At 39.4% G+C, this 288,358-nt stretch overlaps 10 protein-coding genes and 2 long non-coding RNA genes across 16 annotated transcripts in view; 5 read left to right on the top strand and 7 right to left on the bottom strand.

Annotated features, from left to right (window-relative positions):
• sost (sclerostin) overlaps nt 1–9,358 on the bottom strand; it is a 19,760-nt gene extending 10,402 nt beyond the window's left edge. The window contains exon 1 of the mRNA XM_037755774.1: nt 9,056–9,358. The gene's annotated coding sequence lies outside the window, so the exon portion shown is untranslated. The remainder of the gene's footprint in view (nt 1–9,055) is intronic.
• Nucleotides 9,359–16,104: 6,746 nt separating this feature from the next.
• Nucleotides 16,105–30,212, bottom strand: dusp3a (dual specificity phosphatase 3a). Its single transcript, XM_037755777.1, has 3 exons — nt 29,855–30,212; nt 22,195–22,427; nt 16,105–17,970 (listed from the first exon to the last, which is right to left on the bottom strand). The coding sequence occupies exons 1-3, from the start codon at nt 30,046–30,048 to the stop codon at nt 17,741–17,743; spliced, it is 657 nt and encodes a 218-aa protein (XP_037611705.1). The 5' UTR covers nt 30,049–30,212; the 3' UTR covers nt 16,105–17,740.
• A 5,738-nt stretch (nt 30,213–35,950) lies between these two features.
• On the top strand, nt 35,951–68,490 carry LOC119479816. The gene is made up of 3 exons (XR_005204762.1): nt 35,951–35,997; nt 53,327–53,332; nt 68,303–68,490. It is a non-coding gene; the product is annotated as an uncharacterized LOC119479816 (long non-coding RNA).
• arl4d (ADP-ribosylation factor-like 4D) lies at nt 62,244–65,561 on the bottom strand. Its single transcript, XM_037755780.1, has 2 exons — nt 65,370–65,561; nt 62,244–63,610 (listed from the first exon to the last, which is right to left on the bottom strand). Exon 2 carries the CDS (start codon nt 63,499–63,501, stop codon nt 62,896–62,898), a length of 606 nt encoding a protein of 201 aa, XP_037611708.1. The 5' UTR covers nt 63,502–63,610; nt 65,370–65,561; the 3' UTR covers nt 62,244–62,895.
• tmem106a (transmembrane protein 106A) lies at nt 67,178–75,531 on the bottom strand. Its single transcript, XM_037755768.1, has 8 exons — nt 75,313–75,531; nt 71,558–71,734; nt 71,225–71,288; nt 70,893–71,046; nt 69,619–69,759; nt 69,488–69,531; nt 69,327–69,380; nt 67,178–67,826 (listed from the first exon to the last, which is right to left on the bottom strand). Exons 2-8 carry the CDS (start codon nt 71,721–71,723, stop codon nt 67,718–67,720), a joined length of 732 nt encoding a protein of 243 aa, XP_037611696.1. The 5' UTR covers nt 71,724–71,734; nt 75,313–75,531; the 3' UTR covers nt 67,178–67,717.
• A 2,769-nt stretch (nt 75,532–78,300) lies between these two features.
• Nucleotides 78,301–94,077, bottom strand: nbr1a (NBR1 autophagy cargo receptor a). Of its 5 annotated transcripts, XM_037755697.1 has the most exons (23): nt 93,834–94,076; nt 90,924–90,986; nt 90,041–90,059; nt 89,792–89,814; nt 89,238–89,420; nt 88,301–88,378; nt 87,996–88,219; nt 87,490–87,609; nt 86,919–87,218; nt 86,400–86,559; nt 85,770–86,018; nt 83,410–83,523; nt 83,242–83,317; nt 82,960–83,070; nt 82,550–82,729; nt 82,283–82,444; nt 81,931–82,085; nt 81,547–81,768; nt 81,251–81,504; nt 80,317–80,402; nt 79,804–79,891; nt 79,447–79,546; nt 78,301–79,164 (listed from the first exon to the last, which is right to left on the bottom strand). In XM_037755697.1, exons 1-23 carry the CDS (start codon nt 93,933–93,935, stop codon nt 78,976–78,978), a joined length of 3,258 nt encoding a protein of 1,085 aa, XP_037611625.1. In that variant the 5' UTR covers nt 93,936–94,076; the 3' UTR covers nt 78,301–78,975. The 5 variants fall into 5 exon arrangements, with proteins under 5 accessions (XP_037611625.1, XP_037611624.1, XP_037611626.1 ...); XM_037755696.1 differs by having other exon boundaries at nt 81,251–81,768; XM_037755700.1 differs by having other exon boundaries at nt 79,024–79,164; nt 79,447–79,538; nt 81,251–81,768; nt 93,834–94,077.
• Nucleotides 94,078–96,702: 2,625 nt separating this feature from the next.
• psme3 (proteasome activator subunit 3) lies at nt 96,703–103,639 on the top strand. The gene is made up of 10 exons (XM_037755994.1): nt 96,703–96,870; nt 99,117–99,149; nt 99,247–99,309; nt 100,078–100,182; nt 100,295–100,343; nt 100,669–100,787; nt 101,165–101,301; nt 102,018–102,072; nt 102,764–102,850; nt 102,956–103,639. Exons 1-10 carry the CDS (start codon nt 96,829–96,831, stop codon nt 103,034–103,036), a joined length of 771 nt encoding a protein of 256 aa, XP_037611922.1. The 5' UTR covers nt 96,703–96,828; the 3' UTR covers nt 103,037–103,639.
• Nucleotides 103,640–112,121: 8,482 nt separating this feature from the next.
• g6pca.1 (glucose-6-phosphatase a, catalytic subunit, tandem duplicate 1) lies at nt 112,122–114,480 on the bottom strand. The gene is made up of 5 exons (XM_037756133.1): nt 114,263–114,480; nt 114,071–114,180; nt 113,500–113,605; nt 113,012–113,127; nt 112,122–112,823 (listed from the first exon to the last, which is right to left on the bottom strand). Exons 1-5 carry the CDS (start codon nt 114,478–114,480, stop codon nt 112,315–112,317), a joined length of 1,059 nt encoding a protein of 352 aa, XP_037612061.1. The 3' UTR covers nt 112,122–112,314.
• A 918-nt stretch (nt 114,481–115,398) lies between these two features.
• g6pca.2 (glucose-6-phosphatase a, catalytic subunit, tandem duplicate 2) lies at nt 115,399–118,026 on the top strand. The gene is made up of 5 exons (XM_037756132.1): nt 115,399–115,710; nt 115,792–115,901; nt 116,534–116,654; nt 116,948–117,063; nt 117,155–118,026. Exons 1-5 carry the CDS (start codon nt 115,481–115,483, stop codon nt 117,655–117,657), a joined length of 1,080 nt encoding a protein of 359 aa, XP_037612060.1. The 5' UTR covers nt 115,399–115,480; the 3' UTR covers nt 117,658–118,026.
• A 3,181-nt stretch (nt 118,027–121,207) lies between these two features.
• Nucleotides 121,208–125,209, top strand: LOC119478896 (zinc finger protein 2 homolog). The gene is made up of 4 exons (XM_037753920.1): nt 121,208–121,499; nt 122,247–122,426; nt 122,617–124,220; nt 124,269–125,209. Exons 1-3 carry the CDS (start codon nt 121,394–121,396, stop codon nt 124,191–124,193), a joined length of 1,863 nt encoding a protein of 620 aa, XP_037609848.1. The 5' UTR covers nt 121,208–121,393; the 3' UTR covers nt 124,194–124,220; nt 124,269–125,209.
• A 963-nt stretch (nt 125,210–126,172) lies between these two features.
• Nucleotides 126,173–242,562, bottom strand: LOC119479425 (ankyrin-3-like). The gene is given in 49 exon segments (XM_037755006.1): nt 126,173–127,655; nt 127,829–127,891; nt 128,545–128,772; nt 128,933–129,016; nt 131,342–131,425; nt 131,744–131,942; nt 132,066–132,768; nt 139,717–139,860; nt 140,143–140,274; nt 142,540–142,614; nt 145,492–145,894; nt 145,896–153,247; nt 154,498–154,579; nt 155,191–155,217; nt 155,726–155,848; nt 157,147–157,272; nt 157,517–157,745; nt 157,854–157,950; nt 158,039–158,246; nt 158,351–158,562; nt 158,755–158,909; nt 161,052–161,150; nt 162,702–162,926; nt 165,947–166,053; nt 168,313–168,415; nt 174,023–174,146; nt 179,016–179,088; nt 180,475–180,570; nt 180,761–180,859; nt 181,003–181,101; nt 181,613–181,711; nt 182,064–182,261; nt 182,980–183,078; nt 183,268–183,366; nt 187,016–187,213; nt 188,180–188,278; nt 190,140–190,238; nt 191,111–191,209; nt 192,772–192,969; nt 193,208–193,306; nt 193,534–193,632; nt 195,301–195,399; nt 199,115–199,138; nt 200,585–200,770; nt 204,842–204,940; nt 208,388–208,486; nt 210,645–210,743; nt 212,092–212,193; nt 241,551–242,562. Coding segments are annotated over 48 exon segments (13,938 nt in total). The 5' UTR covers nt 241,668–242,562; the 3' UTR covers nt 126,173–127,655; nt 127,829–127,852.
• Nucleotides 242,563–268,089: 25,527 nt separating this feature from the next.
• LOC119479426 lies at nt 268,090–283,646 on the top strand. Its single transcript, XR_005204682.1, has 3 exons — nt 268,090–268,228; nt 269,711–269,713; nt 283,635–283,646. It is a non-coding gene; the product is annotated as an uncharacterized LOC119479426 (long non-coding RNA).
• Nucleotides 283,647–288,358: the final 4,712 nt, after the last annotated feature.

The following is a 288,358-nucleotide window of genomic DNA, read 5'->3' on the forward strand; positions in this document are numbered from 1 at the left end:
TACCGCCTCACTCAAGAGTAACAAAAGTTATTCCAATAGTTCGAGGTAATACAAGACAATATAAGATGATTCATAAACTACATATGAGACTCATTACAAGATCCAGATATGAAGCAGAGTGCATCACAATAACTGTATGAAATGTAACAGCACTCTGGAACGGAAGACACTTTAAAACACGCTGTTAAATAACGGGCATATTTTGAATATTTGCTGGTCTGTTCTCTTCAGATGTGGATCAGTGATAAATATCCTGATGCTGCAGCTGTCATATGCTGTTATTCTACAAATTGGACCAACTCCTACAAACAAATTAGGCTTCAAAAGAACAAGAACACATCACATCTGATGGGACAAATCTAAGTAATAAAGTTACAAAGCACTCCGCTCTGGAAAATCTGTGATCACATACAGATATTTATCAGTGTTTGCGCATTTGAAATGAAGTTCGTATCCTATCTAGTAGCTGCACATCTGGATATATTTAGCTCCATTTATAACCTCTGCCCTTTCACATGTAAAAACAGCACTAACTGTATTCACACTTTTAAATATGTTGCCGTTCGTGAAAGCAGCTTTTTCCACAAGCAAATATCTAATGACGACTGAAATTTTACAAACATTAGATATATTTTCTCGCTTTAACGTGCATTATTCTGCAACTGAGGATGCTAAAGTGAATATTTTGTTGCCTGGACGTTACGCTCATGATTCGTACACGTGTAAAGAATCTAAAAAATGACCACAAAGAGCGCTGTAACGTTGATCAATTGCTGTGCATCGACAGTGTTTCATTGACTGTGTCTCTGCTCTGCATCACTCTGTATATCATACTGTAGAGAATATACCAGAGCTAACTCAGCTCAGACATCTGATTTATCAACTGCTCATATTATACACACACACACTTCTCTCCTAACCATATCTGTGCTTCGTCGTGTAATGAAAATAATTTATCACCGTGCAGCTGAACGAGAGAATAAAGTAACGCTGCCCGTTTTCATGCAGCGGATTAAGCAGAAATGTGGAGACGAGAGAGAGAGAGAGAATGAGGAACGACACTAAAGACTGTAAAATGGATTATAGTTCACGACTTGTAACTGTAAGAACAACTTGTCTGCTGGCAGCGACGCTGGTTTGTTCAGGAGGTCACTGGGAGGTGACGGACTGAGCTGAAGCCAAGGCACGATAAGCCTTGAAAGTCCAAAGTGGGATTCTTCTTCCTCTCTGATCTGTTATGTGGTTTCCAAGCGTGAAAACAATAGCTTTAACTCTGGCTGTTATAAACGAGACTGCAGCCATTCTCATTGTTTGTCTTTGGGCTTTTTCAGAGAAGCATCAAAATAGAAAAGTACGCCCATTGAAAACATGCCCTGCAAGCCAAGTAGTAGGAACTGTGGGAACTGGGTCTGGCTGGACCTCAGAGACCAGAACTAAGCCGTCCGCTGACCACCCCGAGCCTCTCGGCACACCGCTCGCCACCAGCACGCTGCCTGCCAGCCGGCTGCAGGTGCTATTCTTAGCCGGGAGAGGAATTACCCAACAAATTATTCACCACACAAAGTGGACTGCTATCTGTCTCTGATGCACACAATAGCTCAGTGTGCTGACTTTAGCACCAGGATGTTTTTAGATCAACCAGCTGGCCCAGTTAAAGATAGTTTTTCACCAACACATTGATGCATATTTACTAAAATTTGGTATTAAATATCTGGTAAATATCCATTTCCATTATCTTTTTTACTCATTTTGTTGAATACATTTGTTTATATTTCTCAAAGTAAGGTATAAAAAAACAACTTATCAGGAAAAGCACTGGTACTAGTCCTGAAACATTTCAAACAATACCCAATGTTGGGGCTAAATATGTCAAATCTACGGTGGCCCTGAGAGCTTAGCACACTGCAAAATTGAGAAAACACAGCTTCACAACTCTTTGATGACACTCCCCTTGAAATGGCCATGCCAGTTTTTCCTTGCCAAAATGTAGCGTAACTTTGGAGCGTTATTTAGTCTCCTTCCCAACAAGCTAGCATTACATGGCTTGAACCAATGGATTCTTAAAGGTGCAGTGTGTAGGATCTGGTGGTATCTAGTGGTGAGGTGAGGAGATTGCAACCAACTTAAACCTCTCCCGTGTGCCAAGCGTGTTGGAGAGCTGCGGTGGCCGACGCAAAAACACAAATGTCCCTCTCTAGAGCCAGTCTGTAGACTGTGTGTCTATGTGGGAAGTGAGTGGTGAAGCAAGAGAGAGAGAGAGCGACGGCGACGAGACCGAGTAACGTTATCGACTCCGGCCCAAGCAGGAAAAGATAACAGAGTTTGGGTTGTCCATTCTGGACTACTAGAAACATGGTGATGCAACATGGCGGACTCTGTGAAGAGGACCGGCTCTCTATGTAGATATAAACGACTCATTCTAAGGTAAAGAAAACATAACTATTCTTATTATCAGGTGATTATACAGTAAATAAATCATACTTATTAATATTATATTCCATACCTGCCAATAAATTCCCCTTATTGTTACACACTGGACCTTTGACTTTAAAACTGAGCCCGCTACAAACTCTGAAAGGTAGAAAAGCAATCGTCGGCCCACTAGGTGGCGCTCTAAGGCCAACTTTAGAGAATAGCTGTACTACACCTCTAAAGCTCACATTAACTTGTTTGTTTAATCCACATACATACACACAGAAATGTAAAACCTACAATTTCATGGGTCGGTACGTGCTGTAACTCAGCCTCACAGTGACAACAAGAAACACCCACTAAAACCACAAACTGTTATTTTTACATTACGGAATAAAGGAACAAGTGTTGGTAGGCGTTTCTTTATCCTTTGAACAGAGCAAGGCTAGCTGTTTCCCCCTGCTTCCACTCTTTATGCTAAGCTAAGCTAACAGCTCCAGCTTCACACAATGTCAAACTATAAATCCAGTCACATTTAACCCTTTAACTTTACTTCATACAAAGCTCAAGTCATCATTCATGCATGCTGTAATGTTATAATAGACATTATAGCTTTTCCAGTGTTGCATCAGGTGCCAAAGTGATGACTGACAAGCTGGAACGAAAAAAATATCAGCTTATGAAAATATGAGCAGCAGCGTGCCGTGATATATTATGTAGGTGGTGAATGAATAATCTGGTGCTGCTTCGGCGCCAAGGCTTCCTGACTGACTGTCGAAGTCTCCCAGAATACTTTGCAAGGTGTGCTAACTAAGCATGAAAGTACAAACAGGCTCAGCTGCCGAGCTCTCTCCGCGCACGCAGACGGTTATTTGATTTTTGTTTTTTTACAAGATTAATAAAGCAAGATAGGCATGTGAGAGTAATCAACTGCTCTTGTATTTAATCCAATAAAAGCTAATTAAAAGCAGAAGCATTAAGGAGATCGTCACGTGCAGGTGCTGCAGCTTTGCTGTCAGGTCCGAGCCCACCCACTGTGCAGCTTCCTGAGCGACTCCAGCCTTTGTTTTACACACAAATGTTGCCTTTCCTGCACATTTTCACAAAGAATATGACTCAAGTCTGGGACATAAACAGTTGCGTGCTTTATAGATATGATCACCGTTGTGGTGCAGCTGAAAGAATATTGCTAGAAAACCTTCATTTGCGTGCTTCTGCGAATTCTACATAAACAGGGTGGAGTGCTAATACAGAAAGTGATGTAAGAATAATGTTTTGCAGTTGTTTAAAATAATCAAGTTATGATTTCTCATGAACAGGATGTTCACTTCCTCGAAAAACTAAAAAGCTGCACACAAAGAAAAACACTCATAAAGACTAAAAACTAGCTTATTAAAAACTTAAACTTTGCCTTAAAGACGTACTTATTGATGGAGTCTACACCGCTGCAGTATTTAGTAGTTATGAATATGAGGCTGTAAACTTTGAGCAGGTGATGCATATTGAGTGGTGCAGCCCATCTGGAGCTGATTAAATAAAATGCATCACTCAAACAGCAGAATACAGGCTGCAGACACAGTGCACAACCCAGTCTGATGTATTCTGCATGCTTATAATGAGCGGATATTTATAAAAGGTAATGGTTTAGGGAATACTTCATTTGCGGTGCTTGTGCAGTCAGATCTGCTACTCCTGCTAACACAATGGGTTGATAAAGTACAGCTTTGCAAACAATGTGGCAGTGAAATCTGTTTTGGAGCTGGAAAACGAGGCCTGCGTTTCAACAGCAATGTCACCGACTTCTTTTCCACGACTATTGAATGTCACTGTGATAAACCACAGCTCCGACCGGTCTCTACGAGGATGTTTTGGTTTATGGATAAATTTAGGATATTGTTCTTCTCACAGCAATCAGGTGGTTCTTATTACAGTTTCTCTTAAACGCTTTGGATCAGTCTTCTTTTTGAAATGGTCTCTGGACTGCCTTGTTTTATGTGTTGTCCTAATTTTAAAGTATTTCATGTGTTTTCATTGGGGCTGTCAGAGTTAACGCGATAATAACGCGTTAACGCCACTAATTTCTTTAACGCAACTTGTGATTTTTAGGTTGTAGCAGGCTCAGTTTTAAAGCTAGAGTGAAGATACTGGTATCATATGAAACTAGAAAACCTAAGGAATTCATTGGTACCAACCATGTCATACTAGCTTGTTGCAAAGGAGGCTAAATAACGCTCCACACTTACACAAAACTTTGGTGAGGGAAAACTGGCATGGCCATTTTCAAAGGGGTCCCTTGACCTCCGACCTCAAGATATGTGAATGAAAATGGGTTGTATGGGTACCCACGAGTCTCCTGAGAAAAGGATGTGCACATTTGTATATACTGCATTTATCTGTGTAGCAATGTGTTGCACGTTTTGTACACAAAACAGAAAATGTGCCACTAAATGACATCAATGCCCGAAAAACAAACCCTACAACAATGAGAGAACCTGCTGTAGTTCAGTATAAAAACAACTAATTGTACCTCCCCACAGATGTAACACCATGCCATAGATATTTATGGGATATACAAGTATAGATTTTGATAATTGAATGGATCATTTTGCATGTGATGCCTCAAACGATGAAATAATGTTTAGAAGTTGTGAAGACAATTTCCCTCAGAATCAACTCAGCGGTTTTGATCAGCAAGACATGTGCATTGTACTGACTCTTTTGCACACATGTGCCGAAACACGTGCAATTTGCTTGACTGAAATTCAAATCTGTTGTGAAAAAAAACAACCTAATTGTTCAGCAATTTGAGCTTGGGAAAAAATTATTTTCATTTAAGAATTGAGCCAAAGGGAATGAGAAAAACTTGTTTTCCCATCACTATTACCAAGAACATATTAGGGATGCACAACTGAACCGTAAAAAAACAAACTGTTGCACCACTATTAAATACAGGTCTGCTAATCATTTGATGAAATGATATAAAGAGACATAGAATTATCTGAACACAGGCCTACTTGGCTATTAAACCTGCCTTATTTCATGTATGAAATCAGTGTTATGGCTTCAGATAATATAGAAATATCATTCATCATCATCAATTTATTTATTTTGGAGTTCAAACACTTTGTGCAAAACAAACCGTGACCCAAAAACCGCAACACAAACCGAACCGCCGGGCTTGTTGAGCACCGATATATCACTACAAATCAAGCAGCAAAGTATTGAGGAAGAGGAGTATGCTGATTCCTTGTTAAGTGTGTTTTGTGAGGCCTGACATGGCAGCTTTATCGTCATATCTGTGTGTGGGTTTCATGTATAAACACAGGACCCTCAGGATCAACATACTGCACAGCAAGTGCAGTTAAACGGCGCTCGAGAGACGGAGATGAAACGAGCAGCGCCACCACGGGCACAGCCGCTTGGAAGAGGATCTGAGGATCGCTCAGCTCCACAGCCCAGTCTCTCTCTTTCTCCTTTTTCCCCCTCAATATTTCCTAATAATTAGCGCTGCGTCGCAGATGTGCGTTTCTCCCTCTTCACCCTGCTGCCTTTCGATCCTCCGACTGTGAATGAGGGATATTAGGATGACGATTTAAAAGAGAGCATCATATGCTTTCTATTTCATGCAGCCATTAAAATTGAGGACAAAGATGAAAGCTGACTGGCCCATATGAGGAAAAAAAGCTGTGGGGAATTATGGGAGAGCGTATTTAAGGACTGCAATCATGTTTAAGTAGTCTGATGAACTCAGAAACATAAGCGAAGAAAAATGCAATAGACTCTGGAAGTTTGAAAATCAACTTACTGGACTTCATAAAAGCTGCAGGGAACCCGGATAAATGAGTCAACTGGCAGTAAAAGTTTCAAAGGCGACTGATAATTTTATTTAGTGAGATTAGGGGAGAAAGATTCATCCAGGCTAAGAATATGTACAGCTGATTGGACGTCCTGTTTCTCACCAATGAATCATTTCCCCCATAAACAAGAATCAGACAACAAGCTTCCACCCAAGCTCACTAAACATGACGAGCGACTCCGAGTATGAACAAGACAATGATTCACACAAGAGAACACAGATGTGAGTTTTCCAGCTAAAACATGACGTGACACTCGTTCCCAGGGTGTCAAATACGGCACCCTTTAGCGTCTGTATTATTAGACGCTCAGAGAAAGTGGTCGGGGAGTGTGGTGACGTAGTTTAAAGAGTGAAAACACACACACAGGGAGGGCTGGAGGGGAGGTGGACGGGTCCAACAAACACAGGTCTTTCATCCAGGAGATGGTGCCCCGTGTGAGGCCAACAACGTGGCCATGCCATCATGTTTTATTTTCTGTTTATGGTTGCATTCTTTTAGTATTCTCAGTTTTATAAGCCGTTTTGGCATTTAGAAATATGTCAACTGTCACTTTTTATAATGTCTTTGTATAAAGGGAATGTACCAGTTTCATTTTTTATAAATGCTCTGATGACGCAAACCAAGTTTAAAAAAAGGAACATTTTAACTTCACTTCTATTTGAAAATCTAAAACAAACCTAAAATCAAATCCATCTTGAATTTAAGCTCATCCTTCCTCAGAGTTGCTAATTAAAGTGTCATCAGCGAATGTGACTGAAAGCAGGAACTTCAGTTATAAACATTTCCATACTGCGAGCTGCACATAGCTGAAATAAATGGCACTTCATCACACGGAGCCCCGGCGCTGTTATTGATGAGATTTTGGAAACAAGCATCCTGGATTCCTTCAAGTAAGCGGCAGAGAGGGACCTATAACCTGCTGCAACACATAATCCCTCCATGTTACTCCGGCTACTTCCTGGCCCTCGCTTCCCCCTCATGAACACTGTACCTGCATATTTCTGCATCACACACCCTGGACGGGGACTAATGGATGTTGGCTTTCTATTTCAGTAACTTAAAATATAACTATATCTGCATTTTCTAAGATTAAACAGAAATAAAATGGTGACTTTTTTGTTAAAATTCTCAACTTCTCCCCTACGAAATATAAGTTTATTCAAGTGTGCTATTAGTATACTTATTTTAAACTTAAATAATAAGAAAGTATACATTCAGTTTACTTCATGTACTTATCAGAGATATACTTAAGTATACTTGGCTTATACTGACAAGTATACAGAAAAGTCTAAGTATAGTAGAAATATATAAGTTAAAGTATACAAAGTATACTTTAATAAACTAAAAAGTGTGCTACAAGTATTGTATATACAAGTATAGTCGCAGTATAAAAACTATTTAACTACTTTACTGAAGGTACTTTAAAGTGTACTTTCATAAACTAAAAAGTGTCCGACAATATACAAGTATACTTACAATATAAAAACTATTAAACTACTTTACAGTGTACTTTAATAAACTAAAAAGTGGCCAAAAAGTACATACAAGTACACTTGCAGTATAAAAACTATTAAACTACTTTACTGAGAGTACTTTAAAGTGTACTTTCATAAAATAAAAAGTGGGCTACAAGTATATAACTATTCAACAAACAGTAAACCTATTTACTTGTAGTATAGTTGCAGTACAAAATACAACTCAGATGTAAAGTAGTTGTGTACTCAGTTTACTTAAAAGTATACTTTTATAAACTAAAAAGTGGGCCAATTTAGTCCCGATAAGTATTTAAGTGGTACACTTAAGTACATTGATATTAGTATACTTGGGGGAAATATACTTGAACTTTCCTTAAGTTCATAAAATAAACTTGAAGTATATCCTACTTTTCCGTGAGGGGTATTGATAGTGTGAATGGAGGCGGAGGAGGGAGGAGGTCCCTGGTCTACGGAGGCCCCTGAGGGACCCCACAGCTGCTCTGTAGTAATTGCTTGTGTAAGCGACCGTGGAGAGAGGAGCGGTGCAGAAGGTAGAGACGTTGAGCCTCCTCGGTCACCCTGCTGTGTGACGACGAGTCCCTCCCAGGTGTGTCGCTTCAGTCTTGTGAAACATAAAATAGTATTTGCTTCAACATTTGGAGACTTGGAAGGATTTCTCTTTTCTCTCTCTGTCATCTTATTCCCACTCTTGATGTCATTTTCCCCCTCGGACTCCCTTTGCTTTCTCTCTCTCTGGTGCTCCATTTTTGTGTCATTTTGTCCTCACTGATGTGTTTCAAATGAAGAGTTTGAAAAGAGGTTTGCCTCCACCTAGTGGGGAAGTTGTGCAGCAGCCACAGACACGCAAATAGCACTGCAGGACAGACGCTTTTTGTCATCTCTGGGGTCAGATCAGTCTCAATATTAATGAATGCACACAGAAGGATTCACAAATGTATTTAGTGATTTATATATTAATGACTCTCTCCACAAAAATATATATCGATGTATAGAAATGTAAAAAAAATCCACAAAGGTTCACAAATATAATTCTGATGCATTCACAAATATTTCTTGTTTTAGATGCAGCGACGGTGACCTTGCAAAATAGATAGCGGAAGGGGAGGAGGATGCCGGCTGAAATATGCGGCCAGCAGTCTACATCCGGTGAGTCAGACTAACTCTTCAATGTTTCACCTTTATAAAAATGAAACTATTTGTGACCCGTTTTTAAAGGTTGAAAGACAGTTTGGAGAAGTCAGTAAGAAAACAAACAGAAGTGAATGAAGCAACAAAGCTATGTCAGCTTACCTTCCTCCATGTTGAACTCTGCGGCCCCTCATAGGTCAGCACGGTCAAGACAGCTGCTTGTTGGTCAACGCCGTAAATCCCTGTGTCAAAGTCCAACTGTACACGGAACATTTGTACGGAATAATTTCACCTCCTCTGATTGCAATTAATTAATTTTGCCATGAAATTTCACGGTTTTAAATCCTGGTGTATCAAGGCCTTAAAGCCTCTGAACACCCACTCAGGTGTCTTCAATTCTTCTGGCTGTTTAGACCTCAACTCAAGTTGAAAATGGAGCTATGATGACAAATCTTCAGCTACCAATAAGAATGATGAAGGTGTGATTTGCCCCGCCCTAACAGGTGCAGGAAGATGCCAATCAATCAGTCCAAACACGCCCACACAGCCCTGAGCAGAGGTCTAATCAGAGTAACTGAGAACACCTGTGAGGTTTTACCGTTTACTTAGCTGTCAATCACCTGGTCCATGCACACCTGTCCCTCATTAAGCTCCTCCCCTTCTGCTCCCTGCTCCTGGAAACCGGCTGCTTCACCTGTGTTAGAAATACTGAGGTCAAGGGTCAACGTAATAATTACTTTTTATTTAGACATGTTCACATTGTAGACCTACTCCAAAAAAAAGTGATTCAATTATATTCATTATGTTGTTGTTGTTAGTTTACATCTCTCACCTTTAAACTGCATTCACCCTGTTGTTTTGCTTTAACTCGTTAACCCTTTCATTGGTAATTATGCAGCATATGATATAAAAAAATACTGACTTATATTTAGGGGGCTGCACAATTCATCGAATATTAATCACGATCGCAATTTGGGCTTCCGACAATTAAGCGAACATGATCACCTGCGATACTGACATTTAAAATACGTGCTCTGCTGCATAAATCAAGCGCATTAACTAAAAGCCAGGCGGCGTTCTAGACGATTTGGCTTCACTTTTGGGGAGCTGTCACACCACAGCGCGTAAAAACTTTACTGATTGTTGCTGCTGCAGTTTAGGGTAGAAGAGTGGTATACTGCATATTACTCGTTTTAAATGAAAATGCGCTAACTTCAGGTGAAGAATCAAATTTTTTGTCTTATTTTGATGCAAATATTTGCACATTAGAAGGAATGTAGCACAACATGAAGTCTGTTTATTTAGATGTTAAAGTGTAGTAAAAAATATCTGTTGTTACTAAAACAGGCCCGTTCCCATGCAATGCAGCGGAGAAATGACATATACTGTACATGTACAGTGTATACACACACATATATACTGATGGGTGGATATTGATCTAATACATCTTGTTTGTGAAAATAAGAAGCAACTCGTGATCAGATGTTAATACCTCAGCCATTTATTTCTTAAACATAAGAAAGACGGGACTTCTCCAAGGTAAGAAAAATAACATCGCAATTTAAAATCAAGTGCACTTCAACAACGTCTCATCCTGTAAAGGGAGTCGTCCCCTTCCTACTGCGTGAAGTGAGATACACAAACTGAAAAACAATCTAAAGAATCGATCTTTACTGTAAGGCTTTGGGTGGGGTGCTGTGTTCGTCGACATGTCAGTGGCGGTGACAAATATATATATATAGATCTATATCTATACATAGATATAGATCTATATATAGAAGTGGATACACCCATAATAAACAGCCAATCCAACATCACAACAATGTCCTCCGCGACATCTGTACAACAACAGAAATGTGACGAGACTGTGTAATGGACTCCAGGAGGAGTCAGGCAGTGGGCTCATTTGTGCTAAAACTCCTGCTGTAAGCCGTTTAACAGAATGGGAGCGAGAAGAAGAAGATGAAGATGGCAGCGCTGCACTTTACCCGGGCCAAACGGTATTTGTAAGTTATTTCCGGTGTTTGTTTGAACGCTCTCAGGAGCTCCAGATGGATGAAGTTTACTGCATCGTGGACAATTTGCAGCCAGATGAGTTTCCATGATGTCAGATATCGACTGTCAGTCACGGAGGGTTTAAACATCTCAGGTTGGCTCAGATACGCCACGCGGGACGTTTCAAGTCAATTTAATGTACTTTTCTGTGATAAAAAAAACCCAACTACCTGGCGCTCTGAATGATTTCCACTCCGGTAACTCGTACAGTTTTTTTTAACAAGCGCCATGAATGAACTACAATTACCGTCCGGTCCAGGTACCATTAAAGGTGAGTCATCCAAAACAACACGGACAATGACGTACTGTGTTCAGCTTGATGGTGAAGTCGACAGAAGTAGGTCACAATCACACTTTCATGATTTCCTACTGTACAAAAACAAAACCCTTCTTTATTAGCAGAGAAAAAAAAACGTATAATCACCTTGTGTCCTTGTAACAGGACAAATCTAAAGAAAAATTAACTAAACTTTGAGGAGAAAAGAAGTCATCTGCAATTTCAACTCACACAGATCCAATATCAAACAATGTCCTCTCTATATAGACGGGTTTCTTATGTACAAACATTACCGGATGCGTGCGCATTCAGGGGGCAAAACCACCGTCACCATCGTTAATCAACGCAGACTTCTCATAGTTTGTACGTTCTTGTTGACTATACTAGACCCCCTGAAGAGTCCGACCACTAGATACCATCATCATATGATGTATTAGCCCGTCAGGCCTGGATACATAATCTCCTTCTGTTTTTAGCAAAAGCATGTGATCCTCTCAGAATATCATCTTTTCTGTAGTTAGTGCAGTTTACTTGGTGCAGCTTGACTCTATTAGACATGTCTTGCTTTCTGCCCCCGCGCTGCGCACGCATCTCTGTGATGACGTAGCACAGAAACCCGTCTATAGTCGGCCGGTTAAGACGGTAAAATGCAGCAATTCACAACTGCTTTAGTGCGTGTTACATACTCAGTATATATAACAATATACATCAATGGCATTTCACATTTGACATTCTCGATAATACATAAAGTACTGTACCTGGAGTATAACCCACAAAACGATGCTGGTACCTTGTAGAACAAAACATTACAGGGTTTCACATTAAGGAAGATCAGACAGAAAACATGTGGAACTATTTGTGACGCCAAATTATCAATATCTATTAAAAAAGATTTTGTTGGACAGCAGGTGGCAGTGTTTATCTGTTACTCGATGCATAAAAAGAGTGTGAAGCCAGCAGTGTAGCCATCATAGACGCTTTCTTTCTTTGTTTGTTCACCCAAAAAAGGTACAATTTTGTAAATAGTGTCAGAAAACATCTACCATGGCTAGTTTGGCTCGTGTTTATCAGACTCTTACTTTAGGAGCCAAAAAACTGTCAATGATTGAATCAATAAGCAGGTTGGTGTAGGCAGTTGATGCTGTAGAGTACGTACCCTCATCCTGGACCAGTTTTACCCCAATAATTCTCAAATTTAAACGTATGTAAAACTGTGTAGAGTTAGTAGTTTGTGAATTCAGAAGGAGGGCAGTATTGTAGAGCAGATGTGAATATTTGTATGAGTGAAACCCCAGTCCATGTAAAGCCAATTAGAAAACACACAAATGGCTTTTTTGTACAAAACAGTAGGTCACTTGGCACAAGACAATCTTGGTGTTTAATGCGTTTGTGTGAGGGGTTCTCTATAATCTGTCCAATATCTTCATTGTTGTGTGGTTTGGGGTTCATGAAGAGGTGGTGGGGGAAATGCAGAGTGACACATGCGTTAAATTAAGACTTGAAAATGAGCTACTGCACCTGATTCATCTTGCAAGACACCAAAACAGAAAGCAGCGCTTGCAGGATGTGTGAAATCAAGTGTGTTGCTTTGCAGATCTGGAACATTTTCAAGTGCGTGAGGTGACCGAATCAAACGGGAACAACCTGTGCACGAACCAGCCCCGGGAGCCAGAATCAGTGCGACCTTGTGACGTCCCCCCCATGAGAGACATCACAACTACAGTTTGTCCTCATTTCTAACTCCCTTGTGATGATATTCCTTCTCCGACGTGTCCTCCAGGCCAATAATGAGTCAGAGGCCACAGCAACACCTGACATTCAATGCATGTTTTCAGATTATATTTAAAAGATTGGATTTTATGAGACCAGAAGGCTGTATTTATTAACATTTCAGTCTGCAGTACTTTTCCCACTGACCCTACAAATCTCAGCATTCCCACTATTGTTCTACAAATTAAAAAAATTCTTCAGAACGTTTTTTGTTTCTGCTTTAAGCTACAAAATCATTCAAATATCAAAATGTGCAGCTCTTTTTAACGAAAGTCCTGCTCACAGTCAACTTTTTTTCTACCATTTATAATTTTTAAAATATACATTTTTTTACAATGTAACTTAATAGAGAGAATCTTCAACCTGTTCCACTTTGAAATGCTACTGCTTCCGCATATTGTCAGCTACAGTCTTCATTTAAACTTTAAACGGATTACAAGAATTTGATCTCTTAAACTTACATTAATCATTCATTCAAATGTACATTTTGAAGATCTCCAGTTTTCAAAGCATTTATAAACAAATTGTCTGTCTTTAAAAACCTGAGACATAATAATTCATTATTTTACTTTGGCAGTAATGACAAAAATTCAGAGGTGCACAAACAGGCGCCGCGACTACTTGCGGAGCCTTCGCACTTAACGCAAAATACATGATGACGTCACTTTTGGCTTGTTAGCAAACCACAAATTATGAGCTATGTTTTCCTGTTTTCTTGTCATTTGGTACAACTGGTCAGCAGAGTTTTTAGGCTGATGAATAAGTCAGTCTTTAATTTTGTGAAATCTAAAAGTAATCTAAAAGCAACATGAAGACTGGCCTAAAACCACAGACCAGTCTTAGACTGAACAGCGCCCCCTAGTGGAGAGTCTGCAGCCTGCTGAAGATGAATGTTGTGTTTTGCAGCTGAAAACATTGCATTGAAATGTCAAGTGTAGCTGGAGAATCAATTCATTCTCACGTAAAGAAACCCAGATACTTCACTCTCCAGAAAGAAAGAGCTGTAAATGTTTTGCAGCACCAAATGAACGGGTGACGGGTGATGAGTGTACCGTTGCACATGATGACATGGATAATCCGTATCCATCTTATGCTGCCACCTGCATCTTGCTGTATATTATGAATAAAATTACCATGGAAACTTAAAAACTGTACAAAAACACTAGTAAACACGATGATCACATGCCTCAGTATCCCAGCCGGGGAAAAAACGCTGCTATCATAAGCAAGTTTTGCACAATTGTGATAAGAAACATCACAACATTTTACATGTACATTTGAATATGAATGTACATGTAATCCACCGTGGAACAGAAAGAATGGAGGAGCTATTCTGTGATATACAAATATAACATGATATATAAGGACTTAAGACATACTGACGATACCTACACGTTATAGACACATTGCTCATACATTCATATATGTCAACACTTAAATATGTATATACAGTATACATGTATATATTCATATGTATACAGATATATCAAAGGAGGAATAAATAGTGCCATTAATGAGGTGAGACGACCTAGTTTCCACTCTCCTCTCTGGATTCATGCTAACACGTTTGTTCAGGAGTAATCTGATGTGTGGGACAAAGTGGCTGAACTACCGACGCTCATCCAGCTCCGACTTTCCATCTCAAACACGCCCGCACTTCGACGGGAATCCGTCTCAGAAACAACTCTCTGGAGGAGTGACCTGTTGCAGGTTTTAAAAACACTCCGTCGCCTCCACTAGGTTTTAGTTTACAGTATTATGCCAAGTAATAAATACTTTCAAAATGTATTGTTGAACTACTGTTGCCTATATGTTAACAACTACAGCCTGAATAGTCATATTTAGATGTGATTACATTCTATATATCTGATGGGGGTATTGACATATATTGCAATGCTTTACAAACAAAAAAAGTTGTGATTTGACCCTGTGTGTGTGTCAGGCATAATAAACACACACACACACTGTGGGAGTGAGACATGTTGTGTATGGACCTCTGACAAAACTGTGTTGATGAAACAGCGGTACTGGATACTGACCGAATGGCTGTGTCAGGGAATTGGCAGTGGACAACTCTCTGGCGAGATGACTGGAGCTTTCTGTTGAAAGAGGCGGTGGCATCCTCCCCTGGTGACAGCTACAACTAAAGGCCTCTAGTTTGAAACTGGTAAATCAGCTTTTAACACCCCTAAGCTACTGGCGATTTAGGTGCGGCGTTGGAAATGTTGGTGTGTGATCAGTACTAAAAGTGTTAACCAATATTACAACAACGACAAATCTCTTTCCTCTTCTATTGAAGAACCTCTGGGTACGTCCCAGCTCAGTCACCAGGAAAAAATGGTAGCATTGTACGTTTCTGCAAACCACAGGATACGTTGAAGGTGGACGTTTTGAACCAAAAATACATTTCATAACAGCCTTGTATCATGCTTGCAGAAACGCACAACACCGTGTGGTTAACGCTGTGAAATAATTAGTTAGGTTTAGCAACAATACTACTTGCTTAAGGTCAGAAAAAGGATCGTGGTTTGTGTTAAAATAATAACGTAACAACGTAACGTAACAGCCTAACTAGCATTAATAAAAAACAACCACCCATAGCGGACTTTCTGATGTAAAGTTACGCATCAAGCGTAAAGTCACCCTTAGTGGACTCTCTCGCAATATACTATGTCATGTTTTTGCATTCAGTCAGAGCAACTGACGTAGTATAAAAGTTACTGAAAGTTATGTGGTCTAATAACGAGTATAACAAGCTAGAAAGTCCACTAAGGGCGGGAGGATCAAACAAACACAAGACTTTCACCCAGGCAACTTTGTGTCCCACGTGAAACCAAAAGTAAATGTTCACTTTACGCTTGTTACGTAGCATTACGTAAGAAAGTCCGCTAAGGGCAGTTGTTATTTATTTGCGCTAGTTCCGTTGTTATAGTTGTTACGTTTGTTACGTTACGTTTGTTACGTTACGTTGTTGCGTTACGTTACGTTGTTGCGTTACGTTGTTGCATTACGTTGTTGCATTACGTTGTTGCGTTACGTTGTTGCGTTACGTTGTTACGTTACGTTGTTACATTACGTTGTTACGTTACGTTGTTACGTTACGTTGTTACGTTACGTTTGTTACGTTACGTTACGTTGTTACGTTACATTGTTACGTTACGTTGTTGCGTCAAGTTGTTACGTTATTATAACACAAAACCATGATTCAAACCATTTTTTCTAACCTCAGCCAAGTAGTTTTGCCGCCTAAACCTAACCAATAGTTTCACCCAGGAGACCTCTGTTTGTGTCCTGTATGAAACCAACAGTAAACGTTGATTTACACTTGTTAGGTAAAATTGTTATGCTTGTTACGATATGTTAGAAAGTCCACTAAGTGCGGTTGATATTTATTTACGCTAGTTACGGTTGTTATGTCAGGTTGTTACGTTACGTTGTTAGGTTGAATAAAATAGGATTATATCTGTTCTGTCAAACACAACACTGAAAAACACCTCCTATGTAAACGCCATACAGTGTTATAGTATTTATTAAAAGTGTTTCCTACCAGTATAATACTCATCCTACTACATCGTACACACAAACTGAACCAGCAGAAAGTGTACTTATCCAGTGTAAACCTCTTCTTAGCGTCCAGATAATAGAAGTTGGTGAGTAAAATGACATTTTGAAACGCAGTCCTGCTCTACAGAAAATTATAATAACCTCAAATGAATGTCACTCTTATTATTTCTCATGCAGGAGGAAATTGAATTTGTAAATAAGCCACTATAGAAATGAAATACTGTAAATTAGCTCATTTGAAGGTTCTTTTTAAAGAGGATATTCAGTCCAGTGTTCCCCTCAGATACTGTGTACTATACTGTAAATGTGACTGAGCTCAATGACAAACTAAATCCCATTCAGCTCTAATGAACGTCGGTCATATCAGCAGCTAAATGCGGCTGCGACATGAACAACCCACGCAAGCAGCTCGTTATTTTTAATGAGTTCGACCTTTGCTGTCGTTGCTGCCAGCCTCGGAGATACAACAACCGACGGACGTGGTGCTACCGCTGTCAAACTAGAGGCCGAGGATGCTGACTGAAGTGCTACACAGAGCTTGTGTTAGAGTGTGAATTGTTTGTGCATTAAATATCTGCCCCCAAAAAGGCAGGGGATAAATTTTAAGGATTGAGAGGGCAACTCTTTTTCAGTTTTTCATGGAATGTTTGGGATTTTCCTCCATCCATTCACATATCGCTTTCTGACGTATTTTGTCTGCTGCATCATGTGTGGTTTTTAATATCTAAGAGTTCATTTGGAATTTATAGAGTACTCCTGCTGGCGGAGACATCACTGGCATTCCCGGCAGTGGAAAACTATGGAATGATTGTGCTATAATCTTCTATTTTAGGAAATCTTTAAAAATCAGGGCGAAGTTTTCACCTCCTGTGAGGGGGAATTGAAGGAATGCTTTAAAAGGTTGCTGCTTTTGGCAGCAAAACGTCTGCACATCTGTGTGGTGTAGTTTAAAAAATGAGGGAATATTTGACTTGTAGGAGCAGGCGGAGGACTGACGGATGTCCCCGTGACAGACGTGAACTGAACATTAAAAATGTGTGTGTTTGTGTGCATGAGGAATAATTATCTACACAGATAAATGCATGTATGTTTGTGTTTCAGAATACCCCTTGGTGTGTCAGATGGGTGCTGGTTTGGTCAGGGTGGGGGTCCGTCTCCTGCGATTGGGAGGAGTCCTGCTCTCATTTGGTCTTTAGTTTGCCCACCTCCCCGTTCAGCTTGCCCTCCTTCGCCAGCTTCTCGTTAAGTTGGCACAGTTGGCGAAGGAAGCCGTCGTTGGGGCCGATCTCTCTCTTGTGCCTCACGGTGGCCACCGCCAGTCGGGCATCCATTTTGTGGCGCAGCATGAGGTAAGCAACGACCATGGTGGGGGAGCGGCTGTAGCCTTCTCTGCAGTGTACGTACACTTTCCCTGGAGGATACAGACAGAACAATAAGATGAGTGCTGCTATGTACGTGGTGCAGAATCACAGAGAACATACGCCACAGAGAAATGCTGAGTCTTACAAGTCATTTTAAAGGATACGGCTGGCAGTATTCTACAATATCTATATCAACAAATCCCACATAAAGACCCACATATCAACAAATCCCACATAAAGACCAAAACAAACAGCAACAAACCAAAAACAGCTCCAAGCCCACTGGTTCCTTCTGAACATGTAGTTCTTTAAAAACAAGTTCACAAATATTTACTTTCATTTTATAGTTTTTTAGTGCACAGTATAGTTATTCTGATGCCTGTCATCAGGTCGGATTCCCCGCGAAATCAGACGAGATGATTTACATGCAGGTTCACCAGACACTCCTTCAGCTCAGACTCCAGTGGGGCCTCCGGCAGACCCAGATCCGGCTTCGCTGCCGCCTTCGACCTGCAGTCGGAGCTCCGGCAGGAGGTGGAGAGCAACACCACGCTGCTGGAGAACCAGGCCGTATTGTTGGGCCCGCTGGAGGGAAGGGAGGCGAGGGAGAAGCAGAACCAGGACTTTGCGGGGCAGACTGTCAGACCCTGCTGCAGTTAAATGAGAAGTTTTCTAAAGGGACTCTGGTGCTCAGAAACACTACATCTTTTGTCCACAGGGACCGCCAAAATCAACACAAAATGAAAGTTCCTCGTAGCAGCTTTAAGACAAAGGCTCAGTAACTTCCTACAACAGATGGTCACTGTAGATTGTTGCTAATGTTACTCAAACAGGAGGAGGTAGCAGATTTGTTGGGGACTACAATCAGCTGTGATTTAATCCACATTTGGTGCTCTAGAGAGTATTTGTGGCAGCAGGACGGTGTTTGTGGGATTGAGTCAAAATAAACTAGTGTGTGTGTTCATGGTGATGAACATAATGTGGCTCATTGACGTGTTTTTAGTAGTTTTTCGACAACAATGGAGCTCTATGGCACAGAGAAATAACATTTATCAGGCTTAAATACACATAAATACTATATGCTGACAATAAGAAAAATACAGAATATCACAAAAACAAGTTTCTGTATAGTCCTTAGAAATATAAGCACTTCATAAGTTGTAAATGATAGTTTTCATGCATTATCTTTCACTACACACAGTCCAACATCAACATCATTTTAGACATTATAAACATACCAACACCTCCATCACTCACATTGTTAGATGACTTTGATTACGCTCTTTTGGTGGCATAATCAATTTTATGGTAATGTGGAAAAACACCAATGCTTTTTAATCTAAGACGCTAAGCAAGAAGACAAATGAGGAAAGAACGAAGAAACAAATTAAGAAATAAAAACAAAGAGGAGTAAGATTGGTTGGGGAACATATGCTGTGATCAAAGTTGCCTGGCGAAGCATCTTCTGTGCCAGGAGATGCAAATACAAGACCTGACCTCTGCTGCAGACTCGGCAAAGTCAATCGTCTTCACTGCGTACATGCATGTTCTCTGTTCTGCATCTCTATTTTCATGTCTGTGCATGAATCACGACTTGTTTGTGTTTGCCTTGTAAGCTGCATCTCTGTCTGACTTACACTTTCATCACTGACAAGCCCAAACCCCCACGAGGAATCTGACTTGGCGAGCTCCACGGAGCAGCTGATGTGCCGGGGCTCAGGTCAGATCTGCACATTCTGCACTTTATTTGAAACCCAACACCTCTCTGAGTCCCTCTCCTCTGTACTATAATCTCCTATATCCCTCCTCTCTGTACTCCACCCAGAACAAGTCCTCTGCCAATGAAATGACCTCTTCAATACCTAATCACCCGCCTGCCACAGATCAATGTTGATTCTACTGTATCCTCTTGTTGGACACCAAGGATCTCTGGCTCACCGCTCACTCATTTTATCACTCCATCACTCACTCGCTAGGAGGGCTGTCACCTCTTATACTAAATTCGAAGGTGGAGAATGTACTATTCAAACTGTAATGACCTGTATGAATTCAACATTTTATAAGTGCAACAGACAGTTTACATACTTATATACTTGACCTTATTCAATAATATTAAAATATATATGTATTAATATCAGCTACATAGTTGGCTAGTTTTGGTAATAATGACACACTGCTGGTTTTGTGTATAACTGTATGTTGTTGATTGATAGAATAAAACTAAACTAAATCATGCTTGACGCCATTAATGATACTGTTGACGTGTCAGCATTTAAGCTGCTTAAGCTAACGTTAGCGCTCTCTAGAGGAGAGAAACCTGCAGAGTCAGTTGATAACTCTCAGTAGAAGAGCAACACCTTTCACCTCACACATATGATCAATTATGAATATAAAACATATTGATTAGTGCAGCTTTAACGTGCTGATAATCTAGCTGTTAGTTCCTACGTATAATATTTAGATCATTAAAGTCTGCAGTGTAAACACTTACTGTACTGTAACACACACATCGACCTCATGTGTTCATTATGGCAGACACGTAGGAACGATGCATCGATGCAGTTCCTCATTAAAATCCCAGACCTATGACCTTTTCAGAGCTCGCAGCTCGGGGGGGTCACAAAATGTCAAAGATAATGTTGCACAATGTCAAACTACAGCAACACGAGGCAGCCGGGTATAGAGGGGAAACACTTTCTCCTGTTATCCTCCAACGTCCTCCCTCTGCTCTGCTCTGCTCTGCTCTCCTACACCGTCCTTCCTTGTTACAGTCGCTCTTCTCTCCTGATTTACCGCTTACAGTGTTGGTGCACCTTTTGCCAAACTGTCTGGGAATTAAGATGCTTTTTTGTGTCAACGCTGACAATAAATCTATATTATAAAACACAGGGTTCAGCACACTAATTAAACACACCCCTCACGTCACGTGTGGGGACAAATTAACTAAATTTAGTCGCAGCTTTGGGAGAGCTGAGGGAAAGAGGCCCCGTGGGATTGATTGTTCCTTCAGTCGACATATTCTGCTTTAAAAAATGCTGCACAACACGTGAGATGTTAAAATACACCTGTCCTCGTCGGTATATCAAATAGCTCATTTAAGACTTACCTGCTGTCCTGAACAACACAGCTAATTCATTGTTTGATGCAATTTGCTGTTTGTTTTAAGTCTCTTTTATGTGACATTTCTCATGTTGTGTTTCTTATGTCTTTTATTCGTCAAACTTTTAAATCTCAGTGAGACTATCCTGGAACAATAAAGGTTAAATAAATGTCTGCATTCTTTTTGACCATTTGTCCCACATCGTTTCATTGTTTTATTCTGTTACGCAGTCTAAAAGTGTCATATCACCTGTTTAACGTAGCGACTGTCGGACACAATGAGGTGGATTCGAAGCTACAGGTGTGTTATTCATGGAACATTTCGACATGATCTGATAACGGAATATGGAGCAGGGCTCAGGAGTGTGTCAGATTTAGCTCAGGGCCGTCATGCTTATCTCACTTTAAGATCCACTTCAATGTGGAGAAGTGAGAGTGAATCATTAAAAAGACGCCTTCAATCTGGTGTCCTTTGTTAGACGAACAACAAGAGGAGCTTGTTTTCTCGTCTCAACTTATGGAGACAAATTACCTTCAAGTGGGAGCTACTGAAGTGAGAATGATCTCCTCTACCTTTCTATTGAAGGGTCTTGTTAAGACATAATGTCTCAATTCTCTTTGGGGTTTTGGTGTATTTTGCAAGTACTGATAAGTGATATAAAGTTTTCTGCCAATATCTGATAACCTGTAATTTTCATGCTCATATTGGCCATATTGATACTGATATTATAACTGCAACACCATCATTAGTCTACTTTCCAACAGTGGAGTTTACCAGTCATACTGTAGGAGTGAAGCTGCACAAAACATTCTGATTTTATTTATTATATATTCAGTGTGAAAGGGGCTTTTGTCCGCCGATTGGTGCTGAAAAGGTAGTATGTAGAGTTTTTTTTAGAGCTTTTGAGAATGAACCAAAACAGAAAAGTGTAAGAGAAATGCTAAAATGCTCCTTAGAGCTGAGTGGTAATAATTCTCTTTGGGTTCATCAGTATGAGTGAACACTTTCATATACGAGTAATGATCCAATGTCAATATAAAAATATTGATTATATCCACTTTTAGCATTTAGCACATTAGCCCAATTAACCCCTAAAAATAAAGTGCAGACTATAATAACACAATGTGGTTCGAGCTGAGCTTTAAAATATCTCCACCTATTACGATGAACTCACCTTTGCCGTTATTGTGTGCGAGGGCCTTGTCGATAAAATCAGCCCCCTCCTCAAAGAAGGCACTGAGGTGGAACTTCTCCGTGTCGTTGGCTTGGATGCCGTGGTACGTGATGCCCGTGCCGGCGTAGAAGTCCACACTGGTGTTGACATGCATGAAGGAGGTGCCCTCCGCCACGTTGAGGACGTGCGTCACTCCGAGTTTCTGCAGACGCATTGCATTCTGGGCTACAAACCTGGCGAAAAGATACATTGATTTAACCACTTTAGCAAGTTGCTGATGTCTGTGACAAGTCTGCTGCATTGAAACACCAGTAAAAACTTCTAGAGTGCCTCTTGATGGTGAAATAAAACTTTTTTTTTGTTCTCTCACAACACAGAATGATGAGTACACAGCAGCAGAACAAGACATCTAAGACAAATAACAGCACTAATAATAACACCCGACAGATACAGCAGAGCAGCGCGTCAGCACAATTTATTTTAAAGTGATACTTTGACAATGTAGGTTGCATCTTTCACAACCACTCTGCATGTGTTTTAGTGAACACTGCTGGCAGTATCACAGCTTGATGCACAGCCAAATAACACTGTATATCTGCTGGGAGCTGTAAACGCACTTCTGCATGTTGTTGCTTTAAAACAGCACTCGAAAGTGTCTTTTCATACACAATCATATCATATATAATATCATATATCACAAACTGTGGAGTACTGTACAACTAATTTATTGATAATTGAATTTATTCATAATTTAACCTAGAAAATGTGATGAAAAGTGAATGTCCATCACAAGTTCTCACAGCCAAAGTTGACGTCTTAAAGGCCCAAACCGGTGTTTTTACTTATTCTGGTTGATTGGATCTCTGCTCAGGTTGAAGTTGACCCCCGTACAGTTGTCATGAAAGGGGAAATTAGCTGTAGAGACCAAAACTATTTTTTGTACCCGGGTTTAAGCATGTTTATTTCTGCTGTAAAGTTGGGTATTTTCACATGGGGATCTGTGGGGATTGACTTGTTTTTGGAGCCTCAAGTGACCATTTGAGGAACTGCAGTTTCAAAACCCAAAGAAATTCAGAGATATAGAGATATGAGATGATGCAAAGCTACAATTACTACAATGGATGCACAAACGTGTGTGTCATTATGATAGCAACACTGATTCTACATGTCCTATTGATAAAAACTGCGTACACACAGAGAAAAGCATGGCGCTCTAAAACAAAGAAACAATGAATAGGGAGGCAGCAGGAAAAATGGGAACAATGCACGCAGGAAAAAGAGAAAAAGACGGATTACAAAGGAGATTTTTACATCTTTAGGAAATAACATTTTCAAGCAAGACTGGAGACAGAAAGAAGAGCATCACCTCCATCTTTATCTTCCAGGAAACAATAAATCTGCCCTCCTCCTCCTGCTCTACTGTACTTTGTTTGTAAGAAACAATGCTGCATATTACAGAGCAAACAAACCACAACAAAGCAATAGAGGGTTCTGGCTGCTCCAGCCTGCCTGGCTCGATGCCCGAGTCCACTGTTAGGATCCAACCTGGCCGAAGGCACTGCCCATTGATTCTGAATAAAACGCCTCTTTTGTATATGTTGTATTAAAGTTTTATGGAACATTTAGTGTCACTAATTAGCTGTGCTGAATTTATGTTGAAACAACAAAAAAACTACACCATACTGTTTGCTGTGTACAGTTAATAGAGACCAGAGGGTATGTACTGGTCTTATTTTCTCCTGTGTGTCACCTCTTTCACTGTTAAATACATTAAAAAAACAAGGCGAGAGATGAGTTATTTCATCAAAAATATGCACAAAATTGGGATTATACCAATTTCCAATAATAAATATATACATACATTTGCATAAAGCAACATATTTGTCCACTCTCATGTTGATAAGAGTATTAAAATCTTGACAAATCTCCCTTTAAGGTACATTGTGAACATATAAAAAATGTGCGATTAATCGCGATTAACTATGGACAATCATGCGATTATTCGTGATTAAATATTTTAATTGATCCATAGCCCTTCCTTTATCCAAACTGAATGATAAATCTTCTTGTAACATGCTCACTCTGTCAGCACCGTGTGCTTTTATTACTACATCTGCTTCCAGTCAACATGAGGCTGGCGGGGCGAGGCTAGGTGACCCTGGACGGCTCCCTGGAGGTGCAAGAACGAATTAAAAAATCCTCCCTGCAACCATGTTGCTTTACGGCCAGTGGAGGAGGGAATGAAGCAGCCCCATCTGCTTGTGTGTCAGCAGCAGAGCAGAGACTCCTTCACATGTGAGGACTCTTAATTCATAATAGGGCTGGGCAATATTACGATATATATCATCAAAATGATATATAAATGTCTAACGTATATATTTTTCTTAGGACTGTCGAGTAATATAATTAATTAATGAATAAGTGCACCATTGTTCATAGTTAATCGTGATGATCACAAATTAATCACACATTTTCTATCTGTTCAAAATGTACCTTAAAGGGAGATTTGTCAAGTATTCAATAGTCTTATCAACATGTGAGTGGACAAATATGCTTGCTTTATGCAAATGTATGTATATATTAATTAATGGAATTCAATTAATAACACAAAAGAATGACTAATATTGTCCAGAAACCCTCTCAGGTACTGTATTTAGCATAATTGTCAAGTTCTTAAAATGAGAAAATACTCCGTACTTTTCATTTGTCTGTATTTAATGCACCCAAAAAAATTCTTTACCATGTGGTTATTTCATATAGACTATTTATTTATTTATTGAATTACCAGAAAATGAGCTGTATCGTGATATATATTGTTATCAAGGTATGAAATGACCGTGATAGAAGATTTTGGCCATATCACCCAGTCATAATTCATATTAGTCCCCTTTTTATTATGCAGCTCTTATTCTAACTATTGTGTGTATTCAGGCGTACGTGTATAAATGATTGAGTAAATGCTTACATGTACAGTACGAGCACTTACTGTGCGTCTGTTCGTGTGGAAGGAGAAGTGACTGTACCGTTTCACATCTACTGTACTAGTACAATGCAGAGGAACACTGTGGTTCAGGCGAGTTCACAGCCGATGGCTCCCCTCCTACAGTATTTACCTGGCCTGTCCCAGCCTCCTCCACCCTGGGATCTGCAGTCCCACCACATCCATTATTAAAGACCAGCTTCACAAAGAGCCAAAGTGTTCCTCAAAGCAAACAAACCACACCTTAAGTGTGTCCCTGAGCTGCACACGGTGGTTTCATAGTGCTGACTACGACTGATCTGGAAACAGTGTGAGGGGTTTGAGTTCTGGAAAATACACTCAAAATCCATTTAAGGGATGGGAACATTTTACGGACTAGTTCATCAAAGTGTCGGGGGTTATTGACATCGAACACAGATCATCATTTTTAAAACTCTATTGCATTATGAGCCAGGATTTTTTCCTTCCCCCTCCCAGATGTCTGTTTTCTATTCATCTCTTTTGGATAGTTTATTGCTTCGTCCCTAGGATTGGTTGTAATCTTTCAGGAGAACGCTATAGATAAAATCCTTACATATCATTTTTAGGGCTGTCAATCTATTAAAATATTTAGTCACGGTTAATGGTACATTTTTTATCTGTTCAAAATGTACCTTAAATATATATACAGTATATATATATATATATATTTGACTTCAGGACATCTCTGACTACATACATGCTGAAAATCAAACATTTTAATGTATTCATTTAGATATTTTCCAAATTAAAATTCCCTAGAAGTGTATGATTCAACTTTTTCCCATGGTCTAGTATTAAAAAAGTTAACAAAAATCGCAATATCGAATCGAAATACATATCGTGGTGGTATCAAATCTGGAGATAGGCCCAGCCCTAGCAAACCAAATGAGTAATGAGATCATATTCTGATTGGTCCTTTTATCAACTGAACTATAATGTACTTCCCATGAGTGCCAGAAGAACAATCCTATATTTAATTTTGTCCTGGTTGTTGCTGTAAAGTATAGATCGTAACCTAAAATAGGTCATGGGCCTAATTCCCTATGGGGGGATCCTTTGATAATGAATATTTTCAAGGACAAAGCTATCTTTTTCTAATTTGAGTCATGAGCTGTGATCCACTGCACTACATATATGTATATAAATAATTTGTTAATCGGTGCCTTTGTTTTGATCTTGTTTTGCCATCCAGCTACACAATTTAAATTGGACCAGGGTACAACTAATGTACAGGATACGTCAGCAGAAAAGCTTAGTGGGTCCCAGCGGTGGAAATAGTGGACAAGGTGCAGGCTTTCATCAACAATCAATACCAGCTCGCCCTGCCTGAGCCATTTGTAATATCATATTACATTATGCTGCCCTCTTTCGATTTGTTTGTTCTGCCTATGATGTACTTTAATGTTAAAATACTTTACTAATTAACCCACCATACTGTGCACGGCCACCGATAAGAGAGAGTAAAGATAAATGCTACTTTAAATGATTACAAAAGACTTTCTTCATCCGAAATCACAATCTCTTCTTCAAAAGAAGTCATGAAGCTGAGAGCACATTAGAGTCTCAGTATTGTCTGATCAGCTTCAGCTCCAGATACACGTCTGCCAGCTCTTTGTTGGGAGACTTGGCCCGGGCAGATTGGCATATTCAGATTGATTTTGTAGTAGCGCCGAGGTACAGTAATGTGCTTGTATTCCTCCACCACTCTGTTGGCAGTGACTGGAGCCAAATGACGGGCTGCTCAGAGACACTACGTTTCTCAGGGGCATCCCTGGGCCCATCCTCTGCCATGAATCCATAAAAGTGCTCTGCAAGAGCTTATATTACATTACAGCACAGCAAAATGTATTTGAAAATTATATTTCCCATAACTTCTTTCTTTCTTTCTTCAGTGGCTGTTCCGACAAATTTGACACTTGAAACCTGAAATGATTTCTGATATTTGTGCAATTTGGGATTTTTCATTTATTTAATTTTTAGAAACCTGAAAGGAAACAAAGATGTAAAATCACAAAATTAATTAATTAATACTGTACTTCCTGGTTCACAATTATGTGGATTATATACACATTGATTTTGTGGGATATATACAAATTACAGGGCATTACTTTCCATAGGTATAGCTATGAATAGTGTATGAGAACAGCCTGCGATAAGACATGACTAATAGCATGAATGTTTGCTACTGTGCCAATATGATACCCGAGTTATAGTACTAATGCCACAAATGACTTTTTTTCAATACCTTAGTTTGGGAAATATAAACCCTTTTTTTCATTTGATAAAATATCCCAATCTGCTAAATTGTAAATGAAGGACCCTGCTAAATAAAATATTGTCTAAAGCTACAATAATTTCCTGATTTTGTTCAGATCATATTATCATATTAAAGTTAGGCCAATATTTGTTTATTGCAAATTGCAGAAACAGAAACCATTACATAGTTTGTCCACCAGAGAGCAAAATGTCCCACTCAGTTTGTTTCTTGGTCACAATTTAGATCAAACTAGAATTACCGCCTCAGGGTTGTATGCCTCCATCAACAAGTCAAGTTGCAGTTTACATCCATGTCTGTCCAAAATGTCATCACTAGCATATGAATTCTTGAGTTATGTTTTGTGAGATGACACAGTGACCATGACCTTTGACCACCAAAAACTAATCAGTTCATCCTTGAGTCCAAGTGGATGTTTGTGCCTGATGTAACACAATTCCCTCAGGGCATTCCTGAGGTATCACGTTCACGAGAATGGGAAGGACGTAAGGTCACAGTGAGGAAGGAATGCAAGGAATGTTGTGTATTTGTATTGGCTAATAATACACCTCATACATACGCATGTGTGCTGGTACCAGGAACTGGTTTTACTGGAACATCGAGCTGTAAATTCCCGAAGAGTCGGCATGTTCATTACAAAACCAATAGTGTCCAGTCGACCAACAACCGTGGATTTATGGTTCGGCCTCTGCCATGTTTAATATGCATATACAGCATAATGCACTGTTTTCATGGATGTGTTTCACTGCTTCATACAGGTGATAGTGCTGGAATTAAATTAAATATATACAAATAAATTATTATTTTCTGTTTTCCTTTGTTTTATGTGTTAGTAAACTGAATATCTTTGGGTTTTATATTGTTGGTCAGGGGAAATAAATCACTTTGGGCTTTTTTTCTAAATGTGTTTTCACTATTTTCTGACATTTTATAGACTAAAAAGATTTATTAATTTATCAACAATAGATCAATAATGGAAATAATTGTCAGTTGCAGCTGTAAATCTTCCAGATTTAAAAGATTCTTATCAAAAATGTTTGATTATGTTAAGTGTTTATGTTAAAAAACACCGATTAGTAGATTAATTGATTAGTTGACCGTCAGAAAAATTGATTGTCAACTATTTTGATAATTGATTAATTGTTTCAGTCATTTTTAAAGCAAAAATGAACAAAACTTTGATGGTTCCAGCTTCTCAAATGTGACAGTTTGTTTGTTTCCTTTGTCTTTGTTGTAGTAAATTGATTGTTATTGGATTTTGGACTGAAAAAACAAGACATCCACGTCACCTTATAGGCATCGTCTTCAAATGATATATAGACCAAGTAATTAATCAATCATATCAATCATATGAATCTAGAAAACCTAAGGAAACCATTAGCAACAACCGTCATACAAGCTTGTTGCGAAGGATTCTAAATAACTATAGGTACCCATGAGTCTCCCCTTTACAGACATGCCCACTCCCATGTTGATAAGAGTATTAAATACTTGACAAATCTCCCTTTAAGGTACATTTTGAAAAGAAGAAAAATGTGTGATTCATTTGTGATTAATTGCAATTAACTATGGGCAGTCATATACAGTATATAATAGTCAGCTCTAGGTGGCTTTACAACAGGTTTATTATCTCTATACAAGGTTTTTATATTCTCAGAAATTTATTTTCTCTAAAAACTCCTACTATCATGAATGTGTCTGGTACTTGTTGCTATGAATTATTTATGTCATAAAGGTATATAATGCTTAAAAAATACGTGTTAACTCAATTATAATACTCGAATCTTCCCACTCACGACTCTCACACAATCCACATGCTCCATCATCTCCCTCTTTGTTCTGCCTGCAGGAACCCACGAGACCGCCTGTTGTTGTTGTTTTTTAGCTTTTAGTTTATGAATGAAATTAATAATAATAAAAAAACATTATTTTTTTTAGATGTGGTGATTGTTGTTGCAGCCCAGCTGGAGGGAAAAGGGGAGCGGCTCGATGGAGACGTGGAGCTTACATGGCAGCTAGAGCTCCTATAATGATGGAGGATTCATTGAGTAAAAAACAGGCTCTTTGTGTCTTTTAATGTGATTTTAAAAGGGTAAAAATTAAATATTATAATTATATATATTATGTTAAATAATATCCACCTGTGTGGCTGCTGAGAATCAGTGCAGCTGCTGATATTTGGAGGACAACAACACCACAATGTGTTGACAACAACAGGCTGTCGCTGCTTCCCTCCATCATGATGATAACAACCCGCCATGCTGGGCGCGTGCTGCCCGGAACATGCGACGACACTGTTGTCATGGTCACAACAACCGTCTTCAACCGTCACCGGTAAGACAAGACAAGAAGAAGTCACGACGTAGAAACGATGAGTGACTCACGCGTTACCGATGTATATCCGCGGGTAGACCTCGTTGAAGTGTTGAGTCGGTAGACTGTAGAAGCCGCTGCCGTTAGACAGCAGCTCGTTGAGTTGTTGGACGGTAACGGTACCGTCTCCGGTAACCGGGACACCGTCCGCCGGTGTCTGCTGCTGCTGCTGCTGCTGCTTGGTAGGACTCAGGTGTTTCTTCATCTTCTTTTTCTTCTTCTTCTTAAACTAATGTTAGATAATAACAGCTAGCTTCAGACTGGTGAGCCTCGGCCGGTTGTTCAGCTGCATTTTACCTTCGTGAGTCTTCTAGTCTGAGCTACAACCTGAAGGTGTCTGAGGCGCGAGATTCCACCCATCAACGGTTAAGCGCGAGGGCGTTCTAACACGTACTTCCGGTCAAAACTTTCAAAATAAACGACGACAGATCAATCACTTTTTTTTTTTTTTATCCAAGCTGCTCTACTAAGAGAATTAATATGTTAAAAAAAAGCGTGAGAATCAATAATTTAACATTATAAAAATGTCTCTGCATCTCTCTCAATATTGTACTTTTTTTTACTCCCAATATATTTGTAGCTTAAAGGTCCCATATCAAGATTCACTTTATTGTCATTTCACTGAGTATTTGCATACACAGAAGGAAACAAAATATTGTTTCTCCAAGCTCCCGTTAGTGCATTAAAAAGGATAGAATAAATAAGTATTAAAATTAACATACCTAAAATAACAATAAAATAAGTCAACGTTTCAGACACAATTTCATACAATTTGCAGTCGTGTTTAGCAGCAGAGTGCTGTTTGCATGACTGTTCCATAAAATTGTCTTTGACATGTGACTAGCTTTAAAAACTGTTTCTGTGTCAATGCTGGGGGGTTGGATGTGAGTGTGTGTGTGTGTGTGTGTGTGCTCATCATGCTCATTTTCAGGTTCATACTTGTATTTTGTGTTTCTACTAGAACATGTTTACATGCTGTAATATTAAAAAAAAACTTTATTTTCCTCATACTGTCTGAATATACCTGTATTCACCCTCTGTCTGAAACATTGCTTCAACGGAATTGTGTTTCTAGGCAACAGCTTGGGTCCATGTTTGCTTCCTGTCAGCTGATGTTATTTACATAGACTGCAACAGGAAATAAAATTGGGACACATTTAGAATATTTATGTTTAAAACAAGGAAATTATCTAAATGTTGTATATTTGTGACATCACATATGGACAGAAATCCTGACGGCTTGTTTCAAATGCACAATTTCTGAATACGGGCTGTGTGTATTTCTCCGTATATTGAGCGTTTTGATAGTTTAACAGTATTTATAAAGCAATTAAACCTGATTTATAATATAAAAGACATGAAAATCTTACTTTTTACAATATGGGACCTTTAAAGGTGCTATTGATAAGATTGATAACATTCAGCTACTAGATGTCCCATTCTGCCTCCCCCGTTCCATTGCATTTACTTCACAACAAGTTGTTGCCAGCCAATTACCGTCAATCTCAGCCATTTATCTGGGGTTTTTTCACACTAACTGACGGCACAGAGACACCACGTGATACCAACGTCGTTAGACAATTGGCTCACAAATCTAGTTGAAGTGGGAACCGAACATCAGATATCGTCCACAGAGATATATATATATATTCATTTTGGATCCGCCAACATTTTTAAAATGATTAATTCACAATACTAATATTTTTCTTCAGGAAAAGCCATACTTTTATTCAGCACCTTTCTAAAGGCTCTGTAGATGTTTGGTTTTTTTTAAATATTTTTCTACATAAAAATGTTATCAATAAGACCTTTGACCCAGTGGTTCCTAAACTTTTTCACATCAGGGACCCCTAAACAGACAAATTAGACCACGGACTACCATTTGATAAGATTGTTTTCCCAGGGTCTCCATTTTCACTTTTAATATGTTTTATTTTACAGAAAGTGTTTGAAACCATGACCAAAATCATCATAAGGGAGATAAATAGGAAATACTTTTGCCAGGGAATGCTCAAAAATTACAACAACATAAGAATAAAAAAAACACAATACAGTAATATATATAAAGTGTATAAGAAGTAATGTTAACACCAGTGCCAAATAGAATAACAGTAAAAGTAAGATAAATGTAGTAAAATAAGTTAACTTTATATTGTGCATGATACTGAGAGAGAGAGAGACATAGAGAGACAGAGAGAGAGAGAGAGAGAGATTTATACTTTTACTTAAGTAAGGTTTTGAATGCTTGTAGTGGAGTATTTTCAGTGTGATATTAGTACAAGTAAAGGATCTGAAAACTTCTTCCACCGCTGCTTATTGCACAGAGAACTAATAATTAATGTCTTCATGATGACTATTAAAAAGATAAAGAAGAGAGATGGACCTAATACATGTTTTAAATATATCAATGGTAGGAGAGGACCTAATAGAGACTGTCTAACTGTCCACATACTTTTGGAAATGAAAGCCACAATCTGAAGTAGACATGCAGTGCTTTTATTTTAGAGACATAATGGTGTAACTTCCGGTTTTATTGTGTGTGTTTGTGTGTGACTTGACTCATCTTCCTCTCTGCTCCACTATCTCCAGCAGACACACCCCACCGGCAGTCAGACACTCCGGAGACGGAGCTGAGCTGAGAGACCCGAGGACAGGAGGACCCGAGGAGGACCCGAGGAGGAGGACACTGGTGACCAGAGTGCTGCCTTCAGGTGCTGCTCGGAACATCCTAAAGTCACCGCCCACCGCGCATTGTGGCTGGTTTCATAACGAAAACAGGTAATAAGTAACCATAAGTCCCTGCTGCTAAAGGTCAGCTGTTTCACTGATTGATTTTCTATGCTGGGCCCACAACAAGTGGCCTTTTGTTTTTAACTAGGAATGTTGACAAGGTTTTGCTTGAGGAAAGTTAAACTTTAAACCAGGGGTCAGCGACCTTTACTATCAAAAGAGCCAAAAATAAATAAAAATCTGTATGGAGCCGCAAAACATTTGAGCATTGTGATGAAGGTAACACAGTTTATAGTCTAAGTATATAGTATATAAGTCTAATGCAGTGAGGGCCAAAGAGCAAATGTACTAAGAGTATTAGGGCCACATTAAAAAAAACAATCTGAGATTTTCAGAATAAAGTCATAACTTTACGAGAAAAAAAATTGGTAATAGTACGAGAATAAAGTCATAACTTTACGAGAATAAAGTCATAATTTAACAAGGAAAAAAGTCGTAGTTTACGAGAATAAAGTCATAACTTTATGAGAAAAAAGTCGTAATATTATGAGAATAAAGTCAAAACATTATGAGAAAAAAGTTGTAATATTACGAGAATAAAGTGCTGCTTTCATAGCGAAAACAGGTAATAAGTACCCATAAGTCCCTGCTGCTAAGATCAGCTGTTTGTGGATAATGTGTGAAAGTGTGACTACAGTTTAGAGTCAGACTGATTGATTTTCTATGCAGGGCCCACAACAAGTGGCCTTTTGTTTTTAACTAGGAATGTTGACAAGGTTTTGCTGGAGGAAAGTTACACTTTAAATCAGCAACCTTTACTATCAAAAGAGCCAAAACTAAATAAAAATCTGTCTGGAGCCGCAAAACATTTGAGCATTGTGATGAAGGTAACACAGTTTATAGTCTAAGTATATAGTATATAAGTCTAATGCAATGAGGGCCAAAGAGCAAAATGTACCACGGAGTATAAGGGGCCACATTGAGGGAAAAATAATCTGAGATGTCCATAATAAAGTCATAATATCACGAGAATAAAGTCATAACTTTATGAGAAAAAAATTTGCAATATTACGAGAATAAAGTCATAACTTTACGAGAAAAAAGTCGTAGTATTACGAGAATAAAGTCATAACTTTAGGAGAACAAAAGTCGTATTATTACAAGAATAAAGCATAAAGTCATAACTTTGGGTGAAAAAAGTATTTTTTTTATTATTTTTAATGCAATCTGCTTATTTTGTGTAGTTTAATAATTTGGTGTGCATTAGTCTCTAAATCCATTTTTAACATTCTATATGTTTTGTCAATCGTCTGTACAGCACTTTGAATTGCATTTGACTTGTTTGAAAGGTGCTATATAAATAAAGTTTGATTGATTGATTGATTGATTGATTGATTGATGTGTCCATTCATGTAACTGTTACTGTATATTTTGTTGGAGTATTTTAAGAGATTAAAAACGGTCTTGAAAGATTAAAAACAATGTTCATATTGTATTATTAGTTTGAATGATCAGTGGCAAAAGTAATTTCTTAAAATATTATTTAGTTGTATAAGTGGGCAGATATTCTATTAAATGTTAATGTTTTCTGGTTCATCTTTCAATTAAATGTTCAGATTGTTTCTATTGGTTGCTTCATTTTTTTGTAACTATAGCATTTGCACCAACCAACCTCGTGATGGGGCTGGTTGGCACAAATGCACAAAATGAATTTAATCACAAATCACCTAATTTCAGAAAATATTTGTGTACAATACTTTTACTTGTAATAGAATATTTCTTTTTTTTTGCAATTAGTATTTTATTGATTTTTTTACATGAACATTGTCACATTTTGGTCCACAAATCAAACTCCTATATGCAAAATAATATTAATATAGGTACTGAGTACTTATTCCACCACTGGGGGCTCATGACCAGAGAGATATTGGTGCCAATACCTGGACCAGATGAAAATTTTAGGCACGAGAAATTAACAAGAAACTCCTCAAATGAAATAAAACTTATACTTAATAAACACATTTCACACATCCTGATAGATGTATTGCCTCTGTCCACCTCTAGATGTCAGCATGAGCCTTTAGTGGTGGTGTTATTACTGTACTGAGATGTGAAATACTATTTTGCACGTATACATTTTAAGGTTTGGATGTGGGTCTTATTGCAATGAATGAATGTTACTGTGTACTCAAACAACCTGCTTAGTACTAACTGTTCAACCACAAGGTGGAGCCACATTTCTACCAAATTAAAAACTGTAATTTTAGGAGGCTCAGTGAGATGTCTGTTTAACCAAACAATAATTATAACAACACACACAGTGAAAAATAAGTAATAAATTAATAATGATCACACTGAGATGTAGCCTATTTAACTAGTCATACACCAGAGTCGGAGGCTTAAATCTCCACTTAAGGAGTGAAGGCTGTTCTCCTCTGTAACCGGCATGAATGAGAGGTTTATAAAGTAGGTTAATGAGTCAAAACAAGTCAGGTGCATTCAGTCATGTTCAGCCAGCGGCCCGCAGAAGATTTATCTCATCCAGTGAAAAAATATCTGAGAATGAACGTTTGCTGATGACTGCTGATTAAAAGGTTTTCGTCTAAATATTATCTTCATATTTTTCTCCACATACTTAGTTTTACTTCAGTTATTTTGGAGAATGTGCCACTGTTTGAAAGTAACTTAAAGTGGATCAATTACATGAATAAATCATATTTTATGGACTATATAAGCCTTTAGTTTCCTTTTGTGCTGAATGATTTTGGGGGTTTATTTTATTTTATTTTATAGATCCTGGACTGGGTCGGGTTAACTGTTCGCTGTTTGCCTTTTTGTGGCCTGTAAGTCCCGCTGAGACATCTTATGTTATACACGTAAATTTGGTTCGACTTGACTTGACTCTGACGCTCTTGACCCACTTCACTCAAAGCCCCATGCCAGTCATCATTTTTGTGTTTCCATGGCGATGTAAGGAGATGCAGTGTAGTACCATGGCAACAACAAATCTCGTGGAACAAAAATTTGAGCTCCCTGTTGCGCACACACCTGTGTGTGAGTGTGTGTGTGTGTGTGTGTGTGTGTGTGTGTGTGTGTGTGCGTGTGTGTGTGTGTGTGTGTGTGTGTGTGTGTGTCCATAACACAGGCCTGCACTTGCACACTAATTTTTGATGGTAGTATGTGACACTGATAAATGGTGCCTTCAAATGGGGTCGTGGTTTACTGCGTTCATGAAAAGAGTCCATACGAACGCCCCCCCTCTTGTGGTATTCATGACCTCGTAAGTGGAAAGTTTCTGAAAGCTCCGAGTTCACAAGCTGTGACGTGTTTGTTGGCGTTGCCAGAAATGGCCTCATCTTTTCCCTCTGTCATTATGCCTTTGCATTTACTGCATTATGTTACCTGCTTGCTAGCTTGCCAATTTGTTAGCCTCTGTGTGCTTCTAGCGGTGTTCTCACGACTTAACCACTTGAACGCCACGCATATCATGTACACGACTTCCCACGTTGTAAACACAAGCTCACAAGTTTAATTTGAAAGCACCAAAAGTCAATCAGCGCCTAGCAGCAAAGCTATGCTTCTGCCATTTTGGACTGAAAGCGACTACCGGACGCCAGTAAAACATCCGCATAAAAAGTTCCATACAAAAGTAAAACAAATTATTTCTATTCTATTGTCATATTCTACTGAAATTGAATGTGTTGAACAATAATATATTATAAATACAATAAGCGTTTTCAGTCCAAAATTGTGGCACCAGAGTTTCGTCTCTTTGCTTCTATAGGCTACTCTTTGCTGCAGTAAAAGAACAATGCTGTTTCTTTATTATGTTTTCTATGTTTTCTTATTAGCTTCAGTCTTTTAGCACAATTTAATTTATGAAGCCATCAAGTGTATAATTAGGACAGATTTTACAAGACATGTTTTAAGTGGTAAATTTACCACCGTTATCGCTTTAAACTGCGTATGAACGGAGCAAGAATGGAATACCTAGCAACAGTAACTAAGGGGATTAGCCAACGGTCAAGTTATTAGTATGTTTTATTCCGTGTAGTTCGCTGCAACACCTTCTCATCCCAACCCTTAAACACGTGCCTCACCAAAGCCCTTTCTTGGAGTAGTTAGTGCGTCTCATACCAGTGCAAAAGGGTGCCTTGTGTGGCGGTATCGAAATTCGTCGGTAGCCTATTTGACACCACGGGAATGAGAACGGGTTGTGCAGTTGTTTTTATTACAATCTATCTAATCAGTTCTTTTTTATTTCCCACTTAAAGAAACAATGGACAGCAGCAGGCGTCGCAGCGATAATGTAACATAAAAATGCAGAATAGATAAATTACTTGGAGGGAGGAGGAGCACCTCGAGCCCCATCTGGCTGAGAGAAGTCATGACTTAACACTGATTTATCAGCATTTTTATTGACAGTTTCCTCTTCCCTCATTCTGCAGCATTAATGCTGCACGGCCGGTTAATTGGACGACCACCACCTGAGTCCTCCTGCAAATCAGCTATCAGTGACAGGCAGTGGAGTTACACCGCACACTCTAATCTGATTTAAAGTGACCCCGGGCCGACTAATATCTGATATGTTATCTTAATATGAAAGAAACCTGCATGGAGTCTGTGAGTGGCTGATTAGAGCAACAACAGCTGAGTCCCACCTGTAAATATTGTTATTGATAGGTGATATATATATATTTTGAAATTGCTTACAACTGATTGTTCTGCAAGGGTTGATAAGATATGACATATTAGACCCTTGGTAATGTATTTATACATTTTGAATTTGGTGGAAAGGATTGTAGGGAGCTAAATTTTGTTTTTCTTTCTCTACATTTCTCAAGAAAAAAAAAATCTATACAGAAAGAGAAGCCTGGTAATCATTGTCAAATTTCCCCCAGGGAGCTCAAAGCAGCTCTGACTGGGAAAACTGTGAATATACTAGCAGGGCAGATTGAAGATATGGGTCCGCTATCAACACGTAATATGCATATTATACATTTTTATGTGGGATATTCCTTCTCTTATATACATACAGTGGGCAGATACATTTGCATATCATGTCAATCCAAAGACCGCAACCTTCGTCAAAACGTGTGTGGGTGAAACATGCATTAATGGGTTTTCCTTTCCTTGATCGAGATAGTATAAAATTACACCCATCGCTGTCTGAGAAACACCAGTAGAGGTCTACATTCACCAATAGAGCAGCTCTTTTGACCTGATTTTGTCCTTTTTTAGGGGGTACAGGGGGTCTTTAGGGGGAGATAGCAGGTCAACAGTAGATGTCACATAGAAGTGGTGTACATCATCTGAAAGCTGAGATTAATTTGAAATAAACATGAATTAATTAATTAGTTAAAATACATTTTGAAAGTGGGGTTTAAAACATGATGATAGAAGTATATGATGGTCATCCTCGTGCTCTATTATGTCTCATACATTGTTGCAGCAATTTTTGGGGTTGATACCATTTGTTACACAGATTTGGTGCTAAATTTTAATTAAATACCACATTAAGACACCAAGACCTTGAGGAACACCATACAAAAGCCATGCTGTGATTTGGTTTCAAAATCTTTTGACATTTGGAGATTTCTGCAAGAATTGCATTTTTCGGCGATTAAATGGCGAGCACTTCTGTTGCGGAAACGGCTCATAAACCCCCTTATTGTCAATCTAGCTAGGAAAGCCATCCGTCCTCTGAATGCTCTAGGTGTCTAGTTTGTGGCTGTAAAGTTTCATGAGACTGTGATTATCCTAGAGGTCACCACAGGTCATTTTATACAGTGAGGTCGAGTTTCAAAAAATGGCAAATGGATAAGGGGACTAACATCATCACACATGAATACAGTTGGGCTCATTGGATCCACAAGAGTCTCAGCTTTACAGTGATACACAATTTATGTAAATCCAAGACTGTTTATGGACCCCAGTATGCAGAAATATTCAAACACATAATTTTAGATTAGGTGAAAATAACACATTTATACTGCATGCAAAAAATTGCATGTGATTATCATAAAGTGGGCATGTCTGTAAAGAGGAGACTCGTGGGTACCCATAGAACCCATTTTCATTCACATATCTTGAGGTCAGAGGTCAAGGGACCCCTTTGAAAATAGCCATGCCAGTTTTTCCTCGCCAAAAGTCTAAATTTGGAGCGATATTTAGCCTCCTTTGCGACTAACTGAACCTGAAATATAGTAAAGTTGGTCGGGATCGCGGGTCTCACAGGGTTAAGAAAGCTTGTCATTAAGATTTAAAATAAAGCTATTCTTCTTAATTCCAGATGCTATTTTTCTACCCAACAGCAGAGCAGCCTTTTTGCTGAATTACCCAGATGGTCTCTGCATGTGCTGTACTCTATCATTTAAAGCACGCTCCCCTCTATTGTGATGCATATCTGCACGTGGTGCCTTTTAGCTCCGAGCTCTTTTCATACCAGAATCAGTGCGTCTCAATCAATCTGAGCTCCTTTTATTCACAGTGACCCCCGCTTGGTCCGGCTTCAGCCAGCAGCTTTTTGTAGCCAGTCAGTAGAAGGTTATTCGTCTTATGTCAGAGGATATATAACAATAGAAGTTTTCTATAGGAGTGTGATTGATATAACCATCTGCCTCACTGGACACCTTGATTAAACTTCAGGAGAGAGGAGTGTAATCCTGATGCCGTTGGATAGTGCAGAGAATTTAAAGTATGAGGGTGAAACCACAGAGAAAGGTACAGTATTGTTTGTGAAACGAGTGTTTGCATACATGCATTTATTATTTTAGTCACTGTCTGGTCTGTTAGCTGGAGATGATTCTGGCCTGTCTGGGTGGTCACTCTGTGAACACATTAAATCTCACAGTGGAGAGAAGAGGTCGCGACCTCGGGTGTTTTTTCTTTCAGGGTGAGGTCATTTTCAGTCTGGGCAGTCCGCTCGTTTCTGATGGGACTTGTAAACACAGAGCTGTGCTTGGTCAACGAGTGACCTCTAGTCTGTTTCCTCAGTGGTTAATTAAAATGAAAGCCTGCAGTTTACTGAAAAAAATAAATACAGTTGGTTCAGAATAAAAAGAAGAACGTGAAAATAATTCAACAGATAGAAAAACGTGATCTCATTTAAGGACATTCTGCGAGTCAGGATACGCATTTTAAACCATTCGTAGTCATTTCAGTCTCACAGGGTTAACGTGTAACAGTCGTGGTTATGTTTAGGCAACAAAAAAGTTAGGACAAACATCATGGTTGGGCTTAAAATAAGCACATAAACTAAGTAAAATACGTAAAAAGTGTCCTGTATCCACCTCTCCGTCTCCCACCCACCATGAGTCGTCTCTCTCGCTTTTTATATTACGTCACTTGCTCTGAGCATCCCTTGTTATTTTATGCACGGATGTATAATAAGAATTGGAACTGGATAAGTTATTAACATTCATCCTGTGGGGATCACATAGACTGTATATAAGAAGTGGACGTAGTCAACGTGACGTCACCCATTGGTTTGTGGACTGCCGTTTTGAGTTTGGCATTTTGGCCGTCGCATCTTGGTTTTTTGCAACCAGAAGTGACACGAGAGGGTGGAGCTAAGTACAACCAAATGCTGTAGCCCCACCCTAAAGCATCTCCTGCTTTATGGTCTATTTGACTCTAAATGGGACCATAATTTACTAAATGAACATCATGCTGTATTGAAGAAGACTTGAAACTAGCGACTGAGACCATAAACTCATGTTTACAATGTTTACTGAAGTAATAAATCAAGTGAGAAGTAGGCTCATTTTCTCATAGACTTCTATACAATCAGACTTCTTTTAGCAACCAGAGGAGTCGCCCCCTGCTGGCTGTTAGAAAGAATGCAAGTTTAAGGCACTTCAGCATTGGCTTCACTTTTCAGACCCGTTGCAACCCATCTAATAGTTGACTGGACGACTCACCCAAAAGCACAAATCAATCTTCAAAAACTGTATTATTGTTTAATTTAATTCTTCATATATTAATATGCTGTGTTTATCTGGTAGATGTCTTTTAAAAGGACGCTGGAGGAGTCACTGAGCTGGACATTTAACTCTCCTCTCCTCTCCTCTCTATTCAATGGTTCATCCACATATTTTAGATTTAAAGAAAGCAGTACGTGTGTTTGTTTTATTCTTCTATAATTCTCTATTTTTACACGTTTCTAAGATGACTGAGGAACCACATAACCATTCCTTTCCAATCATCTAAATTATTAACAATATAAATCAAGGCACATGAATGTATTATTTAGTAGAGTCCTTCACATTACGCCTGTAAAACCTATAAAACAGACCGGAGATTTAACTGGATTCTCCTTCCTCCAACTCTTCAACACTTTCATAGCCTGCTTCCATAACTCACTAAAAAATCAATTAAACAGGCTTACAGTGATTAGAAAGCTTAACCCATTAACATGTGGGGAAAACTGATAACATTCTCCGTCTACAACAAACAAACTTCACACCACAGATAAACCTCAGTCTTGAGAGCAGATTGGCGTGTTTGAGGAAAGGATTTCTCCCGTTTTCTGAAATGCGGTTTACAGCCGTGTTTGACATACAATGGCCTCTTTGTCACACCGTGATCGGGCTTAATGTTATTTCAACAACAACAGGGAGTGATAATGTGATAACCACAGCCACCCCTGTGTTGTTTTAGGTAATCTGTGATCAAATAATGACCCCCAGGAAAACAGTCTGAGGGTGTAAAGACAAGGAGAGCTGTTTGTTTGAGCGGACAGGGTCACTAATCAGGAGGAGGAGGAGGTTGGAGTCCAGTGAATCCACAACGCGTGACGTCAGTGTGATGATGTAAAATTCATACGTCCATCCAGCAGTTGTTATGTAAGCTTTCTAGATCATGTTATATCACAATGACTGGGCTGTTTTCATATTATAATCTGGTTACATAGGAACAAGTAAATCCACGACGACATGACCTGCTTTTAAAAGACACCAAGGATATACAGTACATGTATGTATAGATGTGTGCTTGTGTGTTTGTTGCATGTTTGCTTTGTGAGGCTGGATTTGAGCAAAGAAAATAAGTAGTTCTTTCTTGTTGAGCGATAGATGAGCGGATCGATATGTCTGAGGCTGGAGCCAGCAGGCGATTAGCGTAGCTTAGCATAAAGACTGGAAGCAGAGGGGAACTGCTAGCCTGTCTGTGTCCAAAGATAAAAAAAAGTCCACTAATTGTATCTCTTTTCTGTAATTTATACAAAATATGAAATGTAAAACCACAACTTTTTGTTTTTATATACCTTGTTTTTGTTTCCCGTCTTTATGCTAAATTAATTTAAAGGTACTATATGTAGCTTCCAGAAAACCCTTGTTATTAATGACACCGGTGACCGTTAAGTGAACTGCAGTCGGTATCCTGTTGCTTGCGTACGTGCTTGCACGCCGTAGGCATGAGCGATTATCCTGGGCATTGGCCAAAACAGTGATGTGACGTTACATTACAATCATATATATCACCGTTACTATCTGTAATGTCCAATCACCATGACACTAACTAGTTTGCCATTTGGTAGGTTATGAAGCAAAACCATCCCGAGTCCTTTACATAGAAATCAGTCCATAGGTTGTTATAGACAACCGAGAAAGTCGGGGGAATATCTGAGTTTTTAAGTTATATTACAATCTGTTCACACAATGGCATCACAAAGCGATTAGAACAGATTGTTACATATAGTACCTTTAATTGCCTACTGCCTATAGCTTTGCATTTAACTGACAGATTTGGGAATGGTCTCATCTAACTCTGGGCAAGAAAGCAAATTTCCCAAAATGTCAAACTATTCTTCTGAATTGACTTTAATTAAAGTCGCTCTTCTTTCACTTTGTTTGTTCTCTTGGCCAGATTGTATTGAAATTTGGTCTGGATATTCCCGGAAGACACAGAAGACAGTTTCTAATGATTTTGGCGACCCTGTGACCTCTTCTTCACCATTATGCCGGGATCAGACTACACACTGAGATGGTGTCAGATTCAGGCCCTCATAGAGTTATAGATTCTTGCTGTGATTTGACCGAGAGACATGGCAGCCTAGCACGTTGGACCCTAACCAATCACAGCTTTCGTGATGTACATAGGTGGTCCAGTCCAAGGACCAAATGCCAACCTCACTGTTACACCTCACAAGAGCCTCAGCCATCCCTAGACTTAAGCAGGATTTGGTTGTAACACAGTTTATAGTCTAAGTATGTAGTATATAAGTCTAATGCAGTGAGGGCCCAAGTGCAAATATACGACGGAGTATTAGGGCCACACTGAGGGAAACAAAATAGGAGATTTCCAGAATAAAGTCATAATATTACGAGAAAAAAGTCAGAACTTCGGGACATTGTGAGGCGTCAGATGCTGCCTCAGTTAATTCCACTAAGACACATTACACGCTCATTTTCCCACGTCTGCTGGGTCTGTTGGATCTGTTGGGTTGATACCATGTAGTCTGATCCTGGCATTAGGAAGCCATGAAACAAAAGTGTGTCGGAAGTAATCTGAGGTTTATCACCTCGTCCAAGTACATGAGCATTTTATCCCATTTCTAAAGAAAGCTGCCACAGAAAAGCTGCTAATCCACTAAATGGAGTTCCTCAGACTTTAACTACAGCCTGTGTGATTGAGCTCACGGCTGTGTGCAGTTTTTTTTTTTGGACAGTGTCCATTACTTCACTTCTATCTTTAGAACGGAGCTATTAGTGAGCTGGATGGAGCCGGCAAGACGTTGACATGTGGCTGAAGGGAAGTAGATCAGCGTGTCGCTGCTGCTGACGATGTCATTTCTGTTTTAACTTACTACTTATTACAAGGAGCTGGTCCAGATGTAATACTCTATATGACCCCACATGAGTAAACGAGACCATCAGCGAGAAGATTTGCTATTTCTATATAGTTATTCTTAACTCTTGTCATCGGGTCCGATTCCACGTGATATCAGATTTATGGCGTGCAGGTTCAACAGAAACTTCTTCAGCTCAGACTCCAGCAGGGTCTGAAAAGTGAAGCCAACGCCGAAGTGCCTTAAACCTGCATTCTTTCTAACAGCCAGCAGGGGGCGACTCCTCTGGTTGCAAAAAGAAGTATGATTGTATAGAAGTCTATGAGAAAATGAGCCTACTTCTCACTTGATTTATTACTTCAGTAAACATTGTAAACATGAGTTTATGGTCTCAGTCGCTAGTTTCAAGTCTTCTTCAATACAGCATGATGTTCATTTAGTAAGTTATGGTCCCATTTAGAGTCAAATAGACCATAAAGCAGGGGATGCTTTGGGGCGTGGCTACCTTGTGATTGACAGGTCACTACCACGGCGTTGTCCGGTCTGGGAGTTGTTCGTGTTTTTGTTTTCGAACTTTAACCCTTTCACAGTGTTTTTTCAGATCATGAATGTTAATTATGACCATTTTGGTCGCCTAAAAATGTCTTATTCAGCGTTTGGTTGTACTTAGCTCCACCCTCTCGAGTCACTTCTGGTTGCGAAAGACCAAGATGGCAACAGCCAAAATGCCAAATCCAAGGCTTCAAAACCGTAGTCCACAAACCAATGGGTGACGTAACGGTGACTACGTCCACTTCTTATATACAGTCTAAGAGTCAGAGCTCTGTTTCCCCACTGGGAGCCAACACTGACACAACGCTGCTGGAGGTCCAGGCCTTATTGCTTGGCACAGTGGTGGGAAGGGAGGCACAGGAGAACCAGAACCAGGACTGCAGCAGAGTCAGACTGTCAGACCCTGCTGCAGTAAAATGAGAGGTTTTCTAAAAGGGGACTCAGAAACACTACCACTTTTGTCCACAGGGACCGCCAAAACGAACACGAAATGAAAGTTCCTCCTCGTAGTAGCTTTAAGCTCACGTTTGGTGCCAAATGTGGTCAATTAGAATCTGCTCACGGAGTCTCCACTAACAGGAAGTATAAAGAAATACTGTTCACGGTAAACCAAGCGTCTCAAGCCTCTGGTCAGGCCGTCTCGAACACGGTTGACTGAGGATCTTGTGTCAAGATTAGTGTGAAGTTGAGATTTATTGCTGCCACTACGGGGTTCATACGAATCCAGGCAGTCTGCCATATTGTTCTGTTGTGCAGCATCATAAATCAACGGAGGGTTAGAGGGTTCGGATGGTGTGTCGGATAAACGCAACCCAACATATGTTACCCACTTCCATAGGGGGGAAATGCAGTTTTACCCTTTTACAACTTTTCTCTTGATAAGACAATATCAGATATGCAGACAGGTGACAAATTAAAGGAATCTGAATAAATGAGGACATGAAGGCTCACTGTTATGGTTAGATGAGTATGAAAATGATGCCTTCACAGTCACCTGATTACACCTAGGGGAAATTTTGGAGCATTGTGTTAGACAGCGCTCTCAACCCTCATCATCAAAACACCAAATGAGGGGATATCTTTTTAATGAACGATGTTCATCCCCCCAGAAGAAACACTGAAGATGTTCTGGAGGTTTGTGGTGGCCCATATTGTCACCAATCTGTAGTATATAATGTCAAATAAACATGATGTTATGAAGACAAATGAATGGATGAATTCATGTTATTCACTTTTTCCTGAGGAAGGTCAACAACTGTACTGTTTAATTTAAAAGTTCATCATTTTATAGTGCTGTCTGAATGTATAGTTAGAATTATTATACCCTATTTAGTGGACTCAAAGTATCCCACAATGGGTACCCATAGAACCCATTTTCATTCACATATCTTGAGGTCAGAGGTCAAGGGACGCCTTTGAAAATGGCCATGCCGGTTTTTCCTGAACAAAATTTAGCGCAAGTTTGGAGTGTTATTTAACCTCTTTTGCGAGGTGGTTGCAACCAATCGATTCTTTAGGTTTTCTAGTTTCATATGGAACCAGTATCTTCACTCTAGCTTTAAAACTGAGCGGTTAACACCAAAAAGTTGCGTTGATGCGTGAAAGAAATCAATGGCATTAAAACAAATTTGCGTTAATGCATTATGTGTCACGAGGCCTTCTTGATTTAAAGGGGTGCAGTACAAGTTAAAAAAAAATACAAGGTTGGCCTATATGTCACCATTTCATTAATTTCTGTGAAGAAAACTAAATTAAATTGTTATTTTTAAAGTTAGTATTTGAAAGATGAACTTTTTAGACAAGTACGCAATTAAAACGATCAAAGAGCTGATAGAACAACGGCCAAACGTCAGTTGTCAAAAAAGCTTATTGATTATGTATGATTGTTAAAAATAATTTTTAAAAAAACATAGTACAGACAGAGATTTGTATTAAAAGTACTAGGAAAACTCATCTCTGGTGCAATGTTCACAGGAAATGATCTGCTCAAAATTCATCCCAATGGCTCGTCTTACACAAACTTCCTGTAGTTATTGCGTTCATGCTCGTGTCTAGAAGGGAACCCAGGAGTTGGGGAAACTCTCGCGAGATGGTTAAGGTTAGACGTTGACCTTGAATGGTTCAGGTTAGGATATGTTGTCGGGATTTTTTAGGTTTTCTAGTTAAATTTGATACCAGTATCGTCCGTTCCATACTTTATTCAATAGTGTGAACACCACCATTCTGCAGAATATTAAACATATTACTCATCTTATATCATAAATATTAATTTGGCACAAGCCTGATCTGAACATTGCTGCAATGCATTATGGTCAAAAGTGTACATAATCCCATAAATGCTCAATTATCTGCTTAGTTGTTTTACTTTTTCTGTTGAAAAAGAGCTTCTCTTGCACTCTGAGGCCTCGCTGTGGTCCCTCTGTCCCTCTCTATGTGTGTGTGTGTAACCTTGACAGAGAAATCTAAGCTTCGTTGAGTGCCTGCGAGCGCTGAGCTATCTTTAGCTTTTGTTGAAGCTTTTACCACTGGCCTCCTCCTACTCTTCCCACTCTTCCTCCTCCTCCTCCTCCTCCTCCATTCCCCTCAGCCCACTCACTGTTGGCTGCACATGCAAACATGCACACTTATGCATGCTTGCACGCAACCGAACCCCACACACACACAATACTGTAACATACATATGCACAGTGCATAACCGTTACTGGGCAGATTAGAGGAAGCAACCTACTTCTGGGATAAAAACATGAGCCTGATGTTTGTTTCTTGCTGCCGAGTGAAAGACTGACTCTTGCTCCCTCAGCGGCCCGGATTCCTGCCTGAGGGCGAGTTATAAGCCACGAGCCTCACCGGATACACGCTCCAAAAAACTGTATTAAATTCAGTCAGTAGTGCACTCAGACTATAAACTATTAATAAATGAATTTGCCTTGAACCAAACTGTGCTTACTCCAATTATAATTCATCAGAGTGTAATGGCCCAGCGCCTCTTCTTCTTCTTCTACTACATTTATATTGCATATTGTGCACATTGGCTGTTGTTTCTACTGATGTGAAATGTATTCATTGTTGGTACCTATTTCAGATTTTAATTAACAGATAACATGCTGATGCTTGTTGATTCTGTTTTATTATTGCAGCAATGTTTAAGCAACCCAGTCGCCAGAAAGAATGTTGGCATTGTATGTTTCTGTAAACCACGGATACGATGAATGTTGAAGTTTCTCAAAAATCTGTTTCATAAAAACGTTTCATATCGGCCTCGTATCACGCTTGTGGAAACACAACGCAAAGTGGTTAATGTTGTGAAACAACTGGTTGGGTTTAGACAACAAAACTACTTGGTTAAGGTTAGAAAGAAGATCAGGTTCGTGTTAAAATATTAACATATATTAATATTAACGTAACAATGTAACGTAACAATATAACGTAACAATGTAACGGAACAATGTAACATAGCAACGTATCAATGTAACGTAACAATGTAACGGAACAATATAACGTAACAATGTATCGTAACAATGTATCGTAACAATGGAACGTAACAACGTAACAATGTAACGTAACAATGTAACGGAACAATGTAACATAGCAACGTATCAATGTAACGTAACAATGTAACGTAACAATATAACGTAACAATGTATCGTAACAATGTATCGTAACAATGGAACGTAACAACGTAACAATGGAACGTAACAATGTAACAACTATAAATAAATACAAAATTGCCCTTTGCAGACTTTCTTACGTAACTTTACGCAACAAGCGTAACAACGTCACATGAAAAGTAAACTTTTATTGTTGGTTTTACACGGGACAACGGCTTCCTGGGTAAAAGTCCTGTGTTTGTTCGACCCGCCCACCCTTTGTAGACTTTCTTGCTTGTTATACTCACGTCACTTTCAATAACAGCCGTCTTGAAACACTACGTCACTTGCTCTGATCGAATGAAAAAATCAGAGGTTTGCATAAACGTACAATGCCAACATTATTTCCTGCCAACTGGGCTGGTTTAAGACTATTTTTCCTGATTTTACAGGAGCCTAATTATAGCAAAAACAAAAGTATAGCTCATTGTAGATGGATTAATTACAACAATACAATCTATTTTTTCTAATCAAACAAGCCCAAACCACTTGTTTAATCTTGTTAAACACTGCCATACTGAGGTTAAAGTGAGGGCAGCCAAACATCAGATTCAGGTTCAACTAATCCAATCAGAGAGGTTTATACTGCAGGCTCTGAACATGCACAACGTTGCTCTCATGGTATTTGTACTTGCTGCACTAGCTGCTAACTTAGCATTTGTTATGTTAATGGTGCCTGCCCCCACTGAGCCTCGCTCTTCCCCAGCCAGTGGCGACAGATTGAGTTTTTGGGGACAGTGGGGGGGGAGACATCCAGTATTGGATGATGTAGGATTTTGTGATGCTGTGGTGGGTACACCTCGGACTGGAAATTTTGTACATTTTAAAGTTAATAAATGGAAGGTAGTCATTTTATTCAAACCTCTCTGCATCAGTCAATCATCGACTTGTACATCTTTCCTGCCGCGTGTGAAAATTACCTGAACTGCTCATGCATTCTTAATATCCATTCAATCATGTCAGTGTGAGGTTCTCTAATAATAGTAATTTTACGCCACAAGAATGGGAGTTATTGGTGTCAGCGTGCACCTGTAATTGTGTCCTCCCTCCTCCTCCTTCTCTCTCTGTGTTTCTGCATTGCAGTGTCTGTAGCTGTCAGAAGAGCATATGCACCGTGTGTCATCGCTGGCCTCTACTGCCTGTCATCTCTCCTCCCCGTGCACACACCGCCACCGGCAACGCATCGAGTAATACGATACACACTTCCTCTGTCCTCCCCGCTTCACCTTCTGAGCTGTTGTCTCATGGCGCACGCCGAGCCGTGAGCTTTACACTGCAGCTGACATAAGATGAGAAACTATTGTTTGCTTCTAGGAACAGGAAAACCTTTTTATGATATTGGTGTTTAAATAAGCAGTAAAAAAGGATGATATCTGGGTGCATTTATTCTCCTTCTTCTTAACAAATATTTAGATATTTTCCTGCTAACCTCCTGCAGTTTTTCCACCCGGCTGTTCTGCTCTACATCCCAGTATGCGTGCAGATGAAACACAGCCGGTGAATAATGAATGGGATGGCAAATTGTGGCCTCTAATGGAAACTATATCCAAGTAAAAAAGCAAGTTGAATCCTCTGCATTTCCCTAAAATTGCAGCGTGCCCTTGACAGAATGACAGGGTATTTAGTCGCATTCAACTTGATGCCTGAGGCATTTTCTTTTCTTTTTTTTATACTGTCGCACTCTGTGAGTTTCCATTCAGGTTTAATAAGTTGCTAATGAAAGAGGGCCGGCGGAAGCTGCCGGAGTCAATCTCCTCAACACAGTTACAGATCATTGGATGCTCCATTTAGGGTGATTTAAATACGTGCCATGGGACATATTCCAAACAGCAATCCCACAATGGCTTCCCATTTACTTTCCTCCTTCTCCTCGCCCATTATAGTAATGGAGGCGGGGGTGTCTTAAGCTACAGACAAAAGAAAGCACAATGGTTTTTACCTCCCTTCCTCTCCTCTCCTTCTCCTCTCCTTGGGAATGGCATGATGGCTTCAAGTGTGCACCCCGGTGTCATTGTGAAATAAATATATAAAGCTGCACACTCAGTCGAGTAAGACTTAAACTCAGCTGCGTTTCACCACATTGCACCATGTGGAAAAATAATGAAGCATCTTCTGGTCTTTCATCAACAATGTACAGCTAAAATTGATGAGGAAAGGTAGAAATATGTGGAAATCGTTTGATGCTGATGAGTTCTCAGGATCTACAGGACAATATATTCTGTCTGTTGTTTACTTACTGTGTTGCTTACTTACAGAAATAGCTGGTCGGTACGTTAGATAAAGGTCGGAGGTCAGGGATCATCCTACTCTCTCGCCATCTTCCTCTGCTGTCGGATGAAGGCAAAATGCCTGAAAAGACAAAAAAAAAGTAGGCGAAGATGTCAAAATGTTATGAAATTTTGGGGTATTTATAAGATGGAGTTCACTAATACACATTGACTACTTTCATTATCGATTAAACTGTTGATTTTTTTTTTTTCAATTAATCTATTTAGTCTTAGAAAATAGAAGAAATCGTGCGAAAACTCCAGCCTGTTCTCATTTTCAGGTCGTCGAATATCAACACTTTGTCACAGCCGTTGGCGTGCAATACCCCCGCCGCACAAGGCACCCTTCAGCGCCGGTATGAGACGCACCGGGCTTTCCATTAATTACAATGTAAACCCATCCACGTCAACGCAGGGAAAGTGCTGCGGTTAAGTTTCTTTAAATTTCACTTTCAAGATACTGTTCGTTCATGTTTTGTGTTCACAACGTTCAGTGTCATTTTCACTGCACAAACGTAGTAGTTTTAAGCCGAACACTAAGTGGTTTTGTTGCCTAAACCTAAGCAAGTGTTTGTGTTTATTCCACAACATTAAGCATGTGTTTACTGCGATCGAAAAGTGAAGCTGACAAAGCGTCAGTAGCCTAAATGACGAGTTGGGATGAGTATGCATTTAAGTCTCTTGTGAGACTCGCTAACCGACGACCTATTCTAACCTTAACCATCTTGCGAGAGTTTTGCAACTTGGGGGTTCCCTTCTAGACACCGCCCAAAACTTGGTATACACATTCGTGGTTCCGAGAACATAGGACGCTGGGAAAAATGTGATGTCCCGATTGGTAAAGCCGTTGGACGCAAAGCGATTAGAACAATGGTTTCTGCTAACTGCAGCTGAGACATTTTCATAAAAAATCCATGTTAACCATTCTCCCGTGGTCCCATGCTGGGAAAAATGGCAGAACTCATAATTAAAAACTGCTTATTTAATCACCAACAAAGGGAGCTGGCCTTGAAAACAGTCACCTTTAACTGACTACAAGAACATAACATGTTCCTATCCTCCTGCTTGACTCTTTCACACATGATTTCTTAATCATCTGGCAGTGTGTGGGTCTGCACATGCAGGGTGTTGCCATCCATCAGCTCTCCTGTCTAGACGGGACTTAAGGCTATATGTGACCTGCTGCTCTCATACCTCTGGTGCTTCCTGGCAACACTCCCAGCTTTAGGTCTGTGTAACAGGATTAAATCAACGCTGAAAGGACTTTATGTATGTTGCCTGCACACAGGGGGGTCAGTAGATATATGTGATTAAACAAACAGTACCGATGACCTTGATGCTTGACGTTAGCTATAGGCTATAAGATGGAAGGCTGAATAATTCACAACACACTGTGAAATGTTACACCGCAAACTTCATTCTGTAAACGTTGGTCCTTATAATAACATCTGTACATATATTGTGAGGTTAATATATGCAATAGAAAACACATGCAGAGTAAAGTTTGGGTAAATATGCCTCCTTCTTGCTTTCCCGCCAAGAGTCAGATGGGAAGATTGATACCACCCCTCACGTCTATATGGCAAATATGAAGCTGGAGCCAGGAGACAGTTAGCTTAGCATAAAGACTGGAAACAGAGGGAAACAGTTAGCCTAGCTCTGTCCAGACGCCAAGCATCAAGTCAAAGGAACAGTGCTGAACTGTGAGGTGATTTTGGCACGCGGCATCCAGTTTTCCTTAATACATCCATGCGTTGACGGATGGCGGTATAAAGAAAAACTGGAACCACGTGCCTTCCTTGCTGTAGCTTCACATTTAACGATAGTGTTTAGAAGGTAACCCACAATTTGTGGAAACTCTCACAGGATGGTTAAGGTTAGGCGTTGGCCTCAAAAGGAGCAAAGATACAGAGTCCTCTGTGCAAAGTAAAACATCTATAAAAAAATGTGTGTCCATGACGCCATAAAGAATCTTAATCTGTGAGGACAGATCTGTTTCTGTAGCCAGCCTGCTACCTCAGCACACAGCACTTATATCTATTTATTTCACCTTCATTCAGTCCTGGTACATGGTGCTCCTTTTTAATGTAGCTTCTATTGGTGTATTGTGTTTTAATGTGTTTTAATGTGTCCTGTCTGGATGTGATATGTTGTTTTAATGTACCCTTGTAGTAGCAGTTTTTGCACATGCGAACCAAAGACAAATTTCTGCTTTTTGTACGTGAAAAACAGACAATGAAGTATTTTCTTTTTTCTATTAGGCATTGACCTCGAATGGTTAAGGTTAGGATAGATCATCGGGCAGCGAGTCTCGCAAAAGTTTTTGCAAGTTTTTTTGAATCGGCGGGTTACCTTCCTACCTAGACACAATCATAATTAACGGACAAATATGATCAAGGATTATCTCGTAACTCTTGGCAAGAAAGAATAAGCATCGTACTATTCCTTTAGGACTATAATATTGAGAGAAAGCTTAAGCCGAAGTTATACCTTCTGCATCTGAGAGTACACAAGGGTCCGCTAGGGTAGAGATCTACTACGCATATGTGGAAACCGTCCTCCAAGCGGACAGTAGGCTATAAACAGAACTACTACGCGTCCGCAGCTGTCCGTGTACGCGTCTGTTTGGGAGAATAACCGAGGTTTTAATCTTACAGTGTTAGATAATAACAGTGGAGAAGATTTACAGAAATATTCTGTAAATAAGGACGAGATAATGTAGAGAAAAGGGTCAAATAAAGTAAAATAATTTCAGGATTTTAGAGACAACATTGTTTTAGTTCTCTTTGTTAATTATCTACTTCAGGCCTACCAGGAATATCCAGTTCAAACTGGGAAACCAGCCTCTCAAACGATCTGACAAAGTGCAGATCAGTCCAAAACATGAGCACATGGAAACTGACGAATCATTTTACGTCCAACAAATTTAAGGTTGATAGATTCAAGTGAATGACCACATCCCCTTGTGGGAATGAACTCACTGTTGTCAAATCAGCACTGGTCATGGTCACTGGAGGACTGATTTTACTGCTGAGCCTCAAAAGGAAACCTCCTTTTTTATCCAGCATGATGCCCGTTCTGGAGTACCCTGGTTCGGAGCGGTGGCCTGACAGTCTGGCCAACTTCAGACCCTCAAACAGAGAAATCTTTGATAAAATAACACGGAAGAGCAACAAAAGGAACGCTGTGACGGCTTGTGAAAGACCGGAGCCCGGCTGGGGATGAACAAAAAGGCCACTATGGGCGCCTCATTTGGGAGATCAAGCCCCAAATACCAGATCTGATCCGCATGGGTTCCCCCCTTCACAACCTTGGTGAAGATTCCTGGGTTCCTCTCCACAATAGCTACAGTTCGCAGTCCATTGTACACACATAATGAGCATTTATAACCGAGTTTGACAAGTTTGTCAGAGATAGGAGTACCCAAATGCAGAAGAAGCAGGCAGACAGGATCAGTTCAGGGATGTATTGAAGGTATAAAGACTTACTAGCAGACAGGTCCAGGTAAAAGGGCAGAGTAGCAGAAGCTCCAAAGTAAAAATAAACATGGCAAGAACATAGTGCATGAACTGAGAGACTGATGAGGGAATGAGATGCAGGTGAGCAGGTGGGTGGAGTTGTCAGGTGATGGAGAAAAGGAGGGGAAATGGTAATGAATGAGACAGACTTTAACAATCTTTAAGTTTTGCTGCCAAAAAAAATATATATTTAATGTAACAAGTAAGTGGACTTTGAGTTGAGATCCTCCAGAATGACCTGTCAGGTTAAAAATGAGAGAAATAGTTTATTCTCTACAGGGAGATTTTATCTTTTCTACCTAAAAGGTAGGTGTATAAATAGCACAACATTACACGGACATGCAGAGTGTCATGAGTACGCATTTTAGCCTTTTTGCATGTCATTTGTACACCACGCAAACAAACCGCAATTAAGGCAAAAGAACCACTAACTTAAGTTCAGGAAAGAAAAACAGTAAGGTTTAGGAAAAACATCACGGTTGGGCTTAAAATAAGTACGTAAACTAAGTAAAATACATACAGAAATCAACGGTAAACACGTAATTAACGTAACTTACAAAATAAAACGCCGGTCTCAAACACCGGTCTCCTGGTTAAAAGTCTGTTGTTTGTGCGTTTACATTACTGTCAATACAGGATACATGACCTACAAATGACACGCAAAAATCAAGAAAAGCGTTCTTATTGCACACTAAATGCGTTGCACATTATCGTGGCATTCATACGCCTTTTTGTGCAAACGGGCTGTTCTACCAGTCTTTAATGTCAAACAAATCTACAGTAGTGAAGGCCTGTCTGAAACGTTTTACTTAAAATAACACTCTGTCCTCTTTTGTCTGATGGGAAATCATTTAGAAAAGAAAGGAAGGGTAACACCAGAGAGAGGGAAACAACAGATAGTCCTGAAACCACTTCATCACAAGCAGAGAGAGAAAAACCTTCCCAACACGACCGGTCAGTCCAGGATGATTTGTTTTGCCATGAGCTCCACAGCTCACGTGCAGTCTCACTCCCACGTGTTCTCGCTATCTGTGCAAGGCTGAACAAAAAGAACAAAAAAAAAAACAGCTCAACGCCGGCCAATTTACAGCTGGTCCTGTATCCTGGGGAGAGACACAGCACGGGGGGGTCTCACACTGGATGGAGCTGTGATCTTGATCTGCCAGGCGGGACGTAATGTCAACAGAAAGCCACGTGGGGAGAGACGGTACGACCTCTGAGATGTGTTTGCTGTGGATTGAGTCAGCTTTTCTTCTGACACAGCTGTAGTTCAATGCATTTACAAGGTATAAATGGTCCTTAAAGGGATAGTTTGGGTGTTTTGAAGTGGGTTTGTATGACGTACTTATCCATAGTCGGTGTATTACCTACAGTAGATGACGGTTGGCAGGAGTACCAGCACGGGAGCAAAGCAATGTACTGCTGTGGACGGGGGCAGCAACAAAACATATTTTAGTCACTTAAAAAAATCAATATCAGTTAAAGTGTACGCTATATTTAGAATATTTTTGCTGCTTCACCTCACCGTCAGACAGCCCTCTCCGACGGGGAACTGAAGCTGTAATATCGCTCTCTTCAAAGCCACCAGACTCCATTGACAAAAACAGTCATTTTAACTCACAGAACACGGATGTTTGCCTCAATCGGTTAGTTTGTTTGTGTTATTGTGTGACTTTGGTGAATCTGAACGAATCCCTTAAAACACTGAAGCCACATACAACACGTTCTCATCCTGGCGTCACTTTAGGATTAAGCAACAAAACCACTATAGTTAGATTTAGGAAAGAACTGCATGGTTGGGCTTAAAACTAACGAATGAACAGCCGATTGTAATGGTGTATAAAATTATTAAAATTAGCTTCAACTCGGCCAGCTACAGCATTAAATTGCTGGTTACATGTTAATGTGTTAGTATTGATATTCAAATAATATAATATATAGTAATATAACACAGACAGGCGTCTTTTTACTGTACTTTTTGATACTTGGCTGATAATAATTTAGCTTGTAACGGAGTATTTTTCCATTTTAGTATTGTTAGTTTTACTTAAATATAAGATACTTCTTCTACTACTGCTCTGTACTGAATAAATTGAGATTAAAGACACAAATGAAACACTGACAGCTTCAGTTTAGAATAATGACACTGAAATATAATACAGAGGGGTAAATATACTGTAGTGCGCTAAATAAGGAGTGTTTCTTTGCATGGTAACTGTCTTTAGCATGCAATGACTCACAGCTGTGAGTCCATCTTTAACAGCAGCAATTATTTATGTCTCACTCTATCACATTAAATCATCCCCATTACATTAAATCAAGCCACATATAATTCCCAAGTCAGCACATTCCCCGATCCGCCCACCAGCGGCGGGGTGACACAAATAAACAGCCCTGCTCTTGATATAGCACCTCGCAGCACGTCTGATCCACAGCTATCTGGGTTGCAGCTCAGAGGCCCGTCTGGTTTTTAGACGGCGGTAATAGTCGGGATTAACAAGAGCCCCTTGGCACTGATCATGTACACCCCGCTAGCTGGCAAGCGCCAGATGGGTTTCTGGGTAATCCTGGCGTGGGATCAGGGGTAGACCCAGGGTGGCAGTGTGGGAGTACACACTGGATTAATCGCTGTCAAATTGTAAGTTAAAGAAGGTATTTTGAAATGTAATAATCCAAAAACAGATGTTTAAAAAGGACTGCATATACTTCATGAGAACACGGGAGGAAGTTCTTCTTGAAAAGTGATTAATCTCGACCCTCTGAGAGAAGCATGAACTCATCCTTGAAGTCATGTTTAAATCCCGCCCGCAGCTGAACAAGTTTGGTCGTAAAGTTTAGATCACAGAGGCTCATAATGTCCTCACGGCTCCCCTGAGCGATGAATCATCAACTCTTGACTCTGAGTATTTATGAAAATTAATAAATGTCCCTGACCCCCGATGTGATTCCCTTTCTTCACAAATAAAATTATTACCGTCTTTGAGGAAGCAGATGAATAAAACAGATGACTTTATCCAGATGTTTTGGTGCAGGGTCACCTCGGAGGTAACGATGATTTCATACAACCACAGAAGCCACGCCCACCGTGACATCGTCTTTTTCCAGCCATCCCAACTCGTCACATGCTGACGCTTTGTCAGACCCCTCGGCGTCACTTTTCAATCGCGGTAAACACGTGCTTAAAGGAACAGTGTGTAGGATCTGGCGGTATTTAGCGGTGAGGTGGAGATAGCAACCAACTGAAGCCTCTCCCGTGTGCCAAACGTGTTGGAGAGCTACGGTGGCCGACGCCAAAACGCAAATGGCGCTCTCTAGAGCCAGTTGTTGTAAGTTTGTAAGTTGTTGATTCGAGAGACGGGGTGTCACGTTGGCAGCACCTCATTTGCATAAAGTTGAGGTCTCGGCTACTTTATGCAAATCACACGCGTCCAACGCAGCTCGCCACCTCTGGAAACTCCCGAGAAACTTTTAAACTAAGCATTGTCGATCCAAAATAAAAGACAGATTCAGCAACTGCAAAGTTTCGGTGAACTATTTTCGTGATATATAAGAGGTGAAAGTTTCCCAACGAGCCGCCGTGTTGGTTCCGGTTTGAAAGCTGGGAGCAGCAGCCCATGGAGGGAAAGCGTTCATCCAATCAGGTGCCTTGTATCTAATGGCAGCCCATCAAGCGTCCAATGCTGGGAAGCGAGGCGATAATAAAAACGCCCCTGTGGACACATGTGTGCATGTGGGAAGTGAGTGGTGAAGCAAGAGAGAGAGACCGACAGCGGCAACGGGAGCAAGTACAGTATCGACAGCGGTCTCCTGGATGAAAGCCCTGTGTTGTTGGACCCATCCACCTCCCCTCCTACTCGCCCCTTGAGTCTCTTTCACTCTTTAAACTACGTCACCACAGCACTCTACCACAGAGCGTTTACTGTTGCTGTGGATGGGTTTACATTGTAGTTAACGGAAAGCCCGGTGGGTCTCATACCGCCGCTAAAGGGTGTCTTCTGTGACCGACAGCCGTGACAAAGTGTCTGCGTTTGACACCCTGGGATTGAGAACAAGCTGCTTTTTTCACCTCTAAGAAATACAGCCTTGATGTTTCTTCATTTGAGAGGCAGCACTGTGCGGTGAAGTCAAATCCCTCCCCGTCCATTCAATCCTACGGGCTCGGCTCTAAATGAAGGCCAAGTGGCAGCTTTACGACCTTTCAGGGATAAAAGCTAAAGCAACTAATCCAGCCCTCCCACAAACATCGTCCCTTTTGAACCCACAAAGGACCTGCAGCGTGTCCGGTGCTAACAGCCAACTCTCCTCTACAGAACCATCCCCCCCTTTCCTCCTCCTCCTCTACATCAACAAGGTCGACTTCCTAGAAAGACACTGTCGGTGTGAAATTTGAGATATTCTCATCGATGCCGAGAAAAACAAGACAAAGGAAAGTGAAAGAGCAACAACTTTAAAACAGAAGGCGATTAAATAATGACAGGAGGGAGATAAAGAAGTGGAAAGACAAAGACAGATATCAGGATTCCAGTATTGATCCGAGCTTCTTTTTCTAATCTCCCTGCCCGCTCGGTAACCTCAGCTGGATTGGACATCCACAGCCGCAGAAAGCAATTTGACCCCCACAGCTGCCCTCACGGGTCACCCTTTAGTGACTGCTGACTCCAGGTTGCCATGGTGACGGAAAAATTATGTCTCGGCCCCGTTTGGACGTGTTTAAGAGGCTTGGATTTGTGCCCAGCGCCCCTATTGCTTTTCATCACGGGGGGGCTATAAAGAGACTGCAGCAGAGCTCTGTTGTTATTTATCTGGATATTTTGCAGCTTTTTTATGTTTTTTTTAAAAGAAGAAGAAGAAGAAGAAACATTAAGGATGTTTACGGCCCTCAGTTGTCTCTTGCATCGCGGCTCTACGAATGCCAATGTGGACGAGTCGATTCATCAAGTCGATCCATCAAGTCGATCCATCACTTTGTTCCAGATTGAAATATCCCAACAGCTACTGGATGGATTGCCATGATATTTTATACAGACATTCAAGGCTCTAACCCTTTTGGTGCCCGTCCGCAAAATTCGGATTCAGACCCTGAGAACGCTAACCCTTGCCCCGTAAACTGCAACACACGTCAGAAATTCTATATAGAAATATAGAAATAAATAAATATACTTTTCATCCCTGTAACTCCCTGCTCATCCGCACTTATTAGTTAATAAAAGTGTAAACTATAGTGAAACTGACTAAACACTTTTAAGTCAACAATATCAGGGAACAATTGTTTTTTATTTTTTTTAAATTAAGATTTTTATTTTAAGGCAGTTAAAGACGCTCAATACGGAATTCAGAGCATTTCAATTGCCTCGACCGGAAGGTGGGCATTACACTTAGGCGACGCCGCCATCGGCAAAGAGTATAGAAGCAAAGAGACGAAACTCCGGTGTTTTTTTTTTTTTTACAACAGCCACTACCGCCATTTGGACTTTTATTTTATTGTTCAACACAGGCCATTTCGGTAGAGACATTAAACAATGACAATAGAATAGAAATAATTTAGTTTTACTTTTTACGGCACTTTGTAGGCGGACGTTTTACTGGCGTCCGGTAGACGCTTTCAGTCCAAAATGGCGGAAGCGTAGCTCTGCTGCTGGGCGTTGATGTTGCAATGGAGCGAACAATTGACTTTGGTAATACAAGTTCTTTGCTTGCAGTCATTGCATTGCGTTTTTTTTTTTTTTATGAAATTTTTTTATAGAGGTTCTCGCAACAATTACAAATACAGTATACGTCCAGTTCCAAATATATACAGAGCCACTTTTTTCATATTTTTTTAACTAACCTAAAACACACCAACACACCACCAGGCTGTCACATTCAAATTAAGGTAGGTAGGTAGGACGAAGTCTAGTCCAGAGGGATCAACCGTGTCCAAGACTGGTTGCCATATCTTAGTAAATCCCTCGACATTGTCATGAAGGCTGGAGGTCAGCTTTCCCAGAGGGAGTATTTTGAGGAGGATTGTTTTTTAGGAGAACAGGGAGACACATAGAGGGTTGTTTGTGTCCTTGAGTTGACTGATTGACTGACTAATCCTGTCTTTGATTTATGTCACATGATCCCAGGGATACACCTAGCTATACGTGGTGTCTAATCCCTGACACCTAATCCCCGAGGCTTCCCTCTTTTGCATGTTTTTCAGCCACCATTACACCTAAAACAGAAGAGGCCAGAGAGAGACAAGGCTGCACAGTGTGTGATAGAAACATGCAAAAACATGCAGCTCCCTCAGGTTTCTCCCCCCTCTGGATGGATCACGGCTCCAATTCACCAAGTCAATCAAGTGTGCAGTGTACTGTCAGGACACCTTTCCTCAGATGCTGCTACTGAGCCTTTTGCACCTTTTACTGGGAGAATCTCGGTGTTGTTCGCGGTCGGGATTGATACCTCCACATGCCCACAGTGTGTCTCACGCCGCATCGCGATGCTAATTTATTCAGGGACCAGCTGCTGTGTCAAGATGATTCTGCAAAAGGCATCCTTGAAAAGTTTTAATGAGCTCAGCGATGTTAATAATGGGGACGGCGAGGTCGCGCGAGTCAAGATGTTGTGCGTGGGCGTGTAGGTGTCTTTTCACATTATATGCGCCATGCATTTATGTCTGTTTTGACTTTCACACTCAGCAGGAGGCGTGTGGGTAGGCAACAAGTCATTATCTCATCATGTCGAGCAAGACAAATACGCAGCAGGAGCACACATACGTCGACGGTATGCAGGTCAGCAATGTGTGACCTGTAGATTGGACCTTGTATTTGTTGCATAATATCACATTTGAGACTTAAGAGATTTGTGGAAAAGCAAGTGGATTAAACCCCTTAAAATAGGTTCAATGGTTTCTGCTGGTCATGAAATGACGCCGCAAAAATAAACTGTTACGTGACACGTCACTAATCGGGTGTTCTGATGACCTTAAATGCAAAAACAAACAGCCACAGCCTGCATTTCCACACACAGTGACGTGTCTGAGATGGAATATTCTCAAAATACACGAAAGTGTAAGAAAAATAATGAAAAATCAAAGGTTTTCTGGGAGATTGTGTTGCATTTGTATGCATCAGGCATCCTTTACTATTATTCAAGCTGCATATATACATAGTTATTGTGTATATACGCACATAAAGATATTATTTCTTTGAAAAACTGCAATTTCAGGCAACCTGATATTGTGATTTTGTGCAACCGGGCAATTCCAGGACACCTCTGGGATCAGATTGGGGTTATCCGGGGCATTAAATATATAAACATGACCGCAAACTGTGATGAAGAGTTATTATACCATCAGAAGTGGTGCCATTGAGTTAAATAAAGTGGTCTCCACCCAATCTTTCATTACTTCATGTTGTTTTGGTTCGAGAGAGTCGGTGTATCAGAGGTACAGTAGAGCAGAGCATCTGCTGACGACGGCCTCAGGTGGTTCAATCCCACATGATCGCAGGGCTGAACCTCTGAACCACCTCACCACTAATTGATGCAATTACAATGTCAGCAGCTGGCAGACTAGAAGGAGGGAATCAAAGTAAATGGATTGTTTTGTGTGGGAGGAGGAGGAGGAGGAGGAGAGGGAGGACTCCTCCTACTTTCTGATGGCCTTATTTAATGATCCAGGCATGAATAGAGAAGAGGGTCACAACTCAAGACTTCAAAATTTGGTCATTTTATAATCCAACATGTCTGTTTCAGATCATATGGAAATAAAAAAAAATGCAAGAACCAATTTTTCGCCACTTGGGAAACAAGCTTTGAAACCAAAACTAATATAATAATACCTTTATATATGGTGAAATTGTTAGTAAAAAGAGGCCTATTTACACATTAATCATACACAGAGCAACATTATCATTCATTTAGATTCATTATTGTTTCCTTCTGGTGAATGTAAATCCAATATTCTCTCTCTTTTAGCTCTGTTTTTGGTCTCCACCAGCTCCTTAGGCTCCTTTGGCTCTCTAGCTGCTAAATGCTCCACTATGTTCACCCGCTAGTCTCTAGCTTTGTGGTTTGGTGGTGGGCACAGTTGTTTTTTCAGTGCTTTTTTTTCACTACAAACAGCTGCCTGCTGCAGTTGGCACAAAGCAAGAGCAGTGAAAGTGAACCAAAATAGTATAGATTGCAGGCCAGAAAACCAAAACGATGACCTAAAAAACGCTAAAATGTTCCGTAGAGGAACTGAGGAAACAACAAGCGACCTCTTTCACATGCACAATCTTATGGTCATTTGTTAGTATAATTATATAAGTCCAAATATTCCTTGGAAATATTTAATTATTTGGCTCAGTATTTCAACAATTTCTTTGGTTTGTGGACTGCTGTTTTGAAGCCTCAAGTTCAGCATTTTGGCCGTCACCATCTTGTTTTTTTTGCAACCAGAAGTTACATGAGCTGAATAACACATTTTTTAGGCGACCAAAAAGGTTATAATTAACTTCCATGACCTGAAAACACACTGTGAAAGAGTTAAAGTTCTAAAACAAAAACTAGGACAACTCCCAGACCGGGCAATGCCGTGGTGGCGACCTGTCAATCAATCACAAGGTAGCCCCGCCCTAAAGCATCCCCTGCTTTATGGTCTATTTGACTCTAAATGGGACCATAATTTACTAAATGAACATCATGCTGTATTGAAGAAGACTTGAAACTAGAGATTGAGACCATAAATTCATGTTTACAATGTTTACTGAGGTAATAAATCAAGTGAGAAGTAGGCTCATTTTCTCATAGACTACTATACAATCTGACTTATTTTTGCAACCAGAGGAGTCGCCCCCTGCTGGCTGGTAGAAAGAATGCAGGTTTAAGTTTTTACTTTTCACACCCGGAGGTAGCCCACTGTTAACGACAAGGAAAGCGATGAATGTTCTGTACAGTGGTTAGATTTATTAAGTCGTCAGTGTTACAAAAAATTTACAATTTGTATAAACATTATTATTTTTCATAGTAACTGAAACTTAACCTCTGTGGCCACGAAGGGAATGCACTTGGGATTACTGTTCCATGGCAATTAAATTCAATATCATTTGGTGCTCCGTCACCACACCGTCGTGTTGTTCACATAATTTACAAAAAAAATTCCCTCTGTCCAACACAAACACAAAATATGTGGAATAAATATTTCAGGGAAGCATCCGTGGAACAAAAACAGCCATTAAGTGGGTCAGAATCTGTGCAAGCTTGTGAGGATTATAAGGATATATTATAGGGGTTTGCCACATGGATGTGTCCATATATTAGTCCTAACAGTCTTGGCTAGAACTCTTCTTTAAAACAAGTGTAGAAAAGCACTTAGTGAAGACTAACTGCTCAAGGTTCCCTTTCAATCTATAATTCGAGCTTTCGAAGGGCAGCTCGCAGAACAAAGAATATGTCGATACTGCTTCAGTTATTATGAGCAAATCCATTTCTCCTGACCCTGCGGCCGGCCGGGTGTAATTGTTGTTGTGTTGGCACAAATTGCTCTCCCATTAAAAAAGGGGCCATTAAGCTCGGAAGTGGATAAATCTCCTCAGTTCATCTCTTCCTGTTCCTGTTGTGCTTCACCATCTTCTTCCTCTTCAGGATCATCTCGTACAGTTTCTCCAGGCCCGGCTGGAGGCCTCGACCGTCCACGGCGCTGCAGCTCTGCACGTGATGCAGCGTGTACATGCTCAGTTCGTGGACGGAGAGCAGCTTCTCCACCTCGCTGACGGACGAGGCCGAGTCCTGGTCCTGTTTGTTGGCCAGGATGAGCACGGGGACGCCCTGGTTCTCCGAGGTGCGGGTGATCTTGTGGAGCTCCACTTTGGCCTCCTCCATCCGCTCCAGCTCGGTGGAGTCCACCACGAACACCATGCCGTCTGTCCGCCGGGTGTACGACTTCCACAGCGGGCGCAGCTTCTCCTGGCCGCCCACGTCCCACACCTGGAAGTTTATGGTCCGGGACGTCCCCACGGCCACCTTGATCTTCTCCGTGTTGAACCCCTTCGTGGGGATCGTCTTCACAAACTCCTTCAGTTTGAGCCGGTAGAGCAGAGAGGTCTTACCGGCTGAGTCCAGCCCGATAACCACCACGTGGAGAGTCTGGAAGTTTGGCAGGAACGAGGTGTTGGGAGCGATATCAGTCAGCTGGTTCCCCATGATTGCAGCCAGCAGTTCACACCTACTTAGGTGAGGTGACGGATTCCTGATTTAATCCCTTTTTCAGCCGAGTGACATTTGCTCCTCAGAGGCAGACGATCAGATGGCGCTGGAGACCAAAACAAACACAGAGTTAACATTTAATATATGCAGAGGCCAGAGTTCAACACTCTCTGGTATTCAGATCTTTCTGTATACTTGTCGGTGTAAGCCAAGTATACTTGGACTCTTCTGTATACTTGCCAAGTACACTTAGACTTTTCTGTATACTTGTTGGTATAAGCCAAGTATAATGGGTTCTTCCGTATACTTGCCAAGTAGACTTTTCGGTATACTTGTCGGTATAAGCCAAGTATACTTAGACTTTTCTGTATACTTGCCAAGTACACTTTGACTTTTCTGTATACTTGTCAGTATAAACCAGGTATACTTGGGACTCTTCTGTATACTTGTCGGTATAAGCTAAGTATATTTGGACTCTTCTGTATACTTGCCAAGTAGACTTTTCTGTATACTTGTTGGTATAAGCCATGTATACTTGGACTCTTCTGTATACTTGCCAAGTAGACTTAGACTTTTCTGTATACTTGTTGGTGTAAGCCAAGTATACTTAGACTCTTCTGTATACTTGTCGGTGTAAGCCAAGTATACTTAGACTCTTCTGTATACTTGTCGGTGTAAGCCAAGTATACTTAGACTCTTCTGTATACTTGTCGGTATAAGCCAAATATACTTGGACTCTTCTGTATACTTGCCAAGTACACTTAGACTTTTCTGTATACTTGTCGGTATAAGCCAAGTAAACGTAAGTATAATTTTGTTATGTATATCTCTGATAAGTACATAAAAAGTAAACTGAAAGCATACTCTCTTATTTTAAGTTTGAAAGAAGTATACTTATAGCACACTTGAATAAACTCCAGAGGGCAAATCATAAATATGTTACAAGATATATGTTACAGAATATAAATGTTTATTATTTAAATTAGATAGACATTATATCAAAATTGTAGACGACCTCTCAGCCTTGGTAACACACAAACATACTCTTAGTCCAACATTTGTTGTAATCTGGTCACCCTAATTTAATGAGAAGACTTCTGGAATGTGTTTCACAATCTCACCTGATAAAATAACAATAGTGATTATTATTATCAGTAGAAACAGTTCAAAGTGCTTCATGTGATTTAATCAGCGTGGTATTTCCTGTTCACACCTGATTTATCACTTCACAGTAAACCTCCATGTATTGAATCCACAGCTGCACGCTTCAGTAACTTGATTATATAAAACAATAAACGTCTGAGTCACATTACTGAGCCAAACAACAGCTAATTGGGAGTCTGAGGGTTATCTGGGAGCCTAAATCCTCTTAAAGCAGAAAGGCTTTTTCTTTCAAGGCAGATTGATTTCAATGCAGTGGATGGATGATATTCACTCTGCAGCAGCAGCAGCAGCACTAATCTGGTTGTTGTTGACATCCTGATACCCATCAAAACAGCTGCCTGTGGCCACAACAGCCTATACACAAGATATATCTCTTATTGATTCATCATGAGCATGAAAATCCACATTATGAGAGTTTCATTCAACGAGTATTATAGTTTAGAGAGGCAAAATGCACAGTCATGATTGTATTTTAAATGTTTCTGGTTGGGAATAAACCACCTCTGCTGCACAAACCATCCAGTTTGCATGTTATTAACATGATGTTAAGTGCACAAAAACATTTAAATTAAACAACTTACATGTTAAATAGAGTCTGCAAGGTTAACTTTAAGGGATAACCACACAGAATGAAAATGCATGCAGCAGACACATGAGAAACTGTCCTCCTTCATGCATGTCTTTAATAAAAAGGTTCAAACCTGTTAAATGTGCAGAGAAAACATCATCCACAAGCGATAAACGTGTCCATAGTTTGTCCCGTGTTGGTCACATCCGCTCCTCTCCTCCTGTCCTCCTGTCCTCCTCCAGCAACACTGAGGAGCTCTGAGAGGCTCGACAGCACCAGCACCTAGAGCCATGGTGACGTCACAGCCACCTGGACGGCTAGACCACGCCCCCTGCTGGTGCACAAGTGAACTGCAGGTCTATAAAACATCTCTAAATACTGAAGGGTTATCAATAAAATACCCCCCAAAAAGTACAGCAGAATGGTCCCTGTCTGTGTTATATTACTATATATTATACAATCAGATTATTAATACTGATGCACTGCAGTACTACAATGCAAGCACTTTAATGTTGCAGCTGGCCGAGTTTTAAATTTATTTTAATCATTTATGTAGTTTAATCTACAACAATACATAATTTAATCATGTTTTGTGTGTAAAATCTTAATCTGCAAAGTAACTATAGATGTCAGAGCAATGCAGTAAAAAGTACAATATTATAACAGCAAATTACACTTAAAGGTCCCGTATCGTGCTCATTTTCAGGTTCATACTTGTATTTTGTGTTTCTACTAGACCATGTTTACATGCTGTAATGTTAAAAAAAAACTTTATTTTCCTCATACTGTCGGCCTGAATATGCCTGTATTTACTCTCTGTCTGAAACGCTCCGTTTTAGAGCATTTTGACGGAATTGCGACGGAATTGCAACAGAATTGCGTTGCTAGGCAACAGCTTGTGTCCATACTTCCTGTCAGCCAGGAATAATCTGGGACACATTTAGAATGTTTAGGTTCAAATCTGTGTAAAGGGTCTAAATATTGTATAGTTGTGACATCACAAATGGACAGAAAACCTGACAGCTTGTTTCAAATGCAGAATTTCTGAATACGGGCTGTGTGTATTTTCCCTGTTGATTGAGCGTTTCAATACTTTAACAGTATTTATATAGTACTTAAGCCTGCTTTATAATATAAGACATGAAAATCTCACTTTTTTATAATATGGGACCTTTAAAGTATCAAAAGTAAAAGTATTCATTATGCAAAATTTGCCCTATTCAAAATGTTAAATTTATCATAAAATTGTATTATTGGAATTTTATTCAGTATCGTCCGAGCAGCATGTTGTTGTTTTTTTCTTTTTCAATATTAATGGTGACAGGGTTTCTTGCTGGGAAGACAATGATTTGCCTCAATTAACACCAGTTCTACATCTCTTACAGTACGATAGCTTGTTCAAAGCATTGGCTCCATCCTGTGTTCACTCTCAAGAACTTCAAGAACTGGATTGTCTTGTAGATTATTCAGTTTTTCAATACTTTGGCATTATATTGGGGGAAAAAAGCATTCTGATCTGTACTGACGGGACACTAAATATGATAATTAATGAACTATATTTTCTATCAGAGTTGAAAACATGCAATCTGCTCACACAACACCACTCTGATTGGATTTTAATCTATAACCGTCATTTGTGGACAAAGTACTCATATCCTTCAGTTAAGTAAAAATAAATACCATAACGTAAAAATACTTTTTTTGTCATTTGAGTGCTACAAAAGTTTAGTTGCGAAATAGAAATAGAAATTGTGAATTGTGACATAGCTGGATGCATAAAGGTGAAGTTATCATGGGTTATGGTGTAAACTGGGAGGTGTATCCAGTGCGTACAGTTTTGACTTTCTCTGAAGATGGAAGGTTTATGGTAAACAGTCTAAAAATGTACCTGTAAACAAGTGGAAAGTATTAAAAATATATGAAAATCTAACAGACAGAACCTTGAATGCCACAGTTTAATGAAGTGCAAATGCCACAGACAAGATTATCAGAGATTAACATCCTATTTACACAATAGATGACATGCTGCTCAAAAACATTGTGAAATTCTCACATTTTAAAACAAAAATACAATAATTGTGCTCGTTTCATACTTTGCCTTGTTTCATACTTTGCCTGAAATAAGATTTACAGGCAGATCTCAATCAAATACAACATTCATGCTGAAATATAAGTATATTTAAAGCATCAATATGTTTAAATTATAACATTGTGGTGATTGGTTAAAGTCGTAAGGTATGCTAAAACAACATACACAATAAGATCATAAGAACGTAACTAAGTACATTTACTTGCTACTTTATTACTACACTGTTTCCTTTGGTAGTTTTTCTAAAGTAAAAGATCTGAATCACTGGATAAGATGCATTTTTGCAATTCATAAAGTCACATCCCACACAGAAGAGGAAGGGAAAAGGTGCAATGCAGCCACAATATTCATTATTTCACACTCCAACTTTGGTGTTTTTCATTTTGATTTCATCATCTCACAGGATGAGGGATTGTTGAGTTGGTGCCACAGTCAATATACTCAAAGGTGTCCAGAGACAGCTGCTCCGTGTGAGAGAGATACGAGATATTCATTGTTATTCTGGGGGGGAAATGGAAGAAAAAACATTATTAGAGACAAATCTTTTATATTAACAATGGATCATATGACAATGTGTAATGTAGCTCTACAGAAAAAAGAGCCAGATATTTTTCTCAAGAGTTGGTTGAGACCAAAAACAGAGCTAAAAGGACTGAAATATGACCCCAAATGAATCCTAATGTGTCTCCTTATGCTGCCTTCAAATGGGGTCATGTTTACCGTGTTCACAAGAAGAGTCCATATCGAGGTGTGTCGTGTTTGTTGACGTTGTCAGAAATGGCGGAGGACATGGAAGTTAATTTTTCGGTGCATAATAAGTTAATATCTTATAATTTTAGTCAGTTACTGTTTTTATTTGTAATTTTATAACAGGTCCGAGGAAAATGTCTTTTTCCTCTGTCATTATGTCTTTGCATTTCCTGCGTTATGTTACCAACTTACTAACTTGCTAAATCGTTAGCCTCTGTGGCTTCTAGACGCCGACAGTAACGTTAATATTGCCGTTGCTTAGCAGCCGTGTTCTCTAAACTTAACCACTTGAACGCCAAGTATATCGTGTTACACAACTTCTCATGTTGTAAACACAAGCTCACGAGTTCCATTTGAAGGCACCAATTATAACGGTTTGTTCACCATAACAACTTTATAGGGTTATAATATGTGTTTTCAGATTGTTCCGCTGCCTCCAAGTGGCCAAAAAAATTAATTAATGCAATTTAAAGTTTACCACAAAGGACAATGTTCAGCTGTTCTTTTAGCCCTGGATCCAAAAAATACAATGTTATTACAAGTGTATAATTATTATAGTTACAGAACATTTAATTAATATATAGACGTTTTATTCATTGGTGCTTTTTATATATATTTATATAACATTTATATATACACCTATTTATTTCCACATACTTGTGTACATAAGAGTCCTGTCTATTCTTTACATTTATTTGTCCAGCTTTGTTGTCCTGGCTACAGTATAGAGATATTATGGTTAGTTGTTGTGTCTTTCTAGCCAAACAGTCTATGGTTCTGATGTTACCACTTGTACTTATTGTCACTTTGCATAAAAGCATAATGTAAAGTTTAGTTAAGGGTCAGTCACTCATTAATCTTGAGTTCTAATCTGACCCATTCAGATGTTTGGGTGGAAACTCTCGACTACACTCGAGGTGCAAAGCATCTGGTCACAAGCAGAAATGTTTTCTCCGAGTGTAAACAAAACAGAAGTGAAAATTTAAAGGTTTTTTTGTGGTTAAAATCCACTATTTTTTTTTTGTGGATTCTAAAAACAGAACTGCACCTTGATGCGTCTGTGTTATCATGTCTTTTAGTTTTATCTAAAAAGGACCATTTCAGATTGAAAGATTGGACCCTTTCTTTTTCCTTAAGAAAGCGTGTTTTACGGTTGTGGTTTTACGGCCGTGCCTTTAACACCCTGTGAGTTTGAGATGTGCTGCGAAGAGGCTGGCTGCCTCCTCCGTTGATTCTCAGATTGACACTTACTGCAGCTCCACGAATAACGTGTGAATCTTGATAGAGCTCGACTTGCAGTAAGAGCTGAAAGAGATAAAACACAGTTGACGTGTGGACATGTGCTGAATTCAGACATATAAACAGTAATGATGGGAGTGTTATATCATTTTCACACAATATTTCTGACTTACTTTAGGCCTTTATCGGTGATGGGCAGGTCAATTTGAATGGTGTACTGCAAAATCACGACGGGGTAAGATATTAATTGCATGACAAATATATTATATATTTTAAAATGTGAGTCATCCTGCGTGAAACTCACCGATTTCTGTGAGCGTGGCTGGATGGCGGTCATGTTATATATCCTGGTTTTAGCCACAACTTCTTTAGAGACCAGACCCTGCATGGTAAACTCCACAATCTGAACTGGGACAAAGTTCTCATTGGAGATGGTGATGAGATTCTAGCAGAGGAAACACACACACAGCTCGTCAGGTGCAACCAACACACCTTTCCATCATTAAAAAAGTCTCGGGGAACTTTGTCCTTCACATAACTACAGCAGCTATCTACAGTCTGTCATGTGAATGCAATTCAGACAGTGTTTTGACACGTACAGTGACAATGTGGTGGCTCAGGAAGTTCAGTGGAAAGTCCACAGATAGATAACACTTTGTAGTACATAAAGTATACAGTATATATGTTTTGTTGCATATCCTGTGCCTTAACTAATTTTTCTACTGCACTTTTATTTCCTTTATTAAACATGGAGCAACTTAATACTGCACTGTAACTTTTTAATGCATTTTAGTTAATATCATTTTGCTTATCATTGTGTTTTTAAACATTCTAATGCATTTCTTTTCCTTAAAGGGATATTGACATTTTGGGATATATGTTTATTCATTTTAGAAGAGAGTTAGATGAAAAGATTTACACCACTCGCGTGTCTGTAAACTAAATATGTAGCTGTTAATTAAGCTTTTCTTAGTTACTGCTAACTTTACTATGTGTTATTTTCTCATAAGTTACACATTTGTTTTGCAAAATATTTTGTTTATATATAAAAAATAAAAGAATTTAAAAGTTAAAAAAGTAACGTTACAAATAGAATATCTGCAAACATGCTTTAAAAACAGATGCGCTCACAGCTGCCGGTACCGTGAGGTGGTCGGCTTGCACGTTTCTGTGTGCGGCGGAAGCCTCTCATTCAGCAGCCTTGTTGTGTTCGTATAACGTTACACTACGTGATTCACTGTTACGGTCGCTAAATTAATTTCACCAGGAGCTCCCGGACCTTCTCGTCCATCGTTCACCTCCAGTGTGTCTGAAAACATTCCTGTTGCCGTCGCACCGTTTGTTTGAGTTACCTGTGACAGTTGCATCATGGACTGTGTGCCTCCATTTGCAACCAAATAGATTTATCCCACCCGGGTTGTTAGCGACCCTGGTGCGTGCCGTTCATATTGAAATCGACCCTAATCCAACCCAGCTCTCAACCTTGGTCGCAAAGCTGAGTCGGTCAACGCGGATTAACCCTTTCAGACATACAATCAACGCTGGTTCAACCCTGGTTGAAAGCGGTATATGACTTACTGTGACCTCCATATCAACTTCGTCTGGGGTGAAGTAGACCATGACGGACAGCACGGACACAGGCGTCACGATGACACTCCGGGGGAAGAGGAAGAAAAGAGTCAGACAGCAAACGAAGAGACACACGACCATGGAGATGCAGACGTACAGCTTCCTGAAATGCAACACAAACACGCTAAATCGTAAACGACATGGTGCAACCTGTACGAACATATCCATGTGCATGTACAATAGAAATAAAAGTCAACCTGTTTATATTTGATTAAACTGTATTTAAACAGTGCAAATGCTAACATTAAACTGAATGACATGTTCATACACATATCACTTACGTGCGTCTGGGTTTCAGCCTTGCATCACTGCATGGTATTACAGCAACTAGCTGGTCTTCATGGCCTGTTGATACAAAAAGACAGAAGGAAATAACCTTCCTTCCAACTCTTTGTTTTTACCACAAAAATGAAGTGAAAGTGTGTCTAAACAGAGGCAGCTGCACACTATGATTGTGACTTTCAATTTGACTTAGTTCCCTTAGTTATTTGATGTGAAATGAAACAGATATTTCAGGATGAACGTCTCATACAGATGCCTTTGTTAAGGAACTGAAGTTACTTAAAATGCAGTCAAAATTGTGAAAATGGATACATTTTTCATAGGAAACCAACCTCTGGGGATTCGCCCGGTGCCACGACATGTGGGGCAGGTTTCTCCTGTTGAGTGTCCATGTATGGCGCCGTACGGAGGGAACTGCTTCAGTGTTTTCACCTTCTCCATCCCTTCAGTCAGATCAGATTCCTCTGTGGTTTTGCTGTTTTTTGCTGGTGTAACCATGACACTGCAGTCTAAAGAAGAAAAACAAGAAGTAGAAAATGGCTGGAATATAAAGCACCTAAAACTTACATTCATCACACAGCTGAATTACAGTATGTAGACACAGTGCAGCATCACAGAAACGTCCTTTTTCTTGTCCTTCCTGAGACGCTTTGGGGAACTGAGTAGTTTGTGGTGACCTCCTAGAAAACCAAAACCTTGTGGGAAATAAATTGTGACTTAGCAGCTATAAAATAATGTGTGTTTGATGTGGGAGAACAGGGAACAGATACTGGTATCAGTTTTCACCTTGAGCAAAGCCTATGTGTATGTGTGTGTGTATGTACTGTAGTGCCAATTAAAACCAGCCACGTAGGGAGATATGTGACAACCTGCAGCTCCCACAGGCTGCATAAGTTTCGTTTCCAATATAGGAAGGATAGAGGGACAGAGACAACTCAGAATACAATAAAAACACAATAAAAGAAACTTATTCACAGATTATTTGTTTTTATTAAAGAAGCTAACGTAACTTTCTCTACAACAACAACATTTAAATGACCAATAAAAGGTAACTCTTGTGCTACATGTCAGGATGTGAGCAGAGTCCGGCGTGTGGGAGTAACACATCCAGTTTCATTATTTTATGGTGCTATTGCAACTTAGTAAAACCCCGTAATACTGTTTGTACCAGGCATGATTATGTGACTAAAAGTGGTGGAAGAAGTACTCAAATCCTTAGTTAAAGGTCCAGTGTGTAGTGTTTCGGGGGATCTATTAGCAGAAATGGAATATAAATTAATAAGTATGTTTTCTTTGTTGTATAAATCACCTGAAACTAAGAATCGTTGTGTTTTCGTTACCTTAGAATGAGCCACTCATATCTACATAGGGAGCGGGTCCTCGTCATGGTCGTGTCTAGAAGGTAACACACAATTTGGGAAACTCTTGTGAGATGGTTAAAGTTATGCATCGACCTCGAATAGTTAAAGTTAGGCACTGACCGTGATTGGTTCAGGTTAGGATGTGAAAGGCGGCCAGTTCCGTGAGGAGGACCCGCTCCCTATGTATTATTTTCAGGTAATTATACACTAAAGAAAACATACTTAATTAATATTAATTGTATTCCAATTTCTGCCAATAGATCCCCATATACAACACACTACTTCTTTAAGTAAAAGTAGAAATACCAGTCTAAAAATACTCTATTACAGGTAAAAGTCCTGATTTCCAAATATTACATATCAGCCAAATGTAGCCTACTTAAAGTATCAAAAGTTAAAGTACTTGTTACGTTATTATAAAATATGACATTATTCTGTTTTATCTATTTATCTAACAAATACATGTAAGAACATTTTAATGTTGTAGTTTGTCAATGTGGAGCAAATTTTAAACACTTTGTATACTACTGGTTATATTAGTAGTACAGCACTGCATCATATCACATAAGCAGTTTTTATGTAAAAAGTAACTAGTAGGCTGACTATAAGTAGCCTACTGAAATTTTAAGTTCTAACCATGAGAATAAGAATAAATGTGGAGTAAGAAGTACAATATTTCCCTCTGAAATGAAGTGAAGTAGAAGTATAAAGTAGCATAAAATGTAAATATTCAAGTACAAGTATGTCAAAATTGTACTTAAGTACAGTACTTTGAGTAAATGTACTCAGATTCCACCACTGCTGAATAAATTTCACAAAGGAAGAAACGTAATGCATGTTTTGGACTTTCTCAGAATGTAGTAGTTATTTCCTTATATTCAGATTATATATAAGCAACTTTGAATAAAAGATCTAGAAGCACAAATGTGATCATCAAACATATGAAATTAAATATATTCTCTTTTAGATATTCTGGATTTTGTCTTTTAATAGTCAAAAGTACGCAATAGCTTTCACCTGTGTTTCCCCGTCTCCTCTGGGATAAAATAGATTTATGCAGGGTTTTTTCTTGCAGTGATGCAACAATTAGCACCAACTGTGTAATATAACAACATTTCACAATGTGCTTCATTGTGAAATCTGAGCCAAAGCTGGTATGACATCTAAAAACTAGAGCTACATTTCACAGCAACCTAGTATTAAATGTAATAATAAATACAGTGGAATTAGTCATTAATCAACTGCAGCTTCACATTATACTTATATAATATAAACATATATAGCATGTAGTGTAGATATTTGGTTAAAAATAGCCTTATTTTGAATTTTGAACTCAACCGAACTCCCTTCTACTTTTTCCAGTGAAGAAGCTAAACTGGTTTGTTTTGTTTAGTTAAACTGCCCTGCAGCTCTACAAACGTACAGTATGCCAGTAAAAGTTAAAGTAAAATGTTCAACAACAATGAACACTGATGACAATCGTTTTCACAATTTCTGTACTTTAAAAAAAGTGACACAAATCATAATTCTTCCAACATAAAGACGCATTATTTTGTTGCAAAACTTAAAAAAATCAGGATAATATTTACTGTAATCAGTGATTGACTTTATCTGAGCGATGGGATCTTTTTTTTTTATCTCTCTAAATTGAATTATAAACTACTGGCGTAAACAAATCCTTAACAAGTCAAAGTTTGATTATTATTCTGCAGTGATAGAAGGTAACTTATATATATATATATATATATAGATAGATAGATAGATAGAGGAAAATATTGTACTCTTTTACTCCAATATATTTATTTGTGGTAGTTTCTAGTTTACACATTAAGATTTTACAAACAAAACATAATGATCTTATATAATATGATGCATTATTATTGATTTAACTTAACAGCATATGAAATAGCTCCACCTAAACTTTTTATATTGTTATAGATTTGCAAATTCCTAAACATATTAACAATCACATACAACCACAGTGAAACTGAACCTGGAGCTTTTGCAGTGGGGGAATGTAATTAAGTACATTTACTCAGATACTGTGCTTGAATTAAGTACAATTTTGACATTATTGTTCTTTAGTACACCATTTTATTCTACTTTATACTTGTACTCCACACTTTATATTATTGTACTTTTTACTCCACTATTTGACAGATAGCCTAGTTACTTTATATTTTTTAAAAACATGTGCTTGTTATATGATGCAGTACTATACTATACTATACTATACTATACTATACTATACTATACTATACTAGTACAGTAAAACATGAGCTATACATGAATGCAGCAGTAATAAAAATCCAATAATATAATATATTTAGTAGCCTCACAGGGGCATTTTCCTGCTTTATGACCAACTAAAGTGACATTTCTAATGCATTACTTATACTTGTAATGTGGTATTTTATGTTGCATAATGTGAATACTTCCTCCACTGTGTATAAAACATTCATTTAGGAGTGTATCATTGTCAGGTGTGCAGCTAATTAACGTTTAATTGGCTGACCACACCTAACATCTGTCACATCTTAAAGACAATCTTTAGGAAAATTCAGCCAAAAAGAAACAGTTGAGAGATGATTCATCAGTAGAATCTGACACCATGTTGTTCTAAATAGATTTAGGAGACTTATTTCCGTGTGTTTAGAGTTCCTCGTGTTTATAAATGCTGGTTGTTGTTGCTGTCAGACAATAAAACATGAGGAGGAATAACTCACCTCACAAACACGACTTCAGATGAAGCTCCAGATATCAGCCAGTGTGTTTAAACTAAGCTGCTAAGTCTTCTTTATAATCTTAAATTTTATAAAAGCTAAAGTGAGACTGTCGACAAAATAAAAGCTTACTCATGTCTCCAGACAAAAACACAAAGTGGGAGGAAACTTCCTCCTTCTGCAGATGATGACAAGCTGCTGATCACATGTGCTGCTGTTCATTAACTCTCCTCTACTGACAGGCAACAATCACTCATAAATATAACACATATGTAAATGTAGGTACGATGGAGTATCAGGGCCACATTGAGGGAAAAAAGAATCTGAGATTTTATTACGAGAATGAAATCATAAATTTACAAGAAAAAAAGTCATAATATTATGAGAATAAAATTGTAATTATAGGAGAAAAAAGTCGCACTATAACGAGAATAAAGTCGTACATTTTGCATATATTAATGCATATATTACATTTTAATTAATGATAAAACAGTAGAGCTGCAAATATTAATCGATTAGTCGTCAAATATTAAATTAATCACCAACTGTTTTGATGATATTGACATTTGAAGACGTCATTTTGGGCTTTGGGAAACACTGATCAACATTTTTCACCATTTTCTGACATTTTATAGAAAAAACAACTAATCAATTAATCAAGAAAATAATACAGATTAATGAAAATAATCGTATAATATAATATTGTATATAATACACTTTGAAAGGTGCCAATCTGGATTAAAAAGTACTTTTACTTTTGATACTTTGAGTAAATTTTGCTCTTACTTAAGTAACATTTTTAATCAATTTTTTTTGAATTTTTATACTGTGGTATTTCTACTTTTACCTAAGTAAAGGATCTGAGTACTTCTTCCACCACTGGGGTAGTTGCCCGCTTAGTAATGCAGCTTTGACGTACACAAAGGCTGTTAAAATATGTTAAACCCAACCTTATTCTGTAAAAAATGCAGAATAATCAGTATTCTAATGTATGTGACCTCTGTACTTTTGACCCCATCCAGTACAGACTGTACTCTACATATAAAGACATATAGTGTGGCATGGCCTACATTCAGACAGAAAAGAGACAAGAGAGATGTGCAAATAGTTTATTGGCGGATTGACAGCAGAAGGGGATTTAATGTATACACTCTGTGACAGAGGAATAATTTGACAAGCATAGTAGATATATTCAGAATTATTCTCTAGAGCATGACTCTTTAGAACATGGGACAATCAACGGAAGAAAGTATGGTTCAAACAATCCTCAACCACACACACACACACACACAGACAGACGGGAGGAGTAATTCAAACAGGCGTTAACTTAAATCTGCACACTCACACCACAAACGTCAAAATCACCACATGTATATTTCAGTAAACTAATGATTGTGTTTCATAAAAGGCAATGTAACGAAAATACTTGGTTCCACTATGAGAGGGAGGAATGTGTTGTTAGAGACGTCTCGGCTTGGATTAGTGCTAATAAATGTGAGTTTGAATGAGGACAAAATGCAGGCGGGGGAGGCGAGGGAGGCGGGGGAGGCGGGGAGGTTGAACGATGACGCAAAGCGGACATTTTCTACCGTGACTGTGCTAAGACCACGAGAACACGACTCATCTCTAAAGCCTCTACCTGTCATGCAGGTGTCTCCTAAAAAGCAGTAGAAAACATCCGAGTCTGAACGGCGATGCGTTCGGACAGTCTTTGTATACATTCCACATGTCAACGTCTAAAATAACAGTACTCTGATACAGAAAAAGATTGCATTGTTTAGGCAGATTTCACTACGATAATCGAGAAAAAGTCTTAAATATATTTGTCGTTCTCACTACTGCACCGCCGACACCTTAACACCCAGAATATCTTAGCTTCAGTAGCATCGTCTCAAACGAGAGCGGACTCTTCAGAACATCTTTTTTTTTATTTTAACATTCAACAATATTTCACTGCTCTATTTGTGAGGAGAATCTAGCCAAGCCCCGTCTCAAAAGACGGTTATTTTTCAGCGCCGAGGAAGCAGCTACGACAGCCATACAAACACTAAAGATGAAGAGCTCTGAAATGCACACTTTAGCTCCGGCTCCTTTTCCACCAACACATGAGGCTCTATGTACGGCCCCAGGTAAACAAGGCGTGGCGAAGGTTAACCACTATTCAGAATAATTTGTGTATCACAGGCGCAGTTTGCGTTGGTTCAGGGGGGGCTCACTGAAGCCTCTAGTGTCCGTAGCCTGAAAATGCATATAGGGATTTAAATATTATTTATATGTTTTATAATAAAAAACATAAAATTCAGACTTTTTGTGGTCTTTTTATTAAAGGTCCCATATCGTGCTCATTTTCAGGTTCATACTTGTATTTTGTGTTTCTCCTAGAACATGTTTACATGCTGTAATCTTAAAAAAACACTTTATTTTCCTCATTCTGTCTGCCTGAATATACCTGTATTTACCCTCCTGTCTGAAACGCTCCGTTTTAGTGCATTTCAACGGAATTGCGTTGCTAGGCAACAGCTCGGGTCCATGTTTACTTCCTGTCAGCTGATATTATTTACATACACTGCAACCAGGAAATAAACTGGGACACATTTAGAATGTTTATGTTTAAATCTTAGCAATGATCTATATATATTGTATATTTGTGACATCACAAATGGACAGAAATCCTGACGGATTGTTTCAAACGCACAATTTCTAAATACGGGCTGTGTGTATTTCTCCGTATATTGAGCGTTTTGATAGTTTAACAGTATTTATATAGCACTTACACCTGCTTTATAATATAAAAGACATGAAAATCTTTCTTTTTACAATATGGGACCTTTAACCTGGTGGAGATCTCAATACACCACACTACAATGCATCTCTCTGTGTTTTAACATATATGCTAAGGTTTATATTAGACGCCATGGGGTAGATCTATCAACTAATTAATTCTCACAACATTGCATTACTCATCGTCAATAAAGCACCTTTTTTTCTGTCAGAAAAGCGCCAGAGAGCTTCACCTACAGTGACGACAGCAGCGCCTTTCTGAAAAGTTCAGAAAGAAAGTTTTCGACTAGAAGCGCTCTGATCGGCTGCACAGAAAAAATTTGGAGCACTCCGAAAAAAAAACACTTGGTGCAGTGCTTTTTCTCCAGGCGGCTGCATACGCTTTCTCCTCATTGGGAACAATTGGAAAAAAAGACACTAGCGCTCAGAAAAAAAACGCTTTAGTATTAGTTGGGATATGAAAATGCACCTGCAGGTATTGTGATTATTAATTTTTAAACAAAGCCTCGGTCATACACATTACATTTCCTCTAGAGTTTCTTTTTTTTGTGAACCCCAAACCATGAAGTTCAAACTGCGCCTATGGTGTGTTAATTTTGTCAATACATTGAAGCTAAATTAAAGGCAAAGGCAGGAGAAGCCATTCATCCCTTTCTCTCTAGTCAACGAGAAATTTCACTTTTGTTTAGAGACATTGTTGTTGTCTTATTATCATCACTAATAAACACCCTTTGGAAAAATCAATAAATTGCACGAATCATATTCTTTGTCTTCTTTACACAATTCAAAATAAAGCTAGAGAGGCTGGAGAAGGGTGAGAGATACGCAGGTCAATAATCTAAATATTCTCTTTACATTAGGGTTTAAAAGCCTTGTTCCCCTCCCTCAGTGCGGAGCGTTGACAGCCTTGTTCTGGCTGTCCTCGGCCATCTGCACCAGCTCGTTGACGGTGTGCAGCAGGCTGTAGCCGTGCTTCCTCAGCAGCCGCTGGTTGAGCCGCTGGTCTCTGAAGCCCATCTCTAGAAGCATCGCCATCAGGGAAGGGTCCTGTCTGGTGGCCGGGTCGATGCCTCGCTGGAGGGGGACGAATAAAACATAGATGAGATGGTGAGATGAGGGTAAACGGAGAGTCCTGTAGACTGCATATAAAGATGGACAACATGACAACAAAGAACGTATATGGAGGCAATAGACGTGCTCTGAATTATTATATAAATATTGATTATAGCCACTGTTAAATATTAAATTTAACCCCAAAATAACACAAAATTACTACTTACAGTAGCTGTAATATATCTTTTGCTATGCATGTTGGCTAAATTCAAAAAGTAGAAACACAGTGTCTGTGTGATGTACCTGTATTGAGCAGTTTGGTCCAGTGAAGAGAGCTTTATAAGCGGACGCTGCCACAGAAAGGGCGCCCTTGACAAGTCCCTCTGTGATGCCTCCTTGGCCCCTTGTATAAAGACAGGGATGTGGTTACGCTGGGTCACATGACCGCATTATAGCAGAGAACTATGTGTTCCCATTAGACTTGTTTTTAAGAAAACGCACAAAGATATCAGGAAACACAAATGCAAGTTATGTGATTAGATCAGGTGGTTACATAAAAAGATGATGAGGGACAGATAAATGCAGAAGCTAAACTAAAGTGCAGGAATCTCCTTCACAAACAGTGAAACATATCAAGTTTTACTCTTTGTTGTTTTGCACCTTGGCTGCAAAGCGTTGCTGGGTCTGGGGTTATATGTCTCAAAGGCACTGGATGCTGAGCCTGCTGATCGTGACAGACCAGATGATACTGCAGAGCAGAAATAACAACACACACACACACACACACACGCAAACACACATTATGTTAGAGGAGGAACGGAGCTTTCTGCTGAAGCAACAAATCCAGAAAGCCAGCATGCTATCTCACTTCCTGTCTTCCCACAAAGGGCAAAATGTGTTTCCTGAAGTTGAACAATCAAAGTACAAAAACAACAAGGTGGTAATAGCAGTATCCAAAACGTACGGGTCGAAAATTACAAATGGAGACGCATATGGCATTACATTTGTTGAAGAGCTCATTATGACTTGTTTAGGACTCGAAACTCAAAGTTTAGGAGTTGAGACTTGAGGGCAAAGACTTGAGACTTCCTCGTGACTTGGGCCCACCTCTGCCAGTATGTGCTATGATACTGTGATGTGCTTAAATCCAGTGATTCAAATAGTAAAACTCACCATTTAGGTGGACCCTTGGTTGGTGTGGCTCGTATGGATCACAGGCTGGAGGACTGGGGTCCTCAGCCAGGTACAGTGCCTCAGACCTGAAACACACAGTGAATAACAGTAAATATAAAGCTGTACATTTATAGGGATACAAATTAAAATGGATAGGGATCATTTCTAGGTTTTATTTAAATTCCAAATCCAGGTATTTTAATTAAAAATGCAAAAACAGTTGGAAATTGCATGATATTTTTCAATCAATCATTTCCAATCTGTTCTAATTCAAAACTATTCAAAACCTCCCTGATATTATCTTGCAAAACATCAACTAACATTAAAGAGGACCTATTATGCTTTTGTGCTTTTCCTCTTCCCTTTAAGTGTGTTATATAGTTTTTTGTGCATGTCTGCAAAGTTACAAAGCCCAAAGTCCACGCCAAAGGGAGTTACTCTCCCCCACAGAAACACGGCTCCTGAACTGCCTGAAATGCCTTCATTGAAGTCCCGCCTTTTCTTCCGTAACGTGGTGATGTCACCAAGTAAAACATTTGCATAATACCTGCCTAGCGGCTAGTTTGGCACGCCCTAAAACAAATCTAGTTACACTTAAGCATGTAAAGCGTGTTCTAGCAGAAACCCAAAATACAAGTATGCACCTGAAAATAAGCATATTAATAAGTCCTCTTTAATACTTGGCTTCCACAGGGATGTTCACCCAACTTTTGGGCACATTTCACTATGTGTACTGATGACCTGACACATTTTAGCAGGAAACAGGACACATTTTAAAGCATGAGAACATAAAATCTGCCAGAAATCTAGTTTAAGTACACACAATATACATAAAATATCTATAATAGTACTGTCCAGATGTTTGGAAAAGTTTGTTTCCTGCTAACAGATTTCTGAACCGCATACTGCTCAGGGACCATGTGACTGATCTAACCTGGGTGAGTAGAGGGCTGGTGGGGGCAGCAGGGGGTCAGGCAACACCGGTGGCGGCGGCACCACTACTTCCGGGGTGAGCGTCACAGCGTCCAGGGTTTGGGAGGCGCACAACATCTGGTTCACACTGCTGTGGATGGGAGGGACAAGCGGAGGCCACGTGTTCACAGCTGAATCCTCGGCATCGACCACCTCCTGCCTCTCTCTCAGCGGTGCCACCTCATCGCCCGGCTCGGAGTCTTCCTCTTCCTCTTCCTCTTCCTCTTCCTCTTCCTCTTCCTCTACCTCTTCCTCTACCTCTTCTTCTACCTCTTCTTCTTCCTCTTCCTCTACCTCTTCCTCTTCCTCCTGCTGTACGTCCGGATCGGCTGAGGTCTCATCAGCAGCGGCGTCGGCGTCAGGCTGCGACATGGCGGAGCTGTACATGGACTCGCCCAGAGGCCGGCTGGTGTCGAAGCAGTCTGGGAGGACGATGATGTAATCGTCGCAGGAGGAGACAGAGGAGGTCTGGCTGCTGACCTGAGACACATGAGGAGAATATGGAGGACTTCATTACATGAGAAGAAGTAATCCAACAACTTCATTATATCTGAACTTATGATTTTATCTTCTCTGGCATCTTAATAATTCATGATCCACCTTTAAAACACAAGTGTTATTATAAAAAGGTTGAACTCTCACCTCCTCCCAGTCTTCTCCTTTGGTTCCACCCTCCTCTTTCTCCTCTTGAGTATCCCTCATGTTCTGCATGTCATCCAGGATCATGACCTCTTCATTCTCCATATCATGATGTAAATTGATATGCAGGTTTTCATTTGCTGGTTCCAGCAGAAGAACTGTGGAAAAAGAACACAAAAATTAGCATCTAAAAAAATGCAGATGAGGCTCAATTAATTAAGTTATAACATGAAAATGTTTAGATAAATTAAATCAAGCAGTCTTCAAGAGAAATAGAGAACAGAAATGAGAGAAAAATAGAGAAAATCAGAAGCTAAATTGGAAATAAATAGACTCCTGGGAGTGGTCCTCTGACCTGGCCTCGTCTCCTCGTCCTGGATGATCTGGTTGAGGCCCATGTTGAGAGGCAGAGCTGAACTTTCAAGTCTAATGGCGCAGATCTCCTCATTTCCTTCCTCCTCGGTCTTCACAGCCTCTACAGCTCTCTCCAAGCAAAAGCTGGTGCCGCGGGAAACAACTGGAATAAAAAAAAAAAAGTCTGAGTACCTCACTTAACAAATATACTGTATGTGCTGTAATGGATTTGGTGACAGTATATAATAATAACGCAGTGTCTCCTCACCCTGTGGTCTGAGGGTGCTGTGCTGGGCTCGGCGTAGCGGTCTGTGATCCGGGGCCTCCTCCAGGGTGAGGGAGCGGATGACGGTCTCACAGAGGAACTGAGCTCCACTGATCTCCTCCTCCCGGTCCTCCTCCTGGGTCACAGGCTCCAGCAGCTCCGTCTGCTGCCTCAGTTTCACTCCTAGACAAAATAATAAAAGAATAATCCACTGATCTAGAATGATATAGTATATATATGTATATATAAGTATATATGTATTTAAAAAATTAAATAATCCACAACCTACATATATCACTTTTTTGCCTTTTCACTTAAGTTGCATCTCTTTGTCCGACAACAGCCTACATCACAATCATAATATCATGCACACACTGTACTGTGGAAGTTTTCCAGCACACAACTGGTCTTACCAAAAAGCTTTCTGACCCCTGTGACCTCTGAGTCTTCTTTAATCCGTGAAATGATGGCCTTCTCCAGCACTGGTGCATCGTGGGGCAGAGGGGATATGCAGGGAGTCAAATCTACGAATCAGGTAGAGCAAACACAACACAGATTACACACAAGAAATTGAAAATGAGACAATTTTTTACGCGTATTAAAGCCATCATGTTTCCTACAAAAGCCAAGGCAATTTTAGGAAGGAATGAAGTTCCTGTTAAAACATCTTCTCCAGTGTTTAAAGCATCGCTTACCCTCAGGAGTGTTGTTAGGAACCTTCTCCAACTCTTGCACAATATTTATATCCAGCAACTCAAATGACAGTAGATCCTAAAGAAAACAGAAGACATGCAGAGAGTATTAAAGCTGTTATATTCTTACAACAACAGTGTGACTAGTTTAAAAGGTTTGTGAGTGTGCACCTGTGCAGTCAGCAGGTCGACGGAGGGGAAGTAGTAGTCCTCGTGGTTCAGGTCTACAGACAAGTCGGGGCCGTTCACCTCCTTCTCCTTCTCCACCTGACTCACCTCCTCCTTCTGAAGCACACACAAGAACGGCATCATGAGTGACACTACAGCGTGCAGTCAAACAGGAGTTACACCGTGACATTTTCAAGAGTAACACACGAGTAAAGTGTCCCTGGATGGATTTAAGGACTCCAGTCCTTAATACAACTCATCTTCTGGATTATCTGTTTCTTCAAATCCTAATCCCAAACATCCTCGTTTATATTAAATGTTTCCTTTATCACCCTAGAACCAGGATGTACACAGACTGCAATAACGGTCTTATATTCACGTTGAACTTTTAATTTTACTTCATTTAGATACTTTAAAGAAAAACAAATCTGGAAAAGGCATTTGTGAAAGAAGTACTAAGATTCTTTACTTAATAAATCAATACAACAATGTAAAAAATACTAAATTACAAGTAAAATTCCTGCATTCAAAATAAGTAAAAGTACAGAGGTATTATCAGCTAATTATACTTAAAATATCAAAAGTAAAAGCACTGGTTCTGTAAGCAGTATTTTACTGTTGCAGCAGGTTGAGGTGAAGATCATTTTAACTACTTTAGATACGGTCTGGTAGTTTTGTCCAGTGGTTTCCAACCTAGGGGTTGAGCCCCTTCTAAGGGTCACCAGATAAATCTGAGGGGTCATGAGATGATTAATCAGAGAGGAGAAAAAAGAAGAAAAAGAAAAGTTCTGCTAAACAAATCTGTTTTCATGTTTTGGACTTTTCTCTAATCTTTGATTTCTTGTGAAATATTGGATAAAAGTGTCCGTTTGGGCCTCAAACTGTTATTTAAATGAAACAATCTGAGTGGGGAAATCACTCTTTGGTAGAAATGTGAACACAACTCATCTTTAATTTGACAAGGGGACAACCAGACACTGTTTTTGTGAGTAACAAGTCAAACCCTGCCTGCCAGCTTAAAGCAGATTCAGTTTCATTTAAAACGTTTTCTAGTTAAAACTTGTCCAGAACTGTAATCATGAACTGTAACTAGTCATTATCTGCATACTTGAGACGATGCTAGAGATGTTTTGCTTTCTGTTCTTTTGGTTTCTTTTGTCTGTCTGAATGTTTTTGTGTGTTGTCATCGAAGCTTGTTCTTGTTTTAGATCATTATTATATGCACTGACTTTAAGATTTGCCCATCAAGGGAATGGTATGGTCCTGTCTAGAAAGTAACCCAAAAGTTGCAAAACTCTTGCAAGACTCGCTGCCCGACAACCTATCTAAACCTTAAACTTATTATATTTGTCATATAGACATGGTGCCTTCAAATGGGGTCGTGTTTACCGTGGAAACGAGAAGAGTCCAGTTAATATATTTTAATTTTAGTCGTATATTGTTTTTCATTGTAATTTTATAATATGTCTGAGGTTAAATGTTGATATTCCTGACTGCCTCATCTTTTTCCTCTGTCATTACTTTGCATTTCCTGCATTATGTTACCCCGCTTGCTAGCTTGCTAAATTGTTAGCCTCTGTGGCTTCTAGATGCCGACAGTGACGTAAATATTGCCGTTGCTTAGCAGCGGTGTTCTCACGACTTAACCACTTGAACGCCAAGCATATTGTGTAAACGACTCATGAGTTTCATTTGAAGGCACCAATACATGACATTTGACCTCTGCATTTAACTCATCCTAAGGAGCATTTGGCTGCTGTAAAGCGCCCGGGGAGCAACATTGGTTTCAGTGACTTGCTAAGGACACTTCAACATGCAGACAGTAGAAGCCGGGGATCAAACCGCCAACCTTGCAGTTAAAGAATGACCACTCTACCCAGCTAACCATCTCACGAGAGTTTTGCAACTTGTGGGTTACCCTCTTGACACGACAGACTGGTGTTAGCTATATACACATGAACAGTATATTAGACACTGCTTCTGCAACTTGCAATGATTCTCTCTACTTGTCTAAAGTTGTCTATTTATAAACAAATAAATACATAAAATAAGCGGTTTGGAACCGCTGGTTTAATCTGAACAATTTGTTGTATTTTATAAGATTATGAAATGTTTTTTTATATAAAATCTTAATCTGTAAAGTAACAATGTATGTCAAATAAATGCAGAAAAAAAGTACATTTCCCTCTGAAATGTAGTGGAGTAGAAGTATAAAGTAGCATAAACTGGAAATACTCAAGTAAAGTACTTCAAAAGTGTACAGCACTTGAGTAAATCTACTCCGGTATCACAATAATCTAGCCGTGCATGTCAACAGGTGATCACTGCAGCTGTACATTGGTGTCATTGGGTATCAGACTTGCCAGTCGTTTGCTCTGATGCCCGAGAGCGTTGCGGCCGTCGCCGGGGTCGACCACGATGCTGCACCAGACGCGCGGGCCAAACTGACACCCGCAGTGCGCCAGCCGCCAGTGGGAGGTGTACGTTCCCTCCATCACGGGAGCGACAAAGGCCACACTGACCACCCCCACTTGTCCGGGCAGCAGCAAGGGGACCGGCACCTCCCTCCTCTCCTCTGACGCCAGGCCGAGGTTCCCCCACATGAACACTAGCTGGGTGCACGTACACACATACACAAAACACAAAATAGGAATACACATGCGAAAAAGCACAAAGACAAGAGCATGCAGCCAAAGTCACACAGCAGTAAAATAATACAAGTGAGGGAATACACACACACACACTCACACACTCACACTCACACACACACTCACACACACATTCGGACAAAGACTTAAAAACTTAAAACCACAACACAGATTCAACTGAATTTAAATAATAAAGATCTCAGACAGAAGGGGCATTAGTTGTATTAGGCTGGGTAAGAAATCTTAGCTGGTGTTAGTGGATAAGGAGAAGACTCAGAGTGGAAGTGAAGCAGGGGGGGGGCAAAGAGAGAGTGGAGCTGTCCTCTCGGCGGGTGGGAGCGGTACCTTAGTCTCTGAGGTCCAGCTGATAGTGCCCGAGTTCCTCATCTTCCAGTATTTGATGAACTTGGTACCAGGCTCCAGACGGGTGCCGTCCGGCAGATTTTCATCCAGAAACAAGGCAGCCATAGTGGGAACCAAGGACGTGTGCGAGACCCCGGGACCCCTAGTTTCAAGTGTACAGAGCATTGTTGAAAATAGCCCTGTTGTCTTATAATACCCATCTCTTTTGTTCTCTACGAATCAAAAAAGCAGGACCCCCAGATTTTTTTTTTTTTTTTTTGCAGCTCAAAAGCAAATTTTTCTTAGAAAATCTATGAAGCAGCAGCAGCAGTTTTCACATTGAGGTAGTTCCAACATTTTTCCACCACCCCAGAGCAGCCAGCGACACACTCATACAGACTAGATTACAAAGATGGCATATTTTGATTTCTTTTTCTTGGAAAAAAAAAAGATTTTATTGCATCCATGCTGGGTTTCGAGGTACCCAGCACTGTCGGACGCTCCTTCCGAGGTGGCGCTTACTCTGGACTGGAGGCCTGGGGATCAGGGACCGGGGCAGGGACGGGACCTTGGGCTGGGGCTGGACCTGAGGCTGTTTCTGAGGCAGCAGGGGGGGGCAGGGCTGGGACCTGGGTGGACGCGGACGCCATGTGTGTCAGGTTGGCTCTGCCTGAGGTAGAGGGCCCGCTCCACTGCAGCCCCCTCTTCTCCAGTCTCAGTTTCTTCTTGATTTCCTTCACTTCAGCTCTGAGCTGCCTCCTTTCAGCTTTGAGGCGCTGTCGCTCGGCCTTGCGCACTGTCCTGTCTCCTCGCCTTGGGAACCTGGTTTGAAATGTCATCAGGAACACCTATTTGTTGACTATCAAAAGTTTATTTTCCAAGAACAAAACACATACACACTCATAATTCATTACTGACAGTAATCTAGCTGCTAAAGACATTTTTGCAGTCCTGCTTTGCATCTATTTCATATTTATGTTTTCCTCCATTAATGCAGAAGAAGTGATAGCAAAAAGGGCTAGCACTGTTGCAAGTAAGAATGTCTTATTGTTTCAAGAAGAGGGAAGATTGATCCTCGGTCTTGGGGGTTTACCTCAACTCTCCCGACATTCCATGCTCAGGGATGGAGAGAGGGGTCTTGGTTCTCACCAGGTTGTGGCTGGGGTCGTGGCTGTGTCTGCACATCTCACACAGGATGCAGGACGGGCACACGCTGGCAGGGAACAAGCCCACAAACAGCACATTTGTATTGAGACTCATAAAGCGGCTCAAAGAACACAGAACATGCAGAAAACAAGTATGTCACACAAGCTCATAAAAGGCTCAAAGGTCTAAAAAAAGTGTGACATGTTCAAAAGCATCACCACACTGTCACTTATTGATTCATCAGGTGAAAGATGTGAGTCATGCTTAATCGAACTCTGTATCTTATATAAGCCACTTAGCTGCCCATTTCCCTCAGAATACTTCTTATTATATTATAATTAGAGCTGTCAAAGTTAACACGATGATAACGCATTAACACAAATTCATTTTAACGCCACTAATTTCTCGATTCATGTCAATCGATTGACAGCCCTAATTATAATGCGTTCCTACCTGCACTTGTAGGCCCCTTCGGAGGTGAGCTTGTTGCAGCTGCTGCAGTTGGGGGTGTAGCCAAGGGATCCAGCCGAGGTGGAGGGGCCCGGCCTGGGCCCTATAGGACCGCCACTAGCCCCGATGGCCTCGAGGGGCCCGTCGGATGACTTGTGGGTGCAACACTGGCCAGAGAAGTCACTGCACATCCTCTCCACCACCTCTTTCACCACCTCATCTTTAAACTATGAAAAGAATGACTGTGTGTTAGTAGAAGCTAAAACATACATCAAACATAAAAGGTGGAGTTACTGAAATGTTTTTACCTTCTCCATGTACGATCTAAACCACATGGGAGGTGGCTCATCTTCTGGCTTGTTCCCCTTGTTGTCCTTTACTGTGACCTGTATCAAAATACATCAAATGCATGTTCAATTATCTCACATATCTGAGTTGAGCTTGATTTAAATAATTAGACACAAACTGACTGTTTGACTCGGACAAATCCTTTAAACCTTTCATCATTGCCAGATTAATGCGTAGGCAAAGAAAGACTGTTATCTGACCTTTAAAAGGTAGTGTGTAGGATTTGGCGACATCTAGTGGTGTGGTTGCAGAATGAAACCAACTGAGTACCCCTCCGCTCACTCCTCCCTTTCCAAAACTGTGGTAGCGCCGTTCTCCTCGCGCAGAGGTCATCCTTACCATAATAATACTACTTTAGGAGCAACGGAAGTCAGACGGCGGCTGGCAATACCAAGGTTTTGCACTCTGCAGATCACGTTACCGTAGTTTCACAAGAACTATGGTGGCTTTCAGGTAACGTAAAAACGTGAAAGGGTCTCTCTAGAGCCAGAGTTTGGTTTGTCCGTTATGGGCTACTGTAGAAACATGGCGGAGCAACGTGGCGGACTCCATGAAGAGGACCCACTCCCTACATAGATGTAAACGGCTCATTCTAAGCTAACAAAAACACAAATATTCTTAGTTTCAGGTGATTATACATTAATGAAAACATAGTTATGAATAGTATATTACATTTCTGCTGATAGATCCCCCAAAATGTTACACACTGTTCCTTTTGTCAGAGAAGGCAACCACATCAAAATTATTTCAGAAATGATACCACAAGAGTCAATAAATGCAAAGTAGCAGTACAATGTAGATTTACTGTAGCTCATCAATGCCTGAAACCCTGTCAACACTGCACACGTGAGAGCGTATGAGAAGAAGAAAGTGGAGCAAGAGGAGGAGAGTCCTTACAGCTTCTCGCTCCGGGGTGACCTGTGTGCCTTTGTCCACCGTTTTGACCCTCGATGGATAAGGAGGAGCGGGCCGGAGGTCTCCTTTCAGCTCCTTAACCTCCGTCTTCAGAGGCCCTCCACAGGCCTGACCTTTCATCTTGTACACGTTCATGTGCAACTGGTTCCCCTGCTTCTCGGCGCTCTGCGTGGAAAACAAGCATTAAACGCATACCACAGGAGACCGTCACAAACATATACAATAAAAAATATTTGTTTTCCTCTGTGTATTCTGTACAACTATGTGAATGCTGCTTTGCTGGAACAACTACATATTTGTACTGATGAGTACAGTCATACTCATGACATCTAGTCTATTTGACGTAGGTAGGTTATATTTTGTCATGTGCTTATTTGATTTCTATTGTCATTTATGCATGAAGCTTGACTGTATTTTGAAAGTTTCCCATATCCTTCATGATCTCTGAACTTGTGTGATGACATTGACTTGTGTTATGTGCTGTTATATTTAATCCTGTTTTACTATTAAACAGAAATCCAGCAGTGTCTCAGTACCTTGATGGCTTCTTCATATTCATCTGAAACAAAAGCAAATCAACATTAAGTTGCTTAGTGACCATTATTGTTGGTAAGTATTGTATAGTTTTTGTTGCTCATTATCTTGGTCTTTTTTGCTCTAAACTACTGTAACTGTGAAATTGCAGTTGTAACCTTATTTCAATCTTTATCTCACGTTTTTGCTTATATTCTATTTCAAATATGTCATATGAAATTAAGAGATAAATAAAAAAGTATTTTTCTCACCTTGACTGTTTATGCAAATCTGAAATAAAAAGACAGAATGAGATCAGAATGAGTCAATAAATTTACGCCAAACCAAAACATCATTATAATTTTGCAATGAATGTAAAAAAAAAAGTGGTGGAAGAACTACTTAGATCTTTTACTGAAGTAAAAGTATCAATACCACAGTGTAGAAATACTCTGTTACAGATAAAAGTCCTGCATCCTGCAAGTAAAAGTACATCAAAATATACTTAAAGTACCAAAAGTAAAAGTACCCATTGTGCAGAATGGCCCATTTCTGAATGATATACTGTATATTATATTACTGGATTATAATCTTCCTATTTAATTAAGACAGAGCACTAACTTCCTGTAAACATAAACTTAATAGATGGCCTCAAGTAAACCAAACATGCCATCATGAGTCATAGTCATAGTCATAGTCATCATAGTAAGTGCGTCATCTCTGGCACTGCCGTTAAGTATTCTCATTGTTTTTATGTACAGTATGTCTTCGATGTTGTGCAGTTACAGTTGTAACCTTATTTAAATCTTTATCTCACATGTTTTTTGCTTATATTCTACTTCAAAGATGTCATGAAATTAAGATAAACAAACACAAATTATTGATTTAATTTTTAACTTAATTTAATTTAATGTTTTTATTTAATTTAAGTTGTATATATTATGCCAATACTTCTGGGTAGCTTAATCCATAATAATACAATATTATTATTATATATATTTATATATATTACATAAATAATACAAGTACAATATTAGCTTCCAAAATGTAGAAATATAAAGTAGCATAAAAGGGAAATACTCAAGTAAAGTACAAGTCCTTAGTTACATTCCACCACTGGTAAATACGCACACACATTTACATACACTCCCTTACCTCTTCATTATCCTCATCAAAGTATTTCACTTGAAAGTGGTTGATCCCAAAAGACGCTTTAATCTGAAATATAATGTTTAAGAGTTAAATCCACAGCAAATTATTAAAGCAGAACTTTTGTTGTTTTTCCTCACACGTATTATGAAAACATCAATAATGAGAGAAATACCTCAACAGTCCAGCTAGCTCAGGGGTCAGCAACCTTTACTATCAAAAGTCGTAATATTACAAGAATAAAGTAATAACTTAACGAGAAAAAATGTCGTAATATTACGAGAATAAATTCATAACTTTACGAGAAAAAAAGTCGTAATATTACAAGAATAAATTCATAATATTACGAGAAAAAAGTCGTAATATTTCGAGAAGTCATAACATTACAAGAATAAAGTCAGAAGTTTACGAGAAAAAAAAACATCGTAATATTACGAGAAAAAAAGTCATAATATTACGAGAATAAATTCATAACTTTACGAGAAAAAAAGAAAATAACACGTAAAATTACTACTTTATAATATTATGTCTTTATTCTCACAATACTACGACTTCTTTCTCTTAAACTTGTGATTTCTATTCTCGTAAACTTCTGAATACAATAAAAGGGAAATACTCAAGTAAAGTACAAGTCCTTAATTACATTCCACCACTGGTAAATACACACACACACACACATACACTCCCTTACCTCTTCATTATCCTCATCAAAGTATTTGACTAGTCATTGGTGCTCTTTATATATATTTATATAATATTTACATATACACCCATGTTATTACCACATGTGTATATGACAGTTCTGTCTCTCTCTCTCCATATATATACATATATAACTAATTATATTATGCCAATACTGCTGACTTTATTCTCATAATATTATGACTTTATTCTCATAATATTATGACTCAGATACATTTTTTTCCTCAATGTGGCCCTAATACTTCGTCGTACAATAGACCTACAACAATGATAAATAAAAATGAAAATGTAAACAAAAAACAGTTATTAATTTCCATGTTTAAAAACCCACTGGAGAGGAGATATGACTTTATTCTCATAATAATATGACTTTATTCTCATAATATTATGACTTTTTTTCTCGTTATATTATGACTTTATTCTCGAAATCTCAGATTTATTTATTTTTCTTCAATGTGGCCCTAATACTTCGTCGTACAATAGACCTACAACAATAATAAATAAAAAGGAAAATGTAAACAAAAAACAGTTATTAATTTCCATGTTTAAAAACCCACAAGGTGCCACTGGAGAGGAGATATTACTTTATTCTTGTAATATTACGAGAATAAATTCATAACTTTACAAGAAAAGTCATAATATTATGAGAATAAAGCCATAATAATATGACTTTATTCTCATAATAATATGACTTTATTTTCATAATATTATGACTTTATTCTCGAAATCTCAGATAAATTTTTTTCCTCAATGTGGCCCTAATACTTCGTCGTACAATAGACCTACAACAATGATAAATAAAAATGAAAATGTAAACAAAAAACAGTTATTCATTTCCATGTTTAAAAACCCACAGGGTGCCACTGGAGAGGAGATATTACTTTATTCTTGTAATATTACGACTTTTATTCTCGTAATATTACGAGAATAAATTCATAACTTAACAAGAAAAGTCATAATATTATGAGAATAAAGTCATAATAATATGACTTTATTCTCATAATAATATGACTTTATTCTCATAATATTATGACTTTTTTTCTCGTTATATTATGACTTTATTCTCGAAATCTCAGATACATTTTTTTCCTCAATGTGGCCCTAATACTTCGTCGTACAATAGATAATTCATTGAATAATGAAAATGTAAACAAAAAACAGTTATTAATTTCCATGTTTAAAAACCCACAGGGTGCCACTGGAGAGGAGATATGACTTTATTCTTATAATATTACGACTTTTATTCTCGTAATATTACGAGAATAAATTCATAACTTTACAAGAAAAGTCATAATATTATGAGAATAAAGCCATAATAATATGACTTTATTCTCATAATATTATGACTTTTTTTCTCGTTATATTATGACTTTATTCTCGAAATCTCAGATTTATTTTTTTTTCCTCAATGTGGCCCTAATACTTCGTCGTACAATAGACCTACAACAATAATAAATAAAAATGAAAATGTAAACAAAAAACAGTTATTATTTTCCATGTTTAAAAACCCACAGGGTGCCACTGGAGAAGAGATATTACTTTATTCTCATAATAATATGACTTTATTCTCATAATATTACGAGAATAAATTCATAACTTTAAAAGAAAAGTCATAATATTATGAGAATAAAGTCATAATAATATGACTTTATTCTCATAATAATATGACTTTATTCTCATAATATTACGACTTTTATTCTCGTAATATTACGAGCATAAATTCATAACTTTAAAAGAAAAGTCATATTATTATGAGAATAAAGTCATAATAATAATAATGACTTTATTCTCATAATAATATGACTTTATTCTCATAATAATATGACTTTTTTTCTTGTTATATTATGACTTTATTCTCGAAATCTCAGATTTATTTATTTTTCTTCAGTGTGGTCCTAATACTCCGTCGTCCCGTCGAACCATAGACCCACAACAATGATAAATAAACATCCACAGGCAGCCACAGGAGAGGAGCTAAAGAGCTGCAGGTTGCTGACCTCCTGAGTTAGCTGCTGTAACAACACCTCATAGCTTACTGAGTGTATTTATTGTAGTTAGCTCAACAATAATAACACTTATGAACAGTATTATCGCTCCAGTACCGCCTGTCCTTCAGCTGGTGTTTTGTTTACGTGTCTAGGCCATGTCTGGGCCTGGTTTCACCAAACTGCGCCAGCGTTTAGCCGCCAGCAGCTAGCTGTAGCTGTAGCTCACCCAGGCTTCCACGGACTCCCACTCCAGCTTGTCCAGATCCTGAGCCAGAAACCGCTTCACATTGCCCCGGAAGTTCACTTTGATGGTCACAGGCAGCCCCATGTCGGCCGTTTAGGAGCAGATACTGGAGATCATGAGCGGTGACGGCGGCCCTGTTGTGATCTCTTCTTGTTGTTGAACCTCGACTGACTGACTGTCTGCTCTTGTTTACATCGTCAGCTGCGTCTCCGAAAACACGGTGACGTAGTTCCGTCTGCTGCTTCTTCTTCTGCTTTGGTGTGTAACCAGCTTGTAGGTGCATTACCGCCTCCTACTGGACTACTGGAGGAGTGGAGCAGGAGATTGTGCAGGAAAAAATAAAAATAATAATAAAATAAATAAAAATAATAATAATAAAAAATAAAAAAATGAATGAGATAGAACATTTCTATAATCTGAAATTACAGATGTAACCTTATTTCAATCTTTATCTAACATGTTTTTTCTTATATTCTACTTCAAATATGTCATGAAATTCAGAGATAAACAACCAAAAAAAGTAGTAGTAAAGTAGTTTTCTCACCTTGACTGTTTATGCAAATCTGAAATAAAAAGACAGAATGAGATCAGAATGAGTCAATCAATTTACGCCAAACCAAAACATCATTATAATTTTGCAATGAATGTAAAAAAAAACAGTGGTGGAAGAACTACTCAGATCTTTTACTTAAGTAAAAGTAGCAATACCACAGTGTAGGAATACTCTGTTACAGATAAAAGTCTTGCATCCTGCAAGTAAAAGTACATCAAAATATACCAAAAGTAAAAGTACCCATTGTGCAGAATGAATAGATGGAGTTAATAACTTAATAGATGGCTTCAAGCAAACCAAACATGCCATCATGAGTCATCATCATAGTCATAGTCATAGTCACATCATAGTACGTCATCTCTGGCCCTGCCGTTAAATACTCTCATTGTTTTTATGTACAGTATATCTGCTACTTTTGTAATGTATTGTATAGTATTGTGTTGTACTGTAGTACTTGCTGAAGCGTTGTATTGATAACAGTAGGCCGTTAATTTGTAATAACCTGTCCAGGGAGTACAGATTATAATAAACTCATTAGACATTTTATTCTGTTTCTCATTTTATTGTTGATCATTGGTGCTCTTATGGTGCTTATATTCTACTTCAAAGATGTCATGAAATTAAGATAAACAAACAAAAATTATTTATTTCATTTTTAATTAATTATTATTTTTGTTTATATATTATGCCAATACTTCTGGGTAGCTTAATCCATAATAATGCAATATTCTCATTATTGTTATATATATAAATAATAATAATAATAATAATAATGTATTATTATTATTATATCGTCAATAAAAAAATAATAAAATACATAAAATAATAACAACAAAAAAACAAAGGCAAGGCAGCTTTATTTGTATAGCATATTTCAGCAACAGGGCAATTCAAAGTGCTTTACATAAACATTCAAGAACATTGCGACAAAGTGCAAAAGAACATTAAGACATAATTAAAACAGTCATAAAAACATAAAAACATTAAAGATTAGAAAATAAAAACAAGCTAAAAATAAAAGCTAGGATAGAATAAATAATAATAATATCCTCCTGGCAACCGAGTTTAAAAAAGTGTCTTCCAATTACTTTTTTTGTGATTTCCTTCCTATTTAGGGTTAAAAGAAATACTTAACAATTTAGGCTTGTTAAACTTTATTTTAATTGTCCACTGTAGTAGACTACAGGATTATTTCAGTGTGAAAAGACTAAAAAAATGAACAGATTATGGCTGTAGAGTGATATTAAACCAAGAATACATTTAAATTGATTTAAAAACACAAATGCCATATCACTGGAAAGCCCAGGATGTCCTCTTTACAATACACCAGGAGTTGATAGAGTAGGTCAAAAGAGTAAGAGGATATGCATGTGGACAAAATGTCCACTACAGAGGACACATGTCAATGGGCTGGGTCTCAGGAGGATAAAATAAAAAAAAAAACAATAAAATAAAGAATAATAATTATTAATATTAATAACTATAATAATAATAATAATAATAATTAAATTCTCTCCATTATTCCTGTTGCCCTTAAGTAATTAATAGAAGATTGTTTACTTTCTTAGATGTCTTTCCTAGCAGATTCCCCATTGTAATATTTCCATCATCTACTCCTGAATTATTGCCATCTTTCCACATTAATTAATTATAATTATTATTATTGACATCTTTTTTTGCAGGAACTCTTAAAGGTCCCATATTGTGCTCATTTTCAGATTCATACTTGTATTCTGTGTTTCTACTAGAACATGTTTACATGCTGTAATGTTAAAAAAAAAACTTTATTTTCCTCATACTGTCAGCCTGAATATGCCTGCATATACCCTCTGTCTGAAACGCTCCGTTTTAACGCATTTTGACGGAATTGCAACAGAATTGCGTTGCTAGGCAACAGCTTGGGTCCATGTGTACTTCCTGTCAGCTGATGACATTCACATACACTGCAACCAGGAATAAACTGGGACACATTTAGAATGTTTACATTTAAAATTGTGTCAAGGGTCTAAATATTGTATATTCGTGACATCATGAATGGGCAGAAATCCTGACAGCTTGTTTCAAATGCTGTGTTTCTGAATACGGGCTGTGTGTATTTCCCTGTGGATTGAGTGTTTCGATACTTTCACAGTATTTATATAGGACTTAAGGCTGCTTTATAATAAAAAAAAACATGAAAATCTCACTTTCTTATAATATGGGACCTTTAACACATCCATAGCAGGAACCCACGGTGACGTTTCCGCGCATGCGCAGTCTGAGCATCTTTTTTCTCTCTCTCCTCTGCTGTCGCGTCTCATGACGTCATCTTTAAGCTCACAAAGTGTGGCTGACAGGTAAAAATAAGCCACACAGACAACACGTGTTATAGGTGAATTTAATGCTGTTGGGACAATCGTTTCTTCGCCTATTTGATCACATAAGATGTCTTCACTCCTCAAGGTGGACAATGACATTAAAACCAAGGTGAGGATTGTGTTTTTTAAGGTTAAACGACGTGTTTGTTGCCATGTTTAGCTAGCTAGCATGTTAGCCACGTTTCTGTAGCATGATAAAGAGAACTAATAGCCTGCAGGCTAACAGCTGCTAACCGGCTTCTTACAGCACACCTGTCTCACAGGTGATGTGTCACAGTGACGTTGAGCTTCTTGTAGGTGTGGAGGGAAGTTGTTTGTGTACATAACAGTTCTACTGGAGGAGCACATGCACTAAACAGGCCTAGTTAGCCAGTTCAACAAGCTACCTGCGTCATGTTATTATGATATATTATATATATTTATACCAGCTACACTTAAAGAGTCAATGGTGATAACTAAACAACAGTGTTTTGAAGAAGTATACAGATCCTTTAACGTTACCTAGCTAAGTAAAAGTACTACACACACTGTGGAAATACTAACTTGTGTTGTATTTTGTATAATATTTATCTAATTTTAACTCCTTTATATACTGTTGCGTAGTTTAATCTACAGAAATGCATCATATTCTATAAGATCATCATATGTTTGTAGTGTTTCTGTATTTCCTGGTGTTTTCTGCTTTGTGATGATGCATTTTCCAGCTGATCCAAGAGGCTTTTTAAAGAGTTTATTTAACTTAAGAAGAATTTTCTTCCTTCAGTTAATCAGAAACATTCAAATACAATATTTTAGTTTACACTGGACAGGAAGACTATGAGAAATTGTAATCTGAAAAGTAACTAAAAGCTGTCAGACACGTGTACTTAAGTACAGCACTTGTGTGTAAATGTCTTAGTTACTTAGTTTCCACCACTGCTAAATAAACCCACTTCTAGGCCTAAGTCACTATAACTACTATACCATTTTAACTCCTTTATATACTGTTGGATAGTTTAATCTACAGCAATGCATCATATTCTATAAGATCAGCATATGTTTGTAGTGTTTCTGTATTTCCTGGTGTTTTCAGCTTTGTGATGATGCTTTTTCCAGCTGATCCAAGAGGCTTTTTAAAGAGTTTATTTAGCTTAGGAAGAATTTTCTTCCTTCAGTTAATCAGAAACATTCAAATACAATATGTGAGTTTACACTGGACAGGAAGACTATGAGAAATTGTAATCTGAAAAGTAACTAAAAGCAGTCAGACAAGTGTACTTAAGTACAGTACTTGTGTGTCTTAGTTACTTAGTTTCCACCACTGCTAAATAAACCCACTTCTAGGCTTAAGTTACTATAATTACTATACCATTTTAACTCCTTTATATACTGTTGGATAGTTTAATCTACAGCAATGCATCATATTCTATAAGATCATCATATGTTTGTAGTGTTTCTGTATTTCCTGGTGTTTTCAGCTTTGTGATAATGCTTTTTTCCAGCTGATCCAAGAGGCTTATTGAAGAGTTTATTTAGCTTAAGAAGAATTTTCTTCCTTCAGTTAATCAGAAACATTCAAATACAATATTTTAGTTTACACTGGACAGGAAAACTATGAGAAATTGTAATCTGAAAAGTAACTAAAAGCTGTCAGACACGTGTACTTAAGTACAGTACTTGTGTGTAAATGTCTTAGTTACTTAGTTTCCACCACTGCTAAATAAACCCACTTCTAGGCCTAAGTCACTATAATTACTATACCATTTTAACTCCTTTATATACTGTTGGATAGTTTAATCTACAGCAATGCATCATGTTCTATAAGATCATCATATGTTTGTAGTGTTGCTGTTAATCAGAAACATTCAAATACAATATTTTTGTTTACACTGGACTGGAGGGATATGAAAAACTGCAATCTGAAAAGTAACTAAAGCTGTCAGATAAATGTACTTAAGTACAGCACTTGTGTAAATGTCCTTAGTTACTTAGTTTCCACCTCTGCTACATAAACCCACTTCTAGGCCTGTCACAATAATTACTATATCGATTTATCGTAGTATATGTGGACATGATGACTTCTCATTTTTGCTGACCTCGGTGTTGCCCGTTGTGTTTCCATGCATGTTTGTTTACATAAGGACATTTAGCCAACCTGATGCCAGAATAAACAGCAGGGTTTTGCAGACAGTTTTTTGTTAACAGAGCCCGAGAGTCCATTTTATTTAAAATTGTCTTGAAATGACAACAATATTGTTTATCATAATCGTGACAGGCCTAAACACTTCATGTCTAGCATTTAACAAAGGTAAATGAGTGGTTTTATATGTGGACTGTTGCATTCGGTCTCATATTTGGTCTCTTGTGTGTTCACAGGTTGATGCTTTCAGGGAACGTATCACTTCAGAAGTAAGTATCGGTTAACATGTAAAAAAAAAAAAAAAAAACATACAGTTATCAAAACTGTTTTGTTTTCCAAGCAACTAAAAGTTTGCATTTCTTTCAGGCAGAGGATCTAGTTGCAAATTTTTTCCCAAAGAAGTTGCTGGAACTTGATCACTTCTTAAAGGTCAGTTACAGGTTCACTCAACTCCATACACATTGCACAGTCTTAGACCAGTGTACATCTAAGTTAGGAATGTGTGATTAATAGATATAATCGTCTTATTGCCGAGTAAGTTTCCCTACAAGGAATTTGCCTTGGTGTTTTGATGCATGGCGATAAACATAGTAAGAGAGAAATAAAAAATAAAAGCAAGTACTGCAACAAATAAAGTGGAAAAATTGACAATAAAAATATGAATTTTGTTTTTTAAAATATATGTACAATATATCTGATTTAAAATGAAAGTTCACGGAATATAGTATAGAGGATATGTGCAATGTACAGAGATGATAATCCAAAAGATGTGCGTTAATGTAACACATTGAATTAGATGTGGAGATTTTATATTAATGTAACATGGAGTCTATGGAGCAAGATGAGAGTCAGTGCAAAGTATGTGTTGAAGATGTGGTTGTAGAACGTAAATGTACTGAAGCTCATCTAAAAACACTGTAAACACTGCACATGTGGGAGGAAGAAGAAGAAAGTGGAGGAAGAGGAGAAGAATATGAGTTCTGTCATAGATTTTCAACGTTGCCCACGCTGGTCTAAGACATATTAAAGGGGCAGCTACCACAGTATAAATGGTTCGGAAAAATATCTGACAGGTGACACATTTTTATAGTATCACGATATATATCATTATATATCACCCGACTCCTAGTCTTGTCAAGTCACAGAGCATCATTTGTAAAGGAAAATAATACAGCTAGTGTCCTTGTTGTCTTTCAGGATCCAATCATAAACATCGCTGACCTTAAGGAGATCCACTCGGAGATAAACCTGACGGTGCCAGACCCCATTTTGCTCTCAAACCTGCATGACGGACTAGAAGCGGTAAGGCTCCATTATAGGGTTGAATTGACTCCTCAGTGCTTATAATAATAACTGCTGTGTGCAGAGCAGAGGTGAGAGTGTAGCCTGATCCTGATTTTGTCTGTTTTCACAGCAAAATGCCAAAAAGAGGAAGCTGGAGGACGGAGCTGGGGAGGACAAAGGTTAGTATAAGTAGGTCTTAAACACAGCACTGCTTTCACTTCCATGTCGAGTTACATTCATGCTGATGTACAAATCTTTGCATTGAAATAAGACTTAAACAAGAATCTTCTTCACCTGAATTCAGTGCATTTTGTTCTCTGTTGTATAACAGAATCAAGCAGGAAGCACTTGATTTGATATGCAGCGGAGTTTTCTATGAGTGGAGCACAACTTTTAATATCACAGTTGATCATCTTTATTTAATTAGGGGGAAGTCAAAATCGCAATCAATATTTGAGTAATTGTTTAACCCTGCCTCCTTTCTCTCTTTCCCATGTCATCCAGTGACTGGCACCAAGGTCTTTGTCATGCCTGGTGGGATGATGAAGAGCAACGGAAGTCTTGTTGATCTTATTGAAAAGGTCAAACCAGAGATCAGGACACTCATAGAGAAATGTAACACAGTAAGTAAAATCTCTTCAACCAAGGACCGTACTCCTGCATCAGTAGTTTATCTCAGTAATGTTACTTTACTTTCAGTAACCCTACATGAGGTGTTACAGGTGGAAATGTGTAAAATAAGTGTAAGATTAATGAAGATTTATTGATAAAACGGAGGAAAAACAGCATGTCTAGCTTCAAGGTATAAAGCTCCATCATGTGAATGCATGTACAGTAGGTCATTGTTGCAAGAAAGATATCATGTATGCTGAACATCCCTTCCCAGTCAGTTACCGCAGGTGTTGGTGGATATGACTTCTGTACATCTTTGACTTGACTGAAAGCATACCAGATTTTGCTTCCTCCTTTTTTTAGCAGTTTTTTTTCTGTTCCTCTGCAGGTCAAAATGTGGGTTCAGCTGCTCATCCCCAGGATAGAGGATGGCAACAACTTCGGGGTGTCAATCCAGGAGGAAACAGTAGCTGAACTCAGAACAGTTGAAGGAGAGGCAGCATCTTACCTCGACCAGATATCAAGGTTTGTAGAAGTCCTAACTATGTTGTACATAATACCCTATGAGGCATGAACGTGATTACTTGTTGGGCTGGGTATCGCCACTGGTTTCCCGATTTGATTTAGGATATTTCAGTTAAAACACCAATTTTGTTTGTTTTGAGAAGTGCTAATGCTGTAAATTGTACAAGGAACCCTCTAACTGGGTTCGTTATTAAAAATGTTAATGTTTACATTAAGAATTGACCCTAAAGCAGTTATATTAATGTATTTTTCATTTATGAAAAACATTTTGCACATCTTGCATACGGCTTTGCTTTGGTCCAGCTTTACTTTGTCTTCATAGTTTTTAAATCTGAAATGCAACCAGACATCTACGTTTAGCTCCCGGCATGTTTTGATTCGCTTCTCTCTCACATGGACAGATCTTGTTGTGCGAAAAACCAAATGCTGGCCATGCGAGTCTAACAGGGTAAAAGCTTCACTCATCCACAGGAAAAGGCATATTTAAATGATCTATCTCTGGATATCATGAATCGATATCGCATCATTCAATTGAAGATCGATTTGAATCTGAAAATCCATTTTTTAAACCCAGCCCTAACTGCTTCGCTGCTACAGTGTATCTTCCTGGTTTGTTTCTTTACTTGTTTGTGTCTTCTTTACCAGATTTGTTCCGCATTGTTTATCAACTTTACTTGTCAGAGAGCCAACATTTTGTCTGTCTTCTTTACCTCTAGATACTACATTACAAGGGCAAAGCTAGTTTCTAAAATAGCAAAATATCCACATGTGGTAAGTGAATATTATTTGATGTGAATAATATAAATTATCTGTTTTCATTATGAGTATTGATGACTGGATGAAGCCTTATGATGCTTTGAGGTTTTCTTTTTCTGTTTGATAGAAGATTTAAACTCAGAAAGCTCAGTGACATCTGGTGGTTAGCAAAGATTTGAGCAGCCCTTCAACACCGGGACCAAACACTACACCTCACATATTTAATATTTTCAGTCTGGTGCTCATGTGTTACTAACTACAACTACACTATAAGTAACTTTTAATTTACTGTTGGGATAAATAAATGTATTTTACTCTGTTTAGTTTTACTCTTGTGGACTCTTACTGAGCTGTACTTCCTTTGGGGATTTAACGTGGCTTATTGGCGACTCACATGGTTGCTGGTTGTAATGTGTGTTTTTAATACTACTGCACCTCTTGAGCAGCTACTTTATCAGAAATACAACAGAAGAGCAGCTTATATACTCATATTTGCAGCATATTAACCATTTCATTTTGCGGGTTTCTTTATCCAAAATAAAATATTTAATTTGGTATTTTCAGGCCACAAAGTGGTAAAGGAAATAACAGTTGTGTGGACCTTGTGAGACTGTGGCTAAATGATATATTTAAGTGAAGATGCAGAATAAATGTTTACGTTGAATTGTGTTTTTTTCATTATTATTATTATTATTATTATTATTAGGAGGACTATCGGCGTACAGTAACCGAGATTGATGAGAAGGAATACATCAGTCTGAAGATCATAGTTTCTGAGCTCAGAAATCAATACGTAAGTTATTATATTTATTTCTAATATCACTATACATTCAAGTTTATTTTAGTTAATGGAAGTATTTTCCACATGATGATAATGTGTTTTTATGTTTCTGTGAAGGTAACGTTACACGACATGATTCTGAAGAACATTGAGAAGATCAAGAGGCCTCGAAGCAGTAATACCGAAGCGTTGTACTGATGTTCATCCAGCCATTTCAGCCTCCACCTCCCGTCTCCCCGCCATGCTTGTTGAGCCACGGTAGCCCGGTCCAGTCCCTCCGGATTCCAACTAGACATTCATCTACTTCAGTACAATCAACACAATCCAGTACAGAAACATCGCTTCCATAGATGGACACAACACACACATGTTTTTTGTTTTAAATGTAAAATATTTTTCTTGTTTTAAACCCTTCGAAGGTAAATGGGGAGATAGATCATAGACAACAAAAAAAGCGCTATGTATTTTTTAATTTTAATTAAACATTTCGTCCTCAGATCTTTTGTGAAATTGCTTCATTTATAGCTCTTAAGAAGAATTCAGAGCAAAGTGGTTTGTTTCATACCCACTGCTTCACTGAATGTTTTCGTTTTATTTAAGTCTTCATCCGGAGGAAGGTCGTTTAGAGGACACGCAACATGTTTGTTTTTTTTTCCGTGAATGTTATACATTATACACAATATAGTCGTAGGTTTTAGGTCTATAGGCTTATTAGTTTTCAGTGAAAATTCATAAGTCACCAAAGCATCTGTTATGTTGAGGCATTGATTCTATTGAATAAAACATTTTTTGATAAGAGAATTATTTTTGGCATTTATGTGTTTGCAAATATGTCTTATTAGATATTGGATAACATTTTTTTTTAGGGCTGTCAATTAAAATATTTAATGTGGTTAATCGCAAATTAATCACACTATTTTTCAGAATGTTTTTCAGACTTTTTTCCTTTCTTTTTTTTTTTTTTACCTTTTTCAGGCATTGTTTAGACTTTATTTTCCAGCATTTTTCAAACTTTTTTTTTCAGAAATTCTTTCCAGATTTTTTTCAGACTTTTCTTGGGACATTTTTTAGACTTTTTTTTCAAACTTTTTTTTTTTTTTACGGACATTTTTTTTAGTCTTTTTTTTCAAACATTTTTTTTTTTTACGGACATTTTTTTTTTATTTTTTTTTTACCTTTTTCAGACATTGTTTAGACTTTGGTTTTCCAACATTTTTCAAACTTTATTTTCAAACTTTTTTTCAAACTTTTTTTTCAGACTTTTTTCAGATTTATTTTTATGGAAATTTTTTCCAGACTTTTTTTTTTTTATTTTTTTTTACCTTTTTCAGACATTGTTTAGACTTTTGTTTTCCAACATTTTTCAAACTTTTTTTTCAAACTTTTTTTTCACACTTTTTTCAGATTTATTTTTATGGAAATTTTTTTCAGACTTTTTTTTTTTTTAATTTTTTTACCTTTTTCAGAAATTGTTTAGACTTTGGTTTTCCAACATTTTTCAAACTTTTTTTTAAACTTTTTTTTCAGACTTTTTTCAGATTTATTTTTATGGAAATTTTTTCCAGACTTTTTTTTTTTTTTTAATTTTTTTTACCTTTTTCAGACATTGTTTAGACTTTGGTTTTCCAACATTTTTCAAACTTTTTTTTCAAACTTTTTTTCAGACTTTTTTCAGACTTTTTTCTTATGGAAATTTTTTCCAGACTTTTTTTTTTTATTTTTTTTTACCTTTTTCAGACATTGTTTAGACTTTTGTTTTCCAACATTTTTCAAACTTTTTTTTCAAACTTTTTTTCCAGACTTTTTTCAGATTTATTTTTATGGAAATTTTTTCCAGACTTTTTTTTTTTTTTTTAATTTTTTTACCTTTTCAGAAATTGTTTAGACTTTGGTTTTCCAACATTTTTCAAACTTTTTTTTCAAACTTTTTTTTCAGACTTTTTTCAGATTTCTTTTTATGGAAATTTTTTCCAGACTTTTTTTTTTTTTTATTTTTTTTTACCTTTTTCAGACATTGTTTAGACTTTGGTTTTCCAACATTTTTCAAACTTTTTTTTCAAACGTTTTTTCAAACTTTTTTTAAGACTTTTTTCAGATTTATTTTTATGGAAATTTTTTCCAGACTTTTTTTTATTATTTTTTTACTTTTTTCAGAAATTGTTTAGACTTTTGTTTTCCAACATTTTTCAAACTTTTTTTTCAAACTTTTTTTCAAACTTTTTTTTCAAACTTTTTTTCAGACTTTTTTTTTCAGACATTTTTTCAGATTTTTTTCAGATTTCTTTTTATGGAAATTTTTTCCAGACTTTTTTTTTTTTATTTTTTTACCTTTTTCAGAAATTGTTTAGACTTTGGTTTTCCAACATTTTTCAAACTTTATTTTCAAACTTTTTTTCAAACTTTTTTTTCAGACTTTTTTCAGATTTATTTTTATGGACATTTTTTCCAGACTTTTTTTTTTTTTTAATTTTTTTACCTTTTTCAGAAATTGTTTAGACTTTGGTTTTCCAACATTTTTCAAACTTTTTTTTCAAACTTTTTTTTCAGACTTTTTTCAGATTTCTTTTTATGGACATTTTTTCCAGACTTTTTTTTTTTTTTTAATTTTTTTTACCTTTTTCAGACATTGTTTAGACTTTGGTTTTCCAACATTTTTCAAACTTTTTTTTCAAACTTTTTTTCAGACTTTTTTCAGACTTTTTTCAGATTTATTTTTATGGAAATTTTTTCCAGACTTTTTTTTTTTATTTTTTTTTACCTTTTTCAGACATTGTTTAGACTTTTGTTTTCCAACATTTTTCAAACTTTTTTTTCAAACTTTTTTTCCAGACTTTTTTCAGATTTATTTTTATGGAAATTTTTTCCAGACTTTTTTTTTTTTTTTTAATTTTTTTACCTTTTTCAGAAATTGTTTAGACTTTGGTTTTCCAACATTTTTCAAACTTTTTTTTCAAACTTTTTTTTCAGACTTTTTTCAGATTTCTTTTTATGGAAATTTTTTCCAGACTTTTTTTTTTTTTTATTTTTTTTTACCTTTTTCAGACATTGTTTAGACTTTGGTTTTCCAACATTTTTCAAACTTTTTTTTCAAACGTTTTTTCAAACTTTTTTTCAGACTTTTTTCAGATTTATTTTTATGGAAATTTTTTCCAGACTTTTTTTTATTATTTTTTTACTTTTTTCAGAAATTGTTTAGACTTTTGTTTTCCAACATTTTTCAAACTTTTTTTTCAAACTTTTTTTCAAACTTTTTTTTCAAACTTTTTTTCAGACTTTTTTTTTCAGACATTTTTTCAGATTTTTTTCAGATTTCTTTTTATGGAAATTTTTTCCAGACTTTTTTTTTTTTATTTTTTTACCTTTTTCAGAAATTGTTTAGACTTTGGTTTTCCAACATTTTTCAAACTTTATTTTCAAACTTTTTTTCAAACTTTTTTTTCAGACTTTTTTCAGATTTATTTTTATGGATATTTTTTCCAGACTTTTTTTTTTTTTAATTTTTTTACCTTTTTCAGAAATTGTTTAGACTTTGGTTTTCCAACATTTTTCAAACTTTTTTTTCAAACTTTTTTTTCAGACTTTTTTCAGATTTCTTTTTATGGACATTTTTTCCAGACTTTTTTTTTTTTATTAAATTTTTTTACCTTTTTCAGACATTGTTTAGACTTTGGTTTTCCAACATTTTTCAAACTTTTTTTTCAAACTTTTTTTCCAGACTTTTTTCAGATTCATTTTTAATGGAAATTTTTTCCAGACTTTTTTTTTTTTTAATTTTTTTACCTTTTTCAGAAATTGTTTAGACTTTGGTTTTCCAACATTTTTCAAACTTTTTTTTCAAACTTTTTTTCCAGACTTTTTTCAGATTTATTTTTATGGAAATTTTTTCCAGACTTTTTTTTTTTTTAATTTTTTTACCTTTTTCAGGAATTGTTTAGACTTTGGTTTTCCAACATTTTTCAAACTTTTTTTTCAAACTTTTTTTCCAGACTTTTTTCAGATTTATTTTTAATGGAAATTTTTTCCAGACTTTTTTTTTTTTTTAATTTTTTTACCTTTTTCAGAAATTGTTTAGACTTTGGTTTTCCAACATTTTTCAAACTTTTTTTTCAAACTTTTTTTTTTTTTAAATTTTTTTGCCTTTTTCAGAAATTGTTTAGACTTTTATTTTTCAAACTTTTTTTTCAAACTTTTTTTCAAACTTTTTTTTCAGACTTTTTTCAGATTTATTTTTATGGAAATTTTTTCCAGACTTTGTATTTTTTATTTTTTTTTACCTTTTTCAGACATTGTTTAGACTTTGGTTTTCCAACATTTTTCAAACTTTTTTTTCAAACTTTTTTTCAAACTTTTTTTCAGATTTTTTTCAGATTTCTTTTTATGGAAATTTTTTCAAGACTTTTTTTTTTTTTAATTTTTTTACCTTTTTCAGAAATTGTTTAGACTTTGGTTTTCCAACATTTTTCAAACTTTTTTTTCAAACTTTTTTTCAAACTTTTTTTTCAGACTTTTCTTTCAGACTTTTTTAAGATTTCTTTTTATGGAAATTTTTTCCAGTCTTTTTTTTTTTAATTTTCTTTACCTTTTTCAGACATTGTTTAGACTTTGGTTTTCCAAAATTTTTCAAACTTTTTTTTCAAACTTTCTTTCAAACCTTTTTTTCAGACTTTTTTTTCAGACTTTTTTCAGATTTCTTTTTATGGAAATTTTTTCAAGACTTTTTTTTTTTCATTTTCTTTACCTTTTTCAGAAATTGTTTAGACTTTTGTTTTCCAATATTTTTCAAACTTTTTTTTCAAACTTTTTTTCAGACTTTTTTCAGATTTATTTTTATGGAAATTTTTTCCAGACTTTTTTTTTTATTTTTTTTTTTTTACCTTTTTCATACATTGTTTAGACTTTTGTTTTCCAACATTTTTCAAACTTTTTTTTCAAACTTTTTTTTCAGACTTTTTTCAGATTTCTTTTTATGGAAATTTTTTCCAGACTTTTTTTTTTTTAAATTTTTTTATCTTTTTCAGAAATTGTTTAGACTTTTGTTTTCCAACATTTTTCAAACTTTTTTTTCAAACTTTTTTTCAAACTTTTTTTCAAACTTTTTTTTCAGACTTTTTTTCAGACATTTTTCATTTTTTGTTCTACGGAAATTTTTTCCAGGATTTTTCTTTTCTTTTTTTTTTTTTTTACCTTTTTCAGACATTGTTTAGACTTTGGTTTTCCAACATTTTTCAAACTTTTTTTTCAAACTTTTTTTCAAACTTTTTTTTCAGACTTTTTTTCAGACATTTTTCAGATTTTTTTTTACGGAAATTTTTTCCACTTTTCTTTTTTTAATTTTTTTAATCTTTTTCAGACATTGTTTAGACTTTGGTTTTCCAACATTTTTCAAACTTTCTTTTCAAACTTTTTTTCAAACTTTTTTTTCAAACTTTTTTTCAGACATTTTTCAGATTTTTTTCAGATTTCATTTTATGGAAATTTTTTCCAGACTTTTTTTTTTTAAATTTTTTTACCTTTTTCAGAAATTGTTTAGACTTTTATTTTTCAAACTTTTTTTTCAAACTTTTTTTCAAACTTTTTTTTCAGACTTTTCTTTCAGACTTTTTTCAGATTTCTTTTTATGGAAATTTTTTCAAGACTTTTTTTTTTTTTATTTTTTTTTACCTTTTTCAGACATTGTTTAGACTTTGGTTTTCCAACATTTTTCAAACTTTTTTTTAAAACTTTTTTTTCAAACTTTTTTTCAGACTTTTTTTTCCAGACATTTTTTCAGATTTTTTTCAGATTTCTTTTTATGGAACTCTTTTCCAGATTTTTATTTTTTTTCATTTTTTTACCTTTTTCAGAAATTGTTTAGACTTTTATTTTTCAAACTTTTTTTTCAAACTTTTTTTCAGACTTTATTTCGGACATTTTTCAGACTTTTTTTTCCCAACATTTTTAAAAAGAAAATTTTAGACTTTTTTTCGGACATTTTTCAAACTTTTTTTTTACAGTCATTTTTTCCAGATTGTTTTCAGACTTTTTTTTGGAATATTTTTCAGACTTTTCTTGGGACATTTTTCAGACTTTTTTTTTTTTTTTTTTTTTTTTTTACCTTTTTCAGACATTGTTTAGGCTTTATTTTCAAACTTCTTCTTTTTTACGGACATTTTTTTAGTCTTAGTCTTTTTTTCAGACTTTTTTCGGACATTTTTCAGACTTTTCTTGGGACATTTTTCAGACATTTTTTTAGACTTTTTTTTCCAACTTTTTTTTTTTTTTACAGACATTTTTTTAGTCTTTTTTTCCCAACATTTTTCCATCTTTTTGTTTCCCAGACTTTTTTCAGACTTTTTTTTCCAACTTTTTTTTTTACGGTCATTTTTTTCCAGAATTTTTTCAGTCTTTTTTTTGGGACATTTTTCAGACTTTTCTTGGGACATTTTTCAGACTTTTTTTTTTTTTTTTTTTTTTTTTTTTTACCTTTTTCAGACATTGTTTAGACTTTATTTTCCACTATTTTTCAAACTTTTTTTTCAGACTTTCTTTCGGACAGTTTTCAGACTTTTTCTTGGGACATTTTTCAGACTTTTTTTTCAGCCATTTCTTTAGACTTTTTTTCAAACTTTTTTTTTTTTTACGGACATTTTTTTAGTCTTTTTTTTCCAACATTTTTCTAACATTTTTTTTTACGGTCATTTTTTCCAGACTTTTTTCAGACTTTTTTTTTCCAACATTTTTCAAACCATTTTTTTTCCAGTCATTTTTTCCAGACTTTTTTCAGACTTTTTTTTCCAACATTTTTTCAACATTTTTTTTTACGGTCATTTTTCAGACTTTTTTTTCAGACATTTTTTTAGACTTTTTTTCAAACTTTTTTCCAAGAAAAATTTAGACGGGGAAACAGTTTTCAACACAACACCGACTGCAGGGCTCCGTATGTAGATATAAACGGCTCATTCTGAGGTAACGAAAACACAAAGATTCTTATTTTAAGGTGATTATACACTAATGAAAACATAGTTATTAATATAATATTACATTTCATTTAGATCCCCCTAAATCACACTGTTCCTGTAATCTATATCATTCTTCCTTTAAGAAGACTAAACATGGTTATAGTGCATTAACAATACAGCGTTTTCTTTGTCTGTTTAAACTACCTTTATTGTGGAAAACACAGCTGTTATTAATGCATTTAGAAGCTCACTTCTGAGCCATTTTTCCCAATTTGTCAGTCCAAAATTTCACCTGGGCAGACTTTTAAAATCAACTTACATGATAAATACAATAAACATCTTTTTCAGTGGGGTCAAATCTATTTGGGTGGACAGCCCCTTCTTTCTCAGACTGAGGTTGATGTTTTTGTGTTTTTCCTGATGAGACAGTATTGATAAAATTATAGATAATAACTGAGAAAAACAACCAATTTGCGCCGACTGTCGTAAACATGAATGGATGTAAACAACAGCGTGGTGTTGCTCAATGTTCCTGACGCTTCCCGCTGAATCCCCCTCTCTCTGTCTGTCTATTCTCCCACAATGCAACCTGCCCTCACAGAGCATACAGATATGACTTCATGACATAAGCACCGGAAAATTGTTAAGAGGGCCCTCAGAGATAAGATGGTTAAAAGGAGACTTTGCAGTTGGGAAACTGCGCGCAGCCACGCTTATTATGTCATCAAAAGCGGCCTCACCTTGACCTTGTGTGTTGTGTACAACTGAGATTAACCCTCTGAGACTTTTGACATTTGGAGATTTCTGCAAGAATTGCATATTTCAGCGATTGGATAGCGAGCTCTTCTGTTGTGTAAATTGCTCAGAAACCCCCTTATTGTCATCTAGCTAGGAAAGCCATCCATCCTCTGAATGCTCTAGGTCTGAAGTTTGTGACTGTAAAGTTTCATGAGGCTGTGATTATCCTAGAGGTCACCACAGGTCATTTTATACAGTGAGGTCAAATAAAAAAAAAATTGTCTCACTACAATGAAATGGCTACTATGGGGACTAACATCATCACCCATGAATACAGTTGGGTGAAAATAACACATTTATACTGCATGTTTTTTGCCCAAACTGCATGTGATTATCATTAAATGGGCATGTCTGTAAAGGGGAGACTCGTGGGTACCCATAGAACCCATTTACATTCACATATCTTGAGGACAGAGGTCAAGAGACCCCTTTGAAAATGGCCATGACAGTTTTTCCTCGCCAAAATTTAGTGTAAATTTAAAGCATTATTTAGCCTCCTTCCCGACAAGCTAGTATGACATGGTTGGTACCAATGAATTCTTTAGGTTTTTCTACTTTCATGTGATATCTGTATCTTCACTCTAGCTTTAAAACTGAACCTATGATCGATCATACTATTACTACTTTTTTTATTACTACTTCAGTGACTTCAGGTGACGTATAATTGCCGTCATTTTATAATCTAATTATCAGCGTTGCAGAGGTGTGTCTGTCACATCAATCCTGCTGATGTCAGTACCACACACCCTTTGATATGTCGCCTGAACAATGTACCGCTTTTAGAGCCTTAAAGGGACACACGTGTTGTCTGCAACGCATTCTGACCCTTGACCCGGCGTGTCTCTTCTGAAAGCTCGTGGTGAACGGCTGTGTCACTATGTGGGACTGCCGAGTGAAGCGAGCGTGCTCGGGTTAATATTTGATGGTTGTTCCTGCCAGAGAATTAATCAGTATCTGTCTGAGACATTCAGGGAAACCCGACAGGGACAGCACGGTACTACTAAAAATAAGCACAAGTCTTTACAGAAAGAAAGTGGTTATAAAAAACTGTTTTTATTCCATCATTTATGCATCATTGAGCCGAAAAAGCACTAACTTGTATAAAAAATGTTTCTTACATGTGTATACTGACATTAAAGGGGACGTATTGTGCTCATTTTCAGGTTCATACTTGCATTTTGGGTTTCTACGAGAACATGTGTACATGCTTTAATGTTAAAAAAATACATCATTTATCTCATACTGTCTGTCTGAATATACCTGTATTCACCCTCTGTCTGAAACGCTCCGTTTTAGGCGCCTGTCTCTTTAAGAAAAGCCCAGTCTGCTCTGATTGGCTTGTGAGAAAAATATGGTGCACCGACAGAGGTAGTTCTCAAGTCGTGGGCGATATATTCTAATGAGCCTGCATGTGATATAGGAAGGAGAGCCAAATCTGAATGGCTTGTTGAATCACACTTTTTCTGATTTGTCTTTCACATGTACTTTATATATTTCTGATGATGAACGATTGATGACAGATGAATAGACCAGCTACCCCCCAGAATGCTCCACGATTCCCTATATTTCCCCAAATGTCGAACCACAGTACATATTCCTTAAAGGAACTGATATCCAGGCCAGCACAATAACCTCAGGGACATTATCCAAAACATCTAAATGTCTTTGTGAAGAAACAAACCCGACTAAATACAGAAAATTAAACTAATAATTGACTTTAAAGTACAAGTTGTGTCCGAATCACAAGTTCTTGTCTCCTCTCTTTCCCTCGCAGATCCAGCAGAGCGCCCAGGGAACCAGAGCGGTTGGGATTAAAGGTGCAACTGCACTTTTACCAAAAGACAGGAAATAGAAAGTCATAAGATTTTCAGAAGGAAATGTCCATCCGTCCAGCAGCTGCAGCAGGAATAAGGAGACAACGATACATCCCATCTTGAAACTGGAGCTCGTTTTCTCGGTCTTGGTCTCGGCGTAGAGGGGCGAGTGCAGGCCCAGGCCGAGGCCGAACAGGGTGCCCATGTTACGCAGGAGGCTGGCGAACGGCGTGGAGTCCAGGTGGACCCACTCGGGCTTCACGCACCACTTCTGGGCTTTCTCCAGAGTCCACAGCAGGTCCACACCCACAGCTTTGAGGATGAGGTAGAAGCCGACGGCGAAGGAGGTCAAGAAGAGAGTCGTGTAGAAGTATCTCTTCATGCTGGCGTTGTAGATGGACGTCATCTTCGAGACGACTTCAGCAACAAGTACACCTACAAAAACAGAGAAGGAGGGTCCATCACACAGAGGACCAGAAGAGCTTTTAGATGAGTAATGGTTTTATTGCACTCTGACCACTTCCCTAATATTATATGTATGATAATAGGAGCCAAATATGACATAAATCTCCACTTTCATCACTATAAAATGTATAAATCTTGACTTATTTGGGCAGACTGACCTGTTATGACTCCAGCAACGACCTGGTGTGGGAAGTGGGCCGCCATGTAGACCCTGGACATGCAGACCAGCAGCTCCACCAGGCCCATTAACATCCACAGGCCTACCTGCAAGAATCTGATAGAGAGGGAATAACACTGAATATGAGTGCACAGGGTTTAGAGGATAATTGAATTCAATTTGAAGATAAAAACATTTGAGATTTGGGGCTATTTTGCTTCCATAACATGTCTACTTTCAGACTAGTGGGAAAAAAAACATACAAAATACACATTCAGGTGATTATTTTACTACTTTGTCGATCTGCGTCTGTAGATTCCTCCTAAATTCACCAAAAGTTGGCATTGGATAAGGCCTCATTTGCATATTTAAACATAAAAACTTAATAAATAATTGTCTTAATGTAAGTAATTAACTGGGGAAGTTTCATAATGATATCTATTAGTTCATTTTTCTTTTATCCTATTCAGTGTATTACCACAGACTCACTTGTATAGTAAAAGGGGGCATCGCTTCTCTGTTGCAACAGCGAGTAGCGCCGTTATCATCACGTACCAGACGCCTGCTGCACCCATAGCGTGACCTGATGGGCTTCCTGCAAGGAAGAGGTGAGATGCAATTATTTATTACTTAATTAGCTGTACGTATTAGCTGAATATTATATTCCATTTCTGCTAATAGCTCCCCTGAAATACTACACACTGTTCCTTTAAGTGCTGTACTTGAGTAAATAGACTTGTGTAACTAAGTATACTGTATATATGCAGACAGAAAAGAAACCAAGCAAATGCAATCACTAAACCATTCACCAGAAAGGAGACATTGTGCAATCCAAATTACAACCCCTTTACACAAAGATAAAAATCACTACAAAAGGTCAAAGGTTGTGGAGTTTATGACCTCAGAGATCATATTCATTCAAAGAAAGCCACGAGCCAAACACTGTAGATATTATCTGGCTAATAGTTTACTGTACCAGATAAACCATTCAGCTATAACAGACTAAATCAATCAAGGAATCATCATGTGATCCTCTACAGGTCTGGTTCATGAACTGTACCTGGTCCGGTCTCACATGTGATGGGAAACTGCTGCAGAGAAGGTGCCGGTCCTGCTCCATAAAACCGGGTCTCATGAACCCACCAGTACGGTCTCTCCCCAAACAGAACCCTGCCATGGAAACACACCAATAAACTCACAATACAACCCTTCTCTTTATGTGTTGACATTACATTTAAAAACAGCTGTTTACCATTTCAGGACCAGGTTGAGCCAGTCTCCGAGGACGGCCACCCAGATGAGCCGGAGCCCCGTGTCCCTCCGCAGGTGGAACCAGATGGGGAAGAAGCAGAAGTACGTGGTGTGCAGGTCGGCCACCGTGGACGCCAAGCTGAACAAACCCTCGTAGCTGCTGTACGCGGTCTGCAGATGGACCGCCAGCTCGACCCCCCAGCTGTGGAGAAGATCCATGATATCACAACCTCCTGCCTGAGGATGGTGCACTGAATCTGGGTCTCTCTGTTAGTCCAGACAGTCTCCTCTTGATCTGCCTCTGTGTGATCCCCCATCGGACTTTACTCAAGGCTAGCAAAATTTGTTTGCCTTTGGGACGGGTGCAGACGGGTTCCTTAACCTTTACACCCCTCGAGGCCCCCTTGTGCTATAATCCATCACCCTCTGACGGATCACAGATTTCTGGGAAAACCTTTTATTTTTGATCTCTGATCAATGAAAATGGAGCAGCTTCTGTTCTGAGCTCAAGCTTGTGAAATCCAATTGATCAAATTTAGTCCTCTGTGTCCCATACAGATATAGGGCGTCATTTGTTACTTCCTATACTCCGAATGTGAGAACATTTGTACCTCAAAACAAGATCAAATATGAGCTCATCTACTCGTCACGACGGAGCAGTGACTTGTAGACAACCTACAACCTATCCAATCATCTGTTTTATCCCTGACTATCTCCTCAGCTTCAATCATTTAATCATTGACCTCCTTATGTAACCTACAAATGGATCACTCCAATCAGAAAAACACAATTACATAACTGACAAATTGTTACTCAGTGGCTGCACGAATATAAGAAAGAAGTAATTAAAGAAAGGCTGATGTTAAAGATATTTTTGCAGCTCAATGAAATCTGCAGACTGGTTTGTTTGTGAGTGATTTAATTGTGAAATCCAGTCCACTTCCTCTCTTTGCTGCGTACAGTAGTTCAGCGACAAAGACACCAATTGACGTTTTCCCGCTATCTTCTCAACATGTTTGTGTGACAAACCTCCCAAACTCTCCTGACTGCCGGTGTTTTATTATACATGTGCAAGGTCCAAAGGTCAGCGTGAGCATGCGTTTTGGCAGTGGGTCCCTCTGGTATAAAACCAACCAGCTGTGTTACTGATAGCAACAGTTTTCTTGTCACACAGCAGCACCAGGCTGAGATTTCACTCCCTCTCTCTTGAGGCAAAAAGATGAACGCCATAATGGACGCCATGCAGGGCTTTGGGGTGAGCACCACCCACTACCTGCAGACCAACTACCAGGACGCTCAGGGTTGGTTTCTCTGGGTCTCCTGGGCGGCGGACCTCAGGAACACCTTCTTCATCTTCTTCCCGCTTTGGATTCACCTGCGTTCTTCGGTGGGCATCAAGCTCATCTGGGTGGCCGTGATCGGAGACTGGCTCAACTTGGTGTTCAAATGGTGAGTCAAGGGAAATCTTTTGAATTGTGAGTTCTTCAAATGACATTTTTTCTTAATGGAGTGCATGTTTCTGTTCTTCAGGATTCTGTTTGGCGAGAGGCCGTACTGGTGGGTCCACGAGACGGCTCATTATGCAAACACACTTCGTCCTCACATCGAGCAGTACCCCATGACCTGTGAGACCGGGCCAGGTGAGATATGACACTATACATGCATGGATGGACCCGTTAACCTCCAGTTCTTCCCACTCTCCTGGAATATCACATGGCCTCAGGTTGGCTGTGTGGTTATCTGATTTAACACTAATAAATCTACCTACAGTATGTGGGTGCAATATCAGCTGCAGATTTGGATTTGGAAAATTGTGCAGAAATAATATATAATAAATGCATAATGATATATATATATATATAAATACATACATTTAAAAATAAATATAAAATAAATGCAAAAATAAGTAAATAATTATTAATGCAAAAAATAAAAAAAAACATGCTAAAATAAATAGATTTAAAAATTAATAAAAAATAAATACATAAATAAAAAAAAGGGAAAATTAAATAGAAGAATAAATAAATAAGGGAATCAATACAAAGATAAATAAATAAAGAAGCAAATTAAAACAGAAATGTCAATTTATGTCCCATTTTATCAATGAATTAATTGCTAGTAGTAACATTACAATGAGATAAAATGTTCCTCATTCATTCATTCAGTCACTTTGAAACAACAAAAGCTGATGAATGAACAATGCAGTCATTGTTGTTCTTAAGTGAATCAGCCTCTGATATCAACCCTCTGTGTTTATGTGTGTTTTATCCAGGCAGCCCCTCTGGCCACGCGATGGGAGCCGCTGGCGTCTACTACACCCTGGTGACCTCCATCCTCGCCATCATGACCAGCAAGAAGAAGTATGGAGGCAAGAAATCCACCAACAAGGAATGGTGAGTGAGAAGACTATTGATGTCGGTGTTGTTTACCATTTTTGTGCAGAGCTTATCGCTGAGGACATTCTATCTGTCCTGTGCTGGGGTTGATCATTGACTCCTGACAACTATCGGCTGGAGAGGAGAGATTATTCATGAGTTGTTTTGACGTCCAGGCAGCTGAAGTTCTCATGACTTTGTCAATTGTTATATAGCTTTAAAAGGTTGACTTGCTTTGACGACTCTGCTGGTGTTCTGGTGTCTTGTGACACATGAATTGAGCTCAGTTGTCTGATTGTGTATGTTGACAGGTATCTGAAGGCTGTGTTGTGGACGCTGTTTTGGGGAGTCCAGGTGTGCGTCTGTCTCTCCAGGGTCTTCATCGCCGCCCACTTCCCCCACCAGGTCATTTGTGGCGTCATCTCAGGTCAGTAGAAATCTTCTAATACCTCAGTTTATTGGTCGGCAGACTAAGATGTAACACATAATATTAACCTGGACATGTCGATGTATTGTAGGTATGATCGTGGCGGAAGCCTTCAACAGAATTCAGTGGATCTACAACGCCAGCATGAAGAAATACTTCTACACGACTCTCTTCTTGACTTCCTTCGCCGTCGGCTTCTACCTCATCCTGAAAGCTGTGGGTGTGGACCTGCTGTGGACTCTGGAGAAAGCCCAGAAGTGGTGCGTGAAGCCCGAGTGGGTCCACCTGGACTCCACGCCATTCGCCAGCCTCCTGCGTAACATGGGCACCCTGTTCGGCCTGGGTCTGGGCCTGCACTCGCCGCTGTACACCGAGACCAAGAAGAGCAGCAGCAAGCTGGTGAAAGCGGCGTGCGTCGTCAGCTCTCTGGTCCTGCTGCACCTGTTTGACTCCTTCAAGCCTCCCACGCACACCGCCGCCCTCTTCTACCTGCTGTCCTTCTGCAAGAGCGCCACTGTGCCTCTGGTCACCGTCAGCATCATCCCGTACTGCGTGAACGGAGCTCTGAGTCTGCAGAACAAGAAGGGACTGTGAGCAGTAAATTCAGATTATACAGACTAATGACAAGGAATCTCTTCCTGATCAAAAAACAACAAGTTTCCTCTGGTGCTTCATAAGTCCAACTGATCCTCAGGAAGATCAACGGGACATTGTGACTGGTGTGATTTGGACGCTGACCTCTATGAACAACATTTGACACTAAGTGAAAGCACTATCCAGGATGCCCAGCGGCACTTACAAAGACCACTTCTGAATTCAGCAAAATGTGATAAGCTGCAGCTGCTGCTGTGTTAAACCTCATATGCTATTTCAACTGTATTAGTAATGTATTTTAAATGTTATAGAAAGTATTTTTTGAAACTGTTTGGAATATTTTTTAATAAAAAAAATCTTGAAAATGTATTTAATGACTTGGTTCATATTTTACTGGACTGAACTACATGATTATTTAGTCATTAATCAGCTTTTATCTATTAAAACACATACAGTAAATAGTCTCCACTCGCCAGTAGTGGAATAACTATATTGGGATCAAACACTAGCTCTAGATAAGGACTTTCACATGTTCACGTCGGCCACCGTAGTTCTCCGACACGCTTGGCACACGGGAGAAGTTTCAGTTGGTTGCAATCTGCAACCTCGCTGCTAGATGCTGCCAAATCCTGCACACTGCACCTTTAAGTATATCAAAGTAAAAAACTACTTAGGTAAAAGCACAGCATTGAAAATTGTACTCAGGTAAAGGAACAAATGTATCTTATGCGAGTATAAAAGCATTCATCAAACAACGACAAGTGTCCCTTCTCAGAGTGTTGTCATATTTTTGAATTATTACCACTATTTTAATGTATTAACTGGTTGAAGTGGATCTATTTTGACTATATTGGTAAATGGTGAATGGTCTTGCATTTTATTTTCTAGTCTTCCGCTTTACACTACATGTCAGCGTTCACCGATTCACACACACATTCATACACTGATGGCAGAGGCTTCCATGCAAGGTGCCAACTTGCCCATCAGGATCTAATCTAAAACTCATTAACACACCGATGGCACGGCCCAATTTGGGGTTCAGTATCTTGCTCAAGGACACTTCGACATGCCATGCCAAACCGCCGACCTTCTGATTGATGGACGACCCGCTCTACCGCTGAGCCACAAACGCCCCTATATTATATATTATAATATTATATTTGGTAACTCTGTATTTCAGAGGAAAATATTGTACGTGTAACACCACTACATTTATCTGACAATTAGAATTACTAGTTGTTTCCCCTCAGGTTAGATTTATCCTCACAGAACTTTTGAACAGCAGACAACTCAAAAGTGTGATTCCTCTGTAATTGTTACAGACACTTTTCCTCTTAAACATAAACTAGCACACAAACCGAGCACCCAGTCTTCAGAGTCTTGCTAAACAAAAAGATATATAGGGGCATAAAAATGCAGTCAGTGCTTTTAATATACTCGTTCAAGACTTAGTTGCTGCTTTTCCTTAATTTCTTGTTCAGTAAAACCAGCATTTAACACATACTATCAAAAGAGTATCCATTACAGCCAACTTAAAAAATACTCAGTAATCAGTACATCCCAGTCAAACTATGTTTTAAAATGCTTGTGGAAGTGTTTATTACCTTTACCAGAGCTGTTCAGCATCTTCTACAACTCCACTTTCTTCCTATAGGCCTTCCGTGCTATAACTGTTTCTTATACTCTTAACTTTTTGTCCTTACACATTCAGTGGTAAACACATTTCTATGAATATTACACTTTTTTTTTTTTTTACTTTTAGGTATTCTTGTCTTTTTTTGTCTGCATTTATTTTGTCTTTTTGAGAAATATAATCTTCATATTATTAATCATAAAACCACAGACCTCCTTCGTTATTTCATCCACTGACATGTTGTCTATAGGTCAGACAACAATTTATCCACCATATCATGCTGTATATTTTCTATAAACTCATCTTGTTTTTGTTAGAAATACATACACACATGTCCCCCTTGCAGAAATCTCATGTCCCATTTTGACTGTTGTACAACCTCATAAAGGTGAAGATAACATTTGGGCAAATCCAGATATGAATGATTAACTCAGCAGCAGAGCCCTGGCCTTTAGCCTGACATGCTGCGATGACATACGTCCACACGTCATGCAACCGTCTGAGGCTGAACATCCAATATTTGTCTGTTTGTGTTTTGCAGAATACACGCAAAACATCCCTGATGAACATTGACTTATGGAAAAGTGTGTCACTGCCGTCACTGCAGTTTCTCAACAAAAATGGGTCAAGACTTAATGCTGCAAAATTAAATACAAGTTACATATATCTTTAAACAAACAGGTATTGGTCATGACTGCAAAATTTGTTTTATTTCTAATTTCTTATTCTTATTTTTATTATTTATTTATATTTCTCTACATTTATTGTGTTATATGTTGTAGCATTATGTACATCATTTTCATGATACAAACGCCTTTATTTCTATTTTCTTACATTTCTTTATGCTTTATAGAAGAGCAACTGTAACATCCCATTTTTTATATGCAAACAAAAATGCAGGTTTTAAGATGTTTTATATTTATGCATCATTATATTTCCAGGTGGCTTTATGTTTATTCCAAAACATATTTGCATTTATTTATGTATTTATTTATGTATTTATTTATGTATTTATTTATTTATTTATTTATTCTTATTTAATTTTTATCATGAAAAATGATTAACACTTTGAAATCAATATTTGAGTTTATTTTACAATAAATGAGACCATTCCTGGAAAGAAAACTCTTTGTTCACAGGTCAGTTAAACTGCTGATGCTGCAGCATTGTTGGTGTGTACACAGACCACAGAGGTGAAACTGAGACACGTGATCTGCACCACACGTCTGCATCATGATGTCAATTCCTTTCCTTTTTTTTTTCCTTAGGCAATAGGCAATATAGCAGTTTACATAGTTAAACATTTGCAATAACATATTTTATTATTTGAATCCAGAGTGTTATTCTCTCTGAGACTGTGCAACTCTGCATGTTATTCACATTGTAGGAAATGTTCCAAAAATATAAATAAAATTATATATATATATATATATATATATATATATATATATATATATATACACACACATATATATATATACATATACACACATGTGTGTGTGTGTTATTTTATTCGTATTTTTTTTTTTTTTTTTTTTTAATCCTGTTTAATTTTAATTTATCACCCAATCACTTTTTTTCTTTGCTTCTTTGACTCTTGAGTTGCTGGAACAATTTAATTTCCCCAGTGTGAGATCAGTTCATATCTTATCTTATACTGCATAATGAGTACTTTTACGTTTTATACTTTAATTGCATTTTAATGCTAATACTTATGTAATTTTATGTAAATAAAATTTTGAATGCAGGACTTTTACTTGAGAGTATTTTTACACTGTTTTAATTGCTACTTATCTCAGTACCTCTTCCACCCCTGCTGGGACATTGAGAGCTGTAATACCATCTAAGACCAGCTGTATTACCATGTAAGACCAGCTGTAATACCATGTAAGACCAGAGGGTGGCGTTGGCGGTGTTCCACCTTCAACCGTAACATTTATACGACACATGAAGAAGAAGAACCCGGAAGTGCTGTGTGTTGTCTGCCTACCTGGCTGCTCGTACCTGCACGTTTAGTTTAGTTTCACCAGGTAAAACGTGTCTGGCGGAGCGGCTGAAGACACAACATGCTCCCGGGTTGAAGAGAGACTGTATCGGTCCAGGATGTGTGCTAAACTGGAGGCGGTGAAGCTGCAGGTGACCGACAGACTGAAGACAGCAGCGGAGGAGATCTACAGCTCTCTGGAGGAGAAGCTGCTGATTACTGCAGGTCCGTGAACGCAACACAGCTCTTTAATAAGAGAAGTCAACAACAACAACACATGGTTTATATAATCAATGCATCTCCTTTTATCACTTTAATATCAGGCTGTTATCTTCTGCTTTCAAAGGCAAACACGACATATATTTACTCAATGATACAGTACTTGCAGTGGTGGAAGAATAACTCAGATCTAACTTAAAGGTCCCATATCATGCTCATTTTCTTTAGTAAAAGATCTGAATACTTGTTCTTCCAACAAGTGTTTTCAACAAGAACTGCTTTCAAAACTTAATGATAACATACATTTTTAATAATATACAGAAGTTACCAAGTGAAAATGTTTTTATATATTTTTTAAACATGTGATGAGACTTTAGTTCAGCTGTTTTGTGACTGCACCTTCACTAAGAAGAATTACAACTGTAGACTTTAAAGAAACATTTGTGATGTTCGGAGCAGGAAAAGACAATATCAGAAGTTGTGGTATTTTATACTGTTTTGTCTGCACATTCACAGATTTAAGGATTACACATAAATGCACCATTATGGCTTTTTAACCAAACTTAACCAACCTGTATTTTAAGCTTAATCACCACACAGACTTTAAAAAAGAAAGAAATACAAAATACAGAAATACAAAACAACCTTCTCTTGTAAGGGCAAATACATTTATTATAAATGTGAAGATTGCAGCTGTATTTCTTCTTACATTTATCCTTATTTGTGCCTGATTTTGTTCCTTTCTTCCTCCAGATATGACACCTGAACAGCAGAGAGCAGCTGTACACAAGCGTCTGTCGGCGGTTGCTGACGAGATCTTCAGGATCCTGGAGAGAATGATGGGAGAAGTCTCCAGTTCCCACGAGGAGGTCGAACGCCAACGCCAACTGATGAGCATCACGTTGAAAACGGAGACAAATGTACACAGAACAGGTACATTATACATTCAATAATGTAAAACTAAATATATAAAAACTAAAACTTTCTGAGAAACTGAAACTAACTAAAACTAAACTAGCATAACCTTGATGCACACACAGTTTATAGGAAATATTGTTATGGCCTTTGTGTTGGCATTTATTGCAGTTTCCATGCTGAATTTTCTATTCCATCTTCCCCTCAGACAGACTGCCTCTCTCTGGGTCGGACGGTGAGAAGGACACTTCCTCTGAGCAGAGCCGGAGCTCCAGTCAGGTCCAGAAAACATCAAATCTGCCACAGAGTAAAGACGCGTCGACGGAGACAGACCGCGAGTTTAACCACGGTAGACCTTCACATCTTTGGGCAGAAAAGGGCACCTCGACTATGATGGAAACAGAGACGCTGCCACTTGGAGACCAAGAGGTTCTCTCATCAGACAATTCAGAAGCTACGAGTGAAGATGATGACAGTGATAAAGAGAAACATCTCAAATCAAACAAAAGAAAAACATCTCAAAGTCAGCATGAGGATTGTTGCAAAACGTGTGGAAGGTCTTTCCTCAAAAGTGTTGCTACGAAGAAAATAAAAAAGCAGGAAATTTCTACAACAAACAAGAGCCAAACGGCAGGACAGAGTTGTTGCAGAGTGTGTGGAAAGTTTTTCCGGTACAAACGATCTTTTCTGAAACACGTACTTACACACGAACAGAGCTCAGATCTGTGCGGAGCCTGTGGGAAACATCTGGACCCCGAAGAGAGCTTGAAGGTGCATTTACAAACCCACAACGAAGAGAACAGCTGCAGGGATCAAACGGAGGACAAACAGTCGGAGGCGGAGGGCTCTGACGCTGAGAGTAAAGAGGATGACAGTGATGAGGAGTGGATGGACAGTGAAGGAAGTGAGAGTGACGATGGAGACAGTGAGAAAGATGACACCAAAGAACAAAAGTCAAGAACAAAAGGATCAAACAAACCTAAAGGACTTAAGAATAAGGAGGATTTATCGCATCTGAAATACCGCTGTAAAGTCTGTGGCAAGTCTTTCTCCTACAGAGCCTCGTTTTTGAAGCATGTTCAAGAAGACGAGGGGGATGCAGATCTTTGTGGCGTGTGCGGGAAGCGTTTTGAGTCCGAGGACAGCTTGAGGCTTCACTTGCAAACTTACATCCGAACGAATGACTGTGAGGTTTGCGGCAAACACTTTGAGAGCCACAAACAGCTGGAGATGCACATGAGAACGCACACGGGAGAGAAGCCGTACATCTGCAGCGTCTGCGGCAAGGCGTTCGCCCAAAACGGAAACCTGATGGGACACATGAGAGTCCACACGGGGGAGAAACCGTACATCTGCAGCGTGTGCGGTCAGAGCTTCAGCTTTAAAGAGTACATGATGGCTCACATGAGGATCCACACGGGGGAGAAACCGTTCCTCTGCAGCGTCTGCGGGAAAGGGTTCAGGCAGAGGGGAACTCTGAAGACGCACATGATGATCCACACGGGAGAGTCCACGCACCGGTGCGGCGTGTGCGACAAGAAGTTCTACAAGAGCGGAGCGCTGAAGATCCACATGAGGTCGCACACGGGAGAGAAGCCGTACCTCTGCAACGTTTGCGGGAAAAGCTTCTCGGCGAGCGGCTCGCTGACCAAACACATGGGCGTCCACGAGGGGGAGCGGACGCACGGCTGTGGCGTCTGCGGCAAAGGATTCGTGAGGAAGGAGGATCTGAAGAGACACGTTCAGACTCACGAGGATGAATCCACACAGCTGACGAGCCTTTAATGCCAGCTAAAGGAACAGTTCAACATTTTAGGAACTAATTTGCTTTCTTTCCAAGAGAACAATTAGCCGATTAATCGATCGACAGAAAATTATTTAAAGTCATTTTACAAGAAAAATTACCAAACCTTGTTTTTCCGTCTTATGTGATGGTGAATTGATCTTTTGTGGCTTTTGGACTGTCAAATTGGACATAAAAAAAGACATTATCTTCAGGAAATTTGCATTTTTCACAATTTTTCTGACATTTATTATGTTATATTTATTGCATTTATCGACATTATTCTGTCAGTCTTGCTTTATCATTTTGATTGTTGTCGGAAAAGTAATGATACTGCCAAATTGGGGCCCGTAAAGGCGGGATCTCTGTCATCTGTCATATGTCAAAAGAATGGCCACTGTACTGTATATCATATGAAATGTTACTAGTTATATGTCTTTGATAGATAAAACTGAAGCACCATATGCATGATGTTAGTCTGATCACTTATCAAAATGATTATACTCAACAAGATTTTTTTTTTATTATTCAAAAGAGAGTTTGTCTTAATGGAAATATGTTACACAACAAATATTTTGTTTTACACTAGTATTTTTAATTGTTTCAGATTTTATTTTTATTAATTTCACAACTTGTCTTTTATTACCAATTTCTTATAGAATGGTGCTACAGTATGCTGTTTAATCATCAATATATGCAGGAAATCTGTCTTAATGTTAACATTGTTTTGAAGATGCAGCCTGAGAACAATGCCTCAGTTTATAAAAAATAAAATAAAACCATAATATATATAATTATTATTGACATTTGAGCCATTATTTCCCTGTTCATGATCTTTTGATTTTATCCTGAATTGTGAAGCATTTTGTTAAGTCTGTTTCAATATGACAGCAAAAAATAATCATTAATAACCTGTGACATTTAATAGTGATGATTGAGATATCACTGCAGTGATGTTTGACAGCATAGTGTGTCCCACGGGCCGATGACATACTATAAAAGTCGAAGTCGTGAAAAATTTCATGAAAAAAAGTCATAGTATAGTATGTCGAAAAATTTCATGAAAAAAGTCCTTGTATAGTATGTATAAAAATTTAATGAAAAAAAGTGATAGTATAGTATGTCAGTTCTTTCGACATACTATACTATGACCTTTTTGTTACATTTTTTGACATATTATATTATGACCTTTTTCATAGTAAAGTATGTCGAAAAAAGTAAAAAAAAGTCATAGTATAGTATGTCGAAAAGAAGGTTAGAGTCGAAAAATAGACATAGTATAGTAAGTCAAAAAAAGGTCACAGTATTGTATGTCGAAAAAAGTAAAAAAAAGTCATAGTATAGTATGTTAAAAAAAAAGTCAGAAAAAATAACAAAAAAAGCATTTATCACTATTTTCAGAATTTTTACAAACCAATCAATTAATGGATAAAATCATGGACAGATTAATCCATAATGAAAATAATCATTAGTTACAGTCCGATACAAAATAGTTCAAAATGAGCTCCACCTCAACCGACTACATCAGTAAAATGCTGCTTTTACATTAATAATCTAATGATTTAATATTTGTAAGGGATAATGTCCAGCGAGCTGGTCATTGTTGTGAAATAAACCCAGACAGGGCGATGAGGAGGAATGGTCTTGTATCGCCCTGGAAGGGTTTATTTCACAATAATGACCGGCTAGCTGTACATTATCCCGCTTATAACACGGCTACTTACTTAAGAATCAGTAATCTGACACAATCAGTCAGAATTGCGTCCATAGCAACGGTCTGTTATACATAGCAACGGTCTGTTATAAAGAAATAACAGACCGGAGAACGCCGTAATTGACCAATCAGAATCGAGTATTTATCAAAGCCGTGCAATAACACCGTATAACAAGTCACAGGGGAAGTTTTTCTGCATTGCGTTCTTTAACGATTTGGTAAAGTTGAAGTGAAAAATTAAATTGAAAAAACATAAACTCACAGATGTTCAGTTTAAACACAGTTTATTTTTCTGCTTAAATAATTACTTGGATCATCCAGTGTAGGCTATGTTGGTTCATCATACATGTTGGTACCAGATTAATCATCAACAATGGATGCTTCGGGGTGGTTTTGTATGAAAAAAGACAAAAAGAAATAAAATTACACAGGAACAGAAGATCAGATTTTTAACAATGTGTGATCAATACTGTAGTTGTTAATAAAAAGTATATTTGGATAATGGGGCTAAAAATGTAGATTATCTGTTCTCATGTAATTAAAGAAAAATCATCAAACCGTCAAAATAAAAGTCCCGTTTTTAAAATCACAGCAGACCTAAAAGCTTTAACTTACACATCTAGTATGCATGATGGGCTTACACATAGACATTTGATGTTGCTCACACGGGGCAGCTAGCAGTTAGGAGATAACACACAATGTGCCAGTCTGCAGGTTACATTCGGGGGCACCGTCAGTGCCTTCCCTGAACATCTGATAACCGGAGAGTGTGCGTGTGTTTTCATTTTCGTAAAAAAAATCAAATAAAAACAGTTATAGATGACGGATGGTTGGGTTATTATGAGTGCTCACAAGGACAGACGTACCATCTCTCTAATTTTATTACAGTGCTTTTTGAATTAGGAGGAAAATAAAAAGGAAAGCGTTAAAAATAAAGTGACGTCACATGCAGCAAAATATTATTTCTCTGAAGACAAATAATGTTCCACAGACTGAGCGGGAGTAGCTGTTAAAGAAACGTCCTTTTGTTTCAAATCAAGCAGTTATTTTTTTCATTCGTTTCTCATTTACATACGGCTTTTTTTTTTTGTTCCTTTTTATATTCATATGGGAAGAGCACGTCAGGTCGCACACTCAAGGCTGCTCAAACAGTGTCGACCTCTCAATACAAATGCACCGACTCTGCAAAGCTTCAACTCAAATCAGTGCATAAACAATCTGTGAAGCTACTGATTTTTTTTTTTTTTGGATTTTATACAGTGTCATTTATATACAACAAAAATCACCCATTTAATATTATATTTCATTTAAAAAAAAAAAAAAAAAAGAACCACATGGTACACCCCAATACTGTGGGTCCAGGAGGAGAAAAAATAGACCATATAAGGCGAGTGTCTGGGAGAGAGTGAATCACACGTCTTCCTTTCATCTGTCAGCGTTTAGTTTTCCTTGTTTGTGCCGTCTTTGGTCACACAGGCGCATTTCATTCATCGGAAGATAAGAAAAGCTCCAGCTCACGTCCATGCGTGTCCTTTTTCGGTGTCGTTTCCAACGGTGAGTGAGTTTTTTGGTGACATGCTCATGCGAAATCAAAGAAAATTAACTTGTTTTGCGTTGTCGTTGCTGAAAACCATGCGTTCTAAGTGAAAGCTTCAGACACGTTATTTTGGCCGATTGACGAAGACTTCCAGTCTTGTTTTTCCTCCCAGGGTGTGTTATGTTGTGGTGTCGCAGGTGGACGTCAGCGGACCTGGAGGGTGGAAGATTAGAAATTTAACATTAAAATCTGAAGTGCGGCAAATGGATTGATGATGGATGATGATATATAAAATTGTGAACCATTTTACTATTTTGGCTTTACAGATTGATATTTATGTACTTCATGAATGGATAATAGTCAAATAGAAGTTGTTGGCTTCTTACCTGGTTTAGTTGAGAGCTCTACTGTTATGACTGACTCTTCTTCCCTTGCTTCTTGTCTCCAGGCTTGGCAGACGGAAAATGATGGAAAGCAGCGAGGTTCATCAAAAGGGAGAAAAACAAAGAGAAAACAAAAGTTAGTGTTGTGCTCGGGCTAAATATGACCCGTGTGTGTGTGTGTGTGTTAATGAAGCACAGTTGAGCTCAACTACTGTTGAAGAGATCGCAGGCAGCATGCTGCAAGAGAGACGAGTTGAAGGAGAGAAAACAGGATGTTAAAATTACTACTTTGATATCAAACATGCATCAATTCATGTTAGAAGAGAGAAACAAATAATTATCTTTCTATATTAGTTGAAACACGTAATATTAGTAGTTCTCAAGCTCAATCAACGAGCCAGGACTGATCTATGAAGCTGTTGTACTACTGATTCAGTGGGAAACACACACACAGCAAAACCACTGCAAACAGGCCTTTATAATGACCCAGCTTCTCCATTACACTTAACAACCTGCAATCCATTTCTTTCACAGAAGCATGACAGCAAACAGCTCAGATTAATGCTGAGAACAGACTTCACAATAAGAGCCCTGATCCTACAGATGTGCAGGGGTGAGTTGGATGTTTTCTTTTGCTCTATTTAAATACAATTACAGCTTCATGCAGGTGTTAAGTGGACCAGGAGAGCTACGTTCGGCGGTTGGTTTTTAACGGCAACCTCATGTTTTTCTCCAGACTTGTCAGCCTTGTTGCCCTGTCGGGAGCGCTTCCCCCTCTTCTTGCCCTTCCCCCCTGTGGCTCCTGCTGAAGAAGCAGCGCCTGATCCACCTGCTGCTGCTACACCACCATCAACACCACCAACACCAACACCAGCTCCTTCTTGTGTAACAGTTTCTCCTTCACTTTCCCCCGTGGTGAACACACGGCGCACCACCTTTCTGATCACCTGTAGGGGGCAGAAGCATGTCAGGGTGGAGGGAGGCAGGAGAAATAATGGAAAGGAGGGTGAGGAGGTGTGTATGAGATGTCATGTGATACAGCAGTGTTTGTGTGTGAGCTGTAGGATAAAGATGCGACAGGTGATGGAGGAGGGTGAGGATGGTTACTTTTCTGGTGACCAGATTCCCGTCTTCATCTGTGAACCGCTCCTCCGTCACAGACTCTCCAGGAATGTTTTTGGCCTCCTCTCCCTGGGGTGAAGGGTTAAAGGACGAGTAAGAGATGGGAGGATGGAGGGGTGGAGGTACAAAGGTTGGGAAGAGGTTTGCTGTAAGACTGTTATACATCTGGTTATTTAGAATATAGACAACACAGACAGACGTCTGCCTGCCTGCCACAGCCAATGGGTTTCCCACTGTTAAAATCAAGAATAAAGATTTGAAAACTGCACTGCAGCTCTCCTTGATGATGTTCTGAAGTTATGACGATGTTTTGCTCATTTCAATTTGTATCTTACAACTGACTGACTGTCTGTTTTTGGGAAGGTTAGACTGTGGAAACCCAACTGATGCTGCTGCGTAACGCAGGCTGTCTCAACATGTTAATATAGCTGAACGCCTGCAGTAGCAGAGAACAATGATGCAAAAGCTAAGATTCATTGTTTTACATGTATAATAGAGATGTTCAAACAAGTTGAATTATTATTATATTGTAAAATAATGTCAATCAGACTTTCAGCTGCAAACTCTATGATGACTTTTTACTTCAAACCTGCATTTCTAACAAGAAAGAATTTCCTCATTTGACAATAAAAAACACACAAGTGTATCACACTCAGCTCACAATGAGGCTCCATTTACACAGAAACAGATCGTCTGTATTTTATAGCTGCCACGATTAGTTTGAGTGAAAATAATTGTTAGTTGCAGCTCATAAGTAAAATGTTATTTGTTTTGTAAATTCCAATTTTATCCATTTCTTATCCAGTTTGAATTAAGAGTGAACAAACATCTGAGGAGTTCAGTGTGTTGCTCAACTTAACTCAACATACTTTTACAGATGTTCTGCTCCTGTGGAAATCCAGGCTCAGAATTAGGCTTACAAATAATATTACACTCTACATATGAGCCAAACACGCAGAACAACCAGCAGTCCACCAACCGGGTAGCAACGGCAAACACCAAACAGCTCGGCTGGTGGTGCAGAGGCTCACACCAACAAGCAGTGAGTAGCACTATAGCAAGGCTAAACATCCACACACACTCTCCTCTATACAACGATAGTCAAGTTTCCATCCAAAGAAAATGCAAATCAATGTGTGTTTCCATCTGCTACCATTATGTGAATATTAGGATAAGATAAGATTAAGAAACAGTTGATGTAATTAAAAGACCTCAAATTATGGAAAACTTGATGGAAATATGGTATAATGTTTGTTCCATGTTTTTCCGATTTTTCATAAATTGTGTTAAACTCTTTGAAAATATTTTACAAAAATATTTAATGAAATTTTACTAATATTTTTCAGACATTTTACGAATTGCTTTACTAATAATTTCCGGACATTTCAATATTTTTTTGATATTTAAATATTTTCCAAATATTTTGGTGATTTTTTTTGTGAGGATATTTTAATAAGTTTTGGATATTTTACTAATATTTTTCAGACTGTACAGAATTTGTTGGACATTTTAATAGTTTTGGATATTTTACTAATATCTTTCGGAAAATGTTTTACACATTTTATTTATATTTATTGTATATTTTAGTGAAATTTCTTTCGGACGTGTCAATAATACATTTTGGATATTTTACTAATATTTTTCAGAAGATAATTTTGGATATTGTACTAATATTTTCGCAAATTTTTTTCCAGACAATTTTATAAACTTTTGGATATTTTACAAATCGTTATACAAAAAATGTTGACAATATTTTACGAATGTTTCAAAAGATGTTTTGGACATTTTATGACTTTCAGTCATTTTACTAATCTTTAAATATTTTACTTCAATTTTTCGGAAATTATTTCCAAAATGTTACTAACATTTTCTGTTTATTTTCCCAATTTTTTTTCAGACATATAAATATATTTTTTAGATATTATTTTTAGATATATCAATATTTTTCCTATATTTTCGTGAATTTTTTTTCAGAAAATATTGGGATATTATACTAATATTTTTGCAAACATTTTGTGGACATTTTATGAATACATTTTAATACTACTAATAATACTACATTTTCACTTTTTAAATTTAAATTCTCAGACGTTCCACTGCATTTTTGTGTGTAAATTGAAAATTTGCATTGAAACAGTTGAATGGAAACCTTTCCTATGATACACTCTCTTTCTTACAAATACTATAGCTGCACACAAACACACTCCCATGTTAAGAAACATGTACAGAAACATACTTTCATTCTATAAAACACAAAAAAGGCTGTCAAACGCACACCAGCACAGCCCAACTTCACAATCTTTTTTGTCTATCTCAGTGACTCTTCACACTTGTCTCAAAGCTTTATGCAAGTTCACTCTGCCTCCAGCTGTCCACACACCAGGCCTTACACACCTTCAGTATGACTCGTCTGCGGAACACCCTGGTGGTGACAGTGGTCTCCTCATCGGAGCTGGACTCGTCAGCTCTAACACTCCCCTGACGAAGGCAGCCCAGTAGCATTGTTACATTACCGACCAATTATGACTTTGTGGAAAGTTAAAATGAAATGTCGGACCAATTTTGCCATTCAAATGAATTATGTAGGTTTATATTCTTCATTGTAAACCCACTACAACTGAATTTAAGGCTTTAAATTATGTATATAACTGCACACAATCATTTTTTAGGCCTTGAATTATAAGAAAACACATTTGTACATTTTTTCAAGGCCCACAGACACCACGATGTGTGTTTGTGCATACATTTAAAGTACACAAGTAAATAAATAGAAATGTCTGAAAGAGCGACACTCACCTGGACTTTGTGCTGGGACCTTTCACCTCCCTCCTCCTCCCGTCCTCTGCTTGGTCCCGCTGTGCTGCTGTCCTCCTGAGATCCCTTCCTCTTGGACTCCTTTTCCTTTCCTTCCCTGGCTGCATCGATGTGACCGCCGTTATGTCTGTCGGTCTGCGCCGCTGCTGGCTGCTCCAAAGAATCAGCCAGACTGTCGGGACTGCGGGAGTGAAACAAAGTGATCACAAAACTGCTCAGAAAACATTGATGTATTGATGTGTATTTAACTAAAAAAGAAAACCTTTGTGTGTAAATATGTAAATAGAATAAAAACAAATCCTACCTGCCCTCCTCGGTGCCGGGGCTGTGGCCGTGGGCCGCCGACTCTACGATTGCGCCGGACGTCTCGCTTCTCCAGCCTGGAACTGAACACACGTCTTTGTCTGCTTGCTGAAGTTGTTCGAGGATAGCATTCATCCTCTCCTCTGTCATCTCCTCGTCCTCCAAGCCTCCCTCCTGCTTTATATCCTCCAGCAGACTCTGCAGCCTCTCCGGGGTCATCTCCTCCTCCTCTTCTTCTTCCTGCTTTCCATTTCCAAGACCAGTTTCTGGGGCAGCATCTTCTCCCTGACGCTCCAAATCAACGCCTCGCCCTGCCTTCACTTCTTTCTCTACAGCCTCCTCATCTGTTCCCTTTCCTGATAGCTCTACTGCCCTTCTGTCATTATCCTCATAATAAACCAGCCCTGTCTTTTCTTCCTTAGACATCCCTTTTTCTCCAGTGGTCATGGCAGTATCTTCGGCCCCAGCGTTGGGGGGCTGCGGGACATTGAAGGTGGGGCCGGGGGCAACTGTGAGGGGGTCGCTGCTGGAGGTACTGGTGGTCTGAGTGAGAGAGAGGTCGCTAGGTCTAGTGAGCATGATCTTGCTAGGGGACTCTGCGCTAGCTTCGCCCTCGCTAAAGAAGTCGTCTGAGCGAAGCGGGGACGGGGGCTGGTAGTTCAGGGTTGTGGGGGTTTGCAGCTCCAGATCTATATTGTCGTATCCTGGGTGGATGGCAGGAATAAAGGATTAGAGGGTGAGGGGATCGAAGAGGGAGGGAAAGACAAAAAACAGGGGAGGAAAGGAGGGAGGGAAGGGTGGTGGAGGTGATGAAATGGGGAAACACTTATAACATCTAGCATTTGTTCAAAAGTCACACAGGTGTAACCGGAATACACTTTAAAGCTGCATTAACGGATTTTTTTGGCCACTTTTTTTGGGGGACAGCAGAACAAGCTGTAAACACAACATTAGCATATTATCACCTTATAAAGCTGGTATGGTGAACTTGCTAGCAAACAGTCAGCCTATTTACACATCAAGCAGACACAGAGCAAAATTAGCACTCATTTGGAGTCATATTTGTGTCAACCTGATGAATGTAAGTCCAATATTCAATCTTCTTTTAGCTCTGTTTTTGGTCTCCACCAACTTGAAATATTTGCTTAATGCTCCACTGTGTTCACCAGCTAGTTCCTAGCTTTGTTTGCCTGTCGTTTGGTGCTGGGCAGGAAGTGAACATTCATTCATTCACCCTTTTTTAGCTCTGTTTTGGTCTCCACCAACTCCTGAGAAAATATGTGGTACTTCAGCCACTAGATGTTTAACTCTTTATCTGCTAGTGGCTAACTTTATCTGTCTGCTGTTTAGTGCTGGGTAGCGTACAGTGGGTTTATCAGCGCTTTTCAATGAAAACAGCTGCTGCATGTCAAGTTAGGAAATAAGGTTGACTAGAGTGGAGTCTGCAGGCCAAAACAACTAAAAACAAAGAGCTAAAAGTGGCTAAAAAGCTCTGTACAGCTGAGGGTAACTGTAGTGTAGGGTGATTACTCTCTGTGAACACAGTCAGTAACTATCTGGTGAATGTAGTGGAGCATGTAGAAGCTAAAAAGACATATATTTCCCTCAGGAGTTGGTGGAGACCAAAAATAGAGCTAAAAGCGAGAGAATATTGGACTTACACAAACCAAGTGGCCAGAAACACGACTCCAAATGAATTAGGGCTGTCCTGAATACCATGTTTTGGACTTCAAAGCTTCGGTGAGAAATATTCTAAGCTTCGCGGCAAGGCGCAGCTGTCTGACATGTTCTTCTGTCTGTCTTTAGTTCCTGTTTCAGTGCCGCTGCCGCACTACTGTACACACAACAAACAGCGATATCCGTCTGAGAATAACAACTAATGTTGAATATGAATAATGTTGTGGGATTATTCCTCATTTCATGGGCTATTTGGGGATTTATACATTATTATTATTACATACTTATATATAAAAAAATAAACAAAGCATTCAAATGCTGAATTGGAGGTTGATAACCATGGCAACGGTCGAAGCTTCGAAGCAATCGGGTCAGCCCTAAAATGAATGGATGTGTAAAACAGCAACTGTTGTGATTACATGTTTGCCATGTCATGTTTGTTGTGTTTACATCTGGTTCTGCTGCCCCCAAGTGGCCAAAATAAAGAATGAATGCTGCTTTAAGGATTCTTCTTCTTCAAAGAACATGTAGTGACTCCTGTGTGACTTCTGAACCAGCACTACAGAGTAGACACATGATCAGATCACAAGATGGAAACAGAGAAACCAAAAGCACCAAAGACAGAATATAAAGTGTAAGATAGAAACTTCACATGTACTGTATCAATTCTCTTCTCTATAACATTCAATCACACTAATGTCACAAAGTTCCTCAGGAACTGTTGTAGTTTCAAACTGGCACTTTAGTCAGCCAAGTCTTTAGTAAAAGCACTAAACGTCAAACAAGCCTGACTTCAGCTCATCGTCTCAATAATTACATTAATGAGAGAGTATGAGCAAAAGCTAACAGTAGAACTCAGGTAGGTTAGTTGTGTTGTTTTCAACACAAGGCAGAGAGGCGCAGAGCAACAAACGGGCATCTAAATGTAGACTTCAGGAACAGAACGATCCTGTCTGAAGTAAGAAGGGACACCAGGAGGGAGGGGAGACGGTGGAGGGGAGGTGGGGACTAAAAGAGGAGGAGGAAAGTGATGATATAGGGGTGGAGAATGGGAGCAATGAGGTAGGAGAAGAGGTGTAGAAGTAGGAGGAAGTTGAGGAGGAGAGGAGGCACATATTGAAGAGGGAGAGGGGATAGGAGGAGATGGAAAAGGAGGAGAAAGAGGGATATAAACAGGAGAATGTGGCAGAGAAGGAGGAGATGGAAAGGTGGGAGAGGAAGACATGGAGAGGGAGGTGCAAGCAAGGGGAGGAGAGGGAAAAGGGGGAGATGATTTAACGGGTGGAGGAGGGCGAAGAGCGAGAGGAGACGAGGACAGACAGAGGGCAGAGGGAGGAGAGTGACGAGGAATAAACAGAGGAGGAGAGAAGAACGAGGAGTAGCTAAAAGGGCTTCGGGGGGAGGAGGGGAGGGACGGGGAGAAGGACAGAGTGAAGACGTGAGGGAGAACCGGAGCGACGGGCAGGACGTAGACGGGAGGCGTGGACGGGGGAGACGGGAAGAGAAAGACAGAGGGGAGAGAAGGGACAGCGGGAAGGGAGGGGAAAGAGAAAGAGGTGATATGGCTGGGATGACGGGGAGGAGAGGAAGAGGAGGGAGGAAGAGGAGCGACACGCTGAGGCGTTTGAGGACATGGGGGAAACGTAGAAGACCTAAGAAGCTTTGGAGCTATTACAGTTATCACAGTTCACAAGAGACAAAAAGAAAAACACAGAACTGTAAGATGAAAAGACAAACAGCATATAAAACAGATGAATGCACAGACAGTGAAGTGAACGTGTGATTAATGTTTTAGAAGCTGCAGAAGCAAAGATATTGCACACCAGAGTCACGGGATTGCTTATCTCACGGTTGATAAGCAAGAATAGTGAATAGCAGTAGCATCTTCTCAAGCAGTAGAGTAAAAAATAAGGGGATAAAATTCACATTCTGGCTTTGCCTCGCATGAGAACAGGTTTTGGGATCTAGGAGGTCTAAAGTTTGTTGATTTAATAACTAAGAAGAAGCAGGAGGGGAACTGGGGTTGCTGACAGGCCGGGTCGTAGCCAGGATTTTATAGATACAGAGGTCGTTACACCAAATTTCCCCAGGGCAACCCCACACTCTCCTAAGACATTTTTTGCTAGCCTCCAATTAGCTGCTGTGTCCTAATTGCATACTACATACTAATAATATACAGTATATTTTGTATTGTATATCATGTATTTTGTGCTAGCAGGAAATTATAGCATATGTAATTTATGCATTGGACAGCAGTACAAACTGCGTCTTTTGAATGTCACTGCTGACTAAACTAAAGTAAAATGTCTTCTTAACGACTGAATTGTACATTGATTTTTTTAATTGATTATATGTATATGTGTTTTTGTATGTGTATATTCTGCCTGTGCGTATATGTGTATGTATGTATATATGTATACAGTATATATATGTATATATAAAAAGCTTTTATTTAATTTTTTTACTTGTGTATATTCTTTTTATTTATTTATCTATTTTTTGTATATAATAGGTTTTTCCTGTATCTGTACTGGCTTATTTTATATTAATATTAGGTTTGTTAAGTTTCTTTGTACCGAGAATGTTATTATTGGGGACGTTTGTGAATGTTTGTTCTGTTGTTTCAAAATTAACAAAAAAAACAATAAATATAGTATTGAAAAAAAAATAAAAAAGTCTTCTTAACGATTTTTGTTTTGTTTTGTTTTACAAGATTTTTTTTTTTTATGTATTTAATTTTTTTGCAGCTGTAAGGAGCTGCTATATTTCCTTTGTGCATTGAATTATGGAACAATATTGTACAACGCAACAAGCAGCTACGACATAAAATATCAAGCGTTTTTATCCACTGATTTTTTGTTTTTGTTTACTTAATTTAGTGTGATAAATTGCTATGTCAAAGTAGTGCTACTGGAGCTACTCTTAACACACTACATACTCAAAAAGTAGTATAGAATTCGGACACGAGTCTTAGCTTTCTCTACACTACCAGGGATATAATTCTATTGGAGGAAGACTACATTTTATGGGTTATTTGTTTGTATAATATGTGTGTAATTGTAGGATGTAAACTTCTCCTCAGGTCATAAAAACCCCACATAGATAATATTGACGTGATCTCATCAAAGTCCTGTTGAAAGGGCCATATGGATGGGGACATGCACCTGCTAGTTAGATGTAGATGTTATCCAGTTAGAGCAGAGGCAGGCACTAGGCAGGAGAGGCTTAAGAAGATAGTTGTTAGTGCTAACGGGGGGTACTGTTGTACTTCCAGTCTTACTCTAATCAGCCTGAGCTCAGCGGCGAGGGTAACAAAGCAGAAGCTACGATGGGATCCAGAGTGAAGGGAAAGGGAAGCCGTTGGTGGAAATTAGCTGGTTAGTGTTGCTTAGCGCTGACAGGGGAATCTGCAGAAGGAGTTAGTCGCTCAGAAGCAGAAGAAGAGGAGCGAGGCGTAGGAGTAGGAGGTGAGCAGTCTGCTGGTCTCAAAGCAGGAGAGGAGCGGAGAGGCTGGGAGGCTCGGAGGAACCCAGAAGATGACAGGTACAGTACAGCTAACAGCAGTGACGACAGAAGCATTTATTATACACTGTACACTTTGGAAAAAGGTGTTTCATTTTCAACCCCATCCGTGAGCGTCATCTGGGACAGAGCATCAACGCGTGCTCTGCAGAAAACACTGATGTGTTGAAAAGGCTCCACCCGTTTGGAGAGTGTTAGGGAGTGTATTGTTGTAAGCCAACAACATCAGAGCAGGCAGCAGCCTCTCACACAAAGCCAGAGCCATGCATTTTGTATTTTTAATCTGTTAAATGTTGGTTTCATTTTAAATCATCTTTGCAAAAAGATCCACTGTTAAAGAAATCGTGGCACCGATCTTTGTGTTGAGATGACTTTCAGAAACCTAATTAGACAACGAGGTCCATTTCAGAAGTTTGTCTCAAAGAGTGCCAGACTAACACTGTAGGTAGTGACTGCTGCTAAAGAGAGATGATTTTGATTTGATTTTTTATTTCCTTGTTTCCTTGATTAAAAAAGAAACAACAATGGAAAAATGTTCCATTGTATTCTGGTTGGATAAAATGTCAAGCACACTATTGATGCAGTGGTGGAAAAAGTATAAGCAATACGTTGATATAAACATACTACGTAATGTTAGTTGGTACTCATGCAGCAGGATGGTCCATGTCATTATTATATTGTTATATATTATATTATTTGATTATTACTGGGTCTACTGGTGCATTAGCATGTAAGAAGTACTTCAGTGTTGTAGTTGGTCGAGGTTGAGCTAATTTTAACTACTTTATATACTACTACTGTATAAATAATAATCTGTAAAGTGACTGGTAACTACAGCTGTCAGATAAATGTAGTGGAGTAAAATGTACAATATTTCCCTTCGAAATGTAGCGTAGAAGTATGAACTAATGGGAAATAGAAATACTCAAGTAAAGCACAAGTAACTTAACACCTCAACATCGTACTTAAGTACTGTACTTGAGTATATGTACTCCACAACCACAGTCCCGCATACGAGGCGGTGCGCCGCAACCAGCTCTAGGTCAGCTTGGAAAGGCTCGGGGTGAAGGTGCTTCCCGGGGCCGTGGCCAAAGTGTCACCGGGGCGGACTGTCCTTAGTGCGCCCCAACCGCGCGCGCCGCCTGAGGTGGGACTCCCCGTGGAGTCGGGCGCACCACCAGCCCGTCTCACACACACCGTCGGGGAGGTGGAGCGTGAGCGCGTGCGATAGGACCCGAAAGATGGTGACGAGAGGTTAACGTCACCCTGCCGTAAAGTGGTATCGGTGTCGTTGTATCGGAGCCGTTTTGCGAGTATGAGTACGAGTACATGAGCACAGTATCAGTATCGGTGCATCCCTAATTGTTAGATACCACTCTTACGATTTTTATCCTTTCTTTTCAAACCGTCTATCCTTATTTTGACACTAATGTAAGAGTGCAATGCTAAATTGGTGGAGTATTCCTTTAAGCAATGACAATGAACACACCTGCTGCACATGCTTAATAAAACACCACTTCCTGTGTTGGGCAGGTGGGGTTTGTATATGATGAAATGGCTAATTGCGGTATATTTTATAATCACAAACTGTCAGTAACAAAAAGCAACTTTCTGAAATGTCCCTCGTTGTGTCCGTCAGAATCAGAGAATACTGGCAGCTGCCACATTTAATTTTCATATTAAGGAAGAGAGAGAGAAAGTTAGAAAGAGAGAAAGACTTGCCATGCTGCTTAAAGCAAGCATGCCATTATTATAAATTGGTTGTTATAATTATGTTTCTATGTAATATGTAATAGCATATGGCAGAACTTGACAAAAAGGAGATGTGTGGTGGGTATCAGTTACTTGTAACATACACATAAACATAACTACTGTTAAACCAAATCATGAACCAGCGCCCTAACCCGTCTGACAAATGTGCTTCGTTCATTATCTCATCAACGGGATCATCAACACATTCATCACACGGGACAGAGACACCAGTTCATTAGCGGCTTACATTTGCTTCAGGATCATGCTCTTGAACAGCTTACAAAAACAGTCACACATACTAAGAAATCTCATGCACCCAAAATGGTACAGATTTTTATAGAGAAATATATTAATAATCATCACCCAGAAATCTATCAGTTGCCATTAACGTTCCAATGACTGAGTGCTACAAATTAATAGCCCAGTGTTGGAAAACTAACAAGCTGACTGGGGTGACTGCTCAATAAGGACCACTCTAATGCTATTACTACCTGATGTGAGCTCAATGAACCTGCTGGAGCATTAAGTCATTTTTGGTTAAATTCTCATTAACTTCCATTGATTGGTCAAGCCTGATTGGTTCTGGCATTTGTTTACACAGTCAGGTCTGACTATCTGGCTGAGAGAGGAAGGTGAAGAAGGGTGAAGGGATAGACTGAGAGATAGACTTAAGAGTTCAGCTAGGGTGGGCTACACTTTACCATCGGACTGATCCGGGAATACTGCGTTATCATCGGCAAAGCAGCGTGTGCCTGAAATGTTACCGTAGTCAAATATGGGCCCTTCCAGCAAAGTCACAATATCCAACCGATTGATCTTAGTCAGCACCGCAGTTAAAGCATCCGCTGGAGAGGAGAGAGACAGAGAAATCACATTTACAGTCATGTTGTAATACCACAAAACCATTACAGTGTCAGTTATATTGATTCATTGTTTTCATAAGATAGCAACTGAAGTAATGTATCTCTCCGCTGGGAGAGGAAAACCTGGATATGACCTACAACAGCCGTTAAGAGTGCAGTTAAAGTACCGGATCGATAAGCAGTATCGGTAACAGTAGTAATACCGCTAAAATCTTAACGATACCCATCCCTACATAGGTCACAGTACACACACACGCTACTTACTTGTGGCATTTTTACCGTCCCTGTGCACCCATTTCTTTAGGAGCATGAAGCTCTGTGCTGTCAGGGAATTGGGGTTCTCCACTCTGATAAAGTTGATTTCATCCACAGAGAACTCCATCTCCCTGGCCAGCTCTGTAACGACAACAAACAGCACAAAAACAAAAACACTTTTCAGGAGAAAGACAACCAGAATGATGCATTTATTGCTCAACGTGTTGGCCTTGCATTACAAGTACGAGTCTCATTTCTATAGAGAGGCGATGCCCCGCCCCTTCCAGTGTCCCTCATGGGACCTTATTTCAGAAAAAATATGAACGGTAGTCAACGGCGAGAGACAAATTGATCCCAAATGAATTGAGCCATGAATCACACACATGATGTTTGTCAATTTAAAAGATAATTTTTGTAAGTCAAGAAAGTCTAAGTTTGTTGTTGTGTCATTTAGTTTTGCAAGAAACAGCTCAGTGAACTACATCTCTCGTCTCGCACAATATACGTCACCAACACTAGCTAGCTAACTTAGCTATGTTCCACGCACAGATGTAACGTTATCTTAGCTGATGTGTTTTATTCAGCAACTCCTGATTTGTTTATCAGCCGGGAAGCGAAAGTGTGAATAAATCCCAGTGCGAAAAACACAGACATCGTAGCTTCAGAGAGAGAGACGTCACTTTCATAGTTTTATAGTTTTACAACAAACTGCGACTTTCTTGACTTGCAAAATTAAGTTTTAAATTGACAAATATCATACGTGTATTAATGTTGCAATTCAAAGGGGATCAAAAATGATTTCTTTCTTGCCGTTGACTACCGTACATATTTTTTCCTAAATAAGGTCCCATGTTGGGCCACCGGAAGGAGCGGGACTTCACCACTCTATTAAGGTAATCTATGCTAAAAAATGTCTGCACTGACAATGATGCACTGTGTGATTTATCATCCTTTAAGTGGCATGTTCTGTCTTAGTCAGTGGCTGACAGGATCACAAACAACATCACAATTCAAAAGGAAGTGACAGCACAAAAATGCCTCCACAAATGCAGAAACATTAGAAAACAGTCTATCTGATGACAAGCTGCTGCTGCTGCTGCCTGACACATCGTATGTGGTGTAAACAAATTGCTGCCACAGGGGTTTACACAGATTAACACGTGTAGAAATGCAGAAAAACGGCAAAGATAAGTAGCCAGAAAAGATATATGGAGAACGAGGCATTTTAAATTAGATTTCAGCTATGCAGCAACTATGATTCACCTTCCAGCTCATCGGTTCTCATGTTACAAGCTAACCTTGATTGCTTATGAAACAAGAGGGGATGGACATATTATCTGATGAAAACAAATCTTTATGATTTGTGTCAACACTTATGTTTTCATTAATTTCATCAGTGCTCAGTCGCTAAATAATTATAACTGCCAACGGCTGTGCCAAACACAATCTGAAGCCGATGGAAGGAGTGACACGCTGCTTGTACAGACGAGCATACTGCCTATAAATTTTAAACTATGAGAACATAATGTTCAGCAGATCGTTCGCTGCAGCTCTGCAACAGGAACGCACATTAAATATGGATTAGACTCCACTCTCTCCAGTCACTGCACCGGACAGAAGGCACACGACTATTATATGTACACTCATAATACGCACTACAGATGGACGCCTGTGTACACACGCGATTACTGGTGACGCCCACACACACACACACACACATGCAGGCAGGCGTGGGGCAGTGCTGCAGTGCAGGTGGTCAGGCTCGGACTAAACTGCAGAGGCCACACCCTTATCCCTTCTCTAATACAATATATACATAAAATCATCTTATACACACTCAGATACATGACATGGAAGAATATAAACACATTACTATACAAGCTTTTTGCTATCAAAATGAATAATACATAATTTACTGTATATATTTTCACCCCTCTAACTCCTAATGTGTCTCATCATGAGGTGTGTATGTTTAAAATCTCAAAATACAACTGAAAAAAACAAGTTTTGAGAATTGTCCTACTTTCATGTAGTCTCATATGTGTAGTGACGATGATGTATGTGACTATAAATGCCACTGCAGTACTGCTCAGTTAGGATATTTGTATACTACATATCCACCAGATGGCAACAGACACTGTGAAACTAAAGGTTTGAGAGCTGGGCTCAGGCCAGCTCATTCATATATGTATGTGGGTGTTCTTTAAAATTCACATACTGAATCTCTGATGCAAGACGGGTATCATATCTAATGTTTATCAGTGGATATACTGGATGTTATCATAAGTGCACAAGTCTCTGGTTGGACCTGATTGAGATGAAACAGATTTAACTCCATGTCATATCGATGACCAAAAGATGGTGTTTTTTCATCGCTTCATACTTTTGAGATGTGTGTAGACTTACCAGTCCAGCTGAGTCCGAGGTGGTCGGCTACTATCGCCATGCGGAGGTCTGTTCTCTCACAGGGACTCTGAGGGCCTGTGTCGAGGAAGCAGGGAAGGGCAGGATACAAACAATTAACATGTGATATTATGACAACAAATCCCCAAATTAATTTAATGTGATTCTCAGTAAGAGATGCACAAAATGGCTCTTATAAAATGGCCTCAGAGGGGATCAATGATAAAAGAAATAGATTGGGATTGTGAACTTAAAGTTTGTCTGTTTCAGACATTAATGTGATTTAAACAACACCTACTAAATACCTACTTAATGAGTTTTTGTCTCTTTTTTTTGTTGCCATTTTCTGATGTGATATTCACATTAAACCCCGTACTGTTGGCGACTGAATAAAACATAAAGACTAACTTTAGCTCACCGTCCCAGGTCTCACCTCTGGAAAAAATAAAAACAGTTTTTTTCTGGCCAGACTTTCCTCAATGATTCAGTTTGGATAATGGACGCTCGCTAAAAGAAATAGTTGGACATTTTTGGGAAGTGCACTTCACTTTCTTGCTGAGAATTAGATGAGGAGATCGATACCACTCTCTCACATCTCTGAAGCTGGAGCCAAGAGACAGTTAGCTTAGCCTTAGCCTGGCTAAGCTGGCTCTGTCCAAAGGTAAAAAGAAATCTGCCTACCAGCACCTCTAATGCTCACTAATTAACACGATTTATTTAATTTAATCTATTTAAAGAATTGTGTAAAAACATTGTGGGGGTTATGTGTTGGATAATAAGTGTATTTCCCAAAATGTTGAACTATTCCTTTAGGTTTTAAACGGACTGTCTATAGGGCTATATTCTATTTCTTCTTCTTAATTATAAACCCAGATACGCTCTCTGGATGCGACATAGAGAGTACTGTAATAGCGGAGATTATCATACTATCTTTACTAAACTATCTTTCATACTCTGCCTAAATGCACAGTTCACACTACACGACTTCAGCCCTGATTTTCCACTATTGAATTACTACTTTTAGACTAAAACAGGGGTCTGCAACCTGCAGCTCTTAAGCCCCTCTCCAGTGGCTCCTTGTGGATTTTTAAAAATGGAAATGAATAACTGTTTTTTGTTTACATTTTCATTTTTATTTATCACTGTTGTAGGTCTATGGTACGACGGAGTATTAGGGCCACATTGAGGAAAAAAAATAAAATCGGAGATTTCGAGAATAAGTCATAATATTCCGAGAATAAAGTCATAGGTTTACGAGAAAAAAAGTCGTAATATAAGAATAAAGTCGCAAGTTTAAGAGAAAAAAACGTCGGAATATTCCAAGAATAAAGTCATAATATTATAAAGTAGTAATTTGACGTGTTATTTAATTTTTTTCACGTAAAGATATGACCTTATTCTCGTAATATTACGACTTTTTCTCGTAAAGTTATGACTTTATTCTCGTAATATTACGACTTTATTCTGTAAATCTCCGATTTTTCCCCCCCTCAAAGTAGCCCTAATACTCCGTAGTACATTGTCTCTTTGGCCCTCACTGCATTAGACTTATATACTATATACTTAGACTATAAACTGTGTTACCTTCATCACAATGCTCGAATGTTTTGCGGCTCCAGACAGATTTTTGTTTTTTTTCTTTGCCTAAAATGGCTCTTTTGATAGTAAAGGTTGCTGACCCCTGGACTAACACTATTAAAAGAACATCTGATAATACAAAATAACAATCTAAAGCATTAGGATCTGTGAGGCCAGAAAAGGAAAAACAAAAATCACATTTTCACACTGAAATGTTTGATGTCCAGTAGTATATTAGTATTAGTAGTAAAGAGTTAAAGAGTTTTGTATCACATCACTAACAACAAACGATCTACCGTCAGGCAACATTTCCCACTGATAAAAGCAATTCATGGCTTCAACTTGAAATCAAAAGTAATCCAGCTGTTTTCCACCGTCCCGACTGCACCGACACGCCTCTAGTGCAGCTGGCATTCATCTGATTGTCAAGTCCAGCCGATGAATTGTTTTCGCAGTGTTTTCCAGAGAGCAAAAGTACCACCAAATGATCTCTACAAACCAGGCAAGCAGACCAAAACAAACACAAGGTCATATTTCCTCAAACAATCTTCTTTACATCTAGGGTCTTAATCATGTCGAGGTGGGGGGGAGTGAGTGGTGTGGCGAGGTGTGAGGCTAACTTGATCTGTAGTGTGAAATGAAAGTGAGAATGTGTGTGGTAGCCTGTAAAACCCCACAGTAATAGACGGGAATGCACACTCACTTAACTGAGGCCCTCGAGTGTGCTTACTTGCAAGCCAATACTGACAATAAAAAAGTGTTTACTTGATATTGAAATTGTAGTTTCTGTTGCATCAAAGACATCACTACAGTCTGTTGTAAAGCACTAGTCATGAGGTAATTAATCCCCTGTCATAGCACATATACAGACACCACTTTCCCTAACAGACTTTAAACACCAAACTGTCCTCGACCAAAGAAATTCTTAGTCGACAAACACTCGATACGATTTTATCGACTAATCAATTAGTTGATTTTATCAACAGATCTGTAAAACTGAGTTTCTCCACAAAGAATCAGACAAAAGCACCACTTTAAATCTGGTGTTTACCAGAGAGGTGCTCATAAGTTTCATGGAAATAAGTCATAAAAAATGACTAATAGACTAAAGAAATCTGAGTCAACTAAGATCAAAGTAGTTGACTAATCGACTAAGGGGGCAGCTAGTTGATTCTGTCATCGATTCTCCGTGTCTCAGCCTTTACTTCTTTGCCTAAATCAGACAGCACAGGACACAGATAACACGAATGACAGGAAGAAGAAGAAGAAGAAGTGACAGCTACACTTACGTCACATCACAAAGCACCCACAACAGCTACATGCATCTCAGAGAGAGAGATAAAAGTATACACAAGTGTTTAGAAAGAGTTTACAAACTAGTCTCCGTGACAGTAGCCGTGATTGGTTGATCAACCTGACTCCCTTCCTCCTTCTGCTCTTGCTCCTTCCCTCCAAGTGTCCGCCTACTCTTCCTCCTCCTCATCCTCTCACTGCTGGCCTGCTCAACCTCAGCTCTCACATCTCTAGCAGATGGTGTTGATGATGTGGTGGTGCTGGTGGAGGTGGAGGTAGAGGTGCGTGAAGGGCGGGAACTTCTAGAAGCTCTAGATGTGAAGGAAGTGTTCCTGGTAGTGCTGAGGCTGCAGCTCTCTCCGTCCTCAGTGGGCTGTGTTTTCCCCTCTAACTTTCTCTCAGCCTCCTTGGGAATGGTTTGGTCCAAACGTTTGGCTACCTGGCTATTGACACACCTTGTTTTTTTGGAGACCACTGCACTGTTTTTTTCTCCCCGTCTCATTTGTGCTACTTCTACTTGCATTTTTCCCTAAACTGTATCTATGTTCAGTGCTGGATCTGCCTTTAGTTAGTTGTTTATTACCCCTGGAAGTGCTTCTATCACTAAACACAGATTTAGTTCGAACCTGCTTCTGCTCCTGTGAACAAGAGGAGTATTTCATGGCTTTCATTACTGGGATTCTAGATTTAGGAAATAAATTCTCAAAAGGGTCTAATCTTTCCCTGACATTATCCTTTGCATGTTTCCTTTCTAGGAATTTATCAACATTATCTTTCACTATTGGTTGACTTTGACTGCATAGTTTGCGGCTGGGCGCCCTCACCGGTAACCTGGACTTGCATATCTTGCCTTTGACCTCTTTGGCTGCTGTGTTTGTTATTGCTACATGAGTATAAGCCCTGCCTTCCCTGCTGTTCTCCTCTAGCTGGCTGAAGGACGCTTCTATCCTGCCGACACTCCTGCCGAGAGTGGGTCCCGAAGAGGACAACAAGTTGAATACAGCCTGACTGACGTCTGAATGGGAGTCAGGGATGTTGCCACTGGTATTGCTGCTCCATGCTTGGCGATTGCTAACATGTTGTGCGGATGATGAATCTGTGCTTTGGTAATAAATGGGATTTTCTGAAGTCCAATCCAAATGGTTGGATGCACTTGAAGGTATTCTGTGATTTGAATAATAATCTGTGATGCCTGATATATCAAAATTAGAATAATCTGAGGTTACAGAATAAGAAGTATCTACAGTTGTTCCTGAGGTTATGTCATTAGAGTGATCAAAGATGCCTGGTATTCCACATTTAGAAGTGCTATTTGAAGCATCAGAGGTTTTATCAGATGACAACTTGAATCCTGTTCTAAAAGTGGAGAATTTAGGCTCAGTGTTGGAGTCTCTGCATGTGGTGTAACTGCCAGCCGTATTTGTTATTTCTAGCTGGACAGTAGTAGTCTGAATGGAGACTTGAGGGACTGTTAAGGTATCCGTGGGATCCTGAATATTAAAATGATCCCCGTGTTGTGAGGAGGCATCTACCTCTAAATCCCTGACCCTGTACCTGCCCGCCAAGTGGTAATGCTCACCAATCTGAAAAAACTGCAGCCTCTCCTCCACCATGTCCCTCTTGCTCATGTCAATTGCACCACTGCGTGTCATCTCAAACATCTTCCCTTCATGGAAGGGGAATGGGTTCGGCTCGCTCGTCGGCGTGCTATCGTCCGTTGGTGTTCGGGCTGGGGTAGTGTCTGGTGTTGTGGCCTGAGACTGGTCGTCCACTGCCAGTCCAAAAGGCTTAGGCTCACCATTGCTTTCCCTTGTCCCTCCCATGTCAACGACTTCTTCTTCTCCACCTTTACTGGGCCAGGGGTCAAAGTCCAGCCCCTTAGTGGCAACAGTCTTAAAAGGAGAATTAAACTCCTCTTCTAACTTATAACTAAAGTAAGTGTCTGAAAATCCCTCTTTATCTGACGGTTTTTGTTCCTGACCTTTAACCCCATCTTTACTAACACCATCAGGTGTCTCACCATTTGGGGGGCTATCTTTTTTGAAAGGGTCCTTTTGACATTCCTCCGGGGTTTTCTCCTCTTCAATAACTTCCAGTTTGGTCGGTGGAAAAGAGCGGTCGGTGGACCTAAATGTGTCTGTTGCCCAGACGTCTCTCCGGCTGTCTGGAAGCCCAAACAGCCGTAAATCTGCCTGCTCGCACAGGCCGTCATCTTCATCCTGAAGTTCATATCCATCTAGAGAGTCTATCTCTGTTGCATCTGTGTCATGAGAAAATTCAGCCGTTGTGGCTATTGAACAGTCTGTAATGGACTGGTCATTTCCATTTTGCTCATAATCATATTCCTCTCCTTTGCCATTAGAACCATTGGAGCCATTAGTCCCTCCATTGGTCCCGCCATTGGTCCCACCATTGGTCCCGCCATTGGTCCCGCCATTGGTCCCGCCATTGGTCCCGCCATTAAGTTCTTTGTTGTTTCCATTTTTGTCATGTTTTTTGGCTTTAGATGCCTTTTCCTTCTCCTTCCTCTTCTCCTCCTCCTCGGGAACTTTGAAATTGAATTTCTTACAAGGAATTGTTTGAAAGATTGACTCATCCTCGTCGTCTCCTGTTCTTTCATCATTTGATTGACTGTCATCTTCCTCCTGGGACACCGGGGTAGGGGGTTGGATACGTATAATTGGCTCGGTCAGCAGGTGCTTGTCATGTTCTTCCTGTAAGTTCACCTCCATCATTTCTGTCTCGGCCTCTGAAGAGGCACAGGAACCTTTCCTTTCTGGGTCGGATATTTCTGAATTAGAGTCCAGAGGAGGTGGGGGAGGGAACTCAATATATGCAATACCTTTGTCTTTTGAGACTTCTTGATGCTCCTGCTCGGTCATTTCATCATGTTGGCCATTAGTTGCTGTTTCCTGCTGGTTATCATTAGTTTCTGTTTCTTGCTCATTAGCATTAGCAAGGTCTGCTTGGGTGGTGTGAACACTAGTTTTGCTTTCCGGTAGGACCTCTTTAAAAGAGAAAAAAACTCTGCTTAAGTCATCTTCCTCTGATTCTTCAGATACCTCCATGATGGGGCTGGGTTGTCCTGGCATGAATCCCATAAAGCCATCAGGGGTCCTGGGCAAGAGGTCATAGCTGACCTCCTCAGAGCTGGGGGTTTCTGGCGTAATGGGGCTTTTACCTGAGCTATCTATGAAGGAAACTTGTTCTAGTGTATCATCATCTGGGCTTATGGGGCTGAGTGCTGAGTTTGTTTTCTGCTTGACTGTGTACAGTGTCCCTTTGGCTTCCCTCTCTGCCTGCCTTCCCACCTGAACACTGACATAAACAGGTAAAGTTTTGATGCCCTTGAAGTTCTCTTTGGTTGTTATAGCATCTGGAGGGGTTATGACTTTCTCCAGTGTGTCTCTAGGGCTGGGGAGGTTGTTGGAGTTGGAATCTTTGGGCGCATTATCTAGAATTTCAAAGGTCAGATCTGTTTTTGCCAGGGCTGTCTCAAGGCTCGTCTGTATTTTGCTTTTAGATAATGTAGGTATCTGTGATGGTTTAGTTATTGTCTGTTTCTTTGTGAAGTCATAATCTAAAGTGGAAGATCTTACAGGAATTTGTGATTCTGTCTTTTTTCTGAGGTTTTTGTTTGGTGGTTCTTCTGCGTCTTTTCTTAACGCCTCAGCTATTACTTCTTTGGAAGCACTTTTTGTGACTTGTTGGCTCTTTTTAGCATCACTGTCTTTCTCTAGTAGTTTAGCAGTATCATGAACAACAGGTGCCTGGACTTTCTGACCTTTATTGCTTTCCTTAATTTCCTGAGTAACAGTGGAAGGGATATCTTTCCCTTTGGTAGTTGCTTTTTGACTCTCAGTCTCACTAATTTGTCTTTGCAACGAGGGCTCTGGGATGTTTTTGTTTGGCGACTTGTCTCCTGTATGTTTTGGGGATTTAGATGTTGATGATATCAAAGCAGGTTTAGTGCTGTCGGTGACAGCAGATGTGTCCTTTTCTACATCCTTTTTTAGAGTTACCTTTTGTGACGGTTCAGATACTTTTGGTGTTTTTCCTCCTGTGTAACACTGATAAACAGGAAGTTTGCTCTCCTGTAATTTCTTTATTGAAGGTTTTGGCTGCACTGGAGGAGGAATTTTGGTTGGACTAAACTGCGTTTGTTTCTGAGCCTCAGATTCAAACTTCATCCTTGCAGCGCTGACTTTGGATGTTGATTTTACATGAGAGGGAGAAGAAGGTTCAGATTCACTGGTTTTAGTTTGCTGTTTAATTTTATCCTCACTGCTTTTCTGGGGACTGCTTGGTAAGCTAGAACTTTTCTTTTCAGTTACACTGTCAAACATTTTACCAACAGAAGGCTCCCTGAGTTTGCTTTTACTGAAGCCCTCTTCTGCTTTAGGTTTCTGCTGTGTTTTCTCAGGGGTACTGCAGGCAGAGCTAGGCCAGGACCTGGGTTCCTTTGGCACTCGTTTCACAGGCTTTTTCTCAGGGGACTGCAGCTCATCATTGAGCTTCTCTGTTTTGTCACGGAAGAACTGTGATACCTCACTGAGTTTTTCTTCAGCTTCCTTTACAGATTGATCCACCCTATCCTCGTAAAGGAGCTTATCCCTGCTCCTGTCATGTTTATCCTCTGTAAATCGCATCCAAACAGCATGTTTGGGGCTTCCCTGCTCTGTGGAGTAATGAAGCACTGTCACCTTATCAAACTGAGATGGTTCGTCCCTGTGCACGAATTTACCAGACATAGGGGACCCATCTTTAGATGACTTAGAAACATACTCTCTTTTGGGGCTTCCATGTTGCTGACTCTCAGTGCCACGGCTACCACTCTCCTCAGAAACTAGGTGGCGGTTTCTGTCAGTCACTATTGCCGAGTCCTCTGTGTCAGAGTGAGACAGCGATGACGCGTCAAGTTTCTCTGAGCGGAGCATTTTCTCAGCAAACCTATATGACTCGCCTCTGATTTCAGATAGATCATCATCACAGTATTCTACGGACTGTTGGCTCAATAGTTTCAGGGTTTTATATGAATCGTCTGCTATCAGCTGGGCAGAATTTGGGCGACTGTCCTCCTCCTGTGACACTGGGGTGTTAACGCGAGATGTTTCTAGGAAGGAGGGCAGAGATTCTTCGGCAGTAAGTTCCTCCTCTTCCTGTTGGGCCTCATCGTAATCGGTAAGTTCCCTAATCCCATGGTCCCCTTTGTAGACATAAAGCTCAGGGTGTTTCTTGGTTTCCCTGATGATGACCTCAGTCGGCTCTGCTGTGCTGTGGCCCTTTTCGATATGAACCTCGATTATCCTTTCAACTTTGGGTTTAGATTTAATGTCTCTGTCAAGAAATCTAGGAGTCAGCTCGTCACCTTTGACAGAATCCTGGCTAGCTTTGTGTTCAAAAAGGCCTGCCAGCTCTTTAGATGGGTCCCTACCTGACTGGAAAGCTTTCATGATATCTCTAACTGACATACCTTCCTCTATCATCTCTACGTTGTCGGTCAGTTGGGGCTTGTGATAGACCATTCTAGTTGTAGTAGTAATATGAGTTTCCTCTTTAAGACACACACTCGTGTTCATCATGGAGTCCTCTTCTGGCATTGCCATGGCTTGCATGGAGCTCGATGAAGCTGCATCTGGCTCCATAAAGGGGAGAGCAGATGCAGCCTCGTCCATGAGTAAAGGCTCAAAAGGATCATCGTAGCTCCTAATGTGGACCACTTCAGTCCTGGTCTCAGTGACGCAGGGAGGGATGGGTGAATCTGTGAATAAAGGCTTAGGTCCTGTACTCTCTGCACTCTGAGGAGCAGACGGTGTCTTTTCACTCCTGGTCTCGAACCCGCTGTCGGACAGGGGACTCTTATCCTGTTCATGGGACAGGTCCTCGGGTGACTCCAAAATAGTGTCCGTCCCCTGATAGGATTCAGTAAGTTTGCTCAGGTCCTTCTCTGAGGGAGACCTGAGCATGCCTGAGACCGGTGGAGGCATTTTGAGTTTGTGCTCTTGTATCGACATAGATGGTTTAAGGACACGTTTCTGTTTCTCTTCCCCTTCCCTTTTTGCCTCCTCCTCGTACCTACATTTCAACTCCGCCATTCTGGAGAGAGAGCTAGCGCCAATGTCATTTGTTAAAAAGTCTACTACTTTAGCCAACTCTAAGTCTTTACTTGACATGGACTGCTGCTTGAGCAGGAGTGTGTTTTCATCAAAGAGAGGGTAAAAGTCCGAGTAGGCACTTTGTGCTTCCTCAATCTCATCTTTGGAAAATTCCTCCCATTCATCCTCTGAAGCTCTCTCTCTACCTACCTTACCTTCACTCTTGACATCTTTCTTTAATATCTCGCTGACTTTCACTAAGTCTTCTTTCACTTTCTCCACTAGAGTAAATGGCTCCTCGTCCTCTAACTTGGTCTCTTTAGGAGTGCCAGTGTATGACGTTTGAACAGTTTTAGCTGCTGTCTGTGTGTCTGTCTGCAGGATAGCCGTCATCCTGATCAGATCCTCTTTCATGTCTGCTACATCTTTTAGTATCTCCTGGTTGGAAGTTCCAGTTGGGTGGATGATGGCCGGCGTGATAAACGGAGGGGATTTCAGTTGGGACTTTATTTTTGACGAGGTAACACATGAAGACAAAGAAGAAGACAACGAGGATGAGGCACGAGAGGAATCAGGCAGTGCCATTTTGAGAGACCCTGGCCCTGGTTTGACAGGGGTGTCTGGAATGACGTTGACTAAGGAAAACACAGGAACAGTCATTGTGTTAGAAGAAACTGCCGAGCCGGAGGAGGCAGCTACAGATCTCAGAGAACCGTAAGCGGAGCTTGTTGCTGCAGTCCTACGCGAGGAGGACAGTGATCTAAGAGTGCCATAGCCCGACACAGAATATGAGTCGATAGCTTCATTTATGGCTGCGCTGACGCCGGAGGTCGCTGCCTGGGTGGTGGCCTGAATCCTCTCCTGAAGGCTGCTACTTCTCTCTGAGATTTGGCGAGAAGAAGGGGAGGATGGCGTGGAGGAGGAGGACGGATATTTAACAGGAGAGACTGATCCGTTCATCATGGAGAGTTCTGAGGAAGCAATGGTTGTCTGCCCGGTCGAGGAGAGAGATGAGAGGGACGTCCTCCCTCCTCTGGTTGAGAGTGTTGAATCTACAGAGGTTTTCAAAGAGGACAGGCTGGAGATGCTTTTAACGGGAGAAAGGCTAGGTGCGCCTGCATCTGTCGCAATTGTGGACCCAAGGGCAGTTTTAAAAGGCAGATTAGAACTGTACATGTTGTAAGGTGACTTTGGCGATGCGGGAGCTGATGACCTCTCTGGTACAGAACCATTGGGTATCGAGTGAAGTGGGGAAGTCCTTGATGTGTATGCTGAAGCAAGGCTTTTGATAGATGCTGGATCTGTGGCAGGTTTACACGGGCTTCCAGAGGACACAAGGCTGGCAGACCCCTGGACAGGGTACTGACCCAGCTGGACAACGGTTTTAATGGGTGAAGGCATAGTCCTGTAAGACCTGATGGGGGATGAGGACATTAGTTCGCTAACTGATTTAACTGGGGATGACATGGAAGGTGGTGGTGCTCCCAGGGGGGCTTTGATTGTTGCAGCGCATGCAGGTAACGGGGAGGAAAGGGGCCAGGTAGTTTTCAATGGAGAAGCAGCTGGTGAGCCTGCCGGTGAATCGGTAGAGGTGAGGGAACCCCCCACTCCGACTGGCCTTGTTTGACCAGGGACGGTAATAGGAGCAGTCGACCATGGTGGGTAAGGTCTGGTTGGAAAGACAGGTTTGTGAGGGTAACCAGCAGGCAGTGTTCTTGCTGTTGTGCTTCGTTCAACTGCTGTTTCTTCAGATGAATTTGTAGAAATAAGGATAAAGAAGGAATGGGGAAAATAAAAAAAAAAATATGGAATAGTATAGGTAACAGAAAATTATGTTGGGGAAGGAAAAGGAATAAAAAAAATGTGAAAGAAAAAGAGATCAGAGGAGGAAGAGTTTGTCAGTGACGCAGTCCTGGTATCAAGGAAGAAAAAATAGCAGTTTTATGAAGTGCTAATATTTGAGTATTGATTGAAGATGGAGTTATGAAAAGAAACGGTTGTGTTCCTGTATGATTCAGGATTTGGATATGACTCAAACAGCGACAACAACAGCAACATAATGAATAAACTTAACGAAGCACGTACAGCAGCAAAGTAAAATCCCAAAAGACAATGGAGTAGACTAACAATTGACAACGGAAAAAATGGTAGGACAAATGCACCGGGATTAACACAAAAACAACTTCTCTCTTCGGACTGAAATCAGCGTATGGATTCTGGCTCTAATTTCAATCCGCTTTGTAAAGTGCCTTTTATCTGTTTGGTCCAAAACTTACATAATGACAGATTCCCCAAAGACAATTTAGTCACTACAACAGAGCCAATGGCTGCAGAAGTTTCCATTTTCCTTTCATTATGTAACAAACAAAATATGACAAAATGTGTTTTCCAAAACTGAAGTTTTGGCCCATTTTGTCATGCAAGATCGATAAGAACTGGTGAAAAGCACAAGGTGTGAAAAACTGAAAGTAAACACCTGAAAGAAAAGCCAAACTCAAGACCTCTTACATGCATGTCTGTCCCACAAAAAGCTGCTACATCATCACAAAGCCAAAAAAGGGCTTTAAACTCAGAGGGGACAAATGAAAAAACACATTAAAATTTTGCTTTGACCTTCCTCCCAAAATGTCCATTACATTGTGGTGGTAAATCAAAGAAAAATTTTGATGTTGCTGCATTTGGACTTCTAAAACTCAGCAGTGGAAATCAACCAAACAAACCCAGAAGGTGTACAACTCACAATGTGGGCAAGCACGGCACAAAAACCACTCATTGACCCATGCAAAAATATGTACCATGTCGTAAACAAGCATGTGGACAGTGCATGTCATGTAGGATGAGAAATATGCATTTATTACATTAAGTCACATCTATCTACATATCGATTACGCATTTTACAGGTTAATTAAAGTTGTTAATAAACTATCTTATCCACTTATAAATTGGCATTATTAAATTCATCAAAGGGTTTGTTAGTGAAAATGTCAAAACTCACTCAGTGCAGGCTCGGCCAGATAGCTGTAGCGCTTACGTAAGGCTAGGGATGCAAAGGTATGACGTCGCTCTGGCTTTTCAGTCTGCAACAATAGCAAACAACACAAAAACCTATTAGTTCTAGGTCACCCTACATTGTGTGGTGCTGCCAAATGACCAACATTTGGACATTATAAACGTCAAATTAAAGCAAACCCAATAGTCTGCATTAGTTGGTATTAACATAAAAACAAAGCCCATATTTAACAGTTAAGTAATACAGCGACTAATTTACTGCACTCCAATCCTCTATTTTAATACAACTAACAATAAGTGTAACTATGCCAAGCTAGCCAAATTAGCTTACGTTAGTCATGAGAAGTACAAAGTCTACATTATAAGTACTTAAAAGTGCAAATAATCAGTTTTAAAGTAATGTTACTAACGGTTAAATCTTAACTTAAGGACACTGTAAGTACATCTATACTCCAAAGCCCACTTGTATCACATACTGTAGAGCGGAAGGGATAAAGATTGGACATAAAACAAATCGTTTTTTCCATATCTACAATATATCATGCAGCTAAAGGTTGCTTTGAACAAGGAAAGCTCGTATTGTCCTTGTACAAGCGGAAAGAATAATGCTATGATGAAGCAGGAGCCGCTATAGATCTAGCGCAGACGGCAGCAAATGGTGGGGAGGGTGTGGTTTTACCTCATCCTCGGCATCTGACTCCATTTCCTGGTTCCCAAGATGCATTGCAGAAACAGGGGGGAGTAACATAATGGAAAGCAGGGGGGGAAAAGAAACATCAGGGTGTGAAAAAGGAGTGATTGACAGAAGCTCCAGAAGCCACTTAAGCAAACAAACAGAAACACAGACGAAACAAACACCAAAATAAAAAGTATAAAGCGCCAACACTCAGCAGCAAAAACAGCACATGAACTCAAGCCACAAAAAGCCAGCCTGATAATCAGAAAAAAAAGCCTTTTGCACTAAAAGCCCTCAGCCAAAAGCATGTCATCCAAATCAAAATGAAAACAGCCAATGACAAGAATCCACTGCATAGATAACCGATTTACACAGAGAGAAGCTTTTAAACAGATAAAAGACACAGTTGGCGGCAGTTTGGCCAAAGTCTTTCTCTGTCTTTCATCTATCAGTGTGTTAATTGGGGCCGAAAAGTACCCTAACCACGAGTATGGTTATGGAGGTGAAAACAGAGAATGGTGAGTTCACGCTACCTTACCTTTTTCACTGCAGGAAGTGTGATGTTCAGGTTGCACACGGCGGTCTGTGGAACGCCTTTCATGGTCTTACACTCTTTGAGGAACGTAAGACGGCCGCAGGGCTCCTGGCTGGGATCTCTCACCTAGAGAGAGAACATTGCTTCTTTATGTACCTTGTTCCTTTATAAAGGTAGTAGTTGATGTACTTCAATGTGTACACCATACACATGAGGTTGATTTTTTCCGCATGTGTGCAAATGTGCGTACTTTATGTTAAAGGGACTGTTTGTAACTCTGTAAGCGTATAAATGTAGCGGGTCGGCACACATGCGCGCTCGCATATGCGCGTTCGCGTGTGGCCGCTGTACCCTCCTCCTCTGCCTGCTCGCCTTCACACAGACAGCGCGTGCGTTCTTGTTCAGCTCGCTCCACCTCTAGACGTGAATGTGTGCTCACTCCACACTGCAGAAGAGTTAGTTTAGCTCTGAGAATATCTAGTGAATGCACAGGGGACGTTTGTGCAGAAATAACTGCTGCAGCTCCTCCAGACCAACAGAGGTTTTCCGTGTCTTGTGAAGTGACGGAGCTCTGCAGCGAGTTACGTTGTCTTCTCGTTACTGACCGGGTGCCGGTGTCTCCTCAGGGAGCAGGGAGACACGCTGCAGAGTCCCACTTAGGCAGGAAAAGCCAACACTAGGATCAGATCTAAATCATGTTCATGGAGAGACCTTCGTCTGGTCAGCTAACATTACTGCCAAGCAGGTGAAATATAGAGTGATATTGTGGTTTTAGCTGACGTGTGTCGCCTCACTGTTTTGAGCGATGCTCGTTCAGGTATATTTAGAGCGAACAAGCGCGAGCCCGACGCTGACTTCTGTTGATTTCATGGCCACAGGTGTCGCTGTTAACAAGCATTTCTGAATCTTACAAATAGTCCCTTTAATACGATCATATATTTCAGCACTTGACAGCAGCATAGACTGATGGAAGAGCCATATTTGCATGTAATGTTATACACATGCAACTGTTGCTCTAATTAGTTGTGATAAAGTGGAGCTTGATCTAGTTCACACGCAGCAAGAATAGTTTTCACCAAATGATGCAAGAGTATTGATTATGAAGAACACGAGGTTAATGGGTCAATCAATAACATGACGTTATCTATCAGTGACAAAGGGAACTAGGTCAGACCCGGTGGACTGGGTTCACTGGGTGCTGGGTAACGGTAACAATGATGGGTTAGTACAGAACTTAACAGCAACAACAGTATACCGGCTGCTGCTGCTTTTCTCCAGCATTTTGTCTTGTGCCCTTTTGTACTCGGGAATGACAGCTTTGGTGTAATTTTAGTAACTTTCAACAAGTTTTGTGTCACGTTGATTTATAGATCTTGAGAAGGAGGTTGTTGTACGCAGTGGGGATGATAGAGTGTATGCAGTACCTTGACACAGAAGGGCAAACGGTTCTCCTTGAAGGCGTAGAAGTTAAGAACTAACTGCTGACCACCTTTAGTCAGAGGAGCCACGTTTCCATAGCAGTCCACATAGATGGGCCTGCCCTCCAGAACCTGAGAGAGCACATCACGTCGGTAAGAACAACACATAACAACAACAAAATGTATCACTCTTGTTACAGATTTTTCAAAAGTACTCTTCCAAATCTTTCAACTTCCTTTTGCCCTACATAAATAACTGCTGTGATAACCTATTAATGCCCTAAATGGGGTTTGATGACAAATTTATTTTGGATTATGCTTCAACATCCCTAAATCTCGCCTTCTGACAGGAACAGAATAGAGAATAATGAAATACCTCTATGTCTTTGCTCCTGGCCACCTCCTCGAAGTTCTCCTGCTGCTCCAGGGTCTTATCCACCTTGTCGTCCGTCATACAGAAGCACCTCAGTCTGGACTCCACGGGGTCGTTCGTCTTAGCAAACACCACAAACTTGGCCATGTAGGGCACGCAGATGAGCTCCCTGTACAGCTGCATGGCCAAGCCCACCGTCTCCGGGATCTGGTGGCAGTCTGCTAACCAGAACCTGCACAGACGACAAATAAAATGATCAACATTTCAAGACACAGAGACAAATGCAACAGATTATTCAGGATAACTTCAGTGTAACACATGAGCAGGTGGTGCGTCTCACCTGGCAGAAACATTAGTGGTGAAGGAGACGCAGTCATTGACGAAGGTGAGAGGAGTTGTGCCAGTGATGTCTTCCCACTGTGCTGGGGACGTACCACCTGGTAGATATGTAGGACGTTTAATGTACAGGGAACATATTACAGCGACATATTAAAAGCCCAAGATGCACTAAAGACACACACACACCTGTAATGCTACAGAGGAGGCGGAGACATGGCGTACAGTCTCCTTTGTAGCCATTGGTGAGCCCCTCCCCTGAGAGCGGCGGGACTGGGATTGTCATGGTGATGGGCTTATGGAACTTCCTTCTTCTGGGCTCCACGGTAACGATGGGGCTGAAGGTTGCCCGGTTACCGAGGGTTTTCTTCACATAGTCGTCGGGTACCGGCTGGGCCTGGGAGACAAGAGATCGGTGATGTGTGTTTAATGTGTGTAGGTTTTGTTTTATAGCTTATGCCACTGTGGCCACAAACAAACAACAGACGTCTCTAAACTCACCTGCAGTCCAACTTTGATCTTCTTGGTTAACGCCCCCTCGGGGAAGGAAGCTTGAACCAACGGGACGCTCCGGCTGCACAGAGTCCCGCCCTCTGGTCCCATCTGATTGGTCTCCTGCCTGATTCGAGACACGACAGCAAAGTACTGTGGGAAGTCCTTGGTGATGATGCGGCAGATTCTCTTCCTCTCCAGATCATCAGGGCTGTCCAGTTCTACAGGGAAGGGAAATATATAAATAATAATAATAATGATGTAACCACATATAATTCTACACATAGGGGCTTTAAGAACACTTCCAGGCATGTATCCTTTTAGTTTAAATATACAAACTTGCCTGGGTGCCACAAGACGACGAGGTATTGACCAAATAATTAAAGAAAAAAAAGTCAAAGCGTTTGCTTCACCTTCATCCATCCCACTGAGGAGCTGACTGAGGTCGTCAGTCTTAAAGTCGTACAGATGCTCCTTCCAGGATTCTCCGTTCTCGCTGCGCAGCAGGATCAACTCTCTCTCCTGGCCGCGCATCGAGCCAAAATGAGGGATCTCCACTATCACCGGCCTGGTAATAAGGTACAGGGAGTATGGTTTAATCAATCATATCTTATTCATTTAAGACTGAAATGGCAGGTAACGGGTAAACCAAGAAAATAGAGTTTTAGTTCTTTCTGATGATGTACAGCGTCTCTTTAAGCATAGGCAGGGGGTTAACGCTAGTACAGGTGGCATTCATTCAAATGAAGTGAAATATGAACATTGAAGGACGTTGGTGTCAGAGACATACTGTGCAGGTATGAATGAACTTTGGTTCAGCTGATGACAGCGTTGCTTCGTGATGATAGCCGTCATGGCCGTGCTGCAGTTCGATGGGGTGCATGTCATCGCTTGGCGTGACTCGACTCGACAAGAAACGCATGAAATGGAACGAGGGGAGACGGGAGAAAGCTGCACAGCCCTTATTCAAACAAGGCATGATGGCAACACAAGAGAGGAGGATGAACATAGGCCTGCTCTAGTCTGAGGACAATTTCCCCTCAGAGTAGAGAGTATAAAACGACAGACAGAGAGGAACTATATTCATTGATCATCCCCTATCAGTGATAAACTCCTACATGAACACACTAGTATTTACTGGCAAAGTTATAGATGAATCCAGGTTGTAAGCAAAAGTACACAAGCCGTCAGAGTTTATAGTCGTGGGAAGAAGTACTCAGACCTCTTATGTAGAAATACTCTGTTACAAGTACAAGTCCAGTTAAAGCTCTTAAGTAAAAGTACCAAAGTATTTGCATCAAAATATACTTAAAAAAAAAAAATTTAAAAGTAAAACTACTCTTTATGTAGAGGGGCCCTTTTCAGAAAAAATCTATATTATGTGATTATAATTAGTGATGCATTAATGTGTACATAATTTTGATGTTGGTAAAGGTGGAGCAAATTTGTATTACTTTATCTGCTGGGTAGCTTGTGAATTGTGTCTTAATCTATAGGACTACATCATCATTTTGTGGGTGATAATATTAAAGAAATTATTAAATAAATGGTGAAAAAAAGTACAATATTTGCCAGAAAAAGGAAATACTCAATTAAAGTATTTTAAAATTATACTTAAGTACAGTATTTGGGTAAATTTACTTTATAAATACATTTTAAGTTACTTTTTAAGTTTTTTTTGCCAAGAAATCTGGCGGAGGCGATGTCACGTGTTTCCGTGCACCAATCACGAATCAGAAGTCAATTGTGCCGTTTGCTTATGTTGCCATGGTGACGCCACTGTCAAAAGAACAACAGCAACTTTGGTTGTTGCTTATTCAGTCACGAATATGAGAATAGAAGTTTTATAAGTGCAGTTAAATATTATAATTTAAATTTTTATGAAGAAAAGCCTGAAGTACTCAGAGAGGAGAAAAGTTATTGTGACAAACTGTCATAATATAATCAAGATTCAAGAGTCTCATACCCGCCGAAACACAGTGTATTTATTGCTTATAATAAGCATAATGAAACAACCCTTCTAAGTTGAGCTGTAGCCCTGCAGTTTCACAGTATGGATCTCAACCAGACTCTTTCTACTACTCTCTCTGGAAATAAATTACACATAAATACTGTGGGATGACATCAAACTGATCTTAAAAGGTGAAATAAAGTAACAGCGGTCATGGGAAGCAGGATGATGCTCGCCTTGAGGAGGGAAAAAGGCTCATGCCCAACAAGCGCAGTCCAAACAGCCAATCAAAACCTTTACTTTCAGTGACATCAAAAGCCAACTGAAAGCTTCTGAAATAAAATAAAATACAATGGTCTCTAAATGAAAGGAACCGTAATGGATTTAAAGTTCTATCGTGTAGTTTTAGGAAGAATTTTTAAATCTGAAATATAAAATAAAAATCCTAATGTCTCTCCCTGAGGCTAAAACAAATCCACTTTGCTGTGGTGGACCCATCATACAACTAACTTTATATAAGTAGTAACTAGTTGTCCTCCCTTCAAAAAGGTTCACTATGTCATTGATTTCTTCCCAAAACTACATGGCAACCATATAGTAGTAATGCTGTGTCCTAACAAATCAACAGAGATGGGTAAAATAATCATATCCATCAGCATGAATCAGCCTCGCTCATGTCGTTTCCTCGGGGGGAGGAGGTGGGAGGAACAGGAGGGAGAGGAGCAGGGAGGAGGGGGGGATGCTATGTTTGGTTCCTACCCAACAAATCTAGTTCCTCTGGGTCCCAGCTGAAGCACTGGACTAACCAGGCTCTCGCCTTCATTAAGGGCTGGCAGCTTTCTGGGAAGATGTAGTTTACTGCGTCCGCAAGATAGTGAAACACACACGCACACCCACGTACAAAACACACTTGCAAAGTCAGTAAAAGCACACTGAGTCGTATCAGTAATAAGATTCATGTCTCTCCTGTCCAGTATGCATCAGTGACATCAGTAACGGCAACTACTCACTCACAATATCAGTCTCTGGTTGGTGAATACACGGTGTATTGTTTGGATCTGATGTTGATGCATTTAGTTGCTAACTGAAAATAAGAATCTAAAGTAGTAATACTGCATTGTAGAAATAGGGCTGTCGCAATAACTGCAATATTGCAGTACCGCACTATTGACAAGCCAACTGCAGGGGATGGCAAGCAACTGCCACAAACTCTATGTTCACATTTTTTCTTTTTTAAATTCTTTGCAAGGGGAGCGCCGCATATTTCACATACTCAACCTTGTGTGGACATTTTTACTTTACGGATATTCCGTATCATAGCAACCAGATGCAACCAAAGCCTCTCAGCTGGTATTACCTCCGTCAAGGCCGAAGGCCTAGGAAGGAGGTTATGTTTTCACCAGCGTTGGTTTGTTTGTTGGTTTGTTTGTTTGTCCGTTACCAGGATCACTACAAAAGTCTGCGGTGGATTTGAATGACATTTTTTGGAGGGGTGGGGTGTGGCACAATGAACAACACATTTGATTTTGGTGGCGATCCGAATCATGATCGGGCTTCGGGATTTTTTTTAAGGATTCCGATCAGCCTGAGCATTAAGACAACAGGGTTTAACACAAGCGCAGTGTAACTGATGACGCGTTGATGACCCCGGCTTCTTCCTTCTTCGAGCAGAGAGACAGAGAGAGAGCGGGTTGTGGGGGAGGCAACAGTGGATTCAGTGTTTTTTCACATTAAACTCAGTGAAATTACCGTTGAGTTCGACCAAAGCACACTCAGTGATTGTTGGAAAGAGTAACGACGACGGTTTAGGTGACTTTTATTTTGTTTCTGTCCAGTTTGAATGAAGTGTTCTATGATGCCCTGCTACGTACAGCTGATCTCAAATTCAGAACCGTCTTTATCAAACATGCAGACGTGTATGCTGCATTTTGTTTTGTGGTATTTACTGTAATTGGACACATTAACAGGTAATCAAAGCCTTTCCGTTCAGTTGAGCCAAATTTTTGAATTTCCGCTGGTTTTGACATTTCCTGACAAAGTTTTAATGAATATAAAACTGAAACATGTCCACATATTTACTTCTTTTTTTCTCCCCACAATTTACACATTTACACAGTGTACATCTGTTAGTGATGTTGCCTTTACTTTGCCAAAGCTGGACTGAATGCTTGAGGGTGAGCACACGGCAACAATTACACTTTAACTGCAAATTAAACGGCAGGTATTCCACCTAAACATGCACATACATTCATTCACACGTTCAAATATAAACGCAGATGGCTGGAGATGGCGATGGCAAGAAGCAGAAGGAAGGAGATGTCAAGTCACCGAACAGAAGTGCAGAAAAATAAGCAATTAAGCAAACGGCGTCAATACTGGCGAGGTTTAAAAAGAAACATCAGGTCTTACCCGAGGAACTGAGCTCCGGCCGGACCGACCTCCACCAGTCGGCTGGCCAGGCCTTCTCCTTCCACCATCGGAGGAGGCGACGCCAGTTTGTGTCTCTTGACCAGCCGACAGGTGATCCTGGTGGGCGCTGTGCACTTCCTGGGCGGGATGATGATGCGCATGCCGTTGTGACGACTTCCTCTCATGGAGCCGCCCCTGGCGTCGACCATGAAGCTGACCAGGAACCTGACGGAGAGCGAAGAAAAGGAAGAGGAGAGGTGGAAGAGACAAAGAGTGATGGGAGACAGTGAAGCAGAGAGTGCAAAGACAAGAACGAAAGAGTAGCATGTTGGGAGATAAAGAGAGGAAAGGATATAGAAAAGGAATGGGATAAGAAATAAAATACACATCAATTTGACATCAGTATTGATGGCGAGAGAAGAGCTTTAGTTGAGGTGAAGTCCCTTCTCATGCTGTGATCTTCAAAACACACACAAAGTGTGAGCCGATTAGAGAAGGGAGATAACGAAATGTAAAGAGTTTTCTGTGTTGGCCATGGCTGCGCTTTAAAAAAGTAAAGTGGTGGTTACAATTAGGAAACACCAACTTCCTCAAACATCCATTTCAAGCAAATGAATATTCTTTAGTTATTTTGTGTGGATGAATTAGCCAAGATGCCAACACAGGAGCCTCAACTGCAACCTGTGTTTGATCCATATTAGAAGGTACACAGTAGTGTGGTCCTGTGTGTAACTCATCACATAACACTCACACACACACACACACATATAGATCCACACCATGCAATTTGGTGAACAAGATGTAATGTTAGTTTATATGCTTTTTGAGGAAATGGTGTACATATAAATGTCATTTTTGCAAGTCTCAAGCGAATGTAAAGATTCGCTCACAGACTATAAAATACATGAACTAACACACATGTTATCTGTAGTTGCAATATATTCATCTTGAACTGAAGACTGTCTTTAACTGATATATAACCGATTAATGACTGTTAATGACCTGAATCTATTTCTAACTGATCGACTGTCACAGAGTTGGAAAATGTAAAAACATTTGGAACCAGCTGTAACTAAAGACAGGGTTTCTGCCAGTGCTTTGTAAGCCGGGGCCTAAGCATTGGGGATTTATGTATTTTTAAGATGTTTTTTAAGCTAAAATGTGTTATTACAAGTAGCAAACTCCTTTAAAGCTTCAGTAGGCAGAAAGTTTTTGGCATCACTGGGCAAAAATCCCATAATAACCTTTTAGCATATTGTAATTCAAGTGCTCTGAGAGAAAACTAGACTTCTGCATTCCTCATGGTTCTGTTTTCAGGCTTTAAAATGCTGCCGGGTCACAAACTTTCTCATTTTACAGCTAAACCGTGCACAACAAGATGTTTCTGAAAACATTTGAGGCGACAAATAGGCATTACAGTAACAGAATATTGATTCATATTTGATCAACGCTGCCTAGTTTGACCGTTTGGTCGGAGTTCGCGAGTGAAAAGTAACAACTTTTCTGGCGGAAACACTGAAAGATTAAGTCTACATCAGTCAAACACAAACTCATTCAGATCAGTTTAGAGACTCACAAAGATTTCCTCCAAACAAAAAGGAAAGGTAAAAAAATCCAAGTCTGTAACAACACAGTTCATGTGTGAGGAGGAGAACAAACACAGATGTTATGAGTGAACAGAGAGGGGAGGGTGTGATGTCACCAGGGAAAAAACGGCAAGTAACAACAAACAAGGAAGGAGGTGGTGATAAAAAGAGGGCAACCAATCACAGTCAATCACCTGCTGTCGTACTGCGGGAGCGGAGAGGAAAAACTGCAAGATGGACGACAAAGCAACGCAGGAGTGACAGGTCAACAACAGAGCTTTGTCATTGGAAACACCACTGAGAAGACGATTAACAAGGAGTCCTTTAAAGGTTCCACATTTTGGGAGAGACGCTTATTCGCTTTCTGGCGGAGAGTTAGATGAGGAGTTGATGCCAATCTCATGTCTGTCTGTTAAACCCATAGACTGTAGTATATATGAAGTGGACGTCATCTTGTTTTTTTGCAACCAGAAGTGACACGAGAGGGTGGAGCTAAGTTCAACCGAACACTGAATAAGACATTTTTAGGTGACCGTAAAGGTTATAATTAACTTTGATGAACTGAAAACACACTGTGAAAGGGTTAAAGTTCACGGACAACACCCAGACCGGACAACGCCGTGGTACCGACCTGTCAAACACAAGGTAGCCACGCCCTAAAGCATCCCCTGCTTTATGGTCTATTTGACTCTAAATAGAATCATAATGTACTAAATGAACATCATGCTGTATTGAAGAAGACTTGAAACTAGCGATTGAGACCATAAACTCATGTTTACAATGTTTACTGAGGTAATAAATCAAGTGAGAAGTAGGCTCATTTCCTCATAGACTTCTATACAATCAGACTTCTTTTTGCAACCAGAGGAGTCGCCCCCTGCTGGCTGTTAGAAAGAATGCAAGTTTAAGGCACTTCAGCATTGGCTTCACTTTTCAGACCTGGAGGTTGCCTCCTGATTAAATATAAGGCCACAGTCAGCAGCTGTTATCTTAGCACCAAAACAGGAATTGTTGTTTGTACTTTAGAGGTGTCGGTAGGCAGATTTTAGCAAGGCTAGCTGTTTCCCCCCGTCTCCAGTCTTTGTGCTAAGCTAAGCTAACCATCTCTTAGCTGTAGCTTCACTTTTTTTCATCATCTTATTTACCGGACAGCTATGAGAGGGATATCAATCTTCTTATCTAACGCTCCGCCAGAAAACGAGTTAGTGTATTTCCAACAATGTCAAACTTTTGCTTTAAATTACAGCTCCTTCATTTCCACAGTTCACAGGTGGATCTGCTGCTGCGAGGCCAATGATTAACCCTTTTGCATTATCAGGCGAGCAATGCTCAGATTTTTTGGATTTGGTTAGACAGAGAAACTAGAGCCAAGTCTCATCAGTTTCTGTTTTTACAAGTTTGGTACCGTGTTATTTATACAGTAATTACGGAAATGAGGGAAGTGCAACTTTTGCTAACAGATTAGCTTTAAAATCACCAACAGACAATCAGAGAGGGTGAAGAGAAACCGCTGCAGGTATAGGAGCCGTTTTCTCGAGGGGGAAGAAAATGAGAAGGGAAGACAGACAGATAATATAATAAACAGGGAGGTGGAAACAAAGACAAGCACACGTGTCTTGTGTCCTTCTTTAACCACTCATCCGTTCAAGACGTGCTTACCCGGAGTGTATCGGTGAGGAGACGAGGTTGACGTTATCCAGTGCGTCTGCGGTCCAGCTGTATCTCCTCAGAGAGTCGTTGTCAAAGTCTTTAGCCACCGCCAAATGCTGCGGAGGAGACGACAAGGTCATTGTAATGCATGAGAGTGTGTGCATCTTCAGTATAGTGAAGAAATCAGATCATAATGTACAGCTTTCTGTCATGAAGTCATGCATTTAAATAACCATGAGAAAAAATGAAGCCTGTGTTGGTGAGGTCTTATAGAGGATTTATAGAAATCTTTCTCTAACAAGAAAATCTAAAGTGTGGCAATAAAAAGTTCCTATAATTTCCTGATGGCTGAAATTTATCATCCAATATGAGAACAGACGAGTACCGCCACATAAATCTGCTGAGGGCTCGCTATGTTTCCCTTTAAGGGCCAGCAGTGAGCTATGATATAACAAGATGACACCTCCTCTGGGGAAGGACTACTAGTACAACTCGCAGGATTTATGGCTGAGTCATAAAATGATTTCCACACATGGGAGACTTTGGCAGCTGTTATTAAAAAAAAAGAAAATCTGGAGCTTTCAGTAAGACACCAGCATTTTAAAAACCTTATCTAGACATCCAGTAAACAGAATAATACACTTTTAACTGAAAAATCACTGTTTTACGGAGGGTAACAACGACAGAAACCAACATCAGAACCGTTAATGAGAACAAAACCCCATAAAACCCGACACTGTATGAAGTGTTGTGAAATAAAATCTTACTCTTAATCAATCCCACAATAAATATGGAAGGAATCCAATTTGGATGTGGTAGCAGAGTGGTATCATAGTGTCTAATTATTCATCACCAACACATAGATAAAAGAATAGACAGTCCACTTTAACACAATGAAGAGAAAATGGTGAATATATACATGCTATAAGATGAGCTGTGCATGGAAACAACTGAACATAACTGATGATGGCATAACTGAACAAAATAATATCATACTAAGTATAACAAATGGTAATACAGTCTGAATGACATACTGTCACATGCACTTGAGCGTCTACCTTATTGTGTTTCTCTACAATGAAAGACCTTTCCTTACAGAGCATCTGGAGCAGCGTGAGAGGAGACGAGCTGTTATTTAGCAGCTGTTACATTCACACATCGTATCATCATGTTACTCTTCAAACTACTGCATTAAATACTGCATTGTGCGTCTCACTGTAGTAGCATCATCTGTCACACATTTACAGGCAAAAATAGCATTAGAGCATCTTCATGACTCCAGGTCTGTCTCATTTCTTTTAAACTGAAAATGATTCAACATCTTCATTCTCAGAGGCTTTCGTGGTCGAGCATAAAGGGGCGCTCCAATGATTTTACATATGAAGCTTAATTCATTAGTCACTGTTAGTACCAGTGTACTGTTAGTGTTACCAGTTTCCACCCGATTGGGCTACTTTTGATTAAGTTCGGCTGGGGAAAATAGCTTTGGACTTGATGAAATTGATGAAAGCTGTCATTTTATGGTTAAAAAACACAGACACAAAATACATATAATAAGTATTTGGTTGTCTGATTGCCCTATTTGTGGGTTGCAATAGCCTATTTAACATTTCATCTTTGGTTATTTGTACCCGTTTAACATTGTTGCATGGAGAAGTTTGACATATTTTATTAAATTTAAAAAACATGTTTATACTCCAAAAAATAAGTTTATATGTTTTTGTATCAGCAACAAAACTCAAGTATCATTTTAGCAATGCCATTGTAAATTTAAATAAACAATAGTTGATCTTGTTTTGTGCTTCTATTGCTGGGCACATTTTCTAGTTTTTAAGGAACTACCATCACTACCTAAACAAGAGGCTTCAGCCAAACCTTCAATTTGAATCATGAACTGATACTAATGAGAAGATGAGGAGAAATTCATTTCAATCATGATGCTTATAAACACGTTTCTAGCAAAAATAATCTTTCATTTAATAAAACTCTGATTCACAAGGAGGTACAAGTTTACTGATGTCAGACCTGCTGGTGAAAGAGTCGTGTTGTCTTGTTGCTTGTGGGATTTTTCTTCAATAACTGAATTTCCACTTTACTTTAAAAGCCATTTTGCTGCACCCTTAAAAAAAGTGGGCCATCACAATAATCCCTCTTAGATAGCAGCACTAACCGCTAATCTCATTTCCTCTTTCAGTGAAATGTAACGGGAAGGTCGTCTTTATGTCAACACCAACTCAGGTGTAAGAGGATTGGTGGACAGCCTGGCAGAGCACCAAGACAGCTTGGCACATTTGGAGACAGAACTGCGTCTCTCGTTAAATTAAAGACTTGTGGATTACTGACGGAGAGAGAGAAAAGAAACACCTAGTACGTACCATCTCCTTATTGGGCGCCAGCATCTCCTCTATCATCATGCTGTCCCGCGTGAACGAGCTCCGGTTCAGCGTGTTGGACCTATCAGAACTGAAGGAACGCAGGCTTGGTGTGGTTGCCGTAGGATTACCAAGACAACAGTCACAATGATGGAGAGGTGAGGAGGAGGAGGAGGAGGAGTTGGAGGGGTGTAAGGGGGGGGTATGAAAGTGAACAGAAAAAAACAAACATAAACACATTAAATGCATGCAGCTTCCAGGAACCTGACTGTATGCCACCAGTGACAACAACAACAACCACAAGGAAAGAAAGGACGCTCTTCAAGAGGGAATTCAAGTGTTTCCAAAACACCAGAGCTAGAGAGAAGTGGCTGAGTGTGCAAAGGATACTAATGTGTCCGAGGCAACAAAAACCATCAAACTAAACTCTGTAGAAACACAGATGCAAATGCTGATTTTCCAAATAAAATACATCTTGAATGGTGAATGTGCAAAAAAAAAAAAAAGTAGTTCCTTTTTTAGCCTCTTCAGTCTTATTGACTGGGCTATTCACACCATGCCAACACACAATTTGAATGCCCTAAAAGCCTGAGGGAAGCAGATGAAGCAGATTACTATATGATGGACAATGGACACAGTAGGACAGGAAGCTGGTATTGACAGTCATGATGAAAAATAAGCTGCAGTATTATTTTTTTTTCTCTCATATTAAAGTGTAAATTGGTCAAAAGTTTACATTTCTGTCCCAATACATTTGCCAGTGATGGTACGGTGTGATGTTGTTTGCTTCAGAGACTTTTATGAGGCAAATAAAAAGCATTCCTGAGCAATGACATGTGATGAATGTTTGCCTGCAACGCCTCAACCGCAATTACAACAGCGCTACTCACTCTACGCAAGTAAACCGATGTATTAATGAACTAATTAGGCCGTACAAAAACACACAACAACTCTAATGCTGAGATGACAAAGCTATGGAAGCAGAGAAAGACCGTGGCTGCAATTTTTTTATTTTTTTTTAATCTGACGATTGCAAAAGTATTTCGCTTTCTCTGGATAATAAAGTAATTTCCTTGTGATAAAAGGGTTATTATCTCGAGAAAACAAAAGATTAGGTTTTCAAGATAACGACATAATAAACCCGTTATCTTGTTAGCGTGAGATAACGAAATTATTTTATCATGTCACTCAAATCTGTCTTCCTTATTTAAGGACAAGACTATAACTGAATCTTCACAGAAGAATGTAACTCTGTGATTCTGCTTTTATTGTTAACGTAGAAGAAAAGCAGATTTAATTATTATTATGGAAGATTTAAAATGCTTAAATTAAAATATCAGCTTCCATCAGCTAATGTCAGCGATGATAACCTCCACCCATGGTCCCATCCCCGAGCTGTGATTGACAGTTTGTTTTTTATTTTGTGTTTCAATTTCAAATCTAATCTAATCATGAACTAATGACAGTGCTTTTATTATTTAGTATTGGCAGGTCTATGCTGATCTCTCTCTCTCTCTCTCTCTGCAATACACCTCTTCACTTTATCGGCATTTACGTTTATTCAATTAATTCAGTTATTAAAGACAAAAAGCTAAATAATTGTCTTTTTAACATGTGTTTTTCATTTAATTATAGCACAGTAAATGCATATAACAACTTTGTTTGTTTGTTTGATTTGTTTTAATTTAGGCATTTTAAATCTTCCATAAATTATCCCGTGATAAGGAGATAAAAAATAGCGCTCTTGGCTTCTATGTCAGGAAAAGATACAATACAAATGATATTTAGAAGTAATAGTTGTAATCTAACAAATGTCTTTGTAATACATCTACTCAATTACAAATTCAGGCTTGTGTTGTACATCTATTAAATAAATAAATGAATGAATAAATAAATAAAAATAATTAGCAGCACAAAATTGAATTAATTTATAATACATTTTAAATTAAAAAATATAAAATATAATATGTAAACATTTAAATATAATATAATCCGTTGTTGCCAAAACATAAAATTCAATCCAGCTTTTTTTTTTTCTAAAGAAATATAAATTAATTTCTTAAAGTCATTAAAGCGTTTTTTATGTACATTTTATATGAAATGTACATATCTTTCTGAAGAGCAACAGTGCTTGACAGCATTTTCCATTACATGACACTAAACTGATGAAGGCAACAGCTTTTGCCCACAGATACATCAGTTCAGGTCCCTGGAAGCTCGATGAAGGAAAACTCCACACAGAAAACCAAAATGATGCAAAGCTCTACCTTTATGGCTGACCCACAAAGACTCAGGCATCAATGATACAGAAACCGCAGTCAAAACACAAAAGCAAACACAACTATTCTCTTACAAGCAGCGAACAGAAGATAAGATCACACCACAGTACATAACACACTGCCTGATGTCAGTAAAAACATAAAAAAAACTGGTAAAAAAATCATTACGTTAGTAGTCAAACATACACAGTAAATATGTATTACACTGGACCACAGGGTAGCCTCGAGTCTGGGGGTGTCAGGGGAGGGAAAGGGGTGAAATGGGAGGGTTGGGGGAGGTGTAGGGGGGGGGGCTCGTCATGCCTTCAGTCTTACCTGACTTTGGGACTAACATTAAGAACGCACATGAGGAGAGAATAAAAGATCATGAACAAACGGAGGAGTGGAGAGAGAGATGCAGAGAGGAGAAAAGCCAGGTTGGTAGAATGATGCCGGATGCTGACTGACTCACTGACTGACGGACTGACTGAAACTTATATGCAAATGTACAATTGACCACTAATTCACTTATAAACTCCTACTTTTCAGACTAAAATCAGAGCAGCTTCATCTCAGTGTCCCCACATGTATACTAATTTCAAAGATTTATTACAGAGTTGTGAGGAGGGAGGAGTTATTTCAGGTGTCCAGGGTTCCAGATGTAAAAGTCTCCTTCAAATTTCTGCATAGATAATGTCACTGTATGTGACATTATGGACACTTCCCAGGCTCGCATTGGTATGAAACTCTTGGTTGAATCATCAGAACAAATGATGAGCAACTGCATTAAAACACATCTGGTTATTCGCTAAAAACTCAAAAGGTACACGCAGGAATTTAAATCTACATTCAATTGATTGTTTTTGGCTGCAGTGGACGTATTAATACTTATTAATATTATATTCAATTTCTGCCAATAGATCCCCCTAAAAGCTACACGCTGTTCTTTTAAGGTGAAAAGTGAACTACGACTCCCGAGGAGCATTTCAGTAAGAGATATCCAGTCACAGAGCTTAAAATGATATTGCTTGTGCTGCTAATGTCAAACTGAGTTCAAGATTACACTCAATAAATTCAGCATCCATGGAAATGGTCTCCATTAACTGCATCTCTTATTCATGCCTCTGGCAAATTAAGAAGAAACTAATGGCCAAAACATAAACCTCTCGTATCATTAAGTTTTCCAGGAGACTCTTGTGGTTCTATGTTGAGGAACATTGAGGATATCATTAAAATAAAACCTTAAAACCTTATTTTACAGTGGGATAAAACTACCTCTGGACCAAATAGCTCTTGCCACGTCACAACTTTATATTGGGTATGCATCGTTTGCTTTTTGTGATGTTCAATAATGACTGAAAAAACACAACAACATATATGACGTGAACTTTCTTTCAGCTCACTAATAGTGACTTCTGTAGATAATTCACTTCCTAAATTGACTGAACTGGAAGAGATTTGAACCCATTCCTACAGCGGACCAGCAAATGTGTTAAACTAATTCACACTAACACATAAACACACATCCCACCCCACTCAAACAGTGTGTGTTGATGTAACCCGGGGCTCAAGGCCATGAATCGAACATGTTTCTAATTTCCTGTGGCTCAGTGTCCGTGTGTGTCACTGCTCAGATATTCAATAACCCCTCCCTAACCCTCCTCAGAGGACTACGCAAGTCCGTCAATATTATTTGTGTGAACAAAAAAGTTCAACAGCCAGAAAAAGCGAACTATGACCTCCCACTGGTGAGAGGAAATATGTATGTCGGGGGGGTCAGAATAATGTAAAGCTTCACTGACATCTCACTTCTCCTGGAGAATTAATTTAAAAAAGACTTTATCTTTGATACGATATTACTCATAAGCTGGAAACAGCTTCATTAAGCTTTGAAACAGACTCTTCAGCACGTCTAAACTTCCGTGTATCCATCAAATTAATTGCGATACCTTGGTGTAATTACCATAAACAAAGGAGACCATGGTGGAAATGTCTACCACATGCCTGCAATAAAAAAAGACAATTTCCATAAACCCTGTCGCTTCCTGTCTTAGATTGCACTTTGCTTCTTTGGTAAAACGTTTCCTCTCTTTTGCCAGTTTCCTGTTTTGAACTGCACCATGAGTGATTATCTTTACACCATTTTAATGAGGAATCCTACAACCACCTGATCTGTGTTTTAGTGGCACAGTGAAAGTCATCTTTGTTAAATATGTGGTTGTAGAAGCTTGGTTTCACGTGGAGGATCACTGAAAGAAGGAATAAAAGAAGACGACAGCGGCCTCCAGCGACCGTAGTAACGAGCAGAAGTCAGCCGCTGTAGTATAGCCAGAGTGAAACTCCATATAGGGGCGATGGATGGGACACAAAACACAGGACTTTCACCCCCAGGGAGTTTGCATCCTGTGCGAAACCAACAACGTCAATCGTATTTGTGTTCACAATCTTAAGTTTCACCACTGAAACAGTTATTTTAAGTCAAAACACAATCTTTTTCCTTAAACTTAACTATTTGGTTTTGTTGCCTAAACCTAAAGAAGCTGTTTTGTTTGTGTTCAAAACACAATGTTTCATTCACTTTCGTTCAATGTGTTGCTTTAATGTTTTCGCTTTCACTTTTACAACGTAGTAGGCCCATACAGACCCACATCTACAGTATGAGGCTTATAAGGCACGTTTAATGAGCTGATCACAGTCAAATTGCGGGACTATTTGCTACTGTAGCTAGCGAGATAACCACTGACAATAAGTTCATGCAGTTTATTCAACAGACATATAAACCCAACCGGTCGTGGCAGATGGCCGCCGGCCCAAAGCCTGGTTCTACTCTACTGTAGATTTCTATCGGCTAAACAGGGAGTTTTTCCTGGCCACAGCGCATACCAATGCAATGCTCTTGGGGGATCTCTTGTTGGGTCTATAAACTATAGAGTACGGTCTAGACCTGCTCTACATAAAAAACGTCTCGAGATAACTTCTGTTAGGATTTGACGCTATCTAAAAATAAATTGAATTGAATTGAACATATCTGTATTATCGACTCCTGGTCTTATGACTGTCTTCAAACCAGTCCTATTTTGTGGAGCCGTTTATACTCCATCAGAGGTTAGAAAGTTGATGGTGTAACACAGCTAACAAGCTACAATAGCTTCCTCCATATTGGACTCTTCGGCTCTCTGTTCCCTACAACTGTCAAGATGGTTTTCTGTTGGTCAACGGTGTGAATTTTGCGTCAAAGTTCACCGACGCTGAACCCTGCCAGCCATTAGCATGAGCTTTTTTTGTGAAATTTGAAATGCCCATGTGACCGGGCCTTTACACATCAACAACATCAACAATCTTCTCATTTTGTGACAAATATAATTGAACGTCATAACGATTAATAACAAAATGCTTCATTTACCTTTGCAAGCTTGATTATCAACAGGGGGGTATAGTGTCATGGTGGGTCTTACCTCTGTGATCGAGCACCGACGCTGAAGCCCATGTAGCCCTCCTGAGGGAGCGAGTCGTCCCCCAGCTCCCGCAGGTCCTGGGGGGCCAGATATTTGTCCGTGTCCCCCGTCATTGCATCGTCACCTGCAGGTTGAAAACACACAGGGCCCGAAGAAAGGTTAGAAATCCATCTTTTTTTGCTTCTCTCTCGTGTGTGACCAGTTCTTAGAGGAAACTGAGAGAATGAATGAGTAAAACACACTGATTCATCTGAGATCCTCAACATTTAGCTGAGGCAGACAGACCAGATTTACCAGGTTGCTGTTTGATTCTATAAATCTGATTCTTGTCATTGTCATCCGTGCAGAACAGAGTAGCTCTTTTAGACAGACAGATCAATGCAGCCTCTGCCCAGAGGCTGTTTTCCAGTTCAGCTGTAGTCCAACAAACACACGCAAACAAAAAGTCTTTGCTGTCACTAAAGGCTTTTTGTCTCAGTCCCCCAGATGACAAAACAAAAAAATGTTAACAGTAAAGCTTGCAAACAACAAACAGTGCTGCTGTCAGTAACTTTTAAGGTTTAGTGAGCCAACAGTAATAGCAGCAGTCTAACAGCTTCATATCTAAATAAAGTGGTCACAGATTCATGTAAATGATGTTCAGAAGTCATCACAGCAAACAACATCATTCACGGTTCAAAATAAAGACATACGTTACAGGCCTAGCAGGAAAGCAGCAAGCAGCATGTTATTCCCCCCTCAGAGTTACTGTAGATCCGATGATCCTACTGATGAACCGGTGACCGCGAAGTTGAAAGAGAGAGATGGCAGGAGAGGAGGAGTTAAAGAGGGGAGCAAGTGCATGCAGGCGGAGACACGAAAAAGAGAAAGAAAAGGAGGGCATTCCAGCAACCACAAAGCACCGGAGACCCCCGCCTCACCCTCCTGTCCCCTCGTCCCCCTGCTGCTACAGCACCTCCTCCCCCACCGCTCCCGAAACTTTCTCCCTCACACACTTTACACACACAGACCCCCATCTGGCGACATTCCAGCCCATTCTCCGGGTTTCATTTCAGCCTCCAAAGCTCCGAGCCACAACTCACCTCCTGCTTTAAAGCACTTCATTCAGTCACAAGTCCAGTCTGCAGGATTTGCACCCTGAACTAACTTTTCCTTCGACTCCCTTCAACTCTCTCTCTCTCTCTCTCTCTCCTCACACTGTCTTTCACAGCCCGGCGCTCACACAAACAGATCGGCTTTCTCCCGCCTACCCACCCTGCTACAGGATTATCCACTGTGTGTGTGCATGTGTGTGTGTGTGTGTGTGTGGGACAGACACCTAGAGCTCACTGCAGGACAGAAATAGTAAGTGGGTGTGTGACTCAGTTAGTTGTCTAACATCTAAACTGTACCGGTATGCAGCGTCTTTAGGAGTACGTACAGAACGGTACACGCCCCCACTGCTCTCCTCAACTCTTTTATTTATTCATCTTTATATTTTGTGGCTTGTTTTGTTTATATATTGTCTTGTCTGTCTGCTTGTTTCTCTCTCTATCTGCTAAATAGCACAAATTCCTTGCTGTCAATAGAGAAGGTGAAGCCCCGCCCCTTGGACAACCATTGGACCTTATTTTGGAAGAAATATATGAACGGTAGTCAGAGACAAACATTTTTTTGGAAGCAAATATGATTTAAAAAAAGTTATTTTTTATAAAACGGTCGCTATATCCTGACAGTAGTACATGAAACAGGTATCCTGAAAAAAATCCTATGTCCTCTGTGTCCTCCGGTGGTTCTAACGGCATCTGCAAGATTTCACAGACCGGAGGAAAACAAGCAGTAAGAGCTGATCTGAGGTCTGCTGTCCAGCTGCCGTCTATGAGAGCCGGCTGTCAATCAATCGCGATCTCCGACCAAACAGTCAAACTAGGCAGCGCTGATCAAATTTGAATCAATATTATGTTACGTTAATGCCTATTTCTCTCCTCAGATGTTTCCAGAATCATCTTGTAGTGCATGGTTTAGCTGTAAAATGAGAAAGTTTGTGACGCTGCCGCCATTGTGGAATCTGGTGAAGGAACGCCAAGTTCCAGTCACATGACCGGAGCTCAGCCAATAGGAACGCTCTCTCTCTGAAATGACCTGTGATTGGTCAAAGTCTAGGGGCTAGATTTTCTAAAGCCTGTAAACAGAGCCATGAGGAGGTGCAGAAGTCTAGTTATCTCTCAGAACACTTGAATTACAATATACTGAAAGGTTATTATGGAATTGTTGCCCAATGATGCCAAAAATATACTGCTTACTGAAGCTTTAATCACACATATGATGTTTGTCAATTTAAAGGCATAAAGTGTTTGTTGTAAAACTGTTGAAGTATAAGACAGTGAAAATATGTAATTAGAAAGAAGAACACACCCACATTTTTTTGCAAAATTATGCCAAAAACATTCTGCCTACCGCAGGTTTAAGTCCAACTCGAGTCCAAATGTAAACCATCAATAGAGGATTATTTTAGTGACAGTATACTGATCAGTTTCCATTTGACAAATATAGGTTGCCTTCTTTTTAACAGTCCTGCTTCTGTGTTTTTAAATAGCAACTGTGTTATATTTAGAAAATGAAATGTCAAAGCCAAAGACAGGCATGAAAGCGTACAACGGATTTTTGGATCTTCGCCTTGAAGCAACACTGGAAACATATGATTAAGCACCAGATCAATTATTGGAACAAGGAGACAACTTGGCATCAAATATGAGCCAACATGTGGTAAATAAGTTATTGCCTTATAAATAGTGAAGTTATCTCATGCTTCAGATTTATTTTATCCTCGCTGATCGCATATTAATTAACTTTACAACCCTGGAAAAACTCGTTGGAACGACCACAACAGTTTATAAAAGACTGCGAAGGGTTTGTGGGCCGTCCTGATTTAGATCAGGGACTGTGTGTGTGTTATTAGAGATGTTAATCATTGCTGTTACTCAGCTGGTATGTGAGCTTGTGTGTGTGCGTGCTTAGAGTTACACTTCATATATTTTTAGATCAGAAATTAAAGATGGCCACTCTACAAGCAAAACAACAACTCACACAAAGTCAGTGTGAGAGCAAACAAGCACATAAATATACAAGTTTAGTTGCTTCAGTTTAGCTGCAGCACTTCAGACGGGTTATTGGAGTTAGTTACAGCGACGTCACCGTTTTTTTTGACTTACAGGAATAGCTGATGCAGATATTTCCAACATCCATGTCTGTTCAAATGAAGCAGAAATACACCTTCAACCATGTTTTCAACCCTTTGGAACATCTGGAGTAGTTTTGTAATCGTGTATGTAGGAATATTAGAGACAGAGACGGCAGTTTTTTAGGGTTCAAACCCTGAAGGGGTAGAACCGTATATAAAGATGGACGACATGACAGCTCCCCAAAAGTGAAGCAAGAACATCTGGATCGCCCCCTGGTGGATGGCTGCAGTATAGGTCATAAAGCCCACTTCCTCCGTGTTAGCGAATGGGACATAGGCCAAATTAAAAAGTCAAAGTTCACGTCAGATAACCTTTTCCCTAAGATGGTTTCTGTCACTTTAGGCAGTTCTTATCACGCTGATGTTTGTTCAATTAAAGGCAGGGTTGACGATGTTCTCCATTAGGCACTATCTGTTATATTGGTTGAAATGGTCTTTACACCCCGACAGCGATCCATTACTGATGAGCTCTGAAAAAGGACCGGAGGAGGCGTCATCTGTAGCTGCTGTAATCCTGTAAAAACGTCTACCAATCACTGCCTCGCGGTCCGCTTGGAAAGAACCAATCAGATGCCTCCCTGCTTGTACTCTAACCTTGGCGTCGCCGCCACGCCAAGCTATTGAATTGAAAAATATCAATATATCAATTTCTAGTTTTTTTTCCTCCCCCAATCTCATTAGGAGCGAGTCAGTAAAAAGTTCAAGTTCAGCCGCTTTTTAGCCACACTAGAGATACACAAAGTAAACACACTCACTCACACACCAGCAGCAGCTGACACCGTGTGTTTGCTTTGGCCCGAATGTGTGAAACCACAATGGAAGCGTCACTGATGAGCCCTCCGTAGACAAAGGATCGAGTGTGTGTGTGTGTGTATATGTGTGCCGTCCCCTCCACGGCGTGAAAGAAAATCTGTCACACACTCCGCAACGCCATATGCAGACAGTTGGCATGGCAACCAGGAGAAAAAAAGGCATATTCGCTGCATTTTGACGCATGAAAATACTGGAGGCTTTACAACAACACAGCGTGAGAGAGTGGAAGCGGGAAGCAGCAGCTATGTATGTAATCGCACACTGAACCTTTATGAGAACACATTTCCATCATGGTACTTTACTACTTTTAATTAAATAAAGCACATATAAATCTTAACACCAAAGACAAATCAGAGATTGGAAATGATAAGAGGAGGGCTGACGTACAGAAAGAGGTATGGAAGAAGAAGTGAAGATTTAAAGAAGAAAATAAAATGAAGATGAAAAATACCTTCTTCCACATCAGATATATAGTCCTCTGTGATCATTTCGGGGACATTGGCTTTACAGACTGTGATTGGGATGGAGGAGAGGGTTAAAATATGGAGAAATCATATCCATAACAAAATTAAAAGGCAAAGAAAGACAAAGTGAATCCTGTACATGTTTGAAAATAAAGGTTTAAATCATGACTGTAGCTAAAATGTCAAATGATGAAATATAATGGAAGAAGTTAATGATGGAAAGTATATATCTGTTACACCTGAATACACGGCAACTACAACAAAATAACTGTTTTTTCCATAACAACAGTGGGGAAATTTGGCAGCCAAGGGGGGACCAGAACTGGGATCTACTCCAGCCCGAAAGCCAAATATGACTCAACCTGAGATTTTATAGTTTTTGGCCGCCTCTCCCGGATTTTGTGACTGCGGTCAGGTTGTATGTGGGGAGAACCGTTTTAATGGATTTAAAGTAGTACAGATTTACACATCAACGAGGTGTAAAGTGACTCCTTACCTTCATCGTCGGACATGTCCAGCACTTCGTTCATGGTCTCTGGAACGTTCATCTTGTGCTTCTCTATCACAGTCTGCCAAAAGAGTCAATTGTTAGAGAAAAGTCTTAAATTAAAGCCGTTATTCACATAATGGCCAGCATTAATAAATAAAGGAAGAGTAAAAAAAAAAACAAAGACGGGAGTGGAATAACCTGTACTTTAATGGCTCACATGTTAAATTTCCATAATGTTAATTAAATCAGTACAATTTCAAGTGTACAAGTTTCTCTTTACAACACAGCTTTCATTGATTTCCTCCAATTACTTCTATTTGCATTTTTTTTTAATCGGTGTTAAGCTACCATGAAATTAAAATTCAACGCTTCCTGCAGATGTTTCACATTAAAACCCACACATTCTCACTCCCCACCCGTCAATTACTACCGCTTGGTCTATGATCCTCAGCAGAGACCGACGCACGGGGTACCCCTCTATCGCTACTTTTGGACGTGTCAGGCACTGCGTGTCAATATATGCTCATTACATGCATAGTGTCCTTTCAAAAATAATGTAAGGTAGGTTTAGGCAACACAACCACTTAGGGTTAGGAAACGGTCGTGGTTGACGTTAATTTCATGTGACTAGCGACTCAGGTGACTAACAGGACTAACAATATTGACGCGACAAAATAAGTCAACGTTACGTTTAGTTTCATATGGGAGAGGAACACCAGTCTCCTGGTCTTGTGTTTGTTTGACCCGTCCACCACTCGCCCTGAATGGAATCTAAAGGGTGCCTCAATGCGTCAGTATCCGATTCCAAGGAGCTATTACGTGGCGGTATTTGACGAGTTGGTAGTGACAACAGGTTGTAAAAAGGGACCAGGAAAGAGAGGGATCATGCCCTTTGAGCCGCTGGAAGGCTTTTAATGTGAAAAATCATTGCTTGAGTATCATAGTCACCAGCTTAACTTAGAAAGAAAAGAAAAACGGCTGAGTGGAACCGACTGCAGTTAATTAGTGAGTGAGAACAGTGTTACTACTAACAGCTGAGCATTAACAGCAAATTATAACGGAAGCAGATGTCTACTGTCTACTTTAGACAGTTATTTTGATCGCTATTACGCTACCGTCAAGGAAACACTTACTGCAGATGTTTCAGACTAAGAGCCAACCAGAAAAGGGTGCTTTAATGCCAATGGAAGACTTTTAATGTGACACACTGTTGCAGGAAGTCTTGAGTATCAATGACACTAGTTTAACTCTTATTATATCTCTTATAATGAGGATGTTTTTTTCTACTAAAAAGAGAAACTCATTAGTAGATTGGTGGGTATGTACATGGCCTTGGCTGCTATTTGAGAATTTCTGATAGTTCCACATGTTAAAATGTTTATGCTGCCATTGTTTTATATCAAAAAAAGGGAAGGATTTGGGAAACTATACATATAATTAAGTCAACCAGGAAACACATACGCACCTGAGTAGTCAGAGTTTCCTCTGTGACCACTTTGAGTGTGTCAACTACAGAGATGTAGCCGAGCCTCCTGGCAATGGACAGAGCGCTGTTCCCATTCTGGAAAAAAAAACATAATAGAGGCGAGTGATTGATTTGAAACAGTATCAGGACATCAAAATTATTAAGTACTAGAGTGCGGAGACGAGTACATTTAGTACTTTTGGTAGAAGTTGTAGATAGAGAAGTGATTACAATCTACAAAGGTCATGAGTCAAAATCAAATTTCAAAAAGTGTGTGTGTACTAACAGCGGTGAGTTCGTTGGGCGACGCTCCATGATGTAGCAGCAGGTTGATGATGTGTGTGTGTCCCTGCTGGGCAGCCTGATGGAGGGGTGTGTAACCGTTCTGCAGAAGAGGGAACAAAAGAGAGAAAGGTTAGAGTTAAATACTAAAAACATTTATTCTACATCCACTGACAATCAGTGACATACAGTGAATATATACCGTCTGAATATATGCAATTAAAATCTCTTCTGTTAAATGGTTACCTTGGTCTTAGCGTTGACCTTCGCCTGATTTTTCAGCAGGAAATTGACCATCTTCACGTTGCCATAGTGACAGGCCACATGGAGAGGAGTGTATCCCAGCTGATGAAACGGAAAATCATATGGAAAAATGTGATTAGCAAAGAGACGATCATCAGGTCTTTGATGTTGGTATTGCTTCATCTTTGCCTGCTTAAAATGTTTAAATTAAATATGTAATATGTTTTATAAAATGGATTGAAATGGTTTGATCCCTGCAGAGCCTGAGAAGTTGTGACTGATTTACATTCATCTAATAAAATATCAAAGTGACAAAGGGTCTTTCCAAATATCCACACTTGAAGACACTGTGTCAGAAAAATACCAACACGCTGACACAGTACACTTAACCCACTCTTGATGAGCACTTTTCTTAACATCGCTACAAGCAGCATTCAGAGTTAAGCGTATGTAGAGCCGACAATAATCAGCAAACGTGAAGAACAGTTTAATCTATCTTTTGTTTTACATAATGGATTTGGGAGGAGAGGGGCAACAAACTCAGAACATATATTTATTCTTTGCTTTACCCGGACTATAAACGATAAGGACAAGAAGACATTAGTAGCATTACCTTGGTCTCTGGGTCTATAGTAGCTCCCTGGTTGACTAAGACCTCCGCAACGTTGACTTTATCCTCCTGGGCAGCCAGGTGGAGCGGAGTCAGACCGGACTGAGGACAGAGAGAGAGACAGACAGTTAAATATACAGACAGAGTTTAATATACAGATAGAGAGAAGCAGAAACAAGACACAGTTACAGATGTGCAAACAGAGTTAAATATACAGACAGAGAGAGACAGACATCTGAGCATTAACAAGAGAACAGAAGTTGACACACTCGTACCAGAAACAACACATATAATTGGCAAAATAACAGAGTCTTGGATAAAGACAGTCTCTGTTTTTAAGTGAGGCCCTGACCATTTAAACACCGGTTTATAGTAAACACACAGTAAATATTACTCCCATGTTGTGGGTACCATGTCTGCCTGTAAGACTCACACAGCTACACAGATCTCGTACCTTATTGCTCATGTTTATAGGAGCGTCTCGAGCCAGCAGCAGCGTCACGATGTCCACGTTGCCTTCCTGCGCCGCGAGGTGCAGAGGAGTGATCCCCTGGCGCGTCACCGTGTTGGTGGAGGCACCGTACTCCAGTAGAGTGGTGGTTATCTCCATCTGATTCTTCTTCGCTGCGATGTGGAGTGGTGTGTAACCGTTCTGGGTACAGAGAAGAGAGTTATTTTTTTATTTTTTTATTACACCGCCACCAGACACTGACATATCATGTCAAGTCAAGTTAATTCTTCAAAGCCGTACTCCTTTAAGTACAGCCAAAGTCAAAATATAATTAATTTTGGCAAAATAAAGAATATTCTGAATCTAATTCTCAGTTAGTGTAAATTTAAACAGAAAAAACACTTGCTTAATCTATAAAGTATGAATGTATTGTGCGTATTTTCAACAAATACATTTATAAGAACAGTGTGTACTGGCTTTGAGTCAATCATTTGCCACAAAGACAGTAAAAAAATAATAATAAAAAGTGTGTATTATCTGTGAGGGCTGGGTAATAATTTAATATTATCGTTTATCAATGTTCAGTTGAATTGCCCTCTGACGATATCATCATATTGTAGCTAAAATTCTTGTATGTGTGGGGCCACTGCTTGAAAACACAGAGTAAAATCTATCGGGGCCTGGCTAATTTCAGTGGCAGCTCTTTCTGGATAGATGCTGTTAGCGTGTAAAGAGGGAACCCAACCAGCCAATCACAACACAGCTATAGTACACAGTGTAATTGCATGTGGGTGACTGAAACTAGGTCAGCCTGCTTTCACCCAGAGCCCGAGCCAGAGAGAGTGAGAGTGAGAAAGAGGTTTTGGTGCATCAATGCATTAAGGAACGTTTGATTTAACTCACTTGGACCGACTCTTACCTTTGCAGCAGCGTGCGGTGAAGCTCCCTGGTTGAGCAGGAGCAGCGCCACCTTCTGGTTATCATAGTGTGCTGCCACATGCAGTGGAGTTAGTCCACTCTGAACATACATACAAGGATTGTTAGGTGGTGATATACAGCACATACAGTATAGTGCAGTGTGGTGATACACAGAATACTGTGGAAGCTTTGAGTGCAGCTATAAAACAAACGTGTGAGTTACATATAAAAATATTTACTACGCCCTGTTCTTTATGAGGTAACATGCCAGTGTTTAAAGATGCATTACCTTCCCCGCAGCATCAGACGGAGCGTTTTTCTGCAGCAGCAGGTTGGCGACCTCGATCTTCCCGTATTTTGCAGCCACATGCAACGGAGTGAAGCCCTTCTGCAGAGACACAACCACAGAAAAACAATATTAAAGGAATACAATACAGGGGAATAAGGTAAAAAATGATAGATATCACTATGAGACCTCCCCAGTTGATTACTCACATAATAAGACCATTATTTTTGTATTAATACGTTTTCTGAAAATGTTATGTAATGTCTAAATATTCATTATCTTATCAAATATGTGCTAATTTGCATACATTTCCAGAACATAAATCTGGACATTGGATAAAGCCAGGTTTAAAATTCTTGTTTCATTTTGTTGACATATTAGAGTCAAAGGTTTTTACAGAGGGGATTTCTCTTTTTATCACTCCGTATATCATAAAATACTGTCAACAGCCATAAAAAAAATCTATTTTCTCCATGTTTTTAGGAATAATATGTTGTATATATCAGGCTATGAATTATTATATGAACAAACCCCTCTGTAGAAACCTTCAGAATATAGATAGGAATGAAACTGGAGAGTTTGGTGGATGTAAAGGCTACTGAAGTAGAGATTTCTGGCTCAGAGTCTGAGAAAAACATAATTTTGAGAAAACAGCCTTTAAAGATATGAATTGTGAAATTTCATACATTTTGAAGACACTACAGGTGAATAGAGTAAAAAAAAATAACTAATATATATCACCATGAAACTTCCCCAATTGATTACTTGAAGCGGAGCACAAATATAAATCAATTTAAAAAGCTATTAAAAAAAGATATTTTGGCAGGTATATGGATGAGGAAGGGCTGCAATAAGGGTTGTGTTAAGGGTTGGTTTATATTTATTTTTTAACTCCAGATGGATATGTGGGTTGTAAATAAACTTGGGATGCTGTTCATATATTTAATTCGGGATGTAAATAAATCTGGGATAGTTTATATATTATATTATATTATCATTCTATGATATATGAGTTAATAGAGGAGAAATGAGAAAGGGGTTGGGAAATAAGTTTTACTTCTACCTACTCCTTCGGACACTATTACTCTTGTTTTGTTTGTTATTATTTTGTATTTGTTTTTATTTATTTTATGTTCAAAATAAAGTATTTCAGTCATACATTAAGACAATTATTTATTTGTATTACAAGTTTTCTGAAAATTCTATGTTTAAAAATGCAAATGAGGCATTATCTAATACTAACTTTTGGTGAATTTAGGAGAAATCTACAGACACAAATAAACAAAGTAGTAAAATAAACAGCTTAATGTGTATTTTGGAGGTTTTCTTTCCATTAGTCTGAAAGAAGACGTGTTATGGAAGCAAAATAGCCCCAAAATCTCAAAATTGGCCAGTGCATAAAAACATTTTCTTTGCCTTTAGTGTCTACCCGTAAACCAAATTTCTTACTAAATCTGATCTGAGTTGTTAAAACACTTCATTTAATAGTTCCTTACAGCTCTCTCATGACTCATTTTCTATACATGGCTGCTCCACAAAACCATATGTGTTTAATCGCTTATAACTGAGTCATTTGCAGGGTTATGTCATAACATAACATGGGGAACTGATTATTTGGTGCTTAAAGATGATGAAACTAAATGAGGGCTCAGGGTGTGGAGACGCGTGTTGTGTGTGTGTGTTACATCAGATTCTTCAGCTATGAGGCAACACAGATCCGTGAACCAGCTCCGTCCAGATATACTCAGCTCTGTGTGAGTGTACACATGTGTAGATTGTACGAGGTGACTAATAGTTAAGAGACTTGACAGAATCCAGACTGGCTTCCTGGTTCAAGGCCCCTGAACAGTATGGAGGTGGAGGTGGTGAATGGACGAATAATAATGATCTCAAATCATGCAATCATGCATCCAACTGAAATGTGTGGACCCACATGTATGCTTCATCTATCCTTTAAAGGAATAGTGTGTAGGATCTGGCAGTATCTAGCAGTGAGGTTGCAGATTTCAACTTCTCCCGTGTGCCAAGCGTGTAGAAGAACTACGGTGGCCGACGCAAAAACGCAAATGGCCCTCTCTACAGCCAGTTGTTTTAAGAGTAGAGTGCTTAGAGTGTGTGCGTACGTGGGAAGTGAGTGGTGAAGCAAGAGAGAGAGAGAGCAGCGGCGACGGCAGCAACGAGTAACGTTATCAACTCTGGTCCAAACAGGAAAAGTTAACAGAGTTTGTCCGTTCTGGGCTACTGTAGAAACATGGTGGTGCAACATGGCAGACTCTGTAAGGAGGACCCGCTCCCTATGTAGATATAAACGGCTCACTCTAGATAACGAAAACAATTAATCTTCATTAATCACGATCATATTCTATAGTACATTAATATGTTAAAATCGTTTTGTGTCTTGTGGCAGCAAAAATCACATCACACCTTCAAGGTGGCAGGGAAAGATTTAATCAAAACACAATCTATGAAGATGATTGTGTATAATAGGACTTCATTAACATTTTGAAATGTTTTATAGTCATTACAGATGGGTCGTGCAAGGAAAGTAAAAGTATGTGCAAATTCTCTCAAGATTATTATCTCAGAATTAAGAGAAAGGTTTTCAAGGGGAAAAAAAATCTGCTCTGTTTTTCTGATTTAATTAGATACCTCAAAATCCCAAGAGAAGCTCTCATTTATTTTCTCAATTTCATGAAAGCAAACATGTCCCGCCTGTTTAGTTTAATCCAGCTCTGAGAAACCTATGAATGATCTGAGTGCAACTGAGACGCAATTGCCTGATTGTCTCTCGAGTCACCCCGTAGTCAGCCTGAATGTATTTCAGATGCATTTGGTCCTGGAGAAAACGTTGCAGTGTCCAACAGATCAGAACGGGCTTTACATCTGAACAACTGCAAAGTCCTGAGATGCCTACGCAAAGTCAACAAACTAATAATAATACGATCTATATTACTTAAACACACGAGTATTTCCGTATGCCTCAAAAAACCCAAACTAAAATAAAACTGGATCACCAAAACCAGTCCACAACTTTGGTCCAGAGGCACAACATTTTGTACTGACATTCATGGCTTCCAAAGGATGAATCAGATCGACTTTCCCTCTAGCTCCACCTAATTAGCAAATTTTTGCATGCTAACACTAAGATGATGCATGAACATTATACCTGTAGGCTTAGCCTTTTTAATTTCATGAAGTCATTACCAGCCGTCCACTAACACAAACAACTGTTAGTGATTTAATAAGAAGAAAGTCTTTGTCCTAATTGTGTGTAAATTCAATGGCTCCTGGGCGGTGGGACCCTAAAAATGACCTCAAGTAGAGTTTGTTCCTTTCATTGTTTCGCCAATATCCAGTCGTGGCTGTAAAATCACCTAGAACATCTCCTCTGTTTGACTCCATTTAGAGTTTAGGGACTTTCCTCAGACTGTGGCCATCAAACGCGGTTTAAATGGATGTTATGAGATGAGTAATGCACAAAGAAAACCTCTCCAGGAACAATGTTTTCAGACTCTAGAGACGTTGTTCTGACCAAACTCACTCACTGGCAGCCAGTCAACTGTAACCGATGTCCCTCAATCCAACTTTCTGTGTTTTTTTCCCTCTGTGTTTGAGTGTAGCAGTAACAGTAATCCTCTTGCTTGCCAACTATGTCATTGTGTGCATCTGTTGGTCATGGAACATGTGTCATCAACCTTCAGCTACTAAAACTAATGTCCGAGAAGTATCCGTCTCCACACATCATATTTACCTTGGTGATAATGTCCAGACTAGCTCCTTGGTCCAGCAGAGCTGACGCCAAGTCTCGGTGTCCCTCCCTGGCGGCCAGGTGTAAAGGTGTGTATCCGGAGCTGGTCGTGGCATCCGGGCACGCTCCGTTCGACAGCAGCTGGTGGACGATGTCTTGCTTACCGAGACGGCTTGAGATGTGCAGCGGAGTCTGGTCGTCCTGGTGACAACAAACAAACAAACAAAAACATTTTTAATTGATTCCAAGACGATCGCCTGGTATCAGCTGAGGAAGAAATTGTGATTTGTACTAGAAGTTAATGCAAATCTTTGAAGTTTTAGTGCTTTTTGAATAAAATTTATATCCGAGAATATAGTAAGTAGTGGCTTTGCAGGTGTGTTATTTCTTTACAAAATATGTCACACTTAAAACAAAGAAATGCAGATGCTTGTTACATTACAAGAAAATATTTAGGGCTCTCCTCGACCAATGAAATTCTTAGGCGACCAACACTCATACGATTTTGTCGACGACTCGATTAGTTGATTTAATCGACAGATCTGTGAAACTGAGTTTCTCCACAAAGAATCACTCAAAAGCACCACTTTAAATCTGGTGTTTACCAGAGATGTGCTCATAAGTTTCTTGGAATTAAGTCATTCAGCATGAAAAAAGCATAAAAAATTACTAGTCAACTCAAGAAATCTTCGTCGACAAAGACCAAAATGATCAATTAGTCGACTAATCGAGTAAGAAGTATTAGTATATCTACTAGGGCTGTCAAAGTTTGCGATAATAATGTGTAAATACAAATTCGTTTTAACACCATTCATTTCTTTCATGCATTAACACAATCAATATTTCAGAGTTTTCAAAGTGAAAATACTGGCATCCATTAGTACCAACTTTATGATAATCACATGCAGTTTGGGGGCAAGTCAGTTTTCTTCCAAAACGTTATTTTCTTGCAATGAAACAAGAAGAAAAACCCTCAAGTTGGAAACAAGAGGAACGGTTCTGTACTGTAATTAAACATGACCACACAGTGAGTGACAACATCCTTATTGTGTCTCAAACATAGATTTATAAATACACACACAAAGTGTTTGTGGCTGTCAGTAAAGGGCTTTCAATGTGTTTTCTATTTAGAAGAAGAATCTTTGTCTGAAGTCTCACGTGGTCTACCTTGGCCTTGGCATCGACTCGTGCTCCATTCTGGATCAGATATCGGACCACATTCGACTGTCCGGCCCTCGCTGCCATGTGGAGCGCCGTCTCCCCCCTCTGCAACGCACACACACACACACACACACACACACACACACACACACACACACACACACACACACACACAAGGAAGAGGGATTGATCGTTATTCCAAAGTTTTGATTCTTCTTCTGCCCTCCTTCCTCATGAAAACTCTCTGTTAAGATGGGAGGCTGAGAGAGAGAGAGAGAGAGAGAGAGAGAGAGAGAGAGAGAGAAAGAGAGAGAGAGAGACCCCCTTCCTCTCCACACCCAACTCACCATAATGACGTCCCATAATGCTCCGTTTCTACGGTAACCTGGCCACAGACACGGCGTGGGCGACCAAATACTTGGGGTTGAAGAGTTGAACGTGCAGTACACTTTTCCCCTCTCTGTTTGCTCACTCTTTCTCCCATCAATCCCCCTCTCTCTCTCTCTTTTACTCCTCTTCCTCCTTTAAGAGTTAACAGGGTCAGTAGTGAGAGTCTGTAGCTCCTGTAGAAGAGCGTTTATGGACCAGATGAGAGTGAGAAGTCCTCTCCCTCCATACACATGGCATTAATAGACTTCCTCTCCTCCTGCCTGAACTACACAGGTTTTCTTCGCTGTCTGCTCCACTGACAGCAGCTCTTCCTATGTTTGACTATATCAGTCTCTTGCTCTGTTTTAGGTGTCACACTATCAGTGGTTGACATATTATCTCATTCTAAGTATTAAATGGTAATTTTAGTCATATTTGTGGCCACTTGACAAATGCAAATCAAATACTATAATTGTAACGCTCTCCTTTCTGGAGACGAATACAATAAATCATCTACAATTAATTCAGAATTCTGCAGCTCGAGTGTTGACAACGACCAGAAGGAGAGCACTCATTACGGCAATTTTACTTTACGCTGGTTAACGGTGATTGATTTTAATATTATTTTAATCAGACTACCTCTCAGAGAAGCTTCTGGTTTATGAACCAGGAAGGTTCTTCTCTTTTAGCTGTTCCACAAAGCAGAATAAAAGCGTTTGCCGATGCTGCCTTCAGCCATTACGCTCCAAGCTGCTGGAACAGCCTTCCAGAGGATCTGAGAGGAGCTGCTGAAAAAAATTATATTTTTAAAGATAAAATAAAAATCTATCCATTTAGTCTGGCTTTTATGTAGTGTTTTATCATTTATGTTTATAAGTTTTATTATTTATACTTATTCTATAATAATTTTCCTATCTATTTTACTCTTTATTTTATACTATTTTATTAAGATTTTATGACTTTTACATCTTGAGTTTTTTCAATTGTTTGTAAGGCACTTTGAAGTGCATTTGATTTGTTCGAAAGATGCAGTATGAATAAAGTTTGATTGATTGATTGAATGAAATTTTCACTGTATTTTAGCTCTATTTTTGGTCTCCACCATAGACCCAAAAAGTGAAGACAAAACATCTGGATCGCCCCCTGGTGGCTGGCTGCAGTATAGGTCATAAGTCCCACCTCCTCCATGTTAGCGGATGGGACATGAGCCAAACTAAAAAGTCAAAGTACACGTCAAATACATTTTTCCCCAAAGATGGTGTCTGTCATTTTAGGTAGTTCTTATCACGCTGATGTTTGTTCAAGTCTTAATTTCTCTGATAAGTTTGGTTTAATTAGTTATTTGATGCTATAAAAAGGGGGTGAGACGTCATGATTGACAGCTGTGAGTCTCTCTCTTGCTGACAAGCTGCGGAAGTGTAGTGGAGTAGAAGTATGAAGTAGAGTAAAATGGAAATACTCAAGTAAAGCACAAGTACAGCACTTAAGTACATGTATTGCACTTAGCTCCTTTCAACCACTGCGCATCATAGAAGAGAAACTGTGCGGATGTCCTCTGGGAGGACAAAGAAAGAAACAAAGAGGAAGCAGAACTCACCACATTGCTTGTGTTCGGTGAAGCTCCGTGGTTGATCAGCTGGTGCACGATGTTGTCGTGTCCCATAAACGCTGCAACATGGATCGGAGTCAGACCGGACTGTAAAGTGAAGAGACACACACAGAGGAGAGGAGAAGTTAATGGAAAACAAACTTAGTGCTTAAACAACAGGAGCTAGAGGTTTAGAGAATACTGTCGAGCTACTGATCAGTACCTATGTGGTGTTTAGCTACAGCTGTAGTTTATACTCTACGACACTGGCAGCTGAGTATACAGTAATAAGTGCTATCTTTTATTGTATGTGAGTAGAGGGATGGAAGACGTACTCAGATCTGTTACTTGAGTACATTTATCAATAGCATCATTCAAGCAATCTTGCATTCAAAATGGTACTTAAGTTTTAGTAACATATTATAAGATTATCATCATCTATGTATTAACATGTAAGCAGCATTTTGCAAGTAATTGTTGATATTAAGTTATTGATTCCTGAAAGTCTTCTTTTCTTGAGCCTAGTTAAATTATTTCAACCTTTCTCCGACAGAAATCAACTTGTTTCAATTACTTTTTTAGAAGTAAATGTAATCTTAAAAGAAGACAGAATAAGGGATTACTGCCCTCGAAAAGTCAAGACAAATTCTACTTATTATATAGTAGATATAGTATATAGATATAGTATTTAAAATGTGGAATATAAAGTACAGTATTTCCCCTCTGAAGCATTGTGGAGTTGAAGTACAGAGCAGTGGAAAATTAAAATACAAAAGTGAAGTACAAGTATGTCAAAACTGTGCTTAAGTACAGAGTACTAATTACTTTCCACTACTGTGGCGACAAATTTGGTGAAATATTATCTAACTCCAGCTTTTATTGTTGTAAAAGCTGATTACACGAATAATAACTGATGCCATCGTGCTTCTGTGACAAACACACTCTACACTCTACACACACACACACACACACACGAGTACCTCAGTGACGGCCTGTATCGACGCTCCATGCTTCAGAAGTAGCTCCATCACCTTGACTCTGTTTTTCTTACAGGCAATGTGCAGGGGGGTGAAACCATTCTAAAAAAAACACAATAAATACAAAAATATAAATCTTTGAAAGTATAAAAATAGTCCAAAACTTTATGTGTGTTTCTTTGCAGGTCTTGCTGAGCTGGCGGAAGATATAAATCTGGAACGCCGGATGGAAAATACAGTACAGACGGGACCTCCTTTTGCTTTTTCCCCCGTTTCTTTCACTTTTTCTCTTCACTGCTCTGCATGCAAACCAGACAAGCATGTGTGGAAATAATTGACTCTAAACTGTAAAAAAAAAAGAAAGTATGCTGTACTGAAATAGATACTTTTCTTTACAACACGTACACTCTGCCCCCTCCTTCCCTCTCCTACTCAGCTTGACTTTGAGGTTTCTGGCTATGACTTCATTTTCCTCTCCGTGTCTTTTTTTTTTTTTTTCCTTCTCATTCTCTCTGGCTATAAAGTCCCAGCGCTCTAACCACACCCAGACGTCTCCCATTACAGAACAGAGATGGTTGTCTTACACCAAGACAGCGGCCGGGGTTATTAAGTCTCTTTTTAATCTTTGTTTCCTAAATTCATTTCCTTCTTGTGTCTTTTCTTCTCCCGTTAAACTCTCTAATTTCTCTCTTTTTCTTGTAAACAAACACAAAGTTGGGAGAGAGGAAATGAAAGACTTGAAAGGAAGGAAGACATGTTTGGTTGGGAGATGAAATCATCAAGACACATGAATGTTTCCACCGCTAAAACCAGTGGGCAACACTGCAACTTCAGTAAAAATTCTTCTATTTTATACTTGAATTTTGGAGAAAATGTCAATACTTTTCTATTTCCTTCCCTCTTTAAAGTCCTCTACACCTCGTTAAGTTAATGTACTGGTAGTCTCACATCACTTTTCCATTAAAAGTCGCTACTATCGTCGAACCTACGAGATAGACCAAGTGACAACGACTACACAGAAAGAGATAAAACGCATCTCTTCACTCTGTCCTCTAAGGATGCTGTAATAAATTAGTTATTTTAATCATCATGTCTAATGACAAAGAAAGAAAACCTGTTTAATAAACCACAAAATACTGGGAATGAATCTCTTCTCGTGCCAGACTACTCTATAAAAATGTGAGAGTGGGACAAAATGGACAAATAGAAACTCTTAAAAACACAAAAATCTGACTATCGGTCTCCCTACATTTTCAGCTTTCACTCAACTGCTTGAATATATCCAGCAAAAGGCACATGAGCAAATAGGAATTAAATAAATATCAAATAAATGAATGCAGTGATGAGAAAATGTAACGAGGGATCTACAGGGTTGGTTACACTTTTGAGAAATGGGGGCGAGATTTCACCTCATCACCACCTGATACCTTTCTGTACCCGTTTTTCTTCTGCCACCTTAAACCCCCCTCGCTCTTTCTTTGTCTCTTTTTCCCAAAACTTTCTGCGTCTCTTGATTTATATTAAGCCCTCTTAACTGTAGAGCACCTCCTTCTACCTTCCTCCCATTCCTTTCCACACTTCATAATAAATGATCGGTGAGTTTATTTTCCGCAGCTACAGAGGATCAACTGTGTCTCCTCCTCCTCCATCCTTTCTCAGCTCACCAGTGCCTTGGCGTTGGGGTTGGCCTTCTTGTCCACGATCACCTTCGCCACCTTGTAGTGCCCGCAGTGGGCGGCCACGTGCAGCGCCGTCAGGTAGTCGTTGGTCACGTCGTCCACGGGCACCTCGTGGTGCAGCAGCAGCTGGACGCAGTTGAGGTGGTCGCCCTGCGTCGCCATGTGAAGCGGAGACAAACCGTTCTGGAGGGAATAAGGTCACAAATTAATGTGACTGTAACTGTGTAGGCATCTTCTTCAGCAACACAATGGAGCAATGGTCACTGTGTAAGAGTGTTTGTAAGAGCGGATAAGGCAGAGTGAGATGGAAACACATAGAAAAGGGATTTTGCAGAGTAAAAAAAGAAGGAAAGAAAGCAAAGAAAGTGAGACAAAGAGAGTGAGAATATAAAATAAAGACACACACAGGTCGGAGGTGTACCTTTGTCTTTGACAGTATCGGAGCTCCTCTGTCCAGCAGCATCTCCACCACCTGCTCGTGACCACTCCTGGCTCCACAGTGGAGAGGAGTCAGACCGTCCTGGGAAAACAAACAGTATAGAGGTATGTCTATGTTCTTTCATGTATTGTAAGATGTAGATTAAAATATGAGGGTATAATATATAAGGTACACTATCAAACTACATTATGAGAAGTCCATACTAGAGAATATTCTTTCTTTTGCAAACCTCTAACTTTATGAACGTGCAGTGCTAAATCGATGGAGCACCCCCTTTAAATATGAACATGTGGATTTTGTGTGTGTACCTTGGTCCGTGCATCTATCTTGGCTCCTCTCTCCAGCAGCAGTCGCACCATGTTGCCATTCCCACGTTTGGATGCTACGTGCAGCGGCGTTATGTCATTCTGGGGGAGAAAGAAGAGCATCATTTCATCATTCAGCAACAAAGAAAAGAAGACTTTATCAAGTCTAGATCATTTAAGTGTCTCTGTTTGTTGCTCACATATTTTCAAGTAACGATGAAATGATGATTCATGACACTGTGCATACAATGGGCTTACAAATGAACTCAAAATGAAGCTGTCCAACACTTTTCAGACAGCCTGTGCGTGCCTGCAGCATTTTAATACATCCCACTGGTCTGAGATTTGCTTCCTCAACTAGAGAAAAAGGCTTTATTTGACAGTGTAGGAGGAAAATGGATAAATATCCCCCTCTAGGGGAATATAACTATTCCAGCAACTGCGGCTGCACAGTGTTGTGGCTTAATCGTTTTCTTGCTTTGTTTGTTTTCCCTGTGTCCTTCTACAGGGCTAAACGGAAGGAGGAGGTCTTAATAGGACACATGCACTGTGGAGAGAGCATTTTACACGGTCTGATAACTATTTTATCCTTATATCTGTTTAGTGTTCGTTGCCAGTATGTCTTTGAAATGTCACCAAACCACATCATTTGCACAATCTTTCTACAGTAAATGTTAAAGGAGATGGCTGGCTGTTATTCTATATTTCATATTGAGTACTTTTTTAAAGAATACTTCACCCACAAAATGATCATTTCTATATCAATACCTCACCCTGTGTTACTTCAAATTCTTAAAGAAAACAACAGCAAAACGATATCAAAACATCTGTTTACAAGCTCTCACACAATTTGTGCAGTATAATCCAAGTCTCTATTTAATCAGTCGTATGCTCACTACTTCCCAAACACATGAATCTTCACTAAAACCTGCCTATTTAAAACACTTCGGACTCGCCCAGATGAGTAGCGTGCCTGCGCAAGCTTGAGACTGTTTATGCGGAAGTGTTTTAAATAGTAAGATTTTAGTGAAGATGCATGTGTTTGGGAAGTAGTGAGCATAAAACTGGATAAATGAGACTTGGATTATACTGCATGAGTTATGTGAGAGCTTGTAAACAGATGGTGTTTTTTTTTTGTTTAGCAATTTTTATTGGTTTTCCATTAAACCCGGTATACATTTGTTTGCAGCATTTATTAGAAATGAAAGTGTATACAAGCATAGAACAGCTGCATTATTCAAATTATTACAATTATGAAAGGATAAACAGATGTTTTGATGTAGTTATGCGGTTGTTTTTGCTGTTTTTGATTCTTCGTTAACCGTGAAGACATGCAAGAACAAAAGTTTTTTCAAGAATTCAAGGTGCCACAGGTAATTGATCTACAAATATTCCTTTAAATGCAGCACTTTTACTTATAACAGAGTATTTCTGGACTGTGGTTTTGCTACTTTTATTGAAGTAGAACATCGGAGTACTTCCTCCCCCACTGAGTATTTGAGACACATCCATAAACCCAGCATCCATTCCTAGAGTCTATAGGGTCACATAGTACGCAGACAACATGTATACGTTTCCTCCTGCAGAGTGACGAGAACAGCTGTAGGATTACATGTCGTCAGTGTTACATTCCTGCACACACACACACAGCATCGTCCCGCCCTCTCATACGAGAGACTTGGAGTGAGTGTTTGCAGCAGCACTCACTTCAAAAGATGTGCGTGAGTATGAGTGTGTGCGTGTTTGCGATCTTTGAAGCAGAGTACCCACCCTCGCCTTGAAGTCCACAGCTGCCCCTCTGTTCAGCAGGAGCGTTGCTACGTTGATGTTGCCGTAGTGAGCCGCGATGTGGAGAGGAGTGAAACCGCTCTGAGAGGGACAAGAGACAGAAAGAGAAACAGGATCAATTAAAAGATCGAGGAAAAAACATGTCTCTTAATGAGCAACGAAGCAAAGCATGATGGGATATAATAATAGCGGGTTGGCCAAAAGCAGACGAAGGCTGAGCAGAAGTCAAACATGCTTTGGATTTTTCTTTTATCATAAAATATATATTCCTACTTTTCTTGTGTAATAGTAACAGTGCCATTGTTCAGGTCTGGAGAGGATAGAATCATACATATAAGCAAATATAAGCACAATAAGCTCCTGTCAAATGAAAACCATGCAAAGGTATTTATTATAGTTTCCATTTAAGATTTTGTCTCGATTTCTAATAAAAAAAAATCTACTCTTCTGTGGTATGCTTTCATCTGACAGGAAATACAAAAGCCAGACAAGCAGGTGAGCATGCATCTGCATTAGTTATCTAGATTTAACAGGACAAATCTAATTCTAAAAAGTAGAGCTGCAACAATTAATCGAGTAGTTGTGAACTATCAAATTAATCGGCAACTATTGAGATAATCGATTAATCAGTTTTAAGTCAATTTTAAGAAAACAATTCCAGCTTCTTAATGTGAATATTTTCTGGTTTCTTTACTCCTCTATGACAGTAAACTGAATATCTTTGAGTTGTGGATAAAACAAGACACTTGAGGACGTCATCTTGGGCTTTGAGAAACACTGATGGACATTTTTCCTCATTTTATAGAACAAACAGCTAATCGATTAACGGAGAAAAACAATCAGCAGATTAATCGACAATTAAAATAATCGTTACTTGCAGCCCTAATAAATATAATAGCAAACATAAGCACATTAAGCTCCTGTCAAATGAAAACCATGCAAAGGTAATTATTAAATAGAGCATCCGTTTAAGTTTAGAAAGACATACTTTCATCTGACAGGAAATACAAAAGCCAGACATGCAGGTGAGCATGCATCTGCATTAGTTATCTAGATTTAACAGGACAATCTAAAGAAACCAGGCCTGACCTAAAGTAACCTTGAGATAACTTTAAGACATCAGAGCTTGCAACTAGCTTGGATTAATATGAATGGCTCAAATTTCTTCTGAAAAGGTATTCATCAAAACATACATCATTACCTTATTCAGATAATCTTGGAGAGTTAAGTCTCAATTTATGAAAGGCAGCTTATTCTTTTATTTTTCCAAAGAAACAAACAGCAAAGGTCAACATGCTATTGATCATGTAATAAAGAGTAAAATCAAGAAGCTGCTCTATTCAAAGCTGATGGAACTGCTTTCTGGGCGTAGTGACAGTAACTAGCATTTTCACAAACAACAGTCAGCATAATGTCAGACTCATGTTTGTTAAAAAAATGCAATTAAATCAAATCTATTGGCGTGCTAAAGTTCAAATAAATCACTTCAGCCCTCCAGATTTTCCTCTCATGAACAGCTGGATGAGAGCCTAAGATGGTCACATGCACAGCCAGATTTAATTCAAACATTACTAATTTACAGCAAATACAATCTCTCAAGCAGTGCGAGGAACAAAAGCATGTTTTCTTGTTGATAGATTTGATAAATATGATTGTAACTGGAGTAGGATCACGGTACAGAAAGGTGCTACTGTGGATGGAAAAAGAGAGGTCATGGGGGGAAAAGGATAAAAACCTGTACTAGTATTATCTGTAACAACTGTTAATACAACTGCCAAAGATATGAACAATAAATGAGGACAACAACCCAGAGGGTGAGGGGTTAAATGATCTGGCACTCAGGAGCAAGACATTCCAGTCATTTTCTGGCCAAACTGCAACAAGAAAATCACTTTTGATCATTCAAAATTGGGGAATTTGGGGAATCTCTCATGTCTGTACGGTAAATATGTAGCTAAATCCAGCAGCCGGTTAGCTTGCCTAAGATAAAGTCTGCAAACAGGGGGAAGCAGCCAGTTAGAGCCTCCAGGAAGTAGATTTTACACTTAAATTTTTGTTCACGGATCAAACAAACTAGGGATGCACCGATCAATTCAATTCTATGTTTTTATACCATATACATTATATACTGGAATTTAAATTCCTGTTTAAGTTTTCACCAATTTGTTGCTGCATTAAAAAGGTTTACACTTGATCTGTAATTCCTGTACATTTCGAAGACTTTTTACCAAGTTGTTGGTGTACAAATTAATATTTTAATAATAAATAATTCATTAAATGTATATCTATCCCGTCACTTCCACACAGGCATACAGCTTTTTAATTAAACACTGGTATCGGCTCAGTACTCGGTATCGGCCGATACCCAAAGCCCAGGTATCACTATCGGTATTGGGACTGAAAAAGTCAGATCAGTCCCTAAAACAAACAAGATATAATGTGTTGAGCTTTGGAGGTGCTGCTAGGTAGATTTTGTTACCTTTAAACAGAGCCAGGCTAGCTGTTTCCATCTGTTTCCAGTCTTTATGCTAAGCTAAGCTGACAAGCCGCAGCCTTCAGCTTCTTATTTACCACACAGACAAGAGAGTGGTTACCGTCTTCTCATCCAACTCCCAGTAAGAAAGCGAATAAGAGCATTTCCCAAAAGGTCAAACTATTACTACTACTGCTTTAAGGCTAAGCAGAACATCTTCACTGACGTTGGGCTAAACTAAGAAGATAAATAGGTTCAAAATAACATTTAAAGACCAAAAGTACGTCCAGGTTAGACACACTGCAGCTTGACCAGAAAGTAACAACTGAGATCTACCAGTAGTTTCACTGATAGATCCAGCAGTGGACAGCAGGGAGTGAAGTCTTTTGAAAGTGGACACAGAATATTTTTGCATTAAATCAGTAAATGAGCATCATGAACACTACTGAAGACGACAGCTATTGCTTTTTTTATGTGACAAACACATCAACATTCAATGCTTCAATCGATTTGAATGCAAATGAGGCCTTTTTTTTTTTGCTGTAGCAGCTGTTCCACTGGATAAGATTAACTACCATACGCATACTGCACATTCACAGACAACCAGGCCTTTATTTGGAACAGGTTTATATTATTTACCTGCTTCCCAGTTAATGCAAACTCAAAACTTCCTCCACGTTTACCTGTTGTCTTGATAAACTGTTTTTATTCACCAATTAATTCCAGTCATTTCATTTTTACAAAGTTTAATGAAGGTTTTTAGGAAGTTTAATTGGCGGCAGCTTAATATCGGGTGGGAAAAGCGGAAAAAATGGAATTAATAGGTGGATGAAACAAATATTTCTGTTAAAAATAGAAACCAGAACATCAAAGCGGCGAGTATAACATGACTTTGTTGTTGCATTGATGGAATTAGAGCTGTGGAATAGCTGAAATCACCATGTGAGAGCCCTTGTTTTTGTTGGCTCCAGGTAATTTCACCCCAAATAAATGGTTTCAAAAGCTCTAGGTATACTCAAAGTAACTCTATTGTTATTATTTTCATCTCTGCCCAAAAGCAGCAAGCCACTGGATGCACACAAAGCAAAGTCGAAATGCGATGCAGGTTTAAAAACAGCAGGCACACACAGGTGAGACGCCGTCAGCAGCAAAAGCATTCATGCCAGCATTTAGCGTTCATGCCAGCAGACAGAAGGCTTTGGCTATGCAATGGTGACCATGAGTGCACAATGACAGGAGAGGAGGAAGAGAAGAAGAAGAAAAAGAAGAAGAAGAAGAAGAACAACAAGAATAAGAAGAAGAAGAAGAGAAGAGAAGATGTACCTCTGTTGTTCTATTCACCATCATCTAGAAGGGAAAAGGGAGGGCAATGGTAGGGTAACAAAAAGGAACGAGTAGAGGGAGGAGGAGAGAATGGGGTGGTTAGTGCACCACAACAACTACAACACCAACACCACGGTTGCACCAAGCTTTAGGATGGATAAATGAGAACATGGCCGGAGATAATGAAAAGAACTACATGGCAACCAAACAGAGGTACAGTACACACATCTAGACGATGGACTGAGACTCTCCCTTATAGCCTGTTATTTATTCTGCACCGTGTAGTATATCTGAATAAATCAGAATTTAGAGATTAAATTGGTTAATTTACGAGAAAAAACATAAATTTGCGAGATTTACATCACAAAGTGACTTTGTGTCCTCTCCATCTCGCTCTTTGGATTACCGCTCCTGGCACTGTCTCTCATTTAGTTTCCACTTCCTGTCACTTCCTTTGTCCTTTCCTCCCTCTTTTCTTTCTGTCCTTCTTTCTGTTTAGTTTTCCATCAATCTTTGGTTTCATGTTACCTTTCATGTTTCCATTTGTCTCCTTTCCATCCCTCTTTCTCCCACTTGCTTTTCAGTCTCGCAAAGTGATAAAGTCATCAATGTTTTTTTCTCGTAAATTTACCACTTCAATCTAAGAGAATGTCAAAGTTTTTTCTCATAAGTTATTAGTATTTTTCTCAGAATATTACCCCTCTCCTTCGGCTCCGTATTTTTTTTGTTTTTACCTACAATGGCCCTAACACGCCGTCGTACTTTTTTTTATCAAAAACATAAACTCTTGTTGCATTTTTGTCCCACAACAAAACATCAGGACTTCAAAGCTTTGTTAATTGAAACGTACAAAAATCACCATCAAGTTCAATAAAAAAAAAAAAAACATATTCCTAGCCCCGTGATACCATAAGTGATTTATGGAAGCAACTTACAGGTTTTCATTTTACTGAACCAGTGTCTGCGAGAGTTAGTGCTATGCTACGTGTGTATTTCTTCTTTTTATTTTGGGGAGATTTTTGAGGAAACAAACAAGGTTGTGGTTTGGTTTCAGAACTGTGCATCTTAACTAAAAAAAACACTGTCCTTTACCGCCATATCTAACATTAAAATTTTAAATGTAAACAGCTGGCCTGGCTTTGTCCAAAGGTCGCACAATCCACTTACCTCTAAAGCTCATTAATTAACATGTTATATCTTATTTGTTCTCACATCATTTATTTACCCCAAATCTCTAAGAAAAGGCAAAACACCTGCAGCACATAGCTAACACGCAGACGTCGGTTTAGTGAAAGAAATAATAGGAAATCGCTCCCAAAATTCACACAAGGCATCACAGAGCTAGAAATAAGATGGATAGTATAGCAGAACAAAAAAAGAATAAAACTGAATTAAAAAATAATATCCCTTCCTCTCTGACAGTAGGTCATGATGGGATTTGTAGTCCTGCCTGTGGTGCAGAGAGCGTACCTTGGACTCCACGTCAGCGTTGTGGTCGCTCTGGAGGAGGAGCGCGGCGGCCTTGGTGTCGTCTTTCCGTGCGGCGATGTGCAGAGCGGGCAGGCGGACCTTCCCCTTGGTGTCGTTTTCCAGCAGGAGGGACACCACCTGGTCGTGGCCCTGCTGCAACGCCACCGCCAGCGGAGTGAAACCATCCTGTGAACCAAACACAAAAGGACCATGTGAATACTTCATGTTAGCAGATAGCAGCAGCTAAAACAATAAACAAGCATTTCCAAAATTTCTTCTGTAGGACAAGCATGTGATTATTATTATTTAACCATATATTTTTATTTCTTATAGGACAAACAAATCATGACTTTTTATCTCGAGGGATCGGCTCGCTTCCCTGCATTGAATGCTTGATGGGCTGCCACTAGACACAAGTCATTCAGCACCTGATCGGACGAACGCTTTCCTTCGTGGGCTGCTGCTCCCAGCTTTCAAACTGGAACCAACATGGCGGCTCATTTGGAAACTTTCTTCTCTTATTGCACGAAAATAGTTCACCGAAATGTGTTTCTGAAAACATTTTATGTGAGAAATAAGCCATGACGTTGTCTTCATTTTAGATCGACAACGTTTAGTTTAAAAGTTTCTCGGGAGTTTCCAGAGGCGGCGAGTCGCAGCGGATAATTTGCATAAAGTAGTCTAGACCTAAACTTTATGCAAATGAGGAGCGGCCAACGTGACGCCCCGTCTGTCAAATCGTGCCGCCACGCTACCAGAATGCATTGCAAGGCTGCTTACATATACTCTGAATGGGAAGCGTGGAAAGGACGGAGGCTGTGGACAGGTACCATCAGGCTTACTGCTAAATTACCGCATCATCATCATCGTCATAGCAGCGTGCAGGTTTTGGTTGCTTAGTAACGGCAGGCAAGCAACCTCCCGAGCACCTTGGATAAAAGAATGAAAGCGGCACAGCAGGCATTCTCCACGCGTTTTTTGATGTAACATGTGAAAGGCCCCTTAGATCACCGTCGTGACTTTTAAATAAAAGTGACCATTCAGATAAGTTAAGTTGACATCAGATTAACGTAAAGGGGTGCCTGTCCAGGAACAAGCGCGGGGCAATCTAATAACCATTTGTCAATTTAGGCATTTAAGCTCTAAAGAGAGTTTAAGTGCTTGAGTAGGAGTTCTCGCTCAAGGACAAATCTAAAAGGAAATTTAGCCGCTAATGGGCACAAACCAAGAAGAAAACAAAAGACGACACTAACTGCATCCTGCTGCAAACAGATCCATTCACGCAGACAATATGATAAATGAGAGACACGGCAGAGGCGACTAGCAGCAGTATGCATGAATCATCAAAGAAAAGGAAAGATTTATCACAAGTAAAACAACACAGAGATTATGCGTGTGTGTGTGTGTGTGTGTGTGTGTGTGTGTGTGTTTACACAGGACGCCGACTGTCTGGATAAAACCAACTCAGCAGCATCACTGCACCCACACATCAAAGCAGAAGCTCTCCTCAGAGATCACACGCACAAAACTGTACAGGCGAGAACACAAACAACCAAACAAACACACCCATGAAGCTACAGTAGCAACACACACACTCATAATCAGATCCACCAGCGTCTCTGCTGCAGCAGCACAAACATATGCATCCATACGCATACATTTATCCTTTTCTTAACAATCTCTAAAGTCATAAGCCGTCCCAGAGCACTACCCTGCTGTTTCATCTGCTTCATTATGGATTCAGGGAAAAAGGCACAACGTCAGTTTAATGTCCTAAAAATACTTCAAGAGACAACAGCAGCAGCAGCAAACAAAGAGGCACTAAAAGAAGGTATTTGATCTTCATCTTCAAGCTTGAAAACTTGCAGTGACACAGCAGAATCTCCCCTCAATGAAATAAAATTAGCTAAAAGTTTTTCCACACAAAACAAAATTACAATATAGAAAGCCTGACGCTAAGTACATATTACAAGTTATTGTCATTGTAACATGGCTATGTACTAACATTAATTAAACACTTCAAATTATAGCAAAAAGATCTGAAAAAGTGGCCTTCATACCAAAGTATAGCATCAAATCATAAAGAAAATATCTAAATAAATCAATAAATAAGAAAACATGGACAAATGTTCTGTAGTATAAAAATACAATACCTGCAATAATAAAGATCAAATGTAGACAAAAGAATTTTAAAAAAACGAAGGGTTTCTGATCTATTCTGCCTCATGTTATGCCGGAATGGTTAAACATGAATTATTAAACACCGTGAGTTGCTTCAAACGTGGATATATATTTCCCCACATGAATAATTCACTCAAGTCTCCCGCTGGAGGAGTCTGCGGGGAGGACAAGGAGGAGGAGGAAAGAAGGAGAACAGCGAGATGTGAGGAGGAGGAAGAGGAGGCAGACGAAAGGAGGAATGATGGAGAAGGAGGAAGGAGGAAAAACAAAGAGAGATGAAAGGAAAGATGAGGAGGGCACGAACACACACGCTGGAGTTTATTTTGACTCAATCCCACGTACACCGCCCTGTTGCCCCAAATACTCACTAGAGCACCAAATGTGGATTAATACGCCGCTGAAAAGTCCCCAACAAATGCACTATTTCCTCCTGTTTGAGTAATAAAGTACATATTTATGACCAGTTTTTAAATATTTAGTAGGAATGAAAGGTCTGCAGCTGAGAGGCACTGAAAGGGTCGGGAAGTTTTGCTCTTTTTCATGGGATTCTTGGCCTTATAATTAAAACAATGAACCTTTATCAGATTTCAGTTTGCACATAAGTGTGTTAGGCAAGACATTTACTGCAACTCAGATTGTTTGCTTGGATGTTCTGTTGTTTAACACGCAGAACATATTCAGATGATAAAGTTATTCATAAGCTTGTCAACTTATTGTTTGATTAGATACATATTAAATATTTTTATTATTTAAAATCAAAATTTGACTAATTTAAGTCTGTATTTTATTTATGCAGTTGCTTGTGTTTAAATATTTATTATTTCAGTTAAAGTTTGGGTTCTTTTGTTAAATGAAAAAAAAGGAGTTTGTAGAAAGAAATGTGTATACTTGGTCAAAGTAAGGTACTGGTAGTGATGGAAAGTTACTAAGTACATTTACTATACTTAAGTACAATCTTGACATACATGTACTTAACTTGAGTACTTCTAATATATGCCACTTTATACTTTCATACTATTTCAGAGGGAAATATTGTACTTTTTACTTTACTAGATTTATTTGACACTTATATTTACTTTTTTTAAAGTTAATTTTACATAATAAAACACATGATATAATATAACATTAAAATGCTCTTTCATGTATTTGTGATAAAAACAGAATAATATAATATTGTATATTAACATAACACTGTGAAAAGTGCCATTCTGCATAATGAGTACTTTTACTTTTAATACTTAAGTACATTTTGCTGATAGTACTTTTACTGTAGTAACATTTTGAATGCAGGACTTTTACTTGTAATGGAGTATTTTTAGACTGTTCTACTTTTATTTAAGTAAAGTATCTGAGTACTTCTTCCACCACTGGGTACTGGAGTTAGTATTGCTGTATAGTATCTGTACTGAATCTCAGGTATTTTATTGTCACTATAATCAAACATTTTTAAACCATATAAAGATAATCCTGATGTACTGTAGATTATATATTTACTGCTTTTTTAATAGTGCAGAAAAAAAATTATATTATAAGCACTGGCCTTATAAATTTAGACGAAGAGATTTGTCTGAAATGATGATGATTGTCACATTTTAGTGGCAGTTGGCCGTCTGCCGGTACTACAGCAGATGATGGATTGTACAGACACACTCGCAGCGTAACACTCGCTCACACACACACAGATATGAGACTTCTGTAACGTCACTGGTTCCTCCTTCTGAAGACAGTCAAGGTCACTCAGCATGAATACATCATCATTCTCTCTACCTTCTTCACTCTGATCATCTTCTCTTTCTTCGCCATTTAGTCATCAGATTCATCTATATTTAGCCCTGACGTCACAGTAAACAATGACTTCCTGTTATTCAGCTTTTGTCTCTCTCTAAATGAGCCCTGGTGGTGGCAGCCACCTATTTACCATTTGCACCAAATAATCAGTTGGTCACAATGCTGCAGTGTGATTACAGGGAGGCTAAATGAGGGCTGGGATGAAGGGTAGCTATTAGAAGCTGTTGTGTTGCCGTGTGTGTGCAAACACGTGCATTGTACATTATCTGTTTGTGCTTCTTTAGTTACCTCAGTGGCGATGCTCTGACTCGAGCCGTGGTCCAATAAGTACTGCACCACGTCCATGTGGTTCTCCTGCGCCGCCATGTACAGCGGAGTGAAGCCATTCTGGAAAATAAGAAAACACAGAATCAGACCTGCAGTCAGGATCATGTGTTTATATAGAGAGGTACATAAGGAAATTGAACATTAGATATAACTATTGAATCTTCTGCTGTATGAACAAGAAGTTAAAATGTATGGAAGCACATTAAATTCACCAAAGACAGGAACTAAATTGGAGGCCTTATCTTGTTATTATGACTTATGAGAAAGCTATATCCTAAATATGAGGCAGTTTTCTTGTAATTCTGATTTTTTTTCTCTCATAATTATGATATATGGAAGTCATAATTACAAGATAAGGTTTCCAATGATTCCATGTTTGTTTGTTTTTACTTTTGAATTTGCTGACTTTTTTTAGATAGTTACATAATGTTCTAAAAAAATTAAGATTTTTTTTCATACTTTATTTTTTCTAGGTTGTTTTCATATAATTTACAGCTCGTAATAACAAAAGTTTATAAACCAATTTTTTAAGTAGTTGAGCTTAGAGACAAACACAATAAGTACACTAGGGAAAACAACTTCAGCATTCAACACTGGAATAAAATTAAGAAAAGAGAAAAATAATAATAATAATAATAATAATAATAATAATAATAATTAAAAAAGAATAGAAGAATAATAAAAAAAATCATAATATTAATACAAAGAAAAGAAAGTAATAATAAATTAAATAAACAAATAAGTTAATCGAAAAAAGGGGGGATTAAGAAATGTAATCTAAAAAAGAGAAAGCAAAAATTAAAGATGGGGAGGCCACCAATAATACCATTAATTTATATTTTCATGCCTTTTGCAACCAAGTTTTTTTCACAAGCCATGAATCCATTTCCCTGGTAGCACCTGAGGGTTAGCTAATACCTGGAACAATCATTTACATCCCATAAGGATCCTCTGCAATGGAAACGTTGTTCACTGCTCCAGTAAATAGGACGGACCTTAGCAACGCCTCAGCAACGGGAGTTCGCTAAGCTAACAGCCAGAAAGCTAACGTTATGCTAGCAACATTCAACATCAATAACACTGCGTACGGTTGACAACAGTATATATAATTTAACAGTTTGTTTAACAACAAGACGAGCTTAATATCCAGCCGTGTAAATGTCGCCAAATCAGCATTGATATATCACGAAAAACAACAATTAGCGGGATTGTTTCCTGGTTCGGACACTTTTTGGCTAACATTCCACTTTAACTACTAATATAAATTAACGTGTAATGTTTTCAGTTAATTTAATGGTGTGAAACTAAAGTCTAAGTTCTTACCTTTCTAACGGAATATCGTTTTAATCGTGTACTTTAGCTTTGTCGTTACTAGAGTCGGCTAAAGGAGGAGGAGCATCGTGATGTTGCCATGGAGATAGTGACAGCGTGTCACTATCTCCATGGCAACATCATGATGTCTCTACTGAAATGGCCTGTGTTGCACAATAACAATATTATAAATATGCATACTATTATAACTATTTATTTACTTACTTATCAATGTATTAAACTAATTTGCTTCCCAGAGGAGCATAAAGTGAGCGATGGACATAAATGGAGGTTAGAAAAATCCAAGTAGGGTTGGGCGATATGATGATCCATCCCATTAATATCTCTGCTTGCATTAGGTCATTGTGGTCAGAGTTGAAAATCAATAAGCAGGACTGCTTTATGGCATTATTGGATTTACAGGAGTTTTGCATTAATGTGATAAAGTATCTTCATTTGTCAGGTATTACATTTACTGGGTCAGCCAAAAACAGACACATCAGGGTTTTTTTTAATCTATAAATGGTTTCTTAATTGAATTAAAAAGTCCAGTACTATGATTTGATCTCCTCCGACCTCTACAGCTGCACATGAGTGAGCTATCATGGAGTACATACTGTCACCTCCGTACATACCTCACACCTGATAACAGCAGAGATAAAAGCTGATCTGGTGCTGCAGTTGAAGTGTGTGTGCGTGTGTGTGTGTGTGTGTGTGTGGGGTGCGACACGAGAACAAGGCCAGATCTCCATAGCAACACGAGGATCCAAAAATCACTTCAGCGTGCAAAAAAGCTCCTCTTCTTCCTCCTCCTCCTCCTCCTCTCTTTTGTATTCATTCTGGTGTCGATGCACCAACAGTTTCTCTCATAAAACATTTCATTTAAAACTTTACAGTCAAAGTGCAGCGATGACTAAGAACATTGTGAAAAAAAACTAACCTTTAAAGAATTAAAAATAATTAAAACTGCAGATTAGTGACTGCACACGTCTATTTTGAGCAGCAACACTTTTCACATAACTAAATACTAGAAGACTGAAGCAACAATACAGCAAATATGAAGCTATACAGCCAGCTTAGCTTAGCATAAAGACTGGAGGCAGGGGGAAACAGCTAGACCTTCCAAAAGGTATAAAAACATCCACCTACCAGCGCCTCTAAATTTTACTGATTAACACATTATATCTCATTTGTTTAATTCAGGGCTGCCCAAAGTGGGGCCCGCGGGCCACAGTTGGCCCACCATAAGGTTTGATTTGGCGCTTCACGTGAGGGATAACGTACAGCGAGCCGGTCATTGTTCGCCTTCAGGGCAATGGGGTCCATCCCTCCGCGATCGCCCTGTTGGGGTTTATTTCAAAACAATGACCTGCTCGCTGTACATTACCCCGCTTATTACACGGCTACTTACTACATACTGTATACTTTCCGTTTTGGCTCTCCAAGGTAAAAAGTTTGGGCACCGTTGGTTCAATCCATACAAAAAATTTAATGTAAAAACCACAATTTGTAGTTTTAACAGGGTTATACACCACTACTGCTACTACTATTAATAATAATAATAAGCTGAAAGATAAGAAGAAGACGAATAAAGCTTATTTGTACAGCACTTCTCAAAACCTACTGTATGTCACACAGTGCTTTACACAAAATGAACAACACAAAGAAAAATACAGGAATATATTCCAATATGTTGAACTGTTCCTTTAATATAGATTGAGATACTGTACAGACTACTCACTACACGAAGACTAATAGATACATAATGTCAAAAACGCTGTGTATTTTATCATTTATTATATTTATATCAGCCGTCCCCGCTCTCTGCGTTCCTGATGGTGCTGTAATCTGAATTATGCCTTAAAATAAATTTACTGAGTTTCAGTGCAGCATCAAATATTGGAGCTCATCAATGAACTTAATTTTTCTTCCTCTCTACGGCTCCGACTGAGGCTTTGACGTTGACATTATTATAGTTGCTGTGGCGACCAGAGCAGTGTGTGTGCGTGTGCTGACAATTGAATGTGGGCCAGGAAACACTGCAGAGCTGCTGACACAGCACACACACACACACACACACGGACACTGTGTAGCTGTCTACGCATTCATCTGCATGAATGCACACACTCAAACATGGATTTCCAACAAAGATGATTTCACAATTTGTGTGTGTGTCTGTGTCTGTGTGTCTCTTACCTGAGACTGTGCATTGACGTTGGCGCTGTGGGTGACGAGTTCCTTCACCACGTCGGTCTGCCCAGCGAGGGAAGCTATGTGGAGGGCAGAGTTTCCTTTCTGCTTTGAAAAACATGGAAAACATTTAAGACTTATATTTTTTCAACTCGAAATGTAACTCAATCAAACCTCAACACACAGAAATGATACACATATCTTTATTTTCTGTGTAATTTAACACCTAATAGCTAATTCGGCATACCTTTAATGATGTTAATTTACCAAAATGTAAACAAAAATAAGATAAAAACGGGGCTCAAGTTGTAGCACACAGCTACTTCCTATTTCGTCCCCCAAAGCCCTCCAAATCTTAAAGAATGATTTACCTCAAATAAAAGTAAGACAAAGACTATATGGAGTTACAAAATCCATTAGTATTAACTTTGTCCATGTTGCACTATCAATATATTTTTGACCCACAGTGTCACACTTTGAAAATCCTTGATTGTCAGGGTTTTATTTAATTTTTTTAAGCTTTACAGTACCCCTAATTAGTATTTTAATCCTTTGGATTTGGTACTAGATGGCAGGACAAATCAGTTTTAATACTACAAATAATTCTGTTCAGTAATTTTAAAACAATGCTACTGTATCTCAAAATGTGTATGATGTTCTTTATGTTGTTTTATGAAGGACTGTGTTACTACTGTATTGTTTTTGAAATGGTTTTGCTCTCAGATCTCCTCCAGTCTCAGTGAGAGTCATTAAATAACACATAAATTCATAATTTTAACACAAAACACACATATATATTACAAATGACTTGGCATTTAGAGCTTCCTGTATATAAAATCTAATTTCTAATGATTTTAAACTTGCTACAATCACTAATTATCTAATAAAACAAAACAAAAATCAGCCAGTTCGTCCCTTTCTGTTACATATTGAGACATTATTATCAACCTTCCTGACTGGAAGGTTATGCTGTAGGAAGGTGAACGTTTATAGTGAAGGAAATACCGTCTTACTTATAGAGATGATGTTGACAAAGTGAGGTAGAGTTGGTACGAGGGTGAGTTGCATATACTAAACCTCTAATGGATGCACCTGTTGTATATGTGTCTGTCAGCTATAGCAGCTAAGCAGCAGCTGTTGCCATGTCGTCACTCCTGAAAACTCCACACATACACCTCCCCTCATTCCTCAATCTGAATGCTGCATCTGCTTTTTCATCTCATGCTACTACACTGCATTATGACAAGAAAGCACAATTCCATGTGGACTTGGAGTAAATATGCAGCAGTGGTGCACAAACTGGAGCTTCAACCTCTGCTTCCCTGTAACAGTCAATGTGTTCTTGTGCACTTAAACCTGCATTAACGGATTTTTTTTGCAGCAGACACAAGCTGTAAACACAACACTGACATATTATCACCCTATAAAGTTGATATCAAACTAATTTGTTAGCAGACAGATGCCTATTTTACACATCACATAACATTCATTTGGTGTCGTTCCAATGTTCATGCTCCCTTTTTTGGTCTCTATGACTCCGCTCCCCGAGGGAAATATTGAGCTTTTTAGTTGCTAAATGCTCCACTTTCATCTTTTATGTTCAGCTTTGGGCTGGTAGCGTTGAGCAAGTTTAACAGAGCTTTTTCCACTGAAAACATCTGCCTGCTGCATCTGGAAGCAACGCTGATGAGAGCATTAAGACCGAACCAAAACAGTAAAGTGGCAAAACAATGAGCTGATAGATGCTAAAATGCTGAGTCGGGTGATACCGTTAATCCCTTTAAATCCTCTCTCTAGCATTTGTAAACATTTTGTTATGTTTAAAGGTATATTGTGTTAATTTTGTGAGATGTAATGTAAAAACTTTCCCAGTTTGCATCATGATTAAACAGCATTTTGATCAAGCAGGTAGAGGAACTAGCAGGAGATGCATCCTTATAAAAATGTAATTACTCTTCTTCTTGATGGATTAATTTACTGTGTGGAATTACAGCACTGTCACATAATTTAGATCATTAAACATCTATGTGGGAAACAGTCATAGTCATGCACACAGCGACGAGACGAGACGAGACGAGACGAGACGCGGCTACTCCCTTTCACTAAATCAGTTCAGTCAACCTCTCTGCTGCGAACACGCCGCCATTCATCTCCTTTACTGCTGCTTAAGCAATGTGACTTTGGGAAGGAGCTGACAAAGCAAACTTCAGTGTGTGTGTGGGTGTGTGAGTGTGCTTGTGTGACTCCTGGGTGGCACACACACCTTTGTCGCTGCGTCCACGTTGGCGCCCTTCTTGATGAGCTCAGCCACCACCTCCACATGGCCCTCCTTCGAGGCCAGATGGAGAGCATTCAGACCGTTCTGGAGAGAGAGAGAGCGAGAGAGAGAGAGAGAGAGAGAGATTAAACACTGTAATATTATACCTTTCCTTTAAATAGCTTGGGGTTCTGTCCGTTGTTTTTAATCCAAACCTTTTGTACATAACACCCCCAAAACAAACTCAAATTTGGTAACATTTGCTAAACACAAGCTGAGGCTGATGGGGATGTTGACCTGATGATGGCGCTAGAAGAAATGTTAAAGCATCAGCAATTCATCCTGAGGGGGGAACGTGAATGTGTATAGAAACATTTTCCTAAAAAACAAAAATGTCAACCTCATGGCGGTGCCAGATAAAGAGTCAATATATCACAAAAATTAGCAGGATTCATCCTCACGGAAAGAAAAACCTTGCTTAACATGTAGTATTGTAGCAATCTGCTGTTTACCGAGCAACTGTGAAGGTGAAAGAGAGACTGATCGCCGCCATAATGACATTTCCAGAGCTGTAAAACCCTTCCATGACACGAGTACAAACATGTTAATCGTTGTGCAGTAGCTTGGTGTTGTACAGCTCCGATACCACCACACAACACTGCACTAATCGACGCGATGCCTGATTTGGTGTGAATGCGCAGACCCTGATCAGACAGAGCGCATTTCGCAGTTAGCTGCATCTTTTTCATTTTATATGTTGCTAGGCAACCACCAAATGAGTGCTAATGTTACCTAATTACAAACCATGAACTGTACGAGACCCAAATAGTTAATAATACAGTTTAAATGAATGAAAAAGAACTGCGCTGATTTGCCTCCTGCTTGTTTTCTGTTCAGATCATGGTCACTACGGTTGGTAAAGTCAGATAGCTCCTTGTTATCCAGCAAAAGCCACCATTATGAGAAAAAAATGCTAATGACTTCGGGTGCTTTTCACACTCTGAGTTGAATTTCTTTCAACGCGAGGCGTTCAGGGCGCTCCTTTATGAACCCGATGCGTTCAGCAACGCAAAAGCAGCGAGCATAACGCTCCACTCTCATTGAAAACAATCACAAAAAGCCGCCCCAGGCTGCTAAAGCGTACTCTGTCTGATCAGGGTCTAACTGGTAAGTGTCTTGGGTCCTGCTTCAACAGCCAGAATATGAATTAATACTCTATATTCAGTTGGATTTGGAGCTTCAACGAGGGCAAGAGTGTGACATGGAAACATATTTTGGGGAGCAGAACAATTTCAGAGGTTTTTATGGATGTTTTGTAAAGTTGATTTTGGGTGGAATACCACTTTAAGATCTCTACAAACTTAACCGTCTGATTCACTGTGACAGTAAAAGTAAAAAAAACAGATTGCACTCTTGTTTTCTGAGGATTGTATGTTATTATTACGTATCTCACCTGGTTGCAAATATTGATGTCGACTCCATTCTTCAGGTAGTCCAAAGCTTTCTCGAGGTTCCCGGCCCGAGCTGATCGCAGATAACAGGCGTTTATATCCGTCTGCAGGAGGACAGAGAGAGAAGAGCAGGTTAACTTCAGAAAGGTGACGCAAGTACGCGAATAAACACCGGTGGATGTATGAACAAACAATTACAAATACCATTAAAAAGACTCAAAACAGATTCCAAAACAGTAAGCCTGTGCAAAAAGAAAAAACATGAATTATTTGCAATTACATATCTTTAATAACTCGGAGCTTATTGTAGTTTATTTCTTATTTTAGAAAGGCATTAGTCAGAAGCTGTTACTTATGTGTCTTAGCCTCTCTATGAATCCCTGCAATGAGAGATAAGTTGAATAAATCCTTCAAGGCTTGTGTGTTATTAGCTGAGTGGGGTAAATTGGATATGGAAAGCCCCTTCGAGAAGCTGAATGAGAGCCAACATAAATTTGAAATATTGGGTGAAGAAAAGTGAGAACGTGCCTGCTGGGTCAAACATCACAAGCCAAGAATAACCAAATCCTACAAACGAGGGATTTACTACATCGGTATGATAAGAAGGTTTGCTCTGTGCCAACATGTTTTTACATAATGTAGATACAAAGAATGCATCAGAATATTTAGAGTAGAATACGTGGAGACGAAGAGTTGAAGACAGGAAGGCAGATAGTCGGCGTGAGTCTCTGATTTCATGATTGCAGTGCAGAGCTACAGACCGCCACACCCACAACACAGGATGAGCACTCTCCAATTACCCTTTGCTCATGTGCCCATTAACCTATACTGTTCTCTGGAAGGAAGTCAAACACACAAAGAAGGCTCTTAGTTTTGCAGTGTTAAAATAATGCAAATGCAAATGATTTATTCATGTTACAGCGCAACCATAAAAACATTGAGTCTTGGGTTTGAATATCTCATATAGAGTCAGAACCCAACCACAAATTCGCGCCGCTAGACACCTCTCTGGCGCCGTGCGTTACGTTTTTCTAGTGGCTTTTAGCTAGTTAGCTGTTGGAATGTGAGAGAGCTACTGAGTATTGGTAGGGGTCCACAAGGGCGTATTTTATCGCGAGGGATCGCCTCGCTTCCCAGCATTGGACGCTTGATGGACTGCCACTAGACACAAGGCACCTGATTGGACGAACGCTTTCCCTCGTGGGCTGCAGCTCCCGGCTTTCAAACTGGAACCAACATGGTGGCTCGTTTGGAAACTTTCTTCTCTTATATTATGAAAATAAGCCATGATGTTGCTGAATCTGTCTTTATTTTGGATCGACAACCGTTAGTTTAAAAGTTTCTAGGGAGTTTCCAGAGGTGGCAAGTCGCGCCGGACGCCTAGACCTCAACTTTATGCACATGAGGAGCGGGCGACGTGATGCCCTGTCTCTCGAATCACGCCGCCACGCTACCAGAAGGCATTGCACGGCTGCTTGAGAGAGAGAGAGAGAGAGCGAGAGAGAGAAACCACATTTTCCCATTAATCACATTTGAACGCCCGGTTGCAAGCACACAGCCCCGCTTCACAGGTTCATCAGCTGTTTTGCCCGACGAGCTTTGCCAAGGCGTTTTGAAGCAGCCGCGTCTCAGTGTGATCAGCCCCTCAGTCAGTTAGATGGAAGACTTTATATTTGTGTCCAAAACTACTGTGGAAAGCCTCCAGTAAGATCCCAGCATGTCAAAGTCCCCACATGGACAGACAGCCTTAGAAAATGAATAAAGGCATCTGGTTACGGCAGCAAAATCAAAACATTATAGTCATATCATAAAGTTATGTTAAGTGTACAATCATTAAGTGTTTTTATTCCTATACAATAATGCAATTGTTGATCCATGATCAGGTATTTGTTTTTGCCTGCTTTAATAACAACCCAACATATGACGTTTCATTGGATTCATTAAGAGTAACACAGGCTTTGTCTGTAATTTATAGTTGTATAGTCTTGTGTTACAGACAGTCTCGTCATGCTCACTGCACCGTGATCACCGTGATCCTTGTTGTTGTAGACAGATTGTTGGCTAAAGCTGACAGCTGAGCTCATTTCCCACCCAGTGAATGGATCTTATCTCCGTTCATCATCACACACACAAACACAGCGAGTGTTTCTGGTGTCAGCATCCACTCTGTGAGGCAGCGACTCCGGGGGTGGAGGGGGCTTACCGGACGCCATGACATCACACACACACACAAGTTTAACAAACACTGCGAGTGATTTTACAAACCTCTCGAATACAGTCTATTATTAAAATGATTACTGCATTGCAGCATTTGTAAATACTTCTGAATCTTGTGACTTCATTAATGACGCATCAGTGCATCCTTGTTTTTTGTCTGAACTCAGTGAACTTGAAACTGCACCATGAAACTGCAAACTAAACTTGACCACTTGCTCCTGCCTTTATAAATGTAACTAAACATTCAGTGTGCAAACTGAATGAAAGGTGCAGCTCACATACAGTAATTGAATCTAACTGAAGCCGGGCTCAGTAACTAGTAACAAACAACACAAGTTGAGGAAAAAAGAAAAATCGAATCAAGAGTTTCTTATCAAAAACAAACCCTTTGGTCGGTTTCTGTTTAATGAACGCAGTAGACCCCGATGTGCTGTGGAGGTTTTTTAAGCCCTGAGAGCGGTTGTAAGGCACGATGCCAAGTCTTTTAAGTTAAATGTGCCACCAGGCTTGGCTGCTCATAACTCGGAGCATTATCAGGATTGCAGTTCAAAGCATCACGCTCTCAGTAGAGAGCAGTCCGGCCAAAGAGCACCGAAGTCCAGCTCAGTATTTCACAGTTTTTAACTCAACACCAAAAGCTGCACATCAGCCTTACGTTTCATTTTACATGACAGACAATCAGGCTGAAGATAGAACTGACGAAATCTTTTTTTTTTTTTTATCTCCCTTGTAGCGGTTATTTGTTCACAGTTTCTGGCTGCATTTACAAAACAAATGCACAACTTGACTCTCTAATGCGGGTACACACTACACCAGAATCAAGCCGATTTCGGGCCCGATTCCTCCCTCCTGACAATCGTCAGCAAAGTCCAGATCTGTTGATGGTTCTAAAGATTATCTTTCCAGATGTTCCTGTGGTGTGAGGTATGTTAAAGGCAGCGTTGACGATGTTCTCCAGTATTCACTATTTGTTTTATTGGTTGAAATGGTCTTTACACCCCGACAGCGATCCGTTACTGATGAGCTCTGAAAAAGGACCGGAAAAGAGCCGTCATCTGTAGCTGCTGTAATCCTGTAAAAATGTCTACCAATCACTGCATCGCGGTGCGCTTGGAAAGAACCAATCAGATGCCTCCCTGCCTCCATGCTCGTACTCTACCCTTGGCATACACCAGCCTGAACTCAGAGCGCGTCGCCGCCGCACGTTTCCTGGAGAATGGAAGAGAAAACTCAGCCCTGCAGTAGCACTGTCGTGGTTACTTGTCATGAGGTAGCGTTGTTGAGTTGAGGTCCTCTCTCCGCTCTGTGTCTGTGAAGTAGTTACGATGCGGCGGTACTCGTGCACGTGTGGGGCGGGCGTTGCCTTGGAAGGAGCCCCGAGGGGAGGGGGGGGAGGTTCAGACGGAGCTCATGAGGCCATGCTACTTTCAAATTATGCTAGCTTTCCAACATCGTCGACCCTATCTTTAAGAGTGTTTTTTACATCCCCCGATCGGCTCAGAAGTCCATCCTGGCCGCACCGATTTCAAATCGTAAATATTAAACATGTTGATTGTTTACGGTCAGATATCCTGTTGTGTGTGGAGAACCCCGAGGACAGCCGATGACGCAGTCACGTGGGAAAGAACTAGAGCCAATTGAGAACCGAGCTGACTGAAGAAGGAAGAACAACAACTGGTATCATGGCGTCCGCGGCTAATGCGAAACGCAAATCATACGAAAAGCGCAGAAATGGAGGACCAACTGGTTGATTTGTGGAAACAACAAGTGTTTATTTATTTAACGTGTCTCCATGATTTCATCCATTTTCAGTACAAAGTTGTGCAAAAACTAACATTGCTAATTCTTCCAGCCCGTCGTCCGCCATGTTTGTTTACACTTTCTGTTCAGATGTTTTTATTTACAGATAATTCTCCTAAATAGAGGCTCAATAATCCATCAGTAAAAGACAGTTTTCTTTGTAGGAAAGATAGAAATACAACATTATTTATTGAGTTTAAAGGTTGGTTGTTGATATTGGAAATTGTTGTCTGAATATTTAATTTTTTATTTGTATTTAAAGTCACATAAATTGCAGATGCAGTTGGATAGATGTCTGAATTTGTTGTCAAACATATTTGACATAACATAATAGCAATATTTATTATAATACAATATAAGCCTGCAGACACTACTTAGGGGTGAAAAAAAATAATTTAGCTGTTTTTATTTCCAGATAATTCTCCTAAAAAGAGGCGAGAACTGATCACCAATCGGAGTCAGATAATGCAGTAAAAAACTGTGCTCTTTGTAGTAAAGATGGAAATAAAACATAACTTGAAATTTAAAATCTTGTTTGGTTCCTCTGCTGAAAAGTGCTGTTTCTTATTGCTGTATTATCTTAAAAGAGGAAACACAAGAAAAGAAAATATTATATGAGCAGATAAAGAGAGAAAAAGAAAGCGTACTGCAGCTTCAAGCATACATGACTGTAGTGTTGAGCAACAACAACAGACAGTACAGTACACGCATGTACATGTACGCTCAGGAATGTCACTGATAACAGCCCATGGGGCCATTGGACTACAGAAATAGAATCAATAGAAGTGACTCCTGCCATCAGCTCGTCCACTGTTTTCATTATCGTGCCTCTCAGGTTGCTCCGGCTCTGGTACGGTGCCACAGTGGTCGGTGTGAGCCAGGAATGCAGCTGTCACTATGTTGTTTATCACTTTACTATTATGTCCATATTAGAGCTGAAGTCAAATGATTAATTGATTAGAGGACATCTATAAATGATAATCGATCAATCCTTTAGGTCCGGTAAAAACACAAAAAACATTCAGTGATACAACTGAATATTTTCTGGTTTTAGACTGTTAGACGAACAAAACAAACTATTTAAAGACGACAACTTTTCACTATTTTCTGACCAAACAATTAAGCGATTAATCAAGAAAATAATCTGAGGAATAACTGATAATGATTAGAGCTTTAACAATTAATCGATTAGTTGTCAACTATTAAATTAATTGCCAACTATTTTGATAGTTGATTAATCGCTTTGAGTAATATTTTAGGAGAAAAAAAGTCAAAATTCTCTGATTGCAGCTTCTTAAATGTGAATATTTTCTGGTTTCTTTCTCCTTCTATGACAGTAAACTGAATATCTATTAGTTGTGGACAAAACAAGACATTTGAGGAAACACTGATTGACAATTTTCACAATTTTCTGACATTTTATCGACCGAAGAACTAGTCGATTAATCGAGAAAATAATCTACAGATTAATCTACAATAAAAAAATAATCGTTAGTTGGACGTATTTAGACGTAACTATTGTTAACACAACAAAAACAAAGAGCAGTTCAGACTCCAATTTTCATTTTTTTCCTACATACTTTGGCTTTTATAGAGCATTTTGCCTGAGAATTAAAATCAAATGGTTTGACATACAATCCGTCAAATCAGACATTACTTTATATACTGCTGGGTAGCTTGTGAATTTCCCCTCTGAGGATCAATAAAGTCTCATTGATGTAATAATATAATAATTTATTTGTTTTATTGTTATTTGTTGTTATATTTTGCATCAAATACATGGTGGAGTAAAAAGTACAATATTTGCCTCTGAAATGTAGTGAAGTATACAGTATGTAGCAGAAAAGTAAAGTACAAGTACCTCAAAACTGAACAGTAGTTGAGTAAATGTACCGATTGATCGTGACATGACGCTTCCTTTCCAAAGCCCTGATTGGTTCATCCAACAAAATTCTCACAGTTTGTGTGGTTGTCATGGCGAAATCATGCCACATTGTGGTTGTGTATTCAATTATTTGTAAGTTGCAGCTCTTGTCCACATTACGACTAGATAAAAAGTACCCAGCAGACTTGTTATGTGAAAATATGTGGGTATGATTTATAGTTTGAAACATCAACAAAAGACAAAAACAAAATCCAAAGGATCTAGCGGCAGCAGTCGAGAGGATATTGTATACGTTTTATTTTGTAAAAGTCTTTAAGCCGATGAGTTCATTACTTAGTTTAACCTCTGCAAAACAGGTCATATTTCCCCCCTGGTTGTTTATGTATGTGTGAAAAAGAAGTTTCAAAAACGTGGTCATATTTGCATGGAGTCTGGTGGACATGCAAGACTTTGGCAACATGCTGGTGCCAAAATGAACACTAAAATACAAAACAAAGATTCCAGATTATAGATTTAATGGGGTTGTAGCAGCAGAGTGGACACTTGTGTCATTCCAGTGTGACTTTATTTATCCACGAGAGATATGCAAAGAATGCCACGGTCGCTCTTTCTCCGAACACACGCTCATACAGTTACACACATTCCAACATGGGAGCTGCCTCGTGCAACCAGCGACGGCGCTGAGGGACGACACCGTGTTAGTCATTCATATCACCAGCCAGCTTTACTGTAGATTTAACACAAACACCTTTTCACTGAAACACTATAGCACATTAGATTTAAGCCCTCCTACTATTTGCAGCTCTGACAAATGTTAATATGTGAGTTGACAACCTTTAAAATGCTGCAGTAAACCAATGATGAGCGAGCATATACTGCATACTGTATATCACATATCATCAGGTTCAGGGAGACTGATTCTGATCACAGGAGCTCATGAAGTCTTTCTACCTCACTAAGAGAAAATTAACTGATTAAAAACATCAGTCTTTCTCCTATTCTTCTAATGTTTGCTTCATAGTCCTCCCTTTTTGCTCTTTTATCCCCCTTTTCCACACACAGAGCATGCACCAGCGTCCAAGGTCAGGTGCTTCCATCCACATCAGTCTGCAACATGCTGTGTCCTCACACAACTCTGTATGTTCAGGCTCAGACGTACATGATCAGCAGAGATTTTTTTCATAAAACAAACAATCACAGTGAAGCAGTTAGGAATGCAAACAGACACACAGGCCGGCGTCCACACACACACACACACACTGATCCACGCACACTGCAGCAGAGTGGTGCAGCAGAGTTGCCACTGCGTCCCGTCCCATCAACGACCCCTCCAACCTATAACGTCCCACCTCATCTGACAATGTCTCTGCACCGCTAACTGCCACAACATCACTTAATCCTCGTCTCTGTGCAGTAAATACCTTAAATCTTGTTAGGATTAGTGCAATGCAGCAGAAGAGAGAGAGAGAAAGAGAGAGGAGAGGAGTCTGTTTACAGTCAGAGAGAGCTCGATGACTTTACAGTAAAGTACAGTCAAGTAGAGACTTACTTCTGCCAAATAGTCTGCTGCCTCCTCCACTGCCATGTTTCTCAGCCTGCAGCTGAAAGAGTGAAACCTGAGCACTCAATTACTGTTGCAGCTAGCCCTATAGCCTGGAAGCTAGGGAGAGAGGGATGGGGGCAAGAGAGGAGAGGAGAGGAGAGAGGAGAGGGGAGGAAAGGGGGAGGGATGGTCTATGAGAGAGAGAGAGAGAGAGTGAAAGAGTGTGAGTGACTGAAAGAGAGAGAGTGTGAGAGAGAGAGAGAGATAGGGGCATTATGTCACAGCTAAAAATACCTGGCTTGCAGTGAGAAAGTCCAGAGCATGAAGGGGGAGGAGGGGGATGAAGAGGGAGAGGAGGGAGAGACAGAAGAGTTTCCGGCGTTAATCTCAACTCTCGCTGGAGCAACACGGGATCAGAGGACAACGAGTGTTTGCAAAGCCACTTGTTAAAAGCAGAATGTTGAAATGAAAGTTCCTTCCTAGTTTGTGCTACTTTTACTTCACTACATCCACGAGGGAAATATTGTGTATGTTTGACTCCACTATATTCATCTGCTTTAGTTACTTATCAGATTAAGATCTTATCTTATAAACATTTGATTAGGGATGCAACAATCCGACTTTTTCAGTCCCGATACTGATACCTGGGCTTTGGGTATCGGCTGATACCAAGTATTGATCCGATACCGGTGTTTGATTAATAAACTGTATGCCTCACTGAGTGGAAGTGACTGGGATCATTCTTTTATGTGTAAGGCGACATCAGGCTCGACTTAAACATTGCTTTACTGACTTTGTAAAACAAAATGTGACCAATAAATACACAGATATAAATTTACTGAATTGTTATTTATTATTAAAATAATAAATCGTACACCAACAACTTGGTAAGGAGTTACAGTTTAAGTGTAAACCCTTTTAAAGTTGCAACAAATTGGTCAAAACTTACACAGGAATTTAAATTACAGTATATAATGTATATGGTATATAAAAATAGAATTGAATTTAATAGATCAGCCCCATTGTCACAGATACCCGATCCAGCTATTTGAGTCAATATCAGCCCGATATCCGATCCGGTATCGGTGCATCCCTACAGCGTCCTGTCAGCGGGTCCGGCCGCTATTCCGTCCTTCAGAGGTTGTAGCTCAGGTGGGCTCAATTTTCAAGCTAAAGTGAATGTACTAGTATCATATGAAACTAGAAACCTAACGGATCAATCGGTACCAACCATGTCATGCTAGCTTGTCAGGAAGGAGGATAAGCAATGCTACGAAGTTAGGCTAAATTTTGGCGAGGAAAAACTAGAATTTTCAAAGGGGTCCTTTGACCTCTGACCTCAAGACATGTGAATGAAAATGGATTCGCATAAATTGGGTATCACTGTAAAGCTGCGACTCTTGTGGATCCAATGAGCCCAACTGTATTCATGTGTGATGATGTTGAAATTAAACTTTACAGCCTCAAACTACAGACCTAGAGCATTCAGAGGATGGATGGCTTTCCTAGCTAGATTGCCAATAAGGAGGTTTCTGAGCCGTTTACACAACAGAAGTGTTCGCCATCCAGTCACCGAAAAATGTAATTCTTGCAGAAAACTCCAAATGTCAAAAGTCGAATCACAGCATGGCTTTTTCTATGGTGTTCCTCAAGGTCTTGGTGTTTTAATGTGGTATTTTGGAGGAATTATTGATTGATTTTTATTAATTCTCGAGTGGAAACAAATTGTTAAATTCATCTTCGGGTTCCCAGCTTTCAGATGATGTACACCACTTCTATGTGACATCTACTGTTGACGTTTTATCTATCCCTGAACATCCCCTGTTCTCCTACCCCTCATGGTGGAATGGTAAGGGGTTAATCGTCTCACGACCCCTCAGATTCTTCTGGTGACCCTTTGGAAGGACTCTGTATATAATGCAGTAAAACTAGCTCCACCTCGACAGCTGCAACAGTTGTGATTTCATCACCAGTTGTGTGTCTGTGAGCATGAAACATGTTTTAGGGAATCCCTGCCTGACTCACCAGATCTGCATCCACCATCTCCTACAGTACATGGCTGCAGAGTAAACACAGAGGCACCCAAAATAATCTGCAGACAGACAGCTTGGTTGCCTCTTTACCTACTCGCACAAAAAATGTGTAATCGTACCATACCGTGTAAGTAAAATCTCTTCTAGTCTATATCTAATAGACACAACTAGCCAGTGCAACAAGCTGATTCCAACACCCAGCTGAGGCCTTCAGGGCTCAGAGCCCAGCAGACAGATTAGCAGGATTTGGATGGTATTAAACATCATCAGTTAACTTGGTAGAAGTCTGGCCAGTCAGTCACAATTACCTCATCAGGGAGAGTTCAAATGTTAAAGCAGTTAGTACGCCACAGAGAGTTCACGTATCCAGTCAATGAGAGTCAGTAGCTTTGCCAGACAGTCTGTGAGTCCGTCTGGAGCTCATTAGGTGATCCAGTAATCTGCATCACAGTCTTGGAATCAAGTCTCTTTGGGCTGCTCAGCGCCAGGACCGTCCTGCTAACACCGAGCACACACACCAACAACTAGTCCTCAAGATTAAAGCTGAAGTAGGCGAGAGTGAAGTAAATATGATTCAAAAGTTATTAGTTATTTTTATAAAACGGTCGCTTTATCGTGACAGTAGTACATGAAACAGGTAACCTGAAAAAAATCATGTGCCTCTGTGTCCTCCGGTGCTCCTAACGGCATCTGCAAGATTTCACAGACCGGAGGAAAACAAGCAGTAAGAGCTGATCTGAGGTCTGCTGTCCAATTGCTGTCTATGAGAGCCGGCTGTCAATCACTCGGGAACTCCGACCAAACAGTCAAACTAGGCAGCGCTGATCAAATATGAATCAATATTATGTAATGTTAATGTCTATTTCTCTCCTCAGATGTTTTCAGAATCATCTTGTAGTGCATGGTTTAGCTGTACAGCACAGCCAATAGGAACGCTCTCTCTCTGAAATGACCAGTGATTGGTCAAAGTCTCCCGTCACAGGCTAGATTTTTTAAAGCCTGAAAACAGAGCCATGAGGAGCAGAAGTCTAGTTTTCTCTTAGAACACTTGAATTACAATATGCTGAAAGGTTGTTGTTGAATTTCTGCCCAATGATGCCAAAATATATACTGCCTACTGCCACTTTAATGGATCACTTGAGCAAATTCCACAGACATTGCGGCAGGCTTTATACAGCAAGTAAACAGACTTTAATGTCTAAAATCTGGACTCATCAAATTGCATCCCTGCCACTTTCCTCTCTGAAAGGAGAAATGACAACAAGGTATAGTAATCCTATCCACATAGTATGAGTACAGATACATGACCACTCACTACGAGAAATAGGAAAAGGACAGATCTATCCATCACCACCTGATAAATAAATATGAACACTGGACTATCAGATGCAGCGGTACCAGAGCCTGACTCATGACTGCAACAGATTACAGGGTCAATCCAGGCAACAGCCACTCGTCCTCGTCCAAGTCTCCTTCAGACTTGACACTGAAATCTCCATCTAATCACTTAATGTCTGTCAGCCCTGCTCTTAGGACATGATACATAAAGATACTCTCTACTGCTTTTAGCCACAATAATACTCATGCATTCATGAAATCAGCTGCAGAACAGCCTTTCAGTATTGTGATGCTGATGGGAAAACATGTTGTTCTCTTTGCTACAGCTCAGATTTGTGCAACTGCAGCAGTGCAGCTCATCACTCCCGTCTGCCCACAGACTGTAGTGACGTCTCAGACCTGGACCGAGTGTACATTATCCACCCCAGCCGGCTCCACCTCTCCTGTGCAGGTTTACTGTGACATGAGTAAGGAGGACATCGACAGCTCTGCAGAGAGGCGGAGGGAGAGGATGGAGGAACAACCAGCAGCGCACCACTCTTTATCCAAACCTCAGCCACATATTAGTCGATTAAAGCAGTATTATTTGCACCCTCATCTAGGTGTGAGCTACAGAAACTAGATTATTTTATAAGAATGCAAGATTTTAAATACAGGATTAACTATTTGAACACTGAATGTCCTGTTACTGAACGACACTGCTAATTCACTGTTTGATGCAATTTGCTGTTTGTTTGAGATCTGTTACTTCTCTCTTTTAGGTGACATTGTTATGTTTTTTTTTTTTTTAGCTTTTTAGCTTTTTTAAGTCTGTTATTTGTGCTTTTATGTGAAATTTGTATGCTGCTGTCTTGGCCAGGAATCCCTGGGACTATCCTGGATAAATAAAGGTTAAATAAATAATAAAAAAATTAAACTAAATTACCTTTTTGATACCTTTCAGGCCTGCAGACAATGCACCTGCTGACCCAGGCCAAGAACTACAAGCTGAGGGTGGACATGGAAGACGTTGAGGGTCAGAAGATCTACGCTCATTGTTCTTCCTTCTCTGTTGGTCCAGAGACGGAGGTTTCACCACATTGTAGTTTTAGACCAGACTAGTTACCGTTTTTTCCATTGGGAAACTCTCTTAAGTTTTCACAAAGAAAGAAATTCATCACAAAGATCAAGATGGTCCAAACTGTGCCAGGCTGGCCTACGGAGGATTCTGGTAGGCAGTATGCTTTGAGGCTGAACCTAACGGGGTCTACACCTGGGGAGCTCCACCCCGAGCAGCTGGTGAACAGTGGAGCGCTTTCAAAGGGCTCGATTTACTCCATAACAAAACATGATAATGACGATCAGACTGCATAAAAATGGATCTGGGTCAACTTGTCAAGAGTCAACGCTCTCAGCCTCGTTCAGCTGATGCTTCACAACCAGCAGAATGAGACAATATACAAATAACAGCAAACATTCCTTCTATTTGACTGTTGTTGAACGACTAATCGATTGAGTCCTTTCAGCTCTATAAGAAAAGCAGAAGGACTCTGACTCTTCTGTCACGGCGGGTTGGAAGGAGGCTAGTAAAGGCTCACACAATCACCCCCCCCCCCCCCACACACACACACACACACACTCACACCAGTTTAATGATCCGTCTTTGGTGTTTTATGACATCTGTGAAGGAGGGAGGGAGGGGTTGCCATGGCAACTGAAGCTCCTAAATTCGCAGCGCTGCGCTGGGTTCATTGAATGTTGAGGGATGGAAAAGAAACCCACTGATGTTTAAACTACAATCACTGACATTTGCATTAACCTACACACTACGAATGTGACGGATACAGATGTTACCGTCCTCAGTGAGGGTTTAACCAAACATTACAGTTTCTACGTGTGCAGCTATTTCAGTCAGTACGGTTGGGTATTAAACCTCAATATGTTTTTGATACCAACTGAAATATGTCTGTACCAAAATCACGCATTGTATGTCTGGTCAGATTCCTCAGATAACATGGCAAGCTGCAGCCTAACAGGCAACAACAGCTGTCAGTGTGTCGGTGTGCTGAGAGGTCAAGGGACCCCTTTGAAAATGGCCATGCCAGATTTTCCTCGCCAAAATTTTGCATAAGTTTGGAGCGTTATTTAGCTTCAAGACAGGCTAGTATGACACCAATGAATTCCTTAGCTTTTGTAGTTTCATATGATTCCTACAACATACAAATTCCAAAAATGTTGGTATCAAATCGGCACTGGTATATAAAAATATTGAGTATTGAAGAATATCAAGAAGAATATTCAACTCTCTGAATAATTGCTGTTTTCATTCGCTTTTCCATAATGAGATGTATGAGCACGCAGGGGATCATGTGGAGATCATTATGAAAAGTTGTTTTTGTGGCTTAAATTGTTCAAATCATAAAAAATATTCTGTATAAAATGTTCAGTATCTCAAGGTGGAAACCTCCCTGTTAGCCTCAGAGTGCACAGTTTCGAGGAGTTTGAGGGATTTGCACTGAAACGGCAGGATGAAACACTGTTTTAAAGTAACACAGCTTCCAATGTTACTGTACATAATCATATATTTGTAATTAATCTGCCAATTATATTCCTGATTAATTGTTTAGTTTATGAAATGTTTAAAAAAGGTCTTAGATTTGCTTATTTTGGTTGACTAAGTCTAAAACGTTGAGATATTCAATTCACGGTCATGTATGATAAAGAAAAAAACAGAGAAATCATCTAATTTGAGAAGCTGGAACCAAAGAATGTTTGAAAAAAAATAACAGAAACAATTAATCAATCATCAAAATAGTTGCTGAATCATTTTCTATCCATCGACTAATATCTGCAGCTCCTTTGTGGAATTATAAAAAGTCTTAAAATACAAAGCAAATAGTCTTATTATTTGGGATATTCAACTATTCTGTAACTATATGCACTGTGCTCCAATGTGTGTGTGTGTGTGTGATGGACAAAACTAAAACACACACACACACACAAACACACCCAGCTCTCAGCTCACCTCGTTACGGATCATTAATTTCCAGGTCCTCTATCGGTCCCTAGTGGTCCCTCAGTAGTACTACAGTATCTGCAGCAGTATAGTGTGACCACTGTCGTTAAATGTAAACAATAACAACCGTCTGTCCCAGTCCCAGTACTAATATAGAATCAATACTGTTATCAATAATGTATATTAACAATTGGTGACATAAGAAGGAGTGTATTCCTTCTTAGAAAAAGGCATCTCATTTTGTTATTGTATATATTATGAAAGCAATGGAGAACGGGCAGATAAAGGTGTGAGTGTGTGTGTGTGTGTCTGCGTGTGTATATGTGTGTGTGTGTGTGTGTGTGTGTGTGTGTGTTGTCCTGCCTCAGACTGGTGCTGCAATCTGATTGGCCGCTTGACTACTGCAGTCTCAGTACTCTCACAGCAGCGGATGAGAGGAGGATATAAAAACACACAGCGTACACAAACTCTTCAACTCCTCTCTACTGCTCTTCACTGTCACATTTCTCTGCAGCTGAATGCGAGCCGACTCCAAATCTGTGATGTTTTATACGTATTTAATCACAAATCAGCCATATTTTTAGTCTCTTTTTTAAGATGTTGAAACTCCAGACATGAATCAGACTTGTGCATTTTGAAACCCTCCCTTCAACTATAGTTCTCATCATCAGCTGCAGCATCAGTCCCTCATTCGGTCTGCTCACTATTGGCTGCTCCGCTCTCTCCTCACTGGACGACAGCGGATGACGTTGCTATGCTGCTGCTGCTGCTGCTCGATCACGAACGCTGTGCTGATGTAAGGCCGTGTGCACGTCTGTACATGTGTGTGTGTGTATAAGGTAGACACACTACAGCCCTGCCCAGAGGGGGAAACAGGGAGTCAGACATGAAACACCTAAAGACAGACATCGATCCTGTCGGCTTCTCAAAGCACACTCGGTGTCACAAACTAACTGCAAAAAGACAAACACAATGAGGTCCAAAAATTAAAAAGAAAACAAGCGAGGAAGAAGGAAAGCTGCGGTAGCACTGCTTGGTTAATCTCTTCTGACAGAGACAGAGTGCTTGTCATGAATAAATTAACATCTGGCCTGGATCAAAAGCACACACAGCACACGGTGCACCAACAGGGATGTGCAGCATCATGTGAGGCGGTGCATGTGAACAGTCAAACTGTCCGTATATGTTCACACACAAAGCCCCGATATCACGACATCTACAACATCTACCTTGCCTCATTATATTGAAAAGTGACACAGACATAAATAAACATAAACAAGGAAAAGTCAGAGCCTGACTGATGCTGGATTTTTTCATCTATGCTTGATGCATCCGGGAGGGTCACAAGTGTCAGCACAGCCAAAGTGATGTCACACCATCAGACATCCTGTGCGGCGGGTTTTTGCCTGTCCATGCACTTGGCTTTCCGTGATAGTCAGTGTTACTGGTGGGCAAGTCTTTTTGCTTTTTTTATTTATAGAAATAAAACCCATTAAGTTAATTTTTGTGTACCAGCGCCCACGTTCATCAAATACAAAACTAAACATTTTTTAAATACTAGGTGTGGTATCAATATGGTCAGACAACTGACGCTACAATTATAAGCAAACTAACTATAAAAAAAAGTGTGAAAGCGTCGGCTCCATACGGAGTCTCAGCTCAGAGTAGCAGGAGTCCGATTTCACACATGGGACGAGAAAGAGTTGACAGACAAGACGATGGCGGAGGATTTGGTGTCGAAGCGAAAAGCAAAAGCGCCTATTTGGTCACGTTAATGAGGCGATCGGTGTGTGGAGGACGGAGCGTTCACAGCTGGGGTGTACGGTGAAGTGGTGGATGTCGCTAGATGAAGTCAAAGGATCACCAGTGTCATTACATTTCATCCTCTGGAGACGATGAATATTTGAACCAAATTGAATGACAATCCATCAAAGGGTTGTTGAGATATTTCATTAAAAGCCCAAAATGTCAACCTGATGGTGGCGCTAGAGGTAAAGTCAGGGGATTTCCTTAAATCGGTGCGATTCATCCTCTGGGGATCATGAATGTCTGTACCAAATTTTTCGCAAATTCATCCAGTGGATGCTGAGATATTTAACTGGATAAGTGAAAATGTTGACCTGCTATTCTCAAATGTGAGGGTTATAAATAAATGAATATTTGGGGATTTTGGAGGGTTGAACGGTGAAAAAACAACTATTAAAATGTTTCTGTATTTTTTAATATGTGCTCACATTTCATAGACTAAAAGCTTCGGTTTTGTGTGTTTTTAGAAAAATGTTTGGTATTTTTTGGGGGATTTTGTCTTACGCTTTTGATTTTTACTAAAACATTTCACCTATGGAGAGATATGGTGATTGTGATGTGATGAAATAGCACATTTCAGTTGTCAATGTTGTCATCCTAATATTTTTTAGTGCCTGTTTGCTACACTACATACTTGTTTTTCACCCGCTGGCCCAGTTACACATTAAACACACGGCCAGATGAGGAAATAATGAGATCTACAGTAAAGAGAGGAAACAACAGCAGAAGAAGTACTGTACTGTACGAGCAGAGGCCTTTAGCTTCACGGCTCATAGAGTCCAAATGCAATTAAGGAAACGCTCAGGAAATCGATAAGAGCACTTAAGTTGTATGTCCGACATCAGCATGGCTGTTTCCTCCCTCTGCTGACTCTCAGACCTCGTCGCCACACTGGGCTGCGGTTTCCACTTTAACGTCCTACGTTCTGTATTTAGCCTTCTCTTCTCGTGTAGAGAGCTGAAGTGAAACCAGAACTTCGTGGTTCTGTAGGAAAAACCGCATTTAAAATCCCACTGACATTTGAAATAATGTCTAGTATCGTTATATAGTACTAGTATAGTTGTTTATTATAAGCGCTACACTTTTGCAGGGTAAAACGTCACAGATTACAACCAGTGGGCTACCAGAAGCCAATGAAGTGCCTTAACCTTGCATTCTCTCTAACAGCCAGCAGGGGGCGACTCCTCTGGTTGCTAAAAGAAGTCAGATTGTATAGAAGTCTATGAGAAAATGAGCCTACTTCTCACTTGATTTATTACCTCAGTAAACATTGTAAACATGAGTTTATGGTCTCAATCTTTAGTTTCGAGTCTTCTTCAATACAGCATGATGTTCATTTAGTACATTATGGTCCCATTTAGAGTCAAATAGACCATAAAGCAGGGGATGCTTTAGGGCGGGGCTACCTTGTGATTGACAGGTCGTTACCACGGCGTTGTCCGGTCTGGGTGTTGTCCTTGGACTTTAACCCTTCCATAGTGTGTTTTCAGGTCATGAAAGTTAATTATAATACCTAAAAATATCTTATTCAGCGTTCGGTTGTACTTAGCTCCACCCTCTGGTGTCACTTCTGCTTGCAAAAAACACAGATGGCGAAGGCCAAAATGTTAAACTCGAGGCTTCAAAACTTCACTTCTTATATACGATCTATGATTACAACTAAAGAGTTGTAAAAGAGAGTGTTTGTGTTTATTATGGTCATTTGGGAGCTGTAGATTTTCTATATTCTAGAAAATTATCATTGTTTAACTTTGTTCAAATCAAAAAGGTTTCAGCTTCTAAAAGCAAGTGTTGTGGTGGACGTCATTACAGAATATAGAAAGTAAATTCCAGCAACATGCTTTGTCTTTTCAGAAATTGATAACACCGTTTTAAATGGTATTGTCCCTTTAATCCCAGAGGTGCTTGATCAGAGATTAGATAGATTACTACAAGTGAAACATGAAGAGGTGTTGAGAGCTGTAAAGAGAGGAAGAAGGAAACATGGACAATAGAGAGAGAGAGGGAGGGAGTAGGGAATTGTGTAAATGAGGACAGTGTTTTTGGCTGCATGATTCCTGAGTGGCTGCACATCTCTGCGCAGTGTTAGTGGGCCAGGACACGAATAAACTAAGAAACCCTTCAAAAACCTCTTAACAAAAAGCCAGAACGCAGCGTTACAGTAGCTCACCAGAGTCACAGAGCAGCCCACTGCAAGCCTGTACAGCCAGGTGGTTTACTGTGGGAGTCACACAGTATTGCTTCCATATATCCATCCATATCTATACACCCCGCTGGACTTATTCTAGGTGAGAAGGGATTGAGATTTATCCCAGCATGCACTGGGCAACAGGAAGGGAATCACCCAGGATCAGGACTCCTGGAAGAGCACTGAACTGTGACGGGATTTTGATGTAAAAAAAACTGTTTTCCATAGAGACAATCATTACAGAAGACACATCTGATTAATACACATTAATTATTCTGAGTGTGACTTCATACTTTTACATCTAATTTATTAGGTAGCTGTAGTTACTTTGCAGATGGATATTTAAAAAAACCCAAATGATCATGTGCAATGCAATGCTTTGTTATAGAGTAAATTAAACCACCCAAAAGTATAACAGATCTACTGCAGCCAGCAAAATTATAAAATGCATCTTAACATGCATCAATAACAAGACTCTAATAAAATAATGTAACTAAAGAGCCCATTTCGGCTGCATAGCATGTACTTTTACTATTAGACTTTAAAGGTCCCATATTGTAAAAAGTGACATTTTCATGGCTTTTGCATTATAAAGCAGGTTTAAGTTCTTGAAAGTATCGAAACGCTTAATCCACAGAGAAATACACACAGCCTGTATTCAGAAACTTTTGAAACAAGCCGTCAGGATTTCTGTCCATTTGTGATGTCACAAATCTACAAAATATTTAGACCATTTCATGGTTTTAAACATTCTAAATGTGTCCCAGTTTATTTCCTGCTGCAGTGTATGTGAATGACATCAGCTGACAGGAAGTAAACATGGACCCAAGCTGTTGGATAGCAACGCAATTCCGTTGCAATTCCGTTGAAATGTACTAAAACGGAGCGTTTCAGACAGAGGGTGAATACAGGTATATTCAAGCAGACAGTATGAGGAAAGTAAAATGTTTTTTTAAACATTAAAGCATGTAAAGATGTTTTAGTAGAAACACAAAAATACAAGTATGAACCTGAAAATGAGCATGATATGGGACCTTTATTGTCTTGATAATACTGGAATGAATGGGGTGCTATCTTGGAATCAAGTTTCCTGAACATGTTTGCCAGCCTCAGCAATCAGGCTGTCGGATGATCGTTTTTTCTGGCATGCCAGAAACTTTGTCATCTGTCTCACAGTTTGAGGAGTTCCGCAGTCTGATAAAAGATAAAAAGACCCGTTAAAATAAGCTCACTACAGAGTAGTATCTTACATAAAACTGCAGTCGTGACAGAGACTGCCGTGATGTAACATAGTCAACATTGTTTGAACCAACTTTATTGGAATCGTCAGTAGACATGCCTACCTATCACCTGATATTATCATACGTCTTACTAAGACTAGTCTAGACTTCCCTCTCTCTTCTGGCACACATGCATGACTGTATAAGATATTCCAGTGAACTGTGTGTGAGCGTCTGTCTATTTCTGTCTGTCTGATCCAGGCGGTCTCCTCCCTGCTGCTCACCTTCAAAATGTCCTCTACCCCATGAGAACACAGCGGAGAAGACTCTCGACTCCACCATCCCGTCTATGTCGTGACTCTCTGCCACGCATCAACATCTCACCCACGGAGAGCACACACACAGGGGGGGAAACATCAAATCATCCTGCCCCTGTTCTTCTCTCCTCTCATATGATATACCAGTGTTTCCCTCAACTATAGCTCTACTTAAACCATTTATTTACTGCTCCTCTTTAGCTGCTGATTGCCACCACCTACAGTAATACACTGACACAATGACACACAGTTTATTTTCTTTTAGACATAATGCACCCATATTTCTTTAAATAAACACACTGATTATCGATTCCTGTTCGCACAATAAGACACTGTACACCCTGGACAGATCGTCGGTCTATTACAGAGCTCATTTTTACACACTTACTACAATTTATGGCCAATGTTTAGTTGGGCGACTCACAGGAATGGAATAAAAAGTAGAACGTTCTGCATGTCATGAGGACGCATTTTAGCCTTTTTGCATGTCATTTGTACGCCACAAAACAAATCTACAGTAACGTTCACAGTTATGTTTAAGCAACAAAACCACTTAGTTAGGTTTAGGAAAAACGTCATGGTTGGGCTTAAAACAAGTACGTAAACTAAGTAAAATACATATGGAAACAAAGTAACATAAGTACAAAAACACGTCACTAAAAACGTGAGAAACGTAACTTACAAAACGCGGAACTCCTGGTTTAAAGTCGTGTGTTTGTTGGACCCATCCACCTCCCCAACCGCCCGCCATAAGTGGTCTTTCTCGCTTTTTATTCTACGTCACTAGCTCTGATCGTAGCATATTTACACGGATGCGTTCAGTACTGACTACATGGTGTAAAAATGACACACCAATAGCAAGAATGTCGTTCTTAAGGCTGCACAATTTTGAAAAAATATCTAATTGCGATTATTTTGACTGATATTGCAGTTGCGAGATGATTTGCGATGTTAGAGGGAATGATACGTTTTACATCAATATTCTCATTTTCATTGAAAAACATATTAAAATGATTTTTGCAGGGATCTGCACCAAACAAAGTGTGTAGAATATGATGCGTAGGCAAGGACATCTCTGCAGCACCACAATATTTAAATTAAAATGGTATTTTGACAAATATTTCGCCTTTATCAAATGTTGCGCCTACCCTCCTGCAATCTGAATACTGTAGGAGGCCATAATGCAATGTTTTTTTTCATGCAAACGAGCTGATTTGGGCGACAATCACAAAAAAACTCTGCTACGTATGAGAGCCTGTAAAAACTGCACACACATAAACAAAGACGTGTCTCGTTTCTGTCAGATTAATATACATATAACATAACATACATTGCTAAACACACTAATCTGAATGTAGAAAAGGACAAAACCGGTGGTGTGTTCAGTGGAATGAGGATGGGTTTAATCTGCTGATACGCAGTGTGTGGGTATTTGTGTATAGAAATGAATGGACTGGCCCAGTTCTTAGTGTCGATCTTCCACTTTAGAGAGAAAAGAGAGAGCTGCAGGGAAGCGGAGGAAAAGGAGGATGAAAAGCCTAACTAACAACATCCTCATCTTCTCCATCACTCTCTCTCTCTCTCTCTCTGCCCACTCTCCAATTTCCTCCTCTTTTTCTGCCACTTCATCAATCGCTCTCCTCGATCTGCTCCCTCTAATTCCCCTTCATTTTAATTTGATTTCATCCTCCCCCCTCTCTCTCTCTCTCTCTGGTATCTCTTTTAGCAGTATGTTGGGGATGTGTTATGTGTTCCCCCTCCTAACAAACCCCATCCTCCCATCCACCAATCACGATGCTTGGCAGGCTCTGCACCAATCCTCTGGCCCAGCAACCCCCTCTACAGCCATGTTACAGTGAACAACATTAAGGTCTGGTGCCGCGAGGGTGGCATAAAACATGACTGCTTTCCTATCCAACACCTCTTCTCCATCTCCATCTCCATCTCCCCTCCTCTAACCCTCCTTCATCCCTCTGCTTTTCTTTCACATTTCATCTCAGCTCTCTACTCCAGCTGTCTTTCCTCCTCCGCTCCGTAATGGAGTCATTCTATAATTCATAATGCTCTCTCCTCCGTTAGGTTACCCGTTTCCGACTTTGTCATCTTTGCTGTCAGATTGTCAGTGTTGGCATCTGGTGGATGCTTTTACATGTTTCCTTCTTTTTTAAAAACTCAACAATATCCTGAAAATGACTCGTGACGCATTCGTCTAATGACTGAAATAAGTTTTTTTTTAGCTTGTCACTGTGTGATGAGTGTTTCAGCTCAGTTTCTGTAACAAAGGGGAGAATAAGGGAGAGAGTTTCATGTTGACAAGCCCCCGATGATTTAGTTTTAATGATCTTTTTATTGAGTCACTTCTCACATGTTCTTTTATCTGTCGGTATGTTTCTCTCGCCGTCAAACAAAAAGACGAGGTGGTAAATGTTTGGCAAAATCAGCAGTACTCGACGGAAAACTGTACAAATAACATCTTAACCATCTCTCACTTAAACTCTGTGTGGAAATATTAGTATTTATGTTGATTTCTTTTGGTTGGATGACTATGAAAGACTTGAGTTGTGCTTCAGGAAGGGAAACCTTTTTGTAGCAGATTTTATTTGCCAAAATTGGGAGAGAAAGCAGAATATTTTGTTCAAAACCGAGCAGTAAAATAACCTGTAATTTTGTAATGTAATGAAATGTTTGGCCTCTGCAACTGTATTTTTGGTGTCTTGAAAACTCAAGGGGGTTGGGGACTTTGTGTGCATGACACGAAAATAAAGAAATCAATCAAAAATCAATCACATTCAGAGTCTAAACTTCAAATATTAGATTTTTATTGATTTGTTTCTAATCTTATATTTCAAAACACAATCAATATTTCTTTGTGTTTATATTCTTTGTATTTCCGTTTCACTGGTGCTCAACCAACTGCCTTTTGGTGACATAGTGATTGATTGATTGATTGATTGATTGATTGATTGAAGAGTGGATTGCATCGGGGTAGAAGCAGGCTGACACTAATGATTATTTCCATTATCGATGTATCTGACCATTATCTGTGAACTTGCTCAGAAAACAACAAATATATTCAGTTTACTATCATTGGAGATAAAGGAAAGCAGCAAGTTTTCACATTTGAGAAGCTTGAACAGGCTAATTTGGGGCATTTTTGCTTGAAAAATTATTGAAACAATGAATCAATTAATCAACATTGTTTCAGGTTAATTGTCCGACTCATCGTTTCAGTCGTACAATAAACACCTAACATGTAAAAATGCTTTTAATGATGATTTATTGATGAATCTTGTTCATCGAAGACACAAAAAAGGGGACGTTCAGTAAAAATTTTCTTTTCTTTACATTTTCTGAATTGTTTCACGAGCAAGTTCTTGATTTATTTGAATAATTTCCGCCCCAAAACAGTGGAGTAATTTAAATTTTTCCTGCAAACAAACGTTATTATCTGTCTTAAAAGCGTCATGAAAAAATAAATGTAAAGGATTGAATATTTAAATAGGCAGCAGATCTGGTGAAAAGGGAACAAAGAGATGTAGAGCAGGAAGAACGAGTGGGCTTCAAATATGATGAATCTTGGCTTAAATAAGTGTCGGGGGATTAAAGTGGTACAATGGCTGGTCACAAGGGACCCGTGTGCGTGTCACTGTGTGTCTCTGTGTGTGTGTGTGTGTGTGTGTGTGTGTATGTGTGTGTTGTACCCTGCTTCCTCCCCCCAGTCCCAGAAGCAGAAGTGTGGCAGAACAATACAGCCTGCTGCCAAGCTGACGGAGATGCATTGAGAGGCAGATAAAGGGAGATGGGGTGGAGGGGAGCAGAGTGGAGCAGAGTGGAGGCTGCAGATGAAATAAAAAAAAAAAGAAGCCAGAATCGAGTCCTTCCAAAAAATAAACCTCAGAAGAAGCTGCGTTTCCATCCGCCTCTCGCTAATTCTCGTCTCGCTTCAAAATAATAGACATCTAAGTCATCCCTGTATGCAATCTTTGTTGGATGTCACCACCCCTCCCCCTGCAGTTCAACGTCTTCACAATCAGTCATATAATCTTCATCTTTAACGACTACAATCTTTTTCTCATTTGGTTCCTTCAGTCCTGTAGAACGTCTACGCTGGCGGCTCTCTCCAGCGGTACTTAGACATCAGTCCATTTGCACGAAAAGGCGTATGAATGCGACGATAATGTGCAAGGATTGAGATGTAAACGCATCTGCATATAAATGCTACAGTAAGAGTTAGTGACGTAGTATAAAAAGCAAGAAAGATCACTTGGTGGGCGAGTGAGGAGCTGAATGGGTCCAACACACACAGGACTTTTAACCAGGAGACCATGTTCAAGACAGGTGTTGACCGGTGTTTTGTTTTGTAAGTTATGTTACTGATGTTTGACATCTGTTTTTTTAGTGACATTTCTGACGTGTTTTTTGCAGTTGTGTTACGTTGTTTTTGTATGTTTTTTTCTTAGTTTACGTACTTATCTTAACCATGACGTTTTTCCTAAACCTAACTAAGTTGTTTTCTTGCCTAAACCTAACTGTTGACGTCTGCGTGGCGTACAAATGACACATGAAAAGCAGCGTACAAATGACACGAAAAGGCTAACATGCATCCTCATGACATGATATGACATGTCCGTGTTATGTCGTGGTATTCGTACAACTTCCCGTTATTACAATTCATCCTGAGGGGGACATAACTTTTAACAAATTCCATGACAATCCATCCAATAGTTGTTGAGATATTTCACTTAAAACCACAAATGTCAACCTCATAGTGGCGCTAGAGGGAAAGTCAGAAGACCAATGCAGTCTTTAGGATTCATCATCTGGAGAACATGAATGTCTGTACAAAGTTTCATGCAATCCATCCAGTAGTTGTTGAGATATTTCAGTCAGGAGGTCCAAAGACTTTAATGATTTTAACCTCTGTTTTATGTACTTTTTGTTTCTTTGTAGAGGTGATGAATATTCAAATTTGGGTCCTTTTTTCCTCCCCTTCTTTCTTTGTTTGATTTTAAATTGTGCATAAATAAACTCAAACCCATTTGTGACTCCCAATATTAATAACCTACAAATTAAAAAATGATATTCATCAGGAGTGCTCGGCTAATTGTGTGTGTGTTATTTAAGACAAAGGACAGAGTAGAGGTGAAGCCGCCACCGAGCGCTTCACAGTCTGGAGTCGCACCGGCACTAAAAGCATGAGATCCAAAACGATAAAGGGAACAAGCTGGAGGAAACGAAATGCTGCCAGCAATTCTGACTGAGTGTTTTCATTACACTCCGCTGCCTTGAAGCCCATTTGGTTACACACACACACTGGCGTTGTCATGTTGCCAACTTTCAGTCCCCGCTGACAGAAATATTACCGAACTGTCTGGAAAGGTCAGCACACAGATGGCTTTTTGCACAAATATCAATATTGGTGTTACAGATTTCAAAACAAATTCAGAGATAGGAGAAGAAGATAATGCCCCAACATGGACTCCATATTAAAGACTGTGGTTTAAGCTTTACTAAGCCAACCAGGCAGTCACCCAAACAACCAGCCTCTTAATCAATTAGTCAATCAGCCTGCCAATAGTCAGTTTACCACTCAACCAATCTGGAAATCAGCACCGACAGCTACAAGAGACAGAACCTGTTCAGGCATCGCAGCTTAAAACACAGCATGGTTGAATAGTTGAATAGTACATGAAGCATGCAGCTAATAGCTTTAATGGCTGCTGCTTCATGGTGCGTTGGTCTCAGTGGTGCTCCTAATGCAGGGATTTTGTTTTTCAGCTTCCAGTAAGAACCATAAAATATACCGCACACAGCACTGGAATGATATTTCATGTAGTGCTGAATATAATTTAAAAACGAATGTACTCTACAGGAGGCCTAGAAATAAAAAATAAGCTCATCATAGACCAAGTAAAGGTATAAAGAAATAGCCACAAACCACAAATTGCCATTCTTACATTTTTGTTTGTGTACTAATTAAACTAAACTAGCTAAAGTTCAAAAACGCCTACTAACAACTCTAAAGCTGACTGGTGCCGACTAGGCGGAAGCGCCACGTTCCACCTTGAAATCGCCACCGAGCGCTGAGCTCAAAGTTTCAATTGTTTCAACAAAGTGCAACCAAAGAGAACAGCTGCTTGTTGTTGCCTAGAAACAGTGAATGGTGTTCCTAGCGCTCTTTTTGGGGAGATATTTTACCTGCTGCCGCTGCAAGTCTCTACGCCCTACCTCGCGGTGAGTGAAGAGCAAATCTATTATCATGTGAAGACGTCTTAACACGTCCTGACTCTGACTCTGTACTTGACGCACAAACTTGAATATTGATCTTCTCATGATGTAACTCTCAGAAAGAAATCAAATACGTACGTTTCCCGAAATTGTTGTACGATACAAAGAGAGAGTGAGTACGAGAAGGAGAGTGGATGAAAGATAAAGGGAGAGACATCTAGTGTCTAGAATCTGATGTCTGAGAGGGAGACAGTATAAGAGGGACGGAGACGTGAGGTGAACTAAAGCGAGGCGAGGAATAAGAAAAGCTTAATTGAGGTGATATGATCCGAGGAGAGAGAGGGTATTTTTTGCACCATGATGCCAAGAGTTGTCCTACGGGCAGACAGCGTTATAGATTTATCTTGAGTGATGCCAGGATAGCCGATACCCTCCCGACAACACTACGCTACAAACAGAGAAACTGCTGATGTCACCCTATACCGTACACACTATAGTACAGCAACACGTTCCCCTCACCTGTTGCATTAATAGGGAAAATCATAAATCTGTGATCATCATCACACAGCTTCAGATTTCAGCTTCAAGGTCAAACCTCCCTCCTCCTCCTCCTCTATTCACGGTGGCATTCAAGCTATTCTGACTCCTCAATGTCAACATTCAAAAGGAGTCCGGCCTTGGATTCCTCTCAGTGTTTGATGAAAACACGTCATTATGCAGTAGATCTGTTACACATCCAACAAGCTGAAGAGGATCGATCCACCTTGATGTCTTCAAAATCAATACGGGTGTCAAAATTTCTGTGTAATGTAATTTACAAAAGTGATGGAAACTATGCTAGATACAAGAACGGGATTAATTACAAATCCATCATCTTTTTCTGAGAAAATCCACACTGAAATATGAATATTCTTTAGTCATTAAGCCATATTTACTGGTATACTGGTGTTTACCAACACTGAAGAACACCGGAGAATTGTTCGTCATCAGTTCATATTTATCTGAGGAGGACAAATTATGACGTTTATCTCTCGGTAGCGAAGGTAACATGACATTGTTAAAGGAGCTGGTTGGGCGTACCAAGTTCTTGGAGGCTCTCGACAAGCAAACCTATTTTTTTGTTTCATTTGAAAGACCCGATGGACAAAAGGGAGGTTAAAAGTAAAATCTGACTTTCTATATCTGATAGTGCAATAGTCATCACGTCCATTATGCCACAAGTTTTCCAAATTAAACAACAAAATATGTAGTTTGTTATCGCCATCCAGAGCGACACATAAGCGTTTTCCAATTTGGCGCCGCTACGGTTGCGATTTGGTCATGTTTAGGCACAGAAATGACTAAATGAGTTAGGCGTTGTTAAAGTTAGGGGACGTTTGTTGTCAGGGTTATAATAATGACCACTTGGTTAAGATTATGGAACAATCACGGTCAAGTTAAAAGAAAACAATGTTGACTGTCGGTACGGGCAAAGTCCAACGTTTTGTTTTCCCCATCCAACCCAAATTTTAACCAAATTTCCAGGAAATCTGTAGAATAAAATGAGAATTATTATAAGTGTGTTTCCATCCACTGCTGTGATGCAAATATTAGGAGTTTGATGAATCAAGATAAACAGTTGGTGGCGCTAATTCTACAGTCGGGCGCCATTAAACCATGGCAGAAGAAGACGGTGCAATAACATGACGTAATTCAGAGGGCGCCAGTTAAACTATGTGGAAAACTTGATGGAAATATGATATTTCTATTGTTTTATTTGAGGAACTCAAACTCTTCATCGCTCCATATATATCTGATGTTATCGTCTGCCGACATTTTTAATTGGCGGACATCATGTGGACGTCATTATTTACTCACTACGGCTGTTTCCTTTGCCCTTTTCTGCATTTTTAGCTTTCATTGATACCACTAACTGTATATAAGAAGTGGACGTAGTCACCGTGACATCAACAATTGGTTTGTGGACTGCCGTTTTGAGGCCTCGAGTTCGGCATTTTGTCCGTTGCCATCTTGTTTTTTTGCAACCAGAAGTGCAACTGAACGCTGAATAAGACATTTTTAGGCGACCAAAATGTTAAAATTAACTTTCATGAACTGAAAACACACTGTGAAAGGGTTAAAGTTGTAAGACGGAAACATGGACAACTCCCAGACTGGACAACGCCGTGGTAGCGACATGTCAATCACAAGGTAGCCACGCCCTAAATGGGACCATAATTTACTAAATGAACATCATGCTGTATTGAAGAAGACTTGAAACTAGTGATTGAGACCATAAACTCATGTTTACAATGTTACAATAAATCAAGAGAGAAGTAGGCTCATTTTCTCATAGACTTCTATACATTCAGACTTCTTTTAGCAACCAGAGGAGTCGCCCCCTGCTGGCTGTTACAAAGAAGGCAAGTTTAAGACACTTCAGCATTGGCTTCACTTCTCAGAACTGTTTTATTTTTTACTTTTTCATGCTTAATATTTCGAATTATGGCCGTTTCCACTCAGGTTTCTTTACGCGCAAATTAAAAGTGCACATAAAAACAGATGGATAGAAACACACTTTCTAACATTACCCAACTTCATTGTCTTCTATGACGATGTCCACGACCACTACAGAGCTTTGTCACTTGAACATAGATGTGTTGTTTTTTTGGCATTTCCTGAGAGAGCATTGATCTCAGTATGAAAAAAACCTCTCCCTTGACGCTTGTCTACTACTTAACTACCACCTCTGATTTCCTGTGTGACCAGGGAGTCACCTCTCGATCCACGTTGACCTTGATGCAAATGAGGTCACTGGTATTGACTCTCTGTGACAGGTGGCTAACCCCGGTCTAATGATGGCCTCAGGCTACTCAGCATACATACACACATACACACACACAAGCCCAAATGTCAGCATGTACACACTCAGGCAAATGATTTTGAACCTCAGGCCCAATCACAGTTAGTCAAATAAACACACACACAAGTTATTCAAACACTGAACCGTAAATCAACGTCGACTTCAGCCGAAATGTTTCGTCAAATGAAGCCGTCTCTGCGCCGAGAGTGATTATTGATTTCAAGTCAGACCTATTGATCACCTGATATATGCATGTTTGTGTGTCTTAACTTTGTCCTTGCACAATGACGCATGTGCACATACACACACACACACACACACACACACACACACATGCGAATGCACAAAAACAGCCCACACCTAACCGCAGGGTGTGACTGCTGCTGACGTTTTTTTGGCTTCATTCCACAATTTCACATGAGAACATCCAGAAAACACACATTATTATACATCAGCAGAGAGAGATGAAGCAGAGGGGGAGGTGGTGGGATTTTAAAGTGTTGACAAAGATTTTTTTTTTTTCATATAATAAAGTTAAGATGGAAACGGAGCGGGGGTGACTGAGGACAAGGCGCGCACACACACACACATAAAGAAGCGTCCTATCAAAGTGGGGTAAACCTGAACATATGAAGAGGTTTTATTAAATAAAGAAACTGAAAGTGAGAGTGTGAGAGAGGATTTTGAAGAAGTCATTACAACAATGAAGTCAACCCAGTGGATTTTATAACTCAGAGTCTCTTTCTCATATTAATAGCAACGCCGCTGCCTAAAATACCAATCTGCCCTCTATAGCTTAATCCTGTTATCTTTTCTTTTCTTCCCTGTCCGTGCGCTCTACTCATCCATCTTCTGTCTTTCTCACCCTTCAACCCCCCCCCCCTTCCCAGTATCCCCTCTGGGACCACCCCTCTTATCACACTGGGTGTGTATGTGCATGAATGTGTGTGTATGTATGTGAGGAGGCTGCATCATGACAAAAGAGACTCCACTAGACCGACAAGCTCCCATTCCTCCATTACTTCCTTTTTTCCCTCCTCTTTCTCTACCTTTTTCTTTGCTTCGCGGGAGCGCTTCCTCGCCGCCTTCTTCTTCTCCTTCTCATCCTCCACAGTGTTGAGGTTCTCGTCCGCCCTTTTCTTCAGCTGCGAGGCGGCGTGCGCCATGCTGCCACAGTCCAATTAATCCTCACAGGTGGGAAAACGGGAGAAGGAGGGATGAATGAATGGAGGGATGGATGGAGCCACAGTCTCTCCTCTTTAGCCTTTTCTTCTTTTAGCTCCTAATTATCTTTTTGTTCCTCCCAAGATCCTCGGCCGGCGCTTTTGTCAAGAGAAGGAGCCCTCACAGGTGTGTGAGAGGAAGGGTTTTCCTCTCCTCGTTTTCAAGATTTCCCTCTTTTCTTTTGTTCTTCTTTATCTCCCTCAGCAGCTTTCCACGCTGTGCAGATGCAAAGGTCCAGTTTGTGGCAGGACACGCTCCTCCAGCTCCACCAGCTGCTTCCACTTGTCAGTGCTCAAAGTGCAAAAACAAGTGCCAATTATAGCAAATACAAAATATATCTATATGCTCCACAGTCAGGTGATATTGTCCTCTTGATTAAGAATAATGTATAAAAACTGTTCATCAGTAGAGCTCCAGGGTTGGAGGTTCCAAGAAGGGGCTCAAGCTCCAGCCCCTAACCCAGCAGAGCGCTCTATCGTCTGGGTAAATAAACTGGTCCTGCTGCCTGCTTGACTGGTTCCCAGAGACTGCTGCCTGCACCTGAGCACTGAGCCATCCTCTATGTACACACACATACACACACACACGCTCAGTCCGCGACGTCTCGCCGGGACATATGAACAGGAGGGAAATGACGGTGGAAAGGAGGTTGAGATAGGAGGAGGAGGAGGAGGAGGGGGAGAAGGAGGAAGGAGGGGTGAGAGAGGAGGAGGCAGAGAGAGGTAGAGAGAGCAGCTGGGACAGCAGGAAAAAAAGGAGGGAGTAGAGGATGGATGAATACCTCTGCTTAGTACCAGCTGGCTATGTCTGAGAGATAAAGAGAGAGAAAGGGAGGATGATATTTCACGCAGAGTATTTACAGCACACACACACACACACACACACACACACACACACACACTGGGTGTCCAGTATAACACAATGTGCAGAGTGCAGTAAGAGTGCAGCCATGATGCTCCTGTTATGAAACTTCTCTCACTCAGCCTCTTCACTGTCTTGATGATGAACTGTTCTTCACAACAAAAAAGAGCTGACGATAAATTCATCTCTCGCCGACACAAATATACTTTCATCACAGACTTCAATTCAAATCTGAAATCCCATATTGTTAATCTGAGACAACAATGAATAAAAAACTAACTAGAGCATGATTGTCCATAGTTTATCATGATTAATCACAAATTAATCGCACATTTTATCTGTTCAAAATGTACCTTAAAGGGAGATTTGTCAAGTATTTAATACTCTTATCAACATGGGAGTGGACAAATATGCTGCTTTATGCAAATGTATGTATATATTTATTACTGGAAATCAATTAACAACACAAAACAATGACAGATATTGTCCATAAACCCTCACAGGTACTGCATTTAGCATACAAAATATGCTCAAATCATAACATGGCAAACTGCAGCCCAACAGGCAACAACAGCTGTCAGTGTGTCAGTGTGCTGACTTGACTATGACTTGCCCCAAACTGCATGTGATTATCATAAAGTGGGCATGTCTGTAAAGGGGAGACTCGTGGGTACCCATAGAACCCATTTACATTCACATATCTGGAGGTCAGAGGTTAAGGGACCTCTTTGAAAATTGCCATGATGGTTTTTCCTCGCCAAAATTTAGCGCAAGTTTGGAGCTTCAAAACTGAACCTGCTAAAACTTAAAAATCACAAGGTGTGCTAATGCGATAAAGAAATTAGTGGCGTTAAATCTAATTTGTGTTAACGCGTTATTATTGCATTAACTTTGACAGCCCTAACATATATGTAAATATATGTGTGAAGTGGACATAATAAATGTAGCGCCCTCATCTGGGTCAAAATGCGTCCATTTCATTATTATCACTTTTCTGGAGGTCTTTCAAATAGAAATATAAACAATATAAAAAAAGAAAAAGTCCATTATGCTGTTACATTGCCGAGGCAACATTTAAGTGGATTAAAATCAGCATTGCTTTGGTTTAAGTGAGCAGACTATACCGTTAATGTCTACAGGGTCAAAGAGGCCACATACTATACTCTTAATGTTTTAATTCACAACAATGATTTGGAAAAACCACAAACATTTTCCACTTGAGTTTTTAAAAATAAACGAGGAAGGTACATGTGCACTTATGGATCAATTATTAAGATGCTAATGCATAATAAATTGAAATACTCAGATATGGGAGAATCATACCTTAAGGGGATGCCATTATTATTATTTCTGTGCAATTAGCTGCTTTCAGGGAAACATCAGCTTTAAATTAATGAGATGCAAAAAGATCCAGAGTGTTGCCTGAGGTGACAAAAAGGGATTTTCTCTACATTTGAATTTAACAAAGCCTCATGAAGTAATAACCAGCAATTTAAAATACCAAGATGTTCTTAGAAGATCTGTAATGGTTCCCTCGATGTAATTTACAGCTTGCAATCAGTGTGTTCAGGATGCTTAATAATGCACCTCTAATAATGCATGCTTTATGTCTCATTGTGTGTTTCCAGTATGTATGTGTGTGATGAGTGCTGGTATGAGCTCATGTCGGTAGACTGCAGCCTTTGAATATTAACAGCATGGGAGAGGGGATGGGATTGTGACGGTGACATGTGACAGCAGAGCAGGCCCGTTATTGGCCGTCTGGGATGTCAGAGAGCCGTGATTGGCTACTTGGAAAGTAGATCCCACCCACGAGATGACAATAACAAAGAGGAGATGAGAGGATGTCTCCATCCAAAACAATAGGCATTTAAACTCTTATATTATGTTAATTAAAATACAGTTTGGCTCCCAAAAATATGTTTTTGGTATGTGTTTAGTATGTTATAATAACAGCCAAGCTGCTCTACAGTTTGTGCCACAGATATTTCCCTCTGGGTGAGAGCCAAAAACTGAATGAACATTTGGTCCAGACTTGATTGGCATTAACTGCAGCATCTAGTGTAAACAACCCTCTAGACGTAGTTGTACATGATAACCGTGTGTTTAACGCCTTTAAATAAAACATAGGGCTGTGCAATTAATACAATTTTAATTTCAGCTTCCAGCGATTATGAAAACAAGATAATCGACATGAAAAGATTATTGCACCACATTCCATTTTGCAATGACACTCTCGTTTTGTCTTGTGTAATGAATCATGAACACCCCTTTACAGCGGCGCGCAGCGGGGCAGGGACGACCAATCAGTGTAGGAGGATTCCCTCGTGCCCTTGTGGGAACTCTCCCCGGGCGTATTGATGGTGCGCCACGACCGGCTCTAGGTCGGCTTCAGGGTGGTGTTTTTCATCCCTCAGCCGGATCTCGCCGCATAGTGCTCGCTGTGCCCTCTCTCCCTGCTCCCGGCGTGACGGCGAGTTTTTTTTGCCGTGTCATTACCATTCGTACTAGAGCGCTTTGGTCCAGAGTGAAATATCTCAACAACTCTTGGATGGATTGACGTGTTGTACAGACATTCATGATCCCCAGAGGATGAATCCTACTGACTTTAGTGATCCCCTGACTTTCCCTCTAGCGCCATCACGAGGCTGATATTTGTGGTTTCGAGGGAAATGTCTCAACAACTATATGAAACGTGTTACACACATTCATGTTCCCCTCAGGATGAATTGTAATAACTTTAGTGATTCATTAACTTTTCACGCAGCACCGTCATCGAGTAAACGTTTTAATGTGTCCAGTACTTCGGTTTATGAACAAATACCTGCAAAACTAATGACATTTCCATCAGCCTCAGTTGTACTTTGTGTTTATTGTTTAGTTTAGTGTAGTTTATAAAATGTGAGCATGTTAATACACTAATCTAGGATGGTGAACATGGTAAACATCTTCATGTTAGCATGCTGATATTAACATTTATGCTGCGTCCCAGACAACTCGGAACTTGGAATTTCCGACGTCTTAATAGAAAAAGTACAATAAAACGCAACTTAAAGTCGGGACTCACTACTAGTGAACTTCATGAAGAAGCAGTTGTCTGACACACAACAATGAAAGCGCACATTATAAATGGTAAACCATCAACTAAAAGACAACGTTAAGTATATATTGCCTGTATTCAATTAAATCAAGGCAAAAGTGAGCATGCTCATATACCCCCGCTCACTGCTTGACCCCTACTAAACTAAGGCAAAGGTTTTGCCCTTTTGGAAAAATTGCAAACATTTTGGGCACCCTGGACTTCAAACCCCTAAACAGCACAACTAGACCACACTGTCAACCATCATACCAAATCTGAAGTTCCTAAGTCAAATAGTTTCCGAGTTCTGCTCCAAAAACGAAATTGAAGTCGTAAAAAAAGACAGTTTTTGTTGCGTCAGACGGCAGCGGTTATAAGAGCGGCAGGTCAAAGGTTAAACTAACGCTGAAAGCATTAGATGCTATTCATCTGTTCACACCTGCAAGACTTTGGCAAAATAAAATGTATTGAAATGTGTAACCGGGTGCCTTAAGTGCACATCGTTCCATCTATAAAAAGAAATGTTTCCTCTCGCCTGTCATGCCCTATCTTTAGGTGTGCTCACTTTATTGTGACACATGAAACAAACAGACATCATAATTTCCAACTAAAATGTTCCAGCCCTTCTACATCTGAAGCTAATCACAGGCCAGTTATTGCACCATAATAAGTCATCAGTCAGAGAGTGACTTCAGATAGGATTTATTGGACTAATCCTTCATTATCTTCATCTTTAAGAGGAGCTTATGAATTGGATGTACCGGCCTTAAAGGCTCTCTGTCGGTCCTGAAACTGGGATTAACAGCAGGTGATTTCTCTGTACATGGATCAGAAATTTAAATCTAGCACAACAAAAGACGATGATGTCTAGAGGTTTAAGAGTTTTACAGTGACATGACGACGTTCCAGTCTCTCTTCCCTCGCCAGTGGATCCGCTCAGAGTGGAAACAGCAAACTCAGGAATAATGTCCGGCGCTAGATGTGGGTCAGCAGCAAAACATGTCAGTCAGTTGCAATATTTCTATGTTCACTACGTCATCATCTACTCCTCCTTTCTGGTCCCTTTTTCCATCTCTGCTTTGTTTTTCTTTCATCAATCTTTCTGTCCCTAAGCTGCGGATCTAACCACTGCTAATGGTAACCGCCGCCTGCAGCTAACTGCTCCGTGAACACAACCGTGAAAGTGCAGTTAATCAAGTTATGGTAAGTGTGTGTTGTTATTGGCCTCCACAGGGTAGAAGCAATATTGCACTATTGGAAGGATGAACACAGTGTGGCCTCGAGGGGCAATCAGAGAATTGAGGCTCATTTCATGTGTGAAAACATAATAACATAATATAACATCATGCAATTTTCCAAGGTGAACTGTCGACCTGCAACCAAACAAAAACCCTCTGGAATAAAAGCTATTTTTAATTACAGATTAATCTATGGAATATTTTTGCGATTAATCGTTATAAAATCTCAGAAAATTGTGATCGTATTCTCCATGATCCCGAGACTCAAAACAACCACAAAGAGACACAAATTGACTACAAAGACACTCAAAACAACCATGAAAAGACACAAATTACTACAATGAGACACAAAGCAACTTCAAAAAGACATAAAACAACCTCAAAGACACACAAAATGATACAATGAGACACAAAGCAACTACAAAGAGACTCAAAACAAACACAAAGAGACACAAAATGACTGCAAAGAGACTCAAAACAACCACAAAGAGACACAAATTGACTACAGACACATGAAGCAACTACAAAGACACTCAAAACAACCATGAAAAGACACAAATTACTACAATGAGACACAAAGCAACTACAAAGAGACTTAAAACAAACACAAAGAGACACAAAACAACCACAAAGAGACACACAATGACTACAAAGAGACACAAAACAACCACAAAGAGACACACAATGACTCCAAAAAGACACAAAGCAAAAAAAAAGAAACTGAAAACAAACACAAAGACCAAAATGACAACAAAGAGACAAAAAACAACTACAAGGGGGAAAAAAGCACACACTCCTGTTTGACCTGCACACTCACATACACACACACACACACACACACACACACACACACACACTCACACTTACACACACACATACTGTATACAGACACCAGCTCGTATGTCGGCATGAATCCAAATGTGGACAGCTGGTTGTGTTTGTTTGTGCCTAATGGATCAGGGATGGACAGTAAAAGCCGACGAAAGGACGGGAACAAAGAGTGAGTGTGTTTATGCACGGCAGTTTGTGTGTGTGCGTGTGTACCATGGATGGATTATTGAACGGGCCTACCGGGAACAGGGCCAGGAGCCCAAAGTGGCAGGACTCCCCCGGCCTTCACCTACAAAATGTCCCTCAAAGAGACACAAACCGACCAGGAAGAGACTCAAAATGACCACAAAGAAACATAAAGGACACAAAGAGAATCAAAACAACTGCAAAGAGACACAAAATGACAACAAATACACACAAAATGAACTAAAAACAATCACAAATAGATACAAAATTACTCCAAAGGAAATAGTGAGAGAGTAGTTAACAACAGAGCAAGTATAGACAAATTAAGTAATATTGGTTATACTACTGTTCAAAAACAAATAAATAAACATAAAGAAATGGATACTGTATGAGAGAGAAACTTTACATTCAGTAATACTGAGGCTTATAGTGATGTTGTTCCTGTGGTGTCTGGCTCCCCCTAGTGGTAATATATGAGTTTCACTTTCATAGCTTCACAGGGCACATGTTAAATATTTCAGGTGTTCACAGGCCCTATGAATTATTGATGTATACATGATGGAGGAGACGACTGCAGAGCAATTTCAGCCCCTCAAGTTACAGCCTTAATAAATACTGAAGCTAATATAGAGAGAGAAATAATCCACAGTAAATGTGAGTTTCCTTCCTCTGAACTGGGAATATTGAGAGTGTGTCAGTGTGCATGACTTTAAGGATGTGATGTATTTTTTAGGGTCTTTGAAATTGACTATATATCATCTCTTGATACAGTACAATGTGTAATAGATGCAGTTCTTTCTCTGACCACTTAGAGGCAGCATCACGCTGAGAAAGGTGGATTGTTGTTGTTTTATTCTCACTTCATTACAGTGAGATTAACGGTTGAATTAGTGTTACTTCAGTAAATGAGGCTTATTCTTTTTTGTCACTTTACCTCCCAGCCAGACTAGTTTTAATCTGATATTTACCGCAGGTTTGACTTCACCTCTCAGACTGAAATATGACATTTTCATGCACCAACCCCAGCAGCAGTCCCTCATTACTGGTGTGCTGTAAATAGATTTAAATTGCAGTGGATGTCAAATTTAATTTGGTATGTGCTGCAGTTAGTGCTTAATTAGAATATGGAGCTCAGTTCTGTATCAATAAAGTCTCCAGTTAGCATCTTCCAGCTGACAGGAGCACAAACAGCAGCCATCTCTTAGTATCACAGTTCCTTTACCTTTACTATGGAAACGGTTTTGTCCCTTTTTTTGATAGAACATTTTGCTCTTCATCATATAACATGTCTAGTATTTTGTTTTCTCTTTACATCACTGTTTTCTTCATTGTGAATTGATGTGATCTGCGCTTGACATTTAGTTTTAAAGCCATCAACGTGCAGTTTTCTTGTTTGTTTAAAAGCAGACTTGAATTAGATTGATTTGATTCCTCTACTTGTATTGTAAATTGGCTTAATGGAGTTTAATCCTGTATGGAAATGAATGTTGATTTCAGTTTGTAAGTAATTACACACTTTGTTAAAGGTGGGTATATATGTTTATATTTGTATATTGTGAGTCTAACACAACGATTAAGATAAAGCAGGATGTTATTTTACTATTTTTCAAATGTTGCATTATTAGAAGCACCACTGTGACATATTAAGATATATTATCTAGATATAATATAGTATCTCAAAAAGGGCAAGTAGTTCAATGAAAAATGCTTAAATTTTCATTTACAGTTTTTATTTTTTGCATGCAACACCTATTATTCTTTTAGTTTAGGTATACAGTATGTTTACGCCTTTGTGTAGGTAATACATAAATATACATTTTAATATTATAAAAACACCACCATACTACAGTAGGTGTCGTAAAACACGGTCGTGTCTAGAAGAGAGCCCGCAAATTGCAAAATCTGATCTGCAAAAACTTGCACAAACTCTTGCAATGTTAGCGCAATAATAACGCATTAACGCAAAATTCTTTCACCGCCTTTCAGAGGTTGTAACAGGCTCAGTTTTAAAGCTAGAGAGAAGATACTGATATCATATGAAACTAATGAATCCATTGGTACCAACCATGTCATACTAGCTTGTTGGGAAGACACTCTAAACTTGCGCTAAAGTTTGGCGAGGGAAAACTGGCATGGCCATTTTCAAAGGGTTAAAAATGTGTGCATGTGATTTACTGCATTTAATCATGTTAGCGTTCTGTTCCATTGCACCTCTGTATCCTCCGGTCTAATTAAAACCCAATACTCCTTGTTAACACGCAGACATGGACACGTTTAAGCATTTAACCTGGATCAAAGTTCTTCTTGAGATTTGTCTCAGTGTGCTCAGAGCACCAGGTGGGCGAGGATGACAACATCAGGACATTAGCGTTGTGTAACCTGAAGCTCCATTAAAGTATACCTCATGGGATAACTTTCTTTAATGTGATTTTGTACAGCTCACTCGTGCGGTCCTATGTGGTACCTCTAATCCGTTTGGTGAAATTAAAAACAACATTTCCATCTCGTTGGTCAAATCTCATGACATCCCACTCATTTACCGTGCATTACGTTCCACCACAACATCCTGGTTCAATAGAGAAGTACATCATTAGATTAAGATCCTCTCAACATGCGGCTTCATTGTGACACCAAGATCCACTTAGAAACTTTAGATATATAGCTTGGTGTCAGTAATTAGTGTACTTCCTCTTAACCCAGAAAACACAAGTCTGAACGTAGAGATGAGATGCTCTCCTCTGTTGCAGCAGAGACACGTACAGTACAAACAACTTACTGCACTCACAGAGAGGCACAAATATATGCTGATACGGTAAAAAAAAACACTTTGCTGGAGCCAGATAATACAATCCTCTCAAGACAAAACTCAAAAGCTGAGCTGCACTAGAAGCAAATAAACCCATCTCACCACACCAGCAGATTTTCTTCACTAAAGATTAAATGTAGGCTCAGTGGTGGGAAGTAACTAAGTACATTTACTCAAGTACTGTACTTAAAGCCCCCCTCCAGTGTATTTTGCCATTTCTATTAGATTTCATATTTGAGTTATTTTCTGTCTAAGTTGATTAGCCATACTGTTTGCCATTTTTTTGACAAATAACTTAATTTTGTGCTCAAAGTTAAAAAAGAAGGTTGTTGGTAAAATGGGAATATGACGTATGACTATAGTAGAACCTGCAAGTCATACGTCATCCTCCACGCTTGCGCAGGCGCTCTCTCTTTTGAGTCTGAGCAGCGGCAAACAAAATCTCACCAGTAGAATTACCACAACACACTGACTGTCTCTCTCACTCGCCCGGTTTGCCGGCCTCTAACAGATCCGGACGACGGGGAGCGCACAACTTTCAGCCCAAAAGAAAACAAGAGAAAAGTCCCGCTCCTCGGTTCAGCAGCAGCCAGACGGCCGCCTCGCCAGGAGGAGACAGTGAAGAAGAGAGCGAGTGAGAGAGAGTCGGCGTGTTGCGCTAATTTTCTGTCTCATTTGTCGTCTGATAAACAGTAAATTCATCTAAACTGGGTTGAAAAACATGTAATCTGATTGCCATGGTAATGAATTACGTCTGACTATTAACCATGACCCCATTCTATCAAAAAACAGGACGTGAAACTGGCAATTTTTAAGTACTTGTACTTTACTTGAGTATATTCATTTTATGCTACTTTATACTTTTACTCCACTACATCTCACATCTTCATTGATTTAGATATTTTCCAAAGTAAAAGTCCCTAGAAGTGTATGATTAAACTCTTCCCCGTGGTCTAGTGTTAAAAAACTTAACAAAAATCACAATAAATTGTAATATAGAATCGCAATACTTCAAAAATCACAATACATATCGAATCGGCACCCAAGTATCATGATAGTATAAAATCGGGAGATAGGTGTATCGTCCCAGCCCTGATACATATACACGTTTTCTTTCATGATGTTAATGTGTACTTTTATGAACATAAGTACTTATATCATAGAAGTTACAGAGACAAACAACTTTATTTTGAATTACACAAAAGGTGTGTCTTTTATTTCAGCACAGCCAACACTAAAAAACACATTACTCTGAACACACTGCGTTACCATGGTTACACACTGATGCTTTTAAATCGGGGTGATTTATCTCTACGAGTCTCTCTGAGTTTTCTTTTGGTGACCAGTATCAAGCTCCATTTGTTCCTTATCTTGTCTAAACACCAGCAAACCTGCTGCTTGTTGGGCGTTATCACGAAGAACAGGACACACGGACGTCCTTCTGTTAAACAGCGGCGTTCCTGCATTTGTCAAGCCTGCACACTAACAGCCTGCTTCTCTATTTGTATATCGGTGTGTGAGGGCACAGATAACCTTGCAACTAACATACTAATGAGCAAAAACAGAGACATGGATACCAGCGTATTTTAGGACAATCTAAAGGAACTACGAGGCTGCGAGATGCTTCTGCCCTTCAGTCTTTGAACCCTAAATTACTGTAATTCTGTTTGACATTTCATCAATGAAAACGAGCCCTTTGTCTCTCTCAGATCAATGTGTGTGTGAACACGAGAAAGAGAGAAAAATAGCCTTCATTGAGTGCAATGTCTCAAATAACAGCAGAATCACACCCTCAGTATGTGAATCTGTGTGTACTGTAAGGTCACGTCTGGTGAAAATAACAAGTGAAGCAGGAGTGATTAGATCACTGTTTCTCCTCAGGTTAAAGCCAGGTACTGATATTGATACTTGGGAATAATAATAATAATAAAAAATAAAAAATAAAATAAAAATAAAAATAATAATAAGAATAATAAGAATAACAATAATAATAATAATAATAATAATAATACAAAAATAAAATAAATGAAATAAATAAAATAAAAATATAAAAATAAATGAATAAATAAAAATAAATAAATTAAAAAAAATAAAAATTAAAAATTAAAATAAATAAATAAATAAATAAAATAAAATAATAATGCTCCAAATTTACGCTAAATTTAAAAGCAACAGATAAAAAATGTGCGATTAATTTGCAATTAATCGTGATTAACTATGGACAATCATGCAATTAGTCGCGAATAAATATTTTAATCGATTGAAAGCCCTAGTTTTTAGCATTTCACCATGAAACAATCATCATCTTGTGTGCCTTGAACCCTTCATCTTTTGTGCCTTTTTTATATGTTATATCTTTTCATCACCAAACTTAACCAGAAAGGTTTATGTATTCTAGGCCTAATTATATTATTATGTGATTTTTTAACTCTCTAATATCAATATTGATTTTGGCTTCATCAATCCAGTATTGGAGTGCAGCCCTGGAGGTGACTCAGCTGTCACGTCTAAGAAGAAGAGCTCTTATTGTTCAGACGTAACATGGCCTCCCTCTCTGTTCTGTCTGATATCGTCTCTGTAACTCTCTCTCTCTCTCTCTCTGTCTCTGTCTCTCTCTCGCTGTCTCTCTCTCGCACTTTATTTCTTTTCCTCTCTCACTCCGTCAACACTGACGAGGCAGATTCCAGATATCTGACACGCCGTAAATGGACTTAAAAACTAGATGAGGAAGCTCATAAGTGCATAATACTCTTATATTATAGAATATTCAAGTGTCTGTTGGACGCTGGTTGCAGTCTGCCGGCCTGCTGCAGGATTAGATCATGTTAGGACGAGAGGCAGTTTGGGTGTGGCCCGGCTCAGACGGTCCATAAAAAGAGATAAATGTCCATTAACGACGCGGCAGAGTTCATGTGCGCAGACTGCTGTAATGGCGGTTCCCTCCCTCTGTCCTCCAGCGGTACTGCAGCTGACTCATTCTCAAATGTCAAAGCAGAATAATCACATTTGAACCGAGAACTCCTGCTTCTCAAATGACTTCTGGCCTTCCTAGAGACACGAGACGTAATGGAGGAGGCAGATGGCATAGATACAGTGGGATGTGGGTGTGGTTTTCTGTAGTCTACTGTGCTATATACACCACAGAAGATATGCTGCTTGTGTTCTTAGTTATTATTCATTACAATACATAAAGTTTGGTGATGCTCCAATTTGTCAATCACCATCTACGCTGCCAAATTAGGCTTGAAAGTTAGTTTGCAATCAAGAAGCTGAAACCAGAGATTTGTTTAACATTTTTGCTTGAAAAAGCGGTAGACCAGAAACTCCCGTGTTCTGTGAGGTAAAATTACTGTTTTTGTCAATGGAGTCTGGTGGCTTTGGAGAGAGCAGAGATAACAGCTTCAGTTCCCCGTTGGAAAGGGCTGTCTGACAGCGACGTAAAGAGAAAAAATTCTAAATATTGCAAACACTTAACTTGATATTGATTTTTTTAGGTGGCTAAAATATGTTTTGCTGCTGCCCCCGTTCACAGCAGTACATTGCTTTGCTCCCGTGCTGGTACTCCTGTTTGTTTCTCCAAACTGGGGGCGTGCAACACAACATTTTAGACTACATTTAAGGCACGGTCATACATGCGCAAAATTAATAACTTAAATTAAATTATTAATTTTACTATTTTATTTATTATTATTATTATATTTACTATTATTACTATTATTATATTTGTTATTATTATTATATTAATTATTATATTTATTATTATTTATATGTTTTATATTTTGTATTATTATATCTGTTTTATTCATTAAATTAAGTTATTCATTTAATTATTTTATTTATTATTCAAATATTATATGTATTATTATTGTTTACATTATTATTCATATTATTTATATTATTATGTATATGTTTTATATTTTTTATTATTATTATATCTATTTTATTCATTCAATTAAATTAACATTCAAAGCTAAACTTCTCAAACAAAAAAGAACGCTGTAGAAAAACATGTTTATATTTCTTCTACGGTACAAAAAAGTATTGTTGTATAGAAGAATTTCAAGGAGCCCTAATTGAAGAGGTCATGCTGCAGGACAAACCCATCAACGTGGGCAAACTCACACTGAGACCCTCCTGATTGTTTCTAATTGGCCACAAATCTAATCAGGACCAATCAAGGAGGCACTATCCGCCCGGCGCCACGGCGAGTACCGACAAGGTGCTTTGTGAGGATTAGTGTGTTGTTATCACCATGGAGATGTGATGAGACCGACTGCAGGAGGCCAAAAGGGCGGAGGAGGACGACTACAACACTATGTGACAGGATATGTGAGGACAACTGAGGACACAATAATACCCCCTTAAAAGGATATGTGAGGACAACTGAGGACACTACAACGCCACCTTAAAACACACATTTCACCTGTAGCTCTACTCGTCTGTTACTCTATGAAGAGAGTTACTGGGACACAATAGAAAGGTACAAAAACACAAATAAGAAAAATAAATATTAGAAGTATACAAAATAAAAACAAGAATAGAAGTAAAATATAGAGAAGAAGAAGTGCACATACAGTACAGTACCCACAACCATCTACTATAACAGCGTACACCAGAATAATATAGAATATGATTAAGTAATTATACTTAGTGTTTTGTCTATATTAATATATAAATATGATAAAGTGCATAATGTAATAATAAAGGGGTATAAGATATAATATAAGGTGACATGTTATAATATAATATACAATAATATATAGTAAAATACAGCAATATAGCATTGAATAAAATATTATAAAGTACAGAATAATATATAATAAATAATATATAATAAAAAAAAGATACAGGTCAATCACCAGTGTTCAGCCTGTCATGTTTACATCTGCCTGTTAGGGTATTTATTTATTTATTAATTCATTTATTCGTAACTGTAACTGTCTGTAACTGTCTGTATTTGTCTGTCTGTAACTGTCTGTAACTGTCTGTCTGTCTGTCTGTAACTATCTGTCTGTAACTGTCTGAGGTCAACTTCAGTCTCCTGCTGGCGCTCTGCCAGCTGTCTCCAAGGCAACCGGATACACGAGCCACAAATAGCATCCCCTGGCGAGCCGAGTATCCCTTCGCCGTGCCGGGGCCATATCAAACCACATCACGCCCCTTCACATTTCACATCCCTCCACAGCAACAGATAGATCTCATTAAGGAAGGAGAGAGCCCTCCTTTGTCAGAATTCATAATATTGTTTTTATTGTTTAAGTTTATTTATTATAGAACGGTCATTTTAGGTTATAGGGAACCACTGACAGAGTGTAAAGCAAATTGTGATCTTAGTAGAGCTTCAACTATTTTGATTTAATTAATGTTTCAAACTCTCAATTTGTTGCTTTTCCTTGTCATATATGATAGCAGACTGAATGTCTTTGGGTTTTGGACTGTTGGTTGAATAAAATAAGCTATCTAAATAGTAGGGCTGTCAAAGTAACCACGATAATAACACGTTTCTTTAACGCGTTATTGCAACTTGCAATTTTTAGGTTGTAGTGGGCTCAGTGAAGATACTGGTATCATATGAAACCAGAAAACCTGATGAATCCATTGATACCAACCATATAGCTTGTTGCGAAAGAGGTTAAATAACGCTCCAAACTTGCGCAAAATTTTAGTGGAAAAACTGTCATGTCCATTTTCAAAAGGGTCCCTTGACCTCTGACCTCCAGATATGTGAATGTAAATGGGTTCTATGGGTACCCACGAGTCTCCCCTTTACAGACATGCCCACTTTATGATAATCACATGCAGTTTGGGGCAAGTCATAGTCAAGTCGGTACACTGACACACTGACAGCTGTTGTTGCCTGTTGGGCTGCAGTTTGCCATGTTATGATTTGAGCATATTGTTTTATGCTAAATGCAGTACCTGTGAGGGTTTCTGGGCAATATCTGTCATTGTTTCGTGTTGTTGATTGATTTACAATAATAAATATATACATATATTTGCATAAAGCAGCATATTTGCCCACTCCTATGTTGATAAGAGTATTAAATATATGACAAATCTCCCTTTAAGGTACATTTTGAACGGATTAAAAAAGTGCAACTAACTACTAATCATGCGATTAAATATTTTAATTGATTGACAGGCCTACTAAATAGATTAACTTAGGCTGTGGGGAATGTTAACCGGTATTTCTCGGGTAAGTTACAGCGCTAGATCTATGTATTAAATACTCATGGAGGCAAATGATGCAAGTTTCATAACTTCTGGGTCGACTCAGTCCCTCATAACAGGAGTACAAGTAGTATATTTTTATTTTTAGCCGAGTAACAAGACGACATTACATCTAATAAATATTTCAGGCTCATCAACACAGTGGAAGCCCCAGTGATCACTCGGCGTAATGAGTAAACCTAAAAAAAAAACTCCTCAAGGATCATGTGAAATTACAGAATACATTACTCTTTCATCTGGTCGTCTTTGGAGAACTAATCCTGATATATCCACACACACACACACTCCTCTCTTCTGTGTGGTGTGTTGAAGCTGTCCTCTAATCCACGTGGAACGATAACCCTTCCTGACATTAGTAAAGGTTAATTAGACGTGAACTTTCCATTATAGATACTGATAGCTTGTCCTAATCCATGTATTCAAACACATACTGCATTTATTTTCCATACAAACAAACACAAACACTCAACAGGATGCAGCCACTTCTTCAGGACGGCTATCCTGACCTAACTCTGCTGGGCGTATGCAAATGACCCTGGCGATGACACCTTGGCAGGCTCTCGTGGCGACACATCAAGTAGCCGGCATGTGGCCACTGGCAGGGGACGATGAGGAGGAAGAGGAGGAGGAGGAGGAAGGGAAGAGGAGTAGTAGTAGGTTAAAAAAAGAAAGGAATGAAAAATGGGGGAGTGAAAGGAAGACGGAAGCACCGGTGATGAGGAAAAAGATAAAAGAGGGACCGAAAAAAGGAGGTGAGAAGGTGATGAAGGAGGAAAAAAGCTGCTAATGATCTCGTTAACTACGATACTGGATCTCCAGGTGTCAGCCAGCATCTTTTCTCTATTTATTAGGGATGGATACGATCTTTTTATTCCATATTAGATCTTTTTTCCTTTATCTAAGGTTTGTGAGCATACATGGGTGTATGGAAATCACACTAAACACGTCCTCATAGCTCATTGCCAATGACTCCTAAAACGACATATATCACCATTGGTTTTAAACATGTGATTAACGTAACTACTTCGTTAGGTTTAGGCAACAAAAGTACTTGGTTAGGTTTTAAGAGAAGATCGTGGTTTGGGTTTGTACGTGATGGAAGTTAAGTATGTTACGTACGCAAGTTTAAAAAAAGTCAACACATGACATGAACAACGGTCTCCTGGTGATAGTCCCGTGTTTGTTTGACCCGTCCATCCACCCCGACCTCCTCCCTATGCAGACTTTGTTGCTCTTTATACTACAGTACCTGACTTCCTCTTTTGATCCCGTCATAATTACTACAACCACTAGAAGTTGCCGCCTAACAATAAACATAAATATGCGTCGTAATAAGCTGGTAGCACAGACGACTTACACAGCCTGAATATATATTTATTATGAATATGAGAAGATGTTTTTCTCAAAAAATGACTGATTACTGATTTATATTGAAGGACTACACGAATGCATTACGACATCAGATTTTGGGTTGTTTGTAGCGTTACTGTTGCTATAGGCTGGATTCTGAAAGTCTGTTTACAGTGTCTCTTTTAGAGTTAAGCTTCTGTTTTGCTTTCCGCAAGGACGGTCGCACGGACATGAGCTGAAGTGGAATCGTGACAAGGACACGTTTAGATCTTTTATACTCCGTGCAGGTTTCTCCTCGCGGCAAACCGACATTCTCAAAGCTCCTCAAAGTTCTACATTTTCTCCGCCGATCTGCGTAGTTAGAAAAGTTTGTGACGTCCACGGACGGGCGAAAACCTGCCGCACAGGAACCCCTGCGAAGGATTGTGTCTGAGGGTGTGACGTCACTTTGACTGCGCGAACACTCGCAACCCTTGCAGACATTGAAGTGTTTAAGAAGCCCAGCTCAACCTAAGGGAGTTTCTGATGGTCGTGTAACGTGTATTACTGCCGAAAAGCAGCAGCCAAGAATTGCTGGTGAAAAACGCAAACTGTCAGAGAAAGTGTGATTATGTGTTTGATATACAAGCGACACAATTTATGTTATGCTTTAATGGAAGTATGTCATGTTTTATGCCGTGTAATATTGGGGCTAAATACGGCATATCAAGTATATTACATGATTACGTATCTGAGAATCAATGTCCCTTCTGTCTGACATCATGTTCAGTTCTTCTCTTTTAAAACTGTGCACAAGAAATGTAAAAATCTAAAGTGCCATCAAAACTCGGATGCTGCACCGACATCAATATTATGAGTGGTCGTATTAATATGTTTTTTATATAGTATATAGTCAGCTCAGAAAAGTGGTGTTTGCACTTATTTGTGCAACGAAACCAATACTTTGATTGTACATGTGTGCTGTTTTTGTGCTGATTTTACATGGTGGATACTGGTGTGTGTGTGTGTGTGTGTGTGTGCTTAAGTGACAGACAAATAGACCGCGACAGTAAAAGAGAGAGAGAGAGAGAGGGCATGCTGGTTTCTTTGATGATGTCCTGGTTGTTAAGAGGTTGTTATTCATATGACACACTATTGATGATGGCACTATTAACCGTAAGCATACACGGCACAGTAACACACACACACACACACACACACACACACACACACACACACACAACCATGCAGACGATGATGACGTGCATCTCAGTGTGTGTGAGGAACAGTCTGGGTATTTCCAGCAGGCGACCTGCCAGTACTCTCAATGTTCTAGAAACCCCTCGGCCTTCTGCCTTCCATCACATCATCGCTGCACTCGTTCCTCTTCCTTTCTTACTTCATCATCTATCATTTCTACTCTATCATCTGCCCTTTAATGCATGAAGCAGTTCACCCTTTCAGTACAGCGGCATCCGACTGACGCACACAGATTCATTTAGTGGCTCCATGGCATCACTCGATGGGAACAACAGCGCTGAAAACAAATCTACTCCATATGGAAATGAATAAAGATGAACAACAGGGCTGACAAAATACATGAAAATATACGTATATATTATCTTACATTTTATGGCACTACTGACTATTGTTGAATGCACCTGATTGGTCACTGGTTTTCTGCTCGCCGTTTCAAACAGGAAACAACATGGCGGTCTGCTCGTAATCTTTCTGTTATTCCGTCTAAACAATCCACCAAAATCTACTTCTGAAAACATTTTAAGCGAGATATAGGCGATGCCGCAGCTGAATCCAGTTTCATTTTAGAAGTAGATCCCATAGTTTGACAGCTTGGTCCAAGTTTCGTGAGCCGGACACGTCACGGTGGACGGGCTCATTTGCCTTTTCATTTTGAAAGAGCAACAGCCAATGAGGAAACTCTTACACTTGGACAACCTACCATGTAACTTCATCACGCACTCAGTGACAGACTTTTGCGTTTGAAGGGCTGACAAAAAAAATGGGAATCACTGCTGTATAGTAGCCTACTAGGCTGCTCATATGCCAAATGATAGCATTTCTGAGTAGCCTAATTTACCCTGGTAATCTGATAAAACCAGAAATGACTTGCTTGGATATATAACATGTAGTGACTATGCCACAAGTCTGTAAATAAAGGGAGCAAAAACCATTATGTGGGTTAAGATGTCTGACCTATATAACTGACCTACCTAACTAACTGTCCATCTTTCTCCCTGGTATATTTCTGTCTTTGTCTGTCTGTCCTCTCTGCTGTTATACAAGTCAAAACAAGCAACTTGGAAAACAATCTGATAAAACAAGGATAAAAGAGGAAGAGAAAGACTGAGAGTGGAGGAGGTAGTAGTGGATGTGGTAAAAGAGAGTGAGACAAAGGAAAGAAAAGACATAAATGAGAGACTAAAAATGAAAGAGATGAAATAAACCTGGGTGGAGAAACAGGAAGAGAAACAGAAAGAGAGAAAGACTGAATCATGTTCAGTGACAAATATGAAGGAAAATAGATGGATGTTTTCCCTGAAACGATTACATCACCTTCTGCACGCTCCTGTTGCCATGGCTACGGAGTCACATTAGCCTAATCATACTACCGTCTGGCACCTTCACTTAGCCTTTCTCCGAGCTCCGTCCATCAACTCCAGGCTTCGTACATCTGACTGTGTCTGACTCTTCCTGAATAAAAGGCGGCCTATTTTCTGACTATTATTCTGCTTTATATTTTTACCTCCCGAAGGCCAACAAACGTAAGACGGCTTCCAAGATACAATCTGAATGTACTTTGGAGATTGAGTTGGTAGCAGATTAGTTCAGCTGGGCAAGCTTCATTACAGTTTGGTAAGAGGCCAACGTCTTAATGCACACAACAGATCTCCGTTCTGTTTCCATAAAATAAGCAGTTACTGTGCTAATGAAAAAAAGTGATTAAAGAAACAGTACACTCAAAAATGAAAAATATCTTTCATCAATTACATCAAAGTGTATTTTTATACCCTGTTCAATTCAGTAGACATGGGGTAATGAATTGGCCCAGTTTGGCCCGTAACCAGTGCTTTGAACTTGGGCAGTGACTGTCACATGAGAAGCACAGATCCAGGTTCACTGGTCAAGCAGCTGCAGTAAGAACACATATAGTTTTAGGGATGAACTGAGGGAGAATTAATGCTTATTTCTCTCTGAATTTCCTGCTCTCTTTATCAACTTTTCTTTTCTTTTGCAAACTTTATCTTGCACGGGTCCACTAATGTAAAATACTCGTGATTGAACCAACCCACTAAAGTATGTTTGCATGTTCAGTCACAATAGCATCGCTCAACCACAAGTAAATCTATGACTACATAACATTAACATAGACCCTGGTCCAGGCTTCAAGCCTCGCCTTAAAGCCGTTTCACATTAAGCACGGATTTTCATCTGAATAATTTGCATAGAAATTTCTAATAACTGATTTTGTGGGTTCTTATGAATGCTTGCACATCTCTGCAGAACATTTGTGCGGAGGAAAAAACATTTGATTGATTTACGTGGATTTCTGCCTGCGGAAAGTTTGCTCAATGAAATCCTTTGTTCCAACTGATCGCCGTCATTCTGCATAAGTAGTGAGAGTAGGGCTGTGTATTGGCAAGAATCTGGCGATACGATACGTATCATGACACAGGGGTTATGATTCACTATATTGCGATACTATAAAAAATTTGCGATTTTTAAATCTAATTTTAGGAAAACTATCGGTATAAAGAACACAACGTCTATGCATTAAATCTGAGTACAAAAAGTTTACTGTTTTTAAGCAATCAGAACAGTGGGGTCTACATTTGCATTTATCACAGTCACTGTAACATCATAGCACTACTCTGAGAGGGCACAAACACTGAGACGGCGCATCTCCTTGCAAATGACATAAAGTATTGACTGAGTTAATCTTTGCATGTTAACTATTAATGAAAAATCGATACAGTGTCACACATATAAAACATAATATTGTAATGTTAGATTTTTTTGATATTTTCTTATACCCCTAACGGAGAGTGTGGGAACAATGGGCGTTTGTTTTCGGGTTCACGGGCTGTCGAACAAGTGGGCTTTTTCTTTTGGTCCATATGGGCCATTTTTGGGACTTTTGGTAATTCGGAAAACAATGGACCGTCAACACCCAATAATGTACGACAAACACTACTACCTCAACCAAATAAAGGAGTATGTATGGCTTGACCAGCTGGGATATGATGAAGATGGTAATGTAGCTGATAAGCACTTGCTAATATGATATGCTGGTCATGGAACAGGGGTAGCCACAACAGCTGACGTTAGAATTAGCATCAAATTTGGGGTCCGATTATTTAATACGCTGCCTCGCATATCCTGCGTCCGTTTGGAGCGTTGGTTGTGTACGTAGTCAGAAATGAACGTGACTCGTACGCGATGCAAACGTGTGGTTAAAAAGCAAGGATATCTCCGGCCTTAGACCAGTTCTCCAAACCTTTTTGGCTTGTGAAAAAAGAAACTCATCACAGGTTGTAGGTCTTTTGTATATGATTATTGATTTTCTTTTTTATACTGGCACATTTTATTGACATTTTTATATTTTCACTTGTTCCTACTTTGTACTGCAACTGCTGCACAACAATTTCCTTCTGGATGAATAAAGTTATGTCTTATTTTCTCTTATTTAGAAAAAAAAAGTTTAAAAAACGACATGTTTATGTTGCAGAAATACTTTTTTCCACATCCTGTCCTGACCCCAGAGATGTCTCTGCTGGGATCTGTCCACTATAGCTGATATAAATGAATGTGAGCAGAGCTACATTACTGTATTGCTGCTGCAGGTACTGAACAGTGATCTATAGCTGACTCTGCGCCAGCTTTTCTGCAAACCGCGGCTCCTTCTGAAACTGCCGCTGCTTAGTCAGTCACTCCAGCATTAAGCTAATTCACCAGCTATACGGGAGTTTGTGCACATTTTACATTTCACTACAGCCGGCGACACAAAGTAATACTAGAAGAAGCTTTTCTCTCAGCAATATCCTCACTCAGCCGTGGGATTTATTGCTTCTATACCTGCTACACCGGCTCCACGCGGCAAATAAAGAGCAAATTTAAGCTGTAGGTTTTTTATATATACACTGAAATGAGCTCTGGGAATAAGCTATAAAAATGACTACTAGCTCAATATGTTCGCCTCTGTGCAGAAACATCAGACCTTTCCATTAAGCTGATACAACTACAACCTTTTTAGCCCTGAAAGCACTGACTGTATCACACCAAATCATATCCAGGAGACTCTTTGCATTCATAGTGAACTCTGATACTTTCTTGTACAAATACTGTCTACGCATAACCCCTCCAGTTGTATTCAGAGGTTGTATAAGTTGTATCTGTAACAACCAGGATATAAACATTTTCTCTCCTCACTATTGATTACCATTACATCACTGTCTTTTGCACCAGAAGGCAGAGCGCTTGTAATAAAACAGAAAACCCTGTTATTAGACATCATGATGATGTCAGCAGTAAAATACTGTAAGTAGTCCCAACGTACAAGGTAGAAAGGCCAGAAAAGAAACAGAGAGATGAATCCGTGACAGGAAGATTAAGAGAAAATAAAGACCAATAAGGGAAGAGAACTTCAGACTAACTTCAAAAAGGCAATAAGACAGAAATATGCGGTAAAGAATGAAACATTTAGGTTTGAAATGGTAAAAAAAAAAAACTTAATGTGATATTACACACCGCAGGTATAGTAAATATGAACTCTTGAGCAGGAAAACAAGACAATAGTAGAGCAGTAAATGCCAAAAAACTGCATACGTTTACGTTCAAGTGACAAAGCCGCCGTCTAGCGATCGTAGGAGTTATGACTCTAGTCCATCAGGAGCGAAGGAGAAAGCTGTGTGACATTAAAGTCCTCAGAGGGAAGAAGTCGGGAAGGCTCAACAAAAAAGTTGGACTATAATAAGTGAACGTTGGTTTCTTTTAACCATAATCACAGTCGTTCCAAGAACTTAACCAAGTGATTATTGTCGTAACCATGACGACGAATGTCCCATAACCTTAACAAAGTAGTAATTTTAGCCCAAACCGTGATCCTTCCCTTACCCTTACGAGTCATTTTTGGTGCCTCGACCTAACCAAACCTTAACCATAGCCTTATTTTTGAAACAGTGATTTGTTACGGTCATATATGTGTCGTTCTTGAGGGCAATGACAAACAATTTTGTTGAAATCGCAAGGGCTAACCATTGGATGTATAAAGAGAACCGGATACAGCGTTGGAGGCGGGGCTCCCGTTCATTCCTATGAAAGTCGCTCAGCGGCGCATGAAGCCTAAATGGCTCGACTTACGTCAGGAAAAGTACCCGGATCTTGGGGCACATGGAACATACGCAGTAGCGTCCGCTCAGTCACATGACTCGGTCACGCCGTCGTTGCGGCTTAGCGCTCCAGCCTTGGTCTGGGTCTCATTCACATGAACGGAGGAAGGGACATAACTCTGGATTCAGCTATTAGTGCGTTTTACAACTTAAAATTTTTAAATAAGGGCTATTTAAGTGTTCGTACTGTGAAGTTGATTCACCTAAAAAAAAAATGATCCGCTGAGTTACAGACGTCTCTTTCCCAATGCAAGTCTATGGGAAAACGTCTTTTTGGGCCCAATGGCATCACGTGACGGACACGGAAGTTGCAGTACCGCCGTTTGGCCACAAAAAAAGTCGGGATCAACGACCGACACTATTCCTGGGTCCTTTTGTTCCAACCCGAATGCTTCGAAGCTTCGACCGTTGCCATGGTATTCAACCTCCAAAATCATTATTCGAATGCTTCGTTTTTTTTTTTTTCATTTGTTATATAAGTATGTAATAATAATGTATAAATCCCAAAACAGCCCATGAAATTCTTCAGAGCGCTCTGAAGAAGGCTCCGTGTCTATTGTGACGTGACCCAATTAAACAAGTGAAATGTTTGTCCTCCTTGAGTTTGAAATTTGGGATATGCTACCCTCTCACATTTTTATGGTTAATTGAACTTGCATTCATCTGCAGAAGTAACAATAAAGGGCCGCAAAGGGATTATAACTAAGATCTGCGTAATTACAGATGGATTCTGCAGAGATATGCTTTCTTGCTGAGGATGAGGAGTTGATTAAAAGCAGAGATCTTAGGAGAGGAAAAGGTCTGCAGTCCTGGGACCCAGTCAACTGCTGAGCAAGGCAAACACAGCGATGTCCACTTGGAACTGATCCATCGAGTCCAGGCCAATAAGTGGTACTTTCTCTCTATCTCAACCCTTTCACTTTATCATCTCCAGTGAACTCCTCTTTGTCTCTACATGTGTGTGTGTGTGAGAGAGAGGTAAAAACAGAGAGCTGTACATTGAACTAACCGTGCTAACAGAGCTCCATCCTGTTCCTGTGAAGTGTGAGAGAGAGAGCCAAGCGCAGCACTCTGCTCCACGGCTGCCTCAGCAAAAACACAATATGTTGGCTCTAAAGGACCACGCTGGCAGCCGCGCTCACCCCCCAAACAATATCAGCTTCATTATACTGTATGCTGCTTATTGGGCGAGAGTATCCACCAGGACAATAAACAGGGGAAAGGGGTGAAAATCACTGCATGATGAATCGCTGTGTGTATTAACGCTGAGTCTGCTCCTCTACTTCTCTTCTCTCATCCCATCATCTAAATCAACTGGTTGCTTTTACGTTTTGTGTGTGAGCTTTTCTTCGGGGATTCAAGGACCCTCAGCAGGCTGAACGACAAACTCTACTCTCACCGTGCAGAGGAGCGCTTCTTCAATTTAGCTCTTGACCTTTTGATGTGTGTTATTCCAGCTCCTGTAACCTTTTCCACACAGGAAGAGTCCTTCACTATTAAAATCATCTTTTGAAAAGGTACCTGATATTTAGACTGAATGGCCACTTTGTTACCACTCCATTATCATTATTATTATTATTATTATTATCATTATTATCATTATTATTATTATTATTATTATTATTATTATTATTATTATTATAAACGACTGCCTTCTTTTCGGAGTTGTTATTTATTTATTTATTTCATTATATTACATATTACATTTTCGTTTACACAAATTTGTTTTAACGCCACTAATTTCTTTAACGCATTAACACAATCAATCTTCCGGAGGTTGTAGTGCGCTCAGTTTTAAGGATAACGTGGAGATACTGACATCATATGAAACTAGAAATAAACAAATGAATCCATTGGTACCAATCATGTCATACTAGCTTGTTGGGAAGGAGGTTAAATAACGCTCCAAACTTAAGCTAAATTTTGGTGAGGAAAAACTGGCATGCCCATTTTCAAAGGGGTCCCTTGACCTCTGACCTCCAGATATGTGAATGTAAATGGGTTCTATGGGTACCCACGAGTCTCCCCTTTACAGACATGCCCACTTTATGATAATCACATGCAGTTTGGGGCAAGTCATAGTCAAGCCAGTCTGTTTCAATGTGGAAAACACCGGCGTTAACGATAAATAACAATAAATATATAAACTTCCCAGGTGGCTGCAGCGCCGCCTGGTGCTGCTAGATGCTTCCCCTGATTTCAGTCCAGCGGTACATCACACCAGAAGGTGTTAGTTGAGTATCACATTACTGAGTTTCTGAGCGAGCCAGCAGAATTTTAGAATCTCATCAGTTAATGTTACACCGTCCAGCCAACACTTCCTGCTCCCAGAGAAGTGCCTGCAATATGGCACCCACACTACGACCTGGCCAAACTCTATCAATGGCTCGTAATAGTGCCTGAGGAGTGATCGGCTTTCCTTTGGCAATGTCCGTCTCAACAGGAATGATGAACCGTGCAGGAGGGCAGCCAGCTCCACGCTGGCGAAATGCTGTGCACCGGGCATTCCAGCTGGGATTACACCCTGGTGTAGAGTAACCTGTCTGACTCCACCCAGCACCACCCAGCACCACCCAGCACCACCCAAAGGAGACGAAACGCAGTCCAAAGTGGAAATACTCCCATTTTGCCGTCATAGTATATGAACAAGAATGTGGTTCAACTGCTAGATGAGCCTCATTTTGTTTACATACTGTACTTTCCAAATGCATTTCCACTGCAATGATGTGTCACTCGGTATATGTTGCTGTTATAATCCTGAGGTTCATGTTTAAGTGCATTTCTCTACATATGTACAGATAGACAGGGGAGAAATCTAAATAAAAACCTGAATAAAATGAGTCAAGAAACATAAGAGAAACATAACAAATGCAGATGCTTCCATACCGAAGGGGTCACTGAATGGTTAATTACTATGAAACATCACATGAATCATATGCTATAGCCTTCACAGTCATCAGATCTCAAACCAACTGAACACCTACGGCAACCTTTTTGATTTTAGACAGCGCTCTCTCCAACACCATTATCCAAACACCAAATGAGAGAGTGGAGAGGAAAGAGGAGACACTGGGAGGAAACATAAAGAGATGAGAGAAATCATAATCATCATTGACTTTGGAAACATGCATTTAGAAACAAGATATTGTAGCCTACATTTTAAAGTTAAATGCATCAATCTGGTGCACTTTGAGGGCAAAATTAAGAGGCTAGCTCTATCGAGAATTTTGTGCTCTGGTAAACAATTCAATCATAAACACATTGGTTGTATGGATATGAGTGGCGATGACACGGCAAAAAGGTCACACTCACAAAGCGTGGCAAACGAGACGGCGTCCGTGTTTCAAGACGGTCGGGTTCACAGTCGACAGGTTGACAGATGCACTCGTGAGATCGTGTTTACAACATGGTAAGTCTTGTACACAATATGTTTGGCGTTGAAGTGGTTAGGTTGTGAAGAACTCCGCTGCTAAGCAACGGCAATATTGACGTTACTGTCGGCGTCTAGAAGCCACAGAGGCTAACAATTTAGCAAGTGGGTAACATAATGCAGGAAATGCAAAGACATAATGACAGAGGAGAAAGATGAGGCCGTTGGGAATATCAACATTTTCCTCAGACCTTTATAAAATTACGAAGAAAAACAATATACGACTAAAATTACAATATATTAACTTATTATGCATCAAAAAATTAACTTCCAAGGCCTCCGCCATTTCTGACAACGTCAACAAACACGTCACAACTCGTGAACTCAGAGCATTCATAAACTTCCCACTTTCCAACTCCAACCAAAACGCCTGCTGTTGAGTTGCATTGTGGGTAATGTAGGCAGCACGTTTTTAACAATGAAGAAGAATGTGTGGAATAAAAAAAAAATACGATATCTCCAGTCCAACAATGTTATTATAGGAGTGCAACGCTAAATCAGTGGAGTAGTCTTTTAATGAAAAAAAAAAGAAGTGAACTGATATTTAATCAAATAGTAGTAACTATCTGAAGAAAGAATAAACCGTCTCTCACGTATAAAGAGCAACCAATAAAGATTTTACTGAACACCTGATCTGAAATGACAAAGTATAATTTCCAGCTAACAGCTCGGTCTATTTTCTGCACTTTGGATAAATCAGATTGCGAGTGTGCTGAAGCTACTGTACCACTTCATGCCTATTGAAGGCATTGACAGTATTGACATTGGAGAGGGTGTGGGTTGAAAAATGACTGAACGTGGGCAGTCATGTTACATAAGCAATAGTCCACTTCTCTCACTAAAACAGCACAAAAACACACTGACACACACCAACATGCATATACAGCATGTGCTGCTCACCTCCCTCTAACAGATGGGATGTTTCATTGAAGTGGAGCTGTCATTATTAGAACCAAAAAACAGCTAGAAAACAGGTAATATCAGGTACTCTGCAGCTGTTATCATCAAGTTTGCATCCATTTTTAGACAAACGAGCAACATGTTTCAACAAATTATTTGGCCTTTTGGGGTCATCTACACCTCCACACTCTGGTATTCCTCGGTAAAAGCGGCGTCCTCTGTCAACCTCTTCCTGTTTCCCTCCTCAGTTACAAGACTCCACCACACGGGGAGTTTGAGTTACATAGTAATAACACACACAGTCCAGAGCAGGGCGTGACAGCCCATATCAATTTGTTTTTTATCCTCCCAGACTGGAGTTCATCCAGTTCCGAGAGTGTTTACTGAAGTACTCCAGTAAAGATTTCCAGTTAGAAACCAGCTGGATGTTTGACGTTGAGCTGTGTATGTAATTTCTCTACCTGATGACTAACTTCCACAGCTCCTAACTGGTTCTCTCACTTCCTCCTGCTCCCAGCGGGTCTTTGGTTGTCATGGTTACATCCATTAACACACCTGCTAAGCTCTAAGGTCCTCCATGCCTCTCTCTCTCTCTCTCTCTTTCACAGGCTTCGACCTAAAAACAAGACCGCTGGCATGTAATTACAGCTACAGGAGACAGATGAGGACAAAAAAATATGACGATAGGATGTGTCACACTCTGCTTGCCACTCTCTAAAATATTCTTATCTTGTTCATGAATATTTGAATTGACCTTTACATGAATTCAATTAAAGACTGCTTTAAAATTGTTAGCTTTATCAATGGGGGAATTAACAGTGATTTAAATAGAGCAAAGTGTCTTCAATGGTGCATAATCTATCACTAACTAGAAGGGCACTCAGAGAGCGCAGACCTCCACCAAGGCCGTTTCCATAAGTGAAAAATAATGTGTGTATCCACTCAAAAATGTAATGGGTTCTTTCTTGGCCCGTGCTTCACCCTTCCACCAAGTTTCATGAAAATCGGACCAGTAGTTTTTCTATAATCCTGCTGACAAACAGACAAACCGAACTGAAAACATTCCCTCTTGGCTGAGGTAATAAAGCACTCAGAGATCATTATACCCCATCAAGGCTAACTATTCGCAGTAACTTTAATTATCTGATATAAAGAAAAAGATAAGTGCATTTCATTTTAATACGTTTGTTTGATCTGGATCTGGTTCAGCATCAAAATTTAACCATTCACAGATATTTGCCAGATTTCTCTCACTCATTAAGTGCATATTACAAATTAAGGATGTTGGGAAAGACATGGGCGTTTACCATGGAGGCAAGGGGGATTATACATTCTTGAGTTGCATGATGGGAAATGTAGGATTTTGCAGTATTTTTGGAGCTTGAACCATATCAGGGAGTAAAAGTCCGGATATCTCGGCCTCTGATGCTTTGATTTAGACCATCTTCTTTTGTTTTATCAGTCTGTCACAAGCTCCCCAACTTTACGATAAGTAGTGATTGGCATTTCAGGTGAAAACACTATTTGATAATCTGAGAAGAGCCGAACTGAACGTGCCACACAAGTTTTAAAAACAAAGGCAAATATATATTTTAAAGACAAGATGGTAGTCACATAAAGTATTGATTTTTTACTATTTTATGACGATTAAAAAATTTGAAAATCATGACTCATCTCTAACGAAAAGGCACTAAATTGCTGGAATACCCCTTTAAAAAATGTTGGGATTCACATCAAAGTTCATCGCCTAACTTTCCACCAAATTACAATTAAAACAATTTTTTTTTTTAAAGTTTTGGAATGGGAACAAAAACATAATGTTGTGGCGGAGTTTATATAAGTTAATATAAGACGGATTGATATTTTATATTGTTCCCAAGCCCTTCTAAAAATGTTTTCCCATGTGACCTGACGCAGGTTTCTGCATGATGACGTTCTATCCTTATCCATAGTCAGTGTGTATTACAGTAACTTAGATGTCGGTCGGCGTGTTCCCAGTTTAGAGAAGCAGACAGGAGTACCGGCACAGGAGCAAAACAAAGTACTGCTGTGGACGCCACGTTAGTTCAAATCCGAAAGTCACACAATAACACACAAAAACGAATCGATCAAGGCAGCGGTAGACCAGCAATGTCCGTGTTCTGCGAGGTAAAATGACTGTTTTTGTGAATGGAGTCTGGTGGCTTTGACGACGGCAAGGTAAATCAGTGAAAACATTCTAAAAAAACACATGACACATTGACAAAATATGGACGTAAAGGTTTGATATCAAAGCCTAAGTTGTAACAATAAAGCAGCATTATAAATGGTAGCTATCTTAATATCCACTCAGCTGAGACAACTGTATGTTTACTGGCATGTGGTGCTTCATCGAACTGAAGTACTTCTCAGAATTTCTCTCACTAAATATCATCATTATGTTGAACACACCCACATCCAAGCGTTCAATTGTTCCTTGTTGCAAGATGTGATGGTTACTCATGCTGCATGTTGTCATCCACATCAGCGCTACTGTTTTACTGTGATTTAATCACCACAGTGTCCCATAGCAACAGGTGGAGAGAGAGAGGCGGCAACACTCATCTCATCAAAGCAAAAACATGCTCCTCTCTTCTTCTCTTTTACTTTCTGATCTCTCTACTCATTCCCTGAATAGCCTTCCTTCCTCTTTATTCCTCTGTTTTCCTCCTCTTCACTCTCTCGCCTACCCTTCTCTCCATCTTCCTCCTTGCTTCTTCCCTTTTTCGTCTACTTTATTCCACCCTTTCTTCATCTGTTTTTGCTGTCCTCCTCTCTCCTCTTCTCTCCCCTCTCCTCCCAGACTGTCTCTTCTCTGCAGGATCACAACGACTCAACAGTCACCTCTCATCAGTCGAGACGCCGTCTCACAACAGAATCCTGAGGTTATCATCCCTCTCTCTCTCTCTCTCTCTCTCTCTCTCTCTCCACTTTATCATTACATTTCCATCTCTTTCTTCCTTCCTCACCTCCTGACTCTCTCCACTTTGACATTTTCTCCATCTCTTCCTCCCCACCCCTTTTTTTTGACTCCTCCTCTACTTTTCTGGTCCTTTCTCTCTCCAGCTCTATTTCCCTTCTTATCCTCCCTGAAGCGCCCGTTTGCATCCTTCCATATCCATCATTACAGATATAAACTGTCGCTTCCAAAAGGACATAGCATCAATATTAAAAAGATGCACTAAATCATACACTCTGTATGTTGAAGTCTTTGTCCTGCTCCGAGAGCCAAAACAACCTGTTGCACTAAATAAATAGGGAAAGACTGCGGTGTGTGTGTGCGCTCAGGGAGACAATTAAGAAGAGCTGACTAAACATAAGGCTGCATCTTATAGAATAAAAAGGTGCTGAGCCAGCAGCCTTTTCTACAGCAGTACTATATTATAGGCTCTGCAAAGAAACACACACACACAGCCTATACACAGGTACATCAATACATGAACACACACACTGTATACACAGGTAGGCCCATATCAATGCATAGAAACACACAACCACAGTTTGGACATAAGAGGACAGCAATTTACACTCCTCGATAGGGCTGGGTCTCAAACTTTAACGCTGGTTTTGGTTTGATTGGTTGAATATAGCACCGAGGACTGAAAGCTAGCATTGACTGTATTATTAGAACAAAGTAAGATATTGGAAGTATTGGTTGTGTCCACCGTGTTCACGATTAGAGTCTATATGAACGCTCCCTGTTGTGGTATTCACGACATCGTCAGAGGAAAGTTTCTGAAAGCTCAGAGTTCACGAGTTGTGACGTGTTTGTTGACGTTGTCAGAAATGGCGGAGGCCTTGGAAGTTCATTTTTCAGTGCATAATAACTGAATATATTGTAATTTTAGTCGTATATTGTTTTTCTTTGTAATTCTTTGTAATTTTATAATAAGTCTGAGGAAGATGTTGATATTCCCAATGGCCTCATCTTTTTCCTCTGTCATTATGCCTTTGCATTTCCTGCATTACGTTTCCCGCTTACTAGCTTGCTAAATTGTTAGCTACTGTGGCTCCTAGACGCAGACAGTAACGTCAATATTGCCGTTGCTTAGCAGCGGTGTTCTTACGACTTAACCACTTAACGATGCTGTAAACACGAGCTCACGAGATTAATTTGAAGGCGCCATATATCGTTTTGGTACTGGTGCCAAAAGTCAGGCAGCCTATACATAGCATTGGCATTAAAACGCTGGGGCGGAGGCATTAAAATGTCAAACAAAACACAACCCTACTCTTTAAAAACAAATACTAATCTCATTCTAGTAGAACAAATCATTTTTCTCTTATCCCCCAAACAGGACCCCTCTTCTCCTAATAAAGTCCATTAAATATTCCTCAACAGGGATCTCTTTTCCAGGTTCTCTTTCTTCTTGTTCTTGTGTTTTAGAGGCTCAAAACACACAAAACTCCCCTCAATCAGCCAGACGTCCAGCTAATGTAGAACTATAAATCCTAATGTCTTCGCTAAAAGCAGGGAGACCCATTTTAATCCCCGCTGAGGAGGCACTTTCTGCATTATCATCACGACAAATTATTGCCATATTGGCTCATTCATGTTGTAACGCTGCAAGATGTTGCTGTGGATTCATCACAGCTGTTACTAAAAAGGAACATTTTCTTGTTACCATGACTTTAAAGTAGATTTTTATTAGAGATGCTGGTTAATATAATTATATTTGTAGGATAATGTAGCTCTTTGGTGTTGATTTATATATTTATATATGTTTTAAGTGTCTTTTTCATGCTCATTATGACCTCCTGTCCTACTGTTCTTCTTCACCTCTCCCGTAATATCTCTTTTCATTTCTTATCCTCTGCTCTCACTGAGCACATAAACAGGTTAACAGGTGCTTTTAGCTACACTTTGTGGTGCAACAAAAAGCATTTGTATTAAACTTAATAAGAGCAAAAGAAGGACAAATGTTTTAATTAAGAGGTAGGATTTGTTGATATAAAAATAAATCTCATGACAAACAAATCCAAATACATGGAAGTCTCCCAGCAACATCACAAACATCTGTATGAGTTACTTCAATAGGAAACCTGCACACAATGAACATTATAACAAAAACGACTGTATTCAGAATGATTAATCTGCCCTTTTTAAATGGATGACTGAAGAACAAAAGCTGCTACACCATGTTAGAGCTCCGTCATCAAATCGCCTGTTAAACAAAGGCTGACAGCGACCACGACAAAAGAGCTGCTCTCCATCTCCATCCACATCAACAAAATACACAACTTCCAAAGGTGATAAATCTGAAATTAACACGTCAAAACAGTCAAATATCATCCTCTAATATGAAATTAGAAAATATTCTATAACTTTTGTGCAAAAAAAATAAACCACAGCCCTCATTTCCACACCATGTTGTTTACAAATCTTTCTTTTACCTTCTTTCTTTCTTTCTTCTTGCGATGAGCTGACTTCCCCGTAGCCTTCTCTTTAACCTCCTCGCTCATCTCAGCAGCTGTGACAGTGTGTGTGTGTGTGCGTCCCAAACAGCTGTGTGTGTATGAGTCCCAAAAAAACAAAAAAGGGGTGGCTTTGTTTTTAATCCAGCATGGATGAGCGGAGAAGAGTGGAGTGGCGGCCACTCTCAACACGCACAGCGACCTACTCAGCTCAGCTGCTCACACCCACTTTCACACACACACACACACATTTAGTCTGCGAGGAGAGGAAGCCAACAAGGCTGAAGCGATGGAGACACTCACACACATGCTCTCTCTCTCTTTCTCTCTTTATCTGATCTGACTCGCACACTTCACTTCTACCTGTCCGTGGCTGTGGTTGCCTCCCCCACGCTCCACAAGTGAGAGCAGAGCAGCAACAAGCTACGGGGGCTTGAGTATTAATAGCAATCAATATCGCCAGTTGTGTGTGTGTGTGTGTGTGTGTGTGTGTGTGTGTAGAGAGAGAGAGAGAGAGAGAGGTGATAGTGCATTTCTTCAACAAGTTCAAACAGACAGAAAATGTGCTGGTTCATCCCTCTTTGTGAGGACCGATTTGAGTTTTAGAGGACAGTTTTTGGAAAGTGGAGTCCTCACTTCAAAGAGCAGTTTGTCCTGAACTCAAAGTCTTATTTAAGTAGCATCAGAATTGGTGCTGTCAATCGATTACAATATATAATCGTGATTAAGTGCATGATTGATTGATTCATTTCAGTAAACTTGGATCAGTTCACCCTCTAGTGGTTAAGATGAGGGTTTGTTTGTTCAACAAAATGTCCTGAAGTAAGGTCAAAACCATGCAGATGTCAGACACTCCACTCACTGACCAGAAATCTCCTAAATCTGTCCTCTTTACACCCGCTGGCTTCTAAACAAAGTTAAGTTTCTTATGCTGTTTGCTTCTTGAACAGAATATTGTATCCAAACTAGGGCTGTCAATCGATTAAAATATTTTATCGCATGATTGTCTATAGTTAATCGAGATTAATCACAAATGTACACAAGTAATGTACCTTAAAGGGAGATTTGTCAAGTATCTAATACTCTTATCAACATGGGAGTGGACAGATATGCTGCTTTATGTAAATGTACGTATATATTTATTACTGGAAATCAATTAACAACACAAAACAATGACAAATATTGTGGCAAACTGCAGCCCAACAGCTGTCAGAACACACACTGACACAGTGACACTACTCCCCCAATTTATCTCAAAGGACTTTATAAAGTTCACTATTTTTGTGGACTTTATTTAGAATATCATGTGTGTTCTCTTCGGCCCAGATGTCAAGCAAGTCCTCTCTCACACTCATGTTAACCTGTCGTTTACCTGTGTCCATCTCAATAAATGCCCGCACAGGTGCATGGACCGAGACCGCCTCTCACAAGCGGTCTCGGACTGGTTGAGTTTGATTAAAACGGACTAAATGTTGCCTTGTGAAAGCGCCCTAAAAACACCAAAGTCACACAATAACACAAAAGAACTAACCGATCAAGGCAGCGGTAGACCAGCAACTCCTGTGTCCTGTGAGGTAAAGTTACTGTTTTTGTCAATGGAGTCTGTTGGCTTTGAAGAGAACGGCTTCAGTTCCCCGTCTGAAAGGGCTCTCTGACGGCAAGGTAAAACGCTGAAAATATTCTAAATATAGCGTACACTTAAACTGATATTGATTTTTTTTAGGTGTCTAAAATCTGTTTTGCTGCTGCCCCCGTCCACAGCAGTACGTTGTTTTGCTCCCGTGCTTGTACTCCTGTCTGTTTCTCCAAACTGGGGGCGTGCCGACCGCCATCTACTGTACATACAACCTCAGTTCAAAAAATCTGAACTATCCCTTTAAGTAACAAGTAAATGTACTTATTTACACTGGGTCAGAGTAAGAGTTGGGGTGGGTGAGGTAATCACAATATAAATTCCAATTAAATATTTTAGAGAGACATTTGGGCATAAAAGTGGGACGAGTTGACTTAAATGTTCCTGATGAATCACTGCATACCCTCTCAGTAAGTGTATGTGTCTCTTTATTTTACTCTCTCTTACTCTTTCTGAGGAGAAAGGCAGAGATACGCAGGAATATATACAAGTATTAGTAAGTAAGAGTAACTTAATAAGAGAAAGGGAAAGAAGAAGTGATGGATTCCAGTTGGCCGAACAGGATAAAAATGCCTCAACAGCCTCCCAATCACACCTCCTTCTGCCTCGTCCTTATCAATAATGAACAAAGAGGAAAACCCCCGGTGGCAGGTCAATGTGGATTATTGCTCTGTGTGTGTTGTGAGTGGATTATGCCAGTGTGAGCCAGTTTGCCCAGTACAATTATCACTGTATCATCCATTGAGAAGCGCTGGGATTCAAGGGTTGTAGTCAGGTCTAATCATTATTGTTACTCTTTATGGAGAAGGACATACACACACACACACACGCACACACACACACACACACACACACACACACACACACACACTAACTGTAAAGACATACACATACACACACACACACACACACACACACACACTCACTGTAAAGACATGCACACACCATACTGACATAAGCTGCAGTATAAAGATGTCTTTGCAAAGATATCTCCGTCAAAATGCAGATTAATGTGTTATAGGTCACCTGCAGGCGTGGTAGAGTCGATGTTAATCATTGTTTGAAGTATTCTTAGTGTCACTCTTCATAGAGACGGACTCTCTCTATTCTCAAGTTGTACTGTGACACTTCCTGTTTGAACTGAAGAGTCCAGTCTGACATCTTGTGGCCGAGGCTCACTACTACAACAACAACAACCATCTGTAACATCCTAAAAAACTATAAACAGGTACAATTAATGGATGTTCTGACTAAATTACACACTAGATATTAATTGTACACAGTATGTACTATATACTAATTATCATAGCATACTGTTTTTATAGTTAGTATACAAGAGATCAATATACTTTACTATTTCTGTACAAAAAGGAAATGGACTGCCACACAGTATAAAACTTGAAAAGAGTGTTTTTCCAAAGATTTAATACTTAAACTAAAGATCTAACTGGAGCTTCCTCATCACAAATCCACAATTTGCTTTATTTTTTCCAGCTGTGAGGATCTTTTTCATTTTCTTTGTGTATTTTACTGTGGGACCACAGTGTAAATCCACAGCACACACACAAATTAAGTGTTTTATTTGTCTACATACTGACTTTTTTTTATTACTCCATGAATTTAGCATTGCACTTCTATGACAAGATTTTAAAAAGGTATCAAAATCGATGCAGCAAGACCAGAGAGAGCGTCTTCTTTAATGCTGCGTTCCATTTACCTCAGAAATTTGGTAGTCGGAGCTGGGAATGACGTCAGACCCAAGTTGACTGTGTTCCAGTACAACAAGTCGGAAAACTTAAAGCTGAAGTATGTGAGATCGGAGCAAATATGATTAAAAAAAGTTATTTTTATAAAACAGTCGCTATACAGTAGTATATGAAACAGGTAACCTGAAAAAAATCATGTGCCTCTGTGTCCTCCAGTGCTGCTAACAACATCTACAAGATTTCACAGACCGGAGGAAAACAAGCAGTAAGAGCTGATCTGAGATCTGCTGTCCAGCTGGCGTCTATGAGAGCCGGCTGTCAATCACTCGCAAACTCCGACCAAACGGTCAAACTGAGCGCTGATCAAATATGAATCAATATTCTGTTACCTTAATGCCTATTTCTCTCCTCAAATGTTCTCAGAATCATCTTGTAGTGTATGGTTTAGCTGTAAAATGAGAAAGTTTGGCCACCGCCATTGTGAATTCTGGTGAAGGAACGCCAAGTTCCGGTCACATGACCGGAGCACAGCCAATAGGAACGCTCTCTCAATGAAATGACCTGTGATTGGTCAAAGTCTCCCGTCACGGCCTGAAAACAGAGCCATGAGGAGGAGCAGAAGTCTAGTTTTCTCTCAGAACACTTGAATTACAATATGCTGAGAGGCTATTATGGAATTTTTGCCCAATGATGCCAAAACTATTCTGCCTACTGCTGCTTTAAGGTGGGCTGACTTTTAAGGTGGACCACCTATTCTCATTTTAGTGGCAAGCTGCTGGCAAAAAAAAAAAAAACTTGGCTGCCGTCCTAACAACTTTTCTGGCGAAACCCCTGTATTGAATTGTGGCCCAGCTGAGCACTTTAGTTTCCTGGAAAGTTGTCCCTTTCTGGAAATGACCTCATCCTGCCACTGGTAGATGGAGTGAGCATATAATCAAATCAATAAAGCCATCGCAACTTCTTTAAAGTAATCCAGCCCGTCTGCCGCTCCTATCAAACCAAACAACCTTCTCTACTTATTAATATACCATTGGTTTCTCTAACATCCTGATTTAACAGGAATTACTACCATATTAAAGAAGTATTTCGTGGTGTCTTTAAAAGGTGAGTCAGTAGTTTTTATACATTATGCATACAACATTAACAGGATATCTCTTCTCTAATGTGTTCATGTTCAGCTGGTGTATCATCCTCAGACACTCTACTGTCTTCTGCTTACATCCACCTCTCTTTTTTCTCTTTTTCTTGCCCTGTCTCTCTGATGCGCCTCCTCATCTCTCAGCCTGAATTCAATACGACAGCCTCAAACACACACACACTCACACAAACGTAATAATGTGCCTCCAAAAACGGTTACATGCATGCGCCCTGAGGTAACACAATACTTTTATAGCTGATATTCTCTTTCAGTCAGCCATTACTGGGAACAGGAGTGGCTTTATAACTCCATAACCGTCAATTATAATAGCGCAAAGAGAAGTGGTGGTTACAGGAGATAGGGGGTTGGTCAGCGCCTGTGGGTTTACTAATGGGATCAAAACAATCAGCTCAGTAGTGAAGATATACAGTACATTCAAATGAGTATGGAAATTTACAGATATGGGATAGAGAGAGATAGACGTTTTCTTTCAGTTATGGTTCATGTGTAACTTCAGAGAGCGAGAGAGGAGACAGATGGGACGGATCAGAGAGAGGCAGTAAAGAAGAAGGTCTATATTTAGCTGCATGTTTATACTGTGAGATTTGTATGTTACATTCCTCATCGAGGCGACGGCCATCACGTGCACGTTCACAGCAGACAAAAACAATCACGATCTCGTGTGCTTGGTTGGTTTTTGTCACAGAGGGCGTGAACTTTGACCACAGAAGCATTTAACAAGATGATGGTGTTTATGTGTGTGCTCACAGATGTAAGGAAGTAAACACAGTAAGTGGCTTTAACTCGTATGGCGAGGAGAGACACGGTTAGTACACTGGACTGGAGATGTATTCTAAAAATATTAAAAAATCAATGACTATTACACCTTAATTTTACCATACATTTCATAATAAAAACTGACAGGGAACATTTGAAATTTGAGGAGGAAAAGAAATTACTTTATAAACAGTTTTTTACAACAACAGACTATTTTTTTTCTTATAACAATTCTTAAAGTGGAAACGTTCAACCAAGTTAAGCTGGTTTACTAAATGGATTTCCACTCTAATGAACTATTATATAACAAACATGATAAATGTCAACATTTAAAAGAAAAAGAAGCTCTATTTTATCTTTTGTGACAAGAGCGCCGCCATGTTGCAGTACTCTAGTCTGTGACGTCACGAGGTTGGTTGGCTCGGCTGAGTTACACAGATACAACGGTAGAGACCGTGAAAGACGGACATCGAGGAGACACAGGACAGAAGAAAACAAAAGAGGGGGACACTATTGTATTGCTCCCTGATGTAAAGATGAGTTTTACAATGTTAAAACCAAGGACAAAACAGTTAATTTCATAAACGGACGTTGAACGTAGAGCAGTACTGCAACAGCGCTGGCTAGTGGAACTGAAAGGGCCCAACGACAGGCACTGAGCTGACTGTCTCTCCATCTCCCGTCCTCTCCCCTCTCTGATCACCTGTCTCGGACCATTCAAAGACAGGGTCACTAAGAAAATAAACGCCCAAAGCACTACTTTATTCTGAAGCCCATGTTATAGCGTTTGTTTACGTAATTTGCCGGTAGCTTCTGCTTCTGCAACCAGCTCAGCATTAGCATACCAAAACTCCCGTCACAAAGTAAAACTTATCACCAAAGCAAACACGAGAGGCATTATCAGCCTAATGTTACCCGTGTTCTCCTTTAACTAGCGAACTAAATGACTAACTATCTAACTCGGTTTTACTCCCAAGCCGACACGCAACTCCCAACGAGCGAGTTACGAGAAAAAATACAGTGCTTGGAATAATCATTTGTGTCAGATTGAGTTTACTGATTTACATCTACTCCTTCTCACTCACTGACAAATCCAGATTCTATGAACATGCAAATTTATTTTAAGAGTAATAGACACGAAACGTCTGCTACTTCACTGAAAATCCATTCTCAGTGCATGTACACTGCACGCTTCAAGTTTTCACGTCATAGTTGCATACTGGACCGGCAGATTAGGGCTGACGATATGACGAAAATATGCAATATGTGATAACGTTGTTGAACATCGCGATAACGATACTATTTGCGATTAATAAACAGATATTAAAGTGTACTCCATTTCCTTTCTGCTGCTTTCAATACAGCAGATAAAGTGAAAACAGCCTCCTAGTTTCAAACATTATTCTGCACAGTGAAGCTCAAACAAGTGAAGCAACATTTCAGAGTGGAGGAGGACTTTAAAATATGCTTCACATGCCGGTGGAACTGATAAACTTCACACTTTCACTTTCATCCGTCACCACGAATCCACAAGTTTATCTTTATAATAAATCAATCATCGTATTTGCCGTGGGAGATTTAGTGTTGAATCCAAGGTGTTTTACGGGACCAACAGGACTCTGCAGTGCGCGCAGCCAATGGGCTTGTGTCTGCTTGTCTGGGAGGGTTTTATCAACAGCAAACACTCCGATATCACTGCTAGTAAACTCTGATAGAGGATCGAGGCAGATCACTGGCAGCGTTTCTGTGTTTAGTTTAAGTTGCTCTGATGGATTCTAACAGTTATTTCATTTGTGTGAAAGTGTTTGCTTCTCTGTTTTCAGTCGGTGTCCGCTATCGGACACACACCACTGATCTGCAGACATGTACTGAATGTGTGAGAGGTGTGGCTCTGCACTGAAGCCTGTGATTTGTGCGTGTGAGTGTTTTCTGAGAGAAGGAAACTCGCCGAGTGGTTTTATACAGTGACATAGATGCTGATGTGAGCTAATGAGCTGCTGGCCGACACGATGGAAGAAGACCAGACTTGTACACTTGTTATATTGTAAATCACCATTCTGTCGTGTTCTCTGCATTCCTGTAATGATGACTGTATTTTGTAACTGCGATCAGATTTATGGTCTAAAGCATTTTTCACTGCAACATGTAGGCCTACTTCTACTTCAGTGTTGGATCATCCCGTTTCCCAAAATGCCCTCTGATGAAACCTCAAAGCACAGGTGTCAACTTGTTGTGGGTTATGCATGTAGATTGTGAAATCCACAGCAATAACAATAGACTTTACCATCGTCACTTTATCTTTATTTACCTTTATATACTGTTTTACAAACTCTGTATATATATTTTCAGTACTTCTCAATACTACATTCCTGTTTACACCTCTGTGTACATATATTACTTCTCATCATGTATATACATACTACATTACTGTTTACATTCAGTTTTCCCATCTGAAAAACTGTCTTCAACAAAATTACAAATCTATTTTACTATTTTATATTTACTTAATGTTTATATTTATTTTAACTGCGCTATTTTATGCCTTAGATTATCATTGTGCTTTTACATTTACTTGTGTGATGTCCGCTGTTGTATATACTTATATTATGAGCATTGTTGAAGGAACCTGACACCACAGATTTTCCAGTGACTGCTTTGCTGGAATTGACAAATAGCAAATAAAGAACCTTGAACCTACTGTAGACAAAGCTGTAGTTAATAGCACAATAAAAAAAAACACACACAAAGAGTCGGTTGTCCCACTTACGAAAATACAAATACTGTGACAGTTGTAGGGTTAGAGTTGCAGGTGTTTAACAGTTAATAAAAGACATGAATGAAAGCAGACTCTCTGGTTTCCTGACATGTGGGAAGGTCAGTCCAACCAATCCAAGAAAAAGAAACTCATCGTGTATCTGTATTTCCTGTAAACTCCTGTCCACTTCTCTCCTTTATCTCCTTCATTCATGTCATCTAGCCACTTCACCTCCCCTCCCTCCTCCTCCTCCTCCTCCTCTTCTTCCTCCTCAATGAAAACAGTAGCTTCACACGACAGCTCAGACTTGAATGTCCAAATATTTTTCCTGTATTCAACTGTAACTATCAGTGATACTCTCTGCATATTAATGGGTATAATCTTGACAATGACCAGCCAGGAGGAAGTGAGTCTGACGTGGCCATGGTAATAGATGAATCCCCATGGAAACAACACAAAATGTGGCATGATTTCGCCATGACAACCACATAAACGGTTAGAATTCTGTTGGATGAACCAATCAGAGCTTTGGAAAGGAAGCATGATGTCACAAACAATCAGTGGTGGGAAGTAATAAAGTACATTTACTCAAGTACAATTTAGAGGTAATTGTACTTTACTTGAGTATTTCCATTTTCTGCTACTTTATACTTCTACTCTACTACATTCAGAGGCAAATATTGTACTTTTTTACTCCACTACGTGTGCAGTCAACACAGTGGATTACACGATATCCCACCTGCAGAATTACCACAACACACTGACTGTCTCTCTCACTTGCTCTCTTCTTTACCGTCTCCTCCTGCTGGAGATAAATTAACGGAAAGCAGTCGATGCCATTTTGGAGGTTTGCCGGCCTCTAACGGGTCCGGACGACGGGGAGCACACAACTTTCAGCCCAAAAGAAAACAAGAGAAAAGTCCTGTTAGAGAAAAATAAATGAATCACAGTGCAGCCCGGTGCGGTGTCGGTGCTGGGAGCGGAGGCGAGAGCGGGCCGGTGCTGGTGGACAATGCATCTACAAAACGTCCCGAAACAACATTTCAAACGGCGGACCTCTGCAACATGTCTATCCGTCCTGCGGTGCACTGTGGCCGGCGTACGGTGGTGCGGCTCCTCGTTGCAGCTGCAGCCAGACGGCCGCCTCGCCAGGAGGAAGTGAAGAAGAGAGCAAGCGAGAAGGAGTTATGAACCTCTGCAGTGCGTAATGATATTGAGCAGTCAAATTTGGGAGAAAATGGGGACAAAAATCTGCAAAAATAAAGAAAAAGAAACATTTTCATGCTTTTTCCAACTATTCTACCTGGTAAAACTATGAGTGGCGTTTTATCTGTTTTAACTGACCAATCAGATGCCTGTTTTTCTGCAACACCCGAGATGAAAAAGGTTAACTAACCCCTCGTAAAGTCAAAGAGGCTCATTTACACAGACGAGAAGGAATAACTAACAGAGACACACACACACACACACACACACACACACACACACACACACACACGAGTATTGAGAAAGAGCAGACACACAAACACCAGTCACAAAGAGATGGACTTTCCAACCTCCCTTGATTTACAATCCGTCTTTGTCTCTCTGGACCGGCACACTCACACAATGCTAATGGCAGCAAAAAGGACGCGGTTCCACGCCTAAAATGGTCTCATCGCCAACGGCAGTGAGCCGCACGGTGACAGGAGCAGAGCTGGAAAGTTGGATCCTGATTCACTTTCTACTAGCGAGCTGCTTCCTCTGCCCTCGACACGCACCGACAGCTGCAACATCTGGAATGTTTTTAAACCTATTTATTGCCTGGTAACTTCAGTTTATTCAACAGCTTTAGGAGCAACTGGGGCCTTGATGAGTTCAGTGTTTTTAATGCTGTTGGTTAACTGATGTTTAATTTGGCACTTGCAAATCATTAGTTAAACATTGTGTAATATCAACCCACGTGCCGTAATCTGTTAAAAGGTAGACAGATTACTGGCAAGGTAACTATTTTATCTCAGATATGAACCTTATTTTCCTAATGATAAATATAGCATTTAACATTGTCCTTGCAGCATGTAGTTTTCACACCAAACTAAACTTAATAAAACATCTATTGTGATTAGAGTCAGACTAATACTGAATATTTTGAGCCCAATAGGGTAGAACATTTGGTGAAAAAGACATGAAAACATATTTTACAGTTGAATAATTAACTTTACTGTAAAAAAAAAAAAAAGACAGTAACACGTAGTTATTTTATAAAAATGCTGCTAATAAAACATATATTTTTGCAGATTTTCCACTCTGCAATTTTCTTCCAGCATGACATACCAGCTAATAAATAGAAACAAAACTATACTAACTATAGATAACGGCAATAAACTGACATCAAAACAGTGGTATCAAAATGTTGGCTTCATAGAAATAGAATATAGGAGCAGAACGGACGTAACAGGATGGTCAGAGCGGTGGCCATTTGTCTGTGTACCGCTACCATAGCGACCGTTGTACCATGGATGTACAAAGAGAACTGGATCCAGCATTGGAGGCGGCGCCTCGTTCATTCCTATGAAAGCTGCTCAGTGGCGCATGAAGCCTAAATGGCTCAACTTCCGTCAAAAAAAGTGCCCTGATCTTGGGGCACATTGAACATGCGCAGTAGCGTCTGCTTGGTCACATGACTCGGTCACGGGGTCCCAACGTCACGCCGTCGTCACAGCTTCGGTCTGATTCTCACTCACATGAACGGAGGAAGGGAAATAACTCTGGATTCAGCTATTAGTTCATTTTCCAACTTTAAAATTATTATTTTTTTATATATATGCGTCTCTTTCCTAATGTAAGTCTATGGGAAAAAGTATTTTTGAGCCCAATGGCATCACATGACGGACACGGAAGTTGCAGTACCGCGGTTTGGCCACTACGAAAGTTGGGATCAACGACCGGCGCTCTTCCTTAGGGCTTGGTTCTCTTCCCGTCTGGCTGCAACCACACACTTTACAGCCCCATTGATGTGGGTTTGGTTGTCAACATAACAACAATCGCCTTTTTCTTTTGTACTACTCAAATTACCACAGCAAACAGTTGAAGTAAAGGATCTGAGTACGTCTTTCTTCCACCACTAAAGACATGTTCCTGGATGGTAACACACGTCGACGAGCCCATTCATGTTGACCCGCGTCAGACCCACGTTCAGCGTTGACCCATTCATAAAGATATAACAGAAGCACAGTAAAACCCCCCTGGTGCCAGTCAGTGCTATGAGCCTGTGATTCTCAGTCATTACTGCTTACACACACTGGTACTCATTCATTCATCGATCCGGCCTTTCTTTCAATGTGCAGACGTTCTTTTGTCAGTCATGCTGCTGCTAAACCAACACTGTCACTTCCATCTAATATAAAGATGTATTGTAAACCAAGAATCCAGAGCCTGCTCTTTAAAATACAACGTTTCATTCTGTTGCTGCAGCATGAATTTACACTCTTTAAAACTATAAACCTGTCCTGTGTTCCTTTATACATTTCACAACTGAAGCACTTTTTTAGCATCTAAATTGCACCATCATATCCAAACCTTAACTCTACCTGGAGCTTTGCCTAGACTAACATGATTATTGCTTCATTATCTTTTTGTTTTTTGGACCTTTGGCATCATAAATTCAAACTACAGTTTAGATATAACACACACTCAAGGGTAGGGACATCTGTTTTATGCTCACATTAGGTCATTATAACAGAGTTAAATTAGGAGTTTATGCAGAATGCATTTGTTTACCTTTTTAAATTAACACAACTGTTTGATTAATATATAAATACATTTGTTTGTAGTGAAAACCTTCCTTATATTGTCAATGATTAACAACTAAAGTCGGGCTTTTGTGCAGCCAATAAATGGAATAAACCGGGTTAATCATTACTGTCTGATTATTATCTGCACTTTTATAACATATCAGCATTTTATTGGTGCCAGTAGAATACAATCATTGATTGTGATGGTCACTGTCTGCAGACTTAGTTTGCTATTTATATGAAATTACTTATTACGAATAATCTTAAACTAAATCTGGGTAATGCACCATCTGTTAAAGCCTCTTGGTTTAAAAACGCTGCCCCATGTTTGGCTTTTCAAAATGTTTTGACCAACAACATCCTGTCAAGTATCAATGCAGAACATCAAAACCAATAATCCCTCCTGTCACCTAACCAGAAAAACAAATGAGTAAATGGGTTTTAGCCGGTACTTTTCTTCTGCCTTTCTTACAATTTTTTTTCAACATTTTTCTGACTTTTGTGGGACATATTTTGGACATTTTTCTGACTCTTTTTCCGACTCTTTTCATACGTTTTTCTGACATTTTTCAGTAATTTTTCTGACTTTTCTTATGCCTTTCTTTCGCCTTTTTGGGACATTTTTCTGACTTTTTTTCTGACATTTTTCAGTCATTTTTCTGACTTTTCTTCTGTTTTTCTTCTGCCTTATTGGGACATTTTTATGACTTTTTTCCATCATTTATCAGTAATTTTTCTGACTTTTCTAATGCCTTTCTTTTGCTTTTTTGGGGACATTTTTCTGACTTTTTTTCTGACATTTTTCAGTCATTTTTCTGACTTTTCTTCTGCTTTTCTTCTGCCTTATTGGGACATTTTTATGACTTTTTTCCATCATTTATCAGTAATTTTTCTGACTTTTCTAATGCCTTTCTTTTGCTTTTTTGGGGACATTTTTCTGACATTTTTTCTGACATTTTTCAGTCATTTTTCTGACTTTTCTTATGCCTTTCTTTCGCCTTTTTGGGGCCTCTTTTCTGACTTTCTTTCTGACATTTTTGAGTAGTTTTTCTGACTTTTTTTATGCCTTTTTCCGCCTTTTTTAGGACATTTCTCTGACTTTTCTTTTTTCGGACACTATACATGTAAATGAGCCCAGCGTCAGTTCATCTGATTTATATAAAATGCCCAAAAATAATAATAATTCAGTTGCAGTGGCAGTTTCTTCTGCCACAGTGGTCAATAGATCAGGTGTTCAGGGTATTTGTATAAATTTCCACCCCTATAAATTCCGCTTATGCACAAAACACATATGTTTCAAAGGAAATGAAAATTGTGTTTTCTGTTAATAAACATTAAATATTGATCCTCAAAGTGTCAGTAAAATGCAAGTAATCCGACAACACATTTCCCGCCAAAATATCCAATCTTGCAATATAACATCAGCTCATAATGACTACAGCATTGTCAAACTTTTTATGGTTATGTTCAGGCAATAAAAGCACTTATGGTTGCTCACTTAAAAGTCTGCAGTGACCTGAAGTTCAATGTGTTTGGCTATGGTTTGGGAAAGATCCTGGTTTTGATTAAATCTTGATAAAGTGCTTTTGCTGCCTAAACTGAACCACAGTAGAGACTCAGGATGTCATCATAACGTAAATTGGGAAAACAATTCAGTAATATAAAGCAATTTCTAGGAGACTTGGTAGTTTAAAACCATGCAATTTTTCAGCTGTAAGTCGTTTCTCGGTGCGATCCTTTAGTAAAGACAAACACAATTTGACTGTTTAGTGTCTAAAGAAAAGGCTGCAAATCCATAGTAAATAGAGACTTGATATACTGGCATCTTTCCTTGTAACTGTGACTCCTTGTCAATAGCTACCATTCAGTTATCACAGGCTGTGGTCTGTCTCACCACGGCCTGCTGTGTATCTGGCTCAGCTAGTCACAGACCAGCACACACACACACACACACACACACTAAGCTCAGAATACACCATACACCAGGGGTCTCCAACAAGTAGCCCGTTTCTGAGTGGATCACTAAAGGTTCAAAGAATATGTACACATATTTAATAACACAAAGTCACTTTGTGAATTTTGTTTAAATTGTTTAAAAGTCTGTATTTTTTTATTTATTT

The sequence above is a fragment of the Sebastes umbrosus genome, chromosome 20 (assembly GCF_015220745.1).
Source record: "Sebastes umbrosus isolate fSebUmb1 chromosome 20, fSebUmb1.pri, whole genome shotgun sequence".
Classification (NCBI taxonomy): domain Eukaryota; kingdom Metazoa; phylum Chordata; class Actinopteri; order Perciformes; family Sebastidae; genus Sebastes; species Sebastes umbrosus.

Excerpts from the sequence above, each read along its gene's own strand:
- dusp3a (XM_037755777.1), bottom strand. The coding sequence starts at position 30,048 with ATGAAGAAACACCTGAGTCCTACCAAGCAGCAGCAGCAGCAGCAGCAG. Across the intron at positions 22,428-29,854 it reads CGGATATACATCGGTAACGC|GTTTGTAGCCCAGAATGCAA; the intron begins GTGAGTCACTCA and ends TCTTTTCGCCAG. Across the intron at positions 17,971-22,194 it reads CGCACACAATAACGGCAAAG|GGAAAGTGTACGTACACTGC; the intron begins GTGAGTTCATCG and ends TGTATCCTCCAG.
- arl4d (XM_037755780.1), bottom strand. The coding sequence starts at position 63,501 with ATGGGGAACCAGCTGACTGATATCGCTCCCAACACCTCGTTCCTGCCA.
- tmem106a (XM_037755768.1), bottom strand. The coding sequence starts at position 71,723 with ATGGTTACACCAGCAAAAAACAGCAAAACCACAGAGGAATCTGATCTG. Across the intron at positions 71,047-71,224 it reads AGGCTGAAACCCAGACGCAC|GAAGCTGTACGTCTGCATCT; the intron begins GTAAGTGATATG and ends GTTGCATTTCAG. Across the intron at positions 69,760-70,892 it reads AAGTTGATATGGAGGTCACA|AATCTCATCACCATCTCCAA; the intron begins GTAAGTCATATA and ends TTCCTCTGCTAG.
- nbr1a (XM_037755696.1), bottom strand. The coding sequence starts at position 93,935 with ATGGGGCTGCCTGTGACCATCAAAGTGAACTTCCGGGGCAATGTGAAG. Across the intron at positions 87,610-87,995 it reads GAAGGGGCCTACAAGTGCAG|CGTGTGCCCGTCCTGCATCC; the intron begins GTAGGAACGCAT and ends GTTCCCTGCCAG. Across the intron at positions 80,403-81,250 it reads CCAGCCCTCTACTCACCCAG|GTCTGAGGCACTGTACCTGG; the intron begins GTTAGATCAGTC and ends TGTGTGTTTCAG.
- psme3 (XM_037755994.1), top strand. The coding sequence starts at position 96,829 with ATGTCTTCACTCCTCAAGGTGGACAATGACATTAAAACCAAG. Across the intron at positions 99,150-99,246 it reads GGGAACGTATCACTTCAGAA|GCAGAGGATCTAGTTGCAAA; the intron begins GTAAGTATCGGT and ends CATTTCTTTCAG. Across the intron at positions 100,344-100,668 it reads CGGAGCTGGGGAGGACAAAG|TGACTGGCACCAAGGTCTTT; the intron begins GTTAGTATAAGT and ends CATGTCATCCAG.
- g6pca.1 (XM_037756133.1), bottom strand. The coding sequence starts at position 114,480 with ATGGATCTTCTCCACAGCTGGGGGGTCGAGCTGGCGGTCCATCTGCAG. Across the intron at positions 113,606-114,070 it reads CACATGTGAGACCGGACCAG|GAAGCCCATCAGGTCACGCT; the intron begins GTACAGTTCATG and ends TCTTCCTTGCAG. Across the intron at positions 112,824-113,011 it reads CGTTGCTGGAGTCATAACAG|GTGTACTTGTTGCTGAAGTC; the intron begins GTCAGTCTGCCC and ends CTGTTTTTGTAG.
- g6pca.2 (XM_037756132.1), top strand. The coding sequence starts at position 115,481 with ATGAACGCCATAATGGACGCCATGCAGGGCTTTGGGGTGAGCACCACC. Across the intron at positions 115,902-116,533 it reads GACCTGTGAGACCGGGCCAG|GCAGCCCCTCTGGCCACGCG; the intron begins GTGAGATATGAC and ends TGTTTTATCCAG. Across the intron at positions 116,655-116,947 it reads AAATCCACCAACAAGGAATG|GTATCTGAAGGCTGTGTTGT; the intron begins GTGAGTGAGAAG and ends GTATGTTGACAG.
- LOC119478896 (XM_037753920.1), top strand. The coding sequence starts at position 121,394 with ATGTGTGCTAAACTGGAGGCGGTGAAGCTGCAGGTGACCGACAGACTG. Across the intron at positions 121,500-122,246 it reads GAAGCTGCTGATTACTGCAG|ATATGACACCTGAACAGCAG; the intron begins GTCCGTGAACGC and ends TTCTTCCTCCAG. Across the intron at positions 122,427-122,616 it reads GACAAATGTACACAGAACAG|ACAGACTGCCTCTCTCTGGG; the intron begins GTACATTATACA and ends TCTTCCCCTCAG.